Source organism: Schistocerca cancellata, chromosome 1 (genome assembly GCF_023864275.1).
Source record: "Schistocerca cancellata isolate TAMUIC-IGC-003103 chromosome 1, iqSchCanc2.1, whole genome shotgun sequence".
In the NCBI taxonomy this organism is placed as follows: domain Eukaryota; kingdom Metazoa; phylum Arthropoda; class Insecta; order Orthoptera; family Acrididae; genus Schistocerca; species Schistocerca cancellata.
Window position 1 is genome coordinate 649,814,608 of NC_064626.1, and position 288,358 is coordinate 650,102,965.

The 288,358-nt window shown below is 42.7% G+C and overlaps 1 non-coding gene across 1 annotated transcript; it reads right to left on the bottom strand.

The window, feature by feature from the left end:
• Positions 1 to 120,435: 120,435 nt before the first annotated feature.
• Trnat-cgu (transfer RNA threonine (anticodon CGU)) lies at positions 120,436 to 120,510 on the bottom strand. The gene has a single exon. It is a non-coding gene; the product is annotated as a tRNA-Thr (tRNA).
• Positions 120,511 to 288,358: the final 167,848 nt, after the last annotated feature.

Sequence of the window (288,358 nt, forward strand, 5' to 3'; positions counted from 1 at the left end):
CAGATGTTGATAGGAGTCGGTATAACTTGTCGACGCTGTTAGATTACTGAAGTTGGCAGCGGTCGTAACCATTACCCAGTCGACACCAAATGTACCGTCATGTGCGGGTAACAAGTAGGGAGCCGACGCTCAGCTTAGCATCGACAACTTTTAGACATCGTAACACTTTTCGCTACTGAAAAACTTTGCAATCGGTTACTGTTTCTGTTATACACACATAATTTGATCTCATATTCATTACAACAAGTTATTGCCAAGGAGGGCGACTTCACACTACAAAAAAGGAAAGAAAGGGAAAAAAATGCCCCCCACCTCAACCCTTATCCACACCCCTGAAGGTCCAGTAATAGTTCTGCAAGTTTAAACGAAAATGTATAAAGCCATTATCGACTTTCAACTTTGACATAAGCGAAGAACCAGAACATTACAGAAGCCAACAATGAAGAAGATTTTCTAATAAAAGTTGTTTATTAGTGTATTGAGTGCCTCACCCATTATTATTTTGTGAAACACAAATTATTTTAAAAAATGTATTTGACGCAAACTTAATGATACGTTTTTCATATAATATTTGAGTTCGTAAAAATATGAAATTTGTGCTTCAGTAGCAGCGTGGAAGGCCCCTTCTGTAGACACTTCTAGTGCTTTTTATTTATTCACATATTGATAAGCACTTGTTTGCCTCAAAGAGCCTGTAGTCAAAATGGTTCACACGGCTCTAAGCACTATGGGACTTAACATCTGAGTTCATCAGTCCCCTAGACTTAGAACTACTTAAACCTAATTAACCTAAGGACATCTCACACATCTATGCCAGAGGCAGGAATCGAACCTGCGACCGTAGCAGCAGCGTGGTTCCGGACTGAAGCGCCTAGAACCGCTCGGCCACAGTGGCCGGCCGAACTTGTAGTCATTTATCCATCTGCTAATGTAGATTATTTTTACCTACAAACTGTAAGGCATGTATTAAGTAAGTAGCCTAAATTTTGAGGTCAGGTGGTCAAAAGAATTCCTCTGTTAACGAGAGACGCATGGCAAGGGGACAGAGAGGCACCCACTGATCTGCTTGCTGCTTTGAACACTCTTTCGTCTGTCGCCTCGTGTTGATCTGCTTTTGTCTTGTGATAAAGAAATGGGCACTTGAAGCAACGTCTCTGTGGTTTATGGTGAGGTGGTTGCTTACTTGTGAAGCCCTAACTTTTGTTTCGCGAGAGAGTGTGGAGTCATATTCAACACGGGCAACACTTATTCTTTGTTCGAGTACCCAGCTTTGTTAGGACATGCTGAAATCAGTATCTAATTTTTAGTCAGTCATCTATGGAACATATTTCACATAAAGGGCTCAACTTCCAGGGCACTGAACTCACAGCTTAAGGTTTAAAGTAGAGACAGTCTGTCAAATGGCTACATCTGTCAGAAGCGAAATTGAAAGAAGGCGTGTTTTTCGGTCCCGACGTTCGAAACGTGATATTCGATCTCAACTTTGAATGAAAAATAACTTTGAATGAGAGGGACGGTAGTGTATAATGGAACGTGGTTTTTAAGAAGTTCTTTAGGCAAAAAAATACCCTTATTGTATTCCTGTTATAGTCAACAGTCTAGAAAAATTTAAGGTGTCAGACTGTTTGGTGACCATCGTGATTCACTGTTTGCACAGTCGACTCCAATACCGCTGCAGCCAGAAAAAGATCCTGCAAGAGCGGGACCAACGACGACTGAAGAGAATCGTTCAACGTGACAGAAGCACAACCCTTCCACAAATTGCTGCAGATTTCAATGCTGGGCCATAACCAAGTGTCAGCGTGGGTGCCACTCAACGAAACATCATCAATATGGGCTTGTATATCTTTAATGACTGCACGACATAAAGCCTTACGCCTCGCCTACACTCGTCGACACCGACATTAGACTGTTGATGACTGGAAACATGTTGTCTGGTCGGACGAGTCTCGTTTCAGATTGTATCGGATGGATGGACGTGTACGAGTACGGAGGGAACATCACGAATCCATGGATCCTGCATGTCAGCAGGGGACTGTTGAGGCTGCTGGAGGTTCTGTAATGATGTGTCGCGTGTGCTGTTGGAGTGATACAGGATCCCTGCTATGTCTAGATACAGCAGTGACAAGTGGCACTTAAGTGAGCATCCTGTCTGATCAATGCATCCATTCATTTCAATTGTGCATACCGACGGTCTTGGACAATTCCAGAAAGACAATGCGACACCCCACACGTCCAAAATTGCCACGGAGTGGCTCTAGAAACACTCTCCTGAGTTTAAATACTTCTGCTGGTCACCAAACTCCCCAGGCAAGAACGTTAATGAGCATATCTGGGATTTCTTGCAACGTCCTGTTCAGAAAAGGTCTTCACCCACCTCATACTCTTACAGATTTATGGACAGGAGTCATGGTGTCAGTTCCCTCCAGCACTACTTCATATATTACTCCATGTTACGTCATGTTACGGCACTTCTGCGTGCTCGCGGGGATCCTACACGATGTTAGGCAGGTGTACCAGTTTCTCTGGCTGTTCCCTCCAACACTACTTAAGTCCATGTCACGTCGTGTTAAGGCACTTCTGCGTGCTCGCGGGGACCCTACACGATGTTAGGCAGGTGTACAAGTTTCTCTCTCTGTTCAATGTATATTCAGCGTTTTAAGAAAACGAAAAAGAAACAAAAGCCAACGGACACACATTTTCTTTGTAATAAAAAATATTTTTAAGGGGTGTACCTGAATTAAATCTTGGTAAATCAAATTACTTTTCCTTCTACGTGCATTTCATTTGCTGCTTCTGGTTTATCAAGAATTCAAGTTGTGAAGAAAATGATATGTACTGGAACAAAACTGTATTCCATGCCCAAAGCCAGGAGATTAAGCTATTAACTAAGAAAAGGAATAAAAAATGTCGTTGGTTTACCTTACCGTTTCCTACTTTGTTGGCACATATGTGGCATCGGTCGCAGTTGTAATATCTCAACTTGTGTCCAGTGTTATATAAGCGAATAGAATTCCATCTGGAACGTTGTCAAACTAGCTCAACTGCAGAAGTAAAGCAAATCTTGCTGATAGTGCTGAATGAGAATTTATGACGAATGTTAACCCACTGCTGTTTAGGTGTCTGCTGACTTAATACATGACAAACCAACAGCCAATGCAAGAGACAAAAGGTGAATTGGGTAAATAAAATATTCATCATAAAAGAAGTTGGGTTTTAATGTCCCGTCGAAGACGCCCCAAATGTTTTTCATGGCTGTCACAGTTTATTAATGTAAGATTGGTCGCGATAAAAAGGAATTTAATTAATTAATGCTGTTAAGACAGAGCACAGGCAGTGTTGAGTGGTCATCGGGAAAGAAGTTTCTGGGCCAGAGCTACGTTTAAGGTAAGACATATTGATGACCGGCCACGAAGGCGGCCGTGTGGTAACTAATGGCGAGAATAACATCATTCTCAGTGTGACCGCGGGGCACCAAGTTGATTGTACCCAGAAGAAGCAATATCAGCCAGAACGTTCTAGAACTGTCTGGAAAAATATCGGCCCTTAATAATTCCTAAGGAAGAGTCCGGGGTAAGCGACACTACGTGAGAAACTCGATAGAGAGGCGTGAAAAGTCAGTACGTCAGAGGATACGTCAGAGAACAGTGCAGCAGAATGCCAAGTCGGTAATATGAATTACAAATCTTTACCAGGAAGTGGTCACAGTTAGACTAAAAAAAAGTTTCAAATGGCTCTAAGCACTATGGGACTTAACATCTAAGGTCATCAGTCCCCTAGACTTAGAACTACTTAAACTTAACTAACCTAAGGACATCACACACATCAATGCCCGAAGCAGGATTCGAACCTGCGACCGTAGCAGCCGCGTGGTTCCGGACTGAAGTGCCTAGAACCGCTCGGCCACCGCGGCCAGCACACACAGTTAGACTGTTAGTAGTCGTCGGGAGCAGTACCACAGCCGATTCTCTAAGTCACAAGAGAGTGGGCCTTTGACGTTGCTGCAGTAAAAGCTGTTAGAGGTCTGTAGGCATTCGAGTGAGGACGACTGAGTTCCGAGAAGACAACTGAGTTTCCGATAAGTATCCATCAAAAGTTATTTCATTTCATCAGTTATTATCTTATGTTCTCTACCTGTTAAAAAGAAAAGCGGTAATAGAGAATACGATATGATATGCAGTGCCTGTGTTATTCAGAATCACGAAGCAGTTTTTCCTTCGGACATGCTTTCGTGTCCGAACGAACATTGCATCGTAATTCTGAATAACACAGGCACTTCAATATCGTATTTATTCGCTGACACCGGCCATGCGACTTTCAATTAAAATGTCACCCTGTAAGGGAATATAGCTAATGGATGTACGGCTGCAGGTTGTAGACACTTGGTTGACGACATATGGAAGTCTGGGTCTGGCCGTGGAGCGTGCCTAGTGCTAAGGCGACAGCTCACGATAAGCGGAAAATCCGGCCGCGAGAACCGGTCCAAGACATACTTTCACTTTCATCATTTTGTTATACTGCTGATGGTTGTCCATATTCGCAACTGCGATTACGTTTCATATACTGCGTATATTGTCTCTAGTAGCAATGAATATTATTTGATAACTTCTGTCAGAACATAGGGTGGAGCAAGTGTTGCCTCGTACTCGTATTTGTTTCCTAGTGAGAATAACGTATCGGACTGTGTCAATCACAGTGAGTAATAGCTGATATTTTCTGTCTGTCAGATTATAAAAACAAGTTCTTTCTGGCACTTGTGTCCAACTGCAGTTAACGATTTGATTGTGTATTGCTGGAACGAGATGCAAACAGAGCCCTCGTCTTTCAGCACGCAGAGCCCTCGTCTCTAATAGATCAGGGTAGAACGCAGAAAGCGAGCGAAATAGCGGTATGAACTTGTCTGAACTGTACCAATCGCTTCCCGAAATCCAAATGCTTGATCAAGTTATGCAACGGAATTACATTTAAACAGTGCTAATGACAAGGTGGCCCTAGCACTGAATCCGAAGTACCGACATTTCGACAATTATTATACTGATTAATTTTATGAGAGGGACTTACTGATTATTAAATTAAATATCTGACCCAGGTAAATCCCTGTTTTACTACATGTTGCTGTGTGTGCGCAGATTAATGGAAAACATACAACTTTTCGTTACATACGCTTCAAGAACATACAACTAATACACGAAATCCATTGCAAAAGACAGTACGTTGGGTATGGGATAGCTATCAGATAAGGATATGTATGAAATGGTAGTGGCGTGAATACGGTGATTACGTATAGAAAGAAAGAGTGAGAGCCACACGTGCACTATACCTGTGAATTCAGTAATGGCAGCCTGCTTGAATTTACTTGAAGGGGACGAAGTCTTCACCCCTCCCCATCTCTAAGCCTAAGACTGTCCACGCTTATTGCATATTAAGTGACGTGAAGTCCGCAGTACAGGGAAGACACTGCGTTTTGTCTGCTCTAAAGAACTGTGTCCGACAGTAACAAGATTTTTTCTAGCTCCTGCCAATGGCATTTTTTGTTTAACTCCCACCATGGATTAAAAAAAAAGAAACTTCCAATCCGTCTGTCTGCTATGTACTAAGACGTCTGTTCTTAGGATCATCTCATGAACACATGTTTGTAGTCAGCTAATGACGGGTAGCTTTGCAGGGAAGGAAACTGAAATTGCACTTCCCACGAGTTCTCAGGACACTTTTCTCTGACTGTTCGTGGCAAATTCCTCCCATCCTATTGTGGCGGCGTCCGCCTGTCGCCTCTGGGATTGGTGGTAAAGAACGACACACACGACGTCTTTTGGAATGTTTTACTTCCTTTCAGACCAGGGGAAAAGATAGGCTGCGCAGAAATAGGCCTCTTCACTCCCATCTACTGCGAATTGTGCTGGACGTCTTTGTAGGCGAACAGCAAGAGTACGCGGTAGATCGCTCCTCTGCTGTAAGATTCGCTATGGTGCCAGTGTTGTCTCTTAGCCTGCGAAAGGTGGCCTCATCACACGGCAACACCCCAGGTGATTGCATTTCCTGTTATTTATGTCCTGTGCCTTAAGACTGCACGTCCACCCCTCAACACCCACATGCCATAGTCGACCGGGTCGCTGTCCATACACCGCTTTCATCTTACCACCAAAGCGTGTTTCACAAAGTGAAATTCAACCTCTACGTAAGCCCCTATTGTTAAATAGAGAAGAAGAAGATGCCCTGACCTTACAGTCTCATTAAATCAGAAATAGATTCAATAGATACAAATCTGATTTGTCAAATTATTAAATAGATTTGCAGGTCAGGAAGAGAAAAAAAATGAAGAGAGGTAGGCCAGGGAGGCATGACCTTACACAAGGCAAGGCCTTACATGGAGTAGTTTTTTTTTTTTTGTCATCAGTCTACTGACTGGTTTGATGCGGCCCGCCACGAATTCCTTTCCTGTGCTAACCTTCATCTCAGAGTAGCACTTGCAACCTACGTCCTCAATTATTTGCTTGACGTATTCCAATCTCTGTCTTCCTCTACAGTTTTTGCCCTCTACAGCTCCCTCTAGTACCATGGAAGTCATTCCCTCGTGTCTTAGCAGATGTCCTATCATCCTGTCCCTTCTCCTTATCAGTGTTGTTGTTGTTGTGGTCTTCAGTCCTGAGACAGGTTTGATGCAGCTCTCCATGCTACTCTATCCTGTGCAAGCTTCTTCATCTCCCAGTACCTACTGCAACCTACATCCATCTGAATCTGCTTAGTGTATTCAACTCTTGGTCTCCCCCTACGATTTTTACCCTCCACGCTGCCCTCCAAAACTAAATTGTTGATCCCTTGATGCCTCAGAACATGTCCTACCAACCGATCCCTTCTTCTGGTCAAGTTGTGCCACAAACATCTCTTCTCCCCAATCCTATTCAATATTTCCTCATTAGTTATGTGATCTACCCACCTAATCTTCAGCATTCTTCTGTAGCACCACATTTGGAAAGCTTCTATTCTCTTCTTGTTCAAACTATTTACCGTCCATGTTTCACTTCCATACATGGCTACACTCCATACAAATACTTTCAGAAATGACTTCCTGACACTTAAATCTATACTCGAAGTTAACAAATTTTTCTTTTTCAGAAACGCTTTCCTTGCCATTGCCAGTCTACATTTTATATCCTCTCTACTTCGACCATCATCAGTTATTTTGCTCCCCAAATAGCAGAACTCCTTTACTACTTTAAGCGTCTCATTTCGTAATCTAATACCCTCAACATCATCCGACTTAATTCGACTACATTCCATTATCATCAATTTGCTTTTGTTGATGTTCATCTTATATCCTCCCTTCAAGACACCATCCATTCCGTTCAACTGCTCTTGCAAGTCCTTTGCTGTCTCTGACAGAATTACAATGTCATCGGCGAACCTCCATGGATTTTAATACCTACTCCGAATTTTTCTTTTGTTTCCTTTACTGCTTGCTCAATATACAGATTGAATAACATCGAGGAGAGGCTACAACCCTGTCTTACTCCCTTCCCAACCACTGCTTCCCTTTCATGTCCCTCGACTCTTATAACTGCCATCTGCTTTCTGTACAAATTGTAAATAGCCTTTCGCTCCCTGTATTTTACCCCTGCCACCTTTAGAATTTGAAAGAGAGTATTCCAGTCAACATTGTCAAAAGCTTTCTCTAAGTCTACAAATGCTAGAAACTTAGGTTTGCTTTCCTTAATCTTTCTTCTAAGATAAGTCGTAAGGTCAGTATTGCCTCACGTGTTCCAGTATTACTACGGAATCCAAACATCCCCGAGGTCGGCTTCTACCAGTTTTTCCATTCGTCTGTAAAGAATTCGTGTTAGTATTTTGCAGCTGTGGCTTATTAAACTGATTGTTCGGTAATTTTCACATCTGTCAGCACCTGCTTTCTTTGGGATTGGAATTATTATAATCTTCTTGAAGTCTGAGGGTATTTCGCCTGTTTCATACATCTTGCTCACCAGATGGTAGAGTTTTGTCAGGACTGGCTCTCCCAAGGCCGTCAGTAGTTCCAATGGAATGTTGTCTACTCTGGGATCCTTGTTTCGACTCAGGTCTTTCAGTGCTCTGTCAAACTCTTCACGCAGTATCATATCTCCCATTTCATCTTGATCTACATCCTCTTCCATTTCCATAATATTGTCCTCAAATACATCGCCCTTGTATAGACCCCCAATATACTCCTTCCATCTTTCTGCTTTCCCCTCTTTGCTTAGAACTGTGTTTCCATCTGAGCTCTTGATGTTCATACAAGTGGTTCTCTTATCTCCAAAGGTCTCTTTAATTTTCCTGTAGGCAGTATCTATCTTACCCTAGTGAGATACGCCTCTACATCCATACATTTGTCCTCTAGCCATCACTGCTTAGCCATTTTGCACTTCCTGTCGATCTCATTTTTGAGATGTTTGTATTCCATTTTGCCTGCTTCATTTACTGCATTTTTATATTTTCTTCTTTCATCAATTAAATTCAATATTTCTTCTGTTACCCAAGTATTTCTACTAGCCCTCGTCTTTTTACCTACTTGATCCTCTGCTGCCTCCACTACTTCATCCCTCAAAGCTACCCATTCTTCTCCTACTGTATTTCTTTCCCCCATTCCTGTCAATTGTTCCCTTATGCTCTCCCTGAAACTCTGTACAACCTCTGGTTCTTTCAGTTTATCCAGGTCCCATCTCCTTAAATTCCCAACTTTTTTCAGTTTCTTCAGTTTTAATGTACAGGTCATAACCAATAGATTGTGGTCAGAGTCCACATCTGCCCCTGGAAATGTCTTACAATTTAAAACCTGGTTCCCAAATCTCTGTCTTGTTGTTGTTGTGGTCTTCAGTCCTGTGACTGGTTTGATGCAGCTCTCCATGCTACTCTATCCTGTGCAAGCTTCTTCATCTCCCAGTACCTACTGCAACCTACATCCTTCTGAATCTGCTTAGTGTATTCATCTCTTGGTCTCCCCCTACGATTTTTACCCTCCACGCTGCCCTCCAATACTAAATTGGTGATCCCTTGATGCCTCAGAACACGTGCTACCAACCGATCCCTTCTTCTGGTCAAGTTGTGCCACAAACATCTCTTCTCCCCAATCCTACTCAATTCTTCCTCGTTAGTTATGTGATCTACCCATCTAATCTTCAGCATTCTTCTGTAGCACCACATTTCAAAAGCTTCTATTCTCTTCTTGTCCAAACTATTTACCGTCCATGTTTCACTTCTATACATGGCTACACTCCATACAAATGCTTTCAGAAACGACTTCCTGACACTTAAATCTATACTTGATGTTAACAAATTTCTCTTCTTCAGAAACGCTTTCCTTGCCATTGCCAGTCTACATTTTATATCCTCTCTACTTCGACCATCATCAGTTATTTTGCTCCCCAAATAGCAAAACTCCTTTACTACTTTAAGTGTCTCATTTCCTAATCTAATTCCCTCAGCATCACCCGACTTAATTCGACTACGTTCCATTATCCTCGTTTTGCTTTTGTTGATGTTCATCTTATATCCTCCCTTCAAGACACCATCCATTCCGTTTAACTGCTATTCCAAGTCCTTTGCTGTCTCTGACAGAATTACAATGTCATCGGCGAACCTCAAAGTTTTTATTTCTTCTCCATGGATTTTAATACCTACTCCAGATTTTTATTTTGTTTCCTTTACTGCTTGCTCAATATACAGATTGAATAACATCCTAACATCGGGGAGAGGCTACAACCCTGTCTTACTCCCTTCCCAACCACTGCTTCCCTTTCATGTCCCTCGACTCTTATAACTGCCATCTGCTTTCTGTACAAATTGTAAATAGCCTTTCGCTCCTTGTATTTTACCCCTGCCACCTTTAGAATTTGAAAGAGAGTATTCCGGTCAACATTGTCAAAAGCTTTCGCTAGGTCTACAAATGCTAGAAACGTAGGTTTGCCTTTCCTTAATCTTTCTTCTAAGATAAGTCGTAAGATCAGTATTGCCTCACGTGTTCCAGTATTTCTACGGAATCCAAACTGATCTTCCCCGAGGTCAGCTTCTACTAGTTTTTCCATTCGTCTGTAAAGAATTCGTGTTAGTACTTTGCAGCTGTGGCTTATTAAACTGATTGTTCGGTAATTTTCACATCTGTCAACACCTGCTTTCTTTGGGATTGGAATTATTATATTCTTCTTGAAGTCTGAGGGTATTTCCCCTGTTTCATACATCTTGCTCACCAGATGGTAGAGTTTTGTCGGGACTGGCTCTCCCAAGGCCGTCAGTAGTTCCGATGGAATGTTGTCTACTCCGGGGTCTTTGTTTCGACTCAGGTCTTTCAGTGCTCTGTCAAACTCTTCACGCAGTATCGTATCTCCCATTTCATCTTCATCTACATCCTCTTCAATTTCCATAATATTGTCCTCAAGTGCATCGCCCTTGTATAGACCCTCTATATACTCCTTCCACCTTTCTGCTTTCCCTTCTTTGCTTAGAACGGGGTTTCCATCTGAGCTCTTGATGTTCATACAAGTGGTTCTCTTATCTCCAAAGGTCTCTTTAATTTTCCTGTAGGCAGTATCTATCTTACCCCTAGTGAGATAAGCCTCTACATCCTTACATTTGTCCTCTAGCCATGCCTGCTTAGCCATTTTGCACTTCCTGTCGATCTCATTTTTGAGACGTTTGTATTCCTTTTTGCCTGCTTCATGTACTGCATTTTTATATTTTCTCCTTTCATCAATTAAATTCAATATTTCTTCTGTTACCCAAGGATTTCTACTAGCCCTTGTCTTTTTACCTACTTGATCCTCTGCTGCCTTCACTACTTCATCCCTCAAAGCTACCCATTCTTCTTCCACTGTATTTCTTTCCCCCATTCCTGTCAATTGTTCCCTTATGCTCTCCCTGAAACTCTGTACAACCTCTGGTTCTTTCAGTTTATCCAGGTCCCATCTCCTTATATTCCCACCTTTTTGCAGTTTCTTCAGTTTTAATCTACAGTTCATAACCAATAGATTGTGGTCAGAGTCCACATCTGCCCCTGGGAATGTCTTACAATTTAAAACCTGGTTCCTAACTCTCTGTCTTACCATTATATAATCTATCTGATACCTTTTCGTATCTCCAGGGTTCTTCCATGTATACAACCTTCTATCAAGTGTTAGCTATGATTAAGTTGTTCTCTGTGCAAAATTCTACCAGGCGGCTTCCTCTTTCATTTCTTAGGCCCAATCCATATTCACCTACTACGTTTCTTTCTCTCCCTTTTCCTACACTCGAATTCCAGTCACCCATGACTATTAAATTTTCATCTCCCTTCACTATCTGAATAATTTCTTTTATCTCATCATACATTTCATCAATTTCTTCATCCTCTGCAGAGCTAGTTGGCGTATAAACTTGTACTATTGTAGTAGGCATTGGCTACGTGTCTATCTTGGCCACAATAATACGTTCACTATGCTGTTTTTAGTGGCTTACCTGCACTCCTATTTTTTTTATTCATTATTAAACCTACTCCTACATTACCCCTATTTGACTTTGTGTTTATAACCCTGTAGTCACCTGACCAGAAGCCTTGTTCCTCCTGCCACCGAACTTCACTAATTCCCACTATATCTAACTTTAACCTATCCATTTCCCTTTTTAAATTTTCTAACCTACCTGCCCGATTAAGTGATCTGACATTCCACGCTCCGATCCGTAGAACGCCAGTTTTCTTTCTCCTGATAACGACATCCTCTTGAGCATTCCCCGCCCGGAGATCCGAAAGGGGGACTATTTTACCTCCGGAATAATTTACCCAAGAGGACGCCATCATCATTTAATCATACAGTAAAGCTGCATGCCCTCGGGAAAAATTACGGCCGTAGTTTCCCCTTGCTTTCAGCCGTTCGCAGTACCAGCACAGCAAGACCGTTTTGGTTATTGTTACAAGGCCAGATCAGTCAATCATCCAGTCTGTTGCCCCTGCAACTACTTAAAAGGCTGCTGCCCCTCTTCAGGAACCACATGTTTGTCTGGCCTCTCAACAGATACCTCTCCGTTGTGGTTGTACCTACGGTACGGCTATCTGTATCGCTGAGGTCCGCAAGCCTCCCCACCAACGGCAAGGTCCATGGTTCATGGGGGGGGGGGTCCTTATCAGTGTTTTCCACATATTCCTTTCCTCTCCGAATCTGCGTAGAACCTCCTCATTCCTTACCTTATCCGTCCACCTAATTTTCAACATTCGTCTGTAGCACCACATCTCAAATGCTTCGATTCTCTTCTGTTCCGGTTTCCCACAGTCCATGTTTCACTACCATACAATGCTGTACTCCAGACGTACATCCTCACAAATTTCTTGCTCAAATTAAGGCCGGTATTTGATATTAGTAGACTTCTCTTGGCCAGAAATGCGTTTTTTGCCATAGCGAGTCTGCTTTTGATGTCCTCCTTGCTACGTCCGTCATTGGTTATTTTACTGCCTAGGTAGCAGAATTCCTTAACTTCATTGACTTCGTGACCATCAATCCTGATGTTAAGTTTCTCGTTATTCTCATTTATACTACTTCTCATTACCTTCGTCTTTCTCCGATTTACTCTCAAACCATACTGTGTACTCATTAGACTGTTCATTCCGTTCAGCAGATCATTTAATTGTTCTTCACTTTCACTCAGGATAGCAATGTCATCAGCGAATCGTATCATTGATATCCTATCACCTTGTATTTTAATTTCACTCCTGAACCTTTTTTTACACTCCTGGAAATGGAAAAAAGGAACACATTGACACCGGTGTGTCAAACCCACCATACTTGCTCCGGACACTGCGAGAGGGCTGTACAAGCAATGATCACATGCACGGCACAGCGGACACACCAGGAACCGCGGTGTTGGCCGTCGAATGGCGCTAGCTGCGCAGCATTTGTGCATCGCCGCCGTCAGTGTCAGCCAGTTTGCCGTGGCATACGGAGCTCCATCGCAGTCTTCAACACTGGTAGCATACCGCGACAGCGTGGACGTGAACCGTATGTGCAGTTGACGGACTTTGAGCGAGGGCGTATAGTGGGCATGCGGGAGGCCGGGTGGACGTACCGCCGAATTGCTCAACACGTGGGGCGTGAGGTCTCCACAGTACATCGATGTTGTCGCCAGTGGTCGGCGGAAGGTGCACGTGCCCGTCGACCTGGGACCGGACCGCAGCGACGCACGGATGCACGCCAAGACCGTAGGATCCTACGCAGTGCCGTAGGGTACCGCATCGCCACTTCCCAGCAAATTAGGGACACTGTTGCTCCTGGGGTATCGGCGAGGACCATTCGCAACCGTCTCCATGAAGCTGGGCTACGGTCCCGCACACCGTTAGGCCGTCTTCCGCTCACGCCCCAACATCGTGCAGCCCGCCTCCAGTGGTGTCGCGACAGGCGTGAATGGAGGGACGAATGGAGTCGTGTCGTCCTCAGCGATTAGAGTCGCTTCAGCCTTGGTGCCAATGATGGTCGTATGCGTGTTTGGCGCCGTGCAGGTGAGCGCCACAATCAGGACTGCATACGACCGAGGCACACAGGGCCAACACCCGGCATCATGGTGTGGGGAGCGATCTCCTACACTGGCCGTACACCACTGGTGATCGTCGAGGGGACACTGAATAGTGCACGGTACATCCAAACCGTCATCGAACCTATCGTTCTACCATTCCTAGACCGGCAAGGGAACTTGCTGTTCCAACAGGACAATGCACGTCCGCATGTATCCCGTGCCACCCAACGTGCTCTAGAAGGTGTAAGTCAACTACCCTGGCCAGCAAGATCTCCGGATCTGTCCCCCATTGAGCATGTTTGGGACTGGATGAAGCGTCGTCTCACGCGGTCTGCACGTCCAGCACAAACGCTGGTCCAACTGAGGCGCCAGGTGGAAATGGCATGGCAAGCCGTTCCAGCATCTCTACGATCGTCTCCATGGGAGAATAGCAGCCTGCATTGCTGCGAAAGGTGGATATACACTGTACTAGTGCCGACATTGTGCATGCTCTGTTGCCTGTGTCTATGTGCCTGTGGTTCTGTCAGTGTGATCATGTGATGTATCTGACCCCAGGAATGTGTCAATAAAGTTTCCCCTTCCTGGGACAATGAATTCACGGTGTTCTTATTTCAATTTCCAGGAGTGTATTTCCATCATTGCTTCCTCGATGTACAGATTCAAGAGTAGGGGCGAAAGGCTACAGCCTTGTCTTACACCCTTCTTAATACGAGCACTTCGTTCGTGATCGTCCACTCTTACTATTCCCTCTTGGTTGTTGTACATATTGTATATGACCCGTCTCTCCCTATAGCGTACCCCTACTTTTCTCAGAATCTCGAACTACTTGCACCATTTAATATTGTCGAACGCTTTTTCCAGGTCGACAAATCCTATGAAACTGTCTTGATTTTTCTTTAGCCTTGCTTCCATTATTAGCCGTAACGCCAGAATTGCCTCTCTCGTCCCTTTACTTTTCCTAAAGCCAAACTGATCGTCACCTAGCGCATTCTCAATTTTCTTTTTTATTCTTCTGTATATTATTCTTGTAAGCAGCTTCGATGCATGAGCTGTGAAGCTGATTGTGCGATAATTCTCGCACTTGTCAGCTCTTGCCGTCTTCGGAATTGTGTGGATGATGCTTTTCCGAAAGTCAGATGGTATATCGCCAGACTCATATATTCTACACACCAACGTGAATAATCGTTTTGTTGCCACTTCCCCCAATGATTTTAGAAATTCTGATGGAATGTTATCTATCCCTTCGGCCTTATTTGACCGTAAGTCCTCCAAAGCTCTTTTAAATCCCGATTCTAATACTGGATCCCCTATCTCTTCTAAATCGACTCCTGTTTCTTCTTCTATCACACCAGACAAATCTTCACCCTCATAGAGGCTTTCAATGTATTCTTTCCATCTACGGAGTGGTAGGGAGTGGTAGGGAGTACTTATTTGCAAAGATATCCAGCCACTGTAAGACACCTCTCCAAACAAGGCCAAACTATAGGGAAAATAAATAAAATGTTGTTTTGTGTTTGCACCCTTATTCAGTCCCACTTTTTTTGGGTCATCAGTCTTGTGTCTGCTTTGATGCGGCGTGCCACGAATTCCTCTCAGGTGTACCAACCTCTTTATCTCAGAGCAGCAGTTGCAATGTATGTCCTCAATCCTGTGCTGAATGTATTCCACCCTGTGTCTTCCTCTATATTTGCAACCTTCTACACCTCTCTCAAGTACCATGGAGGTTATTCCCTGATGTCTTAATAGATATCATAACATGATCACCCTTATCAGTATTTTCCATCTATTCCTTTTCTCATTAATTCTGCGAAGAAGCTCCTCATTCCTTAACTTATCAGTCCATCTGATTTTCAACATTCTTCTATAGAACGGCATCTCAAACGCTTCGATTCTCTTGTGTTCAGGTTTTACCGCAGTTTACGTTTCACTACCATACAATGCTGTGCTTCAAACATACATTCTCAGAAATATCTTCCTCAAATTGTGGCGTATGTTCGATACCAGTAGATATTTCTTGGCGAGGAATGCTCTTTTTGCCGTTATTAGTTGGCTCTTTATGTCCTCCTTGCTCCGTCCATTATTTTGCTGGCTAGGCAGCAGAATTCCGTAACTTCATCGACTTCGTGGTCCCCATTTCTGATGTTAAGTTCCTCGCTACTCTCATTTTCGCTACTTCTCATTACTTTATTTCTTCCATTTACTTTATATCTTCTATTTACTGTGTACTTACTAGACTGTACATTCCACTCTACAGTTCCTGTAATTCTTCTTCTCTTTCACTGGCGATAGCAACGTCAAAAGCGAGTCTTATCGTTGATATCTTTTACCTTGGGTTTTAATCTCACTTTTGAACCTTTCTTTCATTTCCGTCATTGGTTCCTTGACATGTAAGCCCAACAGGTGGGGCAAAAGTTTATACCCTGTCTTGAAGCCTTTTCAATCCGAGTACATCGCTCTTGGTCTTCCACTCTTATTCTCTCGTCTTTGCTCTTGTACATTAACCGTCTTTCCCTATAACTTCCCCTATTTATTTAAGAATTTCGATCTTGTACCATTGACATCCTCTGAACGTGCCTTGATTTTTCAGTAGTATTGCTTTCGTTATCAAACGCAACCTATCCCACTTCTTTGCGCATTGACTGTTTCTGACTAGTCTCTTAAATTGCAACCTACTCTTCTTTTCCACTAAATTGTGATTTAAGTCTATACCTGCCCCTAGCTACTTCTTGCCGGACCATGATGTGGTTTAACTGGAATATTGTCATGTCTCCCAGCGGTTTTCACCTATTCTTCCTCCTTTTGTGACTCTTGAACTGAGTATTCGCTATTATTATCAGAAATTTATTGCAGTACTCACTGAGCCGTGTGGCTCGTCAGCGATATCCCCGCCGCCGGTATGGGTCATCTTTCCGGCGGTGTGCGCAGAACGCGCACAGGCGCCACCTACCGGGCCGATCGGCAGCGAGTGGAAAAGCTGAGGAATAGGGAGTGATTTTGCTTTGGGTCGCCGAGCAGTAACGGCGTTTTGGGAACTGTGGCGGATAGCTAAGGTCCGCTGTCAGCCAGCAAGCAGGGCACGTCCAGAAGGGGCTGTTTACCCGGGTGACGGCGCCGTGACAAATATCGCTGGGTGGAAAGAGACGTTACTGAGAAGCCGTTGGTGCTGTTTTTCCGCTTATTTCATGTCTCCTGGCATCGGGATCTGCGGCGGCAGGCTTCTTCGAACAAGGAGGAGGATAAGGGCCTTGCTTGTCCTGTAAATTGTGGTCGGTATCCACTACTGGGCTCTGTGCAGTTCAATGTATTTTCTTGGGCGGCCATCGCTACTCCTGAGTCTGGTCTAAAAGTATTGATTTTAATTGGTTTAGTACGTAATTTTTTAAGGTGAATGTGGTGTGATCATTAACACTTATGAGGGCCTGGAGTACTGAGACATTCCGTTGTAGCTCCCTACTGTCAAGGTTTAACCGTCATTAGAAACAGTTTGCTGGTCCTTGTTTAAATACCGCCTGTTTATTGTATTTATATCACACCACGGAGTTAAGATGGCCAGTCGCTATGTGTCGTTTCTGTTTGAACTAATAATATGTCTGAGAGACACGTGTATAATTTTGAAATCAGTATTTCCTAAATTATTACCAGTTATTGAGGTGCCAGTTGTTATTCTATTGAAGGTGGTACTAGAATTCCTTAAATGACAGTAGATCGATATTGTAATTAATATCATGTATTAATTTGACTGATGTGTTGTAATGAGTTATTGTGTTTCTAGTCATTTAAGGCAGATGTCAGCTTGTTGTAGATACCCACTAGTTGTGGGATTTTCTCGTCCCCATTCGTGACCGTTGCTGCTCCCATCTGGTGGTCCTTGTCGAGCCTGTATTGGAAACAGCTGAACGGGCGGGCGTCCGTTTCCTGAGCGTAGTTGTTGAATCTCACGAGCTTGTTTGCTCACTTGAAATTTTATATGTTATATGCTAAATTAACTGAAGTATTTTGGCAATAACAATCACTGTCGTAATGAAAGAGTACATTAGTTACAAAATTTAACTCATAGGCCATAAGTGTCGCGTTTTTATGAATGTTTAAAATTGAACTAATTTATTTTCACCTGCATGGTAAATTTTAAACATGTGTGGTAGTTTCAAACTTGTGGTGGTTTTATTGTGAAGTTCTCTTGTTTAAAGGTACCAAATAAAATGTTAGGAGCAACTGTCGATGATGATTGCCTGATGTGTTACTTTGGTCCAGTCCTACCACCCTACAGCCTATTGTGCTGAGTATGTGTCGTTGTGTAAAAGGTGTAACTACATGTTGTCTCGACATTTCACTCACTTCGTATGTATCACAACCCCTGAGTTCTATAATCACTTATGATAAGCATCCCAGGAGATTTTCTCACTCTCACTCGCTAAGAGGTGACTTTGTAGACCTCAGATCACATTGTAGTCAACGTCCTGATTGTGCTACACAGGCCACACAATCGTCAAACCTGTTCTTGGACACGACTATTGATCTCATACTATTTAAGCAAACCACAGAAAATGTATTCTAGTGGGTAGAGTCTGCAAAGAGCACTGCAAGGTAGAGGGAACCGTCGTGCTGCTTATGACGAAGCGCCCGAATCCCACCTCGGGCGCCATGGGTTACGATGATGGCGAGGGAGACTGGAGGACGTTATGGGTGACTGGAACACTAGTGAAGATAACGATTCTTCATTATTCTCTTACGTTTGAACAGTTATTTGTATATGCGGAGTCCGGCGTTATCCCGTAATGTTCTTGCGTAACAGCCGCAGGTGCAGCGTGCGGCCTGCGGCGTTCGCGCTCAGCTAGAAGGCAGGCTGCTTGCTCGGTCAACGTCGACACGGCATTCCCAACTCGGCGGCAGCGGCCAGAGCAGTCGACAAGAGGCAGCCGGCAGTGTCAGACGACAGCGACGCTCTTACTCTGGCTGGAGAACAGCGAACTGGTTTGTCGTCAGCATCCGACTGAGACAGCGGCATGTTACTCGACAGGCGGACAGGCGCTAGTCGGCGGTTCGAAGCCTGGTGGCAGCGGTGGCGGCTATGCCTTAAGTATGGCAGCGTCCGACACAGCGTAGCCCAGCTAAAGTGACGACAGTCTTGGCACATAGTGTCTGACCTCTTTTTGTCCGGCAAAAACTCGACATGGCATTAACTCAGCAAGTCGTTGGAAGTACCCTGCAGAAATGTTGAGCCATCCTGTCTCTACAGCCTCCTATAAATATTCTATGGGATTCATGTCAGGCGATTTGGGCCGCCAAATCATTCGCTCGAATCGTCTAGAATATTATTCAAGCCAATCTCTAACAATTGTGGCTCGAAGACATCCATAAAAATTCCATCCTTGTTTGGGAAAATGAAGTCTGTGAACGGCTGAAAATAGTCTCCAAGTGAACGAGCATAACCATTTCCAGTCAATGACCGGATCAGTGCGACCAGAGGACCCAGTCCATTCCATGTAAACACCTCCAACACTTTTATGGAGCCACCACCAGCTTTCACAGCGCATTATTGACAACGTGCGTCCGTTTTCGTAGGGTCTGCGCCAGACTCGAATACTACCGTGAGGTCTTACCAACTGAAATAGGGACTCATCTGACCAGACCACGGTTTTCCAGTCGTCTGGGGTCCAATCGGAAAGGTGCTGCAGGCGATGTCGTGCTGTTAGCAAAGGCACTCGCGTCGATCTTCTGTTGCTATAGCCCATTAACGCCAGATATCGCCTCACCGTCCTAACGCGTTCGTCGGTAGTCCCACGTTGATTTCTGCGGTTACTTCATGTAGCATTGCTTGTCTGTTAGCACTGACAATTCTACAAACGCCGCTCTTCTCGGTCGTTAAGTGAAGGCCGTCTGCCACTGCGAGGTCCGTGGTGAGAGATAATGCCTGATATCTGATATTCTCGGCACACTCTTGACACTGTGGATCTCGGAATATTGAATTCCCTGAAGATTTACGAAGTGGAATGTCCGATGTCTCGTTTAAACTACCATTCCGCGTTCAAAGTCTGTTGATACCCATGGCGCGACCATAATAACGTCGGATGCCTTTTCACATGAGTCACCTGAGTACGAATAACAGTCCTTTCATACTATGTGCGTGCGGTGCTACCGCCATTTGTATATGTGCATATCGCTATCCCGCGACTTTTGTCACTTGCGACAGTAAGACTTTGTTGATCTCGCAGCATCATACGGGAAATAACATAACATGGTGCTGCCATGCGGATCACGTAATGGGTGGGCCAGGGTTAAAATAGAGTTGTTTGTAGCTGACCACGTAAAAGACGTGCCGTGTGGAAGTTTCCAGAAACGGAGTCCAGTGTCCTGGGCCCAGCTGTCACCTTGCGAAAGGAGCTCTGCACGAAGTATAACAAAATGTGGAGGGTTGCTTTATTGGCAGGTCGTTGACTGCGGCTGCTGGCGCTCTAGAAACAGCTCTAGAAAAAAAAGGTTACAGTAAATATCCATGCACCCATCTTATGATAGATCACTGGAAGATAACTATTACTCAGTTACTGTACCTCTATGTCGTACAAATGATATCCTCAACTGTATATGCAGCTAATATTTTATTTGCAATGTTGCATTACAACCATTTTCAAGACCCTGGTGAGAGTGCTATTTTGAACTTTCTGTATTGTTTATGACATGAATGGCATCGGTACATTAACTAGACTATAGGCTGATACCAAGTTGTACACAATGTTAATGAAAGGGCACTTTCTAGAACGACGTTTGCAAGATGTGTGCACAGAACTAAAGAAAACGGCTGCCAAAAGATGTCTGCAACTGTGTGCTGGGAAGTCTCTAGCGTCGCTCATCTGCTACCGGTTGCTGCCATCAAATCTAATAATCATTCTCTGGGCCAGCGACACCAACTAGCTGGGCTTCATAATCGCCGTTGCCTCAAGTGGAGGTCCACGTTGTGGATATTTGGCGGGAAGCGCTCTTCCACATCATTATGCATAATGATCTGTTCGACGTTGATTGCGTACATTGTCTAGTACGCAGCTGTGGTCTAGTCAATACAGCTAAAAGGCGTATTAGGTGCCTTCAATGCATACAATATTGTACGCTCAATAGCGGTCTGAATGTAGCTCTAGATGCTCCTCCTGATGGTCTACACTGGGTAGCATGGTATCAGCGATTTGTCCACAGGTTACACACCACAGCCCACGGCTTTTTTTTTTTTTTTTTTTTTGAAGACTAGTGGTTCCTAAATTAAAAAATACGCACCTTAGAACTCGAAATAACTCACTTGTCTGATATTTTGGAAGCATGAACTGACGATGAATAATGAGACAAAAAGACAAAACCGGCTCGCAGCATATAAACTTAAGAGGTTAACCAAAACTGAAAAGTCTAAAGTTTCTCTTACTATGAGTAATATACCCGATGATGAATCTCACAGGCCTTCACACTGAAATACAGATTAGACATGGGAATGTATAATAATGGAATGAGTCTCTATGTGCCGTATTGGTCATTATGTTTCAGTATTTGGAACTGTTTCACTTGTATTACAGCGCAGGGACATGTATCTTTTTCGACCTGTTTTATACTTATTCTTACGGATAATGCGACAGATAATGATTTACAAGAACGCAGTATTTGCCGTGTACAAACAGCCTATTTAATCATGAATATTTTACTTATCAACGGAAGGGGAAAATTACAGTTAGCGAGGGACTTGCTCTCTTCCTCATCGAACATGTAATGAGTATGATTAAAGTTTTATTATTCTGTATGAGTAGCTGACATACTATATAGTCTGCTTGATACGTTTCTATTAGATGTCATCTTGGAAAATAACTATAACAATCTGGTTTGTATTAACGCTTTTGGTGATTTTAGGAAATGCTTGTGAATGAGGTACTGTTCAACGTTATTTAACGAAGAACAACTGAAAATACATAAGACGTTTTGGAGGGTAAATATTTCCTGGACCCTGGGCTTTAAAAATTTTAATCTCTCGAGTTTCAAAACACTTTAGTGCCGACGCTGGTGACCTCGTAGCCGAGTGCCTAAAATGTCAGACATGGCAGCAACGCATTTCGTAGGTTCGAACTCTCTTCCTGCTGTGACATACGGTCTTGTTATCTGCTTTGCTGGTGGCATCGTTTTAACAAATTTCATTCGGTTTGGTGTTCTCGCATATCTGCATATCCATTCCGCAGCTCTTCAGATCTCGTCATTACTACCCTTTTCGATCTGCAGCAGCGCCATAGCACTGCACTCGATTCCCACTTCCTTTGAACTTCAAAGGAACATTAATTAACCAGTTACAACGATCTTGTACGCAGTTTTCAAAAACTGAAGCTTTTTAGAACATAAGGGAAGGGAGGTGCATTCGCGAATGTCTTGTTTACAAAATTTTTCCTACGTCCATTAATTACAACTATTCCTGCATTTTACTTCCACATCTCAACTAATAATAAAATCGAATGCTGACTGAGATCCTTTACTTCCACATACAAATGATTCTTGTGACTACAGATGCTTCACAGAGCGTTATTCATTCTTATTAAGTGATTTGACGGGAAGAGAATACACTTATTGTGGTCTACACAGTGATTTGAGATACTTCTAATTCATTTTTTAGTTCAGGGAGAACAGCGAAATAGAGTTGAAGACTATAAAGTAGAAAATAGTTATGATACATTAAAGTCAGTCTTTCCTTGACAGCTTCCTTGCTCCTTTCCTACTCAGTCCTTTATTTAAATATTCCATAGATACTGTACATTATAGATATAAAAATTTCGAACAATTGCATAACAAACTGCGCATGTTTACAAAATACGTAATTGTGCGAGTATAGCCGGCCGCTGTGACAGAGCGTTTCTAGGTGCTTCAGTCTGGAACCGCGCGACCGCTGCGGTCGCAGGTTCGAATCCTGCCTCCGGCATGGATGTGTGTGATGCCCTTACATTACTTTGGTTTCAGTAGTTCTAAGTTCTAGGGGACTGATGTCCTCAGATGTTAAGTCCCGTAGTGCTCAGAGCCATTTGAACCATTTTGAGCAGCAACATCTCAATCATGTTGTGTGAGTATAAGCATTATTTCACGAGATACCACAGTTTCCTAATACTGTTGTTATTTGCAAACTAGAATTGATCTCAGAACTCTTTACTTAATGAATGTAATGCCAGACTCTAATTAATATTTACATGACTTCAACATGATACTTACATGACTTACATGATACATGCGCTTAAACCCAGCGAATGATTGCAGTTATTTACTTTCGTAATATGAATGAATACTTTTTGCGTGTTAGAACTGCTGAAGAAACTTGTCTCATTTTGTTGGACAATTGACATATTAGTGCTTCAAATTTTCTTTAGAATTTATGAAAACTTCCCAAGGGAGAGCAAGGAGATCTGTACAGTGTAAAATAATTGTGCTGTTAAATAGCTTCATTTCGCAGGCACGTACTTCCATGACTTAGTTAGCACAAAACTACTTGTGCCTATAATTCTGAATTAGTACACTTTTACACATGCGTGACAACTCCTCATTCCTCCATACTGCTTCTGTAACAGAAATTTGCTAATTTATAATCTTCAGCATTTAACAGTTGTATCACTATATTTACAATGCGTCCTGGAAGGAAAAGTACATAATTCCCCATGCGAAGTTCATGTAGGTAAATAATACGATATTAACTTTGTTTCCCTCGGCTCCTAATATTTTGCTGCATGATGCTCGTTGTACTCTCCAATTTATTTTTCCGTATTTGGGACTTAAGCTATTTTAATATCATTAGTGCTCCCCGTCTGGACGAGGGGGTTAACGTAACGATATGGACATTCAAAGTTCTGGTACATCAAAGCTGAATTATTACTATTTTTAAATTTTTGTACAGACATCACTCTCCCAATTTTTTCTAGTGACCGGAATTTAGAATCATGTACAAAAAAATAGTCACAAAACTGTTTAGTTTACTTAAAGCTCTGTGAAATCAGCGAATTCCTCTCCTTTGTGCTGTATCTGTCGAGTCATAAAGAGGTCCATACGCTAAAGGAACTGCGCAGAGCGAACTATTGACCATCTCAATAGAGCAATATTCCTACAGTTCTCAAAATAGTTTCTGCAATTGCTGTTGTTGGCTTTCATCACTAACAAAGTATAGAACCTTTAATCGCATAAAAAAACATTATTTTCGATTGTGTTATGACGAGATCAACAAATGTTGACTATTTAGCCGCCAGTAACCGTTTCTTGCTTAGAAACACCGAGGGGAGCCGCAAAGGGAACTTGGATAGCCAACCCTACCGAGGGGAGGGGCTGCTTCGGGAGTTCCCAAACCTATAAACGTCTAGTTAAGTTATTAAAAAATTGCTATGTGGCTCATGTTAACCTAGGTAACGAAATTAGAAACCCAGTGATGCCTGGATTTGCCCAGGTTCTCTGCTTGCATCAGTTCTTTTCAAGTCAAGTACTGCACATATTCCTGACAGAGATAATTTCGCTTACTGATATGACTGAGCCACTGGTACCGACTTAACAGCCATAAAAAAAATTAAAAGTACGTTGACAGATGATCTTTCAGTCAAATGCGGCAGCTATCACCCCAAGTAAACTAGAATTATCGTTATTTATTCTTCATAACAAGTATGCCAAACATCAAATGAAAATCTGTATTCATGATAATCGTAACCTACCACAAAATATTTGGATACCGCTCTTGGTAGTTCTTTGACATATCAGTCACACGTAACTAATACCATACATTAAGTTCACACCGGGAATAATATCCTCCAAAAGAACCTTATGGGAACCAACATTTGCAACTCCCCGCAGGATTAGGTATAGTGTGTTCGTGTGAGGCTGAGCAGCAACTGTACCAGCCAGCTCGATATCCACCTCAATACATAAAAGCTTACAGTCACAGGCCAGTCACACTTACCATCTTGTTAACTCCGAGCCTAATCCATTTCTTTCTTCCTAAACGCAGAGGGTGGGAAGCTTTCTTACAAGAAGAGGACAATATACCGGATATCCTTGAACTCCTCACTCGCGATTATATCCCAAATACTACATCTGAAAGGCTAAAATATTGACGACCTTCATCATAAACCACCGTATGAAGTTCTTTTTGATGAAGAATTTAACATACGCAATAACTAGGAGCAACTGTCGATCCAAAAAAAGACTAACAAGAAGTACAAATAACCTAACGCGTATCATATAAGCAGGTTCGATTTTTTCTTGACGTATCTAGGAGCTAGATAAAAGAATCAGCAAAACCCATGGCGTATGCAACGATTGATCCACATTTCAATTGCTATTTTTCCGAAGTTTCACTTAGACAACTAATATTACTGAAAATCAGCGTAATTGGTATCCTAATAAGAAGCATATCAGACAAAATGAAAGTAGTCGCCTTAAAAGAACGATCTGTTCAGTTTGGAGCAATGTAAACGATGTAAAACCGGTAGCAGGCGACCATGTGATCCTCCACAGCTGACGCAGATAATAACGGGTCGTATGTGCGTCTGTCGAATTCCTACAATAAGGTCGGTTGACGTTGAGACGCGATACTGGCAGAAATGGCAGAAATGAGGTGTCGTATTTGGGAGTGCCTTTGACTGTCGTATGATCGAAGTTGCACTATTTGTTAGTGTGTCAACGGGAACTGCCGAAGGAATGGCGCTCCACTCGAAGCTATGTACCACAGCTTGAAAAAAGTGATCTTCAAAAGAGCGGAACCGTCAGGCACCGGAGGCGAGTGGTACGACTTGTCATTGGCAAGAGGACTCAACCTCGACAGGGATTGCTTCTATCAATGCTATATCAACCAGGAACCGAGTGAATATTGTCAAGGAAACTATGCTATGGAGATTTGGAGTGGAGTACCTCGTCAAAGGACATTGCTTACAGTGTCACATAAAACAGCACATGTTAAATACAAAAATTGGACAGTAGGTGCTGGAGACAGTTAGTGTGGTCCGACGAATCGCGATTTTGCCTCGTTTAGAATAACGCAAGGAGTTGAACGCTTCTACGGCTCGATGAGTCGTTTAACTCGCAGTGTGTGGAGGTTGTAGTTGAGGTCTGACGTTGCTGTGTGGGTGCTTTTCGTAAAAAGACTAGGGCCCACTTATTCATGTTACCACGATTGTGAACTAGGGTGCTTATTTCAAATTTCTCGATGACCGAGTATTGTCCTCTCTTCTACATCTTCGTGATAACACTGAGGTGATAAAAGTCATGGGATAGTGATGTGCACATATACAGACGGTGGAGGTATCGCGTACTCAAGGTGAAATGGGGCAGTAGGCCTACATTGGCGGAGCTGGGATTTGTACTCAGGTGATTCACGTGGAAAGGTTTACGACGTGGTTATAGCCGCGCGACGGGTATTATCAGGTGGCTTGCGGAGTATGGATGTAGATGTAGATGTAGATCAGACTTAGAACGACGAATGGAGCTAGATGCATGGAACATTTCTCTTCGGAAATTGTTAGACAATTTAATATTCCAAGATCCGCAGCATCAAGATTGCGACAAGAATACGAAATTTCAGGCATTATCTCGCACAACAGGCAACGCACAGGCGCGACGGCTTTCATTTAACGACCGAGAGTGGCGGCTTTTGGATAGAGTTGTCGGTACTAAAACACAAACAAACTGCGTGATGTAACCTCAGAAATCAATGTGGAAAATACGAGGAAAGTATTCGTTAGAACAGTGCAGAAAATCTGGCGTCATTGGGTTATGGCAGCAGAGGACCCAAGCGAGTTCCTTTTGCTAAGAGCACGACATCGCCTACAGCAGCTCTCCTGTGCTCGTGACAATATGGGTTGGGCCCTAGACGACTGGTTAGATGTGTCTCGATTTAGTTCATAAGAGCCACGCGGAGTGGCCGTACGGTCTAGGGCGCCATGTAACGGATTGCACGGCCTCTCCCGCCGGAGGTTCGGGTCCTCCCTCGCGGATGGATATGTGTGTTCTTCTTAGCATAATTTCGTTTAAGTTACTTTAAGTAGTGTGTAAGTCTAAGGACTGATAACCTAAGTAGTTTGGTCCCTTAAGATTTCACACACATTTGAACATTTAGCTCATAAGAGCTGATGGTAGGATTCAAGTGTAGTGCAGAAGTCAAGGACCCAGATTGTCAATGAGGCACTGTACAAGTTGTTGGTGGCTCAAAGATAATGTGGGCTGTTTACACTCCCCTGATCAAACTTGTAATATTTCTGGGTTTGCAGCCTTCATATTCGGCTATAAGAAGCTCTTCTTAGTGTAGTAAAGGCATGACGACGTAATAAGGTGTGATATACCGATGACACATGGATTGTTCGGTAGGGTGCCCTGAAAAGAAAACCTCCTAAATTGTGGTCCTTCTCCGCGACTGGCTGCGGCATTCGGAAGTTACGTGCCAAAACGGTAATCTTCTATTACTAATATTAGACAAACTAAACAGCATATTAATTGGATTTCAAATTAGAGCATCTCTCAATAACGTGCTATCACTCCATTATTTCGCAAATATTAATAACCAGCAGATTAATAAACAACAGCTAAACGAAAAGGGCCGGCCGAAGCGGCCGAACGGTTCTAGGCGAATCCTGCCTCGGGGATGGATGTGTGTAATGTCCTTAGGTTAGTTAGGTTTAAGTAGTTCTAAGTTATAGGGGACTGATGACCTCAGATGTAAGTCCTATAGTGCTTCGAGCCATTGCAACCTAAACGAAAAGGCAGACGAAGCACTTCGGTGATCTTCGCATCGCTCCTAACTTGGATAGCGGGTGAAGCAGTTAGGCTGTAAGGTCAGAGCTGGTACGGTAGTCTCGGAGGACGGACATGTAGTCTGCCGCGGTATCAGTTAAGACTTAGTTAGCAATGTCTAAAGCGTAAATCAGCGCTGGTTGGGAGGCCTCGGAGGGCAGGTATGTTGTCTGCCACGCTCGATGTTAGTTAAGACTTTACTAGCAATGCATGGTTATTTGGACATTTTGTTGAGAATAGTGTGATACTAATTATGGATATATTCAGTTTATTAATTTTTCGAAGAATAGCAACCATTTGTGAGTCTAAAAAGGAATGTAATTGTACAGTTTCTCGCGTTCAGCCAATAAAAAGCGAGTGGTATCCCGTATAAACAAAATCATGGGAAATTTAATCATTTCTAAAAGAACAGTTCCTCGCAAACAGTATCTTACAGCCTCGAGATTACAGATTCACGACCTACGTGCGGTTTTCTGCGCAGGGAACAACAATTGTAGAAGAAATGGTTCAAATGGCTCTAAGCACTATGGGACTTAACATCTGAGGTCATCAGTCCCCTAAACGTAGAACTACTTAAACGCAACTAACGCAAGGACATCACACACATCCATGCCCGAGGCACGATTCGAACTTGCGACCGTAGCAGCAGCGCGGTTCCGGGCTGAAGCGCCTAGAACCGCTCGGCCACACCAGCCGGTTAACTGTAGAAGACCGCAGGTTGGTGAACACTTATTAGAACTTATGCAATCCGCTCAGGGCAGTGGAAGCAAATAGGCACCTCGGGTGTACCGCAATCTTAGTACAAATGAGATCAGTGACGCGTCATCCCAGAGGAGATATGAAGGAGAGAAATATTGTTTTGGGGAGAGGTTTATCATACGCACGTATATATCACTTCTCCCTCACTCTCTCCTCTTCAACTTGCCGTAAACAGAACAGATCATTGGCTGGAAATGATTATGTTCGGCTACCTGTAGACCATTTGTAGCCATTCGTAGACGTCATTTTCCCAGTCATGTCACGAGTTACAATTGGTCGCGACTTGTTTGAAGAACGTTTTGGGAAATTCGAGCGAATGATTTGACCATCCATATAGCCTGACATGAAGTCCACCGAACGTTTTTCGGCCATAATCGAGAAGTGTGTTCGTACACAAAATCCGGCACCGGCAACACTTTCGCTGCCTCTGTAGCATGGCTCAGTATTTTTGCAGGGGGTTTGCAACGACTTGTCGAGTCCATGCCACGTTGAGTTGCTGCATTTTGCCGACGAAAAGGAGGTCCGACACCATATTAAGAGTACCTCATGACTTTTGTCACCTCATTGTATACTGTCGGCAGTCCCAAGATCCAAGATGACAGCAGTGTTCACAGGCCGGCAATCAAGCATGCTATCTGTCCTCATCTGGTCCGTAATATCACCCTATCGTAACGTCGTAGCCGATGCCTGAGACTGTTTGAAACGGAAGTTGAAAAATAGCAGTCAACATACCCACAAATTAGTAGCTCTATGAATCATGTTAGATTTCCTGTAGGATCGATTGACTGGTTTGTCTTCATAGAATATGGTGTTATAGAGGTGTGCGAGGCCAGCGAGTCAAAGTGCGCACGCGGTCGAAAATGAGAAGTATCTTTGGACGGGCAGTACGAGTTTGCGACCGTAATGGCTAGCGTTGTGGAAGGCTTTGGTGAGGCTGCTGGGAGCAGAGGAGCGTGCATGTCTGAAGAAAGGCACATGCTCAGAGTTTCGCTAGTTCGGAGGAAGAAGACGGCACCCCATGGTGCCATCTTTTATGGGATGATGCCATGCTACTTTTGGAACTGATTCGTTTTCTCCCGATGAAGTGATCTTGCTCTAGAACCTCACAGAACGCTTTTGTGAAGCTGATCTTCTAGGAGGGAGAAAAATATGGACAGTGCCGGTAAGAAATAAGTTGATTTGGTTTGATGGAAATAAGGCACGACCTGTAATCTGTTGTATTGGTCGAGAAGGACTTGTTGTTCTGGTAGTCAGGCCTGAGTAGTGTAGTACGAGTAGTACAAAGACACGACCTGTCCAAGGGCTGGGTAGATGCTAAGTAATTTTTAAAAATGTTGTTGTTGTTGTGGTCTTCAGTCCTGAGACTGGTTTGATGCAGCTCTCCATGCTACTCTATCCTGTGCAAGCTTCTTCATCTCCCAGTATCTACTGCAACCTACATCCTTCTGAATATGCTTAGTGTATTCATCTCTTGGTCTCCCTCTACGATTTTTACCCTCCACACTGCCCTCCAATGCTAAATTTGTGATCCCTTGATGCCTCAAAACATGTCCTACCAAACGATCCCTTCTTCTAGTCAAGTTGTGCCACAAACTTCTCTTCTCCCCAATCCTATTCAATACCTCCTCATTAGTTACGTGATCTACCCACTTTATCTTCAGCATTCTTCTGTAGCACCACATTTCGAAAGATTCTATTCTCTTCTTGTCCAAACTAGTTATCGTCCATGTTTCACTTCCATACATGGCTACACTCCATACAAATACTTTCAGAAATGACTTCCTGACACTTAAATCTATACTCGATGTTAACAAATTCCTCTTCTTGAGAAACGCTTTCCTTGCCATTGCCAGTCTACATTTTATATCCTCTCTACTTCGACCATCATCGGTTATTTTACTCCCTAAATAGCAAAACTCCTTTACTTCTTTAAGTGTCTTATTTCCTAATCTAATTCCCTCAGCATCACCCGACTTCATTTGACTACATTCCATTATCCTCGTTTTGCTTTTGTTGATGTTCATCTTATATCCTCCTTTCAAGACACTATCCATTCCGTTCAACTGCTCTTCCAAGTCCTTTGCTGTCTCTGACAGAATTACAATGTCATCGGCGAACCTCAAAGTTTTTACTTCTTCTCCATGAATTTTAATACCTACTCCGAATTTTTCTTTTGTTTCCTTTACTGCTTGCTCAATATACAGATTGAATAACATCGGGGAGAGGCTACAACCCTGTCTTACTCCTTTCCCAACCACTGCTTCCCTTTCATGCCCCTCGACTTTTATAACTGCCATCTGGTTTCTGTACAAACTGTAAATAGCCTTTCGCTCCCTGTATTTTACCCCTGCCACCTTCAGAATTTGAAAGAGAGTATTCCAGTTAACATTGTCAAAAGCTTTCTCTAAGTCTACAAATGCTAGAAACGTAGGTTTGCCTTTTCTTAATCTTTCTTCTAAGATAAGTCGTAAGGTCAGTATTGCCTCACGTGTTCCAACATTTCTACGGAATCTAAACTGATCTTCCCCGAGGTCAGCTTCTACCAGTTTTTCCATTCGTCTGTAAAGATTTCGCGTTAGTATTTTGCAGCTGTGACTTATTAAACTGATAGTTCGGTAATTTTCACATCTGTCAACACCTGCTTTCTTTGGGATTGGAATTATTATATTCTTCTTGAAGTCTGAGGGTATTTCTCCTGTCTCATACATCGTGCTCACCAGATGGTAGAGTTTTGTCATGACTGGCTCTCCCGAGGCCATCAGTAGTTCAAATGGAATGTTGTCTACTCCCGGGGCCTTGTTTCGACTCAGGTCTTTCAGTGCTCTGTCAAACTCTTCACGCAGTATCTTATCTCCCATTTCGTCTTCATCTACATCCTCTTCCATTTCCATAATATTGTCCTCAAGTACGTCGCCCTTGTATAAACCCTCTATATACTCCTTCCACCTTTCTGCCTTCCCTTCTTTGATTAGAACTGGGTTGCCATCTGAGCTCTTGATATTCATACAAGTGGTTCTCTTCTCTCCAAAGGTCTCTTTAATTTTCCTGTAGGCAGTATCTATCTTACCCCTAGTGAGACAAGCCTCCACATCCTTACATTTGTCCTCTAGCCATCCCTGCTTAGCCATTTTGCACTTCCTGTCGATATCATTTTTGAGACGTTTGTATTCCTTTTCGGCTGCTTCATTTACTGCATTTTTATATTTTCTGCTTTCATCAATTAAATTCAATATTTCTTCTGTTACCCAAGGATTTCTATTAGCCCTCGTCTTTTTACCTACTTGATCCTCTGCTGCCTTCACTACTTCATCCCTCAGAGCTACCCATTCTTCTTCTACTGTATTTCTTTCCCCCATTCCTGTCAATTGTTCCCTTATGCTCTTCCTGAAACTCTCTACAACCTCTGGTTCTTTCAGTTTATCCAGGTCCCATCTCCTTAAATTCCCACCTTTTCGCAGTTTCTTCAGTTTCAATCTGCAGTTCATAACCAATAGATTGTGGTCAGAATCCACATCTGCCCCAGGAAATGTCTTACAATTTAAAACCTGGTTCCTAAATCTCTGTCTTACCATTATATAATCTATCTGATACCTTTTAGTATCTCCAGGATTCTTCCAGGTATACAACCTTCTTTTATGATTCTTTTTAAAAATATGTGTGTGAAATCTTATGGGACTTAACTGCTAAGGTCATCAGTCCCTAAGCTTACACACTACTTAATCTAAATTATCCTAAGGACAAACACACACACCCGCGCCCGAGGGAGGACTCGAACCTCCGCCGGGACCAGCCGCAGAGTCCATGACTGCAGCGCCGTAGACTGCTCGGCTAATCCCGCTCGGCAAGTGATTTTAAATTAGTTCAATATGTACATGGTATTTTGAATGAAGGTGGTATTTTCTGTTATCGTAACATCTCACTATGTACGGCTATATAGTACATTGGAATTTTTCTTGTTTGGAACTTTTGTGTATTGGCACAGTACAGTAATTACTGGAAATCGCAGAAATCTCTCAGGCTTATATGTTAGTAACTGTTCTTCGCGAATTTTATAAATTACCTTTCCTTTGGTTAAGTAATTGTACATGATCGAGCGAGAACTTAAGCTGATCATTTTCTCTATTAGCTTTGGCTAGATTTTTTGTTATTAATCGCTCTCGTAAAAGCTTTTGGTAGACTGATTTAACTTGTGGAACCTAAATAGCAAGTGTCCTGTGGAAATTTTAGCTTTTAGATTATTGTAAAAGAACTGTATTCTTGTATTGCATGAGTTTTTTTTATGTATATGATTTCACCTTAAGGGATTGAAATGCAGCTGTGTTCAATGGAGTTTGTTTAAAAAAATTGTTTTAATATTGTTGTTTTAATTTTTTAGGATATTCTCTTAGTATAAGCTCTTATAAGTGAATGTTTGAAAACAAAACCAAAGGATTTCAGAGTAATTTGGAACTGATTAACTAATGATTGTTGGATCTTAAATAAAGGAAGAGACTAATCTTGCAGTTACCAAAATAAATGAAATGGCAGGGCACTGTGTTGAGTGTTCAGCCAGTTATAAAAAAGATTGTTGGGCTGCTGAAAATTAATAAACTTTTGTAATAAGTAGTGTACGAGTTTTAGTGTACAACCAGTCCAGCTGACTTCTCCACTAAATTCGTGTCTCTGCCTTCAACTCTACTCAATATTATCATAAGCGAATTGTTCCTGCTGGACATGGCAGACACTTACAAACGTGTGACCTCCGCTTTTCGCCCAATAGAAGCTATTACGGAGGCTATAGACTGTGTGACAGGGTAGTAGGATCATGTTTACTGGGGATGACTGATTTTTGTCCTGCGTGCTTACGGTGGTTTCGTAAAAGTGTAAGAAGCGAGCGTCGTGCGTGGCAAAGCCGTCCAGCGGCCTATCCCGGCAAGTGATGGAGGCGGAAGCTGTCACTAACTGCCGCCGGCCGCGCCCCGCGGTGCAGCCGGCTGCAGCGGCCAGGGCGGGCCGGCGGATGGCGGCTGACGGCCCGCTAATTAGCGCAACTGGTTCAATTAACGCCGTAACGAGCGGAGCGCGCCCAGCCGCGCCGTGCTGTGACAGCCGGCATCACGCCGCCTGCGCCGCGTGCTAACTCGTCGCTACCGCTCTGTCCTGCCGCTCAGTGCTCAATGTTCCAGCTGAAGCTCTTGCTCCAGTGAGCAGCCACACGTTACGTTAGAACAGAAGTACGGAGTTCTCTGTTAAAAAGACAGAGAAAAAACGAAATAACTTATCTCTCTCTTCCTCTCCCTCCCCCTCTACTCCACCCCATCTCTTTCCCATTTCTCTCTCTCTCTTTCTATGTCGCTCTCCCTACCTCTCTTTCTGCCCCCCCCCCTCTCTCTCTCTCTCTTCCTTTCCCTCAATCTCTCTCTCTTCCTTGTCCGTAACACCATAAATTTCACAAAATCATAGAGAACGCAATATATCGTCACTGAAGAAAGGATACCATGAAACACATTTCCAGTTTCATGGTAAACAAATTCGCCACAGCTGTAAAATAATTTTATTGACGAAGCCTTGCATGACAGAAGTCGCTATATACCACCACGATTACGGAGCCTTAGCACCATCATCAGGTGTCTCTCAAATTTAGCAGTAGTAGGACGTCATGCCTGTGACCAAACAACTAGTAGACAAACATCTGCCGTAGGTGCACCGTCAAAGAACATCCAAAATTGTGGTGGCCCGCCTACGGCGTATGTCTGCCTACTGGTTGTTTGCACATGGACATGACGACCTACTCGTGCTAGGTTCGAGGTATACTTGATGATGGGGCTAAGATCTCGAAACCGTGGTAGTACATAGCGACTTCTCTCGTGTGAGGTTTCGGCCAATAAAAATGTATTGCAACTGTAGTGGATTTGTTTACCATCAGTATGTTGCGGAACAGTTGTGATTGTCCCACAAATAAAAATTTACGACGTTTCCTTTTTTCGGGTTTCGGTCAGCTGGCAAACTACTTCGGTGCACCCGCTAAAAGAGCGAGGATGACGAAGTTTTTCCCCTTTACAACGAAAATGAAGTTGAAAGAATACTGCGTAAGAAGCAAGTATTATCGTTACAGCTATTGGCAAATTACTTTTTCAATATGGTGAAATAATAAAGGATGAACGCATGTTATGGAATCTGCCACAATGGTTAAGATTATTAATCTTGTTTTATACTAACGACGCGTTTTGAGCTACTAGTGCTCAACATCAGACATCAACGCATACGAATTACTTAAACACTACTAATGCTATTAACACTGGTTAATAACCGCTAACTTCTTGCTAGAGTCTCCTAGCAGCTGAAGATATTTACGATACTCAGGTTAACACTGCCCGAAACATAAATCGGGGTCAGGGATTTTCTCTGCCTCGTGATGACTGGGTGTTGTGTGATGTCCTTAGTTAGGTTTAAGCAGTTCTAAGTCCTAGGGGACTGAAGACCATAGATGTTAAGTCCTATAGTGCTCAGAGCCATTTGAACCATTTTTTTACACATAAATAATGTTTGATTGATGCGCTGATGCCTCATAACGAGCATTTTAAACTTGATGACTAGTTGCAGTATATATAATTATCCTTTATAAAGTCAAATCAAGTAAAAAACTGAATATCCCGCATAACTGCAAAAGAATCAAATATCGCGTAATTGGCACGTCGGAACCTCCGCGAGGCTCTTCGGAAGTGACGATATTATCTACGTAGAATTTACAACACCAGGGGACTGTAGCTAAATGATGAAGACCTGTCAAGGATCCACAGTTGGTGCAAGGGCTTGGCCATGAAAATCGATAACGTGATTTCTTCTTTCAGCGACATATACACTATATGATCAAAAGCGTCAAGATACCACTAGAACGAGAGATGGACTCGCCAGTATAAAAGATCTTGGGGAGTATTGTGCTTTCAGTACAAATGCAGTAACAGCAAACTGGATCTGTCAGGAAGGCTCACTGACTTCTAACGCAGAACAGTTATTGGATGTCACCTGAGTAACAAATCCATTGCAACGTCTCCATATGCGCCGTTCCATTGATCATGGAAAGCAACCTTCAGGTTTGCTACGATTCTTAATGACTCAAACGTTCGATATGTCTACGCCTGGACAGAAACATAATCGAGAATGCGTGATATCACAGCGGCATTTCAGCGCCAAATGAGAATCTATTTTTTAGTTTCAAATTCGTAACAACATTCTGTATGTATCTGAGTAATCCATTATCATGTTTTCATGTCATATCTTTAATGTCCCCACCGTCATCTGCTAGAATGAATATGTGGTTTCTCTGTTGCTGGCACTTCAGGTTTCCGTAGTTGTTAGGAGGTTTCCTTCAACGTTCCGTTTAATCAACCTTTGTGCAGAGCTTTGAATAAGGTTACGTTGGGTCAGAGAGGCATTAGTGGCCACTGGCCAGCATCCACTGTCAGCTTTCCTCTCTGTGCTCTTCCTGGTTGCTATGTAGACCACGGCGAACGGACAGGCTAATCTCTCTCTTCCCTAGGATGCCGCTGGGTATGGATGTTCTGAGTGGTATCTCTAGTTGCTAAGTTCAAAAATGTGTAAGAGTTAGCTTTGTTTGAGTTTCCGGTAGTCACTCTGAGTATGGCATTGATAACCATGCTTCAACAGTTATTTCAGTCAGGGAACGGCATTAATTTCGATAGTATTCATTTTCCAGAATGAGATTTTCACTCTGCAGCGGAGTGTGCGCTGATATGAAACTTCCTGGCAGATTAAAACTGTGTGCCGGACCGAGACTCGAACTCGGGACCTTTGCCTTTCGAGGGGAAAGTGCTCTACCAACTGAGCTACCCAAGCACGACTCACACCCCGTCCTCACAGCTTTACTTCTGCCAGTACCTCGTCTCCTACCTTCCAATCTTTACAGAAGCTCTCCTGCGAACCTGTCCGGCACACAGTTTTAATCTGCCAGGAAGTTTCATATCAGCGCACACTCCGCTACAGAGTGAAAATCTCATTCTGTAAACATCCCCAAGACTGTGGCTAAGCCATATCTCCGCGATATCCTTTCTTTCAGGAGTGCTAATGCTGCAAGGTTCGCAGCAAAGCTTCTGTAAAGTTTGGAAGGTAGGAGACGAGGTACTGGCTGAAGTAAAGCTGTGAGGACGGGGTGTGAGTCGTGCTTGGGTAGCTCAGTTGGTAGAGCACTTTCCCGCGAAAGGCAAAGGTCCCGAGTTCGAGTCTCGGTCCGGCACACAGTTTTAATCTGCCATGAAGTTTAGTATTCATTTTATTCGATGATACCTTTTGTGCAACTGCAACTTCACTTGGACGAGCGGTATCGCCACGCAATGTACGGTTTTAGTTAGTTTCCTATAATATGCAGGAATGTGTCGTGTGCTTTGACGAACGCTTGTGTTAAATTTTATTTCATTTACCGTCCAATTTGTGTTTAATGCCCATAGACTTAGATTTAGTAGCCCGTACTCTGTTGCACCGCGCTTTGTAAACCTTAGGCTCAATTCGATGTACATCGACGTAAACACCTCCCGTGTTCGGACTGAATCCTCAGTTTCATCGCGGAGTTTATATTTAGTAAATTTATTTACTAAATTACTGCCCGGAATTTCAGAAGTGGGCTTTGTTTACTGAAATCAACGCTTAAAACCAGTCGTGTTCTGACCTAGTGAGATCCATGTGGAATAGGGAAACTTTCTTCTAAATTCTACCTTCCGATGTATGAGTGATCAGTGTGAATGTGGTGTATGTGATCTTGATAAACCTTAACCAGTAATTTAGCAGACTTGCCTTACACGTGTCGGTCCAGTTGTTACGTTGTATAATGTACCATGTGTAGAGATTCACGCGCCAGCATTCCAGACATTTTAACTTGTCATAAATGAGGAAACCTATGTTATGCAAATTGTCACACACTGAGCTACAAACATAAATTCGTTTTCCGCATGTCCCTGTGTCAATAAATGACAATGCAATTGGATGGTAAAAATCTGGAAATATGAAGTGGACTTTTGGGTGTAACTGTTCTCCGACATTGGCCAAGGGGACAGATCGGCAACACGGCACAACATGCGAGTGTTGTAGGTAGTCTAGCCGCTCACGAAAAGACGAGGCATGCTGCGTCCAGCGACGGTCTGCGTGACACTGCGAGCAATGACAGCGCCAACATCTATGGCTCTGAGCACTATGGGACTCAACATCTGTGGTCATCAGTCCCCTAGAACTTAGAACTACTTAAACCTAACTAACCTAAGGACATCACATACATCCATGCCCGAGGCAGGAATCGAACCTGCGACCGCAGCGGTCACGCGGTTCCAGACTAAGGCGCCTAGAACTGCACGGCCACACCGGCGCCCACATCTATCACGTACCAGTTATGCCGGCTGATATTATGTATCGTGGCTAGTTGGCATAGGGAAATAAGCGTGAGGAGGGGCTACACTACTGTACATGCATGTTTTATAATTTGATTTCTGTGTCCCAGACTTAGTTTTAAGAAACGAGTACATAGATGCATAGTACAAAATACAACTACACAGGCATGTGGCAGTTAATACAAACGAATACAAAACAGCTGTACAAATCAAAACTAACATAGAAACACATGACCAGAAGCTGCAGTGGAGGTTTATAAGTACTGTTCAAAATGACGGCCACGATGTGTGTGGCAAAGTTGAGCTCTTCGCAGGAGTGACTGCTGAACACGATCCAACATGTCTGTATCTCTTTGCGTAATATCACAGGCATGTTGTATTCTGCGTTGAAGGGTGCTGACATCAACAAACTCTCCTTCATAAATCACAGATTTCAGATGGCCCCACTAAAAGAAATCCAGTGGATTCAGGTCTGGCGATATTGCTGGTCGTGCTACAGGGCCTCCACGATCGATCCACTTCGAAGGGAGGGGATTGTCCAGGTGGCGTCGCACTGTGCCGCTGAAGTCAGCATGTGCACCATCAAGCATGTACCACAGGTTCATACGAGAGGCCAAACTAACGTCTTATAACAATTCCGGTGATGTAGCATCCAGGAAACGAAGATACCACTCTCCTGTAAACCTTTGTGGTAGCATATGTGGCCCTATGACATGGTGATTAATAATACCTCACCAGATATTGACACCGCATCATTGTTGGTACCCTCGTATCACTGTGCTGTGGGAGTTTCCTTCCACCCACTAGTGCCGATTATGCGATTTCACAATACCCTACTTTGTGAAATAGGCTTCGTCGGTGAGCACTATTGTTCGTGAAAAATGTTGGTCGTTGGTCTGACGCCGTAGGATAAAGTTGCAGAAGTCCAGCCTCCTCTGGTAGTCTTCCGGCAATAATGGTTCAATTGGCTCTGAGCATTATGGGACTTAACTTCTAAGGTCATCAGTCCCCTAGAACTTAGAACTGCTCAAACCTAACTAACCTAAGGACATCACGCACATCCATGCCCGAGGCAGGATTCGAACCTGCGACCGTAGCGGTCGCGCGGTTCCAGACTGTAGCGTCTAGAACCGCTCGGCCACTATGGCCGTCCTCCGGCAATAATGCCTGTACCTTCCGCATAGGAAACGGCTGGTAATGGTTTCTGTGCAGTACTCGCATAAAAATAGATGGTGACATTCCGACTACAGTGGCGAGAGACCTGGTGCTTATTGTTCGCTCCTCAGCAAGAGTTTTTAACACTTTTTGTTCGTCATCCGCACTGTACGTCGACGGTCGGCCAGGACCACTAAATTCTGGAGGTGCTACACATGCACCATACTCACTCAAACGCCTGTCCACAGAGTAAAACGTTTTTGCGGATAGAAGGCGCCGGCTAGGAAACCTCACGTGATAAAATTGCTTTGCAGCGTCAGCTCTTCCATCTTAAAGCCCGTAGGAGAGATGTATGTCGGCGTATTCCTCGTTTGTGAAACTTGCCATGGTACTGTAGTAACACTGCGACGCGTCGTTAACAGTTGTCGACACGGCGAATATCAGGCAGAGAGAGCAGCACAGAGATGTTTTAAACACGTCATGCACGCCGCGGTTTTACTTCCGCCGTTGACCACTCTTTCCGCTTACAGGACACACATTCTCTAACATGGGACTGTACACTCCGTTACCGCCGAAAACGTGTGATTCACGAGTTCTGATACAATTTCACATACATTACAATAGGATTTGTTCTTTCTCGTACCTTTCAAGCGTTGGCAGATAAACATCAGCTCATTGGTGTGCCATATGTGTGTTTTGCTTTTAACGAGGAAATGAATGTTAATTATTGCTAAATTCGTCGCTATTACATCTCACAGCGCTATTCCGCTCGCTATTCGAGATCCTTAAACTCAGTTACTTTGAACCTCCTCAACAATGTTTCAACGAGATTTATCATGTGTATCCCATACATTGATTGATATTTTATTAAATGATCTGCGAGGTGGCACCTTTTTATTAGTTTCATTAATTATTATTTAAATAATTTCGGCCCACTGATCAGAAATTTTGTGTTAGGCACTCGTTCGATGCAAGCGAACGTAGGCTGTACTTGCATAGTCATTCTCGGGATTTAGAAAGCCGGCCCGGGTGACCGAGCGGTTCTAGGCGATTCAGTCTGGTACCGCGCGACCGCTACGGTCGCAGGTTTGAATCCTGCCTCGGGCATGGATGTGTGTGCTGCCCTTAAGTCAGTTAGGTTTAAGTAGTTCTAAGTTCTAGGGGACTGATGATCTCAGAAGTTAAGTCCGATGGTGCTAAGAACCATCTGGTTTGGAAAATCAGGAAAGAGATATTTTCCGAAGCTGATCCTACTAGTAGAATTAGTAAAAGACGACAGCTATCATTCACAATCAGAGACGTCTCAGTGCTTCCAAAGCTGGACGACGCTTGGTGATGGGGCTGTGAAGTGCAAACGCGAAGGAACAACTACAGCTAAATCAAGATCGAGCATATCTCATGTACTGACGCACAGGGAGCGTCGAACATTCGGAGGATGCTTGTAAAATATCGTATGAAATCAGCGGAAGGAACCAATCTAGACCTGCAAAGTGCTACTACTAGTCCACTTTTACAATGGCTCTGCGTAGTGTGTTAGAAAGAATGGGTTACAACGACCGAGTAGCTCCTCATAAACCAGTAGTCAGTTCTAAGAGACGCTTGACGTGGTGTAAAGAGCGACCGCCGGAACAGTGGATGACTCGATACGACGCATTTAAAATAATGATGATTCACCCCATACCCTATGGCAATCCAGTGGAAAGATTTGGGTCTGGCGAATGCCTGGAGAACGTTAGTGGCCATCATGTGTAGTGTCTACAGCAAACTACCGAGGAGGTGGTGTTACGGTATGGGATAAGTGTGATTCCTTTATCACATCTAAGAAAACGCTGGATGTGGGAAGGTATGTACACGTTTAACAGCACTGCGTACTGGTTACAATAGAGCCAATGTTCGGAGACGATGTCTGGATCAGCATGACAGTGCACCCTGTCATAAAGCAGCATCTCTGAGGCAACGGTATGTTGACAGCAAAATTCCTGAAATGGACTGACCTGCCCAGAGTCTCGACTTGAAACCAACGAGACACCTTTGGTATGAGTCACCACGTGGACTTCCCTTCAGACCCCGGCGTCCAATATCACTGCGTTATCCTATTTCTGCTCTTGAGGAAGAATGGGTTGCCACTCCTCCACAGAAATTCAGACACTTGATTGGAAGTGTCCCCAGCAGTGTTTAAGTAGTTGTATCTGCATACTGTCCGGAGACTTTTGAACAGATAGTGTACACAAAGTAACCAAAGTCTCGGAACACTTAACTGAACGAGCCCGGTGGCAGCACATCTGCTTCATCTTCGTACTGCACTGCTTGATCAAAATCTTTAGGGTAAAAATGAAATGATACATATCACAGCGTATCCTTAGATATTTTGAATAAGGAACCAATGGACAAATACGAACATTTCAGTTCTTATTTGCAGTTTCAATTTTTGTGAGGTACGAATCTGTGAAAACTTAGCTTTCGTAACAAATCAACTGTCTACTAAGTTGACGATCGGGTCGCTGCCTTCAAAAACAGGACGCAGTCATCTCTCATGCGACTGGCGTTTACGTTTCACTCCAGGTTTCCGAAGATCGGACATTGCGCGTTTCTGGAAATCCAGAAACACGTTTAATTTATTGTGCAGCATGATGTAGCATCCAGAAAGATGATCGAATGTACAGAGAAAAGTTTCGCAAGTGCCGGCATTCTTTTTCCCTTAGACACAGCTGTTTCACAATCACATTCCTTTAATTTTCTTGTTTTGTTGTCCACCTGTAGTTGGGAGGCCTCTGGTATATTGGAGCGATGATGCAAGATTGCAGCGTGACTACTTGAGTACTTGGAAAGTGAATGTGAGTTTGAGAAAGGGCCTGCGGTCAATAACTAGTAGCGAAGAGCAAATAAAAGAATAAGAAAGAACATCTATGGAACCGTTATTTCCACGGAAAATGTTTCATCATCTATTGGCTCACAATTAATGGCCCACGACCTTGTCGTAATGGTAACACCGGTTCCCGTCACATCAACGAGTTAAGCGCTCTCGGACTTTGTTAGCACTTGGATCGGTCACCGTCCGGATTTGCCGAGCGCTGTCGGCAAGCAGGTCGCACTCATCCTTTGTGAGGTCAATTGAGGAGATAAAGTTGTGGAAGATGTCATCCTGACTGAAAACTCCGTGGCTAGAAATTTACGATGAACTGGGTCGTTCATGAACCAGAACTGACGTAAGTTCTCATCGAAGATTGTTTCGCTTTGTTAGAATTTCAGCTGCTTCAAAATCCATGTCTGGAGAGAGAAAAATCGATAACCTACGCCCTTCTCATGTCGCCAGCAATGATTACCAGTTAACGTTTGCACAGGAATTGTACAACAACTTAATTGCTGCGACGCTATTTGAACGGTATGGATTACCTGCTGTTCACGTTCTGCCACAGTTGTTGATGTCTGTATCTATTGTTACTTGTCAGATGGCGCTGATGGCGTTGTTTCAGCACGTCGGTGCAACCATCAAACTTCGATTTTAATATCTTTGAGCACCTCAATAATGAGGGGAGATTGTATATCACGGTCAGATCTATCGTCGGATATCACTGTTATCAGTTTTTTTCCTTTGAGGATCTATCAATGGCAATAGTTTTGTTGGGGCCGCAGCCTCTTGTCTCATTTTACAACAGCCATAAATGAGGTAACGTGCCCAAATATTTTGAGTTATGGAAACGCAGGTAAAAAGAATGGCAAGGCAACTGTCATTTGGAAAAGCTGTTATGAGCCTATCAATATTCACTTCCGACCATTAGTTACGTATCTCAAAGCATCCATTTCTCAATTCTGTACCATCCACATAATTTTGAACCTAAATGTTTGTACAGGAAGAAAACTAAAGAAAATTAGGGATTAACGTTTTTCGACAACGAGGTCATAACAAACGAAGCAGAAGCGCGGATTGGGGAAAGAAAACGGCTGTGTACTTTTCAAAGTAACCATCACACATATTTCATAAGCGATTTAGGATAATCAGGAAAAACGTATCTGTGAGGAGCTGGAAGTAGTTTCAACTGGCTTCTTTCCAAATACGAATCAAGAGTCTTACCACTGCATCACCTCACTCAGCAAGGGCTTGTGGTTCCATGTGTAAGTGTACGCGCAATGCCCCGCAATCAACAGGTGTTATCTACCAGAAAGAGCGAACAGAGAGAACAATGTTGGACGTGTACATGACCGTAAGAGTTCGCAAGCTCTTACGTTCTCCAGCAGAGATTTCGCGGAAGCTGCTTGTCCAGATCCGATGCCACTGATCAATGATCAAATTGTGAAGTAGGTATGGCGGGGATGTACTGTTAAACCACGGCATAGACGTGGTACAACTAAGAAATTCGCTTTTAGGGAACATGTAATATTTTTCTCTAATTTACCCTATGCTAAGAAGTACCTGACACTGATCGTAATGTTTTGTTGGAAGACTGTCATTCTAGCCGAATTATACGGCTTATAGAAACAGTAATATTGTTCAGCATGGGATAAAATCAATCAGGCAATACTTATTCTGTCATGATCACCCACCTGATGCATGGTCGAATCCGTGAAACGACTGGAAAATATGTTCTTCGTCTCCCATTAGCTGCACAAAGCGCGATATTATAAGGACGTGTGGCGCCTTACGGCCTGTGGTTGGACAGCACTTGAGAACAGGGAAACCAGAACGGCCTGACGTGGAATGGTTCAAATGGCTCTGAGCACTATGCGACTTAACTTCTGAGGTCATCAGTCGCCAAGAACTTAGAACTAATTAAACCTAACTAACCTAAGGACGGCGCACACATCCATGCCCGAGGCAGGATTCGAACCTGCGACCGGAGCGGTCGCTCGGTTCCAGACTGTAGCGCCTAGAACCGCTCGGCCACTCCAGCCGGCGCCTGACGTGGAGTGGGGCTCGGTAATCTAAGGGTGAATGTGCACAGAGGAACGCGTAGGCAGTTCAGACGCACGCTTTAAACATTATTGATTTTAATTATGTATATTGTATGTTGTATGTGTTTGTTTCTCAAAGTTACTGTGAATACGAATGGTACACATTCCGCAAAGACAGTTCTCATAGTAGCCTAATGACGAGTAGAGATGTTGTAAGAATCAAGTTAAATTATTCTAAAGAGCTCTGTCATTATCCTTTCCAGACAGTCATTGCAGAGTATTGAATTTTCACGCTTGCATCCACAATCTTCCGAAATTTCAAGTACTACATCACTCTTTTTTCTGCAACAGGAGGCATATTCGTGACGTGGGTCTGATAAATGCACACATTCCAATGCTTTTAGCTAGTGATGCCTGAAAATATTCAAGGATACGAAAGCGGTTAATATACTTTAAGCAAAAGTTGTTTCAAATAAAAATAGAGCACGTTGCAGGAATAATTCTTAGAATATATTCTAGAGCACTTAAGTTGCAGATAAATTAGGTCTGTAAAGCTCAGAGACAATAAGATTCTTTGAGGGGCATTGTAGCAGTACTCTGTGGGATTAAGAGTGTTTCAATCAGTTACATTGCAACGTGCTTAGGCAATGATTCCGACATCAGATGCTAGATTGTAAGGCCTACCCAGGAGCAGATATAGACTCAGATCTCAATGCAGTAGTAAGAAAGAGTAGGCAGAAGTTTAAGAGATTAGTCAGGAAGAACCAATACGCAAAGAAGTGGAACACGGAAGTACTAAGGAATGACGAGATAAGCTTTAAATTGTCTAAGACTACATATACAGCAATGAGGAATAGCTCAGTAGCCAGTACAGTTTTTGCAGCGCGTGATTAGGCGAACGGTCGTGGGCGCTGCAGACATGGACTGTGCGGCTGGTTCCGGCGGTGGTTCGAGTCCTCCCTTGGGCATGGGTGTGTGTGTTTGTCCTTAGGATAATTTAGGTTAAGTATTGTGTAAACCTGGGGACTGATGACCTTAGCAGTTAAGTCCCATAATATTTCACACATATATTTTTAAAAATTACTTAGCATCTACCCAGTCCTTGGACAGGTCGTGTCTTTGTACTACTCGTACTACACTACTCAGTCCGCCCCAGTAGCTGAGTGGTCAGCGTGACGGATTGCCGTCCTCCGGGCCCGGGTTCGATTCCCGGCTGGGTCGGAGATTTTCTCCGCTCAGGGACTGGGTGTTGTGTTGTGTTCATCATCATTTCATCCCCATCCGGCGTGCAGGTCGCCCTATGTGGCGCCGAATGTAATAAGACCTGCGCCAAGGCGGCCGGACCTGCCCCGCGAGGGGCCTCCCGGCCAATGACGCCAAACGCTCATTTCATTTCCATTACACTACTCAGGCCTGACTACAGGACAACAAGTCCTTCTAGACCAATACAACAGATTACAGATCGTGCCACATTTGAAGTCTTTTTTTTTTCAATACAGTTTAAGAGGAATGAAAACCTCTAGAAAGGACCTCCACAGAAGCTGAAAAGAAAAACGTAGGTACAAACAAGGTAACTGCGAAGAAACCATGCATAACAGAAGAAATACTTTTGTTGATCGATGAAAGAAGGAAGGATAAAAAATATTCAGGGGAGTTCAGGAACACAGAAATAAAAATCACTGAGGAATGAAATAAATAAGAAGTGCAGGGAAGCTAAGAAGAAGTGGCTATATGAAAAATGCAAAGAAATCGAAAAAGAAATGACTGTCGGAAGAACTCAGTCAGCATATAGGAAAGTCAAGACAAGCTTCGGTGAAATTAAAAGCAAAGGTGGTAACATTAAGAGTGCAACAGGAGCTCCACTGATAAATGCAGAGGTCAGAGCGGATAGGTGGAAAGGGTACATTGAAGGTCTCAGTGAGAGGGAAGATTTATCTGATACGACAGAAGAAGACCCAGTATTAGAATCAGAATTGAAGAGAGCTTTGAAGGAGTTAAGATCAAATAAGGGAGTAGGGATAGAAGACATTCCATTAGAATTTCTAAGACCATTGGGAGGAGTGGCAACAAAACGACTATTCACCTTGGTTTGTAGAATGTCTGAGTCTAGCGACATATCATCTGATTTTCGGAAAAGTATCATCCACACAATTCCGAAAACTGCAAGAGCCGGAAAGTGCGAGAATTATCGCACAGTCAGCTTAACAGCTCATGCTTCCGAGTTGCTTACAAGACTAGTACACAGAATAACGGAAAAGAAAATCGAAGATGTGTTAGATGATGATCAGTTTGGCTTTAGGGAAGTTAAAGGTACCAGGGATGCAATTCTGACGTTGCGATTGATAATGGAAGCGAGACTAAAGAAAAATCATCACATGTTCTTAGGATACCTCGACCTGGAAAAAGCGGGTGACAATTTAAGATGGTGCAACATGTTCGAAATTCTGAGAAAAATAGCTATTGTGAGAGACACACAATACGTACAACAACCAAGAGGAATAATAACAGTGGACGACCAAAAACGAAGTGCTCGAATTAAAAGGGATGTAAGACAGGGATGTAGTCTTTGGTCTCTACTGCTCAATCTGAACATCGAACAAGCAATGATGGAAATGAAAAGAAGGTAAAAGTTGAAGGTGAAAAGACATCAATGGTTCGATTCGCTGATGCCATTGAAGAAGAATAACATGATCTGCTAATGGAACGAACAGTCTAATGAGTACAGAATATGGATAGAGAGTAAATCGAAGAAAGACGATAGTAATGAGAAGTAGAAGAAATGAGAACAGCGAGAAACTTATCAGGATTGATGGTCATGAAGTAGATGAAGTTAAGGAATTCTACCACCTAGGCAGCAAAATAACAAATGACGGACGGAGCAAGAAGGGCATGAAAAGCAGACCAGCACTGGCGAAAGGGCTTTCCTGCCCAAGAGAAGTGTGCCCGTGTCAAGCATTGGCCTTATATTCTGAGAATGTACGTCTAAAGACAGCATTGTATATGGTAGTGAAACATGGTCGTGGGAAAACAGGAGCAGAACAGAACGGAAGCATTTGAGATGTGGATTTACAAACGAATGTTGAAAACTGGGTGGACTGATAACGTAAGGAACGAAGAGGTTCTGCGCATCATCGGAGAGGAAAGCAATATGTGGAAGACACTGATAAGGAGAAGGGAAAGGATAGCAAGACGCCTGTTAAGACATCAGTGAATGAATTCCGTGCTACTAGAGGCAGCTGTAGAGACAAAAATTGTAGAAGAGGACAGAGATTGGAATACATCCAGCAAATAATTGAGCACGTAGGTTGCAAGTGCTACTCTGAGATGAAGAGGTTGGCACCGGAGAGGAATTCTTGGCGGGCCGCATAAAACCAGTCAGAAGACTGATGACTCAGAATAAAAAATAAAAAAAATTACCACTTTTTCCACGGCACATTTTAGCTATCGGAAAGTGTAACACTTATATTAAAATGAGTATTAAATATTGATAATTTGGTGTAACATGTCACAAAAACTTTATTCTAGGCTGAAGGAGACGTGCAAATTTCAGCGTGTCATTTTCCTGACGTAGGATGGCGTCACCTACATAGAAACAACGCCCTCGCTTCCTATTGGCTACGCAAGGCTCCACTATACACAGCAGCCGTAATTTTCCTTTTCTATGGTTGGCTAAATCTTCGAGACAGGCGCTCCCCTTATGTTGGCAGGGAATCTGTATCGATTGCTGATATTTTCAGTCTGGCAGCGGGCCTGCATTGGATGGTGGTATCGGTATTCGCTTTCATCAGTTGCTGAAAAATAATATTAACTAGCTGCAGTGCCCGGCGTTTCCCGGGATGTTTAACATCTGCCACACAAAGTGATTGGCCCTGTGCTTTGTCGATACACAAAGCGAATGCAAGTTCGCCTTCTGTTCTTACATATTACGATAAGTTTCTCATTGAGTTTTTGGAGAATTCGTCTTCTGTTGTTACACATCGTTTTCACTTTTTCAAGTAGGGCTGTGTTTGAGCGCGACTCGAACTATTACAACAGTTTAGGTCACATTTCTTGAACTCTCGAACTCTGTTCTGTATGTTGATCAGCCAGGAATCTAGTCACTGTTGTTGGTACTACAAACGCGACCTGCGATAGCGTTTGTATGGTGGTGTGTATTTTAATAATAAAAATAACAGGGAAACAAGCACTGAAATATTTTCGTGGCTATACGACACATACGGCAACCGCTACTAGTCAGTAAATAAGCGATTGTAATCCCGTTCCTGTCAAATTCTCGATCTTTCGCTCGTCCTGCGATCCACTGACGCCTGATGGTATTATCTCCAAGACGGGTACTGCAACTGCGATTTGGATTGCTTGGTTGGTTTGGGAAAGGGGACCAGACAGGAAGGTCATCGGTCCGATCGGATTAGGGAAGAATATGAAAGGAAACCGTCCGTGCCCTTTCAAAGGAACCTTCCCGGGATTTAGGGTAGTAAGGTAAAACCTAAATCAGGATGGCCGGAGGCGGGTTTGAGCTGACGTCGTCCCGAACGAGAGCCCAGTGTGCTAACCACTGGGCCACCTCTCTTTGTCGCAACAGGTATTACAATCAGTTTACCACGATACATTTCGTTTGTTTGAAATTTAGTTTTCCATTAATTGTCTTCATCGTTTCAGCTGAACGTAGAAATCTGAAGCAAATCGTTCAGGGACTTTTTGAGATTTTTGATAACGATCTTGCCCAGTTATGTATTACATACGTGTATACTGAAGCACCAAAGTAACTGGTATAGCATGAGTAATCAAGTACACGGATATGTAAACAGGCAGAATAGGGCGCTGCGCTCGGCAACGCCTACACAAGGCAACAAGTTCAAATGGCTCTGAGCACTATGGGACTTAACTTCTAAGGTCATCAGTCCCCTAGAACTTAGAACTACTTAAACCTAACTAACCTAAGGACATCACACACAGCCATGCCCGAGGCAGGATTCGAACCTGCGACCGTAGCGGTCGCGCGGTTCCAGACTGTAGCACCTAAAACCACTCGGCCACCCCGGCTATCTATAAAGACAACAAATTTCTGGTGCAGTTGTTAGATTGGTTACTGTTGCTGCAATGGTAGGTTATCAAGATTTAAGTGAGTCTGAACGTGGTGTTGTATTCGGCGCTCGAGCGACGGGGCACAGCATGTCCGAGGTAGCGATGAAGTGGGATTCTCCCGTACGACCATTCCACGAGTGTACCGTGAACTTCAGGAATCCGATAAAACGTTAACTCTCCGACATCGCTGCTTCCGAAATAAGAACGTGCCAGAACGGAACCAAGACGACTGAAGAGTGTCATTCAACGTGACAGAAGAGCAACTCTTCTGCAGATTTCGGTGCTCAGTCTTCAACAAGTGTAAGCGTGCGAACCACTCAACGAAAAATCATCGATATGGGCTTTCGGAGCCGAGAGCCCACTCGTGTACTCTTGATGACTGCACGACACAAAGCGTTACGCCTTTTCTGGGCCTGTCAATACTGTTGATGACTGGAAACATGTTGTCTCATCGTTCGAGTCTCGTTTCAAATTGCATCGAGCGGATGAACTTGTTCTAGTATGGAGACAATATCATGAATCCATGGACGCTGCATGTCAGTAGGAAACTGTTGAAACTAGTGGAGACTCTGTAATAGTTGGGGCGTGTGCAGCTGGAGCGATAAGGGACCCCTCGTATATCTAGATACAACTGTGACAGGTGACACGCACGTAAGCACCCTGCATGATCAACCGCATCCATTTATGTCCATTGTCCGGTTGGGCAATTCCAGCAGATCAATGCGACACCCTACACGTCCGAAATTGCTACAGAATGGCTACAAGAACACTTTTCTGAGCTTAAACACTACCGCTACCCGCATAATGAACATTATTGAGCGTATCTGGCATGCCTTGCAACGTGGTGTTCAGAAGAGATCTCCACCCTCTCGTGCTCTTACGGATTTTAGATAGCCCTGCAAGGCTCGTGGTAACAATTTCCTCCAGCACTACTTCAGAAATTAGTCGAGATCATGCCACGTCGTGTTGCGGCACCTCTGCCTGCTAGCGGGGGCCCTACGCGATATTACGCAGATGTACATCTTTGACTCTTCAGCGTATGTTTCAATTCAAATTAGGAAATCTCATGTAGACAATGATTTTCTTCTTGCCTTGAAGTTAAAGTGTTGAAAATTTATTCGAACACAGTAGATCTGTATATTAAAGAGAATATAAGTCCGACGGAGAAAGTAACCTGTCGCGATGGTGATAGCAAAAGCCCTTTGTTATGGAAAATTACGTTATTAAACATGTCGTTACCGGGCACGAGTGTGACAGCCGAAGTCGCTGGCCATAATAAGCTTTGACTGAAATGTGGTCAAGGACGAAGTTATTACTATAAAGAGTGATTAGGGGCTATTGTATCACTGTACTAGCACGTAATACGTTTGACGGTAATCAGAGAGCGCAGATGTAATTTTCTTTGAACAGAGTGCTATGGCAAGATATACACTCCGTAATAAAACATGGGCTCCCTTAAAACACACTATGTGTTTTTTCACTGCATGTTATCTTCTCATTTTCCTACAATTTTAACTTAACAGCGCTACAACATGACTTGGTGCAACCAACCGATCTCTTCTTTTGGTCGAGCTGTGCCACAAATTCCTTGTTTCTCAAATCCCTTGTCTGCACAGTCCTACTCAGTACCTCCTCATTAGTTACGTGAGCGACCCATCTAATCTTCAGCGTTCTTCTGTAGCACCACATTTCGAAAGTTTCTATTCTCTGCCCGTGGTATGCGTTAGCACATGCAGTATATGGGACTTGATACTGTGTGTGAATGGTACATTACCGATTTGTAAGGATTTGTATGATGCACTCTCTTTATGAAAGTTACTCAAAATTTTTGACTAGAGGAGTGGGCAGGAAGTATTAATAAAGCTCTTATAGGTACTTATTTTAAGCAATAATTTGGTTGTTTACATTTGCTTTAAGCTTATGTGTCTTCGTCTCGTGGTTTTGAAAGTTTATGCGATGCTACACATGTTAGTTATTTCATGAAGTGTTATTTGACGTTTGTTCACCAGCATTGCTGTTTACCTCCAAGCTTGGAATGTGTTATTAGTGTTATGTATTTTAAATCTGCAGGTAGAAGGAATTTAACTGCCTCATGCCTGAGAACTTTGCAGGGATTCGAAATGCAACCTTCCAGCTTGATCAAATTGCATTGTGATTTATTTTCCAAGTGAGAAGTGTGTTCATAATGTGTAGTAGTTAAGTAGGTAGTCAACAGCATAATATGTAACTGACTACCTGTAAGCTGCGGAGCAATACTCATTTCCAAGGAGTGAACGTTATTATTCATTGTATTTAGCGTCAACTTTCGGCTCAGTCGATATGGTTGGAATATAAGTATTTGTTTTTGTTTCGTAAACCACAAAACAGATACGTATGAGTGTGAGTGTGTGTGTGTGTGTGTGTGTGTGTGTGTGTGTGTGTGTGTTCCACATCTCCTCCGAAGCCGCTAGAGCGATATCAATCAAACTCGATACAAATATATTTTACTACCACGTAACGATCAAAATGGGAGTAAGAACCACCTAACTAACATAGCTCTGGAGATATGATGTCATACGCAATGAGATGGTGAAGAACTGCGTCGTTATACATGATGTTTAAATTTATAATTCCTTTGCTACTAACTCTATTCACAACACATTTTGCAGAAATTTTCTACATATGTCGCTGCATGTATCTACACAAATACGTCACTGTACGGCACATAGTTGAAGAGGTATGACGTCATTAAAACTGTGATGCGTCAAAAGCTCCCACATGGTGCATAAGTTTTAATACATTTATTCTTTACTACGAGGGTGAGTCAAATAAAAACCTTAAATAATTTTTTGAATATTATTTATTGTGCAAAGTCGCACAAAGCTGTATCACTTTTCAACATAATTTCCCCCACGCTAAATGCAAGTCCTCCAGCGCTTACAAAGTGCATAAAATCCTTCAGAAAAAAATTCTTTTGGTAGTCTGCGCAACCACTCATACACCGCATGGCGTACCTCTTCATCAGAACGGAATTTCTTTCCTCCCATTGCGTCTTTGAGTGGTCCAGACATATGGAAATAACTTGGGGCAAGGTCTGGTGATTATGGTGGATGAAGAAGACACTCAAAATGCCGGTCTGTGATTGTTACAACTGTTGTACGGGCAGTGTGGGGCCTTGCATTGTCATGTTGCAAAAGGACACCTGCTGACAGCAATCCACGTCGCTTTGATTTGATTGGAGGACGCAGATGATTTTTTAGGATATCTGTGCATGATGCACTGGTGACAGTGGTCCCTCTAGTCATGTAATGATCCAAAATGAAGCCTTTTTCGTCCCTAAAGAGAGTCAGCATAACCTTCCCTGCTGATGGTTCTGTTCGAAACTTCTTTGGTTTTGGTGATGAGAAATGGCGCCATTCCTTGCTCGCTCTCTTCGTTTTCGGTTGGTGGAAGTGAACCCAGGTTTCGTCCCCAATAACGATTCTTGCAAGGAAGCCATCACCTTCTCGTTCAAAGCGCCGAAGAAGTTCTTCACAAGCATCAACACGTCGTTCTCTCGTTTCAGGAGTCAGCTGCCGTGGCACCCATCTTGCAGACACTTTGTGAAACTGGAGCACATCATGCACATTGTAGTGTGCTGACCCATGACTAATCTGTAAACGTGCTGCAATGTCATTCAGTGTCCCTCGGCGGTTTTCCTTCACTATGGCTTCAACTGCTGCAATGTTCTGTGGAGTCACAACTCGTTGTGCCTGACCTGGACGAGGAGCATCTTCCACTGAAGTCACACCATTTGCGAACTTCCTACTTCATTCGTAGACTTGCTGCTGTGGCAAACATGCATCACCGTACTGAACCTTCATTCGTCGATGAATTTCAATAGGTTTCACACCTTCACTACGCAAAAACCGAATAACAGAACGCTGTTCTTCCCTGGTGCATGTCGCAAGTGAAGTGGCCATCTTTATACTCATACTGCGACGGTATGTGTGCATCTGCACTCTGCTTTCACCTGCAGGCCATTCTGCACGCTGTTTGTAGCACGCTTACCAACTTACAGGATAACGGCGGGAAATATCGATCTGTTATTAATAATTTAAGGTTTTCAATTGACTCACCCTCGTACTAAGACACTACTACAGTCCAATCGAAAGGGATTCTCTGACACGGGCGTCGCTTCTGACAGCTTTCAGCCGATAAGTGCAACCAGTAGCCGTCTACAGAGCTGCGAAGAGGCATTGTCATACTGATGTTTACAAAATCGCGTTGTGTTAACGCAAAAAAGCTGAGCCCATAGCGCAGAAACTGTCCAGGATCACGTTTCTTAATTTCTTTACCATACTTATACATTTGTGCTTTATGTATTTTTCCTTCTAAGACTGCTCCAGAATTTAAAAAGTGTATTCCCGAATACATGGAAATGAATTTTTTTCAATATTTCGATACAAAACAGTTCATTTAATTGTTTCCGTTACTAACGGAAAAATGGCAAAATGAAGACTCGAACAATGCCGAGTTTGTCAGCTAGTAATTAATAAATGTTATGTGGTCGTACTGAACTTTGTTTACATAGTTATCGCTTCCATCACTGGCCTGTGTACAATTCATAAGAATATTATATATCATAGAAAGATAAAGGGTGTGTACGCCAAACTGATGATTTGGCTGGAGCTTTTGTTGATTTACTGAGTGGTCGACTCATCTGCGTTGGTTCTGTGCTCATCGAGCCACACAATCACCTACTGGTAAATCGAGGCAAGTAGTTTTTCTCGCTTTTGTGTATGTGTGGGGTAAGTGGTTTCTAATAACAGTAGCAAAAATAATGATTGTTTGACGTAGATAGGTATGGATGTATAGATGCGGTAAAAGTTTCGCTAACAGTAATAATAACACTAGTTTGTGACCTTACACTAATCTATAAAATTATGCGAATATGGGAAGAGAATAGACGTGAGAATAATACGAAGAGAGGAAGAGAGTTCAGGGCTTAACGTCCTGTCAACCACGAGGTCGTTTGAGCACAAACTACGTTTGAGGTATGTAACAGAAGGCAATACATCGAGTTCTAACGGAGGAACCAGTCTATAGTTTACCTTATACGACTACGAGAAATTACTAAAAACCTTCAACATCAGATGAGCCTGTAACGCCGGAAATGCATATCCTCCTATTTCCATCTATTGTACTATTTTTTTTCCTTGCTTTGTTACTTCAAGATATGACATTTCTGTCTCTTTGTATATTGTAATTGTTTTACTATTTGTATATTTATGCATTTATGTCGATGTATAATTGGTTTGTTTCGTAAATATTATTTGTATTTTTACGCTGGGTCTTGCCTAGGGAAAACTGCTATCGAACGATTACGTCGATAGGTCGTGTGAAGAATCAAAGTGTGTAGGATCTTTGGTAGTGTTAACTCTGCCGCGTGGAGCGCGGGCTGAGAGAAGGAGTCTGGCTGGAGTAGCGAGTGGAGCAGGTGTGTTGTGTGACGCTCCCGCGAGTTGCCGCGCTTTCGGGGTTTGGCAGCGTGTAATTGCGCTCGACTTGCGATGATAGTTTCTGACATGGTGTCGCGGATGGGAAGCATTAGCTAGCGCACATCAAGAGCCCGTTTCGCCTGGTGACCGTGTCGAGAAGAAGGCGCGCCAACATCCAGCTTCTGCAACGGCGACGGCCGACAATGAGTGACTGTCGCCACCTCCTCGATCGACGGCTTCAAACCTTCAATCCACCAACGCTTGCGGAAACGTGGAAACGCTTGCGACAACCACTTGCCAAGTAATTACGAGAGTGTCGGAATTAGAAAAGAAACTTGACGAAAATCAGAGCTATGTGCCAATCTGTGCACATAGTTCGGAATTGTTGACGAAAGAGGAGCGGTTCGACCCCTTGAAAAAAGGCGGTACACACGCGACGGGTCTCATTAAAAATTGTGAAAGAGTTTTACCCAGATCATGGACTAATGAGAGAAAAATTAATGCTGTTATTGATGTGCTGGCTGGTGATGCCAAGCGTTGGGGCTTAAACCTCAACATTACGAACCTGACTTTTAACGAGTTTAAAAATTTGTTTCTGGCTGAATACTGGTCAGAGCAAAAACAGCAAAGTGTCTGGCGCGAATTTGTCGTATCGAGGCCTTTCGATGCGAATTCGCGCGGCTCGATGAAGGAGTTTTGTGAGGGCTGGATCCGCAAGTTGGTATATTTGCGTGATCGCCGCACGGAATCCGAAATAGTCTGGGAACTCTACAAGAAGCTTCCAGATGATACAAAACGCTACGTAGGAAGCAATTATAGGACAGTGAATGATTTCCTGGAAAGAGTTGAGGACGAGGACAATTGGCGCAATAATCGCGACAGTGGTAGAGGACGTGGTAACAACAACGAGTACCACAGCAACCACAACAATGATAACCATGGGAATAATGCATACCGCAGCAATAACAATAATGGTTCGGACCGTAATAACAATCGGTACAATGCAAATAATAACAGGAATGACAGAAACCAGTATCATACTAACGTGATACGGGCTTCACAGAATAGTAATAACGCCAGAGGGTGTGATCAGCCGCCTCAGCAGCATCCGGGGAGCGTATCTGCTGGGACGAGACAGGGAAACCATTAGCCGCGCCGGTGAGGGGCCGAGCGGGCGTGGAGAAATTTTGGCGGCCCAATAACAAGAGAAAACCCAGGTGTCGCCGTTATGAAAATTCCGTATGGAATAATCAACGGCGGGAGAGTGTGCCAGTGTTAAGAGAAAAGAGTGCGCCCACAAGTAGTAGATCAGCTGTATACACGGCAGTAGAAAATACATTCGCTGTCAGTGAGAACAATTTAAGTAGTGTTCCGGAAATCGATCATAAAGTGGCAGCTGTAATACCCACAGCGGAACTGGAGATTGAGTTTAATAATGATTCACAAGTGTTGAGAGAAGATCAGATGTCGGATAAAACGTCCGTCATCGAGCGAGGGGATGCAGAGAGGGATGAGGTCTGGTTAAGGCAGTTCGGTCGCTTATACGACGAACTAAGAGATTATAGGGGTCTGTATGGGAGAAGCGTTTATGGGGAGCGCGTGCAGGATTTTCCGCGTCTCGTCCCGCAGGAAGATAGTGTTTGTGAAATGATAGAAAGTTCTGGCCCTAATCGGCAGACTTTACTAGAAATAGTTGATGTTAAGGGGGAGCACGAGCAAGATTCGTCGTGTTTCGTCCCGCAGGAGTTAGATGTTGAAGTAGTAACGGAAAGTTCTGGCCCTAACCGGCAGACCTTACCGAAAGTTTCAGTGGTAGAAGTAACCGACCCATCCGACGCAAACCTCCAGTTTAAACATTGCGAGAGTATTAAGGAGAAAGATTGCGAAAATTTTAGTGATAGCCGGACACGATTGGTAGAAAAGCACATAGATTACAACGTGTATGAGGTTAGAGCTGACATTATACGGTCAGACGATAGCAGTGTGGGTTGCGCAGATCTAGCGGAAGTAATTGCAGAAACTACTGGACACATTCCTCCAGGTAGATTGGCGGATGAGATTAATCTGACCAAAGTGGAATCAACGAAGGTGACGATTAATGAATTGATAGCAAAGCAACACTCACCAGTTGACGAGTTACTGGAAAAGGTGTCGGTATTGGAGGCGAAGCTACAGCCTCAGGACAAACGTGTTGAAATTAAAACTGTATGTGAACAGAGGCTGAAAAAGCCGCCAGATAAGCCGGATTTAGGATCAAAGCCGGATGGTTTTTTCTGGAATGACCTGGATATAGACGAGGATTTACTGTGGGAAAATAAAGAAACAGTCGAGGACAAGTGTAGACAGATAGCAGTGTCTGTTAATATACATGACCTACAACTAAACGTGTTGATTGACACCGGTGCAGAATTGAGTGCTGTATCTGGGAAAATATTTGAGTTACTGAAAGACAGACCTGGCATCGTAGTTATGCCAGTAACAGGAGTGAAAATTATCGGTGCTACTGGGAAGGCCAGTAAACCGGTCACAAAACAGATTTTTGTCAACTTCGAGATATGTGGGGCACGATTTGAACAAGAGTTTGTCGTCGTGCCAGACTTGACTACGGAAGTAATTATCGGGTTAGATTGGCTATTAAAGTACCGTGCAGTGATTAATGGCGAAAGTAAAACTTTGACATGTACGTCACAAAATAAAACAATAGTAGTTAGTTTTGACGAGGCAGGAGACGGTGTGCATAGGCAATACCAGCCTATACACATTGTTAACTAGCCGGATGCTATTGACGTAGGTATGAATTTGAACTACTGTAATGTGAGGAATCTCGGAATTGACAATAGTGTAGAAAGTGAATTGGAAAGTATTGTAGACGGTGTGTCAAACGTAACACACGAACAAAGACGAGGCCTGTATGAAGTAATAATGAGAAATAAGAGTGTGTTTTCAGACAAACCGGGACTTGTGGAAGGATATAAATGCAAGTTGCATGTAATTCCGCACGAACCATTCTTCGTGAGACCGTATGCTATACCGCTGTCCAAAAAGGAAGCAGTGCAACGAGAGATAGATAAGATGATCGAATGGGGAGTGATTGAAAAAAGTAAGAGTCCATACAATAACGGTTTGGTCATTGTAGCAAAATGGGATGGTAGTGTGCGTATTGTGATTGACGCACGCACGTTGAATAGGGTCGTTCAACGTGAAACAGACAGACCAGAGAGTATGGAGGAGGTTTTGCAACGTTTTCATGACGTTAAGTTCATGACTAGCCTCGATCTGACAGCTAGTTACTGGCAAATAGAACTCGAAGAAGAATCTAGGCCATACACCGCCTTCTTGTTTGCGGGCAGGTGTTATCAGTATAGAGTACTGCCGTTTGGACTTAATATATCTGTGTCCGTATTCATCAGGGCCCTAGATAAAGTGCTAGGAGCAGCTTTGAGTTCAAGATTAACTGTATATGTTGACGACCTATTGTTGGCCAATGCCACTTGGCATGACCATTGTAACCTGTTGGATGAAGTTATTAGAGCATTGCGCCGTGGCGGAATGACTCTAAAGCTAAAGAAATGCGAATTTGTGAAGCAGGAGCTGAAATTTTTAGGGCATGTAATTACCACTGCTGGTATTACGAAAGACCCAGAGAAACTAGAGGCAATACGGAATTGTCCTCCACCCAAGTCTAGGAAACAGTTAAAAAGTTTTCTAGGGCTCACAGGATTTTACCGTAAATTTGTAAAAGGACAAGTGTTTAATGATGAAAATTTGAATAACCTCTTACGCAAAAATGTTCCGTTTGTATGGACTGACGAGTGTCAGGCCGCTTTTGAGAGATTAAAAGACGAGTTGTTAAGATCTAACATACTATTTCATCCTGATTTATCGCTACCCTTCCATCTGGGAACGGATTCGTCGAATTACGGGGTGGGGGTAGAACTGTTCCAAGAAGTTGGTGAAGGAGAGGATAAGGAACACCGGACGATAGCGTTCGCGAGTCGAACTTTATCAAAAAGTGAGCGAAACTACACGATCTCTGAGAAAGAGTGTCTCGCTATCGTGTGGGGATTCAAGAAGTTCAAGGGTTACCTATGGGACTGTAAGGTGATTATTCATACGGACCATAAGGCGCTCACTTACCTGAAGGATTGTAAACTACTTCACGAAAGACTGACTAGGTGGTCGCTGTATTTACAGCAATTTAACTATGACATCTGTTACGTAAAAGGGACCGACAATTGCGTAGCGGATGCGCTGTCGCGGTTGCCCGAGTCTAATCAAGATGTATTGAAAGATGAGTCAGATGGAGTGGTCAAATTATACTATTTTAAAGAAGTTGAGGGACGTAAATTAGAAGTGAACATCTGTAAGAATCTACGTCGTCATCAGAACGAGGACGGTTGTTTAAATATGGTGAAAACCCGATATGACGAAAGGAGTCCAGAAGGAGAGAAATTAAGAAAGTATTACAAGATATACGATCATATCTTGTACATATGTAAGGGTGAAGATAGTAATATTTGGCGGGTATGCTGGCCCACCAAATACGTCACGGAAATAATAGACTACTACCATTTGGCGTATGGTCACTGTGGACCAAAGAAATGTACGGAAAAGCTGAGTGAAGTAGTGCATTTTAACAACATGTTAAAACGCGTTACTGACAGAGTGAAAACTTGCGATTTATGTCAGAAGGTGAAGGTCACCAACTGTACGAGTCGTGGTCCTATGCAAAGTATAAGGCCTAACGACACCTTTGAGTTACTGTGCGTGGACTTGTACGGACCTTTGCCCAAGTCATCAGGAAACTTTGCCTACATTTTAGTAGTGCTAGAAGCTTTTTCCAAGTTCATCAAGCTATACCCGATTAGGAAAGCTACAGCCAAAGCGGTCTATAGCAAGCTTGTGAACGATTATTTTGTTCATATTGGCAAGCCCAAGGCGATTCTATCAGATAATGGGGCACAATTTACTTCTAAGTTGCGGAATGAAGGCATGGAAAGTAATGGGGTCGAGGTGATCCATATTTCAGCTTACTGTCCGGCTGGGAATCCCGCTGAGAGGTATATGCGCGAGCTAGGCCGACTTTGCCGTACCTATTGCCATTACAATCATAGGGCATGGGGCAAATATGTAGCAGTATTTGAGAGAATTATGAACACCTTGAGACATGAATCGACGGGATTTTCTCCAGAGGAAATCCTGTTGGATGACAGAAGTAAAAGTTTAGTGGAAGAGATAATCAAATTCCCTCCACGGATTGACATTAGTATTGGTGTGAAAAAAGATCGTTTGCGAGAAGTAATGAAGCTAAAAGCTGATGCTCGCATACGTCGTCATGACGCTAAAACGCGTTTTGCTAAGTTTGCAATCGGAGACTTAGTACTTGTAAAAGCTCATGAGAAATCGAGCGAGATAGACAATGAAATCTCTAAATTTAAGTTTGTTTATAATGGACCATATAAAGTCATTGGTATACCTCACACAAATGCTTATTGCTTAGAGTATCCAAGCTCTGGAAAACGATTAGGTGTACGGAATATTGTAGACTTGAAATTGTACCAACCTAGGATCGATTAATACCACACAATGGGTAATTTGTACAGTATGTAAATATAGAGTGTAAGATTTAAGGATGTGCCATGTTACGATGCTTTTGCCTGACCTAGAGGTCATTAAAGAAGTTGTAATTAATAAGTAATTAATTTTGACTAAATGATTTAAGAGTAACTGATTAGTAATCATTTGAAAAATCCAAGCTGCTAGTTTAAGTTTTCAGCTGAGTCACAGTAGATTAAGCAATGTAAATATGATTTTGTAACTTTCTGTAATATTTCATGAATGTGTGTTTCTATTAGTCATTGCCGATGTACTTGACGCTGTTTTAAGTTTCAGGCTAGTACATGCGTGTGATGATGGACAGTGTTGAGTTATCCCCTGTGATAGTATTAAGGGACTCCTTGAGATTACTCGGGAGTGAGTTTTTCCTAAAGAATTCAGTGAAACGGACGTTCTGGAAATGCCGTCACACAGGCAGGTGAGATCAAGCGTGCCGCACAGGCGGGCGCAACAATACTTGCGGGGCGAAGCCGCTGTCGGCTCTGTGCCGCTGTCGGCTCTTGTGCCGCTGTCGGCATTCTTTGTGCTTGCGGGTACGGAAGGCGGAACTGTTTTTCTTCCTGGACAGCTGAGAGAATTCTACTGTCAATATTTATGTTTTATTTTATCTGCTGTATATTATTTTCTTGTTTAGCGTTAATTGGACATGACGAGAATATTAATTATGAAAAGGTTACATAAAATTGTGTATTCTATGTAATTAATTATTAGTTTGCGTATTTTGATATACCTGTTTTTTATGACCATGTACTCTGATCAATTTTGCAAATAGTATTCCATTTCTTATAGTGTTACGAATTTTAATGATTTTGGAATAGCTAAACCATTTTCTATGTTTTCTATGAATTTTGATATGTTGTCAACCTGTTTTATTTTGTGCAAGATGACAGAGTGGAATAAGATTAGGAGTGTCTCCACTCAATTATTATTGTCTAAAAAATTGGGTTATGGTTAATTAGACGAATTCTAAATTTTTTTGATGTTTTGAGCATATGCATTTCCGCTGTTTCTTTTTTGGGACATTTTCTGAGTCTGTTTACGTTACACGAACATCCTCAGACAATGTGGGGCACGTGTAACGCCGGAAATGCATATCCTCCTATTTCCATCTATTGTACTATTTTTTTTCCTTGCTTTGTTACTTCAAGATATGACATTTCTGTCTCTTTGTATATTGTAATTGTTTTACTATTTGTATATTTATGCATTTATGTCGATGTATAATTGGTTTGTTTCGTAAATATTATTTGTATTTTTACGCTGGGTCTTGCCTAGGAAAAACTGCTATCGAACGATTACGTCGATAGGTCGTGTGAAGAATCAAAGTGTGTAGGATCTTTGGTAGTGTTAACTCTGCCGCGTGGAGCGCGGGCTGAGAGAAGGAGTCTGGTTGGAGTAGCGAGTGGAGCAGGTGTGTTGTGTGACGCTCCCACGAGTTGCCGCGCTTTCGGGGTTTGGCAGCGTGTAATTGCGCTCGACTTGCGATGATAGTTTCTGACATGGTGTCGCAGACGGGAAGCATTACCTAGCGCACATCAAGAGCCCGTTTCGCCTGGTGACCGTGTCGAGAAGAAGGCGCGCCAACATCCAGCTTCTGCAACGGCGACGGCCGACAATGAGTGACTGTCGCCACCTCGTCGATCGACGGCTTCAAACCTTCAATCCACCAACAAGGAAGACTGGAAGCAAGTAAAGTTTTAGAACTGTATGGCAGACCTCAGCTTTCCATACTGTACCATTTTCGTAACTATAATTACAGCAACTTAGCATGAACCTTTGTTGCTCATTGTCCCAATTGCATTACCAAGCAGGGTCCCTTCCTTTTCGGAAATGAACCCGAGTGTCGTTGAAATTCAAACGCCAGCATTAAAATTATACCATTCGATTTCACTGCTTTAATTTCAAAGTCAGCTGGCTACAATATTCAGATTACATAAGCACAAATTAAGAGTGCGAGTTTTGTTACCATATTTTAGCTTACCTGTGACTGCAGCTGTGCTTGGTACATACTAAATTTTTCTATTGTTAATTGTTCAGAATCATTTAATTCAAGTTCAAAGTTAAATCTCTTATTTCTAAATTGCGTAGATTCAAGTAGCTTTTGAAATGATTGTTGAGGTAGTCCAAGACTAACCGTATTTTACTGAATTTTGATGTGCTTCAGAAAGAAAGCTCACTATTAACTTCAGTCACTAAATTAACTTTCGATTTTCCGGTTTTATTAATTCTTTTGCTAAATTAAGTCAGGGTGTAGCGAAATTTATTACTTCTGACAAACTTTCAGTTTTCACACTACGCGTGTCAACCTTCAGTTGCCACGCTTCTAGTGCTAATTATATGTGTAATAACCTTTCTTTTTCAGTTACTATAGTAATTGTCCTTAGGACTGGCGACCGTGATTTCCCCCAAATCTCAAATACCTAATTACCGCTAGTTAATTGTTAACGTAACGGCTGCACATTTACTTTCTTTATTAACTTTACCCCTTTTCAAAATTAATTTCCACCAGTTTCATTAGCACATTTCCTTTCATTTAGATGTAACCCTTTCCTCCCTCTTTACCGACAGGTTAACTTCGGTGACGATTGCTTTTCCAAAACTCCCATTAGGTACACGCGGTTTCATTTTTCACTGTCATTAAGGTCGGCAAGTGAGGGGATGTTACAAGCCACTATCCTATCGAATACAAATCCAGCGTTTTACCACATCGGCGTATCACTAGGTGTGATAATAATACGGGACATAAACTGAAGAGAAACTGGTATAGGCATGCGTTTTCAATTACAGAGATATGTAAACAGGCAGAATACGGTGCTGCTGTCTGAAACTCCTATATAAACAAATAGTGTCTGCCGCCGTTTTTAGAACGGTTTCTGCTGCTATAATGGCACGTTATCAAGATTTAAGTGAGTTTGAACGTGGTGTTATAGTCAGTCGGTGCTCGAGCGTTGGGACACAGCATCTCCAAGTTAGCGATGAAGTGGGATTTTCCTGTACCGTGACTATCAGGAATCCGGTAAAACATCAAATTTCTGACATAACTGCGGCCGGGAAAAGATCCTGCAAGAACAGGATGAAGGACGACTGAAGAGAATCGTTCAACGTGACGGAGCTACAACCCTTCCGGAAATTGCTGCAAATTTCAGTGTTGGGCTATCTATAGGTGTCAGCATGCTAACCATTAAACGCATTATCATGGAATGGGCTTGTGAACCCCTTAATGACTGCATGACACAAAGCTTTACTCCTCGGCTGGGCCCGTCAACACTGACATTGGACTGATGATAACTGGAAGTATGTTGCCTGCTCGGACGAGTCTCGTCTCAAATTGTATCGAGTGGATGGGTGTGTACGGGTATGGAGACAACTTCATGAATCCATGGACCCTGCACGTCCGTAGGGGACTGTTCAAGCCGGTGGAGGCTCTGTAATGGTGTGGGGCGTGCGTAGTTCGAGTGATGTGGGACCCCTGATACGTCTAGATACGACTCTCACAGGTGACATGTACGTAAGCATCCTGTCTGATCACCTGCATCCATTCGTCTCAGTTGTGCTTTTCGTCGGACATGGCCAATTCCAGCAGGACAATGTGACACCACAGACGTCCAAATGGCTACAGAGTGACTCCTGGAACATTTTTCTCAGTTTAAATACTTCCGCTGGCCACCAAACTCCCCAGAGATGGACATTGCTGAGCATATCTGGGATTCCTTGCAACGTGCTGTTCAGAAGAAATCTTGTACGGATTTATGAACAGCCCTGCAGGATTCGTAGTGTCAGTTCCCTCCAGCAGGAAGCCATAAATGAACTAAAAATATAGGTATCTTAACCAAATCATAAAGATATAAAGCATAAAATAATATGAACCAAAATCAAACAATAAAGGAAAACTTATATCAGTCGAGTCTATGCAACGTTTTGTTGCGGAACTTCTGCGTGCTCGCTGGGGCCCTACACGATATTAGGCAGGTGCACCAGTTTCTTTGGCTTTTCAGTGTATTATTTGTTCCATATGGGCCGCGGAAACTGATTTTGAAAACTGTAAATCTAACATATCTCCACTATAAACGTATGGTGTCCAGCAGTAGACTCTAAATTACTCCAGACACCGATATTAAGAGATAATGTGTTGTATTACCAACGTCAGAGAATAGCAAACTAATGTTGAAAGGAGGATGTGGAACACTGTGGAATTTGACTGCGTTACTGTCCGCTGTGGATGTGCAAACAGAGGAAATTCCTTTGTTACGCTTCTCGAAAAATATAAGACATCTCAAACCACAACCAAAAAACAGACAAGATATTACCAAAACAGCCTCAATTCTTCGTTGGTCTAATAGTATCGAGAAACTGAGCTTGTTGAGCTTAAACGACGCTTTTCTCTTTGTAGATACATGCCATCTCTCATCCTCTTAACATTCGTAATGAAATAGCCTCCCCATTGCGTTTTTCCTGAACCTTTTACTTTTTTCTCTGTTGTACTAGTTGCAACTGCAGAAGATTACAGGAAAATGAAGTATCATTTGACTTCCTAATAGAAGAAAAGATGCCTAATAGAGAGCAGTAACGACGAAAGAAATATCCTGTATTTTTGAAACTTCTACACAATTAAATTATTTTTGTACTAATAGCATCGCTTTGATCACGAACAGTGAAAAGTAACTAGGCAGTTTCACTACAATTGTCTACGTCCTTACGAAAGCTGTCTGTAATATTCAAGAGAGCAGTTTAAAATTGAGGTACGTTTCTGCGAACGACTGGGAAAATTTCTTAAACCATGGCACTGCTTTTCTTTCAGATTGTGAAATGGTTGTAATATCCACATTATTATCAGCAACCATTTCACGTAACCAATGGATAACGACCCGTAACGAGCTTAAAGCTGTTATTTAATACTTTCATTCGAAGCTATGGATAACTGTATAGTCAAAACTGAATAGAATGAGGTCCATGCAGACTTGTCTTCGACAATTACTTGACCTGAGAGATAAGCATTTTTAGAAACTGCCACTATTTATCCAAATGGAAAAATTTTTTACCAGGAAGACCTTCCGAAACATAAAACAATATAATACTCCCTGTGTAGAAATTTCATTAGTTGGGATTCGTAATTCTTTATCACACATCTAATTCCGTTTATATAGTCCACGTATCGCCTCCAGTTTAAGTAACTTGCGAATTTGACTTGACGGGAAGGATTTGTAACAATATGAGGAACTGATAGGTTTCACATTTAAAAAGTTCTAGATTGTACACCACTTTTTCATTGCGAAGAAATAACTATAAACTGGATTTGTAAAGTACTACGGAAGTTCCGTTGAGATTTAAAAGGCTTAAAGAAAGATTTACTGATACATAAACTTTTATTTCCATTTTAAATGGACTGTTTAAGGTCTAGATACTTGTTCAAGGAAGAGCTCAGTTCTTTTCAGCCAAACCCTAGCAAGCTAGGCGGACGTCAGAGGGGTTCCCGGCTGGAAATATTTGATAGATGATTAACAGCTGCAGTATTTTCCTTACATCCAAGGAAAAGATCCTAAATACTTTTGTAGAATATGGTAGATTTATTTCTAGGCGCATATGTCGTAGAGACAAACATTACAAGCAAGAGGATGTACATTCAACTGAAACGGAAACAGCTAAGTAAGTGTCTCATTTTCCTAACTTATTCATCAGTGCACTTAGAACTCACGGTCTTCCAATGATCACATGGCTTCTCAGAAAAACCCTCAAAAAGGAGAGGTCAAGAGACTCGAAGTGTACGGACAGGACACGAGGAAACCTCACTGGAGTCGTAATGCTACTGTAATATTTACATTATCTTGTTTTTCAACTATGATTTCTGTGTGTTCTAAAGGCTTCCACTGATGTGTACACTATTAATTTATTAATAACTGAAATTAAATTACGTGCATTTGTTCTTTTGTGGGACGAGCTTCTTAAGATACAATACATTGAAACATAACTTGAAATGTGTTTCTGTTTAGCAGAATTCATTTGAAATAAATATCTTTTTGTTTACTACACATATTTTGTCACCGCAGTGCTGTTTTACTGATGATGAACCTTCACGAAATGCGCGTGCTTTGTGGCAAGCCATTACGAGCTTATAATTGGCGGCTAACCGACGTTCATTCCAATTAATATTTATCTAATTGGCTGCAGCACCAATAATGTCTTTTTCCTGTGGGGTACCATTTAATTGCAACTTTGAGTTGCTACATTCCCAAGAGTAGGATTCCATTATATGTTTTCGCTCTGTTACTCGATGACTACATGGGAAAGCAAGCGAAATTGTCCAGCGCCAGCAGCATCACCCTTCACGTTTAGCGTTTTCTCCCTTCTCAACAATGTGAGTGAAAAATATTGAAAAATCAGAGTCTGTTCTCATCTTTTCGAGATGTTTCCAAAGGCATCAAGAAAAGCGTATAGTTGAAATAATAGAAAAAAAACAGTTGTTTCCATATCTCGATAGATATATCGGTTTTCATATCCTTGTAATTGATAACTTTACTCGTTATTTAATATGTGAGGCTGACAACTGGAGCCGTTCGTCTTGTATAACGACTCCATTTTATAAAGCTAATGACAGCAGATACACTATGTCTCGTTTTGTAGCGTAATAACGAGCCTGACTGTATATGCGATAAAATTCTCTGGAGCAGAGAAGAAATTCTGTCAGTAAAATAGTGTGCCTTGCTGCTAGCGAAAATTTGGATACACTGGTACTCTAGAAACAGATGCATTTACAACGGCAGCTAGGTTGGCCGTCTGCTCTATTAAGAAACTACCTAGTAGAAACATAACAGGGCAATGTTGTACTCAGTTTTGTACGAAAAGAGATTCAGACGTTTAGTCCCAAACTGTAAAGATACACTGTATGTGTTCCCGCAGATAATCTGTTTTGCCTTGGGAAACCAAGAGAAGTATTGCACCGTCATGTCAGCTGTATTTTATTAAACTTTCTTACGCATTTCGTTATCACCTTTTACTGATCTCTCTATCACTTAGTAGCTTTTTTCTAAAATTTTCATAGGCTTACACTACGAAACAAACGTTTCATTATACCGATTTTGATATGACTCTTAGCACATCGAGCTGTGTAACGAATGTAGTCCACGTTTCTCGTTAAAGATCGACGCTTCCATTAATGTAATGTATTTGCCCTTAGTCGACTCTCCCTCAGAAAATACAATGATTTTTTCCATTGTCACACACGATAGGCTGCAAAAAAATTTAATCTCGATATTTCAAATCCGAAATAATTTTATCGTTTATCATTTCATTCTGTCTTAAATTTCTATCAACTACGAAAAAAATCTTCCTTACTGTCAACTAAATAAGGAGGGAATGCAATGTTGAATGGTTTTTCATGTTTTTTCAGAACGCTAGATAACTGCAAGAGTGAAACCGATTTATTTCCAAACTTTTAACAGGCATACTTTCTTTGCCATCTGCGGTTAACATCCACTTAAGAGTGTACACATTCGTAACTAATATACGTAGTATAGTAGTCCATCAGTCTCGTGACTGTCACCTGAACTTGACTAAGCACGAGAAAGCTGATTAGAGACAAACTAAAATTTGTTAACGAATGTCAATATAGCATTTACTTTTTGTTATTACTATTATTCTCTACTAAAACACCAATGCAGGATTATTGTTTCACCTTTCTGGTTAAAAATAACGACTAAAGGCTCTCTTGTTGTCCCTTAGAAGCACGTCAGTTTCAACACTGACGGTAAAGAACTGATGGAGAAGGGTTTTACATAGACGAAATTTATGGACTGAACAGCTGAATCATTCTACATCAAAAACGGCGACGGACTTCTGACTCATATTCGAATCACTTTTCGTCCAAACAAATAGTGACCAGGCCTCAGGAAATAGAGATAGATGTGTTAATTTCTAATCACCGAGATATAGGCGCTAACTTTGCTTCTTTTTAAACTGACATTTGATACCTTTGATCATCTGAGTAGCCTATATGCCGTCAGTTCAGTGTTACCTTCGTTTGGGTCTGACCAAAAATAACGGATTAGTAATACGCTGAATATGGACTGGTTAAATGACGCTCCACCCGGAATTTTAGCCCGACGTCCATTCTTCGGCAAGAGTGGAGTACACAAAGTGTCATTCGTTAACTTTGCAGGAGGCTGGAGTAAACATCTCTGTGGTGAGCCATTCATATGGAAGCACCCACAGCATAAAAATGTCACTCCCGTTCTGTTTCAGATATTCATTATTTGCTGTTTGGCAGAGACTTTGTACAGTATAAAGTAAGAATGTTAATTTATTCACACAGCAGTTGTTTGACTACTCACTTCCGCTACACACAGCAGTTGTTTGACTACACACTTCCACTAGTGACAGTAACATTATTGCGGGGTTCTTGGGTAAATCAACTACATCCCGAAGTGATTTCATTCATTGAGATTTGCAATAGATTTAGAGGGGAGTAGTGAGGGTTTCGATGTGAATTTTCTTGACAGACAACAAATAATTTGGGTGTGGTAATTTACATGATAACCTATCGTACCAAGATATTTTTATTGTAATATATGTTTACCTCAGCTTGAAAATGGTACTTCCTAAGGAAACTGACTCTGCATTCTTCACTAAAAGCGGTGTATGGTGGTAATACCAAATTCTTTAAACATATTGTGGATCATGATTTGCAAAAAAATGTTTTGTTGCATTGTCATCCCTACATTTAATTTAATTTTTACTCCTGTCTTCCCTCTTTAATCAACTTTTTCATACTCTCATTTTACCTGGCAATGTAAGAAACTGCAAGCGTCTCTCACATCTAACCGAAAAAAAAAATGGTTCAAATGGCTCTGAGCACTATGGGACTCAACTGCTGAGGTCATTAGTCCTCTAGAACTTAGAACTACTTAAACCTAACTAACCTAAGGACATCACACACATCCATGCCCGAGGCAGGATTCGAACCTGCGACCATAGCGGTCGCGCGGTTTCAGACTGTAGCGCCGAGAACCGCTCGGCCACTCCGGCCGGCTCACATCTAACCAATCATACTTCGTCAGTTTACATTGCGATATGCAAAATATAAGAAAAGTGCATGATAATAATACTCACAAGAAATATAATAATAATGGTAATAATGATCATTACAATATTCATAGTACATGAATGGTAGAAAATAACAGTAGTAATAACTGTAATGATCGCATACAAACGTATATAGCATATTTCAGTTTACATTCTGTTAAGAAATTCCTTCTCCACGTTTTTACCGAAATTGAGTAGTGACAACTAACAGGAATGTAGAAAAGAATTACTGGAGGAATTAAATGTGAGGAAGGATTTGACTGGGATGTGAACGGCAAATAATAGTTATGACTAACAGATGAGATAGAAGGGAAGAAACAGAAATTGATATGAACGAGTAAAGCTCTTAGTGTTGGCAATATGACAGGGATACTGGTACCTGTTGTGAAGAACAAACACAGTTGGGATGGATATGCGGAGACGGAAGTAATTAACAACAGATAAAACTTAAACCTGTTCGTCTACGCAGTTTGTAGAAGACGCAGGTCACTAGGTACATTGTTTGGCGTCATATGAGTGATATGAAGGATATGGAGGGAGGTTTCCTGCTAAAACTCAGATTCTGAACGTTTAGTAACGTATAGTCTTTGCTAAATGATATCGTTTGCCTGCAGTCTTTCTCCTAAGTCTTCCTCACTTTTGGCTAGGGTTACTATCTGTCGAACAAACCACAAAGAACTTCACAAAAATGATAAGGGTCTTTGCTCCACAGTCCTCAGAGACAGACAGTAAATGTACTGCTTCATCCAATTTCGGTTCCAATGTAGTCGTTCAATGAAGTCGGGGCGTGTAACATTTAGATATTATTTTCCAGTCTCTTCTAAAAATGAAAACTGCGGTAGCGGAAACTGCGTAAAGACTTTGGTGTGTGAATACATTTTCCCCGCTGAAATAAAACGTCTACTGGCAAGTTCCTCGGATGGACGTTTTTCGCGCTGCCCGACTTCATTAACGTCGCATAGGACAGCTTTGAAGAGGAGCGCAGGACGAGCCAAAGGAACTGAGCCCCTCAGCAAAGTGGTCTCGGTAATCTGGCGCGCCTAAGCTTCTTGCGGTCACCTCTGTAGGCAGCCCCGCCGCGCACCACCGACCGCGCTTCCCAGCATGCCTCGCGGCAGCCTCCCGTACGGCGTGTAGGAACTTGGCCAACACACGATATGGCACTTCACGAACAGGTGGGACTCAACGCTTTTGATAGAAAAAACACGATTGGCCAGGTAAAATGTTAGAATTTTTTGTTTAATAATAGCAAAAGCTTATGGTCATTACACGTCAAAGTGAAAGCAGTACGATGTAAGTCAGAAACTTTTTTCTGTATTATAAAATCGACTTATTTAACTCAAAAGGCAAGAATAAAGTTGATAACAGCTGGTTTTTGTGTCATACCAAGTAGAGGGCATTTCATGTATTTTTCTTCTTTTAATTTCAATGTGCCTTCTAAAAGGACTTAATAAAGTCTGCTTCATACTCGATGATGTGTTTCATCCTAGGTCATCTTTACATTCTGGCAAACAAAAGATTACAAGGAGAAGAAAATTTCTAGTTCCATATAAAGATCACAACTTACAAATACGTGATATACCACTTTTTGAAGTAGCAACAACGAATTTTTCACTCTGCAAAAGAGTGATACAGATTAAGGTTGTGTGGTGGATGGAGACTCGAACTCATAAACTTTTACTTTACACTGATTTTTCATACACGGTACTACCTCAACGCTACGAATGCTAGCAGGTACTATGAACAGTTGTTTGAGAAGTTAATGCATCCACCTACCTTTACGAAATTAAATGTCTGCCCAATAAGTAGCGGTAGGTGCAAAAATTCTTTCCGCAATAACTGTTCAACTATGATATTGAATTTTGTGGAATTCGTTAGTGTAGTGTAACTACGTTTACCAGTACAATCCACAGCATCAAATTTCCTAAGTTCTACTGCCGTATTAAATCACATGGTTTGAGTATAGAAGAAAGATGAAATCGTTTTCAGCACCGAATTACGAACACTGAATGTCAATAATATGATGTATGCCAGTGACTGTGAAAGGAATGTGTAACAGACAGCTGTAATAAAAATACAAAACAATTGTTAACATAGAAAACAAACAGTTATTCTGCGTATCATAATTGAGTCCAAGTAGTCGTTTGCAATTATCTGTTTATTAACCATTGACTTAACGCTGAGTTCTGGCTAGAACTTGTATCAGAAGACGGAGGGTATTGCATTATGATTATAAAATTAATATTATACAGAATTTGGTGGAGAGCGCAATGAATTAAGAAATATACCTACGAAGATGTAAACAAATGTTTGAAATACAAAGAGATGTAGGGATATTTTGTATTAAATAACGTAAAGCAACCGTTAAAGGCAAGGCGAAAATGTCAATCCAGACTAGTCAGGATAAAGCACATAGCCGCATACCTATCAATAACAGATACGACCAGTCTCAAAATGTTCAGCACTCTAACGAAACAATGCGACGTTAAACTGCAGCTTTCAACATATCTGCTACAATAAGAAGATGCTCAGTAGTTCAGCGCTAATCGATAAAAAAGTGCAGTCTTATATCGCAACACAAAACATGTAGTTACACAATACGGCGTATTAAACTATACTGTTTGTAAATGTCTTCCAGTCGATGTTAAAGATAGAGTAAAAATATTTTAACCGAAAGGACTGGAAACAAAATGAGTGTAAGAAAGACAGGAATGAAGTTCAGATTAAATAGAAATCTAATTTCATCAATTAAGACAACAGAGATAAATGTACAAGAATTTCAACATTGATGTAAAAGTATGTATAGTTCCAGAGACGAATAGCAAGCGTACCCAGAGGGCCAACAATAAATTTAAGTTTAGAAATTAACAGTGGCTTAGGTGTATAAGCCAGTTAATGATGCGACCATTGCGAGAAGACGACGATATTTCAATATAAATAATTAATGAGGAAGAAAATATAATAGAAAAAAGAATTTGCAAATACTTTCCAGAATGTCAACAGAATAAGATAATATCACTAAATGAAAAATATGCTGTAATTACACATCCAAGAAAGGAAATATACAAGACATAAACGAACTAGAGGCCTATCACCATCTTGTGTGCAAGTAAGTGGCGGCAGAAGATAATACAGTACAATGGACTACATGCAAACGGTGAAAGAAATCATGCAGGCAGGGAAGAGTGCAAATTATCAGTTTGTTTGAGATCCATTTATACTGTAAAAATTTTTAATTCAGTTTCAACAATATCTACAATATAGCACCTAGAAGAATATCGCATTGATGTAACGTTTAGTATACTGTGGCGTATATACGTCAATACTGCAGCTTCTGTTAGACTAAAACGGTCGTAACTTATCCACCACAACCGATTAACTATCACGATTGTTTTCAGCTGGTTTAGTGCAGTTTTAGCTACTTAACATGGTCTCCAGTAGCTCCGACTGTAAGTAACAAATATGAGTAATATTCTATAAAATTTTCCGAGTTTGTGACCGTATTATCAGTATATAAAACTACCGACGCTTCGGTGCCTGTTACAAGCGACTTTCATCAAGGAGTTTTTGAAGAACGTCGCTTGCAAAATTTTTATTTATTGAATGTGACAATGGCCGCGGAAGCCTACGTTTATAAATATGAGTAAAATCAGTATCCGCCTGCAAGCCGTACATAAAAAATCTCATAGAAGGAGTGCACAGTGCAGTCGCAGATACTTAATGAGTCTGCAGCTGCCACGTCTCTTCTAGCAAATTCAACTTCATAAGGAAACTTGCGGAATGTATTTATTCAGAGATGTGGTAGCTAGCTTTTCTCTTTACACCTGACTGTTCTGACCTATATGACACACAGACACATCCACAATGACAAAAAAAAATGGCTCTGAGCACTATGAGACTTAACATCTGAGGTCATCAGTCCCCTCGAACTTAGAACTACTTAAACCTAACTAACTTAAGCACATCACACACATCCATGCCCGAGGCAGGATTCGAACCTGCGACCGTAGCAGTCACGCGGTTCCGGACTGAAGCGCCTAGAACCGCACGGCCACTGCAGCCGGTTCCCCCACAATGACACTTACAAAACAATGAATTAAATGAAACATGTAAGTAGGTAAAAATACACAAAATATTATAGTTGCTGCTGTAGTGATAATTGCTGTCAATTAACTGTTCGGTACGAAATGTAAACTTGTGGGCGAATTTTCCAAACACGTTTTCTCTAATTATTACGCACACAATAAATCAACACTAGACGTTTGCTGGCGTGTGTTGGCAGATCAATGTAACTAAAGTTCAGGACGATCGTAATGACCAAAAGCTAATTACCCTAAGGGCTGGTAGCATACGTTAGTACTCGGACTGGAGTTAAATGATTTGTAGTACTAACTTGTTCTTGAATAGAACACTTAATAGTAGCAGAACTGTACGGAGTCTCACCTGAATGTAGCTTTCAGAGAATCCAGTTCTGTTTCAGAACAGATTCTGATTGAAACAATTAAGTTTTAATAAATTAATATCGCCTGCAATTATAACCAGAATTATGTAGATTATAATGCGGTGTGGCAACTAAAACTGATAGTATAACTATCACACACTTCACTGTTACCAGTGCCACTTTGTATTAACTGTTTGTAAATTTCCGGTAGCAGGAGAAATGTATGTGCTGGAAACGTAAGTCATACACCTGTGGCTAGTTATCATATTAAGGCATATTCTTTACATGTGCTTGCACTTTAATGTTCTGTTAGGGGTATAAAACACGTTCGGTTGGTCCCAACTTGTAATGCTGTGGAGCACTAGGTTTCACAATCTCAGTTTAGGCCTCAAATATCACGTAAATCGTTTGGTTCGTTGCTTCACTGAGCTTCGGTCTAATAGCGCTGTTCTAACTGGATTTATGTTAATTCTAGTCAGTCCTATGGATCTGTGGCACCTTCTCCTCTGTGTCGTCTTCTGTGGTAATCTGAATCTTCTCACTTGTAGTATCTTCTTTCTTCTCCAGATTTCTTCCATTCTTGCGGTTCCTTTTTTGCGTCGATTCCAAAAGTAAGCTTTTCTTCGTTTAAGTTTTATCAAAGTGTAACAATGGGGAGCAATCGTCTTCGAGTACGTTCCATGTTCGACTCACCTCTCCTCGTAAATAGCAGCTTACCCTTACTCAAAATAGCTGCTTCTGAGTTCTTCCAAAGTTCTCCTCCCTCCAACACTGACAAAACTATTCTTTCTCCACTATCTAGCGAAACTTTTCACCGATTTACACCGCACTCGTGACCGAACCGTCTAAACGCCTCCGAACACCACCTTGAACTAACATTCTTCATTCTTCCGAACTTCACTTTCCTATCAACACTACGCAGAAAGACGTCTCTTTACAAAAATGACTACATTTTGTACCAGTAATTCGAATTATGAAGGTCGCCCACCTTATCAAGCTCTCCATGAAGTAACTTACTCATAAACTGTTTTTTTTTTTTTGCGTTTGTAAGAGTGTTACACCGGCATCATTTTCCCCTCTCAGCCGAAACTTCTAGAAACTCATGGACACTATAAACATATAAAATTGAGAATAATTTACAAATAAAAATGACAGTATTAATATACTTAGCAATTTCATAGCACATATTCACGTATATAAGACAACTCACGACTAAAGAAAATTTGAAAGGAATGAAACCAATAATAATGTATTCTATAGGATAACACACTTATGGGGGAATCTGTTACACAGACATTAAAAGGGACTACAATATGATTGTCTCAAGTCTTCATCTGATAGTGAGAAAATCAGAGTTACATCAACTATTATGAATCGTTAAAGCTCCTGCAAAAAATTTCAAAGATCTAAATTTGCTAAGAACCAACAGGATTAATAATCATAGAACACTCGAGGTAAGTAATAAAGTACAAGTATGTTCGACAGCAACACAACTAAGAAATAGTACGTAACATGGACACAGAGGAAAACCATAAGCGAAATTACACACAACAATCGATAGCAGAGCTTAATAAAAGTAAAAAGACATCACAATTAATCGACTGCTATCTATTGACACGGCAATATTTTCATTCATAGCCCGTAGCATATACTGCAAAACCGATATAACTATACGCACTGCAAGAAACCGTCATTGAGGAAGTTACCTGCTGTCTTCGTTTCCTCAGTTTCTGTTACGACACAAGCTCTTGTCCATTTAACTGCCATGGTATTAAAGAGAATATAGATTGCTATAGAATATTCTGCATTATCGAGGTAAGCCAGGGTAGATTTCAGCAGCTGCCGTATTCCATCTGACGGTTACCTGCAGTGTTGCCTGTATTACCGTTCATGCTAACATTGTATTTTACATGTTCCTCCTTTGAAGGCATTACAGTTGGCAAAAAGGGCATACTGCAGCAACTGAAAAACAGATAACTGAGTCTCGGAAGGATATGGAATTCTTAACATTCAGCAAATGATGACAGAAACGTGTACTTTGTACTGGATATCAGTGGGAAGCATCGGGGATCCATTGTGCTCTTACTCGCTTAGCCGCCACCCACCAATCACGTACGCTAGTCAGTGCTGAAAACATTTCATTCAATGGTGTTGCAAGTGTAGCTCAGTACCACTGAGGTTTGACGGTATGTGTTTGTGTGAGGAGGTGGAGGGGCGCGATGGGGAGGAAGATCGCGGTAGGTTGGGTTCAATGAGGAGCCGTGAGGTATCAGTCAAAACATTCTGAGCAGACTGAGTAACGATGACTGATACGCTGACTATCGAAAGCAACACGTCGTCTACGAATCACTATAAGCTAACAAAAGTATTCTCTTGATAGAACATTAGAGTCCTGTGTTGACGCTGAGAGACGTTGCAAGACATTTCATGACCCTAATTTTATCCTGTATAAGTATCCCAACAGCTGCTGGACAGGTACACTGAGGCAAAGTAATATCTACGAGTGACATTCGTAAAGTTGTAACTATCACCTCGAAAGAAATCAAGCTGTATATAATGTAGTACTTTATTGTAGCTGAATAGGTCGCTCCGAAAAGTCATACAGTCGGTGGAACATAGAATCACAAGTTTGGAAATTACAATAAGCCTACTTCTTAACTGCCCGTTCAATCAATAGAATAAATTAGTGAATTTAGGGGAACTACTTGCTCCCACAAATAAAAATGCAAATGATATACAAACCAATTATTTATCTTATTAAACCACATTCTATGAAAAGAAAAGTTAGTTGCTGACGACAGCTAACAAGAGAGGCAATGGAGGGATGGCTACCGTATGTTAGCTGCTCATTAGATCATTAATCCACTACAACGAAACAATTAATTTAGGAACACCAGTGGTCTACTGAATACCACATAAAACGATACTAAGGCTTGAGTGGGATTTAACGGAGTTTTGGCAGCGGTACGCAACCTGCCTCCATCCACAGTCAAACCAAGACTGTCTGTTCCTCCCCCAGCAGCTACCGACTCGGCAGTTCGCGCCGATCAGGTCGCAGACGCCAATCAGGAAGAATCTTGATTCTTTTCCGCCAATAGTGCCAATGCCACATTTAACAAATCCTCGCCCTGGAATGTCGTCAGTTACACGCCAATCAGAGCATATCTTTCTCGGTAGATTGTCCTAGAATTTCTCATGTGACGTCAGCCGGCGATGGTCAAATCAGAGTGTAGTTTAACAGTTCTGAGTTTCCCGAGGCCAAACCACATTCTAAGACTTGTACTTTTCTGCCATAAATTGTGATGTCCCAGCAAACACTTGAAACAGTTGCCTTCGTCATCTCAAGAGGCGAGTCATGCCACAGGCAGCTAACTCAGACTTAGTGAAAAGGACCAGTAGATTCCGTGAGTTTCCGTCGGTGGTCACTTCATGCGCGAAAGTCAACATAAAGCTTTGAGTACCCACGTCACTACCTGCCGAATTCGAAGCAATGTGTGGAAGCTGTGTACTTTTCGCATATTCAAAGACAGGAACTATTAGCCCCCTTTACCGACGACCACTGAAATCTTATACACGACATTTCCCTGTAAGAAATAAACGTAATGAGACTTTAAACAGATGCAACCAAACTGTCCTGCTTATCGCAAGTCGTGACATGGGGCAAATAAATTTAGTATAAATGGAACGAGGCTAGTCAGATGGCTTGTAACCTTCCAACTGGCGGCAGCTTATGTTACACGTACATCTAGTAACGCTCGTACTCTGTGACCCTCTGGGCACTTAGATATCTGATGATGGAGATAAACGCACCAAGTCAGCAGTTTAAGTAATAAAGTCATTTTTAACCGCTTTATGACTTTTCTGAAGCGACCTATTCAGCTGCAATACATTGTCTGTTAACCATGACCACCTGCCTCCTAGGAGGTTTTATGTCTCCACTGCATTATAAATCAAGCTGTAACCATTTAGGCTCTTTCGTTATCTTCTATCTCTTCACCCTTCGATACGACGTGTTTTCTCCAAAGACTGAATGACTTTGTTCGTAGAAGGCTGCATTTATGCCATTCAGGGAATATTTTCACCTCAAAAACCATCTGGTCGTCGTTCTGAGAACGACTGCGCGGTTTCTTCATACGATGACAGAAGAAGAAAGCTTGGGTACAGTGGCAAAAAATAGGGGGGAGAAAGTAGGCAAAATTTTGTAGCCAAATGGAGGAGCTTGTGCGTGTCCCGCGCAGAATGACCTGGGGCGTTATCGTGGAGCGAAAACAGCCAGTTGGACAGCTTCCCCCGACGCCTCTGCTTCACAGATTCCTGTCAGACTGCGGTAGTATACGCCTGTGACAATGTGACCGGTTTTCACCATACCATGGCACTCCAAAAACACATAGTCACCCTACCCGATGTTACTTGGTTTTCCGCCATGTTCGCTTGCTTTGCTCATTTGTCTTGGTGTCATAGTGATACCCTCACCATACCCTCACCACTAGTCCAAGGTGATTCTGCGGCTAAATGAGACCTCTGGATTGGCCTGACATCGATGCAACTATTCCGCTGGTAGGTAGTCTCGCCGGGCTTTTTGAATGGGTGTGAGACGTCGTACAAAATGGTAAAAGCTGATCCACGATTGATTTTCACTTTTTTTGCTATAACCTCTATTGTAATACGTCGGTCTCCAAGCCCCAGGACGTCCAGTCCTCTTGTAATTGCTTATTGAAGATGACGAGCGTGTCAGTCATGCAGTGAAAACATGCCTACACCTACAGGAGAAGAGCTTTTACCTGCAGGGAATACATGCTCTTCAACAACGTTGGCGTACGGCCATAGAATGTGATGGAGATTACGTAGCTGAATGTCTGCGATGCTTAAGCGACGGAATAATCCTTAAGCCATCAATGAGAGTCACGTTTCTGGTGGAAATGCGATACTTCGAAACTTTTGTCACAAAGTTCAATCAGAATGGATTCCAACAACATTAGTCATGTGAAACCCATCTTGCAATCTTATCACATGATCTTCTGAACAAGAAAGTCATTTAAATGTAAAATTTCTTGTATTCCTAAATAAATTTGCCTTAGTGCCACACCTATGCTGATTATCGAAATTACAAGCGTAGCGCATGAAGTTAAATTTGACAGGATTGAGGGTGTCATGGTAGTGAGTACACAGCATGTTATCTTATGTAGAGAGTCATGCATGCGGAAGTAGTTTCTGGCGTGCCCGAGCGAAGCATACTGGGACATCTGCTGCACATGTTGTATAGTAGTGACCTCCAGGCAGAAACATTAATAATAACCTCATGGTTTTGCAGTTTATTCAGTTGTTTATATTGCAGCTCTGTCTCATAAAAAGCTGCATAAGTTATTAGTGAGATCTTCATAAGATTTCAAAGTGGTGCAAAGATTACCAACTGGCTTCAAATCTACGTAACTGTAAAACTGTACAAGAAACGAATATATGTTGTCTCCTTTGACTATAATAGCAATACTGAAATCACTCAATTCTTACAAATGTGTGTTATAACTCATTGTAGAGATACGAAACGGCACGATCACGTAAGCTCAGTCCTTCGATAAAGCAATTGGCAGGTCTCGGTTTATTGATTGGATACCGGAAAAATTCAATGTAGTGAGAAGATTCCGCTGCAACGAGAAGCGGCTTTGTTTTAACTATGTCCACCCAAAATCTACCCACAACATTCTCATTGCGTTCTTTTCAATTTAAGATATCCGTAAATGAAATTCCTAGGTATTTAGCTGAATTTCGACTAATTTATCGTGTAACCGAATTTTAACGCATTCTTTTTAGCACTCAAGTGAATGATCTCACACTTTCCATTATTTAGGGTCAATTGACAATTTCCGCACTGTATAGATATCTATTGTAAATAGTTTTGCAATTTGTTGTGATCTTCTGATGACATTACTAAACGATAAACGATAGCATCATTTGCAAAGGAACTAAGACGGCTGCTCAGATTGTCTCCTAAATCGTTCATATAAGTAAAGAACAGAAGAGGACGTATAGCACTACCTCGGGGAAGGCCAGAAATCACTTCTGTTTAATTCGATAACTTTCTATCAGTTCCTACGTACTGTGACCACTCTGACAGGAAACCACGAATCCAGTCAGATAACTGAGACAGTATCCCATAATCAAGCAATTTGACTAGTTGCTCGTGAGATACAATGTCAAAAGCCTTTTGGAAACCTAGAAATACAGAATCAATCTGAAATCCCTTGTCAATAACACTAAACACTTCGCGTACGTAAAAAGTTAGGCATGTTTCACAAGAACGATGTTTCCTAAATCCGTGTTGACTGGGTGTCTTCGAGGTAATTCATAGTGCTCGAAGACAATATGTGTTCCAAAATCCTGCTGCATTTCGCCTTTAATAATATGGGTCTGTAATTTAGTGGATTGCTCCTACTGCCTTTCTTGAATATTGGAGTGACCCTGTGCAACTTTCCAGTTTTTGAGTACGGCTCTTTTGTCCAGCAAGTGGTTGTATATGATTGGTAAGTATGGAGATATTGCATCAGCGTACTCCGAAAACAAACCTAATTGGTATACAGTCTGGACCGGACGACGTACTTTTGTTAAGTGATTTCAGTTGATTCACTTGGATATCACGTCTGGTTGCTAGTGAACGCTCGTCTCCTTTTTATTGGGACGATTTTGTGAAACTGCAGCTCATTCATAAGGGAGACAGAGTATAGAACGCTCGTGCGACTCTTTCTTGAGTGTTGTTCGAGTTTTCGGATCCCCAAAAGGTCGAATTGAAGAAAGACTTCGAAGCAATTCAGAAGCGTGCAGCTAGATTCGTTACCGATTAGATCAGCACGCAAGTGTTATAAAGATGCTTGTTGAACTCAAATTTGTATATCTTGAGAGAACACGACGCTCTTTCCGCGAGGCACCATTGCAGAAATTTAGAGAAACGGCAGTGGCTTGTGAAACACGTATGTAGATATAGATAGTCGCAATCCATCCTGTTTTCGAAACCAAGCATTCAGTGAGGAATCAGCGAGTATATAACAACCCCCTACGCATCACTCCCATTCGGCTCGCGCAGGAAAGATCAGTTTAATTACAGTGTGCACAGAGGCGCTTAAGCAGCAATTCTTTCCATGCTTCATAGAAGTGAATGACACGGGAAACGTATTAAAGCCTTTGCAATACATAATGGTTTACAAAGTATATAGATGTGTTTATTGAAGGCTTTCTTTGAAGCCCTAAATGAGTAGTCTGCCAATTTACAGGCAACACAGCGGACGAACTGAGCTCAAGTGAAATCACAGATCTTTCAGATCCAGCTCTTACTCTGAGCAACGTGGCATTGCGTCTGCATTTAAATAAAATGTCATTCGAACGACCAGTGCACAGGTTGCTCTGTGTCCTGCTGGTCAGTTCAGTTATTCTGTCAAAAATTTTTCCTTTACGATTATAATCCCCCACTGTGGTCCGAAATAAATCAGCGGTATTCGCTGTGCGGTGTCAGCTCAGGTATTGTTTGAGTAAAGCCTGCCCGTGGTCATATAGAAAATACCTTTCGATTTAATGCCGGGTATCCAGCCCATAAATTACACAGATTTTTCGTAGCAAATCCCGAGATTTTTGTTTCAGTCTGGGCGTCGTTATTAAATAACTTCGCTGTCGGTCCCGCAACAATTTCCAAAATGTTCGAGGAAGACAGATGCAGAAAAATTCGTTCTCATTTGATAGCAGTCTGGTCGTGACAGCAGTGAAACGTAAATCACGAGAGCAATGGTTTACAGGTGGTGACCACAGACTGACATATTTTCAACAGCGCCTGACCCGACACCGAAATAAATTACTGAGTTCAATTCCGAAAAAAGTTCTGAAGGGCAGCGCCCCAATATGAATGTTATAACAAATCGAGTACTATAGATTTAACTGGAATCTTTAATTGTAGTTATTCTACATTCCTTTTCGCAAAACTATGCAGTGAAATGGAAGATGTCTCGCGGTAGACGATTTTGGTCGCTGCTACAGTACCATACCCTGCTGTTTACTTTATGTGCCGTGGAGTTATCCAACATTAAGTTTCTTCATTACTTAAATAACACAGGAGCGACGTCTTCGTAGACAGTTCCTTTCTATCATCCCCTCTGGCCAAGTGATATGACGGCTGCTTATAGCTCAATGGGATATCTTGAAAGTTTGCCGTCTAACCTCCTTGCCTAGGGACGCCAAATGAAAGTTGATGTCGTCAAGCCCCGAATGAAAATTGCGCACCGGACAACTGGGGAGGGGAGCTTGAGAGCGCTACCTAGAGAGCGTGTCCTTTCTGTACGATACTAGGCAAGGGGCTGGAGGGCTCACACGCTTATGTGTGGGTCCCTGTATTCTATAGGTTTTATTTTAAATAAATTCCTTTAACTTGACTTCTTTGTGATTTTTAAGGTATGTTAAAGATTGATGACAGTTGATTTCCTATTTATTTTAAACATTATCACTCGACTTTACAGCGATTGCAGCAATTGTTTCAGTTTACAGATATTACAATTTTACAACTTATAGCTCGGGTATATTATATACTAATCTGCACGCCCATTTCTACGGGTAAGGTGGAATTGCGTTCGACAAATGTATACCACCAAAGTCCCCCAATATTTTACATAGGACTTTAATATGTGAGGAGGATAACGGGCAAATTGGGGACCAGATATTCTAACACAGGGGGCCAAATTTCCGGAATTAAACGAGCACATTCATTTCCTTTCACAATCCGAAGCTGGAAATAAAAGAATTAGTACAAATATTCAAATACCTCTCTTCCATGCGCGAACATTGAGACAGACGCACTGAGGGCACGTCTGCTCACTTACCCGTCTTCTGTTAACACTCCAAGAATATGGCGGGCACCCGGAGGTCTTCCTGGGCCCCGGCGGAGGGGGTGGTCGAACCACTTGGCCGTGACCAACCTCTCCACCACAAATCTTGTTACACTGGAAAGTCTTTGACTTTTACATGCCTGTGCTGTCTCTCTGATCCCCTACCCAGGAGTAAGGTTGGCACTAATATACTACAGAACTACTTCCCAACAAAGATTTGGCCACGCTTTACGGAAAGGTGTGAGGAGGATTAGGAAAGTTCATGTGCAGATTCACATTTACGTACAAGAAATGCATAATACACGACACATGTAAATACGTATTATGAAGCCTGTCACATTTCTTTCCACCGGTCCACATGGGTTCTGTTGCACCCGCGGCCGGCCGCGTCGTGTAATAAAATTGGCTGCGGAGCCGCCTCTGTTTCTATTTCCCGGTGCGAGCGAGCAGCGAAACCTGCTGCTTATAGAGCGGAAACTACTGTACCGTTTCAATCTGACGAACAGTAGCGCATAAGTAATTCACAAACCTGGCTAATCCTTGTTGAGTGTATTGCGGTGGATAAGTTTTGTCGCACTATATTATCTTTCATTTCCACTCCTATCATGGAGTCAGAGTGTGAGGAAACGATCTCTTAGCTTCTGATATCGCGTGCCGCTAGCCTAATCTGCTCTAGACACTATATGTAGCAAAACTATGATCGCTGGAAACCTGTCTGAGTTTTTCGAAACAGGTTTTTGCTAAACATTCGGTCTTTTCTCACAGTGTCTACCAGCTTTAACTTTTTTTTTTAATTTAATCGTATGGTGATTTTATACAATATACAGTTGATACAAGGCAAGTGATTTTATACAGTATACATATGACATAAGAGAAGATTAAACCTTAACGTCCGTGTTTTTTAACCAATTAATTAAGCTGGGTGTGAGAGTGTACAAGTCGTCGGGAATTCCAGGGTATAAATGAAGTGGACAGCGTTTGACTAGATGTTCAACTGTCTGCTCTTCTTGACTACATTCACACATTGGTGAACTGATCCAGCCCCATTTGTACCTGAAGTAACTACAACAACCATGTCCAGTCCTTAACCTGTTGAGGCAGCACCAGAGATTCCTCGGTAGGTCAAAACCTTTTGGCTTCTTTGTGGGATCAAGGTGATGGGCTCTTGTTCCCAATGTTTTTGTTGCCCGTTCATGCTTCCAGCTTTCATTTAGATCAAAACCGTCCACGATGAGTTGTCCTGCAGTAACACTTGCTGGTCTTCTTGATCGCAATCGTTGCTGTGGCGGATGACAGAAATCCTGGTGCAGTAGTAGAGAGGGTGATGCAGAGATTTTCTTGGCCTCCCTCAGTAGAGCTTGTTTCCGCCTTAAGTGAGGTGGAGGGATGTGTCTCAGTACAGGTAACCAGTGGCATGGGGTTGATTTGATGGAACCAGAAATACAGCGCATTGTGTAGTTAAGTTTTGTATCTACCTTCTTCACATGTACACTTTCCAACCAGACAGGTGCACAGTACTCAGCAGCAGAGTACACGAGACTGAGGCCAGTTAAACGCAGACAGTCAGCAAAGGTTCCCCAGGTGGTACCACTGAGCTTATGTAGTATGTTGTTCTTTGCAGCAACTTTATGAGAAAGCTTGGTGATGTGCTCTTTGTAGCTCAGGGTTCTATCTAAAGTGATTTCGAGATATTTTGGGAAAAGATTGTAGCCGGCCGGTGTGGCCGAGCGGTTCTAGGCGCTTCAGTCTGGAACCGCGCGACCGCTACGGTCGCAGGTTCGAATCCTGCCTCGGGCATGGATGTGTGTGACGTCCTTAGGTTAGTTAGGTTTAAGTAGTTCTAAGTTCTGGGGGACTGATGACCTCAGAAGTTAAGTCCCATAGTGCTCAGAGCCATTTGAACTATTTTAAAAGATTGTACCTCAACGTTTGTCCATTGAACAGAAGTCTTGGTTTGTAGTTCGCAGCACTATTTGCTAGATGCAAACAAGAGACTTCAGTTTTTGATGTGCTTGGGATCAATCTCCAGGTCTTAAAGAAAGTTGACATCTTCTCCAGATCCTCCGTAAGAATGCGTTCACTATCTTCGAAATTACTGCTCTGTGCTACCAGTGCGATTTCATCAGTATAGATGAATTTAGTTGATATTGTTGTTGGTAAATCATTAATGCGTAAGTTGAATAGTGATGGGGCTAAAACAGATCCCTGTGGCAGTCCATTATTTAGTTTCCGTTTGTGGCTTTTAGAGCTGCATAGAAACACTTCAGATAGCTTTTCACTAAGCATGCTGGATATTAGATCAACAATTTCTCGACTTGGTACAACTTGTAGTAGCTTGTAGATCAGTCCCTGTCGCCAGACAGTGTCATACGCGGCTATAAAGTAGATGAAGACAGCTGCTGATTTCAGATGGCCTTGAAAACCTGCTTCAATATGGGTAGTTAGGGCAAGAACTTGATCGGTGCAGCTGCGTCCTTGTCTGAAGCCAGCTTGTTCCGGAGGGGCAGCAGCCTCGACGAACGGTGCTATTCTGCTTAGGAGGACTCGTTCCAAAAGTTTGAATGTACAACTGAGCAGTGCTATAGGATGGTAGCTTTCAGGGCTGTCTTCAGGCTTGCCAGGTTTGAGAGTGTCTATAACTTTCGACAGTTTGAATTGTCTGGGAAGTTTGTTCTCTTGGGGGTCGATCGTTGCTCACGTCCTAGGTATAACCTAAATTACCCTAAACGTGACGCCTGGGTGGTGCTAAACGAGCAACAGTGTCATAGGTGATATACAATATGTCTTTATTCATTAACTGTTTGTGATACACTCTACCGGCAGACCAACAAACCAGTGATAATTTGCTCCGCCGTTCTTTCTATGTATTTTCTATGTATTCGATTTTTCATGTTAGTCCGAACTGATGTGGTTCACACACACACACACACACACACACACACACACACAAACACACACAGTGACTAAACGCTCGCCGGAAGAAATCTACTTGTATAAAAATAGGTCTTAATTTGAGAAAGAAATTTCTGAGTAGTGAAATATGCAGTGAGGGAGAACGGAACAGAAGGGAATCGAAGCATTTGAGTTGCAGTGCCACAGATGAATGTTGGCAATCAGGTGGACTGATAAGGTAAGGAAGGAGGAGGTTCTTCGCAGAATCTGTGAGGGAAGGAATGTACGGTAAACTTTGACTAGAAGAAGGGACAGGATGATAGGACCTGATGAGGCATCAGCAAATAACCTCTGTAGTGCTACAGGGAAGTGCAGAGGGTAAATTCTGTAGAGGAAGACAGAGATTGGAATATATCCAGCCAATAATTGAGAAAAGAGGATGCAGGTGCTACTCTGGGATGAAAAGGCTGACACGAGAGAGAAATTTATGACGGGCCGCGATAAACCAGTCTAATAACTGATGACTATATATATAAAAAAAGACTTCTGCAGAGATCCTCTATGCAGTATAGGTCAAGAAATACATTGATTGATAACGTAGTAACTTTGTTTCGTGTTACTAACGTGTTTCTCATGCGTAGTGGTACCGTTACGCATCGGAACGAACAGTCTGTAATAGAAATTAGTGTTTCAGGTTTGTTCTCTTTCTGTGATGCGCATTACTTAGGAGACCAAACGAATGAACTTGAAATAAATATCACAGATGCCTTCAGTAGCAAATAAACGTACATTCTGAACTAACAGGTGCAATACGCCCTCAGAGTAATTTCCCATTATGGTTTCTGCAACAGTAGGGAACCTAGGCATAGACGAAGTGGCAAAACTTACGCTTCGTTTCAAGAACTAAACTGCAATCGGTCAAGGTGACACATCTTTGTAGTGAGACGTACTTAGTTAAAATTAGGGACATGTCAATCAATCTACATCTTCAAAAGCGCTAAAAGGCATTTACAAATGAGTAGCAATTAATTCCAATTGCCGGCCGGAGTGGCCGAGCGGTTCTAGGCGCCACAGTCTGGAACCGCGCGACCGCTACGGTCGCAGTTTCAGATCCTGCCTCGGGCAGGGATGTGTGTGATGTCCTTAGGTTAGTTAGGTTTAAGTAGTTCTAAGTTCTAGGGGACTGATGACCTTAGAAGTTAAGTCGCATAGTTCTCAGAGCCATTTGAACCATTTGAACCAATTCCAATTTTTCCCAACTAAGCCTCAAAATCAACTGTTCTAAATTACAAGCATAAATGAGTATTTTTACATATTTGTGTACGAGGACGTTTGATATAATAGTAGCGCCAATAGTGCATTAAATATTGAAAGGAAAGTAAAAGCTACAATCCTAATAAACTACTAGTTGGTGCCAAAAGGACACTGAACATTTAAGTAAGTAATGCTTTTGTTAAAACATAACTGTGCCGTGGCGGCCTCCATATTTCAAATCTCCCAACCTGAGCACCAGAGAACTAACGCTTTCTCGCCTCGGGGAGCGCTTACCAATTCGAGGGCGTTGCCGCGCAGCCGCCAGCGCCGGGGCGGTTGCTGACTGCTGCATCAAGTCGGTTCGGCTGCGAGTAATGCACTGTGTGGGGCCCGAATTTGAGCATGTTCACCTTTAGTAATTCGTACGAGGCCTGTTGACACGGCGGTTCTATGACGTTATTCCCGATTGCGCATTACTGTATGCGATCTTGGCCTTGTGTGTTTCTTGAGCACCAGAATTTATTTCATTTGTACATTCAAGCCATTTTCCTCTCATCTGGGGATTCAGTTTGTATAAAGTATTGTACGGAGAGTGTTGCTGTGGAGACTCTGATTTATTAGGTGCCTGGCCTTTGGACTGTGGGATTACCGTGTTATCGGTCGGCCCAGTTAGCTTGGAGCTGGTTAAGCGCGTTACACGGGCTTAGTCAGAAGAAGACGACATTGGGGGTGTCTGGGTTTGTTTCCTGTCCCGGTATCTTGCCCCACAGTGCTGGGCGGAATCAAGAGACAGTAATCATCCCTGGGATGTGGTTCTAGTAACAATATTGTTGGCTCTTATGTTGAGCAGTAACTCTGATCAGGTGAAAATAAATAAAATTGTATAAATGACTGGTGACTCCTTGTTCGGTGAACTGGAAGACTTTTGCGGAGTTGGTGCCTGCTGAGGGAATCCTTTGTTAACTGAATACTCGATCACGGGTGACTGTGAAAGGGGCTAGTGGTGCAAGAATCTTAGACGCTCTCTTAGTTTGTTCCAGTCTTACGGCTACTGTGACGCACCAGAAAACACTGAACCTATCGTCCCCACAGTTCTCTTGTGGACCTGCCGCCTGCGTGCATCGGCTAATACCGTCTTCACCGTGCTTACCGCTTCTTGTATTGCATCACGCCGCAGAGGAGTCAGTTACGTGTCCTTGTTACAGGCTTCTGAAACAATAATTGTAATATTTTTGTTTTATTTCCCTTTTTTTAAAAAAAGCGACATTATCCTATTAGTGTTTTAATAAATGCGAGCTTAAAAGTTTCACTCTGTTGTGTTAATGTTTTACAGCGCCGTGGACGGCAGTGGCCTAGGTTTAAATTTTTGAACAACAGTGATTGGCCGTTTCTTAATTTGTTCAATTTTTTAAGGGTTTTATTACCTAGTACTGCCCAAGTTTTCTTAATTAAAGGGAATATATGAACGGGGTGCATTTATAGGTAAGTGTCCATATTACCCATCATGTTCTTGGTTTCATATTACTGGGTATCTTGCCTGTAGATTTGAGTTATAGATTCTAGAAGGCCAGCTGGTCCTTTTTATTGGAATAATTACGCTGCATGTTGGCACTCATATTTTTTTTCCTTTTTTTCCCTAGATGGATAAACTCAAAATTAGAGTAAATTCCGTTAATTCTTGTTCAAGTTTTATTTGTTCTTAAATTTTTAAGCTAATTTTTTTGGATTCAATCTATTTTGAGTTTATTCAGTGGCAATGGCCGTTGGATATATCAGAAAGTTTGCCTGTTGTAGGCCTGAATATTTGCACTTCATAACATTTTTAACAAATTTTTACAAATAGTGAATTATGTTTACTTTAACTTCGGTTCAGTCCTTCGACGTAATTTACCTGAGCGCCTGGGCGCCATTTGGATTGCAGTTTTTTAATATTACCAAAAAGGAACAAAAAAGGCACACAGTAACCAACACAAGAACACTAAAGCTTAATACTAATTCACAAGCAAAGGGACGTGAGAAAGTATAATCATTTTTAGTGAACACAGAAACCCCTCAACTCTTGATGAACACAAATACAATACGTTGAAGGTACACTGTTTTAAATGGCTCTGAGCACTATGGGACTCAACATCTTAGGTCATAAGTCCCCTAGAACTTAGAACTACTTAAACCTAACTAACCTAAGGACATCACACACACCCATGCCCGAGGCAGGATTCGAACCTGCGACCGTAGCAGTCCCGCGGTTCCGGACTGCAGCGCCAGAACCGCTAGACCACCGCGACCGGCTACACTGTTTTAAGGGGTATCCTCATAACACATCATCGAACTACAGTACTCTGGCCGGGGCCACAATGAATGAAAATCGACGACTTGAAGAAACCAAATGCTTGAAGAACAATTATGTAACCGTCACTTCCACATCCACGTTACCGTTACGTGACATGTGTCTTGCGCCACCGCAGCATCCTCTGTTCACAGCTACGCAGCGGTGAGTGAGTGAATGAGCGAGTGAGAGGCAAAGAGAGAGAGAGAGAGATAGATACAGTGCTGGATACCTGTCACATGCCCGATCAGAAATGATTAGCGTGCTTTTGCACGAAAGGTCCTGACTTTGCCTTCTGGACGTCTTTCTGTCTTTAGTCGACTCAGTTCTCCAGAACTTGAGTCAGATCTCTGCATTCATTCCAGTGTCTATCATTACTTCGTGATATTGTTATTTTCAATTCCATGACAGATGGTCCTTCTTGCGGTGCGATGCTTGAATCTGTAAGGATCAGTCTGCATTTTCCTTGGCTGACTTCAGCTACCAAATGTTACATAGATGTCGCCCATGCTGTGTACAATAGTCGCCGTGCACTAAGACAACAGCCGACCGCGGTGACCGAGCGGTTCTAGGCGCTTCAGTCCGGAACAGCGCGACTGCTACGGTCGCAGGTTCGAATCCTGCCTCGGGCATGGATGTGTGTGATGTCCTTAGGTTAGTTAGGTTTAAGTAGTTCTAAGTTCTAGGGGACTGATGACCTCAGATGTTAAGTCCCATGGTACTTAGAGCCATTTTTGAACTAAGACAATAACAATGCATCGGTCTCTGACCTGCCCTGTACCTGGCGACGGATTCAGGAGGAAGTGCAGAGTTAAGCTGCCCAGGGTGTCACCTCAGAGTCGCGGAACACAGAAGATAAAGATGATCGGTATCATCAAGTAGCGATGTGACATAAGAGAAGAAGATCACATTTGACCAACAACGTACCAGCCGCGCAGGCGGGCACTTAAAGTGTACTACATCGATTGGTGAGATGAGGTGGTTTATTCCCTCCCAACATTTTCCCAATTTCTGTGTCTATGCGTAGATATATCGTCACTTTGATTATACACTGAAGCGCCAAATAAACTCGTGTAGGCATGGTTATTCAAATACAGAGATATGTAAACAGACAGAATACGGCGCTGCGGTCGGCAACGCCTATATAAGGCAACAAATATTTGGCGCAGTTGTTAAATCGTTTACTGCTGCTACAGTGGCAGGTTATCAATATTTGAGTTTGAACGTGGTGCTATATTCGGTGCACAAAGTGATGGGACACAGCATCTGCAAGGTAGCAATGAAGTGGGGACTTTCCCGTACGATCATTTCATTAGTGTACCGTGAACATCAGGAATTCGGTGAAACATTAAATCTTCCCCATCGCTGCGGCCGGAAAATAATCCTGCAAGAATGCGACCAACGACGACTGAAGAGAATCGTTCAACGTGACAGAAGTGCAACCCTTCCGCAAATTGCTGCTGATTTCAATTCTGGGCCATCAACAAGTGTCGGCGTGCAAACTATTCAACGAGACATCATCGATATGGTCTTTCGGAGCCGAATGCCCACTGTGTGCCCATGGTGACTGCATGACACTAGCTTTACGCCTCACCTGGGCCCGTCAACACCGAAATGGGACTGTTGATATCTGGAAACATGTTTCCTGGTCAGACGAGTCTCGTTTCAAATTGTATCGAACGGATGAACGTGTACGGCTATGGAGACAGCCTCATGAATCCATGGACCCTGTATGTCTGCAGGGGACTGTTCAAGCTGTTGGTGGCGTGGGACGTGTGCAGCTGGAGTGATACGGGACGCTGGTAAGTCCAAATACGACCATGACAGATGACACGTATGTGAGCATCCTGTCTGATCACTTGCATCCATTCATGTCCATTGTGCATTCCGATGGACTTGGGCAATTCGAGTAGGACAATGCACCACCCCAGACGTCCAGAATTGCTAAAGAGTGGCTCCAGGCAAACTCTGAGTTTAAACACTTCCACTGGCCACCAAATTCCACAGACATGGACATTACTGAGCATATATGGGATGCCTTGTAACGTGCTGTACAGAAAAGCTCTTCACCCCTCGTACCGTAACGGATTTATGGACAGCCCTGCGGGGCTCATGGTGTCAGTTCCCTCCAGCACCACTTCAGACATTAGTCAAGTGCATGTCGCGTCCTTTTGCGGCACTTCTGTGTGTTCACGGGGGCCCTACTAGATATTAAGTAGGTGTACCAAAATCTTTGGCTCTTCAGTGTACTTGCATTGTTAATGTGAGAACGATAATAGTAAACATTTTTACTTAATGACAGCTTAAAATATTGCTCTTGTAATGTAGGATAACAGCGGTTTTGGTTTGTTCCCCCGCTAATTGCAACCTCAGAATTTTGTATCTTAAATCAAAATTATGTCAACAATACCTACAAAGTACGTGGTTCAGACATCAAGAGCATTCAGGAAGTGGCAAATGTTGGAGATTCACGAATTTCGTCACAATGAAAGTAGCCAGTCGTATTATGGGTCCATCCTGTAAGGCCTTCTGACCGCTGGCTTTCTCTTCGGAGTAATAATGTTCATCTCTACTGTGAAACAGTGAAGTAAATGCGACTAATCTTCCTAATCAAGAGCGCAAGGCGATCTGTGCGGATGCACGACAATACTCGCCCATCCACAGCCGTGCACTGCCAGCTGCTGCCCCACAAACTCATTTTCCGATCGTATGCCAACTGACTTTTTCCTGATGATAACCCATTGCGTCCATTACATTTTCCCAGTGACAACAATTTTCATACACTAGTTCGAAATGCAATCTTCTACTACAAATGAATGCCTAATTTAGTCCCACAGTTTGACTCACGTCTAAAGTCATGCCCGAACATGTTAAGGAGTAAACCAACGGTTACTGCGTCTTTTGTACTTAAAGTTTCCAAATCAAATACTTCCAGGTGTCTTGGCCACAATTTTAATTATTACGAAAGTCGCTTTTACGCGTTTCGACATTCCGTCTTTTTCAAAGGCTAAAACATACAACACAAACTGTTGTCAAAAAGTATGAACATGAATTATATTTTACCATTGATTGGAGACATAGTATGATAAGTGAAATATAGTTTTATAGGTTACCAACGTTATGCCCGTCATATAAAATAGTTGAGTATATAAATTGTATTTCGTCACCGTTCTCAATCACGAGACAAGTGCACACTCCTACGAAGGAACAAATTGGAAACCAAGTGGGCTAAATCGCTAGGAGGGGTTGGATACATGGTACACGTTGCATTTGTTTGTTCGCAACTACGTTTGCATCGTTACATCGCTTAAAACAATTTCATCACTAAATAATTCATGGAAATCATTTTACAACGTTTTACCAAAAGTAATTTCTTTCACAAAACAATGTCTAACAGATCTTTTGAATACCATACGATGCTGTAGTGCCTGTGGTATTCTGATTACGATGCAAAGTTCCTTTTGACACCCATGCATGTCGAAAGGAATAGGCATAGCGGTGACTACAGCCGTTATGAAATACATCAAATGAACTCTCAATTGCGAATAAGAACAACCATCAGCTGTAGAATGGAATGACGACAAAGAAAATTCGTGCCGGACCGGGACTCGAATTCGGATTTCCCACTTAAACGTGAGCGGCCGCCTTACCATTTGGCTATCCGTGCGCGACTCTCAGCCAGACCCAAACTTCCATGGTCGTCACTCCATTCTACAGCTGATGGTTGTCCTTATTCTCAATTCCGAATTCATTTAATGTATTTAATGAATCTCACTGGAAGATGCCGCTGAGTTGCATTAGATTGCGTAAGGCAAATTGTCTCTTAACAAACACTTTTTGCCAGTTGACAGCGTATAAGTCACTAGCGTCAGCAAAAGTTCATAGATAACATTTTATAATAATTCATAAAGTGTAGCTGTACCAGCCCTCTTATAAAGAACGGATGATGCCCATGCATTTCCACATTTGTAAAAAAAACTACTTTTTTGTAACACACTGTAAAGTGATTGCCCTGAATTGTTTACTGATGAAAAGTTTTTATATAATGCAACGATGAAAATGCAGCGTGTACGAGTACCATGCATCCAACCCCTCCCCCCCCCCCTCCCCCCAGCGGTTTAGTCCACTTGGTTTCCAATTTGTTCCTTGGCGGCAGTTTGGACTTGTCGCGTGACTGAGAATGTCGACGAAATACTATGGCTGGCTCTGAGCACTATGGGACTTAACATCTGTGGTCATCAGTCCCCTAGAACTTAGAACTACTTAAACCTAACTAACCTAAGGACATCATACACATCCATGCCCGAGGCAGGATTCGAACCTGCGACCGTAGCGGTCAATCGGTTCTAGACTGAAGCGCCTAGAACCGCACGGGAATATCATGTACCTGATGAACAATTTTATGCGATGACGTAACATTGGTAAGCTAGGAAACACCATATTCTACTTCTTACATTATGTTGCAAATCTTGGTGAGATGTAACGTATGTCCATATCTTTTGATACCAATTTTGTGTTGAATGTTATAGCTGTTGGAAAAATGGAATGTCGAAACGCGTAAGGTGATTTTTGATATAATAAAAAGTGTGGTCAAGACATTTGGAAGTTATTAAACTGCATCGAAATGGCCGCTTTGTCTCATAGAGTTTTCGTGAAAATTCCAATGGAATGTATAATATTTTCTTTCTATTTGCAACCTTACTTGATCTTGCTTTCCAGGTAACTCTGGTAGAGCCGTAGATCGTTCCGTAGGTTAAATAACAGAACACACAAACTGTTTTATTGCTTTACGATGTATCTTTAGTGCAATCAGACAAAGGCGTATCAGGAGCTGACCTACGGTCTTGGGTTAGAAGCAGAGAAAGCAGTGTGCTATTCTTCGCGGCAGCGCTGCCTGTAACCTCACGCTGATGTCAAATGTCATGACTGTCTACCTGATTCTGTTCTGTTCTCTCCAGCCTATTGCCTCCACCCGCTCTGTACACAGTCTGTCCGCTACGAGACGCTGCACGGCCGAGGTTCACTTCTACGCTGACTGAGCATTCACCCTTTCTGCACTGCAATATACTTCAACAGCGCTCTCTGACGTAGAGAAAGCACGGCGAGTGTCGTTGAAGAGTTTATCCGTCCTTTACGGAGGCTGCGCAGGCTTCGTAGACAAGACGCTCGACCCTCTATCCAGCCATCCTGACTGATATCTTCTGTAGTTTCCCTAAATTTAGTTCAGGCTGGGAGAGATCCTACTATTAAATTGCGGCCGACTACCTTCACATCCTCTTCAAACTGTACATGTAAGCATGCGGGTACCTGTACATGTGAATCAAGTTCATATTTTTTGCCATTAACTGTTATAATATGACGTGTTCAGTCGCCATTAAAATTGAGCCACGGAGGCAAATAAAATAACAATAAGCTCTGCTGCTACTGCTACTACGACTACTACTACTATTACTACTAGGTAGATGCTCCCCACAAAGTTATTACATAAATTAAAATTCTATGATGTTTCAGAATTTTTTAATTACTTCAAACTTCCGCCTGTAGCAGACCGGTCATGTGAGCTGTTCAAACAGCCTTGCAGTAAACGAACTACTCCATTTGACGGCTAGCCAGCTTTCACATCAGCAGTATCCTCCATTTCTGGCTCCTCGACAACACTTTGTTTGTGTGTCTTAGGGACTTCAGTGAAATTCACTTAACTGCAGGAATGTTGCTTGTGTAACCCATAACTTTTTCTTGACAGACTGTTTACTTCTTTTTTCAATTCCTTACTTTCTCCTTAGTAGCTTGAAGTCAAAGTTTATTTCTTATGTGTAAGATAACTAGAATGATTATTTACTGTACGACAGTCCAATGTACTCTTCACAAATCTAATTTGTCTGCCTAACAAAAATACCGCATGCGGCTCAAGTCCACACACGGTGTCGGCGACTCTTCCCGTTGCATGCTGTTGTTGGTAATTCGTTTCCCTTATTCTTAGTCAATAGGGTAATACTACAGAGCAGCCAATGAGAATCGCTGAATCTAATGACTTGTTTAAGCGGAAAATACCAAATGATAATTTTTGTTTTCGACGTGGAGAGCGCGACATTGAATCTTATTGATCTGGTTACTAGGGATAAAATATTTGGGTACTTGTTTCCTTATGTGTTTCCTATATTGCATGTTTCTAGGAATATGACTGGATTTCTTGGGATATTGTTTCTCATTCCAACGTTGAGTTGGCGAAACCAGCGAATGTGAATGCAAGAAAACTGGTTGTAGTGACAGTATGATCAGTAGCGTAGCCTGAGGTATACGTTAGGTTGAAATGTTAGTGTTTGGTTGTGAGTTGGAGAAGCCACACTTTGCACAAGCTATCACGCCATCTAATTTCGTATGCTAATTTCGAAAGATCATTGGTTCCGCGATCTTGTCTAATCATCCGACTCATTATTCGTCGTAGCCGGCCGGAGTGGCCGAGCGGTTAAAGGCACTACAGTCTGGAACTGCACGACCGCTACGGTCGCAGCTTCGAATCCTGCCTCGGGCATGGCTGTGTGTGATGTCCTTAGGTTAGTTAGGTTTAAGTAGTTCTAAGTTCTAGGGGACTTATGACCACAGCAGTTGAGTCCCATAGTGCTCAGAGCCATTTGAACCATTATTCGCCGTGCTCACTTTTCTCCGTTCTTCGCGCAAATAATTGCCAACTGCAGCACTCGACGAAAAAGATGCCGACATCGCAAGGACGCTGTTGCCATCGTTGCGCACCTCTTGTATTTTCTTATTAAACTGCGGCACTGACAGAACGGAAGACTGCATGACAATGAACCTTTCTACAGAAATGTTACAGTTCTTAATGATCAGAATCTCCACCTATGTGTATTTGCCTAAAATCTCCACTAAACGTCTGCTTCAAATTATGAGTGTATTTTCGGAGCTCCGTTTATCGCTATTTATTAGTTGAAGAGTGGAAATAGAGAACGTTCTAAGTGCCATTTTTTTTTCCACAAAACGTATAATATTTTCCCAGCTCTTGCGTTCTGGGTACTCTGTTGCTTGTATCTGGACGTGACCTAGGTGTCAAACCGTGGAGATAGTTTTTCAAACATGCGTAGCAAATGGCGCGTGGCCTTTGTACCAAACTGGGCTTTCCTCCGCAGTTAGGAAATTTAAAAGATGGATGAAGCAATTTTGTTGACTGCAGTTCCACTAGATAAAAACCTAATGCTTGTATTACCAAAAATGAAACGTAATGCCGGAGTGTGAATGCCATTCGGAACAAAAACTTGCTTCCTGCTATTTTGTCGAAAACAGACCTCGGCTATGTAGGCGATAAAACTGATTTTTGCAGAGAAGAAAACAGAAACTCACCACTGTTAATAATTCTATTTATTTACGCAAATAACGCCTTTACCGGTTTCGAGCCAACAAGTTCATCTTCAGATTGCTATTCATATTTCATTTTTCGTTGCTTACCTTTAGTTGTGGGAAAAAACAACTTCCTGAAGATGAACCTATTGGTTCGAAAAAGTGCTATTTACGTAACGAAATAGTTTTATTTACAGTGGCTAGTTCGTATTATGTTCTTTGCAAGAATCAACTTGTAAAAACATTCTTATTAAGAGAAACAGCCTGTTTCTTGGTATGACACAACGTACTTAATACAGCATTCATTTTCTAATTTGCCTCACTACTTTTTTGTGGCGATGCACTGACCAGCACTATTCTGTCGTCCCAGACTATCTTTCCAACGTTTTGGATACAAATCACTTATGTACAAACAGGGGTAGTGTGTTTTTACACTCGTGACAAATGTCGGATGTGACACTTAGAACGGTTCTCATTTCCACTCCTCATCTGTTGTAACAGGAAGCCAGAAAGTAGCATTTTAACTGTATACATGGTTCTTGAAAGAAATAAAGTTTTCTGTATCATATGTTTTTCATTACCTACAACGTTTCGGCTGTGTAGCAATTTTCAAGGAAATTATCGCAACTAAATTATATAAGCAAGGTCTTCAGTGACAGTGTCTTGAATTGGCACTCATTGACACACTGACTAGAACCGTTGAAATCATCGAAATTCTGCCTAAGGAAGGCGCCAAACTTCTACAAAGAAAAGCGTACAAAACTAGAAGAGTGAAAAGAGATACTGTAGTCTAACAGTGACTGCGAATTGCCTCTGAAATACGGTGAAAGAAACAAATCACTATAGCACTACTACTATAACAGTTCGGCGAAGGCACAAGCTCTGACCGTTGGTCTAATCCAGAATCTCGCCATGCGCTCCGTTGACCTCGGTCTAAATAACATATTCGTTCTGGTCTCACACACGGATTACGCAATACGCCCTGTCCCTGCTTTTATGAGGCTCCGGACCCCATTGCGTATTCAGAGTTCTGCGGGCAACACAGCGAATACTGAGCAGCAAGCGCCCACAACTTCTTGTCGAGTTCTCGTTATGCAACACGCAAGGTGGTTAGCACTCTAAGCACAGCATTGTTATACGCTGAAGTGGGTTACACAATGCCTTCTGCGTATCAGGTTTCATCCCTTAACTATTTGCGTAACAAATGGAATGCGTATGGAAAACTTTGTAAATACCGTCGCACATGTAAACAATTCAACAACTATTGTCGTGATTCGCTTTTTTATTGTCAGTGTCATGGGAAACCACACAGTCGTTATTCTGCTTCGTATTGTTCTAAAACATTTTCAATTCTCGACGTTCCTATACCTTTTCTGATATCTTCTTCAGATTTCACTGGCGTTCCTGAATGGCGGAATGCTGAGCACCTAAAGACACCAATGAATTCTTGAAGATCCTAGCAGAGGGAGCGCTGAGGAATTTTGAAGAGGAATAAGCCTCTAACAACTCAGAAAATCTAATCATAAAATCCTCGGAAGCCCACATACACCTTCTGGTACAAAAAAGTTAAGAACTCCGAAGGGAAGGAAGGAAGGAAATGAAACTTCACAGACTGAGAAGGTCGGTGAATTTCAGTCATTACAATATGAAATCAAATTTATGAAGAACTTGGTAGTATGAGTCAACAAATAAGAATGAAGCTGCACCCTTTTCTGACGTGGATGCATGCACTGGTCTGGTCGGGAAATATGTCGTAAGGCCATATCCCGCCACCAAAGTCATATCTCTCCCCCCCCCCCCCCCCACCACCACCAAACGTTGCTCCACTCGCGGATCGCGCGAGGGAGAAACGACTGTCTGAACGCCTCAGTACGATCTCTAACTTCCCTTATCTTTGAATGGTGATCATTCTGCAATTTGAAAGTAGGTGTTAATAATATATGCTCTACATCCTTGGCGAAGAGCAGAGTTTGAAATTAGTGAGCAGCCCCTTCCGTTCAGCGCGTCGTCTATCTGCAAGTGTGTCCCACTTCAAACTTTCTATGAGATTTGTAACGCTCTCGCGATGGCTAAATGTACCAGTTACGAATTTTGCCCCTCTTCTTTGGACCTTCTCAACCTCATGAATCAGACCCAACTGGTAAGGGACCCATACAGACGAACAATACTCTATGACTGGACGAACTAAAGTATTGTAAGCAATTTCCTTTGTTGAAGGATTGCGTCGCTTACTTGTGTAATCTGATCGTTCCGTTTGAGATCATTTCGAATAGTCACACCCAGATAATTGGCGGATGTTACCACTTCCAAAGATTGGGCATTTATTTTGTACTCGTACATTAATAGGGAGTTTCGCTTTGTTATACGCAGTAGGTTACACTTACTAATATTGAGAGATAACTGCCAGTCATTACACCACGCATTTATTTTCAGCGAATCCTCATTGATTTGTTCACAACTTTCGTGTGGTAGCACTTTCCTGTAGACTACAGCATCACCGGCAAACAGTCTAATGCCGCTGTCAATACCATCAACCAGAACGTTTATGCAAATCGTAAAAAAGCAGGGGACCTATTACGCTGCCGTTGGGCACACATGATGTCACGCTTGTTTCTGTTGAAGTACCCCCATTCAGGACGACATACTGCTCTCTGTCTCTCAGAAAAATTTCTATCCAATCGCATATGTCATCGGATAAACCGTAAGCGAGCACTTTTTGGAGCAAGCGACAGTGCGGAACAGAGTCGAGCGCCTTTCGAAAGTCGAGGAGTATGGCATCGACCTTGGAGCCGGTATCTAGAGCCTGTTGTATATCATGCACAAACTGGTCCCAGATATCCTGGATACTGGCTGTGGGACAGAGATGACGTCACTGTAGACTAGGACAGATCTGGATATCTCTCTGGCTATGAAAGTACCTCAAAATTACGCACAAAGTTCACGGAGGTACGTGCCATTTGTGGAAGAGCGTTGTCCTGTTGGAAAATAGAAAAACGATACTGCGCCTGACAAGTGCCACAGTAGGACATAAGATCTCCGTGACGCACAGCTCTTCCATCACAGTTCCCTCAGTCATTCATAGCCGTGACCTGTAATCATACCCGATGGCTCCCCGCAGGATGACGTCAGAAATAACACTGCTGGGCCTCTTCAAAACATCGGGAGAATGGGACCTGCCCTCAGGTCGACACCGTACTTGCCGATGACGGTCATCCAGGGTAGTACAAAACCTTTGTTCATCGCTGGGAATTAACGTCATTCATCACCAGCTCACGCCACCTGGTCACAGCAGCTGTGCAAATGCAGCCGTTTCTCTCTCTCTCTCTCTCTCTCCTTTTTTATTAAAAAAAAAAGAAAAGCGGCAGCCTCCGCATGGGACGATAATTCGGGGTACTCTAGCAGTTGCTAGCCTCTGATCAAAGACGCGGGATGAAACACAACATTTCATGGAGCTCGTCACTGTAGGTGCAGATTTGAGTGGGCTTGGTGCACAACACGGCAATCCTCCATTGTGTTGGTCAGAAGTGGTCTACCAGAACTTTGACGAGTACGTCTGCCCCACAGTTCAAAACCGGGGCACCGCCACATATCAACACCACACAAATGTGAATAACGCACAATTCTATCATCTGGCCAAACGGAGACCCCTTTCAAATTGTCAGGTGCTGACAACGCTCTCTCACATGAGTACACGGCATCAAAGCGTCCTCCACAGTGATCACTTAACATCTGACTCAGTTCAGATTCCTTATATACCCTACCAGACCTATACAACACTATGCCATTCTACCAGGTCGCAGAGAATTGGAGCTCTAATCATTTAAATAAGATAAATCCGCTTAATTTGTAAATAACGTGTTATTACCACCATTGGTTTTGGAACGATTTCTCCATCATCGGGTGCTCCACACTGCAACTAGAAGGGAGGGCATCGAATAACACAGTATGAACATTGAAAGACAAAACAGTTTATGTCTCAGTTAACAGCCAGTTATTCAAATAGTTTGCAACTAATGGGTGTGTGATGGGCGGGCCAATTAATCGTAGTACATTCAGATCACACGTATTTGACACTTGATATATGCAACAACAGACATGGTGAAACTCTAAAAAAAAAAGTAAAATAAAATAAGGGAAAATCCGTACATGCAGTCAGGAATTTACAAAATAAGAAGTGAAGGTTGTGACTGTCGATATGACGACCACACCGGAAGCTTGTTTTCCACTAGATTAAAAGAGCACCATTACAAAGTTTATTCTAAATTGGACCTAACTAATCATCTGAAAGTTTACAATCATTCACTCTGACATTAGTAAAAATCTTGATATTCTCCAACTTCACCAGCGGCAGTGACCGACCGGTTCTAGGCGCTTCAGTCTGGAACGGCGCGACCACTACTGTCGAATGTTCGAAACCTGCCTCGGGCAAGGATGTGTGTGATGTCCTTAGGTTGGTTAGGTTTAAGTAGTTCTAAGTTCTAGGGGACTGATGACCTCAGATGTTAAGCCCCATAGTGGTCAGAGCAATTTTTTTCTCCAACTTCAATCCAAAGTAGCGTCCTGGATCTTCTGGAAAAGACAGAACCCTTAACAAGCTGAATCACAGTCCAAGCTGGACGTTAAGTGATCGAATCATGCTAAAACCTGGGTCCACTCTTAAAAATTACAAGATCCTAAAGCAGCCCACTATTGAATCTACGCCTGTGTCTCTCCAGCTTCGCGGTAGCGTTCTCGCTTCCCACGCTCGGGTTCCCGGGTTCGATTCCCGGCGGGGTCAGGGATTTTCTCTGCCTCGTGATGGCTGGGTGTTGTGTGCTGTAGTTAGGTTTAAGTAGTTCTAAGTTCTAGGGGACTTATGACCACAGCAGTTGAGTCCCATAGTGCTCAGAGCCATTTGAACCATTTTTTTCTCCAGCTTCCACAACCTGGCGTATGATAATAAACAGTGTAACATGACGATGGTACGCCTAATACTGCACATATTTGTATATCAACAACTCGTGTACTGGTTACCGACTAAATTGGTGTATACATAGCCATATGTTGTAACATACACATACTGTTACCTGTTCATGAAATTTTTGAGTGAAGGTAGCTTAAAAAGTGTGTAGTGCAAGATACTTATTGACTTGAATTAGGGAAACGTATTTACTCTATAAAAGGCCATTTGTTCTTTAACTTTTGAACTTTATCATATTTGTGAAAATGCTGTTATTATTTGATATGTTCTACATAATACGGTTCAAGGTGATGAATACGAGAACAAGCTTATACAATCCTCAAAATGTTTAATCCGTACTTCTAGTACTAAAATGAAATGTGAAAGTATCTCTGTCCGCTACGTTTTCACGACTAAACTGCTGAACCGATTTCGATTAAATACGGTTTGGAGATTCTGTAGATTGAAATCTGAGAAAGTATGCGGGCTACTTTAGAAAGTAAAAGAAGTCGTCACCTAAGAGGGTGAAGTAGTGATCAGAGAAGATCATGAACAAAAACCATGTTCAAAAATTATTAAATTTGTTACATGCTGTATACGTATAGCAAGATGCATAGATGCGCACACAACCACATAAACATATAAACACACACACACACACACACACACACACACACACACACACACACACACACACACACATTATTGCCGGCCGGAGTGGCCGAGCGGTTCTAGTCGCTGCAGTCTGGAACCGCGTGACCGCTACAGTCGTAGGTTTGAATCCTGCCTCTGGCATGGATGTGTGTGATGTCCTTCGATTAGTTAGGTTTAAGTAGTTCTAAGTTAGGGGACTAATGACCTCCGCTGTTAAATCCCATAGTACTCAGAGCCATTTGAACCATTTGAACACACACTATTCGGCAGTGCTGGTGCACGTGTCGTTGTGGGCAGCTAAGAAGGGAGAGGGATAAAGAAGTGGGCGGGGGGGGGGGGAGAATTCCGCACATCAGAAGCTATAGTTACCCAAACAGGCTGACATGTGAGGGCACCTGATGTTTTTGCACTTAATTCCACCACTCATCATAAGGAAACTAGTAATATGAGGGTACACTGTGGATAATAGTCTGCTATGCCTTTTCATGCTTGCATTTTTTATGCCTGTTTTATATTTGACTACATTTACTTCAGCTTATACCAGGTTTTATAATCTATGTGCACATGCATCACATGATTGTTCAGTACAGAGCTGCACTATGTGATCAAAAGTATCGGGACAACTGGCTGAAAATGACTTACAAGTTCGTGGCGCCCTCCATCGGTAATGCTGGAATTCAATATAGTGTTGACCCACCATTAGCTCAAATGGTTCAAACGGCTCTGAGCACTATGGCACCTAACACCTTAGGTCATCAGTCCCCTTGAACTTAGAACTACTTAAACCTAACTAACCTAAAGACATCACACACATCCATGCCCGAGGAAGGATTCGAACCTGCGACCGTAGCAGTCGCGTGGTTCCGGACTGAAGCACCTAGAACCGCTCAGCCACAGCAGCCGGCCCACCCTTAGCCTTGATGACAGCGTCCACTCTCGCAGGCATACGTTCAATCAGGTGCTGGTAGGTTTCTTGGGGAATGGCAGCCTATTCTTCACGGAGTGCTGCACTGAGGAGAGGTATCGATGTCGGTCGGTGAGGCCTGCCACGAAGACGGCGTTCCAAAACATCCCAAAGGCGTTCTGTCGGATTCAGCTCAGGGCTCTGTGAAGGCCAGCCCATTACAGGGATGTTATTTTCGTGTAAACACTCCACCACAGGCCATGCATTATGAACAGGTGCTCGATCGTTTTTGAAAGATGCAATCACCATCCCCGAATCGTTCTTCAACAGTGGGAAGAAGGTTGTTGTTGTTGTTGTGGTCTTCAGTCCTGAGACTGGTTTGATGCAGCTCTCCATGCTACTCTATCCTGTGCAAGCTTCTTCATCTCCCAGTACCTACTGCAACCTACTTCCTTCTGAATCTGGTTAGTGTATTGATCTCTTGGTCTCCCTCTACGATTTTTACCCTCCACGCTGCCCTCCAATGCTAAATTTGTGATCCCTCGATGCCTCAGAACATGTCCTACCAACCGATCCCTTCTTCTAGTCAAGTTGTGCCACAAACTTCTCTTCTACCCAATCATATTCAATACCTCCTCATTAGTTACGTGATCTACCCACCTTATCTTCAGCATTCTTCTGTAGCACCACATTTCGAAAGCTTCTATTCTCTTCTTGTCCAAACTAGTTATCGTCCATGTCTCACTTCCATACATGGCTACACTCCATACCAATACTTTCAGAAACGACTTCCTGACACCTAAATCTATATTCGATGTTAACAAATTTCTCTTCTTGAGAAACGCTTTCCTTGCCATTGCCAGTCTACATTTTATATCCTCTCTACTTCGACCATCATCGGTTATTTTACTCCCTAAATAGCAAAACTCCTTTACTACTTTAAGTGTCTCATTTCCTAATCTAATTCCCTCAGCATCACCCGACTTAATTTGACTACATTCCATTATCCTCGTTTTGCTTTTGTTGATGTTCATCTTATATCCTCCTTTCAAGACACTGTCCATTCCGTTCAACTGCTCTTCCAAGTCCTTTGCTGTCTCTGACAGAATTACAATGTCATCGGCGAACCTCAAAGTTTTTACTTCTTCTCCATGAATTTTAATACCTACTCCGAATTTTTATTTTGTTTCCTTTACTGCTTGCTCAGTATACAGATTGAATAACATCGGGGAGAGGCTACAACCCTGTCTCACTCCTTTCCCAACCACTGCTTCCCTTTCATGCCCCTCGACTCTTATAACTGCCATCTGGTTTCTGTACAAATTGTAAATAGCCTTTCGCTCCCTGTATTTTACCCCTGCCACCTTCAGAATTTGAAAGAGAGTATTCCAGTCAACATTGTCAAAAGCTTTCTCTAAGTCTACAAATGCTAGACACGTAGGTTTACCTTTTCTTAATCTTTCTTCCAAGATAAGTCGTAAGGTCAGTATTGCCTCACGTGTTCCAACATTTCTACGGAATCCAAACTGATCTTCCCCGAGGTCGACTTCTACTAGTTTTTCCATTCGTCTGTAAAGAATTCGCGTTAGTATTTTGCAGCTGTGACTTATTAAACTGATAGTTCGGTAACTTTCACATCTGTCAACACCTGCTTTCTTTGGGATTGGAATTATTATATTCTTCTTAAAGTCTGAGGGTATTTCGCCTGTCTCATACATCGTGCTCACCAGATGGTAGAGTTTTGTCATGACTGGCTCTCCTGAGGCCATCAGTAGTTCTAATGGAATGTTGTCTACTCCCGGGGCCTTGTTTTGACTCAGGTCTTTCAGTGCTCTGTCAAACTCTTCACGCAGTATCTTATCTCCCATTTCATCTACATCCTCTTCCATTTCCATAATATTGTCCTCAAGTACATCGCCCCTGTATAAACCCTCTATATACTCCTTCCACCTTTCTGCTTTCCCTTCTTTGCTTAGAACTGGGTTTCCATCTGAGCTCTTGATATTCATACAAGTGGTTCTCTTATCTCCAAAGGTCTCTTTAATTTTCCTGTAGGCAGTATCTATCTTACCCCTAGTGAGACAAGCCTCTACATCCTTACATTTGTCCTCTAGCCATCCCTGCTTAGCCATTTTGCACTTCCTGTCGATTTCATTTTTGAGACGTTTATATTCCTTTTTGCCTGCTTCATTTACTGCATTTTTATTTTTCTCCTTTCATCAATTAAATTCAATATTTCTTCTGTTACCCAAGGATTTCTATTAGCCCGCGTCTTTTTACCTACTTGATCGTCTGCTGCCTTCACCACTTCATCCCTCAGAGCTACCCATTCTTCTTCTACTGTATTTCTTTCCCCCATTCCTGTCAATTGTTCCCTAATGCTCTCCCTGAAACTCTCTACAACCTCTGGTTCTTTCAGTTTATCCAGGTCCCATCTCCTTAAATTCCCACCTTTTTGCAGTTTCTTCAGTTTCAATCTGCAGTTCATAACCAATAGATTGTGGTCAGAATCTACATCTGCCCCAGGAAATGTCTTCCAATTTATAACCTGGTTCCTAAATCTCTGTCTTACCATTATATAATCTATCTGAAGGAAGATGCTTGAAACATCAATGTAGGCCTGTGTTGTGATAGTGCCACACAAAACTACAAGAGGTGCAAGCCCCCTCCATGAGAAACACGACCACACCATAACACCACCGACTCCGAATTTTACTGTTGGCACTACACACGCTGCCAGATAACGTTCACCGGACATTCGCCATACCCACACTCTGCCATCGGATCGCCTCATGGTGTACCGTGATTCGTCACTCCACACAACGTTTTTTCATTGTTCAATCGTCCAATGTTTACGCTCCTTACACTAAGCGAGGCGTCGTTTGGCATTTACTGACCTGATGAGCAGCCTCTCGACCATGAAATCAAAGTTTTCTCACCTCACGCTTAACTGTCATAGTACTTGCAGTGGAGCGTGATGCAGTTTGGAATTCCTGTGTGACGATCTGCCTATTACATATTACGACGCTCTGTCGGCGGTCTCTATCAGTCAACGGACGAGGTCGGCGTCTACGATTTTGTGCTGTACGTGTCCCTTCACGTTTCCGTTTCATTATCACATCGCAAACAATGGACCTAGGGATGTTTAGTAATGTGAAAATCTCGCGTACAGACGTATGACACAAGTGACACCGGATCAGCTAACCACGTTCGAAGTCCGTGAGTTCCTGATGACTACTGAGGTAGCTGATATGGAGTTCCTGGCAGTAGGTGGCGGCACAATGCACCTAATATGAAATACGTATGTTTTTGGGGGTGTACGGATACTTTTGATCACATAGTGTAGCTTCTGATGTTGCCGCTCTTGGCATATAACTCGTAAACACTTTATGTCACCCGCCTTCGTCTTTATGAGCTCTACAGATTGATGTGCTACATATAGAAATGGCTCCTGCCTTGTGCTCTGACGATTTTTAAAACCCACCACCTGTCGTGGCGGTGCTCTATGTCAAAGAGACACATTGTGCTGGCTATTTCAGCGACCTAATGCGTGCAGCGGCCGGAGACGAGATATTCCCTCTCCTGGCAGCGAGTGGTGCAATACGAAAATAGCCAGCTGTAAGGGTCGCCTCTTTCCTATTTGGGTTGTGGAGGTGTGCAGTCAGATTTAGAAACTGTTGTGACCAGTTTTCGATCACGCCTGTACAGGCAGCAGAGTCCAAAGTATAGTTCACTGTTCTTTTAGGAACGGAAGCTCGTTTGGTTACTGAGTGGCGAAGTGACTGAGCACCGGCTAGAGTTGCTACGTTCTACTTGCTATAGAGTTTCGTGCGGAAGTCTCTGCATGCTGAAACATGCGTAGTTTCGCAAAGGATTTAGTATTTGGGTGTTTGTTTCTAGTCTGTCATCTATCACACATTCGGAAGTTTGTGTTGGCTCCTCTTGTTTGCGTAATGTTGTGTGGTCGTAAAATAGGATAGGTGCTCCTTTCGAACACGACTGTAGGGTCAGCAGTATTTGTCGGTTGGACTCTGTGCACCAGTCAATGTGTTTCGTTTAGGAATCACGTCTACAGAAATTGTTATCGGCGTGATTTGGAAGGTTTCCACTCTAATGTGTGGTTCCCAATGGAACAATGACGTTCGCTGTGTGTGTATAACGCTGGCTTTGGTCCTGCATAGTTACATGCCCATTTTTCTTACTGTTAGCTGTACTTACAGATTTGTTTGCCTGCGCAGTCTTAGGGTAATGGAGTACTGCTTTTTTCGAAATGGTTCAGATGGCTCTGAGCCATATGGGACTTAACATCTGAGGTCATCAGTCCCCTAGACTTAGAACTACTTAAACCTAACTAACCTAAGGACATCACACACATCCATGCCCGAGGCAGGATTCAACCAGCGACCATAGCAGCAGCGCGGTTCCGTACTGAAGCACCTAGAACCACTCTTCCACAGCGGACGGTGCTGCTTTTTTTTAGCAGTGATTGCGCACTGGTGCAGCCAGCTTATTCAAGTCCAATGAAATCTGCAGAGAGATAGATAGCTGTTATGCCATATGATGATGGAAACGAAAGTTCGTGTATTTTGAATCGTTTTCTCGGCTGGCACAGGGCTTGCTAACTTATGTACAGGTGCTTAGCGAGGGCCGTGTCCGAAAGAGAATTAAATTCCGCTGGCCGTGTTCCATTAAGGTGTCTATTTTGTTGATTGTCTATTAAATTGATGACCGTGTGCGCACCTAGTTATATTGCCGTTTGCTGTTGCTCTGTGTGAACGTAATTGTCTATCGGTATTACCGGTACTTATATATTGAACATATAGCTGCGAATTTATTAGAAGTCGCCACCATGTATTGATCAGTTTGGCTTGAATTTGACGTATGTTGGTTGGTTGGATGCAATTATGTCCATGATTTTGGCGTTATGTAAACTATAAAAGTGTCTATTATTGTTTACACATGCTTGTATTCGGTTGTTCCCTTGTGATGTGTGTGCAACAGCGAACGGGCGTTCGTTGTCAAAAAGTTGTGTGTTGTTAGCGGCGATTCTGAGCTCATACCAAAATCATACACTGTTACGGGATTCAATTCTTTGAGTTATGGATTGGCTTAAGAAGATGGTTATTAAGGGTACTGCCCGGTACTTATAATATACTGCCAGGCATCAGGCTAGTGTTTGTTTAGTGATAAGGTTTACTCCCTCTTCTATTCTGGTAATATAGGTTGAGCTACGGCCATCCAATATAATTTGAGGAAATGGAGATGTAGCCTCTCTGTATGTAACGTCTCTATTACGAGAGTGAGAACCCTGTGAATATCTGGTTAGACAGAACTAGCGAAAGTAAAGTAAAAAATCAAGGTAACAGTGCTGCATTTTACGTTTAGCCTGTAACAAAATACATGCTTTAGAACATACGATACATCCCACATTGGTGATAGTAGCTCGTGATTACATTCACTGAAACCCCAGTAATAATGTTTCTATATATGTATCAACATAACGACGCAGTATTTTTGGTAGGTAGTGCTCCACGGATGCAGCTGATGGTGTATATGAACACATCTTTCATTAACCAACGATGAATGTTTTCGTAGCGTCGACATACATGCCTAGTAAGCCACTGTACACTGCAACGTAGAATACATTTTGTACCAATGCTACAAGAAGGGCTTGAGCCACGAAGAGTGCAGGCCGAACACAAGAAGGACGTAGATACAGGAACCGTCGATATAACAGTTGTAAATTGTCGTAGCTGCTTTGGGATAGAACCAGAGCTCCAAGCGCTAATAGAAAGCACTGATGCTCAAATTGTTATAGGCATTGAAAGCTGGCTAAAGCCGGAGTTAAGCTCAACCGTAATTTTTTGCGAAAAACCTAACGGTGTTCCGAAATGATAGGCTAAACACGGTTGGCGGTGGCGTGTTTGTCGCTGTTAGAAGTAGTTTATCTTATCGTGAAATTGAAGTAGATACTTCCTGTGAGTTAGTATGGGCAGAGGTCATTGTTGGCAAACGGGGTAAAATAATAATTGAATCCTTTTACCGACCTCCCAGTTCAGATGATACAGTAGCTGAAAGGTTCAAAGGAAACTTGACTTTGACACGTACCCGACTCCTACAATAATGCCCGCATCTCGTGGTCGTGCGGTAGCGTTCTCGCTTCCCACGCCCGGGTTCCCGGGTTCGATTCCCGGCGGGGTCAGGGATTTTCTCTGCCTTGTGATGGCTGGGTGTTGTGTGCTGTCCTTAGGTTAGTTAGGTTTAAGTAGTTCTAAGTTCTAGGGGACTGATGACCATAGATGTTAAGTCCCATAGTGCTCAGAGCCATTTGAACCATTTGAGCCTACAATAATAGTTTGTGGTAACATTAATTTACCCTCAATTTGTTGGCGAAAATACATGTTTAATTCTGGAGGTACGCATAAAACATCACCTGAAATTGTACTAAAGGCATACTCTGAAAATTATTTCGAGTAGTTAGTTCATGAGCCAACGCGAATAGTAAACGGTTTTGGAAACCCACTTGACCTCTTAGCAACAAATAATCCTTCGTTAATAACGAGCATCGAAACGGATACAGGGATTAGTGAACACAGGGTTGTCGTAGCGAGATTGAATATTGCAACCCCCAGATCCTCCAAAAATAAACGAAAAATATACCTATTCAAAACAGCAAATAAAAATTCACTTGACGCCTTCCTGAGAGACAATCTCCACTCCTTCTAAATTAATGATATAACTGTAGACAAGATGTGGCTTCAATTCAGGGAAATAGTATCAGCAGCATTTGAGAGATTTATACCAAATAAATTAACGAACGAGGGAGCTGATCATCTTTGGTACACAAAACTGGTCTAAACACTGTTGCAGAAACAACGAAACAAACATGCCAAATTTAAACAGACACAAAATCCCGAATATTGGCGATCTTTTACAGAAGCTCGAAATTTAACGCGAACTTCAATGTGAGATGCTTATAATAGTTTCCACAACGAAATTTTGTCCCGAAACCTGGAAGAAAATCCAAAGAGATTCTGGTCGTATGTGAAGTATGTTAGCGGCAAGAAACAATCAATGCCTTCTCTGCGCGATAGCAATGGAGATTTTATCGAAGACAGAGCTCCCAAAGAAGAGTTACTGAACACAGCCTTCCGAAATGCCTTCACAAAAGAAGACGAAGTAAATATTCCAGAATTCGAATCAAGATCTGCTGCCAACATGAGTAACGTCGAAGTAAATAAACTCAGGGTAGTGAAGCAACTTAAATTACTTAATAAAAACAAGTCTTCTGGTCCAGACTGTATACCAGTTAGGTTCCTTTCAGAGTATGCTGATGCATTAGCTCCATACGTGACAATCATACACAACCGTTCGCTCGACTAAAGATCTATACCCAAAGACTGGAAAGTTGCACAGGTCACAGCAATATTCCAGAAAGGTAGTAGGAGTAATCCACTTAATTACAGGCCCATATCATTAACGTCGATATGCAACAGGATTCTGGAACATATACTGTGTTCAAACATTATGCATTACCTCGAAGAAAACGGTCCGCAAGATATGGGCGTTCACAGAGGGTGGGTTTGCTGGTAGTTGGGAGCTCCAATGTTAGGCGCGTAATGGGCCCCCTTAGGAGCATGGTTGCCAAGGAGGGGAAGGAAGGCAGTGTGCACTCCGTGTGCATACCGGGGGGAGTCATTCCGGATGTGGAAACGTTGCTTTGTGATGCCATGAAGAGTACAGGTTCCAGCCAACTGCTCGTGACATATGCCTCTTTGGATCGGAGGAGATTCTTTCTGCTTTTGGGCGGCTAGCGGTAATGGTAAAGACTGCCAATCTTGCTTGCGACATTAAGGTGGCGCTCACCATCTGCAGCATCGTCTATAGAACCGACTGTGGTCTTTTGGTGCAGATCCGAGTGGAGGGTCTGAATCAGAGGCTCAGGCGGCTCTGTGACCGTGTAAGCTGGAGATTCCTTGACTTGCGCCGTCAGTTGAAGGGTTTCCGGGTTCCGCTTAATAGGTCAGCAGTCCACTAAACACAGGAGGCGGCTACACTGGTAGCGGGGACTGTGTGAAAGGGACTAGTCGTTTTTCCAAGTTAGAGGGCCTCAGTGAACCACAGAAAGGGCGTCTGTCGAAAAGGGGGCAGGTAAAACGCGGCAAGTTAGTTGTAGAAACTATCGGTATTGTAGTTGTCGGCCCGCATCTCGTGGTCGTGCGGTAGCGTTCTCGCTTCCCACACCCGGGTTCCCGGGTTCGATTCCCGGCGGGGTCAGGGATTTTCTCTGCCTCGTGATGGCTGGGTGTTGTGTGATGTCCTTAGGTTAGTTAGGTTTAAGTAGTTCTAAGTTCTAGGGGACTGATGACCATAGATGTTAAGTCCCATAGTGCTCAGAGCCATTTTTTTGTAGTTGTCGTAGCTGTGTTGGGAAAGAACCAGAGCTCCAAGCCCTAATAGAAAGCACTGAAGCTCAAATAGTTATAGGTACAGAAAGCTGGATAAACCGGAAATAACTTCAGCAGAATTTTTTTCTAACGATCTAATAGTGTTCAGAAAGGATAGATTCAATACAATTGGTCGTGGAGTATTTATTTCAATCAGAAATAGTTTGCCTTGTAGTGAAATTGAAGTAGATGCTTCCTGCGAAATTGTATGGGCACAGGTTATACTTGACAATCGGACTAAACTATTATTTGGGTCGTTTTATCGACCCCCGACTCAGAAGGTATAGTTTCTGAGCAGTTCAAAGAAAACTTGAGTCTCATTTCAAATAGGTAACCCGCTCATACAATACAGTCGGTGGTGACTTTAATCTGCCCTCGATATGCTACAAAAATTATACGTTTAAAGCCGGCGGCAGGCATAAAACGTCATCCGAAATTGTACTGAATGCCTCCTCAGAAAATTATTTTGAACAATTAGTCCATGAGCCCACTCGAAGCGTAAATAGTTGCGAAACCGTACTTGACCTACTAGCATCAAATAATCCTGGACAAATAGTGAGTATCGTGACGAATACAAGGGTTAGTGACCACAAGGCAGTAACTGCTAGACTGAATGCCGTGACACCAACAACCATCAAACAGAAACGCAAAGTATATCTATTTAAAAAAGCTTCTAAAAATTCTGTTAACGCCGTTTTAAGGGACATTCTTCACTCCTTCCGATCTGATCATGTAAGCGTAGAAAAGTTGTGGAATGATTTCAAAGAGATAGTATCGACAGCAATTGAGAGATATATACCACACAAATTAATAAGTGATGGTACTGATCCCCCATGGTACACAAAACGGGGCAGATCGCTGTTACAGAAGCAGCGAAAAAAGCTTGCCAAATTTAAAAGAACGCAACATCCCCAAAATTGGCGAAGTTTTGCAGAAGTTCGAAATATAGCGCGTACTTCAAAGAGAGATGTTTCAATAATTTCCACAACGAAACTCTGTCTCGAAATCTGGCAGAAAACCTAAAGAGACTCTGGTCATACATAAAGCACACTAGTGGCAAGACGCAATCAATAATGCGCGATAACAACAGTGAAGTCATTGATGACAGTGCCACCAAAGCAGAGTTATTAAACACGATTTTCCGAAACATAGAAATAGATATCCTCGGTGTTGCAAAGCAGCTTAAATCACTTAATAAAAGCAAGGTTTCCTGTACAGATTGTATATCAGTCAGGTTCCTCTCAGAGTATGCTGATACAATTAATCCATACAACCGCTCGTTCACAGAAAGATCCGTACCTAAAGATTGGAAAATTCCTCAAGTCACACCAATACCCAAAAACGGAAGTAGGAGTAATCAGTTGAATCACTGGCCCTTATCGATTTGAAGTAGGGGTTTGGAATATATACAGTATTCGAACATTATTAAGTTTCCTCGAAGAAAATGATTTATTGACACGTAGTCGGCACGGAATCAGAAAACATCGTTCTTGCGAAACACAATTGGCTCTTTATACTCACGAGGTGGTGAGTGCTATCGACAGGGGAGGTCAGATTGATTCCATGTTCTTACATTTCCGGAAGGCTTTCGATGCCGTTCCTCACAAGCGTCTTCTAATCCAATTGCGTGCCTATGGAATATCACCTCAGTTGTGTGACTGGATTCGTGATTTCCTGTCTGAAAGGTCACAGTTCGTAGTAATTGACGTAAAGTAATATCCGGCGTTCCCCAAGGAAGTGTTATAGGCCCTCTGTTGTTCCTGATCTATATTATCGACATAGGAGGCAATCTCTGTAGCCGTCTTGGATTGTTTGCAGATAATGCTGTCATTTACTGTGTTGTAGAGTCATCAGATGACCAAAACGAATTGCAAGATGATTTGGATAGGATATCTGTATGATGCGAAAAGGGGAAATTGATCCTGAATAGAGAAAAGTGTGAGGTTATTCACATGAGTACTAAAGGAAATCCGATAAATTTCGATTACGCGGTCACACAAATCTGAAGGCTGTGAATTCAACTAAATACTTAGGGATTTCAATTACAAATACTCTAAATTGGAACGATCACATAAATAATGTTGTGGGTAGAGCCAATCAAAGACTGCTTAGGAGGTCCAACGGGTTTACTAAAAAGACTGCTTACACCACGCTTGTCCGCCCTATTCCGGAGTATTGCTGTGCGGTGCGGGATCCGCATCAGATTGGACTGACGAATGACGTCGAAGAAGTACAAAGAAAGGAGGCTCGTTTTGTATCGTAGGGGGGATAGTGCCACAGACATGATACGTGAATTGGAGTGGCAATCATTAAAACAAAGACATTTTTCGTTGCGATGGGATCTTTTCTTCTCCGATTGCGAAAAAATTCTGCTGGCGCCCACCTACATAGGGAGAAATGATCATCACGATAAAGTAAGAGAAATCAGGGCTCGCACTGAAAGATTTAAGTGCTCGTTTTTCCCGCGCGCCGTTCGAGAGTGGAACGCTAGAGGGACAGCTTGAAGGTGGTTCATTGAACCCTCTGACAGGCACTTAATTGTGAATAGCAGATTAAACACGTTGATGTAGATGTAGATTCCTACTGACTCAGTCAACATGGGTTTAGAAAACATCGTTCTTGTGGAACACAACTAGCTCTTTATCGCATGAAGTGTTGAGAGCTATTAACAAGGGATTACAGATCGATTCCGTATTTCTGGATTTCCAGAAGGCTTTTGATACTGTACCACGCAATCGGCTTCTAGTGAAATTGCGTGCTTATGGAATATGGTCTCAGTTATGTGACTGGATTTGTGACTTTCTGCGAGAGAGGTCGCAGTTCGTAGTAACTGACGGAAAGTCACCGAGAAAAACAGAAGTGATTTCTGGCGTTCCCTAAGGTTGTGTTATAGGCCCTTTGCTGTTCCTTATCTATATAAACGACAGGGGAGACAATCTGAGCATCCGTCTTAGGTTGTTTGCAGAGGACGCTGTCATTTATCGACTAATAAAGCCATCAGAAGATCAAAAAAAAATTGCAAAACGATTCAGAAAAGATATCTGAATGGTGTGAAAATTGGCAGTTGGCACTAAATAACGAAAAGTGTGAGGTCATCCACGTGAGTGCTAAAAGGAATCCATTAAACTTCCGTTACACGATAAATCAGTCAAATCTAAAGGCTTGGAATTACAATTACGAACAACTTAAATTGGAAAGAATACACAGAAAATATTGTGGGGAAGACTAACCGAAGACTGCGTTTTATTGGCAAGACATTTAAAAAATGTAACGGATCTACTAAGGAGATTCCATACACTACGCTTGTCCGTTCTCTTTTAGAATGCAGCTGCGCGGTGTGGGATCCTTACCAGATAGGACTCACGGAGCACATCGAAAAAGTTCAGAGAAGGGCAGCACATATTGTATTATCGCGAAATATGGGAGAGAGTGTCACAGAAATGATACAGGATTTGGACTGGACATCATTAAAACAAAGGCTTTTTCGTTGCAACGGAATCTTCACACGAAATTCCAATCACCAACTTTCTCCTCCGAATGCGAAAATGTTTTGTTGACACCGACGTACATAGGGAGAAACAATCACCACGATAAAAAAGGGAAATCAGAGCTCGTACGGTAACATATAGGTGTTCGCTGTTTCCACGCTCTATACGAGACTGGAATTATAGAGATTTGTGAAGGTGGTTCGGTGAACCCTCTGCCAGAGATTAAATGTAATCTGCGGAGTATCCATGTAGATGTAGAATGCTGGTTATTCCATTTTCCATTCCTCTCCCAAGTTAAGTGAGCTTGAGTACATCAGTACTGGACAGAATTTCTCCTGTTTTTCGTTAACGTCCTTACGTCAAATAAATATCTGAAGCAGTAGCATCGTTTGGCAGTCTCCTTCTCAAAACTTTTTCAGCATGCATGGATATTTTCGTAAAAGTGATACACTGACAGAAACAGTCAGTAACAAAATTAGTGGCAAGTTTCTGAACTATTCGGTGGTCTTCTTTTAAGCCCTTCTGTACAGAATCCAAAACACTGGAGTAGTACTAACGAATGTGCCACGCACAAATTCCGTATGCCTCTTGACACCTCATTATTTGTTTCTGGAATCTTGTTAACGTTGCGGTGAAGCACAATAGACCATATTCAGGGGTCTTCTTCGATTTAGGAAAGATGTTCTTTCTTTAATTATAGTTTCCTACCCCCAAACAAGTTCCGTTACAATTTTGCCGAGCAGTTGGTTTTATTCCAGTTCTATTTGTCCACCTCCTCCTTTACCCTTCCTCCCTTCGTCTCTTACACCCGCTCTCTTTTCATCTCCTTCTCCCCCATCTCTCTGTCCACATTCTCAGCGTTCCTTTATTTGCCGGCCCTCCATCTATCACATCCTCCCACGTATCTGTCTCCATCAGCTCCTTCTCCTCTCTAGACGTCCATTCCTTCCTGCCGCCGCTCTTTCTCTACGTTATCAGTCCCACCCTAATAGGATGTTGTTGTTTCTTATATCCACGGTATTCCTTTCCAAATAGTAAATAATATGTATACCAAGTTTGGTTGAAACAGATCCAGTGGTTTCGGAGTTTCCTATCCGCGGCTAAGCTCGTGTACGCACATTGTAACCTCCCCACTGTACTTGTTTCTGAGTGAAATGTAAGCTAAATTTACCTACCACTCGATGAAAGTCTACGTATTACCAAAACCATGTCCTTAGAGACTGCTATCCAAATTAATTTCTTGTGCTAACCTTTGACTAAACATAGCCTAACTTGAACTGAACTGTAAATGATCTGAATGTAGCATGTCTTTATACTAAATGCGCAACTGAAGTAAAAGAATTGTTAGGTCGTAATTAAAATTTTCACTTACCTCGCGTCTTGACGACAATGTTGCAGATTTCTTAAACCACAACAGCAAACAACAAGCAGGGATCGGGCAAGGAAGGTTTCTATTTTTAAATAAAATATCCAGCTGCTGCATACCACTTATGATACTGCGTAATGATAAACAATGGGGTGGGGAGAGCAACTATTCCAATGAAATGATATTCCAAGACAACGATTTTAGAATGAAGTACATATTCAAAAAGACGGAGTAAAACTTCGGGTGATCTTCTCACGTAACACGCGAGGGAAGAATGACTTAAAGAGGGTACAATGTTAAAAGAGAATTTTTTAAAAAACAAAATCAAACAGCTTAATCAACCAATATATTAATGCATGACTCAGGGAAGTAAGATGGTCTTTCTCTCAGTTCTGAGCAAGTCAACAAAGTTAACTAGTTCCCAATAATAATTTCTGCAATTTAGGTGGGCAATGCTGTCGTCTTACGTCAAACTTCTCTCCAAAAAATAATAACATTATTAAAAATATATATTCTCTTCGCTTTCTAACATAGACATCTTATTCATCCTTCTGTCCTTTAGAATCAATCTTTCTTCATCCAATAGACACAGTGTACACAGCAGTACAGAATACGTCCATCACCTACCACCACTCTTCAACTAAGAATGTATCAGACTGCCCAGAAGTAAAGACTGTGCCACGACAAGACCAAAAAATATTTAACGGTAACGTAACTTGCTCTCTCTCTCTCTCTCTCTCTCTCTCTCTCTCTCTCTCTCTCTCTCTGATGTGCACATCGATAATATACAAAAATCAAAATGACATGACCACCTTACAACATGTCAATATATATCACGTATATTTATCACACATTTCACCTGTACTTCTAGTTATTTCGCACTTTAGTTTCGATTTACGGAGTTCAACATTTATGAACCGTGAGTTGTACAATGACATTTTTTTTTTTTTTTTTATGTACAGTGAGCGGCATATGTGGATAATGTCTCGGCAATGTACTGGGAATAGAGTTAGTAGTGAAGAAGAAATTAATTTAAACATCATGCATGATGCTGCAGTTTTTCACGCTTCTTAGAATTTATGATGCCATACTATGTGTCGTACAATGACATAATTTTGTCAGTGCATTCAGCGGTGTATGTGAATACTGTCTGCAAAGGCAAAGTGTGTCGCGAATACCGCCAGCACTAAAGAAGTAACAAACTAAAACACCAAATACGACAGTTTTACTGCACGTACAGTGAAAATGTACAAAGCAGCAAACTTTCTTCCTTTCATCATTCTGTGGGGATTATCGGCGAGAAGAAGTTTCATAAGAGTTTGGAATTATGTGTAAAGTTCGCTGCAAGTCACTAAGCGCTCTTTCTGAAATCCTGGATGAATAAAATTCAGCTATTCGTCTCTCAATGGATACACCTCTTTTTTCACCCCTAACCCCCACCACTTGTATAGGTAGGTGGTTCTTACCTCCACGGTGATTTTTTAAGGATAGTGTACCAAGCTTGGTTGAAATCGATTCAGTGGTTTAGCAGGTGATATGGAATACGCATACATACACTTTTATAATATGTGTGGATGATATAATATGACGACCTTGAGAGATTACGTCCCTACGGATGTTTATTATACTGTCGACAAAATTAGTTGCAAACTGTTTGTTTCTTGTTGATTACATAGGTTCTCGACAAGTTTGTTTCGGAATATATGCAATTTCAAGTGTTCCTGTTGATAATACATTTAGAAATCGTTTTATTCTACTTCTGTATAAAGGTACTAAAACATTTCATCTTATACTTGCGTGTCGATGGGGAGACGTCCATAAAGCATCTTAGAACGCAAGTTCTTTTATGTTTTACGTTGTTAACATAGGTCAAGTATTTACTTGCTATAGAACTCTCGTGTTAGTTACTGACGGTTGTAAAATGACAGGTCTTTCCAGTGATGGTTTATGTTTACAAATAAATTATATATTAGGTAGTCAGTAATATTTTCTGCAATAGTGGGCATTATATAGATATGCGACCTTAATGTTGTGTATTTTTTAAGATCACACATCTATATAGTGGACAATGTCTCTCGAGAAAATATTTGACCACCTAAGACGAAATTTATTTCTAAGCACAAATCATCATTAGAACGATCTTTCATTTTACAACTGCCGAAAAATAACATGAAATTTCTGTAGAAAATAAGCAGGTGACCTATGTGAACAACGTAGTACATAAAAGAACTTACGCACTAAGATGATTTATGGACATCATTCCATCTAGACATAGGTATAAATAGGATTAAATCTCATAGTACTATTAAACCGGCATTAAAACGATCTATAATTTTGTAAAAAAAAAAAGTAAAAAAGAGGGGGGGGGGGAGAGAGAGAGAGAGAGAGAGAGAGAGGGAGAGAGAGAGAGAGAGAGAGAGAATTACACTATTGTATAGAAAGTAAATACGGTGAGCTAAGCTAACAACAACTTTTGTTTCATGGAGAGCTTTCCATCTAGATGTAAGGGTAAGATTAAACCTCATAGTACTGTTATATATAAGTCGAGACTACGCATTCCGCAGAGTAACCAGTGGAGCAGTGGCGGCAACAGTTGCTTTTGTGAGGTACTAACTGTCAGTGAGCGGCAGTGACGGCGGTGGCGGTCGAGTACGCCCCCCTGCAAAGCCGTGACAGCTAACGAGGCGGCGGCCACGCCCCACAAACGAGCACAGCACAGGGAGGGGGCGGGGTCGGGTACGGCGTTACGTTTAACAGCGCATAGTTAGCCACCGCTCGCTACCGGAGATTGCCCCTCCATGCGCTAATCGTCGCACAGGCCGCTATGCGCAGTACTGCCACAATCGCATTACGAACGTACCAACCACTCCTTAGACTGCCCTTCGCCAGTGAAATGGGAGAGTACAGTTCACAGAGAGTATGCGTTAACGCTGAGTACATTTTATCGTGGGGAAGATGACAGATGCGAGTAGGTACATATGATGTTTCTACCGTGTTGGAACTAATATTCAGTGGTTAAGTGTACAATAGATATGAGCGATGAACCCATAAGGTATAATTTTGCTTCTGCCAGGTTACCACAGCGATTTCAGTGGAACAGCTCCTGCTACCATTAAGCTGGTCATTTTGTGTAAGCTGATGGGGAGGGTGTAGAAAGGAATGGGAAGGAACTAATGATATCAGCTGCATCGGTACTTAGTGCGGAATCAGCGACGACGAGTGAAAATGGTGCGCCAGACCGGGACTCGAACCCGGAATTTCTCGCTTACGAGGCAATTGTGTTAACTGCTTTTTCAATCGGACACAGCGTTTATCGCAAAAGCGCGGATTTCTCGGCACGCTCCCTGGCTGTGTCCTATTTCCACCTAGAGCCACCTATCTGCTATCCTCGTTCATGTCCTCCATGCTCACTGATTTTTAGATTCCCGCTGGAGGCTGAAAGTAAATGTGCAGCTGCACTGAAGGTTGTGAATTCTTTGTCCATAAATTCGTGGTATCTGTTCTTTCAGTCATGTCCGAAAGGACGGACACAACACTTTCATATAGATAAACAGATCATTTGTCAGTAATTCTTAACGGTAGAGGAATGTTATTGATTAATTTTCTGTATAACACTGCAGATAAAACTGCAAACAGCCACACTTTTTTTTTATAGATGACTTATTTCACCTAATTAGTTTTAGGCCTGAGTCCATCGTCAGATAGCAGTGGGGATCTCTCGGACAAACTGCACATTTTTCTCCCAACAATAAAACAGAATATTCAAGATTTTCTCAATTTCCAAAGCTTTGACATTATGTACATCATCCTTACATCTTACTTGTAAGAAATAAACTTCTGATGTAACACAGAAAGTGTTTTAGGACCTCTATTGTTCATGTTTTATATTAATGACCTTGCACACAAATTTAATAGTAACCTCAGACTTTTCGTACGTTATGTAGATATCTGTAATGAGGTGCTTCCTTGGAAAAGCTGCACACACAATCAGTTAGATCTTAAGGTTTCATAGTAGCCCTCATAATTTCAACTTGCTTTAAATGTTCAGAAATGTAAAACTGTGCACTTTACAAAGCGAGGAGACCTGTTATCCTATTGATTACAGTAACAATTAGAGGAATGGAATCGTTCAACTCATACAAATTCGTGAGTGTAACAATTTGTGGGGATATGAAATGGCAAGTGGCAGGCTACCGTCCTTTGGTAGAATGCTATGGAAATTCAGTATATAAAGGAGATTGCTTACGAAACTCTAGTTGGACCCATCCTAGAGGAGCCGTACGAAAAGACGACAGCACAAATGGTCACAGTTTTGTTTGACCCATGGCAAAGTGTCACGGGAATGCTGAAAAAACTGAGGTAGCATACATAGATACAAATGATCCAGTGAGAACTTATTTACATAGTTTGAAGGGCCGGCATTGAGTGACAAATCTAGGAATATAATACAACTCCTCATACCACTCGAATGGACCCTGAGAACATGATCAGACTAATTGCACAGCTTCCTGGTCTCCATGTGTGGTAGAACGGGAAAAAGTACTGTCAACTGTACAACAGAAAGGAGGCTCTACACCTTGCCGCGCACTCGACACAGGTTTACAGTGATTTGAAGTATGAGAAGTGACAATCAACTAATATTATCACAGACCACGGAGACATATCCCTTGTGTACCTCAATATCGATTCTAACCCATTGTCTTAGTTCGCAAAGTGACGATCTGTTCGGTATTGTTGTATAGTTGGAATGTAACCCACTGTTACAATGAAATTAGAATCATATTAATACCGTCAACTGCGCACGGGCGTTGATATAGATCAACGGGGACAGGTGAAAATGTGTGCCCCGACCGGGACTCGAACCCGGGATCTCCTGCTTACGTGGCAGGCGCTCTATCCATCTGAGCCACCGAGGGCGCAGATGATAGTGCGACTGCAGGGACTATCTCGCGCACGCCTCCCGCGAGACTCACATTCTCACCTTTTATGTACACACACTACATTCGTATTGTCCCACCCCAACACACTCATTACTCGTGGACGACATACTTCCAAGTTCCGTAAGAGTTCGAGGAATATGTGTGCATCCGCACAGAAGAAGAAGGTCATGGCCGGTATCGCCAAAACTATATACTTATATGGATATGGTGTCTGTTCTTTCGGACATGTCCGCCCGAAAAAACAGACACCATATCCATATAAGTACACTGTTACTATTGTCCGTGCCTGTAGAATAACAGGGAAAGAGCGCTCATATAGATACTTTGCTCTTGAACAATGCAGATAGTGCGGCCGGTCTTAGTGTCTGTTCGACTGCAGAACTAACACACACCACTATTCTTTCGGTTTATTGGCAGGATTCTTCTGATGGAAATGAGGTCGGGAAGTAGGATTCTCACCGGATACAGACATGTGGAGCGTCCCTACTTTGGTATGTATTAACGGACTCGGTTAGCAGATGGGGTTAAGTTATCGTTGTTATTCTGGAAAGCAGTAACGATTAGAAAGCTTAACACGTTGATTATTAATGTTATAATAATTTCGGTGTTCATAACTTAGGACAGGAATAGTATAACTGTACTTATTTAATATTAACTGTTCCTTTTCTTGCCATTAACGGAAATAAAATTATTTATTACAATATTTTTGTGAATTGTTACTTAGACGAAAGGGCTAATCCAGTGAAGAAACGTACAGTTCGAATAGTCTAGAAACAATCTTAGATAATGACGTAGAAGTTTTACATAGTTGATGAGGAATGGTATTCTCCTCTGAGGGCCAAGAGAAACTACTTAGTTTCAGTCACGAACATAGAGATGTACATGAATAACTGGAGTGAAAACAATGGAAAGGAAACAGGATGGGAAAGAGATAGGAAGGAAATAGTGACTTTCAGCCACACAGGGCATTGCGGCAATGCCACAGCGCCACAGCCGACTCCAGCCCGCATGCTAAGCTTCTCTTGAACTGTTGTCTTAACCGTCTTTTTTTTTTGTATCTAGAGTGCTGTACCAACTTTCTTTGTTTTACTTTTTTTTAAGTTGCAGGTAAGGAGAAAACAAAAACCTCTTTTGTATTAAAATAAAATACGACGTTCTTCATAAAATAACACAACATCCTTTGAAAACGTAAAACATAAAAGGTAGCTATATTTCCGCAGCGGCCTTCTTTTTTTATTTTTTTATTTTTATTTTTTTATTGTTAACAGAAATGAGTACAGAGTAAACATGTGTAAGGAAAAAAAAACTTAGAAGAGAAGGAGAAAAGAGAAATGAAATAAAATAGGAATACTTTCCTCGCCATGCTCCACTTTGGCGCGCCTTCAGAACAAAATGCATTCTATCATTGACCATTAAACGGGAACGTGGAATAGTCCAGTCTTGGCTGGCACGGTTCGTTGAGATTCCAGCTTTGAGGCGGGTTGGTGAAAATACTCTGTAAGTAGTTCGCGAAAGTGGCCCGATAGTGTCGATGTCGGCGAAGGGTGTGGTGATGTACATGGAGGCGTGTCCAAAAGTCCGCCGGATCGACGATGTCGTCCCGGAAGAGGTAGTTGACAGCCATGCCACTGATCCATGTGATGGCGTGCCACTTAGCCGATGGAAAGTAGGTCGTGTCGGGATATATCATCATGGTAGGAGAAACGTGATGTGGCGGTACTCGGAGGTAGAAAGCCACAATCTTCTGTACGAGGGTCCAGACGGCTGCTGCTAGCCCACACTCAAAATGATGTAAATCTGTATCTGCGACATTGCACTTGAGACACAGGGGTGAGTCCACCAGTGCGATGCGATGCAGTTTCTGTCTTGTAGTATACTTGCCGTTGACGAGATGGTACCACATAGAGGTGGTGTCAGTGGTGTGATATGGTTGGTGGATCGTTTTCCAAACTGAAGGCCATGAAACCTGGGGGTGACGTGTTTCGACAGGCTTGCGGAGTGGAGACTTTCGGAGAAGGCAGTAGATGTCGCGGGTGGTCGTCTTCCTGGTCCTGGGGATTTCGGTGCATATGTAGCTGCACTCCAAAAAGAAACGGCCGATATGTGACATCGGAGGTGGGATGTGTGCCAGAGACGTCGGTGGGCGTCTCGAAACAGGTGCGAGCTCGGTGGTCAACATTCCAGTAAAACTAGCATTTTGGCTTTTCCATAACCGGAGCATAGTATTGGTGTAAAGTGCCGTAGTCCTGGCTCTCACATTAACCAGATCGAGGCCACCGTCCCGCTTCGGTAAGGTGAGAGCTTCATACTGGACTTTGAAGATGTGTCCAGAACAAATAAAATAGCGGAAAGCCGCCTGTAATCTGGCCGCCATTGTCACAGTGATGGGCAGAATCTGCGCTATATGGGGTATCCGGGCAGCCAGCTGGGTATTGACAAAGGTGACTCTCTGGCACATATTCAGCGGGCGTAGTATGTGATTTTGTATGTTGGACCGGATGTGTTGCAGTAGCGCCCGAAGATTGATCGCCGAGGTGCGGCGAATGTCTCGCGTGTACACTAATCCGAGACAACGAAGGGTGTCCACCAGTTGAAATGGGACTACGCTGTCTGCGGGAAGGCCGCGGCCGGTCTTCATGGCGCATGATTTTGCCACGTTCATAGCGTTCCCTGCCCCTGTTCTGTAACGGGTAATCCAGTGCATCACGGCTTGTACGTTGGCCGCTGAACGTACGACGAGGGCCAAGTCGTCCGCGTAAGCTCGGCAGCGGAAAATATGATCCCGGAGTGGAATACCTGTGACGCAAATGAGTGGTTCCATCGCAATGGTATAAAGCACGGTCGACAAAGGGCAACCCTGCCGTACTGAACGTTCAATCCGTATAGGTTCTGTAAGTCTGCCGTTGACGAAAAGTCTGGACGTTGCTCCACGGAGGAGCCGCATAATCACTTGCGTGAACGTCGGGGGAATTGCCATGCGGTCCATCACTGCATTGAGGAATGCATGATTGACGCGGTCAAACGCTTGTTTGAAGTCGATGGAGATTAAAGTGCCTGGCAGTCGCGAGTGTGTTGCCACAGCGATCACATCTCGATATTCACTGAGGGCTGTCTGTATATTACGATCGCTGCCTAAGGATGTTTTTTCGTGGGAAACAATGTCGCACTGCTAGAAGGCGTGTGAAAATCTTGAAGTCAGAATTGAGTAACGTGATCGGCCGATAACTGTAGAGTCGTGTTCCTCCTGCTGGTTTCGGGACTGGTACAAGTAAGCCTTCCATGAACATTGGTGGCGGTTTCGCTGCGCCGGACAAAAATTTCCAGTACATGTTCCTCCATCGTGGCAACATCAAATCTCGGAAGGTTCTGTAAAATTCGAGAGGTAAACCATCCGGGCCGGGAGATCGATTCAGAGACCCTTTGGTTACAGCGCCTTGCACGTCGTCGGTGGTCACTTCAGAAGTCAGGAGGGTTGCAGCTGCCTCGTTTAGAGTACCAAGTGTCTCCTGGGCTACCTCAGCAATGGCCTCTGCACCGGCAGGTACTTCTTGATAGAAAAGTCTATAGTGCGTTGTGAATGCATCCGCAATGGTAGCTTGCGATGTCAGCCGTCGTCCATCAGGTAGGTCTAAAGTTGTCATTAAAGCCTGTCGGCGTCGACGAACATTTTGAACAATATGATGCATGGAAGGTTCTTCACCGTTAATCCTATCTTGGCTGCGTGCTCATACAATGGCACCCTCTAGACGGCATCTCGCCAAGGTTAAAATCTTTGCCTTGATGCGTTGAGCTTCTTTTCCCATCCGGGGATGGGGGATGATCCATGAGTTCACGTAGAGCGCTATAGTAGAAATCAGTTGTGTGGTGATCCCACCTGGCTTTGGCTCGGCCATAGTGTGTCAATTTGCGTCGGATGGCCGGTTTGGCGCACAGCAACCACCACTGCAGTGTGGTCTCGTAACGCATAATGCGTTGAACACAGGTGTGCCACGTGTCGGTAACCCGTTGTCGACATTCACGGTCCCGCAGTAGCGCGACATTGAGTTTCCAAGGTCCTGCACTGCGCCATATAGATTGTCGACGTAGGTTCATGGTACAGATGTAGATGTCATGATTCAAAAAGGCAGACGGCCAACGTTCCGCGTCGAGGAGAACTGATTTTAGAGCGTCAGAGATGTATATTCTATCAAGTCGGCTGGCGGAGTGGCTCGTGATGTGTGTATACCCCAGGCCGTCGCCGTGTACCACTCGCCAAGTGTCAAGGAGACGAAGGCGGCGGACGAGGAAGCGCAGTTCTGGACATGTGGTGAAATGGGGGTATTGGTGTGAGCGCTCGAGAACACAGTTGAAATCTCCACCTACGATCAGATGCTCGTATCGGCGGAGGAATAATGGCGTGATATCTTCTGCGTAGAACTGGGAGCGATCCCTCCGTTTATCAGTGCCCGATGGGGCGTAGAGATTTATGATTTTGATTCCTTCAAGTGTTATGGCCAACCCTCGCGCCGTTGGATGGTATGTGGCATCGGAAACTGCAATCCCTTCTCGTAGGAGGATGGCTGGTCCTGTGTGTTCCATAGCTGCAGGGGCGGCGTACGTCTCATATCCATAACACCCAGTCCAAGATGCTGTCCTCAATTCTTGTAACAGGGCGATGTCGATGTCCGCTGCTCTTAGCGTGTCACGGAGCAGTTGAAGTTTAACGAGGGAGCCGATATGATTAGTATTGATAGTAGCTATTCGATACGCCTGATGGGAGATCCGTGCTGCCGATAGGTTACAAGCCGGTGAAGATCGTCGTGGAGGATGCTGGAAGTCCGTAGAAGTCGCAGGAGTCGCCGTAGAAACTTCCCCCATTTTAGAGTTGGTCTAACGGAGGAACAGATATCATTTCCGCATCAGATGGAGGTGGGAAATCCGTGTCATCCACCCATGAAAAATGTCCGACAGGTTTGACATCGGCGAGAGGTGGCAGCGCTGGCCGAGTCGGTTCAATTGCGTCGGTGACAACAGGCGTGCTATGTTCCATGGCTTCTGGGCGCGGGGCTTGCGCACGATCTCTGTTGGACGGTTCACCGTCTTGTGGATGACGCGTCTCCGTGGCAGAGGAGAAAGTGCTATGTTGTTCTCGGTCAGAGTAATGTGCCATCTCTTCGTCCTGCGGAGGTGGCTCAATGATCGATTCTGATGTCTTGCGGCATTTTTTCGTCGTTTGGGCGAATTCTGCTTTCGGAAATGAGTTTCGGTGTCTGAAGAAGGAAAAGATTCACGTCGTTCCAGTACAAAAGCCGCGGGTGCTATGATGCGGTCGTCATTCTCCAGAACACTCTCATTGGCATGGGTGTGTCCGACTGTTGGAAATGTTCACGGGCGGCATCGCCGGTGTCAAGGTGTTGGGACGCCTCCAGGTGTATCGGACCAGAGAGACGCTCATGAACGGCGCCTCGTGAGGGCTGGACATGCAGTGTCGCCGCATAGGTGACTGGAAGGGTGGTTGTGGTTCTGTCGGTGTTCGCATCGTCGTGTCTTAGTTGTGGGATGCGGCGTTGCAGGCATTCATTACGGACGTGGCCTTCTTTGCCACAACCGAAACATGTTCGAGGTTGTCCGTCGTAAATTACCACCGCACGGCAGCCGCCGATAGAAATGTACGATGGAACGTGCCGTTTGAGATATATTCGGACTTGTCTCACACCATTAAGCACCGGACACGTCGTAAATTGTGCCCATGTCTCGGCTATGTGGCTCTGGACTTTTCCGAACGGGCTTAGCGCCGCGATGACTTCATCTTCATTCACCTCGAAAGGCAGTTCGAATACACGGATCGTCCGAAGACCAAGTCCTGCATGGTCGACATCCACAGGCCCGACGTTTCCGTGGGAGTGCCGAAATTTTAGTCCATGTCGCGTCCTTTGAATAATCTCGTTGCAGGCAGCGACAGAAGTCATCTTAACATAAACGACGCTGCTAATGATCGATAGGTGTATGCCGATGAGTTCGCCACGAGGGATCTTCACGTCTTCGCGTAGGAAGCGTTCGACGGCCAGTGCTTTGGGCCGTGCGTATTCATTTGAGAAGGTGAACTTAAGAGTGTTATTCCTGTAAGAGTTGGCCATTAGAGCTTGTTCGACTGAGAAGCGCTTTGACGAGGGAGTAAACAAAACACTCCGCGCGCGTAGCGGCGTGGACGGCCGAGCGCGTGCGCACTGCTGTCCTGCCGAACGCAGACTGTACTGTTGTCTTAACCGTCTCGGCCATTCGAACACGCTTTCCGTTGGACCTAAATTCCCCACCTGCCGCCCGCCGCACCACAATGACCCACGCCCATTACTTCTCGCAGATTTCTTATTCCCGCAGGAACTGGGACGTCGTTTGTGCATTCGCACTGGGACTTTTTCATCAAACAGCTGCTGCACCCTTAGAATTATAGATACGAGTGGCGTATGAGTTGCCGGACACTGCCAAGCGAACAGACACTACTCATATCTATAATTTTATCGACGCGACGACTGCTTGATGCAAAAAGCTTCAGTGCGGGGCACGTTGCAATGTGGCGAGCAGGAGGCTGGGAATTTAGGTCCGACGTAAAGGGTGTGCCGATGGCCGAGGCGGTTAAGTTAACCACTCGAGAGAATGAGAGCATTCAAGGTCGAGTCCCGGTCCGGCACAAACTTCCAGTTCTCGCCTTTGAATTTCCGCTGGAATTGCGCCTCGAATTTATTATTTCCTTCTTATCTTTCCCGTCTCATTTCGTTTCCATTCCTTTCGCCCCAATTACTCATGTATATTTGACAACTGCTTCATTGCGAGTGGTGTCTTTTCTGTTGGGCATGTCTATCGCTCGTGCCATCAAACGGAACTGAAGCCTTGAGAGCTACGAAGAGAACTGGGGAGAAAGAGACACAGGATATCACATACGAAGCAATTACGCATATCAGACCTTGAGAGAGCAGAACTCACGGCCTTGTTTTATCGCTGCCAGGAACTGTCAAACGTGCACTACGAGAGACTAATACCCTATTCCGTCTACGTTCACAATCCCGTTGTTAGGGTTCTTGCGGATCCCCGGTTGGAAAGAGCGCCGAGCTGTCCTGTCTGCTGTCAATAGCGAGGGGGTTGGGGGAGGGGGTAAAGGGGTATGGACAGGGGCGGAGGGGGGAGGGGGACGGCTTCTACTTTATCGCCACGGTCCTGGTCCCCTCTTCTCCTCCGGAACCACCCACCTCACCAGCCCACCACACCACACTCATCCCAGCAAACAAGCGCCACTGGCTGCCTTCTGCCGATCCGGGACACGCGACTCGTATTTCCCGTCCATTCCTTCCCCTTCTGCAAAACACGGCTCCGTCAGTTGTTTTTCCGTCTTCTCTCTGCCTCTCGACAGTGACGTCATCTGATTCGAGGGTCCGGCTGGGCTTGGAAGAACAGAAAGCGCCCGTATTCGCAGGCCTTTCACTTACAGCAGAAAATTTGATTTCGTATAAATTCATTTCTTTTACTTAAGAAGATTGAAGACTTTAAGCTTGTGGCATAATACACTTTTCCGTGGGCGCTGTTTTCACGTAATACAGATATACTGCATACGCTACTGAGTATCGTTCATGGGTAGTTCGTCCTGAAATTATACAGAAAGTATATTATTACTATAATTATTTCTATTATTATTGTATTATAATGAGAAACTTAAAGTAGTAAAGGAGTTTTGCTATTTTGGGAGCAAAATAACTGATGATGGTCGAAGTAGAGAGGATATAAAATGTAGACTGGCAATGGCAAGGAAAGAGTTTCTGAAGAAAAGAAATTTGTTAACATCGAGTATAGATTTAAGTGTCAGGAAGTCCTTTCTGAAAGTATTTGTATGTAGTGTGGCCATGTATGGAAGTGAAACATGGACGATGAATAGTTTGGAAAAGAAGAGAATAGAAGCTTTAGAAATGTGGTGCTACAGAAGAATGCTGACGATTAGATGGGTAGATCACATAACTAATAAGGAGGTATTGAATAGAATTGGGGAGAAGAGGAGTTTGTGGCACAACTTGACAAGAAGAAGGGACCGGTTGGTAGGAGATGTTCTGAGGCATCAAGTGATCACAAATTTAGCATTGGAGGGCAGCGTGGAGGGTAAAATTCGTAGAGGGAGACTAAGAGATGAATACACTAAGCAGATTCAGAAGGATGTAGGTTGCAGTAGGTACTGGGAGATGAAGAAGCTTTCACAGGATAGAGTAGCATGGAGACCTGCATCAAACCAGTCTCAGGACTGAAGACAACAACATTATTACTGTTATTATTATTATTATTATTATTATTATTATTATTATTATTATTATCATGAAAATCATTAGACTACAACATCAGTCAGAGGCATGTACTTACAGGTCCTGGTTCATAGTACCAGTGGAGGCCATGTCTTTAATGCGTTTCCCGTAGTGATGCGTTTTTGCAATACAAATTCAGTAATGGCGAACATTTAAAGGGTTTACTTATGTTATGAGTCAGCCTCAGGGACAGCTACATTTTAGATCTTAACCCATTAAATGCCTTGATCCCCACATGGGGATTTGTCTTTGAAACGGAACATTTTTCGTATCTCAGTCTTTAAATGAAATGATAATTAAATGGACACACTAGCTGCAAACAGGCGTTGATGTACTTCATTGGGGACATGTTGAAAATGTGTGCCCCGACCGGGACTCGAACCCGGGATCTTCTGCTTACATGGCAGACGCTCTAGCCATCGTGCGCCTAATAGATGTTTATAATGTTACTTAAAATCCGTCTTGATTGCAAAAAATTTTTTATTATTCATATGACCGGTTTCGGTTCATTCAGAACCATCTTCAGATCTGATATTTCAGTTACAAGAGTAACCCGTCCAAATCTAGCAACTTCCACATGCTACGTCACATGACGTAGCATGTGGAAGTTGCTAGATTTGGCCGGGTTACTCTTGTAACTGAAATATCAGATCTGAAGATGGTTCTGAATGAACCGAAACCGGTCATATGAATAATAAAAAATTTTTTGCAATCAAGACGGATTTTAAGTAACATTATAAAATAAGTGATTGCTGTTATCCCACAAGACATTATGTCTGTTTTTACAAATAATAGATGTTTGCCCATCATACTCTTTACTCGTGGCAGATTAATCTACCAAGTCCCATACGAGTTCGGGCATAGCGTGTGCGTTCGCACACAAGAAGGTCAATGGCCGGGAAGCCATATTTTAACTGTATTTTCTAGCAAAGCTGCATGGTCATCTACGGTAACTGTTCTTTCGGGAACAGATACTACCGTCATATACATCTCAGTCTTTGTCAACCCCTTATCACGTTACCCTTCTAGCGTTCAGCACCAGTTCAACTATTCTTCTATGTCTTCGTATCTGTGTCACTCACCTGCGATTTGTCCAGGTGATTTTTCGACGGAATTCTTTCATATTCTATTTCTTTTAGTAAGTTTCCTACAAATACATACGTATCGTAATATCAGTGAGGTGAAATACACACATAAAGTTCTATAGTATTGTGTCAGAAGACAGTAGGATCCTCATACAAAGATTTCTTTGCCTAGATTGGTAGCGAATCAATCTAAAAGGGAAATATTGAATTTAAAAGACGTCGAAACTGCCAGTTAATGATTTTTTTCACTCTATGACAAACATTGGATTTGGTACTGAATTTACTTACGCTGAAATTTATTTGCAAGTACCAATCTAAATGGTGGTGTTTAATTTTAGTACGTGGTAAGCAAATTTGCTATCCCATTCCATTAACTAAAAGTTCAGTTCAAAAATAACTGTAATCTGACTTGTATTTCGGAATTTGTGGGGTGAAAAGAAACAGTAATTGCCAGTGTTTCTTCAGAAGAAGACCAAGAATTTGAAGGAAATGGAGAACTACCTGGCCCTGTCCTCAACCGATGATATTTTGCTATGATTAAAGTATATGGAAAAAGTAAGCAATCATTTAGACTGCATGCATGTAAAATTTAATTAGAAGGTTATGCTGATGCTTTTTATTATAAACAAAAGGGCCGATTAAAGACTTTTATTATAAGAGGTGGTGAGTAATTAGTTATTCAAGATGACGTTCGAAACTCTTCTTTACTTCTGGCGATACGACGTGTGTAATTTGATGTTACAATAAAGCAATTAGAGATGTAACTATCTTTATTTGAAAAACAGAGTAAACAACCATAATTCACGCAGTATTTTTGGTTTTTGTGTTGAATAAAATTCTTTTTGAATCATAAATTTTGATCTTTCTCTTAGATCCAAAACAGAATTTAGTATGTCCCTTCTCACACTTAAGACCAAAAAACAGAAAAATTTACGAGATTAACAGTGGTATTTACATTCACGCGTCTCTGCGAGGTGAATGGAAACACCAAGTTTTTTAGCAACTTTCTGCGTTTTCTCTCTCATTTTAGTTGCGTGTGAAGAGTGGGAAAATTGTCTATATGCCCTGATTCACGTACTGACCCTTCGTATCTATTCTCACAATCCCTATGTGTCACAGACGTTGGAAAATCTGTAATTATTCAGCAGTCGACTTCCAATGATGGTCCTCCAAACTAATGCAGCGATGTGAAGTCAGAACAACGTCGACTTTATTCCATAGGTTATCTTTTAAATTAACTGTACACCTCACTTCATTGTCTTATGGTCTGAAATGAACTGTTCCGATAGTAGCGTCTCTCTTCAAGGGTACTTCGGAAGTACTTCTAAAATCAGAGCAGAAATCCAATAAAAACATCACAAGGGCCTTGTAGTCGCTGTCCTCCACAGATCCACTAAGCTTGCTAGATTCTTCCCAGAAAATCTGTGTGTTCCATTCACCCTCCGAGCCGCGCAGGATTAGCCAAGCCGTCTCAGGTGCTGCAGTGTGTGGCTGGTCCTGGCGGAGATTCGAGTCTTCCCTCGGGCATGGGTGTGTGTGTTTGTCCTTAGGATAATTTAGGTTAAGTAGTGTGTAAGCTTAGGGAGTGATGACCTTAGCAGTATTAATTTATTTCATATCGCTTCACACTGATCCTGTGTTGACATGCTCCGTATGTTTCAAAATGGTTCAAATGGCTCCGAGCACTATGGGACTTAACATCTACGGTCATCAGTCCCCTAGAACTTAGAACTACTGAAACGTAACGAACCTAAGGACATCACAAAACACCCAGTCATCACGAGGCAGAGAAAATCCCTGACCCCGCCGGGAATCGAACCCGGGAACCCGGGCGGGGGAAGTGAGAACGCTACCGGACGACCACGAGCTGCGGCCCCTCCGTATGTTTATTATCGCGTTTGATCACATATTAAAAATGAAGTTAAACTTTATTCACAGAAATTCAGAAGGGAACTTAAAACAAGAAGTGAATACCAACATTTTGTGGAAGCTATTACGAAAATGACAATACAATTTAATAGACCAAAACTTTGAAAGGACAAACGTTACAAGGCATACATAACTTCTAGAATCAATTCAGAATTCGTTACAACTGTGAACTGCACAACATACAGAAAATTTCGAGCAACTGTTAGACACTGCATGAATGACTTGAGACAAGTTACTACCACAAAAAAGGACATCACCTTAACTTATCACATAAAACTTTTAAGTGAATGAAATTAATTTAAACAAGTAGCCCAACACACTAAAGTTTAAAGCAGACTGGAAACAATTAACGGTGGAATGACAATCGTAGTGGGCAGTCTGGGAACAGGGGACACAGTAGAGTGGTATTAGTGGTGGCACACGTCAGTTGTAGAGCATTATCATTAAAAAATATTGTTTAGGAGAGTCTGGTAGTGGTGGGAGAAGGGGGAGCGGGGACTGGCTGCGTTGGCATAATTAAACCGGAACCTCCCCACAGTTGCTGGATTACGTGACTAATAAATATCTTGTGCAACGTAGTAAGACTAGAGTGAATTGTGATGTGACTACAACCATAGGACTCATTACACGGCATCCCTTGAGAAAGTTAAACTGTGTGATTTTTATCGCAAACGAAGTAGTTAAGAATTTCCTCCCAGTACACCATTACAGCGCCACTTCTGTCGCATCAGTACGGGCCCTCGATCGAGCACAGCCTTTACAGCGAAAGGGTAGTCTCTGAAGACGCAGTGTTAGTGACTTTCAGAAAAACTGAAAGATATGACAAATTTGTACACCTCTAATGACAATGTTGTGCGTAAGATTACACTGTTACAACCAGAGGCTGAGACACATCTTCCTAAAGTAGGAGAGTGTTGTACGTGGCATCCCTTGCAGAGGTGAATATGGATGGATTTTGGCTGTAACAATGAATAACTGAATTGAATAGTAATCATGTGACATTAAGAATCAACAGAAAACAGTGGAGGGTCGGATGTACACTGACAGTAGTCGCCGTAAAGAGCACTGTTTAGTAGAGATAACAGTGAACAGCGTGAGGTTGCGCATATGTAGGAGAACGATTTGGTCGCCTCGGTGTGGTATCATGGGAGGTGAAATTATAGTACGGCAAGGATGAGCTGCGTCACTGCAAAAGGATAAATCCTAAATCTGGGAATTTGGGCGGCTCCAGCTCGCATGGCCTTTGTGCAGCAGAGTCGCCATAAATGGCGGAGTGGCAGACAAGCTGACAGACGGCTTCTAACAGCTCTCTGAGAATCTGTAAAATTTACAGTCAAATGTTAAAGTAAATCTGAACACATCAGAAAAATGAGACGCATTGAGTGAGACAAAAAGATTGCAACATCGTTAAAAGTAAAGAAGTTAATATTTCACAGCGAATAAACATTTTCACAACGGACCTCTGAACTAACAACTCTTAAGTGCTTCATGCGATTTGAACACTCAGTTTGCTAGATGACAGCATTGCACGACATCTGTCATCCCAGAAATCCACTCATCAATATCTATTTTATTTACTGACTCATGACATCTTTTATATGTTCTTGAATGTGCTGATGTTTGTGAGAACGTCGTATTCCCGATAATTACGCAGCAAATGAATACAGCATGAGTACCTCATGTTGTCACAATTATGTATTTATTTCATGAACAGTTTACTATTTTACCAGTAACATTATTCAAATGTTGATTGCAAGTGTTATTAGAGTGTTACTGAAGTGTTATTAAAACAGTGTTAATTTAAAAGTGGTTAGTTGAATGTGTTAGTGAACATTACAACCGAAAAGAGAATCAAAAGGTGCTTCTGTCTTGAAGGCATAAATAATTGTTTAAACAATATTTAAGGACAATTCGTTGACATTTACCGTGAGCTAACGTGTGCCATAGCAGCTTTCTGGCCGGAGTGGCCGTGCAGTTCTAGGCGCTATAGTCTGGAACCGAGCGACCGCTACGGTCGCAGGTTCGAATCCTGCCTCGGGCATGGATGTGTGTGATGTCTTTAGGTAAGTTAGGTTTAATTAGTTCTAAGTTCTAGGCGACTGATGACCTCAGAAGTTAAGTTGCGTTGTGCTCAGAGCCATTTGAACCAATAGCAGCTTATTTATCTACGAACAAATCTTTATTTGTAATTGTTGTAACTTATTAGTTTAGAGTAGGACTGGACAAGATCAGTCAAAATATGTCTGTGGAGATTAAAACAATGTAATTTAGGTGGGGACAACTTTCAGCCAGTAGAAAAGCAGATAGTAGTGGGACATTATGTGAGTCAAGTGGAAACAGGGGCTTTTCGAATGAAGAGTCAAGGGAGCGATTTGTCACACTTTTACACGATCTCTGGAAGGAGGCAAACCTGCCTGTGTTAATGAATGGTATTTGGTTATGGAGGTTTTTGATTCCGGGCGGTGAACGGCCGCTACCATACTTTGACTTCTGAAGGAACTTTATATTTCGAGAGGTTTCAGTGTACTCCAGTGTAGGACTAAGTTATTCCACTTGTATTACGGAACTGCAGGAAGACAGAGTTTGAGATAGTATTGTACCACGTGTGTTAATTTGTAAATCATCGTGTTGAATTCGGAACAATTTTGAGCTGGCGAATATTTCCCGTATTGTGATTACCAAATGCTTTTCCTCTTCGTGCGTCTTCGATAATTATTTAGTTTGCATTTTGTAAGCTTATTTTCTGTCTGCATTTTAACTTAATATCGTAGTTCCTCTTACTGTTAATTTGAGACGTCCTTTCTTGAATAAACAGCATTCATCATAATTTTCTGTAGTGCACATCAACTACAGAGTTAGAATAGAACCCTTGTTAATAAAATATTCACTTGACTTTTATTTTATATTTCTGTGTACTTTATTAACTCGCGATTCTAGCCAATGCATAGAATATTTGGCTGCAGGATCACAGCTGCAGGTTACTAAATGCAGCGGATTAGCTGCGGGCCGTGGAAACAGACATGCTACATCGAGCCACTCTTTTTACACAGAGCCGTGCATAGCGAAAGTACCTAAAGTACGAGCAACTGCAGCTGCTTTGCTCGTGACGGATGCTGTTTCGAAGAGCAACTGCACTAGCAATAACTCTAACGTACCGTCGCAACAGAAAAAAAAGCTTGCGATAGTGACTTTCGGAAGAGTTTACCCAACATTCCGTGACAACGAGCGACAGTTTATGGTGCCCTAACGGCTAATGAAATGTGTGTAATGCAAATGGCTGTGAAGTAGGATGTCAAATACAAGTTTGGTGTCAAGGACCGAAGACTGCTTAACTTCGTAACGACGTTTCGCTTTCGTAGAATGGCACGACTAGGGGTGAGGCAGCTGGCGGTAATAGGGGGACGCAGTGCAGCACTAAGGGGGTGGCAGTCTCGCAGGGCACAGACGCCACAACGCTGAGGTGGACCTCCCTTTCAGCAGCGGGAGGGCAACCGCTGCAAAACGCAATTCCGTCTGGCCGGGCAGCACATACAGCCTCCACAGATGGCGTTGCGTCATAAAATATGGTATGTTATGTGATGTTACCGCTTAAAAGGCCCTGCTGAATAACACTGCTGACCCACGGCAGCACAGCACAAAGTGGAGCAGAGAAGAATTCGCTGGAAAATTAGTGTAGATGTGCGCATATAGCAAGTAGTAATTAAACATGAGGAAAACATGGAAGTTCTTATGTTGAGGAATAGTGAGGTAAGTTGTGCGGCTGGTGGAAGATATCCACGAGGACGAAATTCCTTCAGATTAGACGCGTCGTACTCAGATTTATTAGAATCACATGACGATACTTGATCAATACAAAATGTTTTAGAAACGAAAGAAAAGGTCCGAGTAATGGAGGTGATTCATCACGTGCACTTTGCTCAACTACACTCTGAAGACCATGGGTCTGACATGAGTTAACCAAGTGCAACTCAACACACTGAAACAGCAGATACTACACTTGTCGACAGTGATAACGAATCATCTAGTAAAAATGCTGCAGTAAACTATACTGCTCAGAAAACTTTAAAAGTGATAAAAATTGTGTTAAGAAAAATAAACAAGTAATGAAAGATTCTGTTAAGGAGAATGAACCAGTATTGAAACAACAAATTAAACTAACAAGTACGAAAGCTGTCAAAATAAAAGGCGGGGTTATCTCTGAAACCTCAACAGTATTTAAGAGGTTTGTATGAAGGTAAAAATTAATAATTAATACTTTATCAGCAGAACTGTGTGAGAGTAGAGAATAATTTGAACGAGGTGAGCCCACAAGGGTCTGTTCAGGATCTAAGGTGGTGCATTTGTGACAGAAATCACTTCGGATCCTTACTTTGCGTTGAATATAATGTCATAGTACCTAGCAATAAAGAATCAATTGAAGGAAATAATTTTCAAAATGGCTCTTATCGAAGTTGCTTATATTAATTTAGTTATGCGTAATGGTGTTCAGATAATTAAAAGCAAATGGGAAATCAGAATTGTAACGTTTCACGCAAACAGCAGCTCTTGAAAGTAAAAATGTTTTGTAAGGCTCCAAATGGCCTAAAAGTCCACAAATGTCTGCTTAAAATGAAATGTATTGGGAATGTAAGCGAACTTTGTTTCGGTCTGAGAGTGTTTCGTGGTAAAATAGGAACTAGGTCGCTTGAAGATGTAAATTTGATGGCTAAAGCCGCCCATGTTCAAGCAGCTATGCAGAGTGCACCGAAAATCTAAGCATTATGCACACTGGGAAAAACGCACACCTATCGGAAAGTTTACGCGACGGCAGCATAAAATTACGAACGTCACATATTTGTATAGGATGTATCACAAAACACCCAAAGTAATTTACATATTGTAAGTGACCTAACAGTGACAAATTCATTATTACTATGCGGACATCACGTACACTAAAAGTGGCATATACATACTGAGATCGATACAGGAGACTGATGGGTAGTCTGTCAGGTTCGGATATGATCCGATCATGGGCGGTAATGAAAAAAGAACTTAACAAAATAAAATTTTGTATTTACCAAGGAGAGGAAAAATAAAACCAAGAAAGGAAACAGAAATCGTTAAAACATATAAAACCAAACTCCATCATGCATACGAAGAGAACATGGATATCGTAAATGAAAAGTAAGAAGGTTGAATTAATGGAGTCTGCTGCAGAGACAGAAGGCACGAGTAATACGTCATATTATAGTGTGGTGTACGAGTTCGCCACCACAAAAATGATTATTAGGTAATATGAATCCGTGGAACCATAAGTTGCTGAACATTTATACTTTATAAAATGATGATTATAGGAGAAGAGAGAATGATGGGTCGAAAGTACAAAAGAGAAACAAGAGGTATGTCAAAGATATAACGATTTAATGCCTGATGATGAGAGTATGAACTCATTTTATGCGGAAATGAACTTATTAGGATGATGTGATGCGTACAACCTTTACATCTACATCGACATCTATATGATTACTCTGCAATTCACTTTTAAGTGCTTGGCAGAGGGTTCATCGAACCACAGTCATACTATCTCTCTACCATTCTACTCCCGAACAGCGCGCGGGAAAAACGAACACCTAAACCTTTCTGTTCGAGCTCTGATTTCTCTTATTTTATTTTGATGATCATTCGTATCTATGTAGGTTGGGCTCAACAAAATATTTTCGCATTCGGAAGAGAAAGTTGGTGACTGAAATTTCGTAAATACACTCCTGGAAATTGAAATAAGAACACCGTGAATTCATTGTCCCAGGAAGGGGAAACTTTATTGACACATTCCTGGGGTCAGATACATCACATGATCACACTGACAGAACCACAGGCACATAGACAAAGGCAACAAAGCATGCACAATGTCGGCACTAGTACAGTGTATATCCACCTTTCGCAGCAATGCAGGCTGCTATTCTCCCATGGAGACGATCGTAGAGATGCTGGATGTAGTCCTGTGGAACGGCTTGCCATGCCATTTCCCCCTGGCGCCTCAGTTGGACCAGCGTTCGTGCTGGACGTGCAGACCGCGTGAGACGACGCTTCATCCAGTCCCAAACATGCTCAATGGGGGACAGATCCGGAGATCTTGCTGGCCAGGGTAGTTGACTTACACCTTCTAGAGCACGTTGGGTGGCACGGGATACATGCGGACGTGCATTGTCCTGTTGGAACAGCAAGTTCCCTTGCCGGTCTAGGAATGGTAGAACGATGGGTTCGATGACGGTTTGGATGTACCGTGCACTATTCAGTGTCCCCTCGACGATCACCAGTGGTGTACGGCCAGTGTAGGAGATCGCTCCCCACACCATGATGCCGGGTGTTGGCCCTGTGTGCCTCGGTCGTATGCAGTCCTGATTGTGGCGCTCACCTGCACGGCGCCAAACACGCATACGACCATCATTGGCACCAAGGCAGAAGCGACTCTCATCGCTGAAGACGACACGTCTCCATTCGTCCCTCCATTCACGCCTGTCGCGACACCACTGGAGGCGGGCTGCACGATGTTGGGGCGTGAGCGGAAGACGGCCTAACGGTGTGCGGGACCGTAGCCCAGCTTCATGGAGACGGTTGCGAATGGTCCTCGCCGATACCCCAGGAGCAACAGTGTCCCTAATTTGCTGGGAAGTGGCGGTGCGGTCCCCTACGGCACTGCGTAGGATCCTACGGTCTTGGCGTGCATCCGTGCGTCGCTGCGATCCGGTCCCAGGTCGACGGGCACGTGCACCTTCCGCCGACCACTGGCGACAACATCGATGTACTGTGGAGACCTCACGCCCCACGTGTTGAGCAATTCGGCGGTACGTCCACCCGGCCTCCCGCATGCTCACTATACGCCCTCGCTCAAAGTCCGTCAACTGCACATACGGTTCACGTCCACGCTGTCGCGGCATGCTACCAGTGTTAAAGACTGCGATGGAGCTCCGTATGCCACGGCAAACTGGCTGACACTGACGGCGGCGGTGCACAAATGCTGCGCAGCTAGCGCCATTCGACGGCCAACACCGCGGTTCCTGGTGTGTCCGCTGTGCCGTGCGTGTGATCATTGCTTGTACAGCCCTCTCGCAGTGTCCGGAGCAAGTATGGTGGGTCTGACACACCGGTGTCAATGTGTTCTTTTTTCCATTTCCAGGAGTGTAGATCTCGCCGCGACGAAAAACATCTTTGCTTTAATGACTTACATCCCAACGCGCGTATCATATCTGCCACACTCTCTCCCCTGTTACGTGATAATACAAAACGAGCTGCCCTTTTTTGCACCCTTTCGGTGTCCTCCGTCAATCCCACCTGGTAAGGATCCCACACCGCGCAGCAATATTCCAACAGAGGACAAACGAGTGTAGTGTAAGCTGTCTTTATAGTGCACTCGGTGCATCTTCTAAGTGTCCTGACAATGAAACGCAACCTTTGGCTCGCCTGCCCCACAATATTATCTATGTGGTCTTGCCAACTGAAGTTGTTCGTAATTGAAATGTTCATAATTTAAATGTTGGATAAGATATCGTATCAGTCGACACTAAAAATCTGAGACAGCTCATAGCTCCTTTTGAGTATGTAATTGGCGAGTATAGGTCCTTGAGCTACAGTAGTTTTGATTTCTATATTTTGGACATCTGTACTATCGTTTACTCTCTTACTTTCTACATATCAGCCAATGGTATTCTTTAACTACCTATGTACGAGGGGGTCAAGGTGAATAGTACCTACAAATCACTTATAGAGTAAAAGACATTGTCGAACACAGTAAAAGGAGAAACGTTCTTTAATTGTGCCCCGTAGCAAAAGGCAAGCGAAGCGTTTAGAAGCCGTGGAAATAAGGAACATGAAATGGATAAAGATAGAAAATAATACATAGCAGGTGCAGGGATATGTAACGCTGAAGTCACATGTTTGGATAGAATGTATCACAAAAACATGCAAAGTGAGTTACATATTGTCAATGACACATCAATCACGAATTTAATATTATGCTATACAGTTGTAACGTACATGAAAGAGGCATGAGTATACTGAAATGAAAGTCAAATGTTTGGATAGAAAGTACCACAAAAACATATAAAGTAACTTCGTACATATTGTCGGTGACACAATAACGACGAATTCATTATTACGTTACGCAGGCATAACATACACAAAAAATTGTACGAGTGTAACGCCGGAAATGCATATCCTCCTATTTTCATCTATTGCACTGCAATATATATATATTGGTTTGTTTCGTAAATATTTATTTGTATTTATATGCTGGGTCTTGCCTAGGGAAAACTGCTATCGAACGATTACATCGATATAGGTCGTGTGAAGAATCAAAGTGTGTAGGATCTTTGGTAGTGTTAACTCTGCCTCGTGGAGCGTGGGCAGAGCAAAGGGGAGTCTGGCTGGAGTGGTGCAGTGGAGCAGATGTGTTGTGTGAAGCTCCCGCGAGTTGCCGCGCTTTCGGGGTTTGGCAGCATGTAATTGCGCTCGACTTGCGATGATAGTTTCTGACATGGTGTCGCGGACGGGAAGCATTAGCTGGCGCACATCAAGAGCCCGTTTCGTCTGGTGACCGTGTCGAGAAGAAGGCGCGCCAACATCCAGATTCTGCAACAGCGACGGCCGACAATGAGTGACTGTCGCCACCTCCTCGATTGACGGCTTCAAACCTTCAATCAACCAACAAGGAAGACTGGAAGCACGTAAAGTTCTAGAACTGTATGGCAGACCTCAGTTTTTCCAACTTTTAAAATTGTTGCATCACAAAATTACAGCAACTTAGCATGAACGTTTGTTGCTCATTGTCCCAATTGCATTACCAAGCAGGGTCCCTTCCTTTTCCGAAATGAACCCGAGTGTCGTTGAATTTCAAAGTTCAGTTAAGGCATTCATAGCTGGCTACAATATTTAGATTACACAATCACAAATTAAGAGTGCGAGTTTTGTTACCGTATTTTAGCTTACCTGTGACTGCAGCTCAGCTTGGTACGTACTAAATTTTACTACTGTTAATTGTTCAGAATCATTTAATTCAAGTTCAAAGTTAAATCCCTTATTTCTAAATTGCGTAGATTCAAGTAGCTTTTGAAATGATTGTTGAGGTAGTCCAAGACTAACCGTATTTTACTGAATTTCGATGTGCTTCAGAAAGAAAGTTCACTATTAACTTCAGTCACTAAATTAACTTTCGATTTTCCTGTTTTATTAATTCTTTTGCTAAATTAAGTCAGAGTGTAGCGAAATTTATTACTTCTGACAAACTTTCAGTGTCAACCTTCAGTTTCCACGCTTCTAGTGCTAATTATATGTGTAATAACCTTTCTTTTTCAGTTACTATAGTAATTGTCCTTAGGACTGGCGACCATAATTTCCCCCAAATCTCAAATATCTAATTACCGCTAGTTAATTGTTAACGTAACGGCCGCACATTTACTTTCTTTATTAACTTTACCCCTTTTCAAAATTAATTTCCACCTCTTTCATTAGCATTTTTCCTTTCATTTAGATGTAACCCTTTCCCCCCTCTTTACCGACAGATTAACTTCGGTGACGATTGCTTTTCCCAAATTTCCATAAGGTACACGCGGTTTAATTTTTCACTGTCTTTAAGGACGATAAGTGAGGGGGAGGTTACACGAGCTTACTAAAATGAACACGATAGGCATGATAATTTACAGTTATAAGGCAAAAGAACAGGTAAGTGAATAACATTACAAATGAAAATGTACGCCGCATTATTAAGTGAAGAAAGGTAAGTTCTGACAGGCAAACAGCTGGAGCAGACATCTCAGATTATTAGAATGTTAAATACTGTAGGCAACTCATAATGGGCCACAGACTATTAAAAAAAAGTGAGAAAATGTAATAATGCCGCAGACTATAAGGACGCATAGGATAAGAAAATTAGAAAGGTTGAAAACTGCTGGATGGTTGCCAGTTCACGTGGAAGTGCTGTGTCTAATCAGAGCATCCCACACGTGCTCGATGGGATTTGAATCGGGAAAATGGGCAGGCCACTACATTCGCTGAATAGCCTCTGCGTGCAAGAGCACCTCCAAATGTGCTGTTCCATGTAGTCCTGCACTGCCATCAATAAAAATTAAGTCAGGCGCGAATGCATCCATGAGAAGATACATTTGGAAAGTACATTTACATTTGGCTTCTATTTCCTTATGTTTTTCAAATATGCCTACGGGTAAGAGCTTGACTAAGAACTCAGTCGACCTCTACAGCAATCCTTGTTTTGGTTTCTCCAGAAGGCTGCTACCAAGTGTTTACTGCTGAATTCCAACACTGGTTCAGCAGCCTTTTTTATGGGCAGTCAGAAGTTGTCGTTAAGCAGAAATAGCTGTCGGAAATGTCTTCCGTAACTGCAACCCGTAACCGCCCCACTTAAGATAAGGTTTCTGAGGGTGGTTAAACAACTCTGTATCAACGAAAGGAACTCCATTACGTCGGTGGTTTACTTCGGAATGGCCCTCTCGAACAGCTGCAGCGGAACCTGAGACGTGCTCCTACCGTGTCTCGTCTGCTTACCAGATACACGGTTTTCTAAACCCTTTACAAGCTGTTGCAGAGTAAACACTGTATATAAGCTTCCCTAACCAGAAACGTGTTCCGTGATATAGTTAGCGTGACCAAAACGAGACGAATTTCAGAATGAATATCTTACACTAAGTAGAGGATGAAACCACCTGACAGAATAAAATTGTGACCAGGATCAGAATTCGAACCTTACCCTTGTCAATGATTTTAATTAAGAAATCCCAATGTTGCCTCACATTCTCAGATAATGCTTAAGTCTTCCAAAACTTATTCCTTACTTTCCAAATTCTATTTAGACTCAGTTACATATTGAGCGAGAGATAAGCGCATTCCATACGAATGACAAGGGCTGAGTTCGAAACCAGGTTCTTCACACATTCTTAATCTGTAAGAGGCTTTCACTTGAGCGTAGCTGAAGGATGAAATATTCACTACGTAAGAAACGGAGCATGAAAATGAATACAGGTTTGAGTCGGGCAACTGACAGACTACACGTAGTAACCAAATATAGGAAAAGTTTCTGTTATTTGACAATGGAACACCTACCATCGAAAAGTCAGTTTTCAGCCTGTATTAGCGATTAATTTCTTTTTCGTTGTGTAAAGCGAATCTTTTTGGTGGAAATAATTAAACAGCCATTATTTTGCTGTCACGGTAACATGTGTCAGCGCACTACTTACCAATAAACTCTACGCTTAAACAACGGGTTGAGTTTCAAACCGCTCCAGACGCCGCATGAAAGCGGTGCATACCATCGCTCGCATGGGTCCCAAATGACACTTACGCTTAATGGACTAAATGCCAGCTGCAGATTTTATGTACTTCCTCTCGCTGTCTTTTCCAATAAAACAACAACCGTACTTCAGGCTCGCACATGCACTAGCAATACTCATTTACACGAAACTGGGCACTTGAGACACGTGACCTACAAGTCGTCCAAGTGGTGCAACGATAATGTGGCTTAACCCTCCGCCCTCCCTCCCGCCAAGCCGTGATCCACGCGAGAAGGGAAGCAAGTTTCATTCTAAATTAGTAGAGTAAAACAATCCGTTTCATAACGATTTGAGCGTAACATAAGCTGTATCTGTCTATACGGGATCAATACACGTACAAATCCATAGTATTGACATGTATACATCTATATCCATTTACTACCCTCATTCTGCAAGACACTGTGTATTGCATGGAAGAGGTTGCTTCGTATTGCACCAACTTTTTCGGTTTCATCCCATTTCATTATCGTATGCAGGTCGGAATGCATGACTGCTTAGAGCCGAGCAGCAATTAATGTAATCGTGCCTTTACCATTCCAACAATAATGATGCATAGATTTCAATAGTATTGAGCCGTGGTAAAAAATGCTGTTTTGAAGAGCGCGCAGCAGCGCGTAATGTGAAGCAGTCGCCCTCCTTTTCTGGTGGTGGCGCCGCTGTGGCAATCGCAGCTTTGGTGTCTCCCTCTGGTGGGAAAGGTTGCCTGTTCTCGTGCATTTAAGGGGCGCTATGAGCTCGCCAGCCGTCCTCCTCCTCCGTGAATCCCGTCGTCTCTACCGTGCCTTCCTCCGCACGCGTGACCCGGACACCCTACGACGCCACCGGCAACTACAGCGACACATTCGCAATTTGCTCGCGGCTAAGAAACGCCGGGACTGGCGACAGACATGCACCCGTTTAACTGCTACCCTCCCTATAAACTCGTCCAAGTTCTGGACCGCCTTCCGTCGCCTTACCGGAACTAAACCCTCCCCCTACTATCCTCTTCTCCACGATGATCACCCCTTCCCTGACGCCCTTAGTAAGGCCAATCACTTTGCCTCCTACCTGTCCGATGTGTTTTCCATCCCTGATGATCCCCAGTTCGATTACTCCCTCTTCCCAGATATCCGCGATCGAACTGACACCTCTGTCCCTCCCCTCGCTCCTGGTTTCCAGTACTTGGACAACATTCCACACACGGACCTTAATGCCCCCATCACCACACAGGATCTCATCACTACACTCCGCACCAAACGCAACACCGCTCCTGGTCACGATCGTGTCACCTACCGTCACCTTCGTGAAGCTCCAGTCTCTTTTCTCTCCACCCTGGCCAGGCTCTACAATGTAGTCCTGTCCACCGGTTACTACCCCGACCTGTGGAAAACCTCCCGTATCCTCATGTTCCTCAAACCTGGCAAACCGCCGTCCGCCGTCTCTTCCTACCGTCCCATCAGCCTTACCTCGGTCTTCAGCAAGGTCCTGGAATCTATCCTCACCCGCCGCATCCACCAGCATCTCCGCCAGCACCGCCTCCTCCCCGTTACCCAGTGTGGCTTTCGGCCGTCCTTCTCTTCCGACGATCTTCTCCTTCACCTCACTCATCTCCTTTCCGAACAGCTCAATTCCCGTCGCTCCGCAATCTTCCTCTCTCTTGACCTCGAACGCGCATATGACCGCGTATGGCATTCCGGTCTCCTCTTCAAGCTCCAAACCTTCGCCCTTCCCATTAACTACGTTCGTCTGATCGGTTCCTTTCTCTCCCGCCGTCCTTCCCATGTCACCATCCATAACACCGATTCCTACACCTTTTTCCCCTCCGCCGGTGTGCCCCAAGGCTCCGTCCTCTCCCCCCTTCTGTACTTGTTGTACACGGCGGACATGCCGCCGCCGTCACCCCCCGTCCACCTTCTCCAGTTTGCCGATGACACCGCCTTCCTTGCCCTTGCCCCCACCCTGCGACGCTCCCAACACCTTCTCCAATCCCATCTTGACCGGTTCACCGCTTGGTGCAACCAGTGGTTGCTCAAGGTCAATCCTTCCAAAACCCAGGCGATCATTGTAGGCAAAACCACTCCCTCCTTCCGCCTCCTTGATTTCTATCTCACCGTTTATGGCCGTCCCATCGCTCTCACCCCCACCCTTAAGTACCTTGGCGTCACCCTCGACCGTCGCCTCTCCTGGACTCCCCATCTCCAGACAATCCAAGCCAAGGCACGTTCCCGACTCCGTCTCCTCAAGCTCCTTTCCGGCCGAACGTGGGGTCTGGACCCCTCCACCATCCTCCACACCTATAAGTCCCTCATCCGCCCTATCCTCTGTTACGCCCATCCCGCCTGGATCTCCGCCCCCCCCCTTCCTTTTATAAATCCCTCCAAATCCTTGAACGCCATGCTCTCCGCCTTGCCTATCGCATCCGTCTCCCTTCCCCCACGCGGATCCTGTATGACCTTATCCCCTTCCCCCACCTCCTCCTCTTCCTCGAAAGGATACGAATCCTATACACCTCCCGTAAACTCGATCCTCCTCACCCGCTCGTCTCCCCGATCCTCTCCCACCCCCCCCCGCTGCCGCGCCTGTATTCCCACATCCCACCTGGTCTCCATCTCTCCACCCTCCTTACCCTCTCCCAAGGTGGCTTCCGCCAGCTCCCCCTCCCTGATGATGTCCTCCTCCCCTGCATCTACCCCTCCTATCAACTTTGATCCTTCCCCCCCACCTCCTGTGTCCTTTCCTTTAGGCACCCTCCCTCCCCCCTTTCCCTTCCCTTCTCTTTCCTTTCCCCCTCCCTCCTACCCTCTCCTCCGGGCTTCCCCTCCCCCTTCCTCCCTCCCCCTCTCTCCTTTGCCCGTGGCATTTCTGCTCTCCCCTCTCCCATCTCCCCTTCCTCCTCCTCCACCCCCCTCTTGGCAGGTCCCCGGACTCGTACACGCTCAGTGAACATTCGCGCGCCGGAGACCATCGCCACCAGTGTTCAGTGTGTGTGCATCGTTTTGTGTTTCGTGCAGTTCCGACTCAACTGTTCACATGTGCCGTTGCCGTTCTCCGTGCTTTGTGCGCCATGTTTCCAAGTGTTCGTGTTTTTTCGTCCAACGTGAACGGCTTCTTGTTTCTTGTATTTTTTGTATCTCCATTTTTTTGCCCGCCGTTTTTTTGTATTGTATATCTCACCTCTCTATCATGTTGTTTGTTCCACTTAAGGCTGAAGAGCGGCGAACCATGCTGCTGCCAGCCCACCTGTATAGGTGTTTAAAATTACAATAAAGGAAAAACAAAAAAAAACAAAAACTCGCCAGTCGGTCAGTCTGGGTCAGTCTCTCGTCCGCATTTGTTAGGCAGTTAGTGTCTGCCTGTCGTTCGGATCAACCTTTAAAGCCGGTAAAATGAGAGTCTTTCCACTCCGCCAGTAAGAGACCTCAGCGAGTGGTCGTCCAATCAGGGCTTAGTTCCTGCATCTGAGTCTGCGCGTTAGGCCGCCAGTCTGCTCGAGTTTGCTCAGGCAATGGTTATTGGCGGTTGGATCGATCGGTTGGTCGGTCGCGCACTGTGACACAAGATGACTTGTTCATCTTGAGCGTCGGCGCATATGAGGTCGCCAAGGGAGTCCAGTGGGCCGCGGCGTTTAGCGAGGGGTAGTGACTTCGCCGTCGACACGAGAGCAATGGGAGTCAACCCACGACATCAGCCTGGCCGGTGCGAGCTGCGACGCCGTGAGACAGGAGATCGGCGCGCCTTCCTGCGTCCGTTGAAGCGGCTGGCTGTGGACGGTTCAGCAAAGCGATTTGGGGGTGTTACGCCAGGTCTACTCGAGAAATCGCAGTTTATTAGAAGTTAAGTGATTGGTGATATCTTGTTTGATTTACTCTTGTTAAATTCTACTTGTTTTCTTGGTGAGGTGACCAGCCGTTTTGCTTTCGGGTCGTCCCACCATTCTTCTCCGTTTGTCCACCCGCGGGAAGGTGGTTATTTATAAATTGGGTGATCCGTTTTTCCCTTGTGGAGTAGGGGTGGGTTAGAGCAACCTGCGGTTCGGGTTGTTCGGTAATCTCCCTATCAATCTACCGTACGTTAGTAGCTGCCTCTGTCATGTTGTCGTATTTGGTGTGTTAACGAATTTATCGCTTGGAGTGTAACGGCCTAATACCTGAAATATGTTTTGATCTTTGGAAACTTTGATATTATTGCCTATGATCTTGAGAGGCCATATCTATGTACTGTAGAGAATCCTAACTATTCTTTGGCCAACCTTGTAGAATTTTATATAAGATTATTTAAATGATCATCTTAGTATATAAAGTTGCCACCCTTTCATTGTAAGACTCTCTTAGAAGTTAAAATCATGATGCACCTTCGGTGACAAGGTTAATATTTTAATTGTTAGTGTTTTGTACCATTTCCATCCCTACTACGGAGGGGTGGGGGGGGATGCATAAAAAAAATGGTTCAAATGGCTCAGAGCACTATGGGACTCAACATCTGTGGTCATAAGTCCCCTAGAACTTAGAACTACTTAAACCTAACTAACCTAAGGACATCACACACATCCATGCTCGAGGCAGGATTCGAACCTGCGACCGTAGCGGTCGCGCTGTTCCGAGGGCGCGGGGGGGGGGGGGGGGGTGCATAGTTAGTGTGCTTGTGTAAATTGTTAAAACTCTTAGTTTAAAGTTATCTGGTGTGTTGCAGATTTGCACCAGTGTAGTCTTTCAGAGGCTGTGTGAAAAGGCCGTGTCAAAAGGGAGCGGGAAGGTTCTCTGCCCGAAAGCTCATGAAGTCAAAACTTGTTTCTTTCTGCCTCTGGATACATTGTAACTTTGATATTTAGAGGGTGCTTTCTGATCATAATTTTAAATCTGTTTCTTTTAAAAATACTTTTAGGCACTATTAAAGTGAACAAAATTCCCATTTTTTAAAAGGAATTTGTTCATCAGTTACTCCCTGGCAACTACTTCCATGCTTACATAGTCTGATTAAATGTACTAATGTTCTTGATGAATCGCTAGTAAATAAAATACATTCTTAATATTCTTTGAAAATAAACCACGCTCTGCTACCAGTAATGAATCGTGATTTATTTTCAAAGAATATTCTGGCTGACAAAACGGTAGACACGAAATTAGCAGCATAGCTTTATGCCGATAAATCAAATATCAGCAATAATGCAAAATGCCAGCCACGAAAGCCTACATTATATGAGGCGTCACCTGAGCTTCCAGCTACTGGGTACAGTTCTTTGTTCTAGGAATACACAAGTCCACTGGTTGACACAAAAGCGTAAAACTCCTAGAAGGCATGGTCATATGCAAATGTAAGCTCGTACACGTAGACGCCATGTCGGGTATTTAAATGACTGGCGTTGCAATTCTCTGTGACAGGTAGAACGGTCACAGTAGTAGAGTAGTGTTGGTCGTGTTCACTGTCGTTACTAGGTTTAGCGTTACCAGGTTCAGTGTCGTTACCAGTCCCAGCAAGGAATATAAGGGGCATGATCAGCTTTAGATGCTGAGTGATCACTGTGAAGGACATGGAGGTATCGCGTACTCGCGTGAGACAGCATTATCAGCACCTTAAACGGGTTGAAAGAGGTCTTCAGTTGGCTGGCTGGTCGAATCCAGCTGAATTCAGATTAATGGGATATTTGGATGTGACAGTTCAAATGGTTCAAATGGCTCTGAGCACTATGGGACGTAACAGCTGTGGTCATCAGTCCCCTAGAACTTAGAACTACTTAAACCTAACTAACCTAAGGACATCACACACATCCATGCCCGAGGCAGGATTCGAACCTGCCACCGTAGCAGTGGCGCGGTTCCGGACTGTGCGCCTAGAACCGCGAGACCACCGCGGCCGGCGATGTGACAGTGGCTCGACGTCGGACTGCATGAGAACGAGAGGGTAGGAATAAACCACTTCAAGATTCCTGTCGACCATGTCTGATCGGTACAATGGAGGATCGCCGTATTGTGCATTAAGCACACCACACCATCTTCACATGTGCGCTTGCCATCTGAGGAACAAGTAATGGACTCCTTTCAGTATACTGTGTCGTCCCGCACCATTGTTCGGAATCTAGCAGCAGCCAGGCTACAGAAATCCCGTCCCATAAGCTGCTATTACCACAGTAACACAAACTGCTGTGTTTGAAGAGGTGCCGAGACTGGGAAGCACGTACTGCTGCTGAGTGGCGTCGAACTGTGTTCGTCAATGAATCGCGGTTCTGCGCTCCATTAGGGAACACTGACAGCACAATGTCATGCCATGGACGTCATGTGCCCTTATGTGTTCTCCCTCATATGACAATATCATGGTGCCGTTTTTCAGCTCATGACACAAGTCTCAATGGTCTGCCTGATGTTGAGGTACTTCTGAGACGAGCAACATCCCCAGACCTCTCTGTGCGGGAAACGCAGCCTTAACGTCGTCTCCGAGCCAGTATTCAGGATATAAAGGATCGCCAGCCGGAGCGGTCGAACGGTTCTAGGCGCTACAGCCAGGAACTGCACGACCGCTACGGTCGCAGGTTCGAATCCTGCCTCGGGCATGGATGTGTGTGATGTCCTTAGGTTGGTTAGATTTAAGTAGTTCTATGTTCTAGGGCACTTATGACCACAGATGTTCAGTCCCACAGTGCTCAGAGCTATTTGAACCATTTTGATATACAGGATAAGTTAAAACAGCTGTGCGCTATGTTGCCTGAGAAGTGAATACAACGGCTCTATGGCATCCTTCCCAACAGAATCAAACTTAGGTCAGGGCTGGTGCCCAGTCATACTGATAAGTAGGCTCTAACTACCAAATTCTTTGTAAATTTTACTCGATGTTGTAATCTCTGGAGTAATATCACACACACTCTCAGCCCATGAACTTTTATTTCGTTTCGTCCTCCCTTTCTGTACGCTTCACTTCTTTTGTCAGGCAGTGTGGTCAAACTAGGGTCTTGTGCAACTTGAAACTCTGCATAATATCTTATAAAGATAATATCGGCCCCAAGGTCCCTGTTCAGTTTCAGGTGTTTCTCAATACTACAGGCGCTAATATTTATTTTTCTCTCTTTGTAGCGGTGCGAAATTACGCTGGCGCGGTAGTTCTGTAACGCATCTATAATAAGTGTGCTGTGGGTACTGCGTTATCAAAAATTTTGTCGTTATTCTTATTAACCGAGAAAGTAGTCTCCTTTTAAAGATCCTAACAGTTTTGTTTCGTTGTAAATGATCGATAAAACAAACTATGTATATTCCACAACATTGGGTTATTGTGTTTTACAGATCTGACCTAACTCAAATGAAACAAAGCTTACTGTCAACTTTTCGTTCCTACCGTGGAGTGTCGAATTTTTGTCCTGTAATAGACATTTTCCGTAGCTGCGAGCATCCTGTTGAAAGAATCTTCTGAAATTTCGAATTAATGAACTTCAGAACGACCGATCAGTGTTTAAACTTCGCTGAATACCTAATTTTACATTGTATGTGAGATACCCTATAAAACAAGGTATTCAGCAAAGTTTAAAGATAGGTAAGAGAGCACAGGAGGAGAGAAGGCGCGCTGGTATGCACCTTGTGGCAAAGCTTAACGAAGTGAATGGCTGTATGAAGAGCATTTATTAAAAACGGTGCAGTATACTTCTGAACTGAATTTAACGTGGAAGACACACAAAATCCTAACACTATAGTTCCTTACAAGCAAACTGCAATAACGTAACGATCATCATCATTCAACAAGGAGTGGGTTGACAAAGGAGCGCAACATGGACGCCCAATTGCTCTCACACGAAAAAGTCAAAGTCACACAATAATTGGAAGTAAAGTTCACCATGTTCCAGTAATACTTGGATCGACAAACCCAACTTGTGGCTCATACCGAAAAGAATCCTGAAAGTTAACCGGGCACACGATGTTGTTGTTGTGGTCTTCAGTCCTGAGACTGGTTTGATGCAGTCTCCATGCTACTCTATCCTGTGCAAGCTTCTTCATCTCCCAGTACCTACTGCAACCTACATCCTTCTGAATCTGCTTAGTGTATTCATCTCTTGGTCTCCCCTTACGATTTTTACCCTCCACGCTGCCCTCCAATACTAATTTGGTGATCCCTTGATGCCTCAGAACATGTCCTACCAACCGATCCCTTCTTATGGTCAAGTTGTGCCACAAACTTCTCTTCTCCCCAATCCTATTCAATACTTCCTCATTAGTTATGTGATCTACCCATCTAATCTTAAGCATTCTTCTGTAGCACCACATTTCGAAAGCTTCTATTCTCTTCTTGTCCAAACTATTTACCGTCCATGTTTCACTTCCATACATGGCTACACTCCATACAAATACTTTCAGAAATGACTTCCTGATACTTAAATCTATACTCGATGTTAACAAATTCTTCTTCTTAAGAAACGCTTTCCTTGCCATTGCGAGTCTACATTTTATATCCCCTCTACTTCGACCATCATCAGTTATTTTGCTCCCCAAATAGCAAAACTCCTTTACTACTTTAAGTGTCTCATTTCCTAATCTAATACCCTCAACATCACACGACTTAATTCGACTACATTCCATTATCCTCGTTTTGCTTTTGTTGATGTTCATCTTATATCCTCCCTTCAAGACACTATCCATTCCATTCAACTGCTCTTCCAAGTCCTTTGCTGTCTCTAACAGAATTACAATGTCATCGGCGAACCTCAAAGTTTTTATTTCTTCTCCATGGACCTTAATACCTACTCCGAATCTTTCTTTTGTTTCCTTTACTGCTTGTTCAATATACAGATTGAATAACATCGGGATAGGCTACAACCCTGTCTTACTCCCTTCCCAACCACTGCTTCCCTTTCATGTCCCTCGACTCTTATAACTGCCATCTGGTTTCTGTACAAATTGTAAATAGCCTTTCGCTCCCTGTATTTTACCCCTGCCACCTTCAGAATTTGAAAGAGAGTATTCCAGTCAACATTGTCAAAAGCTTTCTCTAAGTCTACAAATGCTAGAAACGTAGGTTTGCCTTTCCTTAAACTTTCTTCTAAGGTCAGTATTGCCTCACGTGTTCCAGTATTTCTACGGAATCCAAACTGATCTTCCAAGAGGTCGGCTTCTATTAGTTTTTCCATTCGTCTGTAAAGAATTCGTGTTAGTATTTTGCAGCTGTGGCTTATTAAACTGATTGTTCGGTAATTTTCACATCTGTCAGCACCTGCTTTCTTTGGGATTGGAATTATTATATTCTTCTTGAAGTCTGAGGGTATTTCGCCTGTTTCATACATCTTGCTCACCAGATGGTAGAGATTTGTCAGGACTGGCTCTCCCAAGGCCGTCAGTAGTTCCAATGGAATGTTGTCTACTCCGGGGGCCTTGTTTCGACTCAGGTCTTTCAGTGCTCTGTCCAACCCTTCACGCATTATCGTATCTCCCATTTCATCTTGATCTACATCCTCTTCCATTTCCATAATATTGTCCTCAAGTACATCGCCCTTGTATAGACCCTCTATATACTCCTTCCACCTTTCTGCTTTCCCTTCTTTGCTTAGAACTGGGTTTCCATCTGAGCTCTTGATGTTCATACAAGTAGTTCTCTTATCTCCAAAGGTCTCTTTAATTTTCCTGTAGGCAGTATCTATCTTACCCCTAGTGAGATAAGCCTCTACATCCTTACATTTGTCCTCTATCCATCCCTGCTTAGCCATTTTGCACTTCCTGTCGATCTCATTTTTCAGACGTTTGTATTCATTTTTGCCTGTTTCATTTACTGCATTTTTATATTTTCTCCTTTCATCAATTAAATTCAATATTTCTTCTGTTATCCAAGGATTTCTACTAACCCATTCTTCTTCTACTGTATTTCTTTCCCCCTTTCCTGTCAATTGTTCCCTTATGCTCTCCCTGAAACTCTGTACAACCTCTGGTTCTTTCAGTTTATCCAGGTCCCATCTCCTTAATTTCCCACCTTTTTGCAGTTTCTTCAGTTTTAATCTACAGCTCATAACCAATAGATTGTGGTCAGAGTCCACATCTGTCCCTGGAAATGTCTTACAATTTAAAACCTGGTTCCTAAATCTCTGTCTTACCATTATATAATCTATCTGACACCTTTTAGTATCTCCAGCGTTCTTCCATGTATACAACCTTCTAACATGTTTCTTAAATCAAGTGTTACCTATGATTAAGTTGTGCTCTGTGCAAAATTCTACCAGACTGCTTTCTCTTTCATTTCTTAGCCCCAATCCACATTCACCTACTACGTTTCCTTCTCTCCCTTTTCCTACTGCCGAATTCCAGTCACCCATGACTATTAAATTTTCGTCTCCCTTCACTATCTAAATAATTTCTTTTATTTCATCATACATTTCTTCAATTTCTTCGTCATCTGCATAGCTAGTTGGCATATAAACTTGTACTACTGTAGTAGGTGTGGGCTTCGTATCTATCTTGGCCACAATATTGCGTTCACTATGCTGTTTGTAGTAGCTTATCCGCATTCCTATTTTCCTATTCATTATTAAACCTACTCCTGCATTACCCCTATTTGACTTTGTATTTATAACCCTGTAGTCACCTGACCAGAAGTCTTGTTCCTCCTGCCACCGAACTTCACTAATTCCCACTATATCTAACTTTAACCTATTCATTTCCCTTTTTAAATTTTCTAACCTACCTGCCCGATTAAGGGATCTGACTTTCCACGCTCCGATTCGTAGAACGCCAGTTTCTTTCTCCTGATAACGACATCCTCTTGAGTAGTCCCCGCCCGGAGATCAGAATGAGGGACTATTTTACCTCCGGAATATTTTACCCAAGAGGACGCCATCATCATTTAATCATACAGTAAAGCTGCATGCCCTCGGGAAAAATTACGGCCGTAGTTTCCCCTTGCTTTCAGCCGTTCGCAGTACCAGCACAGCAAGGCCGTTTTGGTTATTGTTACAAGGCCAGATCAGTCAATCATCCAGACTGTTGCCCTTGCAACTACTGAAAAGGCTGCTGCCCCTGTTGAGGAACCACACGTTTGTCTGGCCTCTCAACAGATACCCCTCGTTGTGGTTGTACCTACGGACGGCTATCTGTATCGCTGAGGCACGCAAGCCTCCCCACCAACGGCAAGGTCCATGGTTCATGGGGAGGGGGGGGGGGGGCACACGATACATGAAGTGAATTGTGACCGATTAACGAACAAGTTTGGTTGCATCTGAAGCTAACGAGGAACCCTTTGAGTGCGAGGTCGCAAAAGGCCCAATTACGTTTAAGGCATTGTCTACCACGCAACCACAGTATTGGCTGCTAATGACAACAGGGGGCGGGATTGGGGGTATCAAGTTGTGAGCACAGCATGAGGCTGTGGAACATAGCTGCACTCTTTGTCGACGAGTAAGGAATTTGTTTACAACTCTAACAATTCTCTACATGAAAACAAAATGCATATGAAAGGAACGCTGGAAATTAGAGGTACCAAGAGAGTTGAATCAAGATCAGCTAACATCAATCCCTTAACGCATTCGTATACAGTTATGCCGACAATTAATCTGGATGGTGTTAGTGGAACCCAGGAAATTAGAGGTACCAACAGTGCTGTGTCAAGATCAGCTAACATCAATGCTGTAACACATTAGGGTACAATTATGCCGACTATTAAACTGGACAGTAAATTGGCTGTGTCCTCATCTAGCAGAGGCAGTAAGAACACCTACGTCACAGTAAGCAAGAGTTACAAAATGGGCGTAAGAGAACTACGCCTATGGTGTGAGCACTCTTTTGACGAATAATGGTCAAAATACCTTCGTTTTGCTTGATTCCTAGTCTCCGTTTAAAAATCATGCTCCTCTAGAGGAAACCATCCATCCTGAAAAGTGTTTGACATTGCTGTTCAGAATGGTTCAAATGGCTCTGAACACTATGGGACTTAACTGCGGAGGTCATCAATTCCATAGAACTTAGAACTACTTAAACCTAACTACACCCATTCCCGAGGCAGGATTCAAACCTGTTACCGTAGCGGTCGCGCGGTTCCAGACTGTAGCGCCTAGAACCGCTCGGCCACCCAGGCCGTCGACATTGCTGTTCATACCACGGACACTCACTTTGTGTCGCCTTCCTGATGCACTTGGCGAGTCATTAGCAGCTAATATTTTTCGCGTGATAACTGTTAACGCAAAACTTTCAAATGATCCTTACTAAAGATTGAACTTGCTACCTCGCACACAAGAAATATCACTCGCGGGAATCCTGCAATGCGCATTAACGATTAAGATGAATCATTGGAAGAGAATCCTATCTTGAAACTGTGCCAGCTCCCACCAAGAATCACCGTTCATGTGCACACAGAAGCAGTTTACCATACTATCTTGACCTCGGGACAACGACTGCCTAGACCAGCACAAAATCGAATCCTCCTCGCCTCTGCGTACATAGATCGGACAAACATGGAGAAGGTGGACTGACCAATCACCAAGACGAATTTGTCGGTGGAAGCAGGCATCTCCTATCATTAGAAGACAGGAGACACGATTCCTGACTGCTTCGCCTCAAAATTTTCCAGCCATTTAAATATCTAAGATTGGCGTTCCTAACACGTGTATCTGGATGAACCAACCACGTCGTCGCACGTTTAAAACGCTTGGGCAGAAGAGTGTTGTGACAGACTGCCACCAAGAGCTCGCTTCAGAAATTACATCTACATCTACAACTACATTTACATCTACATCTAAACTCCGCAAGCCACCCAACGGTGTGTGGCGGAGGGCACATTACGTGCCACTGTCATTACCTCCGTTTCCCGTTCCAGTCGCGTATGATTCGCGGGAAGAACGACTGCCGAAAAGCCTCCGTGCGCGCTCTAGTTCTCTGATTTTACATTCGTGATCTCCTCGGGAGGTATAAGTAGAAGGAAGCAATACAGGGTACGGCCAAATTTTCACAATCAACATGCGTGGGCTGACGAGAATCCGCACGCAATTGTGCAATCACGTCATTTTCTGTGAATGTTTGGGCAGGCATTGTTGGTGATGTCTTGATTGGGCCCCATGTTCTTCCACCTACGCTCAATGGAGCACGTTATCATGATTTCATACGGGATTCTCTACCTGTGCTGGCTAGAACATGTGCCTTTACAAGTACGACACAACATGTGGTTCATGCACGATGGAGCTCCTGCTCATTTCAGTCGAATTGTTCGTACGCTTCTCAACAACAGATTCGGTGACCGATTGGTAGAGGCGGACCAATTACATGACCTCCACGCTCACCTGACCTCCACCATCTTGACTTTCAATTATGGGAACATTTGATAGCTCTTGTATACGCAACGCCGGTACCAAATGTAGAGACTCTTCGTGCTCGAATTGTGGACGGCTGTGATACAATACGCCATTCTCCAGGGCTGCATCAGCGCATCAGGGATTCCATGTGACGGAGGGTGGATGCATGTATCCTCGCTAACGGAGGACATTTTGAACATTTCCTGTAACAAAGCGTTTGAAGTCACGCTGGCAGGTTCTGTTGCTGTGTGTTCCCATTCCATGATTAATGTGATTTGAAGAGTAGTAATAAAATGAGCTCTAACATGGAAAGTAAGCGTTTCCGGACACATGTCCACATAACATATATTCTTTCTTTGTGTGTGAGGAATGTTTCCTGAAAGTTTGGCCGTACCTTTTTGTAACACTCTGTATATTCGATACCTCATCCAGAAACGCACCCTCTCGAAACCTGGACAGCAACCTACACCGCGATGCAGAGCGCCTCTCTTGCAGAGTCTGCCACTTGACGTTGCTAAACATCTCCGTAACGGTATGACGCTTACCAAATAACCCTGTGACGAAACGCGCCACTCTTCTTTGGATCTTCTCTATCTCCTCCGTCAAAGCGACCTTGTACGGATCCCACACTCATGAGCAATATTCAAGTATAGGTCGATCGAGTGTTTTGTAAGCCACCTCCTTTGTTGGTGGACTACATTTTCTAAGGACTCTCCCAATGAATCCCAACCTGGTACCCGCCTTACCAACAATTAATTTTATATGATCATTCCACTTCAAATCGTTCCGCACACATACACCCAGATATTTTACAGAAGTAACTGCTACCAGTGTTTGTTGCGCTATCATATAATCATACAATAAACGATCCTTCTTTCTATGTATTCGCAATACATTACATTTGTTTATGTTAAGGGACAGTTGCCACTCCTGCACCAAGTGCCTATCCGTTGCAGATCTTCCTGCATTTCGCTGCAATTTTCAAATGATGCAACTTCTCTGTATACTACAGCAACATCCACGAAAAGCCGCATGGAACTTCCGACACTATGTACTAGGTCATTTATATATATTGTGAAAAGCAATGGTCCCATAACAATCCCTGTGGCACGCCAGAGGCTACTTTAACGTCTGTAGACGTCTCTCCGTTGAGAACAACATGCTGTGTTCTGTTTGCAAAAAATTCTTCAATCCAGCCACACAGCTGGTCTGATATTCCGTGGGCTCTTACTTTATTTATCAGGCGACAATATGGAAGTGTATCGAACGCCTTCCGGAAGTCAAGGAAAATGGCATCTACCTGGGAGCCTGTATCTAATATTTTCTGGGTCTCATGAACAAATAAAGCGAGTTGGGTCTCACACGATCGCTGTTTCCGGAATCCATGTTGATTCCTACTGAGTACATTCTGGGTTTCCAGAAACGACATGATACGCGAGCAATATTACATTCAGACCGTCCTTCCTATGGTTCTTCAGCAAAGCTAAACCAAGAATTTCCCCCTGAATTCATCTAGTCTCACGAGTCTGTAATTACACCCACGTTTACCCAATCCGGCTCCCAACCAGTTTTAGGACAGTAGTTTCCAGTACATATTGGGCGGACTATCATATGCCACAAAAACGAGAATATGACAAACTCAGTTTCTTCCTATCGGCATGCCAAATATGAGAAAATGCGGACAGAGGAAAGACGCTCTATAGACTTGATCAAACGATGAGCTTAAAAAACCACAAAATCATATGAAATGTGGATTGACTGTAAACATTGGTTACTTAAAGTAGTTTTGGTCCGAACTGAAAAAAAAATTAATATGTCTCTATCGTCGTAGGTAACTGAATCATGACGAAGCGTTTTCCGTTCTGTGTGTGAATTTCGTTTAGTTCAGTTCAGAGTTGCCACACAGCAAATGGGTTGCTCCGGTTACGACCTTCTCTCATGTGTGACATTTACCTTGCGTCGACACGGCCTTTGAAGGGTTCTCGTTGTGCTATGTTTAATGTACTATGTTTCTTTAAACAAGTGTGTCGGCGTGTGTGTGTGTGTGTGTGTGTGTGTGTGTGTGTGTGAGCGTGCTGACGCACTCACGTTACTGCGAAATAAATTGTAATAGTAATTCAAATATAGGCAACATGAGTTTATTCCACTGCCATTTCCACAGTGAAAAATGTCTTACTTAGTGAGAGAGTTTAAAAAGGTTTTTAAAGCTCTAAAATCGCTTCTCCATACAGTGAAATAAATACATCGTCTCGACCATGGTGGCAAGTTATAACGACATATTTTCAATATATTTTCTTTTTCTTCTTGTGCTAGTAAAATTAATTTTACTAAATATAATGGATTAATTAAGCGCTTAGCCACTGATGACAAAGAAAGGAGTCTTGTGTTTAAAATATGAATCCACAGTGTTTCAAATTCTGGAGGTAGGGGTATAAATTACGATGTTTTTGTAATGTGATCTGCCGGCCGCTGTGGCCGAGTGGTTCTAGGTGCTTCAGTCTGGAACCGCGTGACCACTACGGTTGCAGGTTCGAATCCTAACTCGGGCATGGATGTGTGTGATGTCCTTAGTTTAGTTAGGTTTAAGTAGTTCTAAGTTCTAGGGGACTGATGACCTCGGATGTTAAGTCCCATAGTGCTCAGAGCCATTTGAACCATTTGTAATGTGATCTCTGTCATTTGTCTTTCTTCTTCTGTCACTTCCTTCGTTACCTCTCCACCCCATGGCCGTGGTCTGTTAAGACGTTTGAATCATTCTAAACATATGTAAGGACGAATAACTATTTATTTCGTTCAAGTAAGGACTGATTTTTATTATTTCTTAACATTAGTCTCTTTAACATGTTACTGACAGGTTCGCAAGCGGCAGTGTGGATGAGTCTTATTGCATGAGCCTGATATTTGTTTAGGCGCTGTTGCGGCAATCTCACGGAGATGAATACGAGTTGTAGTAATTGCTTCCATCCTGTGTATCATTTGATTAAAAAAGTCCGAGTGTTCATTGCGAATCAGATAGGTGCATCTCAGATATTCCAAATCATCTCAATCACGAAAATACAAAGCCAAACCAGTTACTAGGAGAAAATAATACTTTGTGTCTTACATATTTTTATCCATAGAATTTTCTTCGATTGAAGTCGCCCGGTGCTAATTACAGTCAGGCAAAAAACAGTAAAGGATTTTTGCACACTTCGTCTGGTTGTAGGGGAAACTGAGTAGATATCATCAATGGGAAATAATGAAAAAGTTGGAAAGAAGATTAAGACATAACGATCCATCGACGGCACAGAATTTCATATTGGGGAATGTTGGGGAATGCTGTTGAACCAGTCCTTTTCAATGGAGCCATGCCTTTTCAGAAAACTACGGTAAACCTAAATTTGGATAGCTGGATGCAGATTTGAACGGCCGTTTTCCAGAAAGCGTGTTCACTGAGTTATCGCGCCGCCAAGTCGCTCGCTATGAATTCAAATCTGGAAACGTAACATTTCATGCTACGGGAAGTATTCCACGCCTCCATGACTTCTTGTCAAGGAGCGATAATGACTGCCTTTGACTGTGACAGTTATTCCAGGTGTAAACTAAAAAAGTGTCAGATTGTACATTCCTTACATTTCCTTCCAATCAGGGTCGGTCGACTTTGCACGAATAAACGTAGCTACCTGTTGCAGTCAGCGTCGGCTGCGAACATTCTGACATTCATTCACTTCAATCAATTGTGTACGCTATTACCCGCAGAAAATATTCAGGACTCATAAACAGTTATTGGAATTTAGAGTACATAAAACGTATTGTCGCATAAAACAAATATTTCTGCGTAGAAAGACGAAATCCAGAGACTGCAAGTGGCAAATGAAGTAAGAATCGGCGCCTCATGGAGCGAAACCATCTGGAATATCTGTAATAGCTCTGTTGAGATCAGTTCAGGAACGTACCGACTCTGTAACTACCATGGTGCAGAAAGGACTCATGAGAATAACAGAAATTCGAATCAAATACGATCCTCCAAGAAATTTGACGAATCTGCAGTTCATCACAGTCGTTGTTCGTTCTGTGGTACTCTATGTCCGCCCCCGGTAGCTGAATGGTCAGCATGACGGATTGTCAGTCCTCTGGGCCCGGGTTCGATTCCTGGCTGTGTCGGGGAATTTTCTCCTCCCAGGGAATGGATGTTGTGCTGTCCTCATCATCATCCTTCATCGTGATCGATTGCAGGTCACCGAAGTGGCGTCAAATTGAAAAACCGGCACACGGCGAAAGGCCTGCCCGACGGAGGGCCGTATCCACACAATTAAATAAATGTGGTACTCTATGACATCGCTTAACCAGCGAGTGGCATCGGGAAGGGTCTTCTGTTTGGTTTGCGGCAGGGAACTGGCGTTCGCATTCCACCGTACACTTGTCACGGAGCAGTTGTGGGGCAGCCATAGGCGGACCTGCTTCCCATTCCGAAGTCTCCTGCTGCCAGATTACAGTCCTTTGATTCTCTGCGCCGTGTGACACTTTTCCTCAGTCCAGTTATCTTCATAGTGAGGAGGGGCTACGTGGTTCCGCAGGGGCCAAACATTTCAGAAATCATTCCTCCAGCTTGTCGCTTCGAAAATGAAGAAAAGATGGACAATAAGCCATTTACTGGTCCAAAGTTTCCAAAATTATTTTAGTTGGCTCCCCAGACAAGAAGGACCCAACACGCTCCACCTACGGGCTCCTGTACCACCCCGAGCTAGTGACTAGTGGTTCCCAGACAATGTCACATAACTGAACGTCACGGGAAAGGAAGGGAGGCTTTATCTCAGGTTAGTTCTGGTCCTTTAGTGCAGCGACGATGCAGGTGGCATCACTTTCAGATAAGCAGCTCTTGACATACAAAATAATTTAGTAGAATACTGATGGAAGCTGATAATGGTTGGCAGAGATTGACCATGTTGCTACAATTTAATTTCTATAAAAATTTTCAAATGTGTGTGAAATCTAATGGGACTTAACTGCTAAGGTCATCAGTCCCTAAGCTTACACACTACTTTACCTAAATTATCCTAAGGACAAACACACACACACACACACACACACACATACACACACACACACACACACATGCCCGAGGGAGGACTCGAACCTCCGCCGGGACCCGCCACACAGTCCATGACTGCAGCGCCCCAGACCGCCTGGCTAATCCCGCGCGACTTTAATTTCTGTCTCCATCCAAGATGGGAGTATTAATACCGGGGCTATGGAGTCTGATTCCTCCTTCCCCTCCACACTCTTTGCACCTTTGTACTCTTTCTCTTAACGCCAGCTGAATGTGGTGACTTGTAGTACACGAGAGACGACACATGCGGTCCGATTCATTGGAGTTGACAATTTCCCAGAGAACTCGTGCCCACCCAGAAGTGGTCTAGAACCAACGAGTGAGTATGAGTAATGGGCTGCAGCAACTACCATTAGACTTAGCATTTTACGAAATAATGAAGACAGTACGTCAGCTCCCACTACCACCTCAGTCATCAAACGACAGTATAAGGCTGAAGAGATAGCATTATATAGCACTCCGAGAATAGCCGCCGTACATTATTTGTAACTCATCTACGCCCTTCTGTACGAAAGTTTAGATGGAGCCCACACCACCCTGTAAGGCTGACATATGACTGATCTGAAATTCTCACTTGTTACCTCTCACAGCGTTCATCGATTTAAGCTCATTTAATTTCTTCCGCATATTTTAGTCAGACTTTTTCAGTCTGTTGCTGCAAATAGAGTATTTAGTGCAGCATAACTATCACAGTACTGGTTTAATACACGTGGTTTCCAAAATCAGACAGCAGTAAAACATCTGAAGCGGGTTTGCAGTGGCAGAGTTTGAATTCTGGTTCAGTCAGTCTGACTTCCTTATCCGAATTCCAGATTTTACACCCAGGTAGATCACATCCAACTAGATAATGAAATGTAACAAAAGGAAAACATAAAATTACAGTACTTAAAAAAACGGGTTAAACAGTAAAAGGACCACAAGTGTTGAAGATAATACACTGGCGGTTAGTTCCGAGATAGATGAGCAATATGCGTTTTCCATCAATACGAATATGTTACTAAAATTTTGTGATTTTTAAGATGCCACCTCTAGTTGCAAGAAAACGTCAAAGGATTTGCAAAACGTTTGATGCATTTCGGGTACTTCTTTTTTCCTATCTGAATTCTGCAATACTAACATTACCTCAAATATTAGCTATCTTCACATTTCACGGATCCGTTACACAGATTTGTATCTAATCGGCAACGAAGTTCTAAGATTTCCATACTTCGTCTTATGACAAAATAAAACTTAATTTTAACTTTCTACAACTATTAGCGTAGTATACTTGCCAACACAACCAGCTGTCTTCAGCTGCTCATTATAACAACCTTTTTAATAGTACATTTTTGAGTACAGAAATCTAATTATTTCAGAAATTGTTAATCGTGAATGTCACAGCCATATTTACAGACACGGAATAGTCAATAACACGAAAATCGAATACTGTTATAAATCTCTGTTAGTCCGCTTTTCAGATATGGTTTCCGGACTCGGCTGTTCGATTCAGGTTCATATGATGGTTGAAGTGATCGATATAGCAAGCAGAAATTTACTAATATCAGTATTGCTAGCCTCTGTTTTGACCAGAATCGAGGTGTAGTCGGAGCAGTAAATCGCCGAAACAGGTAGCCAAATAAAATAAGTTTGGAAACTAGACTTCCGAAAGGTGTTTCATTTGACATACCGCTATAAATGTTTTATTCAGTGATGTGATTAAGTTTTGTAGAGAGTTTTGTAACGTCACCGATAAAAAAAAGGGGAAGACATTAAACTTCAAAACTGTTTTTTCCATTTATTCTATCTGGCTTTATTTCGAGCTGGAATACGTATTTTCTGGTCCATTCTTCTAAAACACCAGACTCAAATGCAATCATGCGAGCGCGCTCTGAGTGAAAGCGTTGCGCACAATGCGTCATAGCCTAACACGTGGAATAATACCCCAGTTTCACCTCTTTTGTTTCTCGTTGTACTGTATTGTGCAAGGTATTCCATTCATTTCGAAAGTCATATTCGTCGTCGCTTTTGTTCTGTAACCATCTGCATACATTTTCCGCAGGTGAAACACTTTGGTCAGAAAACATACGGCATGTTGGTTCCATTTGCATTAATGCAGAACATCTAATTCCGTTATAAAATAGAACAGAACATTTGGCTCTGAGCACTATGGGACTTAACATCCGTGGTCATCCGTCCCCTAGAACTTAGAACTACTTAAACCTAACTAACCTAAGGACATCACACACATCCATGCCCGAGGCAGGATTCGAACCTGCGACCGTAGCGGTCACGCGGTTCCAGACTGAAGCGCCAGAACCGCACGGCCACACCGACCGGCAACAGAACATTTCTATGACTAGAAAACTGATGCTATGCTTTAAGGAAAGTTATAAATTCATCCTTCCAACTATGTCAGGGGTAAACATTGACTGCTTTGAGTCTAGTGATGAGCTTGGCCGGAGATTGTGTGTACCGCGTCAGTGAAAGGCTATTTTAGTTTGTGCTGACAGCCGTGTTCAAAATTCAGGCTGTTCGTCTCCTTATACTTGTCATTTATATGCATTACGCCGATTTACCTTTGAACGTACAAAGTCTTATTCAGAGGAGCACATTATCACATCAGTGAGTAATGAAATCAGATGTTCTCTAAATTACAAGGAAGCTGTGACTGTGAGGAACCTCGTATCTTCTCACAATTGCTCCTCACTTTCATGTGACTGATTACAATTTTCTATGACTGAAGGAAGGAAGTAGTGTTGAACAAGCAGTGCAACTTCTTTATATCAGTTATGAAAGACAAAACACTAAGCTAGAAGGGATACGAAAATAGCTTACTGGATTTCGTGTTAAAGATAACACCCTGGTATTCTCCATAAACTAGTCCACACAATGGTTCACGGTGTAACACGTCGTCATTTTTCTTCTTTTCTCAGCAGCAACGTGCAGTGTATTCTATTTACTTCGAAAATTGTGCCACGTATTTCCTTAACCATACGCAGACATTTTCCACGCTGTGTTCCAGCTAAGCTTGACTCCCCAGCTTTGTACGATATCCAGCATTACAGTAACATTTGCCACTGCCGTTCACTCTTCCTTTCCGCACGGCAGCTGCTTTGGGCTCCTATGTTTTGCAAAAGACATGAGGAATTATGATTTCCTTCGTCATTTTGTTAGGTACTTGAAAGCTGCGTGACCTTATTACCTCATCTACTTCGCTGTGTGAGAAACAAGCACCATGCGCTCATTCACTGATGTCTTACAGCATGGTACTCACAAGGGAAACTCCCCATCGCATCCCTCCTCACATTTAATGTTAATCTGGCGCATTGGGTAGCCTGTCAAAAACTGAACACAGATCAAACATGAAAACATAAAGGTGGTGTACTGAGTGGTGGAAAACAGAAGCAAAAATAGAGACTGTGAACGGTCCAAATTTAATATGTGCAATGTATAGCGACGTTAACATGCGTCGTGTCGTGGTTGTGTAGTCACGATGGTAGGTTGCGGAGAGGGAGATCTGAGTTCTAATCGCTCTCGTGCCTTTTTTCTTCATAATTACGAACTTTCTACATCTACATGTACGTGATTACTCTGCCATTTATAATTAAGTGCCTGGCACCGGGGTTCAATGAACCACCTTCAAGCTGTCTCACTACCGTTCCACTCTCGAAAGGCGCGCGGGAAAAACGAGCACTTAAATTTTTCTGTGTGAATCCTGATTTCTCTTATTTTATCTTGATGGACATTTCTCCCTATGTATGTTGGTGCCTACAGAATGTTTTCGCAATCGCAGGAGAAAACTGGTGATTGAAATTACATGGGAAGATCCCGTCGCAACGAAAACGCCTTTTTTTTAAATGATTGCCACTCCAATTCACGTATCATGTCTGTGGAACTATCTCCCCTACTTCGCAGTAATACAAAACGAGCTGCCCTTCTTTGAACTTTTTCGATGTCATCCGTTAGTCTTACTTGATGCAGATCGCACACCGCACAGCAATATTTCAAATAGGGCGGACAAGTGTAGCGTAAGCAGTCTCTTTAGTAGATCTGTTTCAGCTTCTAAGTGTTCTGAAAATGAATCGCAGTCTTTGGTTTGCTCTACCCACAACATTATCTGTGTGGTCGTTCCAATGTAGGTTATTTTTAATTGTAATTCCTAAGCATTTAGTTGAATGTACAGCCTTCACATTTGTGTGACTTACCGGTAATCGAAATTTAGCGGATTTCCTTTAGTACTCAGGTGAATAACTTCACACTTTTCTTTATTCAGGGTCAATTGCCACTTTTCGCACCATACAGATATCTTATCTAAATCATTTTGCAATTCGTTTCGGTCATCTGATGACTTAAAAAGACGGTAAATGACACCATCGTCTGCAAATAATCTAAGAGGGCTACTCACATTGACTCCTATGTCGTTAATAGAGATCAGGAACAATTGAGGGCCTATAACACTTTCTTGGGGAAGCCTGATATTATTTCTGTTTTACTCGATGACTTTCTGTCTGTTACTACGAACTGTGACCCTTCTGACAGGAAATCGAACATCCAGCGGCACAATAGAGGTGATATTCCATAGGCACGCAGTTTGGTTAGAACACGCTTGCGAGGAACGGAGTCGAAAGCCTTCTGGAAATCTAAAAATATTGAATCACTTTGACATCCCTTGTCGATAGCATTCATTACTTCAAGAGTATAAAGAACTAGTAGTGCTTCGCAAGAACGATATTTTCTGAACCCGTGTTGACTATGTGTCAGTAAATCGTTTTCTTCGAGGTACTTCATAATGTTCGAATACAGTGTATGTTCCAAAACCCTGCTGCAAATTGGCGTTAGTCATATGGGCCTGTAATTCAGCGGATTACTCCTACTTCCCTTTTTGGGTATTGGTATGACTTGAGCAACTTTCCGGTGTTTAGGTACGGATATTTCTGTGAGCGAGTGATTGTTTATAATTGCTAAATATGGAGCTATTGTATCAGCATACTCTGAGAGAAACCTGACTGGTATACAGTCTGGACTGGAGGCCTTCCTTTTATTAAGTGATTTAAGCTGCTTTGCTACACCGAAGATATCTACTTCTAAGTTTCTCAACTTGGCAGCTGTTCTTGATTTGAATTCAGGAATATTTACTTCGCCTTCTTTGGTGAAGGAGTTTCTAAAAACCGTGTTTAATAACTCTGCTTTAGTGGCACTGCCATCAGTGACTTCACCGTTGTTATCGCACAGTGAAGGTATTGATGGCGTCTTGCCACTGGTGTGCTTTGTGTATGACCAGAGTCTCTTTGGGTTTTCTGCCAGATTCAGAGTTTCATTGTGGAAATTATTAAAATCATCTCGCATTGAAGTACGCGCTATATTTCAGACTTCTGCAAAACTTTGCCAATCTTGGGGATTTTGCGTTCTTTTAAATTTGACATGCTTTCTTCGTTGCTTCTGCAACAGCGATCTGACCCGTTGTGTGTACCATGGGGGATCAGTACCATCACTTTCCGTCCGATCTTTAACGTGTCCGTTCGCTATGTTAAAATCTGTGAATGAATCGTGGTGTAATGTCCGTTTGCAACAGCGACGTGTAATGAAGGGATCACCAAATGTATCTACCTTATGTCTGTTCTAAGTAGGTGCAACATGTTATGCCGCTTGCGTTCCGTTTTGGATGTTTTCTTTCTTGAATTCCTTCGTTGTATAATAGTTCACACCTGTTTATTCGTTGTTTTCATTTCTGGGAGAGGTCTATGCAGAATCTCGCCTACTCTCACTATTCATCATATTTACTTCGACGGTAATACATTCTCAACACTCACTCACATTCTGTGATGAATAGTGAGAGCAAGCTAGACGCCGCATAGACCTGTCACAGAAATGAAAATAAGAAATAAACGTGTGTGAATTATGTTATAACGAAGAAATTTAAGAGTCAAAACTTCCAAAACGGAAAGTAAGAGGCATAACATGTGGTACCTGTTTAGAACAAATAGGAGGTACGTATGCCTGGTGATCCCTTCGTTACACGTCGCTGTTGCAAACGGACTTTACAGCAAGATACATACACATATATGAAAACAGTGAACAGACACGTCAGTGACCGGACGGACAGTTCGTAATGACGTGGAACAAGAAGGGCAAGAGGAAGATTTGAACCCAGATCTCCCCTCGGCAACCTACCACCGTGACTACACAGCCACGACACGACGCTCGTTAACATCGATCGACGTTGCACATATTAAATTTGGACTGCTCACTATTACTATTTTGCTTCTTTTTTCCACAGTTCAGTACACTTCTTTTCTGTTGTCATGCTTGCTCTGTGTTCAGTTTTTGACGGGCTGTCCAGTGGGCCAACTTATCATTAAGTCTGAGGGGGATCCGAAAGGCAGTTTCTTTCGTCAGGAGTACGAGGATAGCGTTAGTAGCACAAAGGATTATAATATGTCGTATCACTAAAAAAAATCTGTCAAAAGGTCCCTAATCAGTTGTAGGCTATAAACTGACAACAGCGTCAGAGTATATTTATTCCCTAATGAATATAATACTAGTAAGAGAAGGGTAATCCACTATTCTGTACTTGGCCCTAATATACTCAAAAGTAAGTGAGGTATTCATCCATAAAAATATGTGACTGCTTACCCAATGATGTAAAGAATTAAATAAATAATAATATTCATTTTAAATTCAATCTGAAATCATATCTACTTTACATCTCTACTCTATAGATGACTTTCTGAATGTGTAGTAATATAGTGTGTGTGTGTGTGTGTGTGTGTGTGTGTGTGTGAGAGAGAGTGTGTGTGTGTGTGTAATTGCATGCCAGCTTATTGTGTTTGTCAGCCTAACATGCAAGTAATTTCTTTTCTGCAGCCTAATGAAATGTAATTTAAGTGCAATGTTTTAAACTATGTACTAATACTGTATGAGCTTTATTTCATTTTCATACCGCAAACAATGGAGGAAAGGGAGGTAGAGGGAGAAAGAGAGAGAGAGATAGAGAGAGATAGAGAGGGAGAGAGAGAGAGAGAGAGGGAGAGATATTCTTAGTGACAGACGAGAGTTCAAAATTGTTCAAATGGCTCTGAGCACTATGGGACTTAAATACTGAGGTCATCAGTCCCCTAGAACTTAGAACTACTTAAACCTAACTAACCTAAGGACATCACACACATCCATGCCCGAGGCAGGATTCGAACCTGCGACCGTAGCGGTCGCGCGGTTCCAGACTGCAGCGCCTAGAACCGCTCGGCCAATCCGGCCGGCCAGACGAGAGTATTGCCATTGTTCGTTCTCATGAGAATTCGATAAAGATTTCATGGAACCGAGACGAGAGTGACATCTGTGAGCGAGCGAACAATATAAACTTAGAGCTAAATCAGAGAGGTTTAAGTGTGGAAGTGGCAGAGATGTAACACAAACTACAATTATTCGCTTGCTTTACGGGCGTAACAATAGATATAATTTATTTTTCGGCGCCTTTGGGAGTTAAGAATGATTGAGATGGAATTTACCCTATTGTATTAGAGAGATGTTGTCTGTGAACACTGAAATGACTGTGTAATGACAATAACAATAATAAAGTAATGGCATTTTAAGACAAGTGTGTTGTTGTGGCCTCCAGTCTGAAGATTGGTTTGATGCAGCTCTCCATCCTAGTCTATCCTCTACAAGCCTATTCATCCTGAAATATTTACTACAGTCTATGTTTTTTTGATCCTGCTTCCTGTACTGAAATATTAGTCAGCATCTATATTCTTTACCAAACTGGCGGTCCCTAATGCAAGAGACACTGTTTAAAATTAGAAAGAAAGAAGGTCGATTTGCAATTGTGCAACACTAATGTAGTGTAAGTAATGCAAAATGTTCCTATTTTGTTTACATTATTCAGAACGCAGCGTGTCGTTTTCTTAAAAGATAGTAGTTGCAGCTTTTAGCGAGTAATTATTATGGTTTTGTTGTTTATATGAGTGACTATTTTCAAATCAAACCAAACTGTACAAACTTGTGGATCGATTACCACCTTTTTCTGAGACATCTGCGTAGCTCGATGTCTTATTCATCCAGTAAGTGAAAGTCAAAGGCCATTTCACGTAACTGACTTTGTGGCATTTGGCTCCTGGTTTTTCGCTAATGTTATATCAGTAAGCGATAGTGCTGACAGGATAATTTTGATTAGACAGGCTTCAGCTCGCACTTCTGGATGTGTGTAAGTAGCACTGACCTCTTAACAAGTGGCTCTGGAGGCACTGCAAGTTAATAATATAAATTGCTGGTACGCAGGAGTACTAACGCAGTTTTTACCACAGTTATTACGGCCGCGTCTCCTACGGTTTTCAACTAATTACCTTCCGTCTGTGGTGAAGGCGTGTTGACGTTCGATTGCTTATCGATGTGTGTTCGGTGGCAATGACACCATGACGACTTTTCTGCAGTTTAATTATCCCAAGCGCCGGATTCCAAACGTTGTCCAAATTAAAACCAGGATCTCTCTATTTAGTAAAATATTAACTAATCTAATCTCTACAGCTTCCCTGAAGACAGAAAACCAAAAGGAAGAATCTTCACATCACTGTAGTTCATGGAATCCTCTGCATCAATACAGTGTTCGGCCACAGCTGACTTGTCTGGCTGTGATAAGCGTGTGTATCTTCGATGTTCCACCATCTCTCATGAACTGTGTATCACTTCTCACAAATTCCGTAAGGAATGTGATACACACCTGCCCTACAAAGCATTAAACTGTCCTTTACAGAGCCATTTAAAGCTGCAAAACTCTGCTGAAGTCACCTAGACGTGCAAAACTGACCAGTCCTAAACCAGTGACTGTAAACTAATCCTAAACCTGAACTTTCAGTTGAGCAGACGGAACTAAGTCCATTTAAAGTAGCAGACCTTGAATGTGTCTCATATAAATTGGAAATAATAATAAAACGTGTATAGTTACAAGTACGGAGAAAATGCTTATTGATTACCTGTGCTAATAATGGATGCACGATAGTATTATCTGAAGCTTATAAAAATATGCTGACTTTTTGCCTTTAATTGGTCTCTTTCATTTATTACAGAATATTTACAGTTTACTAAACTTAAAGTAGCAAAATAAGCTAATTTAATTCACATCTGGCACTACAATCAGTGAATTAACAGATTATTAAGTTGGTTGTGTTCAATGTTGTTGTCTTCAGTTCAGAGACTGGTTTGATGCAGCTCTCCATGCTACTCTTTCCTGTGCAAGCCTCTTCATCACCGAGTGACTAATGCAATATACATTCTTCTTAATCTGCTTAGTGTATTCATACCTTGGTCATCCTCTACGATTTCGCCCTCCATGCTTCCCTCCAGTACTAAATTGGTGATCCCTTGACGCCTCAGAATGTGTCCTACCAACCGATCCTTTATTCTACTCAAGTTGTGCTACAAATTCCTTTTCTCCTCAATTCTAAGCAGCACCTCCTCATTAGCTTTGTGATCTACCCATGTACTTTTCAGCATTCTTCTGTAGCACCACATTTCAAAAGCTTCTATTCTCTTCTTGTCTAAACTATTTAGCGTCCAAGTTTCACTTTCATACATGGCTACACTCCATACAAATACTTTCAGAAAAGACTTTCCGACACTTAAATCTGTACTCGATGTTAACAGATTTCTCTTTTTCAGAAACGCTCTCCTTGCCATTGCCAGATTACATTTTATATCCTCTCTATTTCGACCGTTACCAGTTATTTTGCTCCCCAAATAGTAAAACTCATCTACTACTTTAAGTGTCTCATTTCCTAAGCTTATTCTCACTGCTTCATCTTATTTAATGCGACTGTATTCCATTATCCTCGTTTTGCTTTTGTTCATGTTCATCTTATAGCATCCTTTCAAGACACTGTCCATTCCGCTCAACTGCCCTTCCAGGTCCTTTGCTGTCTTTGTCAGAATTACAATGTCATCGGAAAATCTCGAAGTTTTTATTTTTTCTCTGTGGATTTTAATTCCTACTCCAAATTTCTCTTTTGTTTCCTTTACTGTTTGCTCAATACACAGATTGAATATCATCGGGGATAGGCTACGTCCCTGCCTCGCTCCTTTCCCAACCACTGCTTCCCTTTCATGCCCCTCAACTCTCATAACTGCCATCTGGTATTGTAACACTATCGGCCTTTTTAGAGTCGAGAGACTTTGCACTAATGAAGCAAAGAATGAGATTTGTACGGTATGCAGTGTATAAGAGGGTCTGCGGAAGACAATATTCTTTCACTGTGTGTATTTTAATGTTTATGTGTAATTAACAAATGTTTATAATGTTATGTAAGTAACAATAACTATCTTTTAGTTAACTATGTATAATTGTTTGTAAAGTGAAGTCAACACCAGCTCAGGGCTAAAGTTAAATATAGGCGAAAACCAGTTGGGATTTACCGACGTTCTGGAAGGTCGGAAAAGGTGGAGATTTTTTGCTGCTAACGGAAGCAGGTAGGAGAGGGGAGAAGTGGAGTGGTTCAGACAGGCGCAAAACACTGTCGAGATAGGTGACGAAAGCTGATGCCCGCTGTACTCTGTAGTATTCTTTAAAGAAAGCTAAGGTTTAACTGCTTAACAGATGTGAGTGTAGGGAAAGTGCTATGGTACAAGTTTGCAACGCTTTAAAGGGGATATAAAATTACGTATGCCTCGAGAGTTGGTTCCTGCATGTGAAATGGTCTAAGGCATCCATTACTTAGACTGATGCAGATCCTCAGGAAGTCCTAACTCATATTTTCAATAGTATAAGTTGCATGATTCGACACCACGAAGACAAGAAAAAATCTCCTTCGCTGCAAAACGGTAAGTACCTTCAAAGGACTTAAATCTCCATCAACTGTGCTCACGGCGACACTACTGAAATTAACCACCCGTACTTCTGTATACGAGCTGTGTTGACAGGTGTTGTGTATTTTGGTCAATAATCATTTGTCTTTTTTCGCAAAACTACACATTTAACCTAAAGCGTTTAAAGTAGGGTTCCTTTCCTATACTAAAGAGAATGAAACCGAGATTCCATTGGTGTGAAACATTATTGCGCAACTGAATGTTTTCTTGCAAAGTAAATTTAAATTAACACTCAAGTGCTACAGTTAAAGTAAACGTGGAGAATTGTAGATTGCCTAGATAGTAAGTAAAGTAAATAACAATCCTGCCTAGTGTGTGAACTTGGTTATTGGTACCTTCTCTCCAAGAAATTACGTAAAGCAACTATTTCAATAAAACTGAGAAAAACCAAGTATAAAAAACGTATGGCAATCATTTCGACACTAACAAAAGTATCGTAAAATATTTCTTGTGTATAATACGTGTTTTCAGAGGCCGTATTGCTGATCTTACCTTCAGAAACGTAAGTAGGCGTTATCGTCATTCCGGCGTTGTTTTCATGGACCAGAACTTCCCAAGTGTGTGCATGTGACCAATTCTGAAGGCATTCATTAATCAGCCATATTGGCTGGCGACCGTGTTTTTCAGTATTATTATCACTCGCCAGAAGTAGTTTGACGAAAAAAAAAAGCTGCAACCTAGACTATACAATAACTTCACATTTCACCGAGCTTTATCCATTACGCAGCATCCGAGGTCATTAGCGGCTGTTACGGAGGTAGTTGTGTTTAAGTGCTTCAGTTACCGAAGCTAGAATGACATCTGAAGTACTAAACTTAGTTGCAAGAGTAGAAACCGCGAGCGTTGTAAGCGGCCTTTAAACAGGACCAGAACATTAACTACGGCTACGTACTATCCTTATATATGTCTTAAGGTGACAGAACAGCACTTACATTGCCATGCTACCGTTATAGTATCTGTAAAAATTGTGAATAGTCTTTCGCTCCCTGTACTTGAGCCACCTTCAGAATCTGAAAGAGATTATTCCAGTCAACATTGTCAAAAGCTTTCTATAAATCTACAAATACTAGAAACGTGGGTTTGCCTTTCCTTACTCTATTACGTTCGCTATTAAATTGTTTAAGCTACACGTTCAACACGATTTTTTTTTATTTATCAGTAAATTAATGTTTTTCTGCTCGGAAGCTGTGCAGTTTCAATTGGGTGTCAGTGCCTTGTTCATAATGCCGAAGATTCTTCATTTCTGAAAATTCCTGGCAGATTAAAACTGTGTGGTGGACCGAGACTTGAACTCGGAACCTTTGCCTTTCGCGGGCAAGTGCTCTACCACCCTTTATTTTCATTTTGTTCGCTGTTGTTCGTTGCATCTGCTCGGGGCGGACGTCGTAAGACATCCGTTTTTGTTCGTTGTTGATCCACTAACTCAGTTTTTTTTTATTACAGATGGCAGCTAACCCTCTGACCGAACACGCTGAGCTACCGTGCCGACTATCCACCTGAGCTACGCAAGCACGACTCACAGGTTTACTTCTGCCAGTGCCTCGTCTCCTACTTTCCTAACTTTACAGAAGCTGTCCTGCGCACCTTGCAGAACTAGCACTCCTGAAAGAAAGGATATTGCGGAGACATGGCTTAGCCACAGCCTGGGGGGATGTTTCCAGAATGAGAGAGTGAAAATCTCATTCTGTATCCTCAATTTCTACTTCTTTGCTGGGAACAGCTGCCTATGTGATGTGTAGGAACTCTCAGGTCGCATAGAGCTGTTCGAGACTTATTTTGTTTTCATGTGGATTCTGTCAATACATTATTTGATTCTGAGATTTTAATAATCACATTTGGTTTCTATCAGCACCGGAAGTTTTTTCGGGTGAATTTTGTAAATTTAAAATGAATACAGTAGTATCTCTGTATCTCTAAGTGCTAAGAATTTGGCTTGAATGAAATGACGCAGTTCATGTTTCAACATAGGAATCACACAGCTGACCGAATGAAAATAACTATTTGGTACACTGACCTAGGTTTCGACACTTCTGACGTTGTCTTCATCAGAATAAAATTTTAAGACACTGGTCTAAGGTCAGAGCAGATATGCTCAAGTCAAAAATTAAACATGTTTCAGCCTTTGGTTTGCTAGGAATAATTTCAGACTGATGTAACTTGCATACATAACAGATAAGCGTAACTGGAATTAAATGTTAACACTTGGTTCATACATAAAGGAATTAAAGTGGGCGTTAATTTATATCAATGGGACAAACTGAAAATTTGTGCTGGGCTGGAACTCGAAATCAGGTCTCCTGCTTGCCAGGCAGATGCGTTGACCGCTACACAATCGGGACACGGTGGTCACCACCGTCGCAAAGTGTACCCCAAGACACCTCGAGCCGTCAGACCCAAATTCTCGGCTTACGCTACACATTACTGATGTACTGTGCCTGCTCGTTACTCTAGGCAACTCGCCGATTCCCGTTCGATTTCGAGCTTGATGTGAATCTGCACTGAAGGGATCATCGGAAGTCATTGTCTTTCATTATACATATAGTCTTAAGTCTTTCAGACGTGACCGAAAGGACAAACATCACACATATACTTCCTCCATAGTTTGACAAAGAGTAATGGCTCAAAAAATGGCTCTGAGCACTATGGGACTTAACATCTACGGTCATCAGTCCCCTAGAACTTAGAACTACTTAAACCTAACTAACCTAAGGACAACACACAACACCCAGCCATCACGAGGCGGAGAAAATCCCTGACCCCGCCGGGAATCGAACCCGGGAACCCGGGCGTGGGAAGCGAGAACGCTACCGCACGACCACGAGATGCGGGCAGAGTAATGGCCTCACACTTTAATTAGTTCACTGAAAAAGTTATGAAACAAACAAAACGAAGTGTTTCAGCGTTCTCTTAAACGTAACTGGGATTTAATTGTGCGTAGAATATTCCTTGATGAGGCGTTTGTGTGAAACAGTGGAAGTGCTTCGTGATATGAGTATCAACTAGTTGATATTGCGAAGAGGTCATTCATTCAGTCATGAAAATGGTGTTTCTTCCTTGTATTGAGAATGTCTTTGTCGCAATTGGACTAAAACTTAATATTATTGTCCCCAACAAAAACCACTAAGGAGTTAATGTATTCAGAATTGAGGGTAAGAATTTCAGGATCCTTAAAGATTTCCTGGAAGCTTAACGGTTTTCCGCTTTACACTATATGTGTATTCTTACTAATCCCTTCTTGTGAATACACTCTGCATTTACTTTGAATGCACTGTCCCAGAAGATTATTCTATAACTCAGCAAGGAGCAAAAATATGCAAAACATGCTAACAATCTTATCTTTAGATCAGCAGGGGGATGCTTCTAAGGCCAAAACGTTCTAAATTTTGAATTTTTCCCCTCGATCAGTACGCTTGTGTCATCATCACAGTTTTTAAATCTACCTTACGTCACTGGATAATCATTTACATACGGAAAGAGTAGGAGCGGCTACGATTACGACCGAGTCAGTGATTATCACTGTTTTCTGTTATGAAGATAAGACTCCATGCATACTACATGGATGCCGAAACTTCCTGGCAGATTAAAACTGTGTGCCCGACCGAGACTCGAACTCGGGACCTTTGCCTTTCGCGGGCAAGTGCTTTACCAACTGAGCTACCGAAGCACGACTCACGCCCGGTACTCACAGCTTTACTCTGCCAGTATCTCGTCTCCTACCTTCCAAACTTTAATGAAGCTCTCCTGCGAACCTTGCAGAACTAGCACTCCTGAAAGAAAGGATATAGCGGAGACATGGCTTAGCCACAGCCTGGGGGCGCTGATATGAAACTTCCTCGCAGATAAAAACTGTGTGCCCGACCGAGACTCGAACTCGGTACCTTTGCATTTCGCACTGCAGAGTGAAAATCTCATTCTGGATACATGGATGCCATTGACTTCATAATATATTATATAAATTGAAGGAGCTATTAATGTCAGAATCATCGGTATCTTAGGTGAAATCAGCGGCGAAAAGGTGACGTCACTGCCAGAACGGGATTCGAACCCTGAGACTCCTGCTTACTAGGCAGCTGCGTGGAACACTGCCCCATCCGAAGACAGTCCTTGCCGCAATTACGCGGACAATGTTGGCGCACCACTCGGTCGACCCACATTCCCACCTAGCGCCACCTACCAGCATCGCTACTTTGACATTCCTGCAGAAAGGCGAAGATACACTAATGGCCATTAAAATTGCTACACCACGAAGATGACGCACTACAGACGCGAAATTTAAACGATAGGAAGAAGATGCTGTGATATGCAAATGATTAGCTTTTCAGTGCATTCACACAAGGTTGGCGCCGGTGGCGACACCTATAACGTGCTGACATGAGGAAAGTTTCCAACCGATTCCTCGTACACAAACAGCAGTTGACGGACGTTGCCTGGTGAAACGTTGTTGTGATGCCTCGTATAAGAAGGAGAAATACGTACTATCACGTTTCCGACTTTGATAAAGGTCGGATTGTAGCCTATCGCGATTGCGGTTTATCGTATCGCGACATTCCTGCTCGCGCTGGTCGAGATCCAATGACTTAGCAGAATATGGAATCGGTGGGTTCAGGAGGGTAATACGGAACTGGATGCCAACGGCCTTGTATCACTAGCAGTCGACATGACAGGCATCTTATCCGCATGGCTGTAACGGATCGTGCAGCCACATCTCGATCCCTGAGTCAACAGACGGGGTCGTTTGCAAGACAACAACCATCTGCACGAACAGTTCGACGACGTTTGCAGCAGCATGGACTATCAGCTCGGAGACCATGGCTGCGGTTATCCTTGACGCTGCGTCACAGACATGAGCGCCTGCGATTGTGTACTCAGCGACGAACCTGGATGCACGAATGGCAAAACATCATTTTTTCGGATGAATCCAGGTTCTGTTTACAGCATCACGATGGTCGCATCCGTGTTTGGCGACATCGAGAGGAACGCACATTGGAAGCGTGTATTCGTCATCGCCATACTGGCATATCACCCGGCGTGATGGTATGGGGTTTCACTGGTTACACGTCTCGGTCACCTCTTGTTCGCACTGACGGCACTTTGAACAGTGGACGTTACATTTCAGATGTGTTACGACCCGTGGCTCTACCCTCCATTCGATCCCTGCGAAACCCTACATTTCAGCAGGATAACGCACGACCGCATGTTGCAGGTCCTGTACGGGCCTCTCTGGATACAGAAAATGTTCGACTGCTGCCCTGGCCTGGGCAGATCTCTCACCAACTGAAAACGTCTGGTCAATGGTGGCCGAGCAACTGGGTCGTTACAATACGCCAGTCACTACTCTTGATGAACTGTGGTATCGTGTTGAAGCTGCATGGGCGGCTGTACCCGTACACGCCATCCAAGATGTGCTTGACTCAATGCCCAGGCGTATCGAGGCCGTTATTACGGCCAGAGATGGTTTTCTGGGTACCGATTTCTCAGGATCTATGCACCCAAATTGCGTGTAAATGTAATCACATTTCAGTTCTAGTATAATATATTTGTCCAATGAATACCCGTTTATCATCTTCATTTCTTCTTGGTGTAGCCATTTTAATAGCTAGTAGTGTATACGAATGCACGATGTCCGAAGGGACAGATATGACGCATTCATTTATAAATTCATAACACTGTAGTCTGAAACAGTCTTTTTCAGATAATACCTAAGACCGTAGATAAAAAGCCGCCGCCATTTATTCAGTCTATCGTGGCATGAAGGGTAAAGGCAAAGGCATCGCTATATTTTACTTACTTCCACAAGAGCTGCTCGTCAGATAGTGGCATCGGATCAAGGCCGGACGCGAGCTATAACTACATTGAAAGGAATCCACTGGTGCTAGTCGCACGAAGTTACCGCTGCGAATACCGAATGTCGATATCGTAACATAGCATCATCGTCCCATACAGTGAAAGAGGGGAAAGACGGCGCCTTCTTCTCATCCGCTGCCAGGTCCCGCGAGCGGGAAATGCCCCGTCTTTCCGGTACACGTCGCAGCGGAGCTGTATAGAGGGGGTCGTGGGGGCGTGGGGGCGTGGGGGCGTGGAGCTCAGGTTCGGAGGGCGACGCGATATTCAGGAGCGCCAGGCCGGCTGCCAGCCGGCAGGAGGGCCATGCGGAATGGGCGCCCGGCGGTCCACTTGTTACTGCCTTCAAAGCGGCGGCTGGCGGCTGGCCTTCAGAATCGATCGCCGCGTCCGGGGGGAAAAGAAAACGCGTCACAACGAGACGCCGCCCACTCCACTCACACATTCGATCTCGCGATAAAGCAGAGAGCGTCGATCGCATGTAAAATGGTGTACGCCAGGCTTCTGCCTGTCTTAAAAATATCAATAATCGAGGGCCGACTGTTTATGATGTTGAGCTACTGATGGTAAGGGAAACTACTCTTTTTCGCGTAAGAAAACTATCCTTAAAGATAGCTGAACCACAGGCTAGCCCGCACCATATCGATTCACGATGGGAATAAGAATACCATAAACAAGGTATTCGTTCCAAAAGCATCAGCATTCGATAATTGCTATTTTTCATCTTATTTACAATTAGCATGCGTACAAATCTACACGTACTGGGCTGTTTATTTAAGCGCACATTCCTTATTTCCTGCAAGGCTGATTAGTAGGAAGCCTGTGTGGGCACCTGTACTTGAGGCTCATGCAAAGAGTTTTACTTGGCTGTTCGTGAGATAATGTGGATACAATATGACGGCGTACCGCCTTACTTCAGCATCGATGTTCGCAAACATCTCGATGCCGCATTTCCTGATCACTGGTTTGGAACGGGAGGTCCTATTCCATGGCCTGCGAGGCCACTTGACCTGAATCCCCTTGATTATTTCCTTTGGGATATCCAAATTCACTTGCGTATGAGACCCCAGTGGATACGGAGATGGAATTAGTGGCCAGAATTGTAGCTGCCTTTGATGTGATTCGAAACACACCATTGATATTTGTCAGGGTGTGTCAGAATTTTGTTCGCCGTTGTCATATTTGCATTGAGGTTTGATCCCCGTCAGTTGCAGCACATTTTTCAAGACACACTACAAATGGTACGTTCATTGTGTCAGTAACGGTACTTGCACTTAACTGTAAATAATGTAAATAAAAAAGTACACAGAAATGTGAATTTGATTCTATTATCTCCTTAAACTGAATTCTCTGACCCAAGCTTCTATATTTCAAACTGTTCAGTGAGCATCCTCTATGTCCTGTTAAGTTTTTGGATGCTTTTACGAAACCGCCCTGTATATGTGCTGTCTCTAGTTTTACAATAACTAGAGAGGAATTGTACATAAATGTAGAATGTACCTAACTAATTGTCTCAGCAGCCCACCTTGTCTGTGTAAGAACCTTATATCAGAGTACTGTGTTTTTGCAACTGCCATCAATATTTTAAATTGGTGACTGGTGGCGGTAGGGGAGAGGGGAGGGGAAAAGGGAGGAAGAGGGGCCAAGGGGGAAATGAACCGCAATAATTGGGAAGGGGGAAAGGAACAAGGGAGGGGAAGTTATAAGGACGTCATAAGTTTAACAAGACAGGGCCTTACATTAAAATAACAAAAGAGTGTCATCATGTAAAAATTCTCGCTAACGTATTAATAGCGCAGAAGAATCGGTGGTCTACACTGCTAATATTGTAACGAGATCTTCTACATAATTAATTTTTTATAACTTTAGTAAAACCCTCTCTTGTTAAACTCATGATATCCCTTCCTCTTCTCCCTGTTGCATCCTTTCCGCCCTTACCCAGTCACTCTTGCTCCATTTTTCCCCTTCACATGTTCTTCCTCCCTTTCTCCTGCTCCTCTCCACTATATTCACCGTATACCAATTTAAAAAAACTGATCGCAGATGCAAAGCACAGTTACTTGAGATGAGAAGTGTTGCTGACGCAGCTACTTAGGTAAATGCTACATTTATATAAAATTCTTTTCTACTTACTGTAAGGTGCGTCGCATGGTGCCACATTCTCCTGACAACCACGGTGTCCCGACCGATGCGAGGCTCAGTTATTCTGAATGATAAAGTGCAGTCCCCATAGGCAACGATCCTGTGTCGTCAAATTCTGGCACTTGCTGGTGGAAATTCCTCTTTCTTACAGTAACTCTGAACAAGAGTAGAAGTTTTGTCGGTGGAGGCTGGGTCAACCAAATATAAAAAGGCATCTCTGACGAGGAGAACTCTGTAGTTGTATAACTGCATGTCTCTTCAAAAAATTGCAGAACATTCGTTATTTCGCGTCAATGGTGCCATGGAGCGAAATACGGTTGATATCCCTGAACTTGCATGTCTGGTAGTTATTGCTCACTGCTGTATTGAGTAGAACATTGTGTCGCATAGTTTGTGAATCTCGAGATGGCAGAGTTAGACGAGCAACGCCTCTACATTAAATTTTGCGTGAAACTCAAGAAAATCTTCACAGAGACACACCAAGTGATGCAGGTAGCCTACGGTGCTGAGTGCTTAATCCGTAGCCGGTATTAAGAAATGGTTCACACGGTATAAAAATGGCCGGATGGAAGTCAAAGTTGACCATCGTTCAGGACGCCCTTCGACGTCTAACGGCGATGCTCGTGTCAGTAACGTAAACGAATTTGTGCGTGCCTATCGGAGACCGAATGTCCGAGAGATTGCAGAAGAATGTAAAATTTCAAATGCTACATGTCATGAATCCTCACACAGCTTCTTGGAATGCATCGTGTTGCCGCCAAGTTCGTCAAGACCAGAAAGACCTTCGCCTGGTTATCTGTGAAGAGCTTTTGCACCGCACAAACGAGAGCGAGATGTTCCTGAAGAGAATCATATGGCTCCTCCGGACTCAAATGGCTCTTCATACGATTTAGCAAGAGGCGTACCAAGACTGCCTTCGAAAGTGGCGTTGGGAGCGGTCTACCAATTGTGTACGAGAGTATTTCGAAGGAGACCATGCACAATAGCAGAATAAGTTTGTGGACAAAGTTCCAATATTTTTTGCACTGACCTCGTATTTAACTAAACAACAATTTTAAAGTTTCAGAATTCCTAAAAATAATTAAGTTATTTGTATTTGTTTCAACATATAGTACATACTCACGCTGGCAAAATAAATCCGTATTATTGGCAGAACATCAGCCTGCTTGACATGAGAATTGCGTGTCGTATATTTATGTAAAATAACTGGTCACGTCCGCAGGCTAAATCATTCACGTTCATGTTCATTCGTTTATCATATGACAACTTTTATACTCTGAAACTATCTATTCTTTTTCTCCTAGATCTTTCTTCCATTTCCCGACATGCAGATAAACCGGAACTGTGCAAAACAGTTGTACGGAATATAAAAACAGCAGATTAGGTTTCTCGCAGGGCACACTTTTTTATTACCTGCACTTCTCTGTTAAGCACTTCAAAATAAACTATTGTGATTCTTACTATATGATGAAGATGACCTACAATGAGACTGATTTCAATTTTTGCCTACCTGAAAAAGCAGAATTAGAGTATCTCATTTCATAAAGCGACATGTGGCAGAGACAACCGTGCTTCAGTTCATTGTTGCCTAATGACCCTTTGAAATCGTCAACTGGTTCTTTCAAAATTTCCAAGACCTGTTTCATTACTTTCCTGCCTTGCTCGAGTTCCTTTAGGTTTAAGGTGGATCTCTATGATTAGAGCTCACCTACCTGCCAAGAGAAATATTCTGCAGTTTATAATCTGTTTTCGAAATCTTTGCCGTACCATTATACAAGCTATTAGAAAAAGTTTGGTATCGCCCGATCTCTTCTACGTCTACAACCGCCCTTCATAATTTTGCGAATGATTTCTTTATGTTGTCACACAGGGTGACAATTATTGAACTATATGGGAGAAACGTAAATTAGTTACAAACTACGGCGTGCACACTATTTATTAAAAAATGTAAACGTCACTACTGATATTCGGATTTAAGTTATGACGTGTTCGACATGCCTGCCATCATTGGCGATCAATGATGTGGCGCAGACAAAAAATTCTCCCCTACCCGCTGAAGTGTCGGATCATGGATGCAATCGATGACCTGCTGAATGGTTGTTTCCAGCTCAGAAATAGTTTGATGTTATTGTTGTACACCTTGTCACACGTATTCATATTCGGAGAATATGGCAGCCAACAGATGCCCATGCCAGCGGCCTCTGGGTACCCCAGAGCCAGAATGCGGTCCCCAAACTGCTCCTCCAAGACAACAGACACTCCTAATTCGACGGGGTCGAGCTCCGTCCTGCATCTCTTGTCAAAATCAGTGTCACTTAGGATCATTTGGATGAAATCATCTTCCAAAAGTTCACGTACCGTTTGGTAGTCACCGTGCCATCAAGGAATATCGCACTGACCATTCCGTGGCTGGATATTGCATTCCACACAGTCACCCCTTGAGGGTGAAGAGACTTCTCGATCGCGAAATGCGAATTCTCAGTCCCCAAATGCGCCATGCCGTGACATTTTCACCTGCAAATGGCCGACAGTAATAAGGCGCGTGTGCGTGCGCATATTAATTCCCATCATGCCCCGCGGCCAACCGTGCACTTAGAACGTCCTAACGCAAACCGTTGAGACGTTATGACGATTCCAATTCACCTAGTTCAATAATTGTCAGTCTGTACATTTTTTCAATCTGTTCACCGTCTGCGAAGTTGCTACTGTTGTGGGTGTTGGCTTCCGGTCTCTCTCAGCTACTATAATACATTCACATGCTGTTCAAAGTGGTCTACCAGCATTCATGTTTTCTTGTTCATTATTAGCTTACCCGTATTTGATTTTGTATTTATAATACTGCACCCACAAGACCAGAGGTCCAGAACTTCCTGCTATGGCACTTCAGTAAATTTCAGTACTTTAACTTCAACATATTTTTTTTAATTTTAATTCTCTAGCCTGTCTACCCGAAAAGGGATATAGTATCAGATTTTCCGACCTGTAGAACACTAGTTTCGTTTTTCCTGATGAGAAATTCCTCTTCAGTCGTCACCTATTGAAGATACAAATGATGGTTTCTTTTTTACCTAAGGAATATTTTATCAAGAGGATGCCATCATCATCAAACCATACAGTATGGGTGCATGCCCACGGAAAAAATAACCGCTGTACTACCCCTTGCCAGCCACTCACAGTAACAACATAGTGAGGTCATGTTGGCTAGAGCTGCAAGGCCAGATGAGTCATCAGTACTTCTACTCTTGGAACTACTAGAAAAGCTGCTACTCCTCCTTACGACACACGAGTCTTACTGGTCTCCTTACACTGGTTGCACCAATGGTGAGGCTGTTTTTGTCGTTGAGGCATACAAACGAACCCAACACAGCAAGGTCTATGGTTCACTGAGGGATACTACGATTTGGAAGACAGCTTTTGAAGAGGTTACTAATAAGAAGAAGGCACAAGTACTATCCATAGGACACTACAGAATCATGAAGATGGCCTGTGAGTACCGACCTGTAGGACGAGGACCGCTGGGAAGATCCCGAAAAAGATGGCGTGATTGAGCCGGAACCGATCGATAAGCCAAATTCCTGAAAGGAAGAAAAAGACAAATTTATTTCATAATTCTCTCAATATCTAGAAAACATGTTTAGAGCAATAATGGGGAAGAAAAAAAATACGCTTCATAAAGTCTGAAATATCGAATTGTTTCGCTATCGAGGTAAATGGCAACATTTCGTCAAATAATTATATTGTTTATGGTATTCAATTTATTTCACTATATATATGGGAATGTACGCCATTGTCAAACGGCTGTACAATACAGTGACAAAAAGAATGCACTAATACACTTCAGTGACTTACTTTAAGCGCAGCATCATATAAATTTCTCGACCATTTAATTAAAGCAAAGTAGAAATTAATTTCCGAAAAAAAATTTAAACATCGAATTTGCCACAAGCATCTATAAAAGGCCCCTTTGTTAAACCTGGCATCCATACGAGTGCTTACAGTACATGCGGCATTGTCCAAACAGAACACACTGCCGTGCGGTTCTAGGCTCTTCAGTCTGGAACCGAGCGACCGCTACGATCGCAGGTTCGAATCCTGCCTCGGGCATGGATGTGTGTGATGTCCTTAGGTTAGTTAGGTTTAATTAGCTCTGAGTTCTAGGCGACTGATGACCTCAGAATGTAAGTCCCATAGTGCTCAGAGCCATTTGAACCATTTGATCCAGAACACACTCCAAAAAGTAGGAAAGGCCTCGTGTCAGACCTGCCAATAAGGAAAATATTTTGCAGATAACACTGATCTTCACTAAAATTAGTGCATCAAGCGAAGAAAGGACGAATTGTTTACATTCTCAAAGAAATTCGGATCCAACAGAAATCAATATGGGTATTGTTGAACCGAAAAACGGATTTAGATAACAAAAGGTTTCTGGGCAGATTTAATTATTCTCTCCTAGAACCAGACATCTGATATTCTTCACTATGAAAGATTGTGCACAGTGTAGCTGTTTCATAAAAATACTCCCAATTTGCTAAGCTCCTTTCTTTAAGTAATCTGTTTGGTTTGCTTTTGTGCACTTATAACACATCCAAACCGAAGGCCGTCGCCCGGCGGCTGGGGGTATCAGATTGATCGTTCACGTGAGGGCTTTATTTTGACGTATACAGCATCACGTACACATCCCGAGGTCTTATAGCTCACCTTACGTCTTCTAAGATAGACTGCCACTGTAGTCGCAAACGACGACGCTCAGTCGTAGTGCCGTGTATAAAAAGGTGCTGCCGCTGGTGTGATTGTAGGGAAATAAGGATCACACTTTCAGTAAAGAGCACTTAAATTTGTTTTAAAGGATTCCTATAACCTACTGAGTGCAGTAATTGTTGCCATAGAAATTTCAGCATTACACACAACAGTTACACAACCTTCCACGAGTGTAATTTAGTATTTGACACTTACGAATAATAATACTGACTGCACTTAGTGATCACGGAATCAATACCAACAATCAGTATGCTAATTCTTGGCATTTAACACGCTTCAGTTCAAGATATTAATAAACATCATCCGTAACTTAACGTATGCGGCCGGACTTCGCTAAGGGCGCCACTCGGCCCCTCCTGCCTCCCACAGTGGAACTTCTGGCTTAAGCGCTTTGACCAGTCAGCGTGAAGGAAAAGAAAGCTGTAATGCATATTGTGCCGCTTAGCTGGCAAACACTACGCCACAACATAGTGATATTATACCCACACATTTGGGTTTGTGACACAATGCACAACAATACGAATTGTTTGGTACTAATGTAGTGTCGTGTGACGCAAGTCTTTCTATTTGACGCCACTTCGGCGACTTGCGCGTCGATGAGGACGAAATGACGATGAGTAGGACAACACTACACTCAGTCCCTGAGCGGAGAAAATCCCCGACCCAGCCGGGGATCGAAGGAGGGCCATTAGGATTGACATTCTGTCGCGCTGACCGCTCAGCTGCCGGGGGCGGACTGCTTCGAACTGGTTTTCTCTAACTGTTGCACAATGCCTATGCTTCCTTACACCCTGACCCTTCATATTGTAAGTAGCATACATTTAAATTCTTTCACGACTGGTACAAAATAAAGAATCATGGAGGACCCTTAATTCGTGTCTCGTATGTGGATGTACAACATGGTTTAGCATTAACATCTTTGCACTGAACGATCGCTGTATGTCAAGGTATCATAAAGTGGCAAATTGTCTGGCTTCCATAATGATAGTAGGTTCAAAATGGCTCTGAGCACTATTGGGACTCAACTGCTGTGGTCATAAGTCCCCTAGAACGTAGAACTACTTAAACCTAACTAACCTAAGGACATCACACACACACATGCCCGAGGCAGGATTCGAACCTGCGACCGTAGCGGTCGTGCGGTTCCAGACTGTAGCGCCTTTAACCGCTCGGCCACTCCGGCCGGCATGATAGTAGGCCTACGTACGTAGTTAACCGGATGCTTATTACATTTGACGGCAAATCTACACTGTGTGTGGCTATGAAAACGTGAACATATAATGATTCCCCAACTAAACATGCTGTTCACCCATCTTAATGTTATGCGTTGCTATTTCTACATAAGCTGACAGTCGTTCTATTTAAGAACATGCTATGCTATAAAGTGCTGCAAGTAATTACACTACGGTGACGTAGATCATGGGATAACAATTTGCAGATATACATATGGCGGTAGTATCGCATACACAGCGCATAAGAGTGCAGTGCATTGGCGAAGCTATCATTTGTACTCAGGTGGCTAATCTGAAAGAGAATTAATTACTTGTAATCATAGTTGGACCTGGGAGCATGGATCATTGCATTACGGAAATAGTTAGGAAGTTCAAAATTCCGAAATCCATTGTGCCGAGAGTGTGCCGAGAATACCAAATTTAAGGTACTACCTCTCACCATGGAGAGTGCATTGACCGACAGTCTTAACTTGTAAGTAGGCTGTTTATATTTTCTTATTGTCAACGTTACGTAGCGCTCTGTATGAAAATCACTGGCTGTGCTGTGTGCAGCCTGTGGCTAGTTTGCATTGTTGTCTGCCATTGTAGTGTTGGGCAGCGGCAGCTGGATGTGAACAGCGCGTAGCGTTGCGCAGTTAGAGGTGAGCCGCCAGCAGTGTTGGATGTGTGGAAGGAAATGGCGGAGTTTTGAAATTACATATACACTCCTGGAAATTGAAATAAGAACACCGTGAATTCATTGTCCAAGGAAGGGGAAACTTTATTGACACATTCCTGGGGTCAGATACATCACATGATCACACTGGCAGAACCACAGGCACATAGACACAGGCAACAGAGCATGCACAATGTCGGCACTAGTACAGTGTATATCCACCTTTCGCAGCAATGCAGGCTGCTATTCTCCCATGCATACGGTCGTAGAGATGCTGGATGTAGTCCTGTGGAACGGCTTGCCATGCCATTTCCACCTGGCGCCTCAGTTGGACCAGCGTTCGTGCTGGACGTGCAGACCGCGTGAGACGACGCTTCATCCAGTCCCAAACATGCTCAATGGGGGACAGATCCGGAGATCTTGCTGGCCAGGGTAGTTGACTTACACCTTCTAGAGCACGTTGGGTGGCACGGGATACATGCGGACGTGCATTGTCCTGTTGGAACAGCAAGTTCCCTTGCCGGTCTAGGAATGGTAGAACGATGGGTTCGATGACAGTTTGGATGTACCGTGCACTATTCAGTGTCCCCTCGACGATCACCAGTGGTGTACGGCCAGTGTAGGAGATCGCTCCCCACACCACGATGCCGGGTGTTGGCCCTGTGTGCCTCGGTGGTATGCAGTCCTGATTGTGGCGCTCACCTGCACGGCGCCAAACACGCATACGACCATCATTGGCACCAAGGCAGAAGCGACTCTCATCGCTGAAGACGACACGTCTCCATTCGTCCCTCCATTCACGCCTGTCGCGACACCACTGGAGGCGGGCTGCACGATGTTGGGGCGTGAGCGGAAGACGGCCTAACGGTGTGCGGGACCGTAGCCCAGCTTCATGGAGACGGTTGCGAATTGTCTTCGCCGATACCCCAGGAGCAACAGTGTCCCTAATTTGCTGGGAAGTGGCGGTGCGGTCCCCTACGGCACTGCGTAGGATCCTACGGTCTTGGCGTGCATCCGTGCGTCGCTGCAGTCCGGTCCCAGGTCGACGGGCACGTGCACCTTCCGCCGACCACTGGCGACAACATCGATGTACTGTGGAGACCTCACGCCCCACGTGTTGAGCAATTCGGCGGTACGTCCACCCGGCCTCCCGCATGCCCACTATACGACCTCGCTCAAAGTCCGTTAACTGCACATACGGTTCACGTCCACGCTGTCGCGGCATGCTACCAGTGTTAAAGACTGCGATGGAGCTCCGTATGCCACGGCAAACTGGCTGACACTGACGGCGGCGGTGCACAAATGCTGCGCAGCTAGCGCCATTCGACGGTTCCTGGTGTGTCCGCTGTGCCGTGCGTGTGATCATTGCTTGTACAGCCCTCTCGCAGTGTCCGGAGCAAGTATGGTGGGTCTGACACACCGGTGTCAATGTGTTCTTTTTTCCATTTCCAGGAGTTTACTTCAGTCCATTGTTGTCGCAGACAAGTATTGCCCAGGAAGGCAAGGGAGCAGCCACCTTTGGAAATCTGTTCACTGTATTGCCTATCTGCAGGCGCGAAGAAATTTGTTGCGACTATCTACATCTACATTTATACTCCGCAAGCCACCCAACGGTGTGTGGCGGAGGGCACTTTACGTGCGACTGTCATTACCTCCCTTTCCTGTTCCAGTCGCGTATGGTTCGCGGGCAGAACGACTGTTGCAAAGCTTCCGTGCGCGCTCGAATCTCTCTGATTTTACATTCGTGATCTCCTCGGGAGGTATAAGTAGGGGAAGCAATATATTCGATACCTCATCCAAAAACGCACCCTCTCGAAACCTGGACAGCAAGCTACACCGCGATGCAGAGCACCTCTCTTGCAGAGTCTGACACCTGAGTTTGCTAAACATCTCCGTAACGCTATCATGCTTACCAAATAACCCTGTGACGAAACGCGCCGCTCTTCTTTGGATCTTGTCTATCTCCTCCGTCAACCCGATTTGGTACGGATCCCACACTGATGAGCAATACTCAAGTATAGGTGTGGATGGCATCTGCTTAAGTATACAGTGATCGTAGTTTCCACTGACTATCTCAGTATGAATGAACTGTGATTGTTGTCGAGGAAACAGGAACGGTATCGAAGGGCTACCCATTTTAAAAGTGGTCTTTGCAAGTGTAATTCCTGCAGTATTGAAGATGGATGACTGAATCGGTACAGGAGCCAGCATTCTATTTGCTACCTGTGTGGTGGCCATCAAGCACGTCGATCGTGAAGTGGAGCGCGTAAAACGCGGCGGAAAGTGAGACGGCCCCTCCGGTATGCATCGAACACGCGCGGACCGCTTGTGCGGAACACGCTGTCCGCTGGGTCCAGCGGTGGCGCTGTGAATAACGGAGCGCGCCGGCTAAAACATTGATGTGACAGGCGGAGGGGAGGGGGGTCGCCGTAGGAGGAGGACGGAGGGCTGTCCCCGTGGAATGGCAGCGCAGGGCTGCGCCGGACGGCCGGTCGTGGCACTTCGGGCGAGGCGTAATGCAGACCGACCGCCGCGCCGGGAACCATCCGCCCCAGGAGTACACGTGGCAGCACTCTGGCGCACCGCCGCTGTTGCGCAGGTCACAAGCTGCGCGAGCGGCGTCTTACCTGTCTTGTATCTGTCGACCCAGAAAAATCGTTTGTTGGTGTGGAGTAGCGTGATTGAAATCCTCGAGAAAAAAACATCCTGGTTTATTCGTAAGTACCACCTTTGTTCAGAGGACGACTGTGCGAAAACTACAGGACATGCACATACACAGTCCAGTCACATTAATGGGACCACCGTCCATGTTCGACGTCAACGTGCGACAACCACTCGCAGACGGCATTTGGCAGCACTAGCAGTGGAGGGTATAAAGAACCTGTCGGGAGACCGCGGGAATGCGAAACCGGAGAGATTCATCTGACGTTCAAAAGTCACTAACGCTGGTATTTGGGCCAAGAATGGAAGCATTTCTGAAACGGCTTTGTGAAATCCTCGCGTTCCGCCGTGGTTAAGGCATACCATGCATGGCAAAATGGCGCTGTCCGAAACGGGCGCCGACACAACTGTGAAGCACCACGGGCCAGATACGGCATGGCTGAACGACAGACTAATGGTGTGTGCTGTTCATCAGCGACAAAGGCTGGAATCTACACTCCAGTACCGCAGCTGGAGTCCACTGAATTGCGGCAGGTGGCCATTTAAGATGAATCACGCATTATGCTTCACCGGGGAGATGGCCGTTTCTGGTATTCACTGCAACTATCATCAGAAGGGTCCAGGCCGGAACGGAGAGAGCACAGGAGGTCTAGGGAATGTTTTCGTGGCATTCTCTGGGTGATCTCGTCATCCTGGCACAATGGATCAACACAAGCTGGGGACTCGTCCTTGTAACACGCACATATCTTTAAATAGAACGTCACTCCACTTTTTTTAAACTCCCATCACAGGTGCTCAGTATAGGCACCGTTTGTGACGCGGAAAACGTCAATATAACAGTAAAAATCCTGCCATAAATGTCGCAACACGGGATGATCAGTATTACTGAACCCATTAATTATCATTTCTGGCAAACTCTTTCAGATTAAATGACAGTGCAGGCAGGGACACAAGACTTTTGACAGAGCCATGTCATAAGAGATTACATGGAGTTAAGTCAGAAGGGGCCCCACTGAAGAAGAGAGTCAAAAAATGGTTCAAATAGCTCTGAGCACTATGGGACTTAACATCTGAGGCCATCAGTCCCCTAGACTTCGAACTACTTAAACCTAAATAACCTAAGGACAGCACACACATCCATGCCCGAGGCAGGATTCGAACCTGCGACCGTAGCAGTCGCGCGGTTCCGGACTGCAGCTCCAAGAACCGCTCAGTCACAACGGCCGGCCGAAGAGGAGAGTCATCATATGACCTCTCGGCATGGAAGTAATCAAGAACGTATGAAAGCGAACGTGATGCAGCAAAATGAAGTCTTCATGAAATCAGTCACTTTTCTCCGCAAAGAAAAATGGTCCATAAACTTTTCAAGAAGACATACCACAAATGTCCTTAACTTATGTTCTGCACTCCAGACATGCACGTTATGCTGATCCTCTTTTCATAAACGTTAAACGTGACTTCGTCACTGAAAACCAACTTCCTTGAGAAACCATCTTCCTCCAGTAGTCGCTGCAAATCATTGCTAAAATCAGAACGAAGTTCACTGTCCTAAGTAGGCACCGCATGTGGCATCAGCAACTGGTATAGTATTACTCATAAATGTTTGCTTAGAATGTGCCCGACAGTTGACTGGAATACCTGCAGTCCTCTACTTGCACTGTCGACGACTTCTCTGGCCCCCTGACAATCGATTGAAGCACGTGCTCCTCACGGATTGTTGTGTCTGTTTGAGCTATCACCTGGCATTTGGTACGAAACCGTCGTTGAACCCGTACAACTGATTCACATATAGCAAATTCAATAACACAAGACACACACATCGCTCCATTAAACCAAATATTAAATTATTTTATGTGGCGTCAAAACGACCCCGTTTTAGGAATTTTATAAACTCTGCCGTTCTAGTGTTAAACGCCATGTTCTGATACACCTACCTCCTAGTTGCGCATTTTCTAAAAGAGAGGGGCGTTCAATATATAATGTAATATGCATTTTTATTCTTTATTTTAGTTTTTTCTTTTGCCGGCCAATTTCGGTTGGGGAAAAATGAGGAATCGGACGTAGTGAAAAATTTCCGCTTCCGTCCCTATACTGTCATTAAGTTACGATAGGTGGCGGCGATATAAGTAGCCTTCAAAAAAACAAATGTTCAAATGTGTGTGAAATCTTATGGGACTTAACTGCTAAGGTCATCAGTCCCTAAGCTTACACACTACTTAACCTAAATTATCCTAAGGACAAACATACACACCCATGCCCGAGGGAGGACTCGATCTCCGTCGGGACCAGCCGCACAGTCAATGAACGTAGCCTTCAAAATGGCGGCTGGAACAGAGGTGTTCCCATGCAGAGGGGTAGTATTGAGTTTCTCCTGGCGGAGAACCAGAGCATCGAAGATATTCACAGGCGCTTGCAGAATCTCTACGGATAGCTGGCAGTGGACAAAAGCACGGAGAGTCATTAGAAGAGGCGTCTGTCACCATATTTAGAGGTGTGTTCCCAATTTCCTCGCCGCTTAGCAGAAGACTATGAAGAGCAACGAAGGGACGTCTGTGCGGAATTGCTTGGTGTTACGATATAGATCGTGTCATACTTTTTGTCGAACATCGTCACAAGCGATAAAACAAGCTTCATCACTTCGAACCGGGAACAAAACGTCAATCCATACACTGACGTCACACCACCTCTCCTACGAAGAAAAAGTTAAGCCACATTGTACGGTTTACATACGACCCTTGGATCGATTATGCTCAGCAAACAGAGAGTACAATTGTAACTGTTGTGAAATGACCGAGCTTGGAGGCAATAGCGTTCAGCAGGGCTGATAGCCCCTCATTGGTACCAGTATCGTACAGGCAGAGCTGGCAGTCGGTCATGCATACGGTTATTGTGTAAGGGCACACAGCTTGTTTGAAGTGTTCTTTAATTGTGTCTCTTGATGTCAGTGCTCGTGTGTTTAACGAAATAAACGTTGCATAATGAAATCCACGAACAGCGAATTTCAACAGTATATCGCCCAGCGTCACCTATAATAATGGGTTAGGTTAACAGAAGGAAAGCAGCATCTGAAATCAGAATCTATTACATGCAGGCCACACGTTCACAAAAAACGCGTGTACTCGGCGCACAGACGCTGGAGTAGCCTTGCATATGGCGACGCGTGTTCGTACTGCGATTCCAGTGAAATTTCAGACACGACGGAGTGGAGTTCACAGGAACTGGCAGGTCCGTAGAAATTCAGCACAGCAGCGCTTCGAGTGGAATTCGATTCGACATTGTGTAGGAGTGCCTGGGAAACGAATGGTAACGGTGTTAATAACATTTAATTACGTGAAAGAACTTCTTTAATTACATGTAACTGGTAGCTCATAACAAACAGTGACTGTTGCTAACATTGTTAACGTGGCCTACACACACCAAAACGGCAGTGTTGTAAATGAGGAAGGAAAGTTCAACGATTCAGAGAACAAAATAATGTCCTAGAACAACAACCCTGGGTTCAGTGTGGGGCAACGGTGGGGTGAGTGGACTGCTGTAGCCTGTTGTAGCGTTGTGTACCACTGGGGGTACAGCGAGGATGAAGCCTCTCCGTCGTTTCTAAGTCGCCGGTTCAATACAATGTCCTAGAAAATACCAAAGCCGAATTAACAAAGGACAGCGGTATTGTTGGCTCTGAATTGCGCAAGCCTAGTTCAGCACTGTTGGTTTCTCAATAAACGGGAACCACTATTGTTAGTAATGACTTATTTACTCAGTTGTAAGGGAAAGTCGCGCGGCGTGACCGCGCGGTTGGAGGCGCTATGTCACGGATCACGCGGCCCCCCGCCTGAGGTTCGAGTTTTCCCTTAGGCATGGGTGTATGTGTTGTTCTTAGCATAGGTTAGTTTAAATTAGTTTAAGTTGTGTGTAAGTCTAGGGACCGATGACGTCAGCAGTTTGGTCCCTTACGAATCCACGCACACTTGAACATTTTTTGTTAGGGTAACTAGAATTAATCATGAATGGCAAAAGCAAAGAATCGCATAGGCGACTACAATCTGTTCAGAAGGAAAGCAAAAAAATGTGGAAGGAAAACAAAGAAATGGGGGAGGGAAACAAACAAAAAAATCGAAACGAAGTTGAACATATTAACAAATGGTTCAAATGACCCTGAGCACTATGGGACTTAACTTCTGAGGTCATCAGTCGCCTAGAACTTAGAACTAATTAAACCTAACTAACCTAAGGACATCACACACAGTGTACGGACGCAGCGCAACAAACTGGACAATAATGTATACAAAATCCGTAACTTAGTTACGGGACTGACGAAAGGTTTATCGTATTAAGTAAAGAGAATTTGCATGACGAAATTAATGCTGTTTTATGCGAAGCAGATAGCAACAATGCTGGCGTGACGCATTTAATTCTTTTAAAATGGACTGAGCACCAGAAATTTCCAGAACTGTGATCCGAAACGAGATATTTACGCCGTGGCCGTTTTAAAGCAATTCAAACACGTATTCCCGAAGCCTTATAATGAGGGCACTAAAATTTATATTTGCGGAAGTCACATGAAAGATGAGGTGGATGTGTGAGGTACCGAGAGCCCTAAAATCACTGCAAGTATGAAGAATTTGAGTCCGCTTTTTTAAATAAATATTGGTCTAAGGAGAAGCAGTGTTAGTTACGGATTATGTTTATTAATATCTTGAACTGAAGTGTGTTAAATATCAAGAATTTATATACTGATTGGCAATTTCAGCACTTCAATCAGTTCTTCTTGCTTCGCTTCAGACGATTGTATTAATGATAGAATCTTGATTTCTGTACCATTTAGAGTGTTCTGATCATCGTTATTGTCATCGTTCTCAGAGTGACTGACATTTACAATTCCATTTTCTCCTCGAAAACATGTTAGCCTTATCTTGACGCACACAGCGCTACTATAATCTTCAATTATTAACCCTTTAAAGAAAATCTTATTTTCTCCACTGATGTTGATGATGTGGTCTTCATTCCTGAGACTGGTTTGATGCAGCTCTCCATGCTACTCTATCCTGTGCAAGCTTCTTCATCTCCCAGTACCTACTGCAACCTACATCCTTCTGAATCTGCTTAGTGTATTCATCTCTTGGTCTCCCTCTACGATTTTTACCTTCCACGCTGCCCTCCAGTACGAAATTGGTGATCCCGTGATGCCTCATAATTTGTCCTACCAACCGATCCCTTCTTCTAGTCAAGTTGTGCCACAAACTCCTCTTCTCCCCAATTCTACCTCCTCATTAGTTATGTGATCTACCCATCTAATCTTCAGAATTCTTCTGTAGCACCAAATTTCGAAAGCTTCTATTCTCTTCTTGTCCAAACTATTTATCGTCCACTTTTCACTTCCATACATGGCTACACTCCATACAAATACTTTCAGAAACGACTTCCTGACAAATCAATACTCGATGTTAACAAATTTCTCTTCTTCAGAAACGCTTTCCTTGCCATTATTCACCTTAATCCGCAGACAACAGAATCAATACTAAACTTCGTTTGTTAGCCATCTATTTCGAGAACCAATCCAACATTAAGAGATCCACGAATTACTACACTCTGTTCGTGTTCATCCTCTTGAATCCGAATCTTCTGTAAGGCCTGTCATTTAATGGATTTGCTCCTATTACCGACTGCACTGACAATACGTACGCCGTTAACAGGGAACATTCGGAATGACATTCTGTTATTTAACTGTGTAAATAAGCTTTCGGAAATTGAGTTCGTTCCACTCGCTGAATCTGTTAGAACATCTATAATTACACCACAAGTTTCGATTTCAGCAAAAGGCATTTTAATGTTTTTTTCTGTTTCTTCCTTTTTCCGGTACAAATCTTATTCTACCGCCGACTTATTTTCGAGGGGTGTGTTTGCAGAATTAAAGTGAGGAACCACGTGTCGTTCCGCAGCAAATCATATGCAATACCATTAGCCAGGAGGGAAGCCTTTTATAAAGAAACCACGATAATTCTCAATAACAAAATAATTGAGAGCTCAGACAGTGAATACTCTAAACTGATACATGCTGTTGTTAAAAAAGTGGTAGCGATCGTATTGTTCTGGATGTATGTGCGATGAGTCGCATAATTCTGCCCAAGCGTGATCAACCTGAAAACTTATAGTGTTTACTACAAAAGTTCAAAGGTGCCAAATATTTTAACTGTCTTGACTTTTCCAGCAGCTGTTGGCAACTACTCCCAGACGAAGATAGTACAGAATTATACTCCATTCCTTCACAACGGAAGATGTTACCAGTTTCAAAGGATGTTGTTCGGTTTGTCAGTATCTTCAGCAGCTTTTATGCGAGCCCTTGATGAAGTGTTAGGAGAATATTTATTAAAGCATGTGACTCTCTTTGTTGATGACTTTTCCTTAGTACTGCCTCCTGGGAGGAACATCTGGATATTCTTTGTCGAACAGCTGACGCTTTTAGAAAAGCTGGAGTTACCATTAACTTGTAAAAATCAGAATTCGCCAAATCACAGGTTAGGTTCCTTAGTCATGTTATTTCGTCGCATGGAACTGGAACGGTCTGCAAAAATGAACACAGCAACGAATTTTCCGTTACAGTGATGCCGCAAGCAGCCGAAACCTTTTATCGGTTTCTGTAATTTCTATAGCCGTTTTCCATCCACACTTTGTTTATCTTCCCAAGTGTTAACGGAATTATTAAAAAAGATACTATTTGGAAGTGGGGTAAGGAACACCAAGACGCCTTTGAACTATTAGAAAACAACTATATGAAGCACCAATACAGCACCACCCTGATCTAAATAAGGAATTTAATCCCGGAACTGATTCAAGCGATTATGCCATAGGTGCAGAATTATATCAGTTAATAGAAATTAACGGAGTAATTGCACATCACACACTTATGTCCGCGAGCCATGCACCTGCCACCATCTCTAGGAAATTTCATTCAAATATTAGTTGCGATGGACGTTTTTTCAAGATTTATACTTTACCTACTGAGTAAAGTCAGTAGCAAAATTACAATCACGAAACTGAGAGAAGAATACTTCGTGAATACAGCTAAACCGGAGTGCATTCTCTCTGATAACGGTCACCAATTCCGTTCACGTACGTGGAAAGATTTTATGCATGATAAAGGGGTTAGACACGTTGCTGTTATCTGCTTCCAACGCATCTGAGCACCCTTTGCGGGAGTTGGGACGTTTGTCCCTTGCCTATCGTGGCAAGAAACACACTAAATGGATTGATTGACTAACTGATTTTGAAACTGTGATGAGCAGCTTTGCTCATGATTCAATAAGATTACCGCCATGTACTGTTCTATTTGGCGAGAAGCTGGACAGCCTATTTCATAAATGCATTGAGTTCCCACAAGAAGATGACATCACGCTCGAAGAACATTTGAAAATGGTGTTTGAGGCAATGAAGAAGCAAGCTGAAGAAAGGAAGTAAGCATATGATAAAATCGTTAGGCCTATCGCCAATAAAGTCGGTGACTTGATACTTATCCGAATGAACACGAAACTTAAGTATTGACAATGAAATAAAGACCTTTCACCACTATTACAATGGGTCATTTAGCATCAGGTAACTAGTACGTCCGAATTTGGTGGTAGTATAAAGGATAAAATCTGGTCAGTATCACAGGTTCAACACGTAGTGTAGGAGCTGGGCGCGACCACTTCTGACACCAAATTTGTAGGCGCCCCGGTAGTCCCGGTCACCTACGGTGGACTGGATGGCCGAGCGGTGACCTCTCCAGTTGTCAGGATGCTAGGAAATGGCTGTAAAAGCGTCAGAAACGCCAAAGAAACATTTTTAGTTCATAACACCTTTATTCCTGCCGAGTGCAATGTGGCTTGGTGATATCAACGACCTTCCCCGAGTCTTCGCTGACTCGTAACGATGACACCAGATCCGGGATGCACCAGTCTTCCTAGCGCAGCGCCGCGTACTGTGACCGTCTGCTGCTGGATGAGCCGCCCTTATTGCAACATCTCCTTAATAAAGATTAACATGTCGATCACCGAGCTGAGCGCTATGCAGCGACCCAGTACACGTCTAACTGCAAGTCTAACTGCGAGTGCGAGTGCCCTGTTGCTATCAAAGCTGGCGTATTTAAAGGAAGCACGAGCGACGTCCTGGCATCATGCTCATTTGTAATGAACGCATTCGTTCCTCTTATACTGCTGATTCATCTGTCCCCTTAGATGTTCTTGTGACAGAGTTACGTGTTGTTACGATAGACTTATGCGAAGTTGTGAAATGCAGTACAGCTGACGCTATACCTCTGTCTTGCACTCTACAAAAGTCTCCGTCTAACACAAACCCATGTGCTAAGCAATTCTCTCTCGCCTGTTGTGTGTAACCAGGCCATTGCCCCTGCGTGATTACACATTCCGATATATGTGCAATCCTCTTAGCTCTTGCCTAACCTACTGCCTCTGGCTCTCGGCATAGGCAACGAAACTTTGACAATATTCCACGTTTCCAACTCTATACTATTCCGCAACACTGCAGTAGAAAACATCAAAATGTACTATCAGTGAGAAACAGTGCCAAGATAAAATTTTCTGAAGAGAGCTATTTTGTTTACAACTTGACAGTAGTCGGTAGCTGTTTTGAGTTAGGATTAATGGACTGAAGTGGTTACCTACAGTGAGTTAGGTTTAAGCATGTGTTGTTCTGAACTGTATTGCACTACCCTGAAGAATGCTGCGGCAGACGATGTTTGTGTCACGTGGTGCGAGTGTTCGGTAGTAAAGGCTGCAGTGGAGGCTAGGCGATGGGCGCGCAACTTCTGTGTTATTGCACCACTGCGGCAAGAAAGTATTTTTGGGTTCCCATGTTGGCGAACCGTCTGGATGTTCAAACACCCCGGTTGTCGCTCGAAAGTTGTTAAGATGGTCAATTGTCCCAAGCAAGGAAGCTGCCAGCGAATTGTGCCGATGAGCGCACAGCTCACATTTCACTTGTCTACTACTGCCGGCCAGGCGTAACATTGGCATGCTGTCTGCAAAGGAAGCACTTGTCACCGCTCATTTGTTTACATGTTGATCGACCACACGCGCAATGTTTTGGCAATCGTAGACAAAAATTCGTAGATCCAGTTGCTGGAACGATGACAACGGAATGTTAAATCCCCAGTGGCATCGATGCCACAGCCCTTATCCACCCGCCCGCATCTCGTGGTCGTGCGGTAGCGTTCTCGCTTCCCACGCCCGGGTTCCCGGGTTCGATTCCCGGCGGGGACAGGGATTTTCTCTGCCTCGTGATGGCTGAGTGTTGTGTGCTGTCCTTAGGTTAGTTAGGTTTAAGTAGTTCTAAGTTCTAGGGGACTGATGACCGTAGCAGTTAAGTCCCATATTGCTCAGAGCCATTTTGAACCTTATCCACCAAGATACGACATAATTACATGTGCTTCACACTTCATACAGTAAAGTGTCTAAAGCAGGGTAGCAGTGTGTGTGTGTTTGCTGTGATTATTTGTCCCCAACGGTGTCGATGCCACATAATGTGTGATGATCTACTCAACATATAGGGAGAAATCACACAGTAAAGTGATTATTAGCAATTTTGTATAGTACAACTGCAGAATACACTCATGTTTAGTGCAATGACAATGTCTTCTCAAATATTCTTTGATGTAAATCTTATATGCCGATAACAATCTATGTCCTGTTGTCAATACTACTGTAATCATTTAAATAACCTGTACACAGTGTATCAAACAAGTTCATTGCTCTGGCTATTTTCTTACTAAATCTCAAGTAACTTTAAGTAGGTAACAAAATCATAACATTTCCATATACGTCATGTTTATCTATGTCATGGTAGACAGATTTACGTTTTTTATGTCACTTGTGCTAATTTTTTCAGTTATGACTTTGTTTATGAGAATAATGATTTTACATAATTAAATGATGAAAGCGATTGTAGTGCATTACTTGGGACAGTGAAGTAATGAAACATGAAGACAGTTTGCAATATTATTTTCGCGATATATTGATATCTTTTTATGTCTTCACATTGACGCAACTACGAGTATATTGAGCATTCTTATTGCTTTATAAATATGTTGATACTTTAGCGTCTTAGGGAAGTGATTCTGCCCATTCATACAGTTACTTAACTTTTCATAAGATATGTTCTTTTGACTTTAATATTAAAAATGCATGACTCCATTTAATTTATAAATATTATAATCTGGTTTTGGTGGGGATAAGTAAGCGTACAATATGCTTTACATGTGATCTTCGGACCGATTGTGTACGGGAAACGGAGAGTACAATTGTAATTATGGTAGAGCGACAAAGTTTGGAGGCAGCAACGTTTAGGCAGGGCTGATTGTCGCTCATTTGAAGTAACGTACAGGTAGAGCTGACAGTCTGTCATGCATTCGGTTATTGTGTGATGTCACATATTTTGTTGGAAATGTTCTTTAATCGTGTCTGTTAATATCAATGCTCAAGTGTTTAACAAAATAAATAATGTTGTCTAGTAAAATCCGCGGATTGCTGATTTCAGTAGTATATAAGTATCGCTCAGCATCACTTAAAATAATGGGAAAGTTAACACTAGGACAGTAGCATTTCCAACATGAATCAATTAATTGCAGCCCACCCATTGACAAGAAACCAGTGCATTCAGTGCGCAGTATATTCAGCCAGTAAGTCGAGGCAAGAGTCTTCTGGGACTCTGAAGGAGTTATTCGAGTTATTCTGTTTGATGTCCTCCCTCATGGTTTAACAATCAACTCGGAAGTATATTGCACTACCCTCAGGAAACTGGAGAGATCACTACAGTGTTTTTCTCGCCACAAGAGTGTAAACAAACATGTCGCGCTCCATGGAAATGCAAAGCCTCACGCAAGAGTACGCACCCAAGAGGAGCTCACAAGACTTCAATGGATTGTTCTTCTTCATCCATCCTACAGCCTGGATTTCACATGTTCCGACTCCCATTTGCTTTCCCAATGAAGAATGTACTCCGAAGGAAACAGTACATGAATGATGGGGAAACTATTGGAGCAGCAAGACATTGATTCTGATGTCGACCAGTAAAGTGGTACAGGCCTTCCCAAGGTGGTCTAAGGCTTCACATTCAATGGAGACTGTGTTGAAAAAGTAGTGGGGAATAACATGGTGTACTGGAATCCTGAATGAAACCAACCCTCACATTCAATGGAGACTGTGTTGAAAAAGTAGTGGGGAATAACATGGTGTACTGGAATCCTGAATGAAACCAACCTGCTTTCAGAAACCAATGTGTTGCATTACTTACTGAACGCCCCTCTTATGATACGGAGTGTATTATGAATCGAAACATTGAGAGACGCTTTTTCCACTAATAGTGTCATTTTTCGTACGTCATGTGTAGCTTTCATGTACTGAAACCGTAAAATTCGTTTCATCCATTAGGCCATCTGGTACTGCAACCGTAGGTAGAATATTACGATTAAAAGCAGTCTTGTTTACAACTTATTCTCTTATTAACAGCACATTTCACTTTCATAGGGTACTGTCAGATTATCTTAATATTTTCCTTTTACAACATTTTAAAAATCATGCATTGGTTCTGTGCTAAACTGAAGGACACACCAAATCAAATGGAACCCCAGATGCCTTTTCATTTTACAACATTTTAAAAATGATAAAATGTCTCTGTGCTACGTTGAAGCATGCGTTGAACCAGATGAACCGGCAGAGACCTCAGTAAAGTCGTACCTGCTGCACTATTTTATTAAGGTGTCTGCAGGTTCATCTTATTCGATGTCTACTTCAGTTTAGCTCAGAGCAGTTGACCATGTTTTTAAACGTTGTAAAAGGAACATTTTAAGATAACCTGAAGATGCCTCAAAAAGGCGAAACGTGCTGTTAATAAAAAAATAAGTTGGAACCGAGAATGTTTTTAATTCAAATAACCGTATATATCCATTAGACCTATCTATGTTTATTTAAATTGTATTTATGTTAGGCTCCGTTAATAATGTAAAATCCCAAATCTGCAACTCCCTTGTGTATACTTATGATGTCATCATTGGTTGTCTCGCGCTGCAGGTACATGAGTTCATAATATGTTTGAGGCACCCATGAAGACTGACCAACTTAAAATAAAGCCTAAATGTAAAATACTAACATAGCTTTTGTGATACTCTAGAATTCCTAACTTGGTGAATCCCATATCCATACAAACGAAACAACACGTATATGCATACATTCAGACATCTGAAGAACCTATACTAGTATGACTACAAATAGAATGTTAATCAAATGTAAATGGCAATTGTTACTGGAGTGTACGTTAGATTGTAATATTAGATATATGACAAATGCAGAAATATACAACAGTACACACTGCTATAGAGACCGTATGAAACCTGGAACCTAGCCCAGATGTAGAATCACGTCTTCTGATGGCTGGAGTCTAGCGCACGCTCCACGAAGCCATGGACCCAAGTTGTCAACAAAGGAATGTGCAAGTAGGTGGTGGTTCCATAATGGAGCGAGATGTATTTACGTGGAATGAACTGATCATTGACCGGAAATGCCTATGTTCAACTGGTTCAAATGGCTCTGAGCACTATGGGACTTAACATCTAAGGTCATCGGCCCCCTAGAACTTACAACTACTTAAACCTGACTAACCTAAGGACATCACGCACATCCATTCCCGAGGCAAGATTCGGACCTGCGTCCATAGCGGTCGCGCGGTTCCAGATTAAAGTGCCTAGAACCACCTATGTTCAACTACTTGGAGATCATTCGCAGCCACTCATATACTTCATGATACAAAACAACTATGGAACTTTTTCGGACGACAAAGCGCCATGTCATCAGACCATAATTGTGCACTACTGGTTTACAGAACTTCCTGAACAATTCGAGCGAATGATTGCCACCCATCGAACATTTATGGGACATAATCGAGAAATCCGTCCGTGAAAGAAATCCTGCATCGCAATACATTCGCAATTCTGGACGCCTATAGAGGCTCTTGGTTCAATATTTCTGCATGGGACTTCCAACGACGTGTTGATCCATGGCATTTCGAGCTTCAGAACTACGTAAGGCAAAATTGAGGTCCGACACGGTTTTAGGAAGCATGTCATATGACTTTTGTTACCTCAGTGTATGTTATACGAAGTTGAAATAAAACAAGCTGTTTCCTCTGTACAGTCTGGTTTTTATTCCTGCAGCGAAGCAAACGTGGTCACGTCTGAGTTCGGCGTTTCCGTCTTTTCCAGCAAGAAGAGATGTCGTTTGGCGGAACGACTCGCAGCCGTCACCAAATCGCAGTTCCCACCAAAGCTCGCAGCAGTTCCCAGCCCGCAGCCGGCAGGCCTGCTCAGCCCATCGACTCCCACTGTGCGGGATGGCGGCCGCCTCGCCCCTGCAGACACTTTGCTTATTGAAAAGGCGCCGTTCCGGCCCGGCGGGGCCCGCCGCAATGGCGCTCGCCTCGGGTTTCCCGGGAAACGCCCCGCGAACAGCGGGCACCGTTTGCACAGGCATTCAGCCAGCCGGCGCCGCGCGGCGAACGCAGAGCAGGTGCGAAAGCGAGTAATTCCCCGCACCACTGCCGTTGTGTTTTTCTCGGCGCGCTTCCGTGCAGGACAAAGCGTCTCTCAGCGAGTGAGCCCATACCACCGGATGAGTGTCTCAGTCAGCGGCGTTCAGAATGTCTTCTATTTCGTACTTTACTTCGAGTTTCCATTTCAATGAAACTTCAAGTATCGATAATTTTACTGAATTTATTTCTGATCGTATTAATCATTTTATTTGGCGCCCAATATACACTACTGGGCATTAAAATTGCTACACCAAGAAGAAATGGAGATAATAAACGGATATTCATTGGAGAGATATATTGTACTGAAACTGACGTGTAATTACATTTTCACGCAGTTTGGGTGCATAGATCCTGAGAAATCAGTGCCCAGAACAACCACGTCTGGCCGTAATAAAGGCCTTGATACGCCTGGGCTTTGATGGCGTGTACAGGTAAAGCTGCCCATGTACCTTCAACACGATACCACAGTTCATCAAGAGTAGTGACTGGCGTATTGTGACGAGCCAGTTGCTCAGCCGCCATTGACCAGACGTTTTCAGTTCGTGAGAGATCTGGAATATGTGCTGGCCAGGGCAGCAGTCTAACATTTTCAGAATCCAGAAAGACCCGTACAGGACCTGCAACATGCGCTCGTGCATTATCCTGCTGAAATGTAAGGTTTCGCAGGGATCGAATGAAGGGTAGAGCCACGGGTCGTAACACATCTGAAATGTAACGTCCACTGTTCAAAGTGCCGTGCGAACAAGAGGTGACCGAGACGTGTAACCAATGGCACCTCATACCATCACGCCGGGTGATACGCCAGTATGGCGATGACGAATACACGCTTCCAATGTGTGTTCACCGCGATTTCGGCAAACACGGATACGAGCATCATGATGCTGTAAACAGAACCTGGATTCATCCGAAAAAATGACGTTTTGCCATTCGTGCACTCAGGTTCGTCGTTGAGTACACCATCGCAGTCGCTCCTGTCTGTGGTGCAGCGTCAATGGTAACCGCAGCCTTTGTCCCCGATCTGATACTCCATGCTGCTGCAAACGTCGTCGAACTGTTCGTGCAGATGGTTGTTGTCTTGCAAACGTCCCCATCTGTTGACTAAGGGATCGAGACGTGGCTGCACGATCCGTTACATGCATGCGGATAAGACGCCTGTCATCGCGGTTGCTAGTGATACGAGGCCGTTGGCATCCAGCACGGCGTTTCGTATTACCGTCCTGAACCCACCGATTCGATATTCTGCTAACAGTCATTGGTTCTCGACCAGCGCGAGCAGAAATGTCGCGATACGATAAACCGCAATCGCGACAGGCTACAATCCGACCTTTATCAAAGTCGGAAACGTGATGTTACGCATTTCTCTTCCTTACACGAGGTATCACAACAACGTTTCACCTGGCAACGCCGGTCAACTGCTGTTTGTGTATGAGAAATCGGTTGAAAACTTTCCTCATATCAGCACGTTTTCCTGTCGGTTAAATTTCGCGTCTGTAGCACGTGGTGTAGCAATTTTAATGGCCAGTGGTGTATGTTTGTATATAATAACAAAACATCCATTATGCTACAGTTAATTATTATGAATAAAGTACGAGTGTACAGGATGGTCAGAAACTGTCTAGAAACCTTGTTGGGGTGTTGTGGGGGGATGCTGCTGAGAAATAATTGTTAAGAAAATAATTCGACTCGTTGCGTCGTTTCTGAGTTTTTTAGTATTGGTGTTAGCCCGTGAGGTTAGCATTTGCACGTGCTAAAATGTGATAATGCGCAGACATCTATGGGTCCGTGAGTCAACCACTTGTTAAAATGCTCATTACCAGTTAAACTGCACCTTTTTCGGAAGTGAGACATTTAAGCATTGTGAGCAAAAGTTACATTTTTTTCGGTTTGATGAAACCAAACGAAGAACACATCTGACGACACCGCCTCTGGCAGACTGCTTGAATTTGCGTACTAGACGACCTGATTGGCTAACTTCAGTGCTAAATAACTCGGAAGCATTTTTAACTATATTAAATGTATTCCCAGTTCCAAATTTGAACAACCATCAGCAATATAAGGGAATGACGACATGAAAATTTGTACCGGACCGGGGCACGCACCGTGATTTATCCGACTCAACCGCATTGGCTTTCCGTGCACGACTCATACGTCATCGTTCTTGCGTCACAGCCTATAGTCGTACATATATTGTGTACTTTCCGTACAGAGGAGGATATTTTATTTGAAAGTCGCCGCCTGATGTCGGGGAATAAACACGATTTAGCAATGCTTGTGTTGTTACAAAGAACAATGAAATGTTCCTTCGAATATGCATGCATGTTCGAAACAACATTGCAATATCGTATCGTTTTTTCTTAATAATTATTTCTCAGAACATCCTCTGCAACACCCTTACAAGCTTTTCATACTGTTTCTGACCACCGCCTTTACATACAATTTGTGGGACTCACTAAATAGGTTTGCCTACTGCCGTTTTGGACTGCAGAAATAGCATCTCACTTGGGGAAAAGTACAATCAGCACATTACCGAAAAAAAAGGGCAGATAATTGCGAGATCTAACACACCATCAGCGTAACGTCTGATGCATCGAAGTTACTGACAAGAAAATTACACGTAAGAATGGGAAAGAAAATTGAGCATTTGCTAGATGACACAAAATGTAAATGTACCACGGCAGTCCTCAAGCTGCGCTTGATAACAATGGCAAGACTGAATAAAAATCAAAAGTCGTTCATAGGATTTGTTGACCTGGTAAGTAAAATGGCGCCATTTGTTCAAAATTCTCGGCGAAAATGAAATTGCAGAAGCTGCTATGCTGGAAGTTCGCGTCATCGCTAAAATATACCTACTCGTGAAAAATAAAATACGAAAATTAAAGAAGTGTAGATGTGTAATTGTTAATCCCAGGGAAAAAAAATTACACCTGTTGCGCTACTTTCCTCTGCACATTCGTTTATCCTTCTGGGCACGACATCAAGCTAACTTCAAATTAAACGCATATCTGCAAGTGACAAATGCGGATAATGTCTACAACCAGTATTGAAATGTGAACAGTAGTCACTTTCAAGACGACTGTATTCTGTGTTTCAAGGCAGCGACACGATGGTCGACGTGGCAGGCTGTTGGTTGTGACGACAGATAAGCAGTTTCAGGTACAAACGTCAGAGACGTTGCTTTTGTGAGAGCAGGAACTGACACAAAAAAGTACTTCTGATCATTGATTAATTATCTCAATATATTTAAGGAACACTAACGACTGTATAATTTTGGCCGTCACGGTTGTGGACACCCTATGCTGCCTGAAGGCAAAGATGCTGCCACTGAGTACGTTTGTCCAAGTGTTCACAGACTCAGTACTACCTGACTTACATGTCGCTGAATAAAGGAAACCGCGTAACTGGCCCCGTGTCAACTCTCCGTGTAAATGCAAAACCGCGCGGATCCACAGAAAATTTTAAATGCATTTCACATATGCGCCCAATTTTCTGGAAAAAATAGTGTACAAGAGTATGGAAAGGTCAGCTGGGGATCTGTTAGATCATGATCCATTAGACTTCATGAAAGGTAAGGGTTCCAAATAGACAGTTCTGTTGTTGCACTTGGTATTGGGAGCAAGACTTAAGGAAAATCAAGAAGTCTTTGTAAGATCTGTAGCCTTCATAAAGCGTTCGATGATGTAAAATGGGGTACGTTCGGAATTTTCATATACGTTGATATAAGCAATTTTTGAGATCATTTGTATTGAAGAACAGCGGTTTTTTTATTACTTAAAAATGAAAACGAGCAGTCACAACCGCAAGAAACTTCTTTTTTATGATATTACCGGTATCGGTCTGTTTAAGACCACCTTCAGACTTGACACCATAATAGTGACTGTGAACGGAGCAGCCGCTACGACTCCATCGTGGTGTGAGGTCTGAAGATGGTCTAAAGCAGACCGAAACCAGGAACTTCGCAAAAAAAAGAAATTTCTTGCGGTTGTGACTGTTCATGGTCATTGGGTACAACACGCGCAAGAAGTATGAGGGAACGGTAGGTATGGAAGATCAAGATCAAAGCAACGCGATTAAAAAGGGTGTACGAATGGGATGCAGTCATTCCCCGTACACTTCAGTCAAAACATCCAAGAAATGAGGGAACTAAGGGAAACGTTTGGGAGTGGGCTTAAACTGACAGTGAATTGATATCAATGATGAGATGCACAGGGCCTCCTGAATGAAAGGAACAGTCAAATGTACACAGAATACTGATTAAGAGTAAATTGAAGAGAAAATTAATTACTTGTTTTGTAAATAAAAAAATAAGTAATGAGGAGGGGCGGAAATAATATTGACTATAAACTTATCAAAGCTGGACACTACAAAGTGTATGTATTCTGCTAACTTGGAAGCAAATTTTCTGAAAATGTACGTTTAGAGAAGAGCATTGGAAGGAGGTGAACGGTGGAACGATGGAAAAAGCGGAAAAAAGGGGAATTGTATCGTTTGAGACGCGGCGCTGTAGAAAGACGAAGAAAATTAGATGTACTTACCACACGAGAAATGAAGAGGTGTCTACGTAATCGGCGCGGACAGAAACATGTGGAAAACAGTAACAAACAGAAGGGACAAGATGATAGGACAAGTGTTACGACATCAGGGAATATGTTTCGTGATCCTAGAGAGAACTGTACAGCATAAGAAGTGGAGGATAAAACAATGAACCAAGGACGTTGGTTACAATTAATAGACTGAGACGAAGAGGTTGCCACAGGAGAGGAAAAAGTAGCAGCCCGTATCACACTAGTCAGGAGACTCACTGCAAAAAGAGTTCTTCAATCAGGAAAGAAAATAAGGTTGCCCACAAAGGGATTGCAGTTGTGTGCCGTTTTAAGTCTCAAATCCCCACACTCGTTACGAAGGAAGGGCCTGCAATGTAGTCGCGTCGGACAGAGCAAGGCGTGGTTTTGCCAGAATTGTAAATAACCTACTGTTCCGAGGGCGATTCCTGCTGGTAATGAGAACGAAGTTTTGTAAAATACTATGCTTGAAATTAGCAACTTTTAAAGTAGTTGAATTATGAGGGTTAAAGCACACCTTAAAGACTGTTTCACCGATTCGACTAAAATGTTCTAATGCCACAATTTCTACAGCTAAAGCTTAGTGGGGCGCATATTTTATAATGTTGTACAAATTATTGAACATGATTATTTATTATCACTCTCTATTACCCGATGTCACAGGGCTACGAAGTAAATTACTCAAAAGATATTCTTACATATAAAAACTTATGAATTCCCTGAAATAACTGGCGATACATTCTGGCTGTAATGACCATAATTATGATTGCACTATAATTAAGCCGGACATTGATGGGTACAGTATATACACGTAGTAAGTAAACAGAACATAGTAATTAGATTAGAAAATGAGACACGTAAAATAATAGACGCGTTTTGCTATTTGGGGAGCAAAATAATTGATGACAGTCGAAGTAGAGAGGTTATAAAATGTAGACTGGCGATGGCAAGGAAAGCATTTCTGAAGTAAGAAATTTGTTAACATCGAGTATAGATTTGAGTGTCAGGAAGACTTTTCTGAAAATATTTGTATGGACTGTAGCCATAAGAAAGTGAAACATGGACGGAAGTGTGCTGAATACTGGATGGGTAGATCACGTAACTAAGGAGGAGGTACAGAATAGAATTGGAGAGAAGAGGAATTTGTGGCAAAACTTGACTAGATGAAGGGATCAGTTGGTAGGACACGCTCTGAAGCATCAAGTATTCACTAATTTAGTATTGAAGGGAAGCGTGGAGCGTAAATGTCGTAGAGGGAGACCAAGAGATGAATTCACTAAGCAGATTCAGCAGAATGTAGGTTGCGCTAGCTACATAGAGATGAAGAGGCTTGAACAAGATAGAGTAGCGTGGAGAGCTGCAACAAACTAGTCTATGGGCTCAAGACCACAACGACAACAATAACAACATAGTAAAATACAAATAAAGCAATTAGGAAGTCAAAACTTCCAGTATTTTATTTAGGGAGCGCTCTGAGACTTTAATGTATCATTGTTCAGCTGGCAGATCATGTGTTTTGCTCAGGTCGGCCAGTTGAAGGTTTCAGATTTATTTTCTGGGCGAGGAGGCACCCTCAGAGCTGAGTAAAATTTGTGGATCTCACTTGTAATAGTTTTATACATTTCAAATGTACATGTGCGCGACGCTGATTTATCTGGATTCAAGGCGCGGTGTAGACACTTCAGCGACAAGCCGCTACATGGTGGTGGTTGAGCTTGTCGGGATTTAGCCAGTCTGAACTTTGTGTTCAATGGACAAACACACCTGAAGTATTAAAATAACCTTTTACCACGAATATTAGATTAATTGTTAACAACTAAGTTAGTTAACAGAACAAAAATTTTTCAAAGGTGGTAATTACGTGCATTAGATACGATTATTTGAAAACTTGCATCTCTTAAATTTTATTTCTTTATACCGATGCAGCTGAAATTGGGTTGTGAAACATTCGAGTTTAATACCGGCACGAATTGGAATGTTGTGCGGCCTGTTGTCGTAGGTGACTGTTCGACCTACTGTGAGTAATGATCTTACTGATGATGCCACCATTGAAGAGCTCATGTTCGCCGGCAGCTGTGACCGAGCGGTTCTAGGTGCTTCAGTCCGGAACCGCGCTGCTGCTACGGTCGCAGGTTCGAATCCTGTCTCGGGCATGAATGTGTGTGATGTCCGTAGGTTAGTTAGGTTCAAGTAGTTCTAAGTCTAGGGGACCGATGACCTCAGACGTTAAGTCCCGTAGTGCTTAGAGCCATTTTTGAGCTCATGCTCCATCTGAGATCATCAGTGGACGCGTACCTCTGTCCTGTTTATCCAACTTTGATATTTGTAATTTTAGAATATGCGGATTTAACAACTCACAATAATTGATATCATCTTTTACATAGAGACGATGTAATATCTTTAAAATTTGGCGACGATACCAATTATGTCCATCATAGGAAACGGTAACAGTTCAGATAACATTTTTTTGCAAATCACTTCTGTTGAACTTATGTGGGCTTAACTGCATGCTTACAGTTACTCATCATACTGCCATAGTGCTAACATTTTACATTATATCAGCTGGTAGAGTCACAAATTTACTGAAAGGAAAGCACCAGAAAATCGCACGTTGCCTAAATCAGGTAATCGTGTAATGCAAATTCCTGTAACCTTAATGCCGCCAAGTTAGAAAATCGAATTGATTACTCTTCATTTATTTTTGGGTTTAACTTTTCTGTATAAAACCGAGATATGGCCGATCGCAGAAGATAACACGTCTGTGCCTAATGACTGCCCAGTTCCTAACTGGTTATGAATGCCCTGAAATAACTGGCGATACATTCTGACTGTAATGACCATAATTAAGATTGCACAGTAATTAAGCCGGACATTGATGGATACACTTTGCTTGGGCGCACCCTTTAGGTGGACTCCGAAAATAAGCGGAGAGCTTCGTCTGTCGTTTTGTTAAGCTGTTGTTTTTAGTTTGGCTTGTTGCTATGACTTTTGAAATACTTGGGCGAGAGCTTGCTATTTAGAGATACCAATATCTGACGACCAAGAAAATTTAATGCACAGTTTACAAAATATCAATGATAGAAAGTTATTGTTTTGGTACTCAGCCTCCTAACATACAAGCCATTCACAGTGATAGACTGCAGTTCTGGTTTTCCTACGCGAAAACTACCATCCGCTACTGGTGCCTCTCCACACTTACTACGTCATATGCATAATGCAGACTCAAGCGCCTAGAACCGCTCGGCGACCACGGCCGGCTTTCTCTCTTTCTTTCTTCCATATTGTCAGTCTTCTGACTGGTCTGATGCGGCACGCAGCATTGTTCTGCCTGTTTACTTATCTTCGTATTTGAGTACGGATGCCTATACCAGGATCTTTGCGCTTCAGTGTATAAGCCGCAGCACTGCGGCAGTTGGTTTACAACAGATTTTGGGTTATCTGTCCTAAATAGTTAATTTTGTTACATAACAATAATTCTGTTGTAGCTGTGTCTTGCTGGATACAAAAGATGTATCACACAAACCATCCTGATTTTGAGCTATACCTCATTGTTATAATACTATGTAGATGTCGAAATTATCAGTACCTTAAGACTGATGCATTTGTCTACGGAAACAATCCACAAAAATGAATATGAAGACATCGAGTGATGAAGCCTGATACGTAGAGAGAGTGGCTGTCAGTTTCTCATGTATAATTTAACACTTAAAGAAAACGAAACAGATTAAGGCATTTATTTGAACAAAATCTTCTCTTATCGTAACTTCCTTTTCACATACGATTTTACTTCAGAAGCAGGAAGTAATTATTCTGTACAGTTTGGGTAATATCTCCCTGAATGACCTTGTTTGTCTTTAACACAAGAAAAAGCAAGAGTTCCTGTATCCCACCTCACAAATTCCACTGGACACGGAAAACACGTCGCCCACGACAGGAAAACAACTTCCCAGCTTGAGGTACTAAGTCAGGTACCTTGATAACGTTGCCTTGTGGATATAAGTAAAATCTGAGAAAGCGCCAGCGCAAACCTGCTTCCCCTCGTCATTCGGACTGTGCGTCCCTTCGGACAGTTTTCCTGCCGTAACGCTTGCCTAGAGTCACTGCAATAAGCCGTCTGCCGAGGGGCACATTTCCTGCCGCCATACTTGGGAATGCAAATAACATCCGAGTTTCCAAAAAGAGAACGACTCGACGAAGCTTTAATATTATCCGTTTTCTCTAATTTGAGGTACCGGTTATTATATGAGGCGTGTTTTTTAAGTAAGCAACGCTTCGAAATAAAAGTAGACTTTTTTTAGCAATTTTATTTTTACATGTAAGCCTGTATGAAAGCACAGGCTATCATGTAAAAATAAAATTGCTACGAATAGTCTACTTCTATTACTTTTAATTCAAAACGTGCAAAACTTTAGTATATTTTTCTACATTATTCCCACCAATATTCGTCGTGTTTACGCTTGGTTTTGAGTATTTTGAATGCCTCCTCGGATTGAGAATCCCACCGACTGCGAAACATGGGCTATGATTCGTTTTCGTAGTGCAAAGGCCGTGAAAGTGGCTGAAATTCATCGTCAGAACAGTGAAGTGTGTGGAGAACACTTCATTGTCGATGGAATTACACAGAAATTATGGAAAATGATTGCCGTACGAAGTGCATCATGAGAAATGAAGTAGGCGCCCTCCAGTCATTAATGACGATTTGATTCAGAAACTTGACGAAAAAGTTGGGGAGAACAGACGCTTTACGCTTTCGACGTTATGTGATGAGTTTACTCAAGTGTCAAGAAGTGTCCTTCATGCAATAGTTGCCTTATCAGAAGGCAGATTTCTAGGAGGATGGTATTCAAAAGCTGGTTGTATGGTACGATAAGTGCCTTGATAGTGTTGGAAATTATGCAGAACCGTAGATTAATATTACAGGCTTTTGCATAAAAATGAAATTGCTAAAAGTCCACTTGTTTATCTTTATTTATAAACCGTATGACAGTTATTAGCATTATATAATTATTAATAGAGACCAGATTATATGCATCATACAAAAACTGCTTAAAGTGGATGAAAAGTGTCGAAATATGCAAGATCAAATAATAAAAATGCAGGGTATTTACTGCGTGCATTACGTCCCAAAGTCGAACCTGTGCATATCACTTACGAGGAAGAGCGCCGGAGATGAGAAAAATCTGTTCATTTAGAATGTTGATACCATTTTCTGAAAATTTTCTGGTAGAGGTTAGGAAGGAGGCCTTTCTGGGATTATTTTCTAAAAATTTGCAAAATGTGGACGCATACCGTGTTTCAAGAATTGTTCCTTCTTTCCTCTTGTTGTCGGTAACAAGCGGTTGCGATGCGAGTGAGTCGCAGAGAAACAATCGATATGTACAGAACCAACATGGAAATACATCGCACGCAAAGAGGTACGCTCAAAAACTCCTTGATATTTTATTTAAAAACCAACATACAATCATGAATTTTTTGAACAGCATTAACTTTTAATTAATACTATTGAACCAAAGCATCAGTTACAATTTATTTTAAATTTTTCTAGTATTTAAACATAAACGACCAAGCATTGTTCCAAATGTTCGGTAGTAAGATTACGTCTTCCATCATCCAAAAAATTTTTATAAGCAGAAAAGGACCGTTCTACATCAACTGAGGTAATAATGCTTGTAGCGTTTATAGGAAACCGACAGTGACTTAACCTGTAATTCATAATGAGTTATGTTGTCCAAAGACTTGTGGAGAGGTTGTTTTTCGGAACGAAGTTCACAAGTTGGCCAACACGCCAATGAAAGTAAGCTGGATAAATTTACAGACCTGAACATTAAAAGACAGTGGTTACAAGTAATCGTAGTACAGATATTAACAATATTCAGCATAAAATTAATGAAAGAAAGAAGGACTGAGCTGAAGATAAAACAAAGTGGTCACTTCACCGTATTACAGAATAGTCTCACAAAAGATAGCGGACATTTATAAGCAGGAGCTACTTGATTGAGAAGTACAAAGGCAAAAGTTCCACAGTCTGGAAAGTCGGCAAAACAGCCGGAAGAGCGGTGTGCTCCATACTCCATCTGCATGACACCGCATGACAGAGGATGACACGGCGGCCGGTAGACATCTCTTGGATCTTCAGCACCTGGACGAGAATTCGTATTTTTCTACTCGTCTTGTTCAGACAGGAGGATATTTTTCGGATGGGTGTAAACAACGCAAGGACACCTTCGGAGTGAAGAATTACGATAAATCAGAAGTACCGAGCCATGTGTATGATACAGGTAGGCCAACGGTATAGAAGACGACTTGGAAACCTTTACATGAAACAGAAACGAAGAAAATTCGATTTACTAACTACTGACATGAAGAAATTCAACATTTCCCTTACTGTGTTAATGAATGACAACACAACGAAATTTTTAACAGCCTTTTGAATGTAGTTATATGCAGATGAATAGCTGTAAGTACTCCATGGGAGTAATAGATAGAAACTGGTTAAATAAAATCTTTGGAGATATAAACAGAAGCTGCATATGCACAGTGAGTGATAGCTCAGGCACAGCATCTCATATTTGCGCAAGACACTCCTTCTGCCAACAGCTGAATAGGAGACACGGCGTGCTGCACAGCTGCTGAAATACTCGATTTTACGTAATAAGAGGTCCAACAGACAATTTTTTATATTTTTTGTACAATCATCGTCAACCTGATTATGAGAGCATTGTCTCAAAAAACGCGCAGTTTAGTTGGTTGCGTGCAAATAACTATTACTATCTCGATGTAAAATGGAGGCTGTTTAAAGTTGGCAGTAAGGCAACGAAACAAATTGCCTGTTTAATCACCCCAAAAGAGTATGAAAATTTAGAAACGTCGATTGTGTTGTAGTCTGTGAAGGACAAAACCACAGAAATAAGATAAACTGTCTGCCAGTCACGAAAGAAATTAACAACTACCTAAGTGAAAGACACCGAAACTGACAGTTTCATCTATTTTCGCATAAATGATGTATAGCGTACTGATTTATCTTCATTAAACATTATCCAATAGTGATTGCCAATGCATGAAGACTATGCAGACGTTTTATTTATTCAAAATTACGTTTTGCTGGGCTGGCGATTTCAGACAGCATATCAAAACGAGTTGAAGGGCACCATTAATTTAACGTAGGTAGTAAAAGGTGACGCCGACGATAGAGGATAGCGTTCACGGAAGAATGTTGGTGCAATGTACAGGATGAAGGGACACCAGTTACGACTCGACACAATGTGGACAGCAGCTAACGCCGCGACCGTCCGGACGGCCGAGAGGAGACGCTAGAAACCTGCACGAGAGACGGCCGCCTGCTTCGGGCATGGATGTGTGTGATGTCGTTAGGTTAGTTAGGTTCAAGTAGTTCTAAGTCTAGGGGACTGATGACCTCAGATGTTAAGTCCCATAGTGCTCAGAGCCATTTGAACCATTTGAACCTGCAGAGACGACCGCTGCTACAACGTTCCTAAGGTGTTATTCTGTGGTGAGGGTGTTTTAAAGTACAGTAAAGGTCCTGGAAGGCGGAAAGTAATGAGCCTTGGATGGAGAATACAGAGAAGACGGCTTTTAGAACTAGCGGGTCTTGAGATCTTGGGCTATAGTGAGAACTCTGCAGAGTAGATTTTAGTATTGGTCTTTCTCCCTGTTTATATTTTGGGTACATACAACAGTAGCGCTAATTTTTTTTTTCTTTTGTAGGGGTGTTTCTACTTTCTCAGTTTCTTCTGACTGCTCTTTTTGTATTTTTTTATTTGTGAACTTACTTAGGTTTTTTGCAGAGTACGATACGGATATTTACTATTCCTGTTGTGAGCTGAGACAAGGAGAATGTCCATAAACAGCTGGAAGCTGCATTGGTGACAGTTGACAGGCTTCTGGCTATTGTTCAAAGCTGCTGCGACATGGGAGCGCGAGTTACGAGACCTGTCACACCTTTGGTGCCGTTGGGATCCCCTGGTGACCTGGTTGTCACTCCGACTTCGGATATGCAACATCTGACCGGTTCTTCAGTCGGTAGTGGGCGGCGGACAGTGGTGGAATCGCATCTCACTGGGCGGAAGTTCAAAAACAGGACAGGCCGCATGGCTGGCTCCTTACACCTCAGCAACAGATAAAGGTGCTGCTCTGTGTTGAAAGTACTTCTGAGCCAGCAAGGCATGCCTTTCCTCGTGGACAGAGACGATTTTCCTCCCCGGCCCAGAAAAGTGCAGATGGCGGGTATGCTTGTCATTGGGAGCTCCAGTGTTAGACGGGTAAAGGGTACACTCAGGGAAATAGCAGGTAAGGTGGGAAGGAATTCCGGTGTGTACTCGGTATGTTTGCCAGGCAGTCCCATCCGAATTTTGGAAATTTGTGGTAAAGTCTTATGGGACCAAACTGCTGAGGTCATCGGACCATAAGCTTACGCACTACGTAATCTAACTTAAACTAACTTACGGTGAGGACAACACACACCCGTGCCCGAGGGAGTACTCGAACCTCCGACGGGGGGAAGAAGCGCGAACCGTGACAAGACGCCTTAAACCGCGGCGCGGCTACCCCACGTAGCTGTCCCATCCGAGATGTGGAGGAGGCTTTGCTGGCAACTATCGAGATCACCAGCTGCAAATAATGGCACATGTTGGCATGAATGATGCAAATCTCAGTTAATTTTGGCTTTTGGTGGATGGCAGATTTGGTGAAGGCAACTAGCATTGCACGCGGAGTGCGGACTAAGCTATTTGTAGCATCGTAGCAAGGGTCAATCGTGGTTTGGAGCAGAGTGAAACATCTAAACCAGAGGCTCAGATATTTCTGCGATGCAAATTTCTCGAAGTCTGCTATCGGGTGGAGAGGTGTAGGGTTCCCCTTAAAAGGTCACCCGTGGGCTACGTACAGGAAGCGATAGCAAGGGTATCAGAGTATGTGTGATGTGCACATGGAACTTTTTTGTGTTACGTTAGGCGAATCCTCCCTCGGGAAGAGAGGCGAATTACGTGCCAAAATTAAAGAAACATCAGACACAATATTCTCAGAGAATGCCTATCCTCGATATCGGATATATAAAAGGTTAATATGGTGTTAGTAAACTACGGGGCATCCAAGAAAATAATCCAGAATTAGTATCGCTTATTGCAGGCTATAAAGCCCAGACAGTAACTTGGAGGAAACCGGAAGTGAATAGCAAAGAAATTCTGAGCTCAAACTGAAATATTTTGGCGGCGTATTTATTTCAGAAAAGTATTCGATAATATCTAGCGATATTATCACGGGTTCCCAATGTGAATTAATCTGCGTGAAGTTAATCATCGAAGGCAGGCCAAAAATGGTGATCGGATACTTTTATGCATCGCCTGGGTCAGGAGTTCTAATGGTAGAAAGCTTCAGATAGATCTTATAGAATATCATTGAGCACTTTCCTAATCATGCCGTTGTATGCCAGGCACAGACTGAGAGAGTCGTGTTATCGAAACTGGTGTTAGAGAGAGGGATTCGTGTGACGCTATTCTGAATGTCTTGTCCGAAAATTACTTCGGGTAGACAATTAGAGAACCAGCTTGAGAAGGTAACATCTTCGAAACCCCTAGCAACGAACAGACCTGAACTTATCGAATCAGTTGCTATAGTGGAAAGTATCAGTGATCGTAAGGCTCGGATAGTAACTATGACTACGGGTATTACGAGGAATGTTAGAAAACGCAGGAAGAAATTTTTGTTTATCAGGAGTGACTGGATGCAAACTGCAGAATATCTGAGTAGTCAACATCAGATATTTAGTGCTAAGGACGAAGATGTAGAGCACAAATGGAAAAAAATGCAAAAACATTGTTCAACATGCCTTACACAAGTATGTTCCGAGCAACGTCTTGAGTAACGGGAAAGATCCACAGTGAGTTGTGTAAGAAAACTGATGAGTAAACAAAGAGCGCTTCATCAAAGATTCAAGAGAAGTCAAAACCTAGGTGACAAACAAAACCTGCACGAAGCGAAAGTGAGAGAAGCGTTCACTGACTTTGAAAGTAAAATTCTGTCAACCGATCTGAGGAAAAACCCGAACAGATTTTCGTCTTACGTAAAATCAGTAAAAGGTTCGAAATCACCTCTTCAGTCACTCATTGATCATGGAGGTACTGAAACGGAAAATAACGGAGGGAAAGCCGAAATACTGAATTCAATCTTCCGAAATTGTAGCACCGCCAATGATCGGAATGCGATCCCTTCTTTGAATCATCGTACAAACGTCGAAATGGCAGACATAACCGATCGCGGAATAGAAAAGCAATTACAATCGCTTTGTACTGGAAAGGCATCAGGACCAGATGTCAGATTCTACACAGATTAGGCGAAAGAACTTGCTCCCCTTCCAACAGCAGTTTAGCGTAGTTTGAAGGAGCAAGGGTACCTAACGACGGGAAAGAAACACAGGTCATTTCCGTTTTCAAGAAGGGTCGTAGGACAATGTGCATAATTATGGACCTACGTCGTTGACGTCGATCTGTTGGGGAATTACGGAATACGTTTTATGCTCTAGAACTATGACGTTTTTAGAGAACAATAAACTCCTTTATAAAAATCAATATAGACTCCGCATTCAGAGATCTTGCGACACTCTGCTCACTCTGTTTCTCAATAAGATACGTAGATTGTATACAACTCCGTTCAGGTTGATGCCGTGTCCCTTGACTTCATGAAGGCTTTACAGTTTTTTTCATGGTTGAAGAAGCAACCGTTACATGAAATATTCGTGAATAAATAATAAGCAGCCAATCGGCTCAAAAATGGGAGGATTATTTAAAACCCTTTACATGGCTTCTCTGGTGAGTTACACTGGTAAGGTACTACTCAATGACCGCCACCATGTTGGGCATGTTTCAATATCATGGAGACGAAATTTTATACTTTACTGACACCTTTCAGCTATTTTTTACGTACCTCCGGTACAACATGTAACACAGTTGTCATTAATTTATTTCAGAAGAAGATGTTTAATAAGTGTTCTAACCAAGGTCAAAGGATTTAAAAAAAAACCGCCAGTTCACGAAGATTTGGGGAAGACATTTTCTACCGCCCAGCACTGCCGTTTAGTGGAAAAAAATAGAAGTCTAAAGAGCATCGGACCAGATTAGCGTCTGGATTAAAGACTTTCTTGCAGTGAGAACTCAACAGTTCGTTCTTGCCGTAACAAAAGCAATAGATGTAATTTCCGGAATGCCCGAAGGAAGTGTGACAGCATTGTTGCTATTTCCGGCGTATGTATATGGTTGGTTGGTTTAAAGGGGGCAGGGGGAGGGGGAGAGATCACACTGCTTGGTCATCTGTTCCTTGTTCCAATTAAAACAAATCCACAAGCGAGAGAATAAAAGAAACGAGACTTACAACACAAAACTGGGAGAAAGGAAAAACCACAACAACGACAGAAGGGCAGCAAACACTATAATGGACAAAACAGGACGAGGAAACTACAGAGAGACGCAAGAAACAGGTAGAAGGGATTAAAACAAGAGAGAAAATGACCGTAGATGGCTGACGTATAAAACGTAAAACTACAACAGTCGATGAGGCATTGTCAGCTAAAATAAACGGTAATTAATGAGTCTGGTAACCAAAGATAACGTCGCAGGGCAGCCACAATAGGACAGCTCAATAGAAATGGACCACTGTCAACCGGGTCCCGCACTGACAATCAGCTGAGTTTTCACGGTGCAGCAGAGAACTGTGGGTCACCCAAGCGTTGCCAATGCGAAGCCAGCAGAGAACCACAGGATACTGCGGGAGGCCCGCATAGAGGAGTTCCACACAATCGTAGTCTCCTTAATAATACGCAGTTTGTTATGCATACCGAGGTTATGTCATTCCCTCTCCCAAAGCCGAAAAACCTTGTGACAATACGGAACGCATGTCAGTTTCAAGGATGCTGATCTCCAGAAGCGGTTTCCGTGTAGACTGTGTGGCTAGCCTATAAGCAGGTTCATTACCTGGGCTTCCGACGTGTCCTGGGGTCCCGACAAACACTACTGAACGAATGGACCTTTCCAGGGCATAGATAGACCCCTGGATGGTCGCTACCAAAGGGTGGCGAGGGTAGCACCGGGCTGTTCAAGGAGTAGCTGCAGATACGAAACGACTCGCCAGAGCATGAACAGATGTGCTCAAGAGCACGAGATATAGCCAGCAGCTCTGCAGTGAAAACACTGCAGCCACCTGGCAAGGGGCGCTGTTCGATGTGTCCTCTGTGAACATAGGAGAAGCCAACGTGACCATAAACCACTGACCCTTCGGCGTAAACCACTTCAGAGCCTTGGGACACGTCCAGAATCGAGAGGAAGCGACAGCGGAGAGCCGCGGGATTAACTGAGTCCTTAGGGCCATGTGGAAGGTCCAGAGGAAGCTGCGGCCTAGGTATACACCATGTAGGCGTATGTGAATGGACCCGGAGCGGAGGTGGTAAAGGGAAGGACTATAGTTTACACAAAAGGGATCGGGAGCGAACCGCGATCGTAAGCCCTGCCCTGGATCGCCACTGTTGGAGATAAACTGCTGTGGTTGGGAAAAGAAAACGGTAATTTGGATGCTCAGGAGAGCTACGAATGAGTGTGACGTAGCTGGCGAGCAGTTGTGCACGTCTGATCTGCAATGGAGGGACTCCAGCCTCCACCAGTACGAGGTGCATTCAAGTTCTAAGGCCTCCGATTTTTTTCTAATTAACTACTCACCCGAAATCGATGAAACTGGCGTTATTTCTCGACGTAATCGCCCTGCAGACGTACACATTTTTCACAACGCTGACGCCATGATTCCATGGCAGCGGCGAAGGCTTCTTTAGGAGTCTGTTTTGACCACTGGAAAATCGCTGAGGCAATAGCAGCATGGCTGGTGAATGTGCGGCCACAGAGAGTGTCTTTCATTGTTGGAAAAAGCCAAAAGTCACTAGGAGTCAGGTCAGGTGAGTAGGGAGCATGAGGAATCACTTCAAAGTTGTTACCACGAAGAAACTGTTGCGTAACGTTAGCTCGATGTGCGGGTGCGTTGTCTTGGTGAAACAGCACACGCGCAGCCCTTCCCGGACGTTTTTGTTGCAGTGCAGGAAGGAATTTGTTCTTCAAAACATTTTCGTAGGATGCACCTGTTACCGTAGTGCCCTTTGGAACGCAATGGGTAAGGATTACGCCCTCACTGTCCCAGAACATGGACACCATCATTCTTTCAGCACTGGCGGTTACCCGAAATTTTTTTGGTGTGTGCTTCCATTCACCTGACTGGCGCTTTGTTTCTGGATTGAAAAATGTCATCCACGTCTCATCCATGGTCACAACCGACGAAAAGAAAGTCCCATTCATGCTGTCGTTGCGCGTCAACATTGCTTGGCAACATGCCACACGGGCAGCCGTGTGGTCGTCCGTCAGCATTCGTGGCACCCACCTGGATGACACTTTTTGCATTTTCAGGTCGTCATGCAGGATTGTGTGCACAGAACCCACAGAAATGCCAACTCTGGAGGCGATCTGTTCAACAGTCATTCGGCGATCCCCCAAAACAATTCTCTCCACTTTCTCGATCATGTCGTCAGACCAGCTTGTGCGAGCCGGAGGTTGTTTCGGTTTGTTGTCACACGATGTTCTGCCTTCATTAAACTGTCGCACCCGCGAACGCACTTTCGACACATCCATAACTCCATCACCACATGTCTCCTTCAACTGTCGATGAATTTCAATTGGTTTCACACCACGCAAATTCAGAAAACGGATGATTGCACGCTGTTCAAGTAACTTAAACGTCGCCATTTTAAGTATTTAAAACAGTTCTCATTCTCGCCACTGGCGGTAAAATCCCATCTGCCGTATGGTGCTGCCATCTCTGGGACGTATTGACAATGAACGCGGCCTCATTTTAAAACAATGCGCATGTTTATATCTCTTTCTAGTCTGGAGAAAAAAAATTGGAGGCCTTAGAACTTGAATGCACCTCGTACACTCGTCACCAGACTCGACGTAAAAGCTCCCGTTGCTAGTCGAACTCCACTGTGGTCTAGCAACCTCAATGCTGAGGGCGCTGCTGAACCATAAACCAGACTCACAGTCAAAGCAGGACTGAACAAGGGCTCTGTAGATCCAAAACACTGTAGAGCAATCTGTAAAGTTCTGGTTCCAGATGAATGGCATGATGCCGACAGAACTGCATGACGCACGACTTCGTAGCAGAAAACTGGAAGCTGTGGGCTAGTGCCCATGACTGAACCTTGTGGATGGCTCCCTGTAGGCGCTACTCAGCAATACCAGTACTGGAGGAGCAATAGCAAATGCAAAAGTCGTCTGCATACAGAGGTTAGACAGACGGCCCTACAGCTGCTGCTAGACTGTTAATGGCCACCAAAATTAGAGATACACTCAATACGTAGCCCTGTAGATCCTATTCTTCTGGTTATGGGGGTAACTATGGGAGGCACCAACTTGGACACGGAAAGTACGGAGCGACAGGAAGTTCTGGATAAAATTCGGGAGGGGTCCCTGGAGACCCCACTCATATAATGTGGTAAGGATATGATGTCGCCCGGTTGTGTCATAAGCTTTTCATAAATGAAAAAAGACGGCAACCAAGTGTTGGCATCTGGAAAAGGCTGTTCGGATGGCAGTGAGCTCTCGCCTGACTCCAATGAAGGCAAAAACGAAGGTGACTTAAGGTCTATGAATGTACATTACGGAACATTTGACTCGGAGATGTTCTTGATCTAACCGATTTGTAACAGTTTGTTATGTCACTGTGGTGCCCACTGCTACTCAAATTGCTTCTGCTGGTGCAGTACGATGCGCCAAAGCCATACACTCGTTAGTGCCACGTAGGTGCCGAAAACCCGCCATTCTTGTCTCTGTGCATTCTCGTGACCAACGCAGCTAGTAATTATGTACAGTTGCTACATTCCTGACAAGTCTTTCTACAGTCACGCAGAGGAAACATCCAGCTTCTCGAAGCCTATTACGCGAACTCGTTCAAACTCAGTCCCCTTCAAGGCACTCTTGACTAGCGTCGACTCACCCCGTCCAGTCTCAAAGGTAACAAACTGTTACGACTGTTACAGCGTGTATTTAAAGCAGGACTGATTTGCGTCCCCATAGTGGCACTGCTAGCACTACCCTTAAGCGACTGGCCTGTCGTTGGAACAGACACCAACTTTCGTTTATGTTGCACAATTCCTTCTTTGCGTTGCGATCCTTTTTTTCCGACAGTGTATGTTTACCTGAATGTAACATGCTACAGGCGGTGAGTGTGAATATTTTTCTTTCTATTCTGTTGTTCTTCGTTGGGGCCTGCTTCTGCGTCACAGGGGCTGAAGCATATACGAGCTGCATGTTAATATGAATTACTTGGAATGCTTTTTTTATCTATTTCATTATTGTGTTATTCCTCTTTTACATAAGCGCTAGCTCTGGGCAATTTTTTTAAAAAATTCTGAATATCTTACAATATATTAATCTCATTTAAAAAATGCCCACATTATTAATGAATACGCTTTAGTGCAGGGCTTCACAACATACGTACTCGCGGAGCAAGCTGTGAGCAGCAAGGCGCGAGCATGGAGCAGTGCGAGCACGCTACCCCCACTACTGGACCAGAGTGGAGAGTGGGGAAAGTCACCTGGGGCACACAACAGCTGCCGCCAGTCAATGTAAATCCGCGGCCACCTGCAGGGATATCACTCACGAATTATTACTGCGACAAATGAAACAAATAAAGGAGAATGTACACATTCCACATAATTTTATTAGCTTTGTGTATGCCTCTACATTCGCATTAATTTGTGAACTGTTACACAATAAAAGGTGTCACTGAAGTGTGGGATTCTCGGTTATCTTGTACTTTTTGCCCTTTACAATTGCGTCTATGTTCGGAGTAATTGTTCTTGTGCATTTTAGGCGCAGCGTGCAGTTTAAATTTCGATCAGACAATGCGTTTCTCAGACGCGTCTTGTTACATTTCAGTGCAGAGAACAGTTGTTCACAAACATACGTGGAACCGAACATTGATATTATTGTAGCCGCCAGTTTGTGCAAACGAGGAAATCTATCCTGGGGGAAGTGTCTGTAGAATTCCAAAATGTTTTTCTTGTTCTGAAAATTGTCTCTGTATTCTCTGTCACACTGCAGGTTGGTTCAAATGACTCTGAGCACTATGGGACTTAACATCTTAGGTCATCAGTCCCCTAGAATTTAGAACTACTTAAACCTAACTAACCTAAGGACATCACACACATCCATGCCCGAGGCAGGATTCGAACCTGCGACCGTAGCAGTCCCGCGGTTCCGGACTGCAGCGCCTAGAACCGCACGGCCACCGCGGCCGGCCACACTGCATGTCAATAATTTCTTGCTGCAGCTCAGAACGAATCTCTTAAATATTCGCTGAATATGGAGAGAACAGACCAAAATCACTGTCTAGTGCTGTCAGATCTTGAAAGCCCTGATCAACTAAACTATGTGAATAACGTTCAGTCTTTGTGAACATCTTGCATGGATGATAATTTGGGAAAATGAGCTAGGTTTCCTGTTTCCAGCTGACTCACCCAAAGTTTCAATTTCATTTTAAAAGCTCGTATTCGGTCTATGAAATTAGTAATTAGTAGATCTTTACCTTGTAGTAAAATGTTCAAAGCATTCAGATGGCTAGTTAAATCGCGCGCATTTCCCCTCCCTCCCTTCCCTGCCTACTCAGCGACCTTGCACCTGCTCGCGAGCACGAGCCTTAGCAGACTCTAGTACTCGCGCTCAAAACCGGCCAGTTGTTAAGCCCTGCTTTAGTGTAATCCCATGCGTGCACAGCCTCCAGGCCAAACCCCACTCCATCCTAATCTTTCAATACGATGAAGATGACGTCAGTTCGGGTTCTCTGTGTGTTGTTTTTAATGTATATTCATTGCTTAGAATGGCGAAGCTGATTGGAAAGCCTGCCGCTTGTGAGATTAGATCCATAATTCGTTGTTTGAACGAGTAGAACACTAAACAATCATCAACATATTTGCGAGATTTACGGCAAAAGTACGATGAGTATCTCAGTGACAAGATATTTCCCACTGTTCAATGAAGGATGTCATCAAGAGTACGACGGCGAACGATGTGGCCGGCCATTTTTGGTTAATCAAAAATTGATATATGCAGTTAATAAACTAAGAAATTTCGATAAATTTCAAAATTACTTCATCGTGAAATTGTTTCTGAAGTACTACTTTTCGAAACTTGGTGCCCGTTGCGTACTAAAAGCTCTTAAAAAGTTCGTCTGATGGTGACCGGTATGAGGTTCACGGAAAAGAAATTCATGAATACAGGCACACTGCGTCACCTCGTAAAGTCAGGCGCAGAAACTTTTGGGACAAACACGGCATTCTAGTGGTGCGTTTCTACCATGAGGTGACAGAAACACGTTCGAATACTGCCTCGGGCATGGATGTGTGTGATGTCCTTTGGTTAGTTAGGTTTAACTAGTTCTAAGTTCTAGGGGACTAATGACCTGAGAAGTTGAGTCCCATAGTGCTCAGAGCCATTTGAACAATTTTTTTTTTTGGCAGAAACAATGCAAATATTCACTGTGAGACGCTTATGAAACTGCGTCGCACAATACATAATAAGCGTCACTGAATGCTCATTCTCATACTGCGAAGAAGACATGACAACTCTTATGGGGCTTTGGCTGGGACCACTTTGACCACACTCTGTAAACCCCTGACTTTGTCCCTAGCAACTTACCTCTTTTCGCGTCTGAAAAAGTTCCTTGGTGGTAAAGAATTAAACAACGATGATGAGCTTAAAGAGTGTAAGCTTTGTGTTTTTTCTAATTAATATTTCTTCCCTGTCTCTACTCGTTTAGCTTTTATTACCAAAGGGATCTTACTTTCTGGAAATACTATGCAGTTACACGGAGAAGCAGTGCATAACGGTAGAACAGAAGATGAAGAATAGGAATCCATGTCAGAGGAATACGCCAGTGGTGTTGTGCTCTAAAATACGAGGAAACTGCGAGGTAGTTAAAGTAAAAGTAAACGAAAGAACGAGCGAGACTGTCGCAAGTAGAGAAGAAACCTGACACACATTAATAAGGTAGCCTAGTTAAGCAAACCAGCCAACGCGTTTCACCCTATTTAGAATATTTCGAACCCTATCGTCCACTCTGACAGTGAGCTTCTGTTTTGGCGGCCACTGCAGCCGGCGACGTCCATCGCTGCAACACCAGACGGCCAGCACACGGCGCCGCCTCCAGAAGAAGTGTGAACCTGCAGCTGTGGGAGCGGAGGCGGAGGCGGGGCGGAGGCAGAGGAATTCCCTCCCCGGGGGCTGCGGCGCTGAAATCTGGCGGCGGGTCCCCGGGGGCGGCAGCGACGCCCGCGCCGGCAGTCGAGTCACGCGGCGCCACCTCCGCCGCCTCCGCCAGCCAGCAAGGCGACAATGCTGGCGTCGTCCCCTCAGACGCTGGCCCGCACTGATGGTGGCATTCAGAGGCGCGCACGTTTCCGGGCTGTATACACACACACACACACACACACACATCCACCTCCTCCGGGACGTGGAGTATTACAGCAGTGCCGACTTCCCCAGGGGAGCGAGTGACGCCGGTGGCGAGAGAAAGGTGCCACGAGGCCCCAAACGGGAAATCTACACCTTCCCCCGCACTTCCTCACCACGTCTTCCTACTTTCTCGAGGAACGGAGTAGCACTACTGAGCCGAGCTGTTCATGCTTTCTCTTAACGTGATTTAAGCAATAATACAAGGTGTCTGGGACCCTCATATATATATATATATATATATATATATATATATATATATATATATATATATGAGGGCCAGAAACTGCTTTAAACACTCAGTTTGTTGCGAAAATACTAAACTTCAAGGTTGCGATTTTCAACTGAGCCCATCTCTGGTAATCTTCCATGTAGAATGATCCCCCTAGGTAGGTGGTCCACTTAGAATGTTCCCTCTTGATTCTTTCACATGATTGTCTCTCTTCATATATATATATATATGAAGAGAGACAATCATGTGAAAGAATCAAGAGGGAACATTCTAAGTGGACCACCTAGGGGGATCATTCTACATGGAAGATTACCAGAGATGGGCTCAGTTGAAAATCGCAACCTTGAAGTTTAGTATTTTCGCAACAAACTGAGTGTTTAAAGCAGTTTCTGGCCAGCAAGACTATCGTTATTTGCTACACAGCAAATTATTTTTATACTTGGATTGGGCACCTGCCAGTCATCAATGTGTCGCCTCAAAACGACGGGCAAGTATCTTATCAAAATATCGTGTAGTGCAGAAAAGAACAGACTGCAAGCTCCACATTTCTTTGAGGTGATGCGTTCTTGCATACACAGGATAAACGAGAACTCCAGCGACAAACATTTATGAGATTGATTCTTGAGTTTCTCCCGGCATATTTGATAATCAAAATATCCACGGGATATCCTAGGTGATGGGGTGTATCGGAAGACAACGCACACTGATCTGTATTTTTCACGCAGAGAGCTGCCACCACCCTTCACAGAAAAATGGGGTACTTAAAACTCTTGCACATAGGGCGCACACTATCTCTGACGCAGAGAGTCTACCCCTGGAATTGGAACATCTGAGAACTGTATTTCGGAAAAAAATGGGTACTCAGTGGCAGATTCAACGTGCTTCCCGCCCAACCACTACAGCACAACCTGTGGAGATGGATGAAGACACGAGGGAGGAGGTAGGCACTGCGTTTATTCCATATAAAGACGCACTCTTGGGGAAAATCGCCCGCATTTTGAAGAAACACCGGGTCGGAACTGTGTTTTGTCCTGCGAATAAAACTCGTGCACTGGTGGGGAGCGCCGAAGATGACCTCGGTTTGAGGAAGGCCGGCGTGTACCAGATTCCGTGTCAATGTGGCAAGTCGTATGTTGGTCAGACGATGCGTACCGTCGAGGATCGATGCCGTGAACACCAGAGGCACTCTACTGATGTATCCGAGCAAGTCGGCGGTCGCTGAACATTGTTTGTCGGAAAATCACGCTATGTAGTATGAACGCACGAGAATTCTGGTACAGACGTCGAGATTCTGGAACAGCGTTGTTAGAGAGGCCATCGAAATTCGCACCAGTGACGACCTCATAAACCGTGACTGTGGCTATAATCTTAGCAAGGCTTGGGAACCAGCGATTGGGTTAATCTCGAGTAAATCGAGCAAACGTATAGTTGCGACGACCACAGCGGACAGAGCCATCACACCGACGTCATCTCAGACGCGGTCGCAATCTGTTCCACCGCGCGACCGTGGCGCGGGGCGCGGACAACGGAGGTAGCGCGCCGTGGGCGGAGGGTATTTAAATCGGCCGCCGCTGCGACCGAACCCAGTTCCCTCTGAGCAGCCGTAGCGTACGGATCTCCGTGCCGGCACGTTCACAGGAGCTCAGTCCGTCAGTTCACCTCATTATGGCGACATGTATGATCGCCGAAAAATTGTGCCCGTTGGACACTGTAGACCGGCAGTATACCCGTGGATATTTTGATTATTTATGAGATTCTTTACGTTTGTACTCTAACCACAACAAACAAGCACCACGAACGAATTATCCAAGTGGCACAGACAGATAAATGATTACAGTTTCAGGAAAACTGGACGATTTATTTAAAAGGAAGAACTTCACAAACTGAGCAAGTCAATAACGCGTTTGGCCGACTCAGGCCTTTACGCGAACATTTATTCGGCTCGGCATTGATTGATAAAGTTGCTGGGGGTCTTCGTAAGGGTATCGTGCCAAATTTTGTCCCACTAGTGCGTTAGATTGTCAGAATCTTGAGGTGTTTAGAGGACCCTGCCCAATATGCTCCAGTTTAATGGAGAGAGATCTGGCGATGTTGTTGGCAAGGTAGGGTTTGGCAAACACGAAGACAAGCATTAGAGACTCTACTGTTTGCGGATGGGCATTATCTGCTGAAATGTAAGTCCAGAATAGCTTCCCATGAGGTGCAACGTAACAGGGCGTAGAATATTGTGTTGTAAGGATGCCGCTAATGAAACCGAAAGGGACCTGCTGTGAAATTAAATGGCGCACCAGGCCATCACTCCTGTTTGTCAGGAACTATGGCAGGCGACACTCTGGTTGGTATCCCACCACTGTCTGGGGCGTCTCAAAACGCGTCTTCGGCCTGGAATCTCATGGTCTGGTGTATACTCGTCTTCGTTAGGAGTCCCGCTTCGAACTTGGCCCTAACGACCAGCTCAGATGTGTCTGGAGACACCCCACACTGGCCGACATTCAGGAATGATTGGTTATCATCCTCGGCATCTTCACAGCGCAGCGGTACTCGATGATATTCTAGCCCCAATTTTGTTGCTCTCCACCGCAAGACATCCTGGGTTTGCATTTCAGCCAGCCCGCAGACGGCGAGATTTGCTACTGCTTGTCTTTGTGCTTGCCAAACCCTACCTTTGTCAGTAAGGCCGGCGGTTCTCTCCCCAGTTAAAAAAGTTTATACACTACTGGCCATTAAAATTGCTACACCACGAAGACGACGTACTACAAACGCGAAATTTAACCGACAGGAAGAAGATGCTGTGATATGTAAATCATTAGCTTTCCAGAGCATTCACACAAGGTTGGCACCGGTGGCGACACCTACAACGCGCTAACATGAGAAAAGTTTCCAACAGCAGTTGACAGGCGTTGTCTAGTGAAACGTTGTTGTGGTGCCTCGTGTAAAGAGGAGAAATGCGTACCATCACGTTTCCGACATTGATAAAGGTCGCATTGTAGCCTGTCGCGATTGCGGTTTATCGTATCGCGACATTTCTGCTCGCGTTGGTCGAGATCCAATGACTGTTAGCAGAATATGGAATCGGTGGGTCCAGGAGGGTAATACGGAACGCCGTGCTGGATCCCAACGGCCTCCTATGACTAGCAGTCGAGATGATAGGCATCTTATCCGCATGGCTTTAACGGATCATGCCGCCACGTCTCGATCCCTGAGTCAACAGATGGGGACGTTTGCAAGACAACAACCATCTACACCAACAGTTCGACGACGTTTGCAGCAGCAAGGACTATCAGCTCGGAGATCATGGCTGCGGTTACCCTTGACGCTGCATCACAATCAGGAGCCCCTGCGATGGTGTACTTAACGCCGAACCTGGGTGCACGAATGGCAAAACGTCATTTTTTCGGACGAATCCAGGTTCTGTTTACAGCATCGTGACGGTCGCATCCGTGTTTGGCGAGATCGCGGTGAACGCACAATGGAAGCGTGTATTCGTCATCGCCATCCTAGCGTATCACCCGGCGTGATGGTATGGGGTGCCATTGGATACACGTCTCGGTCACCTCTTGTTCACATTGACGGCACTTTGAACAGTGGACGTTACATTTCAGATGTGTTACGAACCGTGGCTCTACCTTTCATTCGATTCCTGCGAAACCATACATCTCAGCAAGAAAATGCACGACCGCATACTGCAGGTCCTCTACGGTCCTTTCTGGATACAGAAAATGTGCGACTGCTGCCCTGGCCAGCACATTCTCCAGATCTCTCACGAATTGAAAACGTCTGGTCTTTTGAGGCCAAGCAACTGGCTCGTCACAATACGCCAGTCACTACTCTTGATGAACTGTGGTATCGCGTTGAAGCTATCCAAGCTCTGTTTGACTCAATGCCCAGGCGTATCAAGTCTGTTATTACGGCCAGAGGTGGTTGTTCTGGGTACTGATTTCCCATGATCTATGCACCAAAATTGCGTGAAAATGTAATCACATGTCAGTTCTAGTATAACATGTTTGTCCAACGAATACCCGTTTATCGTCTGCATTTCTTCTTGGTGTAGCAATTTTAATGGCTAAAAGTGTAGCATTATGATAGGGGCCCACCTATCCGCTCTGATATTTTGGCGACATAATGCACCAGTTGGACAGAATTTTTCATGATATACCTCAGGAGAACATTCAACAAGTCTAACAGTCAATGCTTGCATAAAGATGTTGCACTGAAAACTTGTTCCATTCATAGCTAACGACGGTGTTGTCAATCTCATTCTTTTCAATACAACGCGCAGCTAGTATTGCACAGTTCTATCTCCGGTTTGCTTCCCGGCAGTCAGTCGCATGTTAATAGAGGTATACAGTGGCATGGATATGTTTAATGATGAAGATGTGATCGACATGCATCACCGAATGAAACGAAGGAGCAGCATAACCGCTATGTGCTGAGCTGTTGGAACCGTGACGGTAACCACATCACAGTACTTTTCCATCTGAGGGTTGTTGCACTACTCTTTATTTCGTTTTGCACGAATTGGTAATTTCGTATTACATGCTACTCCACGGTTGTGAATTTTAATTGAAACTAAGGTAATTTGGATTAAACCGATTGAATCATTATTACATTATTACTGTTTAACGAACTACCGGAGATTATGGATCGCTTGTACCGAAATAATCAGAAAATATCCCTGAACAACCTCCGACGTTTGTTGGGGTAATCTGTGTTTTCTCTGTGTACTCCGCAAATCAGTGTACAGTCCGCCAGGAAAGCCTTCTCGTTTCAATGTTAACTATTCCCTGCCCTGTTCCATTCTCATATCGTGCGAAATTAATATGACCGTGTGCTTCTCATCTTATTCTCACGATTCCTACGTGATACATACGATGGCAGCAGCTGAATGGTCACACAATCTTTCTAAACCATTCAGTTTGTCCAAACGTACGTAACAAGGTTTCACGAGAAGCACATTGCCTTCTTCTCAAGGATTCACATTTTAGTTCCCGGTGCGCATCGAAATACAAGGGAGAACAGAAAAATAACGAGAACTGTTTTCTAAAAAAATCTTGTATTTGAAGGACCACTTTCAAAACAAAAACACCTTCGGAATAATGTCCATCATACATAATACACTTTTTCCCGTTGGTGGGAATAGTTTCGAAACTCGTTTGAACTTATACTGTTTAATACCTCCAGCTGTGTTTTTCACTTATTCTACGTCTTCAAAACGCTTCTCTTTTCATGTTGCTCTTATTACTGAGAACAAAAAATTACAGGGGATGAGTTTCCCTTATTTTGGTGGTTGAGAAACCGTTGTAATTTGGTTTTTGACCAAAAACTGCCTGATACTCATTGCTGTGCATGCAGGGCGTTGCAGTGGAAAAACTAAATCTCCTGATTTCCACAATACGCTTCACTTTTTTCTCACTGTTTTATGTAATCGTTTTAGCATTAAAGGTAGTAATTTGAGGTAACTGTTTCACGTTGGAGAGCAAATTCATGATGGATGATCACCTTGATGTCGAAGAAATGACCCAACATTGCCTTCACATGGGATTTCACCCGCCCTGCTCTCTTTGGTCTTAGAGTCTTCCAATGGGTGGGTTGTTTCTTGGTGTCTGGGTCATATCCACAAAATCGCTATTCGTCGTCCACTATGGCTTTTTCGTCAAAATCTGGATCAATTTCTGACTGTCCTTTCAATGTCCGACACACGCGAGAACTGTCGGCTTTCTAGTCATCAGGAAGCACAAGCGGACCGAATTTTGCTGCAACATGTTTCAGAATTTTTTGTCATGAACTCCAGGAAATTTCACTAATACATCGATTGCTCTGCGACGCTCAAACTTGATCGAACACGGTTTTTTTTTCGATGTTTGTCCGTTCTAGAAGCCGAGGAATATTACACTTGTGATTCGTCTACAGCTGACATTTCTTCACTTTTGAAACAAGAAATCCAGTCGTACACCGTTGCCTGGCTTGAAGCGTGCACCCAATAAGCCGCCTGAAGCACTGCGACAGTTTCTGTTGCTGATTTTCCTAACAGGAAACAGAAGCTGATGTTATCATGTTGCTATTTAACGTCACACATTAAAAAATTGCCGAACACATGAAACAACGATTCAGAAACAGTCACACTGACCATAATAATGTTTCCAAGCTAACACCAGTTGAGCAACAGACACAAAATGGTGTCTAGTTAATTCTGGATAATTCGGTTTTAGTTTTCTTCCAACTTCCAGAGAAATGTTCTCATTACTTTTGGATCCACCCTCGTACTGGGTAATTGTAAAGTCCATTAACCATTTTAAAATTTAGTATAGGTTAATGGCTGAGTTTAAAGTAAGTACTGAAACAATACGAGAAAGATAATTTACTTTTTTTATGTGATGGCAGCGAGTTAGCCTGAAAAACCACCGGTAGTGGTGCCACCAACCATGGTTGCTGAAAACAGCGACTTATTTCTCGCAGGACACGACCACTTCACAACAGGATAGTGAAGAAGTACAAGAAATTCGAGGAAGGTAGTTGTCTGTGCGATGAAAAACGCTCGATTCGACCTGGTGTGTCAAAACAGACTATGGACCGTGCAAGGGAAGTTGAAGTTACGAAGTTCACAGTCTACCTGTAGAGCTAGTGCAGAATTGATCATCCCTCAGTAAATGGTGTGCAAAATCCTTCGTAATAATTTAAGAGTAGCGTTTACAAACTGCAGCTCATATTAGCCATACGTCATGGTGAAAAATTACGCACTCTGCAGTTCTGAGTTGATATGCAGTACCACCTTGAAAATCACAACTTCGCAAGCAAATTAATTTGTGACGCATCCACTTTTCACCTTAAGGCACAGGTCAACATACGCAACACATGCACACGGTGGACGGAGAATCTACATACAACTGTCGAACAAGTCTGAGATTCTGAGAACGTGTTCTGTGCCGTGTCCAATAGAGCCAACTATCAACCCTTCTTCACTCACAGAACTGTCAGTCCTGTCACCTACCTCGAAATTTTGGATCTACGGATCATTCCACAATTTTAAACTGAGAGCAGGGATTTCATTTTTCGAGAAGATTGTGCTACTTCACATTCGCAACTCTATTACGGAACGTCCAGATCTTGTCGTCACTCTTGATACCTGAGCCGAGTACGGGAAGATTTGCACTGCCCATTAGATGTGTGCTATGTGAGTAAGTGTGGACTTTTAGAACATTTATAAACATTTTGAAACAAAAGCAATGAGAGTCTGTTTCTCGTTTGGTGCGGTCTTCTTGGCTTTTTACCTGTACTGAGTTTCTGAAACGTTTCATGGACTTTGTAATTACCCTGTATACTGAAGAGCAACGAAGAAAATAAATGAAAGGCTCACACCCGGGATTAAAATAGTGAGAGTGAGGAAAAATTACTATACTTGAGTGGAATGAACTGTCCACTGAAAACAAAGAATGTACTGAGAGTAAACCAAAGAAAGACGAAATCACTGAAGGTAGCGGAAAATGAAGTTAGCGAAATCCTAACATCAAATTTAGGCAGCAGGATACTTTGGTGGTCTGCAAACCTGTGACGAACGAAGAAAGGAGGAAATAAGAAGCAGATTGGAACAGGCAAAGAGATCATTTCTCGTCAAAATAAGTGTACAAACATCAAACATAAGGTTTTATTTGTCGATGAAATTAATGAGACTGCACATTTCGAGCAAATGGAAGGAAATCACAGCCTTTTGGAAAATCATAAAGATGATAATCGATTGCGTTTGAGATTTAATGTTTCAGAAGGATGCTGAAAATTTAATGGACTGGTAACAAGCGAGGTTATCCGAGGAATCGACGAGGACTGCAATATCTGGAAAATGATATCTAGAATGTAATAACAGAATGATAGAACATGTGACGTCAGTGAGTAAGAACCGTAGTAATAGAGGGAGCCACAGTGGACAAAACTTACAGGGAAAGCTAGAGGCTGGAGCTGGAAAACGTAGAACACATAGAGATGTTCGGTGTAACGAATACTCTGAGATGATAAGGCGAGCAGAGAAGAGGAAGTCGGACGGACCACATAAAACCAGTCTGAAGATTAACAGCAAAAAGAAAGGTAGGTGTGCATCGCACTAACGGAAGTTAGTAAGACTCCTTTATCTTACTAGTGCCCATAACGTAAATCAATACGTAGAATCATTCCCGGTTGGAATTCTACTTTATAGGCAGTATATGTTGCGTTGTCTATAAGTACCAGTCACCCAGAGCGTACAATCTACAATAGACTAAATGATTTCTAACTCTGAGACCACTGTGAGTTTGTTTAAAAAGCACATTTTCCGTCACATCCGTGTCCCAGGGAACGCTATTACCAGAGCATAATGGATGAGTCTATATGTGAATGGAATTACCTGTGACAAGATGAAACTGTAAGTCGTCCATGGGGAGCACTTAGGTAGAAAAGTCGATGGCTCATTGCCTATTAGATTTTTTGGGTGCGAGGCCCAGTAAGGCAGACAGCTCCAACGGTGAGTATGATATTCACAAAAAAATCAAGTAAAAATAAAATAAAAGGAGATATCATTACTTATAGCAACATTTCGCTAAAACAGCTCTCGGTGAAGTTCTGTTTCAAAAAGAAAGTTTGGCACTTAACGTCTCTGAGATAATAAGTTCATAAGAGACATAGCAGACTTTGTGAAGAAAGAAGAAAGTAGTCGACACTAGAAAGTTCATCTCAGTACTTCTCTGAAGTAACCCAAGGTTTAAGGTTTGTTGCTTGAACCACCCTTACCGGTTTAGGTGCATAAATTGAAATAGTTCTGTTTATTAACACCCAGGGGACGTGTTTGTTTATGAAGCATGAATACTCTGCAGAAAATGCAGTAAATGTAATTTTTCTTTCTTTCCGTTTTTCTTTCTCCACCCATGTTGGTAGACCTGGTAGTAAAACTCATGGCCCTTTTCAGTCAAGTCCTAGCAAACTAAGGTATTCCTAGTCAGGAAAGTTTGGATCGGGATTGTCAGTTCCAATATTCATATCGTTACATGGTGACTTAGGCCCAAACTCTCACACAACCTATTTTATAATGGTTTAAAGCTGAAACAAATTAGCCCTCAGTTACAATTTTCTGTCTTAGTAACCAAGTTTCAACATTTATGAAAGTGCCTTCATCAGAATTTAAATGGTTAAACCGGCCTATAACATAATTACAAATTTACGGGAAAAGAAAATTTTTAGATAAGGGCACTCTTAGAAGTGTTGAAACCTGGTTAACAAAACTAAAAATTGTGACCAAGAGCTCATTTGTTTCAACTTTAATTTATAAACGGTCACTGAACCAAGCAGCCATGTTTACAAATTCACTGTTTTACAATGCAATATGCATATCCCAATGGTCAAGATAATCCATCGTTAACACTCCATGGTAACTCCAGGCATTTTCACTTCGCCAATCATTACACAGCTAATCACTTCTCCTTTCCTTTTATTATGCGGAATGGGACCTACGCTTTCTTTATTTGGCTCATGGCAAGGAAGGTAACTTAGAAGGGCAAGGGTGTCATATACTTGTTCAGTGGTGAAAGCAACCGTTGAGCGGTCATAGGACATGGAACTCACTGTGTCCTGGCTCTGAACAACAGGCATGCTGGGGGCAGTCTGCATTCCATATAAAAAAATACAGTGTGTGAGATGCTAGACGGAATCCTTTTTCGGGAGCTAGAAATCTGAAACCCACATGTAGTAAAGTTGAGAACATGGGAGCAGCCGTTATCTATGGCCATGACATGAAGAAATGTTCGTTTAAATCTGAACAACGGGGGTTAGAATACTATCATGTGGTGGGAGAGATTTTCTGCTTTCTTTTCCATGCCACACCTCTTTTGGTCAACCAAGACAAAATCTGTGAGGAATTTGTTAATCTTGTTTACGAAATTGTTATTGCTCAGAATTCAAAAGGTCCACTTAATTGGCCAACGAGCTTCCTACACCGGCAGTTGGAGCAAAGTTTCGAAGAGTAATGTCCAAGAACATTTGGTGCCAGGAAAACAGCGAGTACACACTTTCGTCAGGGAGGCCAGACAGAGCATATTCTCCATGTTTATGGATAAAATGCAGAGAGAGATGTCTACACATTAAAGCAGAGGTCGAGCTAGACTCAAAATTTCCACACGCTACTGCCATCGTCTTCCACACTCACACCTTTTACAGTGTTAAGCACTGCTTAAATTATGAATAAAAATCATCAGCAATGACGGTCGAAGGATCCCATTATAGGAAGTCACCCTCGTCAAAGTATGTGGAGGAGCAGACAGCGGTTCAGGGCACTCACTTGCCCTTGTGGTGGGAAACTGCCCCTATAAGGCTGAAGAATCACTGACGATCAATGGTCTGAGGATACAAAAGACAATGGAAACCACTGCATAAAGGCCTAATAATGTGTATACACAGGACATGTGGCCTGCAACAGAAATAGCGTCTGATGCTCTGCCGATTGCAAAAGATTATAGAACAGTCGCCCATTCAGGAGGTGAGTACCAAAAGGGGGAGGGGGGGGGGAAGTGACCATGAGAAGAAGACTAACTAAATAACGGAAGGGCAATATTCTATGAATTGGGATGTGAAATGTCTGAAGCTTTAACATGATAGGGAAGCTATAAAAACTGAAAAGGGAAAAGCAAAGGCTCAATACAGATAGAGGGGGGGGGGGGGGGTCAGAAGAGTATAGGATAATATCAGCAGCAGCAGAAAATGGTATAACGGGAGTAGGATTCGTTATGAATAGGAAGGTAGGATAGAGAAAGAGTTAGTGTGGACAGTTCTGGGCCTTGCTTATCCTCATCAGAATCGACAGCAAACCAACACAGACAAGTTGAGGTCAGATTCACACGTCGAAGACGCAAGTGGAAGATGAAGAGATAGAGAAAGCACAGTATATAAGGATATCCAACGGGTAAGTTAGAACATAAAGGGGGATGAAAATCTAACAGTCCTGGGGGACTGGAATGCAGTAGTGTTAGAAACAGTAGAAGAAACGGTTAGAGAAGAATAAGGGTTTGGCAATAGGAATGAGAGAGGAAAAAAACTGAATTCTGCAATAAATTTCAACTAGTGATAGCGAATATTCTCTTCAAGAGTCACAAGAGGAGCAGTTATCTTAAACAGGCTGGGGGATATGGGAAAATGCCAGTCCGTTAATTGTTGTCAGTCGGAGATTCCAATTCTAAGGAATACTCAGGATATGGTATAGACTTAGAACACTAGTAATGGCGAAGAGAAGGCTGAAGTTTAAGATGCTAGGCAGGAAGAATGAGCCCTTAAAGAAGTGGAATATGGCAACAATGAGGTATGAAGTTCTCTGAGGCTATAGACACTACGATAATGAATATTTTAGTAGGCATTTCAGTTGCAGAGCAAATGGCGTCTCTACAAAGGGCAGTCACTGGAGCTAGAAAGAAAAACACAGGTACAAGGAAGGTGTTGTTGTTGTGGTCTTCAGTCCTGAGACTGGTTTGATGCAGCTCTCCATGCTACTCTATCCTGTGCAAGCTTCTTCATCTCCCAGTACCTACTGCAACCTACATCCTTCTGAATCTGCTTAGTGTATTCATCTCTTGGTCTCCCCCTACGATTTTTACCCTCCACGCTGCCCTCCAATACTAAATTGGTGATCCCTTGATGCCTCAGAACATGTCCTACCAACCGATCCCTTCTTCTGGTCAAGTTGTGCCACAAACTTCTCTTCTCCCCAATCCTATTCAATACTTCCTCATTAGTTGTGTGATCCACCCATCTAATCTTCAACATTCTTCTGTAGCACCACATTTCGAAAGCTTCTATTCTCTTCTTGTTCAAACTATTTACCGTCCATGTTTCACTTCCATACATGGCTACACTCCATACAAATACTTTCAGAAATGACTTCCTGATACTTAAATCTATACTCGATGTTAACAAATTTCTCTTCTTCAGAAACGCTTTCCTTGCCATTGCCAGTCTACATTTTATATCCTCTCTACTTCGACCATCATCAGTTATTTTGCTCCCCAAATAGCAAAACTCCTTTACTACTTTAAGTGACACATTTCCTTATCCAATTCCCTAAACATCACCCGACTTCATTCGACTACATTCCATCTTCCTCGTTTTGCTTTTGTTGATGTTCATCTTATATCCTCCTTTCAAGACACCATCCATTCCGTTCAACTGCTCTTCCAAGTCCTTTGCTGTCTCTGATAGAATTACAATGTCATCGGCGAACCTCAAAGTTTTTATTTCTTCTCCATGGATTTTAATACCTACTCCGATTTTCTTTTGTTTCCTTTACTGCTTGCTCAATATACAGATTGAATAATATCGGGGAGAGGCTACAACCCTGTCTCACTCCCTTCCCAACCACTGCTTCCCTTTCATGTCCGTCAACTCTTATAACTGCCATCTGGTTTCTGTACAAATTGTAAATAGCCTTTCGCTCCCTGTATTTTACCCCTGCCACCTTTAGAATTTGAAAGAGAGTATTCCAGTCAGCATTGTCAAAAGCTTTCTCTAAGTCTACAAATGCTAGAAACGTAGGTTTGCCTTTCCTTAATCTTTCTTCTAAGATAAGTCGTAAGGTCAGTATTGTCTCACGTGTTCCAGTATTTCTACGGAATCCAAACTGATCTTCCCCGAGGTCGGCTTCTACTAGTTTTTCCATTCGTCTGTAAAGAATTCGTGTTAGTATTTTGCAGCTGTGGCTTATTAAACTAATTGTTCGGTAATTTTCACATCTGTCAACACCTGCTTTCTTTGGGATTGGAATTATTATAATCTTCTTGAAGTCTGAGGGTATTTCGCCTGTTTCATACATCTTGCTCACCAGATGGTAGAGTTATGTCAGGACTGGCTCTCCCAAGGCCGTCAGTAGTTCCAATGGAATGTTGTCTACTCCGGGGGCCTTGTTTCGACTCAGGTCTTTCAGTGCTCTGTCAAACTCTTCACGCAGTATCGCATCTCCCATTTCATCTTCATCTACATCCTCTTCCGTTTCCGTAATATTGTCCTCAAGTACATCGCCCTTGTATAGACCCTCTATATACACCTTCCACCTTTCTGCCTTCCCCTCTTTGCTTAGAACTGGGTTTCCATCTGAGCTCTTGATATTCATACAAGTGGCTCTCTTTTCTCCAAAGGTCTCTTTAATTTTCCTGTAGGCAGTATCTATCTTACCCATAGTGAGATAAGCCTCTACATCCTTACATTTGTCCTCTAGCCATCCCTGCTTAGCCATTTTTCACTTCCTGTCGATCTCATTTTTGAGACGTTTGTATTCCTTTTTGCCTGCTTCATTTACTGCATTTTTATATTTTCTCCTTTCATCAATTAAATTCAATATTTCTTCTGTTACCCAAGAATTTCTACTAGCCCTCGTCTTTTTACCTACTTGATCCTCTGCTGCCTTCACTACTTCATCCCTCAAAGCTACCCATTCTTCTTCTACTGTATTTCTTTCCCCCATTCCTGTCAATTGTTCCCTTATGCTCTCCCTGAAACTCTGTACAACCTCTGGTGCTTTCAGTTTATCCAGGTCCCATCTCCTTAAATTCCCACCTTTTTGCAGTTTCTTCAGTTTTAATCTACAGGTCATAACCAATAGATTGTGGTCAGAGTCCACATCTGCCCCTGGAAATGTCTTACAATTTAAAACCTGGTTCCTAAAACTCTGTCTTACCATTATATAATCTGATATTATATAATCTGATACCTTTTAGTATCTCCAGGGTTCTTCCATGTATACAACCTTCTATCATGATTCTTAAACCAAGTGTTAGCTATGATTAAGTTGTGCTCTGTGCAAAGTTCTACCAGGCGGCTTCCTCTTTCATTTCTTAGTCCCAATCCATATTCACCTACTACGTTTCCTTCTCTCCCATTTCCTACATTCGAATTCCAGTCACCCATGACTATTAAATTTTCGTCTCCCTTCACTATCTGAATAATTTGTTTTATTTCATCATATATTTCTTCAATTTCTTCGTCATCTGCTGAGCTAGTTGGCATATAAACTTGTACTACTGTAGTAGGTGTGGGCTTCGTATCTATCTTGGCCACAATAATGCGTTCACTATGCTGTTTGTAGTAGCTTACCCGCATTCCTATTTTCCTATTCATTATTAAACCTACTCCTGCATTACCCCTATTTGACTTTGTGTTTATAACCCTGTAGTCACCTGACCAGAAGTCTTGTTCCTCCTGCCACCGAACTTCACTAATTCCCACTACATTGAACTTTAACCTATTAATTTCCCTTTTTAAATTTTCTAACCTACCTACCCGATTAAGGGATCTGACATTCCACGCTCCGATCCGTAGAACGCCAGTTTTCTTTCTCCTGATGACGACATCCTCTTGAGTAGTCCCCGCCCGGAGATCCGAATGGGGGACTATTTTACCTCCGGAATATTTTACCCAAGAGGACGCCATCATCATTTAATCATACAGTAAAGCTGCATGTCCTCGGGAAAAATTACGACCGTATTTTCCCCTTGCTTTCAGCCGTTCGCAGTACCAGCACAGCAAGGCCGTTTTGGTTGTTGTTACAAGGCCAGATCAGTCAATCATCCAGACTGTTGCCCTTGCAACTACTGAAAAGGCTGCTGCCCCTCTTCAGGAACCACACGTTTGTCTGGCCTCTCAACAAATGCCCCTCCGTTGTAGTTGCACCTACGGTACGGCTATCTGTATCGCTGAGGCACGCAAGCCTCCCCACCAACGGCAAGGTCCATGGTTCATGGGGGGGGGGGGGGGACAAGGAAGGTACCTATGAAGAAATCATGGCTAACAGAAGAAATACTTCAGTTGATCACTGAAAGAAGGACGTAAAGAAATGTTCTGGAAAGTTGAGAAGTACAGAAATACAAATCACTTTGAAATGAGATAAAAAGCAAGTGCCGGGAAGATAATGTGAAATGCCTGCATGAAAAATGTGGAAAAATCGAAAAATGGATGATTCTTGACAGACTGACGCAGCATATAGAAATTAAAACAACCCTTGGTGTAATTATTATCAACGTTGGTTACTTCTAAAGTGCAACGGGACATTCCACTTCTAATGTGTAGGAGAAGCCTGGTAGGTGGAAAGAGTACATTGAAGGCCTCTCTGAGGGGAAGGATTTATCTCATGACATGCTGGAAGAATAAACAGGGGTCGATAGGAAAAAGATAGGGGATTCAGTATTAGAATAGGAATTTAAAAGAGCTTTGGAAGACTTACGGCCAAATAAGGGAGAAGGGATAGATAAAAAACCATCAGAATTTCTAAATTCGTTGGAGGAAGTGGCAACAAAACAATTATTCACTTTGTTGTGTAGAATCTATGAAACCGGCTCTATACGATCAACTTTCCGAAAAATATCATGACACAATTATGAAGACAGCAGTAGTGCAAAAGTCTGTGAGTGTGGGAGTTATCACACAATCATTTTAACAGCTCGTAGAATCCAAATTGCTGACAAGAAAAATATACAAAAGAATGGAAAAGAAAATTGAGGATCTATTAGCTGACGAAAACTTATACGTAAGGGAAGATAAAGGAATCAGAGAGGCCGTTCTGACTTTGCAGTTCATAATGGAAGCAAGACTGAAGGTAAATCAAGACATGTCTAATTGGAAAAACGTTTTGCCCACAGAAAATGGTGCAAGATGTTCAAAATTCTCAGAAAAATAGGAGTAAGCTATTGGGAAGAAGAGGCTATATACACTCCTGGAAATGGAAAAAAGAACACATTGACACCGGTGTGTCAGACCCACCATACTTGCTCCGGACACTGCGAGAGGGCTGTACAAGCAATGATCACACGCACGGCACAGCGGACACACCAGGAACCGCGGTGTTGGCCGTCGAATGGCGCTAGCTGCGCAGCATTTGTGCACCGCCGCCGTCAGTGTCAGCCAGTTTGCCGTGGCATACGGAGCTCCATCGCAGTCTTTAACACTGGTAGCATGCCGCGACAGCGTGGACGTGAACCGTATGTGCAGTTGACGGACTTTGAGCGAGGGCGTATAGTGGGCATGCGGGAGGCCGGGTGGACGTACCGCCGAATTGCTCAACACGTGGGGCGTGAGGTCTCCACAGTACATCGATGTTGTCGCCAGTGGTCGGCGGAAGGTGCACGTGCCCGTCGACCTGGGACCAGACCGCAGCGACGCACGGATGCACGCCAAGACCGTAGGATCCTACGCAGTACCGTAGGGGACCGCACCGCCACTTCCCAGCAAATTAGGGACACTGTTGCTCCTGGGGTATCGGCGAGGACCATTCGCAACCGTCTCCATGAAGCTGGGCTACGGTCCCGCACACCGTTAGGCCGTCTTCCGCTCACGCCCCAACATCGTGCAGCCCGCCTCCAGTGGTGTCGCGACAGGCGTGAATGGAGGGACGAATGGAGACGTGTCGTCTTCAGCGATGAGAGTCGCTTCTGCCTTGGTGCCAATGATGGTCGTATGCGTGTTTGGCGCCGTGCAGGTGAGCGCCACAATCAGGACTGCATACGACCGAGGCACACAGGGCCAACACCCGGTTTCATGGTGTGGGGAGCGGTCTCCTACACTGGCCGTACACCACTGGTGATCGTCGAGGGGACACTGAATAGTGCACGGTACATCCAAACCGTCATCGAACCTATCGTTCTACCATTCCTAGACCGGCAAGGGAACTTGCTGTTCCAACAGGACAATGCACGTCCGCATGTATCCCGTGCCACCCAACGTGCTCTAGAAGGTGTAAGTCAACTACCCTGGCCAGCAAGATCTCCGGATGTGTCCCCCATTGAGCATGTTTGGGACTGGATGAAGCGTCGTCTCACGCGGTCTGCACGTCCAGCACGAACGCTGGTCCAACTGAGGCGCCAGGTGGAAATGGCATGGCAAGCCGTTCCACAGGACTACATCCAGCATCTCTACGATCGTCTCCATGGGAGAATAGCAGCCTGCATTGCTGCGAAAGGTGGATATACACTGTACTAGTGCCGACATTGTGCATGCTCTGTTGCCTGTGTCTATGTGCCTGTGGTTCTGTCAGTGTGATCATGTGATGTATCTGACCCCAGGAATGTGTCAATAAAGTTTCCCCTTCCTGGGACAATGAATTCACGGTGTTCTTATTTCAATTTCCAGGAGTGTATAATATGTGCTAAAACTAAGAGGGAAAAGTAAGACTGGAGCACCAATAAGGGATTGGTCGAATTGAAGAGAGTTTCACCCCCACTGTTAAGTCTATACATCGAAGAATCAATGACACAAGTAAAAGAAAGGTTCAAGGGTGGGATTAAAATTCAAGTTGAAGGAATATTAATGATAAGATTTGTTGATGACATTGCTATCCTCAGTGAAAATGAATGGAATGAACAGTGTAATGAATGCCGAATATGAATTGAGAGTGAACTGAAGACACAGGGAAATGAGAAGAAGAAGCAGAATTGAGAACAGCGAGAAACTTAGCGTAAGAATTAGAGATCACGTAGTAGATAAAGTTCAGAAATTCTGCTGCCTAGGCGGCAAAATAAACGATGACGGAAGGAGTAAGGAGCACATAAAAAGCAGACTAGTACTGAGAAAAATGGCAGTCCTGGCCAAGAGACATTTACTAGTACCAAACATACGAGGGTCAATCCAAAAGAAATGCACAATATTTTTTTTTCAAATCCATCTTTTATTCTACTTGTTTCAAAGTTTTACTGTGTGTAGATACATCCTTTAGGAACAATATTTTCATTCCTCCACATAATTTCCATCCCTCTCAACTGCCTTACGCCGTCTTGGAACCAGCGCCTGTATACCCGCACGGTAAAGTTCTGGACCAACCTGTTGGAGCCACTGTTTGGCAGCGTGCACAAGGGAGTCATTATCTTCAAACCTTGTTCCACGAAGAGAGTCTTTCAGTTTCCAAAAGAGATGATAGTCACGTGGAGCCTGGCCAGAACTGTAAGGCGGTTTTTCAGTGTCGTCCATCCGAGTTTTGTGATCGCTTCCATGGTTTTTTGACTGACATGTGGCCGTGCATTGTCGTGCAACAGCAAAACATCCTGCTTTTGCCGATGTGATCGAACACGACTCAGTCGAGCTTGAAGTTTCTTCAGTGTCATCACATATGTATCAGAATTTATGGTGGTTCCACTTGGCATGATGTCCACAAGCAAGAGTCCTTCGGAATCGAAACACCGTAGCCATAACTTTTCCAGCAGAAGGTGTGGTTTTGAATTTTTTTCTTGGGTGAATTTGCATGATGCCACTCCATTGATTGCCTTTTCATCTCTGGTGAAAAACGATGGAGCCCTGTTTCATCACCTGTCACAATTCTTTCAAGAAATTCGTCTCCACCATTCTCGTACTGTTCCAAAAGTTCACTGGATACCATTTTTCTTGTTTTTTTTTTTTTTTTTTTTTTTTTTTTGTGAGCCACTGTCAACGTCCTGGGAACCTACCTGGCACAAACCTCTTTTAACGCCAACACTTTCAGTACTCTGCAAACACTTCCTTCTACTATCCAAATGTAGCGTGACAATTCATTCAATGTAATGCGTCTGTGAGCAGTCACCAATTTGTTAACACTCTGCACATTGTCTGGAGTGTGTGCAGTACGATGCCTGCCGCTGCGAGGACAATCTCAACATTGCCGTGCCCGCTTTCATCACGTAACCTGCTTGCCCACCGACTAACTGTGCTGCGATCTACAGCAGCATCTCCATACACCTTTTTCATCCTCTTGTGGATGTTTCCCACTGTCTTGTTTTCACAGCACAGGAATTCTATGACAGCACGTTGCTTCTGGCGAACGTCAAATGCAGCAGCCATCTTGAAGACATGCTGTGACAGCGCCACTCACAGGCACGGGTTGAACTAAGTTTGAAAACAAGCAGGAAGGATGTATCTACACACTGTAAAACTTTCACACATGCAGAATGAAAACTGTATTTTTACAGAAATAGTGTGCATTTCTTTTGGAGTGACCCTCATAGTTATTAATTTGAGGAAGAGAACGAACCTAAGTATAGAGGACAGAATTGTATTGTAATGAAACCTGAACTGCGGGATAACTGGAAGAGAAGAGAATCGAAGCATTTGAGATGTGGTACGATAGAAGATTGGGTAGACTGATAAGGTAAGTAACGAGGAGATGTTCCTCACTATGGGCTAGATAAGGAATGTATGTAAAAATCTGACAACAAAATGGGACAGGATTACAGGACATCAATACGTAAGAGAATGACTTCCAATGGTACTGAGGGAACTACATTCAGGAAATAATTGAGGACGTCGCTTGTAATGGGTGCTGTGAGATGAAAAGTTTGGCATAGCAGAGGAATTCGCGGTTGGTCGCATCAAACCAATCAGAAGACAGACGAGTCAAAAAATGTTGCTCAGTTTTAACTTTCGCAGCCTGCTAGTTGCTACCATCACACACTTTGGCGATTTTATGTGTTTTCGTACTTGCTTCTCTGGGATTATTTCATTAAATAACTAATCATTTTCGCTGTCTTTGACCATATCAACGATACAGCGTCACGCTATGCTTTCATATGCTACCCCCATGTAACAAGGCTCTGTTTCATAATAACAGCCTTTTTTCCACCTATTAAATGCTTATTCTCGTATGCTTAATACAGTGAATAAACTGTTTGCTTCATGTCTGTGGTAATAAACAAAATCTGTATAGTGATCGCCTGTTTCCTTTTGCGGTTATATGATCCCCTTGATTAATATATCTGTGTGAGGAGTGGTACTCGCACTTTCATGCTAGACTGGCCCACCACCAATAATTTTCCTTCAATAAGACGTCATCTATTACGTAATATTGTTTCTCTTAAATTAGATGAACTTGTGGAAAGCTTCCTGAACCGTGATTTATTTTCAAAGAATATTCTTAAGAATTTATTTTATTTACTAGCGATTCATCAAGAACATTAACACATTGAATCACACTATGTAAGCATAGAAGTAGTTGCCAGGGAGTAACTGATGAAATCATAAACAAATTCCTTTTAACAAATGCGAATTTTATTCACTTTCATAGTGCCTAAAGGCATTTTCTTAAAAGAAACAGATTTGAAATTATAATCAGAAAGCACCCTCTAAATATCAAAGTTACAATTTATTCAGAGGCAGAAAGAAACAAGATTTGACTGTATGAGCTTTCGGACAGAGAACCTTGCCGCTCCCTTTTGACACGGCCGTAGTTACGACCGCTCACAACAGCCTCTGAAAGACTACACTGGTGCAAATCTGCGACACACCAGGTAACTTTAAACTAAGAGTTTTAACTATTTACACAACAAGCACACAAAGTATGCACCCCCCCCCCCCCCATAGGAGGGATGGAGATGGTACAAAACACTAACAATTAAAATATTAATCTTGCCACCTAAGGTGCAACTTGATTTTAACTTCTAAGAAAAGTCTTACTATGAAAGGGTGGCAAATATATATACTAAAATAATCACTTAAATAAAAGCCCATCAAATGAAATCTTATACAAAATTCTACAAGATTGGCCAAACAATAGTTAAGATGCTCTACAGTACACAGATACCGCCTCTCAAGATCATAGGCAATAAGATGAAGGTTTCCAATGATCAAAACATATTTCAGGTATTAGGCCGTTACACTCCAAGCAATAAATTCGTTAACACACCAAATACGACAACATGACAGAGGCAGCTACTAACGTACGGTAGATTGATAGGGATATTACCGAACAACCCGAACCGCAGGTTGCTCTAACCCGCCCCTACTCCACAAGGGAAAAACGGACCACGCAATTTATAAACAACCACCTTCCCGCGGGTGGAAAAACGGAGAAGAATGGTGGGACGACCCCAAAGCAAAACGGCTGGTGACCTCACCAAGAATACGAGTAGAATTTATCAAGAGTAAATCAAACTAGATATCACCAATCACTTAATTCTCATAAACTGCGATTTCTGGAGAAGACTTGGCGCAGCACTCCCCAAATCGCTCTGCCGAACCGTCAGCTGCCAGCCGCTTCAATGGACGCAGGACGGCGGGCCGATCTCCCACATCACGGCGTCGCAGCTCGAGCTCGCACCGGCCAGACTGAAGTCGTGGGTTGACTCCTGTTGCTCTTGTGTCGCCCGCGAAGTCACTACCCCTCGCTATACGCCGCGGCCCACTGGACTCACGTGGCGATCTCACATGCGCCGACGCTCAAGACGGACAAGTCATCTTGTGTCTCAGTGCGCGACCGACCAACCGATCGATCCAACCGCCAATGACCATTGTCTGAGCAAACTCTAGCAGACTGGCGGCCTAACGTGCAGACTCAGATGCAGGAATTAAGCCCCAACCAGGCGACTATTCGCTGAGTTCTCTTACTGACGGAGTGCAAAGACTCTCAATTTGCCGGCTTTAAAGGTTGATCCGAACGACAGACATACTAGCACTCCGGACGACAGACAGACAATAACTGCCTAACAGACGAGCAAGCTGAAGACGAGAGACTGACCCAGACTGACCGACTGGCGAGCTCATAGCGCCCCTTAAATACACGTGAACAGGCAACCTTTCCCCTTTCCCACCAGAGGGAGACACCAAAGCTGCGATTGCCACAGCGGAGCCACCGCGAGAAACGGAGGGCGACAGCTTCAAGGCCGACTGCTTCACACTACAACCTGTGGCGCGCTCTTCAAAACAGCAGTTTTTACCACGGCTCACTTCCCCATGCCTGTAGGTCAGCGGTGATCGAGTTTAGAGCATCTTAAGTATATGCTTAACTGCTCAACAGATACTGTGTGGTAACCAAGGGAAATCATGTCCCCAATTTTCTGAATGGTATGATGCGACCAGCCACTAATTTCTCTCCAGTGCAGTCTTTTCATTTCAAAGTAAAACTTGCACCCTACATTCTCAATTACACAGGTCAACGTGGGTTCTGAAGTTAGGAAAATCGGTGGTGTTCTCTACTAACTTACCACCCCCCTATCACACTCAGTTTTCCCTGTAGAGCTATCCCTCCTCCCAATCGACTATAGGCTTCGAAATATATGTTATACCGTGTAATGTAAATGCTTAGCACATGATTAAAAGATATAACCACCCCAGAGCCTTTAACAATGAGCCGCTACTGCTACTCCATTTTTTGCCATAAGCTAAAGATCTTGTCGTGCCTGAAGCCACATTAATTTGCATCCAGCTTATCTTCAACAAATGCTCGCACCCTCCTTTCAGTAACACCTGTGAATATTTTATCCACAACTATAGAAGTGTGGCAACATTGAATTGTCTGTAGGTCAGTGAAGTAGGGGGGGATATGAGCTTCAAAACTGACATGCCGTTATCCCAGCAGAAATCGGTGAGTGAACCCCACAGCTGGAAGTATGTGCTTACGGGCGTTCTACATCTACATCTACATTTATACTCCGCAAGCCACCCAACGGTGTGTGGCGGAGGGCACTTTACGTGCCACTGTCATTACCTCCCTTTCCTGTACCAGTCGTGTGTGGTTCGCGGGAAGAACGACTGCCGGAAAGCCTCCGTGCGCGCTCGAATCTCTCTAATTTTACATTCGTGATCTCCTCGGGAGGTATAAGTAGGGGGAAGTAATATATTCGATACCTCATCCAGAAACGCAACCTCTCAAAACCTGGACAGCAAGCTACACAGCGATGCAGAGCGCCTCTCTTGCAGAGTCTGCCACTTGAGTTTGCTAAACATCTTCGTAACGCTATCACGCTTACCAAATAACCTTGTGACGAAACGCGTCGCTCTTCTTTGGATCGTCTCTGATCATTCCACTTCAAATCGTTCCGTACGCATACTCCCAGATATTTTACAGAAGTAACTGCTACCAGTGTTTGCTCCGCTATCATATAATCATACAATAAAGGATCCTTCTTTCTATGTATTCGCAATACATTACATTTGTCTATGTTAAGGGTCAGTTGCCACTCCCTGCACCAAGTGCCTATCCGCTGCAGATCTTCCTGCATTTCGCTGCAATTTTCTTTTGCTGCTACTTCTCTGTATACTACAGCATCATCCGCGAAAAGCCGCATGGAACTTCTGACACTATGTACTAGGTCATTTATATATATTGTGAAAAGCAATGGTCCCATAACACTCCCCTGTGGCACGCCAGAGGTTACTTTAACGTCTGTATACGTCTCTCCATTGAGAACAACATGCTGGGTTCTGTTTGCTAAAATCTCTTCAATCCAGCCACACAGCTAGTCTGATATTTCATTGGCTCTTACTTTATCAGGCGACAGTACGGAACTGTATCGAACACCTTCCAGAAGTCAAGGAAAATGGCATCTACCTGGGAACCTGTATCTAATATTTTCTGGGTCTCATGAACAAATAAAGCGAGTTGGGTCTCACACGATCGCTGTTTCCAGAATCCATGTTGATTTCTACTGAATAGATTCTGGGTTTCCAGAAATGACATGATACGCGAGCAAAAAACATGTTCTAAAATTCTACAGCAGATCGATGTCAGAGATATTAGTCTGTAGTTTTGCGCATCTGCTCGACGACCCTTCTTGAGGACTGGGACTACTTGTGCTCTTTTCCAATCATTTGGAGACTTGCGGTACACGGCTGTTAGAAGGGGAAGCAAGTTCTTTCGCGTACTCTGTGTATAATCGAATTGGTATCCCGTAAGGTCCAGTGTTTTTGTGTTATTTCACTGAAGCCGTGTTAAATATGTCAGGAAGACAGTGTGTAGAAATCCCTGACACATTTTGCTATATTCGTGGAACTTGTGTGATAAGCACAAGACGACAAATAACACAGTTTGTGCAGAAATCAAATTTTACATATTTTAGCATGAAACTCGGAGATCAGAACAAATCATTTTCTCTACACGTTGTGTGTCATACATGCATGGAGCAGGTAAGGAAGTGGAGTGAAGGCAAAATCAAATGCTTTAACTTCGCTCATCCTATGGTATGGAGCGAACAGAAGAATGATGTCGATGACTGTTACTTCTGTGTGACGAAAGAAACGGGATGCAACAGAATAAACATGAACAAAATCTTGTACCCGAACTTAGATTCGGGGGTTAGACCTGTCCCTCATGCTCCAGAGCTGCCGCTACCCTCTCCACCAGCATCAATGGAGACATCTGAATTCTCTGAACCAGAGGAAGGTAAGAAATGCGGTGACTCTGACTATTCCGAGTGTGGTAGTGACAATTCTCGCACATGATTGCCCTTAGTATCTTCGGGACTGTGTGAATCATATTTTTCCGGAAGTTTGGGGAATGTCTCCAATATTATAGATTTTACACACCAACTTTAATAATCGTTGTCACATCTTCTGTGACCTTCGAAATTCCAAAGGAATGTCTATACCTTGTGCCTACTTTGGCCTAAAGCTTCCTGTTTTATTACCTTATTAGATGAATCCTCCCTTCCTAGAAGCTACCGATGTACTGTTTAGACCTATCCGCTCTTTCCTCTAGTTTTAACTGCGGAATTCGTCCTGACGTCCTTGTTTTAATTTCACCGGAGACTATTTTGGTATTTCTACATGCCTAACCTTTTCGTCAGACGACAATTCCATTCTGCCTTGGCTTCACTGCACTTCTTATTTATTTATTTCCTAAGTGATTTATATTGCTATAGTCGTGTCTGTCCGTGAACATTTTTGTACTTCCTTCTTTCACCGATCAGTTAAAGTGTTTATTCAGTTAGCCCATGTTTCTTCGCAGTTCCTCTTCTTGCAGTTATTTTGTCTGTTCAACTTCTGTGACCTCCCTCTTTACAGATGTAAATTCATCCAGCTCTATCTGCTGCGGTATTCAACGTCTCTGTATCTACAGCCTTAGAGAATTTCAAACGCATCTCATCATTCCTCAGAACTTAAATATCCCTCTTTTTCCTCGTTTGATTCTTTCGAACGACACTTTTAAACTTTAATCTGTTCTTCATCATTAGTCAACACGACAGCCTACTCTTCCGTTATAGTATCCAGATGGCCATCGAGCTCTATGTCTTCATCCGACAGATCAGGTTTAGCAGTGTTACGTAGTCCCACTCGGACACTGAAGACAGGTTGAACATTAATCCTGAACACCGTTGCATAGTTTATTGACAAGGAACTCTAAACCACCAACTTGTCGATGAAATACAGGTGATAAAGGTTTTTAGTCGACAACGAATGGAAGTGGCTATTCTCGGATCGAATGCTACAGCGCTATTGTGAAATGGCGGCGTTCATTACGAAGGCACTTCCGCTCGAAATTGTTGACTGTTGCACGTGAACGAGGGACATTTCTGTTATGAACTGAAACCATTTCTGGGGCTTTTTCTGGTATTTTAAGATTCAGGTTCGTTAGTTCTGATACCAGTGCATCGTGGAATGAGTACTAAGCACACTACATCTTGAAGAACGAGTATATTTATTTGTCTCAGTGTGACCTAAGTCCTAATTAATCACCGAACACTTCAGAACAGTCGTAGTATGGAAGGTGATTCAGAATAGGGATTTCACGGTAATAAGTCTAACATATTCCGTCACATAGATCCGTAGGATGAAGCCATCTTCAAAATAATGCACCAGGAAAGGAAACACAAAGTCTAATTTATTCCTTTACACAAAGCCCTGGGATGAAGCAGTCTTCAAAATAATGAGTCAGAAAAACAAGCATAACAGTAGTTACTGTTTCGCTTAATATTTTTAAAATTATTTAATATTTATTTATTTACATATTTTCGAGCTAATGGTGGGTCAGTCAGATGTAATACAATCAAGCATGTAAATGGACACAAAAGATTGAACGTTTGAAACCCTATAATGAGGATAAGTTTGGCACTTTGGATGTAACCACAGACTGAACATCTGATACTGTTCTTAGCAGATTCCCCTCATCTTCTTCTTCTTCTTCTTCACTTCATGTATTTGGAAATATGCCCGTTACAGTGTTCCATCTTTTCTATGGTCTTCCTACACTTCTTTCTGTGCATTTATGATTAGGAGTTTTTACCGGGAGTCCTTCTCTACCCATACAGGCTAGATGTTCCTTCATTTCCGCCTGTTCTCCTTTATGATTTCGTTTAGGTTGTACATTCCTATATCCTTCCTTATATCCTCATTTCTTTTACGATCTTCTATTGTATGTACTTGCATTCTTCTTAGAAACCTCATTTCTTGAGCCCGTATTCTATTCTCTTGATGACTTGTTGTCACCCATGCTTCAGTTCCATAAGAAAGCAAATTAACTTTTTATCCACTTCATCGTTCTATTCATAAGTGATGTCGCATCACTTACTACAACATTTTGTTATTGCAATCACTTTCGTTTTACCTACGTACAATTTTAGGCTGTAAATTGAGGCTGACTGCTACAATTTATCAACTACCATCTGAAAGTCATATTCAAGGTAATCTGTATATAAATGTGCTTATATTCTTGTGTCACGACCTAAAAATATTTCTTTTTTTAGTCAATATTTTCCATTTAGTGGTCACTTAATCTATGTATATATTGAAGAGTATAAGAGAAATATATCATCCTTTTTGTTATGTTCATTGTTTGCATTCATTGACATATATTTCCCATACCTACAACCATTTCGGTGTTTTGTACAGGCTCTTAATTACATTTATGTGATGCGCTAGATAACTTCATCGGGAGATTATATTTCAAAGCATATCTCTGTTCACCTTATGAAATGCCTTTTAAAAATGTATAAATGCAAGATGTGCTTCCCTATTTAATTCTCGTCTCTTTCCTGTAAATTGTTATAGTACAAAAACATTCTTAATAGTCGATCGTCCCTTTCTAAAAGCTGATAGTCCTTTAGATTTTAGTTTTTCCAAGATTTTTTAAAGTCTTGCGTTCAGGATTTTCCCATATAATTTATAGGCTGAGTCCAGGAAACTTGTGTCTCTGAAGCTATAATACTATTCTTGTAATCCCCTTTAAAGACAGATATTACTTCAACTTTAGCTAGTCTTTCAGTATCTTCTTACTTCTCCAACATTGATTAAATATGTGAAGAAGCCTTAGATGTAGAAATAAACCTCCATATTTCAATAGTTGCAGATTAATAACATGCAGATCACTGGATTTTCTGTTCTTCATAGTTTGTAGAGCTTTCGTCAGTCCTGTCATATCTATATCGTCCAGGCCTTTTCTGTCAATTGGTTCAGTTTATAACTGAGTTGTAGTATCATCATATCATATTTTTTGTAATGAGATATTCATTGCATCTCTCCTACATTATTGATGTGTATATTAAGCTTTTCTTTTCTGCTTCAGTTTTTTCATCACGTATCAGATCATTATTTGTCTGCCAAGGAAAGCATGCTCTATAGCACTAGTAAAGCATTCTCAAAACCCTGGGTGACCTTTAGAGTTGTGTGTTTTACTTTTTTTTTCTTTTCATATTCATTGCAGTTTACATTTGTGAAGCTACTTACGTAGGACGTAAAAGTTTCTTGCTTTTTCTTTAATTGCACTTTCCGTTTCTTGTGCCCAAATCCTCACTCCTCTATGTTTCTTGTATTTCTTTTACTTCCACAGAACTTCATGAGCTATGTTCGATGTGGTTGTTTTTAAGTTTTTACATTCTTCTTGGAAGTCTTGTACCATTTCCAAACTTATAATTTTTTGCTCACCCTAATTTGGTAAAGATCTTGTATGGTGCTATCTTCGAAAAAGGTACAAGTTAAAAACTAGTTCTTGCTTTTCGTACTTAATTGGTTTCTTTGGTTTTCTCCAACTTTTATAGACATCCAGTACCGACGCCAATAAGAAGTGATCTGGTCCAATATCCCATTCAGCGATAAAATCTGGTTTTTCTAACTTGTCGAGGAAATCCCTCATTTATTATTATATAATCTACATCTATGTCCTCTTGCTGACTACGTAAATTTTTTTACGTCTTTTTTCCCAAGGAAGCTACTGGTAATTTTACAGGATTAAAGACAGCTAAATCTGGCAGATCTCAAAAATATATAACAGAAAAACGACATTTCTGAAATACGAAATCCTTCAGTTTCTACTTTGTCAATTACCTATTGTGCCTTCTGTATTCTCATATTGCACAAATTTCTGGAGTTTTTGATCTGCACAGCTTTTGAAGAATGCTTTCAGTTCGCAGTTAATATTGTTACTTCTGCATCGAAGAGAATATAACTAAATGTATACGTAAAAAAACAGTTCTGTGTGTGTGTGTGTGTGTGTGTGTGTGTGTGTGTGCGTGAGTGTGTGTGTACCAAGCCTAAAACGACAGCTGTGACATTCTCTTTCACGAATAAAAAATGAGATCCCATACAGATGTACCGCGACATATTTGACGTTGCCTGCTCCAATAAAAATATAACGCCGCATGCAGGCGCTTCGTCTTTTTGTTGAGACCTGTCACTTTTTTCCAACCATACGTCTGTCTGAATCGACCTACCTCTCGCTCCACGCAATTACACAGCCACTGAAAAAAAAAATGTTGCACATCAAAACTTCGGCACATTTCTGCGCCAAAAAATTAAGCAACTCAATAGAATTTAACTCTGTTTGAGTCTTCGGCAACATGATTTGTTTAACTGATATCCTCAGATGAAGAGGAAAAATCTCTACACTAATGTCGTTGGTTCAGTTAAAAAGTGAAACCACGAGCCCTCGTGGTACAAAAGCTGCTCTATGTTATTTTTTGGTGATAAAACTTTACTCTGTTACCTGTAGTTACACTGGTCGGAGATCAGTCTTCGGAGAACCATTGGTGTCGTGCAGACCTGGATGAGATATAAGTAGTTCAACACTTTCATCTTTCCCATTAAACAAATCTCACCCGACAAATCACAGAAATTTAAAACTTATAAATCAAAGTAAGTTCCTAGGAACTACAACTACGAAAAATTAAACTGGAATCGTCATATAAAAATGCTGTGGGGGAAGGCCATCGGAAGACAACAGGTATACTTTCTTTTTCATGTATCTTAGTGGGTGCAATAAGTCTGCTAAAGAGAACTTCCCGTCCGCTTCTGAACAATTACCGCACAGTATCAGATCCTTACTATAGCTCAGAGAGGAAATCGAAAATTTTCAACAAAGAGCAGCTCATTTTGCACTATCACGAAATAGGGAAGGAATTATCATGAATATGGTAAGCGATGCTGTTGTAGAGCTTTTCACGAAATTTCAGTCATCAGCTTCTCCGGCGAATGACGAAGTATTTTGTTGCACCCATCGCCACAGGTAGAAATGACCATCGCGATATAATACGAGAAATCAGAGCTCCTACGGATAATTTGTGTAAATTCTTTCCACTTGCTTTTTGAGAGTGGAACGGTAGGGGGACAGACTTTGAGCAACCATCTCCTGAACAACGGCAGTGTAATGATGTAAATGTAAGTTTATTGTTACCACAGTGGTGTTGTACATACACCGATGAGCCAAAACATCGTCACCGTCTTCTTAATAGCTTGTTTGTCCGTCTTTGGAACGAAATACTTCACTGAATCTGCATATCAGGCATCCGGCAGTTTGTTGGTAGGTTTGTGGAGTTAAGTAGCGTTATATGTCTACGCACAGGTCACGTATTTCGCGTAAATAAAGGGCCGATGATTTACGTACGCGGTGATTGCGCCTGATAGCGACGTAGAAGGGTTCCATAGGATTTACACCAGGTGAATTTGGTCACCGAGGCATCGGCGTGAGTTCATTACAATACTCCTCAAACCACTTAGCACGGTTCTGGCTCTGCGACAAGGACAACTATACCGCTGAAAGATGACATCGCCGTCGGTGAAGACATCAGACGTGAGGGGATGAAGGTGATTCGTAGTGGTGAAGTATGACGGGGTGCAGATGATTCGTAAAGAGCAAGCATTTAGACAGATCAGTATGTGGTGTAGTATATCTTTAGAAGAATGTAAAAAAAAATTCTCAATGCAAACGTCTAAGCTGGTGTAGTAAATGAGGCTTTCATTGTTCTGCAACGCTCTACCGCATGAGACTCGTATCGTCGAAGAGTTTCTTCGCCACAGAATTCAACACGTTTGGTGGCCAACTCCAACGCCCTGAATCCTGTATAGCAAGATGATTTTGGGAAACGTGTTGCTCCTTCTTTCGAAGACTCCTGCTAGTCCGAGAGCAGATCTACTAACACAGCTACTTACAGTAGCAGTTAACTCTCATTAAAAGTATTATCCATCATTATTTGGTTGTTGACTGCTAATCATAGTCCATACGTACATTATTTGTCATATACCAAATCGACACTCCATGTTTGAGCCACTTTCTAGAAGTGTTCCTCAGTAGTAGGAACTCGACTCTAAAATAACCTCCCACATTGTATTAGAGAACTGAATCTCCAGCTTCAATAGACAGTTAATAAAATATCTGCTAAGCAACAAATCTTCCCAACCTGAGCTCGTGATTTCCAAGTATTCTTAGTCAATACTATCTCCTTAAATTTCCTTTCCCAACAATTCGCTTATGTCAGGAAACTTCTGTTTTGTAACCTATAAATTATCTTTATATCTGCCAAAATCTTTTGTGGTGTTATTGCCATTATCATTATTATTCTTTCCTTTCTCAGACGTTATGTCTGGTTAAAAATGGAAAGTGCCGCGGACCTTGATCAAGCGTGACTTCCTTTTAACTGTACGGTATATGTTACATTGTTTTTAGGAACATTCGGGCAATTGAACATGTATCAATAATTACAGATTTCTGTAGTTGTATATATACGTTTGGATGTAGCTGTATTGCGTTGATGTACTGGTGGATATTGTGTGGTATGACTCCTGTAGTTGATAGTATAATTGGTATGATGTCAACTTTATCCTGATGCCACATGTCTTTGACTTCCTCAGCCAGTTGGATGTATTTTTCTATTTTTTCTCCTGTTTTCTTCTGTATATTGTTGTATTGGGTATGGATATTTCGATTAGTTGTGTTAATTTCTTCTTTTTATTGGTGCGTATGATGTCAGGTTTGTTATGTGGTGTTGTTTTATCTGTTACAATGGTTCTGTTCCAGTATAATTTGTATTCATCATTCTCCAGTACATTTCGTGGTGCATACTTGTATGTGGGAACGTGTTGTTTTATTAGTTTATGTTGTATGGCAACTTGTTGATGTATTATTTTTGCTACATTGTCATGTCATCTGGGGTATTCTGTATTTGCTGGTATTGTACATCCGCTTGTGATGTGATCTACTGTTTCTATTTGTTGTTTGCAAAGTCTGCATTTATCTGTTGTGGTATTGGGATCTTTAATAATATGCTTGCTGTAATATCTGGTGTTTATTGTTTGATCTTGTATCGCAATCATGAATCCTTCCGTCTCACTGTATATATTGCCTTTTCTTAGCAATGTGTTGAATGCGTCTTGATCGATGTGTGGCTCTGTTAGATGATATGGGTGCTTGCCATGTAGTGTTTTCCAATTTACTTTCTTTGTATCTGTTGATGTTTTGTGATCTAAAGGGTTGTAGAAATGTTTATGAAATTGTAATGGTGTAGCCGATGTATTTATAACAGTGATTGCTTTGTGTATTTTGCTGGTTTCTGCTCGTTCTGTAAAGAATTTTTCTTAAATTGTCAACCTGACCATAATGTAGGTTTTTTATGTCGATAAATCCTCCTTCCTTTCTGCTTAATGTGAATCTTTCTGTTGCTGAATGTATGTGATGTATTCTATATTTGTGGCATTGTGATCGTGTAAGTGTATTGAGTGCTTCTAGGTCTGTGGTACTCCATTTCACTACTCCAATTGAGTAGGTCAATATTGGTATAGCATAGGTATTTATAGCTTTTGTCTTGTTTCTTGCTGTCAATTCCGTTTTCAGTATTTTTGTTAATCTTTGCCTATATTTTTCTTTTAGTTCTTCTTTAATATTTGTATTATCTATTCCTTTTTTGTCTGTATCCTAGATATTTATAGGCATCTGTTTTTTCCATCGCTTCTATGCAGTCGCTGTTGTTATCAAATATGTTATCTTCTTGTTTAGTGTGTTTTCCCTTGACTACGCTATTTTTCTTACATTTGTCTGTTCAAAAACCCATATTTATATAATTGCTCAACACTTCTGTTATATTTAGTAATTGGTTGAGTTGTTGATTTGTTGCTGCCAGTAGTTTTACATTATCCATGTAGAGCAAATGTGTGATTTTGTGTTGGTACGTTCCAGTAATATTATATCCATAATTTGTATTATTTAGCATGTTGGATAGTGGGTTCAGAGCAAGACAGAACCAGAAAGGACTTAATGAGTCTCCTTGGTATATTCCACGCTTAGTCTGTATTAGCTGTGATGTGATATTATTTGAATTTGTTTGGATATTAAGTGTGGTTTTCCAATTTTTCATTACTTTGTTTAGAAACTGTATCAGTTTAGGATCTACTTTGTATACTTCCAATGTTTGTAGTAACCATGAATGGGGTACACTATCTAAAGCTTTTCGGTAATCAATGTATGCGTAGTGTAGCGACCTTTGTTTAGTTTTAGCTTGATATGTCACCTCTGCATCTATTATCAGTTGCTCTTTACATCCTCGTGCTCCTTTGCAACAGCCTTTTTGTTCTTCATTTATAATTTTGTTCTGTGTTGTATGTGTCATTAATTTCTGTGTAGTGACTGAAGTTAATATTTTGTATATTGTTGGTAGGCATGTTATGGGGCGATATTTAGCTGGGTTTGCTGTGTCTGCTTGATCTTTAGGTTTCAGATAAGTTATTCCATGTGTAAGTGTATCAGGGAATGTGTATGGGTCTGCAATGTAACTGTTAAATAATTTAGTTAGATGTGAAAATGTTGAGGTGAATTTCTTTAGCCAGAAATTTCCTATTTTATCTTTTCCAGGGGTTTCCAATTGTGCGTAGAATTAATTGCTCAGGTGACTTCATGTTGCAAAATTATCACTTCAGGCATTTGTGGTATCATCTTGTATGTGTCTGTTTCTGCTTGTATCCACCGTGCATGCCTGTTATGTTGTACCGGGTTTGACCATATGTTGCTCCAGAAGTGTTCCATGTCTGTTACGTTTGGTGGGTTGTCTATTTTAATGTGTGTGTTATCTATTGTCTGATAAAATTTCTTTTGGTTTGTGTTGAATGTTTGGTTTTGTTTCCTTCTATTTTCACTTTTTTGTATCTTCTAAGTCGTTTGGCCAATGCTTGTAATTTCTGCTTCTTTTCATCTAATTGCTCTATCGCTTCTTGTTGTGATATTTTACCTAATCTTTTTCGTTTTTTGTCTGATATTTCATTTCTTATAAATTGTGTTAGCTGTCCGATGTCTTTTATCAGTTTTTCTATTCTAATCTGTAGCCTGTGTTGCCATGCTAGTTTTGTGGGTTTCTTCTGCGTGTTGGTTTGTTCTGATCTCAGCCTAGTGTGTATATTTAGTGTAGTGAGTGCTCCTATATAAACCAGTAGTTGTAACTCTTCCATAGTTGTATTTTCATTTATTTTGTTGTGTATGATTGTGTTGATAGTTGATAGTATGATTGTGTTGATAGTTATCATTATTATTATTATTATTATTACTTTTATCACTATTAGTGGTAGCAGTTTCAGTAGTTCAAGTAGTGCCAGTATTAATTTTATTAGTTCATACTCAGTATTATTTACCCATACTGCCGTTTCAGACACTCTGATCACTTTCATTATCTCTTAGTTAAGTATAGTGTAATAATGATACTTTATGTATGAAATCCTACCAGATAAAATAAATACAATGACGCCACTGCATATCCTTGGAGCGATCCCTGGTTTCTGGGAATCAGAGAAAGACCACGCAGCTAGGAACCCAGAGAGGATTAGTCATCCAGATAAGGACGGTTTTCTCTTTCAGAGAGGCGTAGTGATATCTTGCTTCGATACAGCCGTGTGTCTATGTACGTGGTGGATGATGTGGACGGTCAACGGGAAACAACGGTGGTATTAGAAATTTACATATTCACTCTTCAATATTACAGACTTTCCGGAGCTATGGATGACTTGATGCCGACCTTAGATATAGAAACATACATTTTTGCTCTTTAGGAAACGTTCCACATCGAAAATTACCTGGTCTTCATACTGGAAATGTCTGTTACGTTATAGGGTTCTCAGGCAAACAAGCGGAAATCGCTGGCTGCCATGTCAGGACGTGAGAGGTAGGAAAGGACGTAGGATTTCAGTACAGCGCGAAGATGCAGCATGTGTGTGTCCTGCTCATCATGAGCTGATGGATGTGGAACAGAACCATACCACGTTCTCTTGGGCAGCAGCTTCCTGCGAAGCTTCGCATTCCTGTAACCTCGTCCGAAGCATACTTGTGACTATTTGTTCCTTAAGAACATTCTCTGTTAGCACCACACTACGACAGTCCCCCCCCCCCCCCCAAAAAAAAAATAAAATAAAAATTCAGCAGCCTTTGGCTGATGATAGTTGGCCTTCGTCTTTTTTGGCTTTGGTGAACTGACGTGTTTCCACTTTGTTCTTTCCTTCTTTGTTTCGGGTTCGTAGTGACGTTCTCATGGTGACACCAAGACGAAGTTGTTCAAAATAATCGAAGGTTGATAGGCAGGCATGTTTTTACATCTGAAAGATACCCCCAACTTAAATTTAGTGTCAGTCGCGTAAGTGTGTTTCTAGTAGCGTCACTGTGAGGATGCAACTAAGGGCTGCTGTAAATAAGCGCCACGACAGTCGTGAGCGTTAGTTATCTTTGAGACTGAACGTAATGAGTTGACGTTAGTCGAGCATGCCTTTACGAAGACGCCGTTATCGATATCAACAGCTCACTGAGTTTGAACGAGGTCGTGTAATAGTGCTACGAGAGGCTGGCTGTTCCTTCCACGATGTTGTAGAAAGACTTGGCAGGAAGGTAACCATTGAACTTGAATGCTGACAGCGGTGGTCACGGGAGGGTACGTTTGCAAGAAGACCAGGCTTGGGGGGGGGGGGGGGAGGCATGGGGAACTACCAGAGGGAAGACCATCTTAGTCAGCATCTTACTGCTTGTGGTGCAGCAATTCGAGCAGCAGTTGGCATTACACTAACACGACGAACAGTTACAAATCTGTTACTTCGAGGACAGCTACGTGACAGACGCCCTGTATCGTGTATTCCATTGATCCGAAACCAACGCCGTTCGTGACTTCAGTGGTGTCAAGCGAGCTCACTGGGGGGGGGGGGGGGGGGGAATGGAAGTCCATTGTGTTTTCTGATGAAAGCCTGTCCTGCGTCAATATTAGTGATGGCTGTGTATTGGTTAGATGGAAACCAGATTGTTTAGATGGATGTCACACGAGCTACTGTACCGACCTTTCTGCAGCCTAGACACAGTTATGGTTTGGCGTGCGATTTCGTACGACAGGAGAACCCAGCCTGCACCCTGACTGCACATTTGTCCGACAGTCTGGTGATTTGTCCTGTTTCGCTGCCATTGATGAACAGCATCAAGTGGGTGATTTCCGACAGGATAACGCTCGCCCACAATCCGATGTCATAACTCAACATGCTCTATCAACATGTCACCTTTGCATGGTCGATCACCATGTCTGTCTCCAGTCCAGCACTTTGGGACATCATCGATCTATAACTCCAGTGTCATCTACAACCAGAATTAACTGTCCCTGTATTAACTGGCCAAGTGCAACAGGCATGGATTTTCATCCAAATGGCTCTGAGCACTATGGGACTTAGCATCTGAGGTCATCAGTCCCCTAGAACTTAGAACTACTTAAACCTAACTAACCTAAAGACATCACGCACATCCATGCCCGAGGCAGGATTCGAACCTGCGACCGTAGCGGTCGCGCGGTACCAGAATGAAGCGCCTAGAATCGCTCGGTCCCACCGAACGGCGATTTCCTTCCGCCTAACTGACATCAGGCAACTGTTTAGCACAGTACATGCATGTTTTCCTTTAGTCTGCTATCTACAGTTTACTGAAGCCTACACTACCGGCCATTAAAACTGCTACACCAAGAATAAATACAGATGATAAATGGGTATTCATTGGACAAATATATTATACTAGAACTGACGTGTGATTACATTTTCACGCAATTTTGGTGCATAGATCCTGAGAAATCAGTACCCAGAACAACCACCTCTGGCCGTAATAACGGCCTTGATACGCCTGGGCATTGAGTCAAACAAAGCTTGGATGGCGTGTACAGGTACAGCTGCCCATGCAGCTTCAACACGATACCACAGTTCATCAAGAGTAGTGACTAGCGTATTGTGACGAGCCAGTTGCTCGGCCACCCTTGACCAGACGTTTCCAGTTGGTGAGAGATCTGGAGTATGTGCGGGCAAGGGCAGCAGTCGAACATTTTCTGTATCCAGAAAGGCCTGTACAGGACCTGCAACATGCGGTCGTGCATTGTCCTGCTGAAATGTAGGGTTTCGCAGGGATCGAATGAAGGGTAGAGCCACGTGTCGTACCACATCTGAAATGTAACGTCCACTGTTCAAAGTGCCGTCAGTGCGAACAAGAGGTGACCGAGTAACCAACGGCACCCCATACCATCACGCCGGGTGATACGCCAGTAAGGCGATGATGAATACATGCTTCCAATGTGCGTTCACTGCGATGTCGCCAAACGCGGATGCGACCACCATGATGCTGTAAACGGAACAACCTGGATTCATCCGAAAAAATTACGTTTTGCCATTCGTGCACCCAGGTTCGTCATTAAGTACACCATCGCAGGCGCTCCTGTCTGTGATGCAGCGTCAAGGATAACCGCAGCCACCGTCTCCGATAGTCCAAGTCCATGCTGCTGCAAACGTCGTCGAACTGTTCGTGCAGATGGTTGTTGTCTTGGAAACGTCCCCATCTGTTGACTCAGGGTTCGAGACATGGCTGTATGATCCGTTACAGCCATGCGGATTAGATGCATCTCGACTGCTAGCAATACGAGGCCGTTGGGATCGAGCACGGCGTTCAGTATTACCCTCCTGAACCCACCGATTCCATATTCTGCTAACAGTCATTGGATCTCGACCAACGCGAGCAGCAATGTCGCGATACGATAAACCGAAATCGCGATAGGCTACAATCCGACCTTTATCGAAGTCGGAAACGTGATGGTACGCATTTCTCCTCCTCACACGAGGCATCACAATACGTTTCACCAGGCAACTCCGGTCAACTGCTCTTTGTGCATGAGAAATCGGTTGGAAAAGTTCCTCATGTCATCACGTTGTAGGTGTCACCACCGGCGCCAACCTTGTATGAATGCTCTGAAAAGCTATTTATTTGCATATCACAGCATCTTCTTCCTGTCGGTTAAATTTCTTGTCTGTAGCATGTCATGTTCGTGTGGCGTAGCAGTTTTAATGTCCAGTAGTGTATTTTCTGGAAGTCAACGTGCAGCATTGTACTTTTTAGGTTACTGGAGTCTAGTCGCTTGATATGAATAGTTTATTGCATGACCAGATTCTCCCATCTACAGTGTACGTATAGAATAACGTTGAGCAGTAATTTGCATGATCAGACAACGACTATAGACAGGGAACTGTACTATCTGAATAATAAAAGTTACATAACTTTCAGGAATATAATTACACTTTAGTCTCGTCGACGTACCGGGAACCTGCTCCAGTTATAATAATACAGCTCCACACTACTTTGCCAAATATATAAAACTTGCGAAACGAAATATCCATAGCACCAATACGGAGCACAGGAGCAGAAACATGTTCGTCGTTGTAGATGATGTATCGACAACTCGGGAAGACTGAGCCGGTGCACTTTGGATCCCATGCTAGGTACTTTCAGGCTTGGTCGCCAGGCTCTAAGGCAACGATGTGTACATGATTATTTCGGAGTTTGTACAAACCAACTATTTACATAAAAAGTTCTAAACCATGTTACGCAACGAAACTACGGACAGGAACGCAGTTCCAACCGAGTATTGAACACTGTCATGGCTCACAGCACAAAACAAGTACATACCTTGCATGGGGTTGAGTAGATTACAAATATGTATGATTACTACAGAAGTATTACATGTCCTTGATAGTAGGCTCATATCTAGAGTAGGAGAGATTATCATGTTATATAATTGACAGCATGTAAATGGAAGCATATAAACATAGCTTAGTTCTGGGTATATCGTTAGATACGACATTGGCACATAACGTAGTATAATAGTCGTGAAGTGCTAACTAACAAATCAACTGAATAAGGTTTGATTCGTGAGCAAAATTATAAGTTGTGGAATAGTGTATGGTACTTTACTTTCGTAATAACAGGAAAGTACCAACAACCTAGGCGCGAGAGCGTGGGCGGAGGGGGGGGGGCGAGATGTTCATTTGTATGACATATATATATATAGGCACCAACATATTTGGACATATTGGGGTCCAGTATATAACAATGGAACTTACGACTGTCGTCTAGTAACAAGCTGATTTCGAGCACGAATATATCTGGTTTCCATCCTCACCTGCCATTTTGAAGACCTTGTGTGTATCATCGGCAGGTTCACGACCACGTTATTATGTTTGGGTTTTATCGTTTCTGTACCGTATACACTGAAAGTCTGTGGTAAAAGTAACCCAAGTTCAGAGCTCGAAGAAGCTGTTCTTAACATGGGGCATCATGGAAATATTATTTTTGCAATATTTCAGTTGCACAATCTTTCGAATTCATTCCTTTTTAGATATCGACTATCGACAGCATTAGAATGGAGTGTATCGTGTTCCAGTAACAAGTGTCACATATTCTGGGACACTAACCGTGATCACTTTTAATTAAGTGAGCTTTCCATTAAGGCAATGAGACTGAGCAAGGAATCCCCGCCGTAGAGAGGGCCTTATAATTCGTTGGCGCAAGTGTGAACTTTAGCTGAGAGGAGCAATTTTAAAGTGTGGCCATTAAAAGCAAAGCCGGCGGCATGCATCATCGTTAAGAGCAGCCACGGCCGGCGGCCGCGCAGCCATAATGAATTCACAGCAGCGACTTGGCGCCGCCGCCGCCGCCGCCGCCCGCCTCGCACCTTTCGTTTTTTTCGTAAACACGTCCCCAGAGGCAGACTTCTTTCCCGCTGACAATATTTCTGTGATATCTTGAACAGCGTTTGCAGACTCTACAGACCTTCTGCGATTTGTCTCGAACGCAAAATGCTACTGAAAACAAATTTTAAGTTGCTGCGATGCTAACAATTGTTTCTTGAAAATGTAAACAATTATACTGACAGTCGCAGATTCGGCGGGGAAAGCAGTATGTGGAAATACAACGTAATTCGCTAAAAGAAGAGATAGTATGATACGACATTACTAATACATTAACAAAATAAGTTTCATTGTGTTAGAAGCAACCTTAGAGATTAAACGCTGTAGGAGAAGACAGATATGGGATTGTTTTCCTTTTCTTGTATTCTGTCTTATTATTGTTTCGATGCAGCCCTCCACGAATTTCTCTCCTGAGCTAATCTCTGCATATCATAGCAGCAATTGTACCCAACGGCCTCAATTATTTGCCGGATATATTCCAATCTCTAACCTCCTCTACAGTTTTTACCCTCCAAAGCTCCCAGTAGAACAATAGAAGAAATTAAATGATGTCGGAACACACACCCTATTGCCCCCATCACCTTTGGGCGTGACAATGTTTTCCTCCCCTCGTTGACGTTACGGACATCCTCCTCATTTTTTATTCATTAACCTAATTTCCTCTAAAGCACCGTATCACCAACACGGCTTTCCCACAGCCAACGATTCACTACCCTGCAATACTGTGCATCAAACGTACATTCCCAGAATTTTTTTCCGCGGTTTAACCCTGGTTTTTGAGATTAGCAGACTTCTTTTGGTCAGAACACACACACACACACACACACACACACACACACACACACACGCATCGAAAAAAAGTTTACATCACCTCGGTTCAGAGAGTTCCGGAACCTGTGCAGAAAATTGGAATAGACATCAACATAAAACATCATTCCCTCCCTTTTTATTGCTCATGAAAACCACACATTGCATGTTGTACCACCATGCAGCGAGACCTTCAGAGGTGGTGGTACAGATTGCTGTACAAGCCAGTACCTCTAATACCCAGTAGCACATCCACTTGCATTGATGCAAGCTTGTATTCGTAGTCGCTGTTAATGGACGACGTGACACACCAATCACTCTGAAGGATTTACGCCGAATCGCCGTTGAGGAGTGGGACAATCTGGACCAACAGTACCTTGATGAACTTGTGGAAGCAAAGTAGCATTAACCGCCTCACATAGACTTTCTCAATCATCAGCTGACAGGACCATTTATCCAACGTCTAGCAGTCAATAGCCACTATGCAAACGACCCACCTCGTGAAGTTGGACAAAGGTAAAACACCGTCTGGAAGCCAAAACTTGATCCTCGTCCATCCACCCAGGTTTTTGTGGTTCCGTTTCAGACTCTGAAATTGATTGTGGGAATGGTTATTTTGAAGAAGAGTACAAGGCCAATTTCCTTCTCAGTACTTGGACGTCCCGAACTTTACTCCTAATGAACTAGTGATCGAGAGAAAGTAAGACCAACACCAGTTATCTTTCCTTTGTCTATCTACATCCATTTTAACTTACTATGTACTCTGAAACTCACAGCATTCTGTGTAGTGAATGAAATGAAGTGATGACTGAATTAACATTACTTTTTAGTACAAGTAAGTTTATGTTGCACTTGCAAGACCAAAATGTAAAAAAGTGAGTTATTTTCAAAATGGACATAAGCCCTTGAATTTTAGCAGCCTTAATCTTCTTAAAATAATTTTGACTCCTGTTTCTGGCCGTAATAGTTTTTTCAAGTTTTCTCAAAATTATGTTTGAATAAGGCCCTTTTGAAAAGGAGTGGTGCATTTATAACAAAATGTATTTCCGGCAGAAGTTGCATTGTAAGATTTGATCACGTCCAAGATGCATTAAACATCCTATTGTCTTTACTATTAGACATACGAAAATCACATTCTTGGATCTTCGATTGGTTATACTTCAGGACGTTATCATCATAGTAATTCGACAGTTCATCGAGAGCTGTTGTCAGCTTGTGTACTACTACTTCAGAATCCCTGCCTTGTGCATCTTTGGCACTATCGACTGCGTTAATGAACTGTCTTGTCATTCCGTTAATAGAATGACATTTGTGTAAACTCCGGGCGAGAACACTGTCTTGTCATTCTGTAATTTCTTGGAGAAAGAAACGGTTTCGTAGTAGGCTGTGCCTATGGAAAAGCGACCGCACGGAGTGGTCGCGCGGTTGAGGCGCCATGTCAAGAAATGCGCGGCCCCTCCTGCCGGAGGTTCGAGTCTTCCCTTGGGCATGGATGTGTTTGTTGTTCTTAGCATAAGTTAGTTTAAGCAGTGTATAAGTCTAGGGACCGATGACCTGAGCAGTTTGGTCCCTTAGGATTCACACATATTTGAACATTTTTATGGAGGAGCTGCAGCGTTCAAGTGTTTTACTATACTGAATTTTAAATAAAATTCAGTGGAAAAATTGTGAAGTTTAGGTACAATATCATTTTCAAAATTCTGACGTAGCTAAATTCCTCATTTTCACATTCTTCATCTTTCGTTTACTTCATGGGATGCATGTTCCATCTTCTGGTAAGAGAATGCAATTTTCCATCATCGCCATGTTTAAACTTCATTACATCCTCGTAATGCAAAAATAACGTGCTGTAATTTATTCTTTATTCTTTCTGTAGTCTCATTTCTGAACAATATTTATGACGAACAGTGTCTTTGCTTCGTAGTTTTACATTTTTAATAGATTGTACAGCTGAAATTTTTCAGTTTTTTTTTTTACTATAATCTTCGCAGGAACGTTTAAAAGCGCTTAATAGTATATAGTATTTGAAGTGAGAAGGGACAGTCCACTTTTTTAAAGGGAATCACTCAACAACTTTACACTTTCTTATTTGTTCCTGTTTAGTTTTCTCCGTGCCCAGATCTACATTTCTGTATAAAAAATGCATTATCCCAGCATTCCTGAGGAGATAGAGCAACACGAAAATTATTTGCTGTATTAACGAAGAACTTATTCACGGACTGATGCACCTTCTACATAAATCCACCAGGTGACAGTGGTTGTCTTTCTCCTTCGTCTCACATTCTCATCAAAATGGTCTGTATGAATATGGTATCTGCTCTTTAGTACATATACGAAAGACAGATACCATCTTCATATAGTTAAGGCTAACCGGCCATTTGCCTTCTTCTTCTGTGCTGGATGCACACGCATTGCCCGAACTCTTACGGGACTCGGTAAGATAGTCTGCCGCGGGTAATGAGTGTATAGGGCAGGGGCACTACGAATGTAATGTGTGGACATTAAGTTGGGAGCGTGCAAGGGATAAATCTCTGCAGTCGCACTATCCCCTGTGCCCTCAGTGGCTCATATGAATAGAGCGTCTGCCATGTAAGCAGGAGATCTCTGATTCGAGTCCCAGTCGGGGCACACATTTTCAACTGTCCCCGTTGATCTATATCAACGTCTGTCGATAGCTTACGGTCTTGATTTAATTATCATTTCAAAGTGGTCTGTGTTTCACATAGGTGTGCTCGTATTAATACGTTGTAGTTTGTACTATGTACAATAGTGATGGAAAGCAATACAGAAGTAAATGACGTTACGGATAATTGCGCAGATATCAGTACTCCTTACAAGTTCCACACAAAGGAAAAGAGAATGTTTCTCGATAACAATACAACACAATATTATAAATTATGTCATTACCTGTTGTCAGTTAAAGATTCCGAGAAATCCCAGAAACTTCAGCATTTCTTTCCTGTGATAGGGTTTATCGAGTTATTAAGCGAATGATAGCCAAGCACACAGAAAAAGATGATTCATGAACTAACCGAAGTGCTCACACTTCCCGACTTGGAAAATTCATTGTGAAAGAGTTGCAGTATTCAGAAATATTCAACTTCAGTGAATGGTGAAAATAATGTTCTAAGCAGATCGCTGTGTATGTAAAAGCTCAACACTGTCCATAAAATTAACATGACTATTTCTCCTTTTCAACACTATATCGTTTTGTTTCTGAACAATGTACATAGGGTAGCCTGCAACACAGGATACGAAAATATGTTCCAGACTGCTCTTCAGAGTGTTCAAGACATTCGGCAGATGTCTGAAAAATGCTATCCATTGGGTAAAAAAATATCAGTCGAATCAAGCAAACTCTTAAGAAACATCAAGTTTACATTCCAAGAGGATAAAAATGAAATTGGCAGTCGTAGGGGGAGGCCCTGAAAAGAATTAATAGATTAACGTTTCCTCTCATTACATACTTAACCTATTAGTGTGCAATTACCTTTGTATTTGAGTACGTACCAAAGTAGTTTATACTGCGACAAGGTCATGCAAAAGATCTGCGACCATTACGTGAGTACTGAGCGTGTCATGTGGCACTGCTTTATTTACTCGATGCTAACAACAAAAAAATATTTTTTTAAGCGTTTCGCCGATAGCCCATCATGTGCACATCAGATACAAGGACTAAATACATACCATCATGTCACAAGATTTCAACATTAAAATTGGTGCTCAGACGACAAATTTATGATTGAATTCATGTGGGATGACGTTATAGTAAAGTTCTTTCATCTCATGATCTAAAGTTGAGCTAAGTATGAAACGTGTAAGCATATGTTTAACAACAAGTGGACTGTTGTTATTGGCGACCAACAAAAGCGGTGAAAAAAGAGATGCTCAACTTCCGCAGTAAATAACTGAACTATTTGCACTACGTACAGTTTTTTCTTCACTCAAAAAGTTTTTCTGTTTCAAAAGGCCATCATTTTATAATTGTTTTTCTGCTGTTGCTTAAGAGATCTATGTCTTCTGTAGCAACGTACCCTCTATGCTTAAGAACAATGCACCGTAAGCGAAACAGATTTCTTAACCAACATTGAGGAATAAAATAATTCTTTACTCGGTTGCCAAGTATTTGGACTATCTGAATGGTACTCTGTTAAAACGAAATTGATTTCCTTTTACAAGAATGCTGTTTTCAACTACAGATTTCACGCAAGATTATTTGATTAATCCTCCTAATATTTTAATTTCGGTGTTGTAAACCACTTATTACTGTAATAAATTGTATTTCGGGACGAAACGGACATACGTTAAAGTAGACGTAGGGGACCACTCTAAAGTAAATTCGTAATGTAAGGACATACTCAGTTATCGGTATGTCTGCCTGAAAATGACAGAAACAGGAACAACGCAGCTTATGGTAAATTAATAGATCGTTACTTGATGAGGTCATTTGCTAATAAATCATATTTCCATACGTATACTATGTGCGCTTTTCCTACACGTCCTCCCTTCTAACGCTAAACAAAACAATTTATTTCTTCCCAGTGATGTCCGCTTTAGAGAGAAAGATTAATGTTTTTTAGTAAGATTCGTCCTACAAATTCTAGTATATTTTATTTTCAGAGCCGCTGTTTGCGTGCATATTTATTTCAGAGTTTTATGCGCGACCCGTTAGGTAGAGTCTCACATTGTGCTGCGATGTAAATGAATCAGCGACTCTGGCGATGGGTAGTTGGATTGATGCAGCGTGATTCTAGCCTAGAAGCACGGCTAACGTCTGATCCTCCAATTTCCAGGCCGGACCAGGAGGGGAATGCCTTTCAGAAGAACACTCTCGTACCGCATTCCTCCCTTCCAAAAGAACCTGAAGATAAATTCTGCAGATACTGCAGTGAGACACAGTTTTTAATTTTTTCACGATAATATTCAAAGGACTGTATTCGTTATTGACGGCTAACATCTCAGTAGCTTCTTATGGTGGACACCATGTCGAAAAGTTAGCTATCAAATGCGTTATGAAAATATTGGCAACAGTTACATAAATTTAGCTCATCTTTATACAAATGTAACACGATGCTCGGAAGTGAAATGTCGCCAGTGCCTATGATCGAGAATGCCATTCTCCGATCATCTGAAATGGATTGCAGTCTCTGTCATCTTACGTTGTGATGTTTTGTTGGTACTAACTACGATACTGATATGAGTTGCATATGAAATGGTAAAAGCTATCGACGAAACTGCTCTCTCTCTCTCTCTCTCTCTCTCACACACACACACACACACACACACACACACACATACACACACACACACACACACTTCCAGTGCCCTGAAGAAATTAAGTGTAAGACATTAACAGATTTGTTACAGACTTTTTCTAGGATCTGTGATGTGACGGGTCGGTAGTTCTTCCAAATCATATATGATTTCAACTGCCAATGCACATTACTAAGATTAGTATTATAAAGTAAATTATTATGATGAAGATTTATTATTATTATTATTATTATTATTATTATTATTAAAACTGGTATATGGAAAACTATGTCTTCTTTCTTTAAACAACAGTAGAGAGAATATTCATGGTTATGTGTCATAAACATTGAATTCAAGTCACATGAAATGATAAAACTTTCAGCCTCCTTACTATGACGTTCATCAGTGATCTGTCTACGAATATGAGAAAATTGAGACAATATATCGCGAGACAGTATCACTGTTAAACCATGGGTACTTGATAAGCACTTGGCAGGTTTTAATTTTTTTGTAGATTAGAAAATGGCAATTAGTCTATGTTTAATATATAGCACTTTTCGTCCCTCCGCTGCTGGAGAGTGTGGAATGCGTATCAGATTAGAATAATAGGCGGTTAGGAACATATTCAGGGAACAGAACGAACAGTCACAGACTTGCTAGACTCTTGTGACAGTAACAAAGACGTTGCAATGCCTGAATTGGCAGACACTTCAAAAAACACTTATAAAGTTGCACGGAATACTAACTTGACGCTTCGAATATTGGTTTCAGTTGAACTGATTGTAAACAGTCTTAAATCCCCGAAAAATGCTCCTGCAGGCACTGAAATTAGACCAAAAACAGCTTGCACACAGACGTATAAGCAGCATCGACAGAGGACTAGGGATCCGAAGCATCAAGAGGATGTACAAACTCTGTAAGTCACTTTCGAGATCATCAGCACAGGCTCTGCGGCACGAAGTGCTGAGCAACTGGACTTATCCATGACACCACGCATTATTATTGGATAATTGTATACAATGAGACGACAGAAGTCGAGGGACAGCGATGTGCACAAATGCAGATAGCAAAAATAGCAGATAGCAAGTATATGCGCAGTGGTGGAGCTGATATTTGTACTCCGGTGATTCATCGAAAAAGATTTTCGACGTGATTACGGCCGCACGGCGGGAAATAACAGACACTGAACACAGGATATTAGTTGTTTCTAGACGCATGCCACATTCCATGTTGTAAATCTTTAGGGAATTCAACATTCTGAGATCTACAGTGTCAAGAGTGTGCCAAGAATGCCACTTTTCAGGCATTACCTGTCACTACAGACTACGGAGTGACTGACGGGCTTCACTTAACATAAGGAAGCAGCGGATTTTGCGTAGGATTGTCAGTGCTAACAGACAAGCAATACTGTTGAAAAAATAGCAGAAATCAAAATAGAATGCGCGACGATTGTATGCCCTAGGACAGTGTGGCGGAATTTGGGCTATGGCAGGAGACGACCAACGTGAATGCCTCTGCTAACAGCACGACATCGTCTGCAGCGCCTCTCCTGGGCTTGTGACCATATCGGATGCACACTAGACTACTGGAAACCCATGGCCTGGTCGGATGAGCCCGATTTCTGCTGCTAACAGCTGATGATAGGGTTCGAGTGTGGCGCAGACACCACGAAGCCATAGGTCCTAGTTGACAAAAGACACAGTGCAAGCTGTTGGTGACACCATAAAGGTGTGATCCTTGATTACGTCGAATGTACTGGGTCATCTGGTCCAGCCGAACGGATCATTGAGTGGAAATGGTTATGTCCGGCTACTTGGACACTATTTGCATCCATTCATGGACTTCATGTCCCTATCATGTCACTGGGCAACAGTTGTTCACGATTGGTTTGAAGAGCAATCTGGGTAGTTGGAGCGAATGACTTGACCACCCTATTCTCCCAGATCTGGCAGTGAAAGAAGGCACAGTGAGTCTATGTCCTCCCTCATGATGCAATGATCAATTCTGGACTGTACTGTGATATGTCAGGACACTGAAGAAATGACTTCAGAAAGTTGTCGCAACAAAAATGCAAACAACTTCTCCAAGACAACCAACCCCTCACAGAAGTTAGCACACCCGAGAGCAGCTCACAAAACTTCATCCGATTCTTCTTCCTTATCCGCATCTCGCACCATGCGACTTCCATCTGTTTGACCCAATGAACGATGGAGATGGAGTACGAGGGAAGCAGTAGGTGGATAATGGAGAGGCTATTCACGCATCAAGACGTTGGCTCCGAGGCCAACTAGTAGAGCACTACCATGCGGGCATGCAGGTACTCCAAAGAAGGTGGCGTACGGCTGACGTACTGAAAAGAGATTATGTTGAAACAGAGGTTCTTGTAGCCAAAAGAGTGGGGAATAATATGGAGTTTTAGGATCGTGAATAAAACAAATCTGCTTTCCTAAAAAGATGTTTTGTGGTACTTACTTTCTTATGACCGGTCGTAAAAGTTAATGTATGTACTCAGCATAAAAAAGGGTCTGAGATAGATTAGTGGGACATCGGCCATGGTACCTCGTAATTTTTATAGCCTATCGTCACTTTCCGGCTGCTTATAGCTTCAATTCTTGCTTCCTTAATACTACACAACAATGAGCAGATGCTTGCACTCTTGAAAAACTGGAGAAGAAAATCGTTTTCCTCAAACATTATGAACAATGACTCGTCCATGTTAATGGACCGAGTATCATTCCTCTTTTGTATTTAATCGGAAATGATTACCTCTAACACACTAACAAGTTCCGGAAACGTTACTGGAACAAGCGTCTGTGCTTGATTTGCATGCTTCAGTCTCTCTATTTTTAGTCAATTTTTAATCAGTTCGGGCACACATCAGTAAACTTTCCATCGTATATCAGTCAAACAATGTCTGTGAATTCTCCGAGAGTGATCTGCTAACGACAATGACTTTGAACTAGCTCTCAATAAACTCCAACCATTGTGTACAGAACCATTGTGCAAGCAAGTTCCATGCCTCGTCATCGACAATGGATCTAAGCTGCCGTGAGCGATTGCTACTGCGCAGATGGACAGCTCGCCACGCCTCGCCAATTCAGCACAAGCTACAATGGCCGAACCGCAAGGGTGGGCGACCACGGAATGTTCGCAGGGATCAGTTAGTTCTCTGAGCTCAGTTCATCCTCCTCTATTTAATCTACTGGAAGCCATGACAGCAATGTCCAAACGGTAAACTTACTGTAGGAATGAGGACATTTTTCTTGAGCAGATTGTCGGAAGAGTTGAAGACACAAGTGAAGTTTCATTGCGACGTATTTGACGCACAACAGTGTCGGAAGTTTACAAGTAGATAACTTCTGAACGCGAAGCCGTACAAAAGTAAAAACTGAAAATATTTTTGCGTGTCAGCAAAACAGTGTGATTACACCTAACTGCCGCACATGCTTCTCAAGTATGGAAGCCATTAGGTGGTCAAGAGCCCAGATCGTAATCGATAACATCCTGAGAGAATTTGTTTCAGTGTTTTTCCTGGCACCTAACGGCTCTCTTTGTCTTCTGACCGAGACATCTGGTACATGGTCTTAAGTTTCAAAACTGGAATCCTAGATGTCCAGTTCAGGCAAAGGAAATATTTCCATGCAAGGTGGCAAAAGCATATAGAGCGTGTTCAGGCATTATCCTCCTTACAGTTCCTCTATGACAGTGCACATGTGGTTATAAAACGGGTCTGTTTTTTGAACCTCACCACTGATTAAAATTGGATAAAAGTCATCAGCAATGTTGGCCGAAGACTTCCGGCATAAGAAGTCACCCTCATCCCGCGAACAGCCTTGTCAAAGAGAGCGGAGGAGGAGCGAACTGAAGTTCAGGGCACTCTCTCGGCTTGGCGTTGGAAACTGCATAAGGCGGAAGAATGAAGAATCAGTGATTGTCGACGACTTGAGGATGCAGAAGACAATAGAAACCACTGCACTGAAGACACTTAGCGTGTGTCCACAGGATAAGTGATATATAGTTGATGAAGTGTCATGATGATCTCTCCATTGCCAAAAGATTCTGAGCAACCTCCATTCTGATCTCCGGGGTGAGGACTGCAAAAGAGGAGGTTTCCATGAGAAAAAGGTCGAATATCCGGCGGAAGGATACGATTCTACGAGAGGGGCGGGGAATATCAGAAGTTTGAACGTGGTAGGGAAGCTAAAAAGATCTGAAAAGGGAAATGCGCTCAGTCTAGGTACAATGATAGTGAAATGAAAATAATACAAAATTTCTGCTCAGATGAGCAGCTGAATGGGGTATAGGCCTAAAGAGAACGGGGATCGTCGTGAATTGGAAAGTTAGGAACAGCTTGAGTTGCAGTCAACAGTTCAGTGATAGTGTTGTTCTCCTCAGAGTCGGCTCCAAAGCAACATCGACTACGATAGTTCAGTATACATGCCCACGTTGCAAGTTGAAGATGAAGAAATAGATATATTATATGAGGATATTATAAGAATAATTCAGTACGACAACTGAGATGAAAATCTAGTAGTCATCGGGGAATGGAATGTGGTTGTAGAGGAAGGAGTCGAAGAAAGGATTGTGGCAGAATATGGGCTTGACAGTGGGAATAGGAGAGAGAGAAAAGTAATCGAGTTCTGCAATAAATTTCAGCTAGTAATAGCGAATAATCTGTTCAACTAAGTGGAGGAGGTATAATCGGAAAAAGCGGGGAGATACAGGAAGATTTCAATTATACTACATCATGGTCAGGCAGAGATTCGGAAATCAGACGATGGATTACAAGGTGTACCCGTAAACAGATAGACACAGAATACAGTTTAGTAATGTTGAAGAGTATGCTGAGGTTTAAGAGAATAGTCAGGAAGAAACAATACGCAAAGGAATGGGATACGGGAATATACTTGAAGTTCTGTAAGGCTATAGAAACTGTGATGAGGAGTAGCTCAGTAGGTGGTTCAATTGAGGAGGAATGAATATCTCTAACATGGGCCATCACGGAAGATGGAAAGACACATAGGTACAAAGAGGGTAACAGCGAAGAAACCATGGTAACAGAAGAAATACTTCAGTTGTTCTATGAAAGAAAGAAGTGCAAAGTTGTTCATGAAAATTCAGGTATACAGAAATACAAGTCACTTAGTAATTAAATAAACAGCACGTGCACGGAAGCGACAGCCAAACGGTTGCATAAAAATGTGAAGAAATCGAAGCAGAAAAGAATGTCGAAAGGAATGACTCAGCATATTCAAAAGTCAGAACTACCATCGGTGAAATTAAAAGCAAGGGTGGTAACATTAATAGTGCAGAGGGAATTCCACAGACAAATGGAGAGGAAAGAGCGAACAGATGGAAAGCGTTCATTGAAGGCCTTTGTAAGGCAGGGACTTATCTGATGACATAACAGAAGAAGAAACAGTAGTCGACAGGAAAGACATAGGGGACCCAGTATTAGAATCACTATTTAAAAGAGCTTTGTAATACTGAAGATCAAGTAGGACGGAAGGGGTAGATAACATTATACCGGAATTTCCTAAGTCATTAGGGATGTGGCAACAAAAGTTTATCCTTGTCGTGTGTAGAATGTATAAGAATAGCGATTTACCTTCAGACTTCGAAAGAAAATATCAAATTCAGTTCCGAGGATTCCAAGTGTCGACAAGCGCGAGAATTGCCGCACAATTAGCCTAAAAGCTCATGCATCCAAGTTTTTGACAAGAATAATATATAGAAGAATGGAAAAGAAAATTGAGGGCCTGTTACATGACAATCTGTTTGGCACTAGGAAAAATGAAGGCACCAGAGAGGCAGTTTTCACGTTGCGACTGATAATGGAAGCAAGACTTACGAAGAAACGAAAAAAAAACTCAAAGGATTTGATCATGTATTAAAAGCGTTCGACAATGGTCAAAATTCTGAGAAAAACAGGGCAAAGTATAGGGACATACGGGTTATATACAGGTACAAGAAACAAGAGCGAACTCTAAGAATGGAAGACCAACGACGAAGTGCTCGGATTAAAAGGTGTGTAAGACACTGATGTAGTCTTTCGCCCCTACTGTTCAATCTATACATTGAGGAAGCAATGACAGAAATAAATTCAGGGCGCTAGGACATAAGTGATAAGAAATAAGATTCATTGATGGCATTGCTATTCTCAGTGAAAATAAAGATTAAAATAAAGACTTAGAAGATCTGTTGAATGGAATTAACCGCCTAATGAATACAGAATATGGAGTGGGAGTAAATCGAAATAAGGCAAAAGTAATAGACGTAGCTCAAATGAGAACAGTGAGAAATTAAACATCAGGATTGGTGATAAGGAGTCCGTTGAGTTAAGGAATATCGCTACCTAGGCAGCAAAATAACTTATAACGGACGCAGTGAGGAGGGCATAAAAACCAGGCCAGTATTGGCGAAGAGGCCATTCCCGGCCAGGAGAAGTCTACTAATATTAAACATTGCCTTAATCAGTAAATACAACGCATGAGTACTTGGTGTCATATTAATCGTAGTGTCCTCCCCGTCCCCCCCCCCCCCCCGAATAAAAAGAAGGAAACCCTAGTGACAGGATGCCTCAAAGATATGGCAGAGGTAGCACAATATTCTAGGAGTTTGCTTCGAATACTTGTTCTCCGAAATTACTCTTCAAGCTTTTGCGAGGATTGTGGTGGCGCCCTTTGAACTGTTCACATATATATTCCTCATTACCTACGCAAAAAGTCTCGTATTGACTGAGCCAGCTCGTTACTCTTCACAGAAGTTCTCACGTGTCTGCCGCCTCTCCTTGCAGCCTGAGTTAATGACAGAGTTCAGGCAGCGAGGACACGCCGCACAGTGTTTCAACCTTTTAGTTCCTGCAGATTCCTCATCTGTTCAATTTATTCTCATATTATTCTATTATTGACTATACAATGTATTTTACAGGTTCTCTACGCGCATCATCACACAAACTTATCAGTGGAAATTTATACGATATTCTTGAAAGTAGTTTTTGTCACAGATGATAAACGAGTAAACTCCTCTTGACTACCATCGTATAACTGCCATTAAACAGAATTTATTATAGAATAGGCGGTTTTGAAGCACGAAAATTATGCGGTTGGACAATAATGTGGGAAAATGTTTCCCCGTGTTTTTCGCGGCATTCTTACTTAAAAGTTGCGAAACGTTATTTATGACCCTCTCATGATACCATAGTTACAGAGAAAGTTCTTAACACATCATTCCTGTAACTGAAATTTTGTCTGAGGCAGAATTCTGAAACTGATCTTTCACGTTACTAATGATTTACTGTTCCGAAGTACAACACGACTATTTCCTGTTCGCGGCCTCCTGCTTTAATCACGAAACTGAAGGACAGATCCTCAGCCCAATATAACAGCGCTCATCAATAAAAACAGCACCGATTCATAATAAAAGAGCAGTAGTCACTGTTTAATAATAAAGATCGGATCACTAAATACCCGAAATTCTAAAATCACTGTTCTAAAAGAAAGAGCGCTGCTACTGTTTATTCTTTAGTCAAAGATTTTATTAATAATAAAGATTTTAAAAGTCGCAGCGGTTCTTCTCATTCAACATGGCATATTCCGACTCTGGATGCGCTACACACAGAGTGCTAGGTTCAAAGGTGACTAGCGAGGCTACAAGGACTTTTTACAAATTCCTGAGCTGCAGAAAGAACTTAGTAAAGACGACAGAAAATATTAAATTTAACAAAATGTGTCTTCAAATGGAGTTGCCCCTAATATATGTTGAAGAAAAATGTTTGTGCACACAGACGAAATTCATACAAAACTAGTTTCTTTTGTCTATGTACCGAAATTAGAGCGATTTTTGCAAACAAAGACAGAGTGAACAAGAACGTAAACCGAGAACATTTGCAGTTGTCAAAAATTTCATGTGGCGAGATTTTCAACAGGATAATACAGCACGTAGAACTATACATTTTTAAATTTGGACACCGTTTCGCAAAGAGTCTCCTTAACAAAATACATAAATTACGAGATGGTTTATCACAGCAACGTAACACCCCAGTAATGAAATATGAATTTCAGTTCTTTCAGAAGATGAACCTCACGACGTAAAGAATTTAATAAAAAAAAAATGAAGTTGCTAGACGAAGGGCTCAAATATAACACACACTAAAAAGCTTCGCAAGAACAGCTAGATTAAACGGTATCGCCTTCAGTTTCTGCCTGGGTAACAAACTATTGAGGTCAACTTAGAGCGACGAAGTCACGGTAGGCGTGAATCAAGTAATCGAGTCAATCCCCAATAACTTAAACCCGTCCGACACTTCCTGTATACTCCATTCTGATGAGAATTATGTTATTGTAGATACTGATAAGAAGTTAGACAAAAATCTTGCACTCATGGCCCATATGATAAATGTTAGGCATCGATTTTTATTACCATCACGTAGAAAAATTCCTAAAATTCTTTGAATAAAGTAAAACAGAAAATAGCAAGTTCGATTTAACTGCCAAGTACTTCGCAACTAGCAAAAAGACATTTCGTTCTGTAAAGATCTTCCCAACCATTGTTAAAAAGAAAATTTTGATTCCAGTGAATCCATCTCCTCCACGTCTTTGTGTAGTAACAAAGGTCCACAAAAGCAGTTTTTCTATTCGCTATTCGCCCGGAATGCGTACAAAGAGCGCACCAGGTTATTTTGTTGAGAAGATGACAGCAGAGTATTTAAATAAAGATGTTAGGCTTCCCGTTCAACTTAGCATTTGAAATATGGAAAATATAATTTCCAAATTTTCCAGTATCAGTTTCTCCTAACACATCTGCAGTGTCTTTTGATTTTAAAAAATATGTCTACGAGCAACCCCACTGATCAGTTACAAGACTTCATAGGTGATGATCTCAGCAGATTCTGTAATGAAGCACAGGATGAGACTGATGACGTTTTTTAGATTTTCAAATCGATTCAAAAGTTAAATTATTTCAGATTTGGTAAAAATTTTTACATCTATAGACAGCCTTTCTTGCTGCTTAGCACACATCTACAGGGCAGTCTTTGAATACCATACTACGAAAGATCTAAATCAGTATTTCAGCAAGTTCACGCTATGGCAGCGTTATGTATCCATATATTCTTATTGCGTAATGGTTCGCACCAAGATTACGGAGATTTTGTTCAGAAGCTTAGTAACCAAAATGAGAACATTAGTTTACCATGCAACATTGTGTGGGAGCAACGTTACCACTTTTAGGTCGTCAATTTAGATATAGAGGAGATCTTCCAGCTACGATGTTTACAGGAAACTCACAAGTTTAGAAATAGCAATTCACAGTCCTTCGACCAACCCGTGGCAACATAAGATGGCCACGTTTTGCTCCATGCTGCGTAGGTTACATAATGTTCCACTGTCCAGCATAGCTTCAGAGTGCGAGTTTCGCATAATTAAGTATATAGCTAATTGAAGTGGCTTTAATGCAGATGTCTTCCTTAATATCAATAGTAGTACTTTAAAAAAGAAAAAGAATTATCCCGCAGGTACAACAAGAAATAGCATGGCGACTATACGAGGTGGGGAAATAAAAATGACCCGGACGTGAGGATGCGATTGGTCTTGACTATATGCATATAATCATTTCCAACAGGATGGAGCAACTGCCCATACAGCCGGACGAACCTTGAGCACATTTACACAATGTTCGTGCCTGTTGGAGTGGTCAGCAGAGATCAGTGTGGTCGCGGCCCTACTGACCACCCAGGTCACCAGATCTGTCAGTGAGCGACTACTTTGGGTCGGGAGCCCTCAGGTCCGAGACCTATCGCAACAAACAATGTCGTCTCCAAGAACTGCAGCAGAACAATTCGGATGAGACTGCAGCAATTCCATAAGTCCACCTTCGATCCGCCTTCAGCAACTTGTTGACCAGGGCCCAAAAGTGGCGAGGTGAATGCTGGTCACTTTCAGCATCTGCTATATTCAGGTTAGTACAGTATTTTTAGTACAATATTTCCTTTCCTCTGCGTTCCTTTGTAGCCTGAAACTCTGCTCTCCGGGCTACTTTTATTTCCCCCATCCTGTATTTCTTTGATTCCACTACGTAATAACGTTGCTGAAGATAAGAACTGCCACTGCTAACAGTTGACTGTACAAAATATAACACCTGCCTAATTTATCTCTAAAATAATGGCTGTAAATTTAGACCTAGGCAGCAAACAAAAAGCGAATTTTTTATATCCTCGATTGCGTACAATATACATTACTGGCCATTAAAATTGCTACACCAAGAAGAAATGCAGATGATAAACGGGTATTCATTGGACAAATATATTACACCAGAACTGACATGTGATTAAATTTTCACGCAATTTGGGTTCATAGATCCTGAGAAATCAGTGCCCAGAACAACCACCTCTGGCCGTAATAACGGCCTTGATACGCCTGGTCATTGAGTCAAACAGAGCTTGGATGGCGTGTACAGGTACAGCTGCCCATGCAGCTTCAACACGATACCACAGTTCATCAAGAGTAGTGACTGGCGAATTGTGACGAGCCAGTTGCTCGGCCACCACTGACCAGACGTTTTCAGTTGGTGAGGGATCTGGAGAATGTGCTGGCCAGGCCAGCAGTCGAACATTTTCTGTATCCAGAAAGGCCCGTACAGGACCTGCAACATGAGGTCGTACATTATCCTGCTGAAATGTAGGGTCTCGCAGGGATCGAATGAAAGGTAGGGCCACGGGTCGTAACACATCTGAAATGTAACGTCCACTGTTCAAAGTGCCATCAATGCGAACAAAAGGTGACCGAGACGTGTAACCAATGGCACCCCATACCAACATGCTGAGTGATACGCCAGTAAGGCGATGACGAATACACGCTTCCATTGTGCGTTCACCGCGATGTCGCCAAACACCGATGCGACCATCATGATGCTGTAAACACAACCTGCATTCATCCGAAAAAATGACGTTTTGCCATTCGTGCACCCAGGTTCGTCGTTGAGTACTGCATCGCAGGCGCTCCTGTCTGTGACGCATCGTCAAGGGTAACCGCAGCCATGGTCTCCGAGCTGATAGTTCATGCTGCTGCAAACGTCGTCGAACTGTTCGTACAGATGGTTGTTGCAAACGTCCCCATCTGTTGACTCAGGGATCGAGAGGTGGCTGCACGATCCGTTACAGCCATGCGGATAAGATGCCTGTAATCTTGACTGCTAGTGATACGAGGCCGTTGGGAACCAGCACGGCGTTCCGTATTACCCTACCGATTCCATATTATGCTAACAGTCATTGGGTGTCGACCAACGCGAGCAACATTGTCGCGATACGATGAACCGGAATCGCGATAGGCTACAATCCGACCTTTATCAAAGTCGGAAACGTGATGGTATGCATTTCTCCTGCTCACACGAGGCATCACAACAACGTTTAACCAAGCAACGCCGGTCAACTGCAGTTTCTGTATGAGAAATCGGTTGGAAACGTTCCTCATGTCAGCATTTTGTAGGTGTCGCCACCGGCACCAATCTTGTATGAATGCTCTGAAAAGCTAATCATTTGCATATCACAGCATCTTTTTCCTGTCGATTAAATTTTGAGTTTGTAGCATGTCTTCTTCGTGGTGTAGCAATTTTAATGGGCAGTAGTGTATAACACCAGCCTAATTTATCTCTAAAACAATGGTCGTAAATTTAGACTTAGGCAGCAAACAAAAAGTGAATTATGTATATCCTCGGATGTGTACAATATACATTGCGGAAGCTGTCCTTCAAAGTGTATTGACCAAGCTGGAAAAAGCTTTGAAATAAGATTTAGGGAACAAACTGGTAATTCTAGAGAAAAGTTAGTTTCGAGCACTCTTTTGCAGGAGACAATGCACTGTATTGCCACTAATTTCCGATATCTAAATATTCCAGAAATGAAATGAAGTCCCATGCTTCTTAACAGAGCGTAGGGGAACGATGCGGGAGACCTGAACTGCCGTACTAGGCAAGGTCCTAATGGAGTTGTTTTGCCGTTGCCTTCCTGCGACAGTAACGGGGATGAATGATGATGATTAAGACGAAACAACAGGTGAAAATCTCTGACACCACCGAGAATCGATCCCGGGATCCCCTGCTCGTGAAGCGAGAACGCTACAGCGAGACCACGAGCGGCGGACAAATATTTCAGATTTACTTAATATTTATCTTGCCTTAAAAAGAGCACCCATAAAAAAACGTCAACTCGCAGACTGATTTACGTCTCACAAACGTCTTATCCAGTTGTCATTAGTTAAATTCCATCATTCTTACCACGTTGAAGAGATTTTGTTTGTATAAATAATTATTAATTTTAAGGGCATCGCACTGAGTATTACGTAATGCCTTATAGGAGCTTTGATAGTAGTTGAAAATCTTTCGAAATTATTTGTAACATTAATTCGGACATAAGCGACTCAAATAGAAAGCAGTGTTTCTATTTACTATAGTTTGTTGAAAAATTTACAGCCAGCACTCAATATTTCAGTCGGGGTACCTAGTTACACCTTGTTTGCGTCACCGTAGGTCAGGCTGCAGCTTACGGTTAGATTAGTACCGGCAAGAGCAACGCTTCCTCTCCCGGTTGTCGACACTGGAGGTAAAATGTGACTTACTTATAACTTCTTTCTCCCTCATCATTTCAAACACAGTTTTTTGTAGCTTACCTTTAGAAATTACTAATTTAATGTCTACTACGTTCCAATTTTTGATGTAAACGGTGTTCATTCTCAGGCTCAAGGATGGCATTAGCCTCCACTTTTTATGGACGTATTTACGAGTCAGAAATTTTAAATCAAATAATTTTATCTTGGAACTCTTCCATTTGGTCCTTGTTTACATAGAAAAACAGTAATATCAGAAACTGAGTCCACCTTGATGCGAAACACCTTGTTATTCGTTTACTTCTTTATTCTCCCAAACTAGTTTCGGCGACAAATATCTCCATCATCAGTGAGTTTTTTAATCTGAGACATGCAGAAAATAACATGATTATACAAACACAGTAGAACATTATTACATTTTTGCTATTAGCTTTTTGAAATATAGTTTTCTATAGATACAGTAGTACAAGTTTATATAACAGTTACTTCCGCAGATGACGAAGAGATTGATGAAATGTATGATGACATAAAAGAAATTATTCAGATAGTGATGGGAGACGAAAATTTAATAGTCATGGGTGACTGGAATTCGATAGTAGGAAAAGGGAGAGAAGGAAACGTAGTAGGTGAATATGGATTAGGGGTAAGAAATGAAAGAGGAAAGCCGTCTCGTAGAATTTCGCACAGAGCATTACTTAATCTTAGCTAACACTTGGTTCAAGAATCATGAAAGGAGGTTGTATATATGGAAGAAGCCTGAAGATTATGTAATGGTAAGACAGATTTAGGAACCAGGTTTTAACTTGTAACACATTTCCAGGGGCAGATGTGGACTCTGACCACAATCTGTTAGTTATGAACTGTAGATTAAAACTGAAGAAACTGCAAAAAGCTGGGAATTTAAGGAGATGAGACCTGGATAAACTGAAAGAACCAGAGGTTGTAGAGAGCTTCAATGAGAGCATTAGGGAACGATTGACAAGAATGGGGGAAAGGAATAAAGTAGAAGAAGAATGGGTAGCTTTCAGAGGCGTAATACTGAAGTTAGCAGAGGATCAAGTTGGTAGAAAGACGAGGGCTAGTAGAAATCCTTGGTGTAACAGAAGAGATATTGAATTTCATTGATAAAAGGAGAAAATATAAAAATGAAGTAAACGAAGCAGACAAAAAGGAATACAAAAGTCTCGAAAATGAGATCGACACAAGGGCAAAATGGCTGAGCAGGGATTGATAGAGGACAAATGTAAGGATGTAGAGGCACATATCACTAGAGGTGAGATAGATACTGCCCACAGGAAAATTACACCTTTGGAGAACTTGTAAGAATATCAAGAGCTCAGATGGAAACCCAGTTCAAAGCAAGAGGGGAAAGCAGAAAGGTGGAAGGAGTATATGGAGGGTCTACACAAGGGGGATGTACTTGAGAGCAATATTATAGAAATGGAAGAGAATGTAGATGAAGATGAAATAGCAGATATGATACTGCGTCAAGAGTTTGACAGATCACTGAAAGAACTAAGTCGAAACAAGGCCCCGGGAGTAGACAACGTTGCATTACAACCACTGACAGCGTTGCGAGAGCCAGTCCTGACAAAACTCTACCATCTGGTGAGCAAAATATATGAGACAGGCGAAGTACCCTCAGACTTCAAGAAGAATATAATAATTCCAATCCCAAAGAAAGCAGGTATTGACAGATGTGAAAATTACGGAACTACCAGTTTAATAAGCCACGGCTGCAAAATACTAACACGAATTCTTTACAGACGAATGGAAAAACTGGTAGAAGCCGACCTCGGGGAAGATCAATTTGGATTCCGTAGAAATGATGGAACACGTGAGGCAATACTGGCCCTACGACTTATATTAGAAAATAGATTAAGGAAAGACAAACCTACGTTTCTAGCATTTGTAGACTTAGGGAAAGCTTTTGACAATGTTGATTGGAATACTCTCTTTCAAATTCTGAAGGTGCCAGGGGTAAAATACAGGGAGCGAAAGGCTATTTACAAATTGTACAGAAACCAGATGGCAGTTATAAGAGTCGAGAGACATCAAAGGGAAGCAGTGATTGCGAAGGGAGTGAGACAGGGTTGTAGCCTCTCCCCGATGTTATTCAGTCTCTATATTGAGCAAGCAGTAAAGGAAACAAAAGAAAAATTCAGATTTGGAGTTAAAATCGATGGAGAGGAAATAAAACCTATGAGGTTCACCGATGACATTGTAATTCTCTCAGAGACAGCAAAAGACCTGGAAGAGCAGTTGAACGGAATGGACAGTGTCTTGAAAGGAAGATATAAGAAGAACATCAACAAAAGTAAAACGAGGATAATGGAATGTAGTCGAATTAAGTCGGGTGGTGCTGCGGGAATTAGATTAGGAAATCAGTCGCTTAAAGTAGTAAACGAGGTTTGCTATTTGGGGAGCAAAATAACTGATGATGGTTGAAGCAGAGAGGATATAAAATGCAGACTGGCAATGGCAAGGTAAGCGTTTCTGAAGAAGAGAAATTTGTTAACATCGATTATAGATTTAAGTCTCAGGAAGTCGTTTCTGTAAGTATTTGTATGGAGTGCAGCCATGTATGAAAGTGAAATTTGTATGATAAATAGTTTAGACAAGAAGAGAATAGAAGCTTTCGAAATGTGGTGCTACAGAAGAATGCTGAAGATTAGTTGGGTAGGTCACATAACTAATGAGGAGGTATGAATAGAATTGGAGTGTAGAGAAATTTGTGGCACAACTTGACTAGAAGAAGGGATCGGTTGGTAGGACATGTTCTGAGGCATCAAGGGATCACCAATTTAGTATTGGGGGGCAGCGTGGAGGGTAAAAGTCGTAGAGGGAGACCAAGAGATGAATACACTAAGCAGATTTAGAAGAATGTAGGTTACAGTAGGTACTGGGAGATGAAGAAGTATGCACAGGATAGAGTAGCATGGAGAGCTGCATCAAACCAGTCTCTGGACTGAAGACCACAACAACAACAACAGCATGGATACCTTCTTACTACCTTATTTATTGTATGTTACATCATATTTTAAGAATTATTGTTGCTGTTTGTGACATTTTCTGTGCGCTTTTTTTTCTGTTGCCGTTTTCTACTCAGCGAACATCATGTCATCTACAACCGTGTAAGCGACTGTTGGTAGACAAAATACTAAAAGGTGAACTTCGTATGTCAGCAGTATATACTTGGGGTTGCGGTAGTGTTGCGGAATCCAGTTGTTTAGTGTATACTGAGCTGTTACTTAGCTATTCGTGTACACACGTTCGTTGGATGGTATGAAGCTGCTTTTATACACATAATAACAAAACTTTCGTACTTTGTTTCTGAATCAGAATATTACGCCATCTTGCCGTTCGCGCGTGTCGCTAGAGGTGTATCGCATGTGGCGAGAAAGGATATGGAAACTGTAGCGGGAAATTCGACGACTTCTGTTCATTATTTATGTCTCTGTGTGTGATAGGGAAGTGGATCTTTCGCGTGTTTGTGCTTTCTGTTCTGTGTCCTTGGTAAGTTCTCTCAGAGCGGTAAAGAATGTGTTGTTGCAAAGTGTTGTGATTTCGTTTATTACATTTTTCCCTTCGACTTTAGCCTTTTGTATGTAGTAATTTTATTCTATTGTTAGTTGTCGGTATTAACTCTTGCTGTTTCTCAGAATGTGTAGATCGTTTACGATATTAGTGGGGATATGGTTTTTGTTCATTAGATGTTCTGCAAAAGATGAATGTTTGCTGTCACTCTTTAGAGCTCTAATGCGCTTTGTGTACCTCGTTCGGAAGTTTCTGCTTGTTTGTCATATGTATTGAGCCTGACAGGAGTTGCAATTAAGTTGACATATTCCAGTGTTGGTGAATCTGTCTGAGGGTTTTCTGACTAGTCTTCCTGAACTTTATTGTTTGTTCTGAATGTTATTGGAATCCCTTCCTTTTACAAGATGTTCGCTATTCTATGTGATATTTTGTTATTGTATGTTAGTGTTTACCATCTCTCTCTTTTTTTCTGAAGTGGTGTGGTCTGCTGTGTTATCTGTGTGCACTGCATGTTTCAGTTTTGCCTTATTGTTGAGTTTCTTTATGATGTCTGTTTTGTAGTCGTTTTCAACAGCAATTTGTTTGATTATATTTAGTTCCTGTGTGTAGTTTTCTGGTTTAAGAGGTGTTCTGTTTATCATGTGGATCGTTGTATGAAACTGGCATACTTATGCACTGTCGGGTGGTTGGATGAGCTGTGGATAACAGTGCTTGTGGAT